The sequence below is a fragment of the Pleurodeles waltl genome, chromosome 11 (assembly GCF_031143425.1).
Source record: "Pleurodeles waltl isolate 20211129_DDA chromosome 11, aPleWal1.hap1.20221129, whole genome shotgun sequence".
Lineage (NCBI taxonomy): Eukaryota > Metazoa > Chordata > Amphibia > Caudata > Salamandridae > Pleurodeles > Pleurodeles waltl.
In genome coordinates this window covers 617,328,824-617,617,181 of record NC_090450.1, presented here as the reverse complement: position 1 = coordinate 617,617,181, position 288,358 = coordinate 617,328,824, and the positions used below count along the sequence as shown (strand labels likewise).

Here is a 288,358-nt window from a genome sequence, read left to right as displayed (position 1 = left end):
GCCAGGCAAGTGATCACATCTTTAGCTCTAGTGGAATGAGCTTTTAGGCCCTCACAGAGCTGCTTTTCAGCCATTGGCTATCATATTGACACCCATCTGGACAACTCATCTGGAAATGGTTCTCTTGAGGTACTTTTGAGAACTGCCTTGCCCTGCCTTGGGAACCCATAAAACCAACAAAGAGTTGATCATCCACCTGGAAGTCTTTGGTGCGATTGATGTAAAATGGCCAGAAGGTGGACGCTCTCCTGTTCCTTAGCAGGAATATGGGGGAAGGCAAGAAAGTAGGTAGTGTGATATTCTTCCTGATGTAAAGAGGTGTCTCTACCATCTTTGGTATGGTGGAGACACAGGTCCTAAGGATCAGCTTGTCTTTGAAAAGTGTTGTGTATGACGGATGAACAGAAAGTGTCTTTAATTTGTTAACCCTCCTGAAAGATGTTATAGTTACATGAAAAACTGTTTTGATGGTCAGCAGTCTCTGACAGCAGCTGTTCAAAGGCTCGAATGGTGAAAACATGAGAAAGGTGAGAACTAAATTAAGATCCCATTGGGATATAATAAAGGGCATAGGAGGGAACAGATGTTGCAAACATTTTAAGAAACAAGTCACAATAGGTAACTTAAATAGGGAGGGATGACCCAGCAACTACAAGAAATCTGTATTTTGCAGAATGGTACCCTTTAACTGTGTTCAAAGCAAGGTCTTGCTGGGCAAAGGATAAGGCAAACAACAGAATGTCAGTCAAAGATGCAGATAGAGGATCAACAAATGTTTCAGTACACCAAGCCACCAATGTATCCCTTTGGCAGATGTATATAATTTTGTTAGAGGGGTGCTGGCTGTCAGAAGGGAGGTTAAATACCTTCAACTGTTTCCTCTTAACCTTCATATATGTAGATAGAGAGTTTGCAGCAACATGCCCTGTTTCTGCAACAGAAGATCCTCCAAAAGTGGCAGCCTGAGGGAGGATGGATATTCATGCTCAAGAGCTTAGAATACCTCAATTTTCTTGCCTGACCTGGGGCCACTAAGATGACTTTGGCTTGGTCATTCTTGATCTTCTTAGGAACTCTGGACAGATGTGATATTGGAGGAAAAGCATCCAGAAGTCCAGAGCTCTACTTGAGACAACATGTGTCCGTGGGCGTGAGGAGTTTTGTAAATTCCAGCATGCAGAAGTGCTGACATTGTGCTTTTGTTGGCAGTGGCAATTTGATATAACCAAGGTTCTTTCTTCCCAATCTCTTCACAGACCCAGCACCGCCTACGAATGGAGACACCATTCATGGTCTGTGAGGCATTGACAACTGAATTAGTCTGCCAGCCTTCCAGATGTAGAACCACCAGAAAAATACCCTGATCGTCCAGCCATGTCCAGAAGCACCGGAACTAGTGACAGAGTTCACAACCCCACACCACCCTGCTTGTTGCAATACCTCATTGCGGTGGTGTTGTCCATAAACAACTGCAGTAGCCTTCCCTTGATAGAAAGAAGAAAGTCTTTCAATGCCAGGTGAATCGTTCTCTGTTCCAACATGTAGAAATGGAGTTGAGACCAGAGTGCTTTGAACTCCACCTCGCCCAGCTGGCCACCCCACCCAGAAGTGACACATCTGTCACTACTGTGAACTCTGGATAAGGAAGAGAGAGGAGCCTGCTTTTGATTTAATCAGTGTTTGTGAGCTGCCACTACAGATCTTTTGTAACTCCCTCTGATATCTGGACCAGGTGGGAGAGATTTCCCTGATGTTGTGCCCACTAGGACTTCAGATTCCACTGCAGAGCCATAAATATCAACCAGCATGTTTTACCAGCATGATGCAAGAGGCTATGAGACCCAGCAGCCTTAGTCAGTCTCACCAAAATCCAGGACAAAGACTGACACATCAGAATCATAGCCCGAAATCCCAGACTCCCTGTTCCGGAGGACAAGCCTGAAACGGCTATGTATAGCTCTGATAAAAGGGGGCATCTGAGAGGGAGTCAGGTGTGACTTCAACACATTGATAGAAGATGGGAAACAAATTACTTTGGCCATCTCACCTTCAACAGCCAGTCATTGAGACTGGGGAAGACTGGAACCCCTGATCTTCACAGATGTGCTGCAACCACCACCATCCCCGCCACTTTTGTGAACGCCCAAGGGGCTCTGGTAAGGCCAGAGGGAAGCACTGCAAACTGAAAATGCTCTTGGCCTACCATGAACTGCAGGCAACTCTTGTGGGCAGGCAAGACAGACTTGGAGAGCTCTTACTTCCATATGCCCAACGCTACCATCTAGTCTCCAGGATCAAAAGCAGCAGACACTACCTGAGCTAACGTGAGCACTTTGATTAGTTCCTTTTTCAAGAAGTAGTTGAAAGGGTGTAGATAAATGATAGGATAGAGGCTACAATTCTTTTTCAGCACCAACATGTAGCAGGTATAGCACCCATGACCTATTTCTGATATTGGCCCACCTCAATAGTTCCTTTGGTCTGAAGAGCTAGTACTTCCTGTTGCAAGAGTGAGAAGTGGTCCTCTGTCAGCCGATTGTTGGATGGTGGCGAAGGTGGCAGGGTATATTGGAAAGGTAGGACACAACCCCTTTGGACAATCTGAAGCACCGGTTTGTCAGAAGTGATTTTCCATCACTGGAGAAGATGGTGCAGAATCCTTCCACCAACTGTGTTCCGTTGATGGTAGGAGGGAAAACTAAAGAGGCTTTGAGGTTGCTGCTGCTAGGCTGGGCCTAGTGCACCAACAGGAATGGATCAAGTTTAGGACAATAGTAGCTCTTGCATGGAGTCACCTATTGTCCTCGGTTGGATCCGTTCCTGTTGCTGGCACCCAGTTCAGCCACCCAAGTGGGGCAGAGTTTTTATCGCCAAAGGTGGGGCAATGGTGGGTGGTAGGAATTTTGTGGATACCTGCAGATTCTGGACATTTCCACCACAGGATATAGGGACAATGTGTGACTTAAGGCAAAGGTGGGGGGGGGTTGAAGGACATTGTGGGTAAGAAAATGGTATGGGAAGCATTTGAGGCACACCACCTGGACTTCCCAGATGTCCACTTTTCAGCAGTGACTGGGTCTAGTAGGTTTTCCCAGGTAGCAGCCTACCCAAGCCCAAAAAGTGCATCTGTTCGCCAATGCAAGTGGGACGTTATTGGGAGTTAGACAAGCTCTGCTGGCCCATATGTGAAATTAACACTCAAAAGAGTCAAATCTCCTTTTGCTTGCCATTGGGATGAGCAGCCCTCACCCCTAATAGTCCCTGATGCCTAGTAGGCTTTCTGCCGCCCAGGAGGCAGATCAGGGGCTATTGCCTCCATCTGCTCCCAATGGGGCAGAAAGACTGTGCCCATTTTGTGAGGGATGGGGGCATTGCCATGCTCATACTGGGCAGCCCCACCCCTACACTAATAGCAAAATAGTCCCTGTTGGCTAGTGGGCTTTCTGCCCCTCTGTGGGAGGCAGATCTGAGGCTATTGCACCCATCTGCCCCTCAAAGAGGACAGAAAGACTGTGCTCCTTTTTTTGACGGGGTGGGGGTATTGTCATGCCGATTCTGGGCAGCCCCACTCCTACCCTAATAAAAAAAAAGACTGGTGCCTAGTGGGCGTTCTGCCACCCCTCTGGGAAGGCAGATGGGGAGCTATTTTACCCAATTTGCCCCCAAAGGAGGGGCAGAAAGACTGTACCCATTTTTTGGGATGAGGGCATTGATAGACCTATCATAGGCAACCCCCTACACTAATGACAACAAACACTCCCAGGTTTGCTAGTGGGCTTTCTGCCCCCTGGGGGTGGCAGATCAGGGGCTATACCCCCATCTGTCCCCCAGGGGGCAGAAAGACTGAACAGTACCCAAAACAAAACAGAGGGAGCCAAAGCCCTTGCCCAAGGGGCCACACCACCTGCCTGGTGTCTAGTGGATTGGAACCCTGCTTGGGGATTACCCTTATTGGGTGATCCCCAAGCAGGGATCAACTTGGGAAAGGTATCACTGGAAAGGGGAGATTCTCCCCTTTCCAACAATACCTTTCCCATCTGGATCAGGGCTTGAGGGGCTGAGATAGCACCACAAGCACCAGTGCAGAGAAAGTGAAATAAGCCGATCTGCTCATTTGACTTTTGTTTACAGAGAGATTAGGTCAGTGTAACATGCTTGCTGATTGTCATTTCAGTGAAAACCAAAAAACAGCCTCAGGAGATGGGAGGCTGTTCCCTACCTCTCAAGGCTGTTTTTTTACAGGAGGAAATCCCAAGGGTGCCCGTACCAGAGGGATTTCGAGTGCCATGTGCATGGGCAGCAGGGAGCGGTCCGACGCACATGAGCACTGCAACGTTGGATGGCTCCTTGCTGTCTGATGCATAGAAGTGGTTAACCAATACAGCAATGCTCCCAGGGTTAACCCTACTTGTGCAGCAGTTCCTGTGTGCCACTCTCTACTTTTGAATACCATGCACTATGCCTTCTTGGACATTAAGGCTAACTTGGCGGTGACTTATTAATCTATAAAAGGCGTATTTAGGCCTGTCAAAGGGGGTTATTTTGACAGGATGAATTTACAGTTTAAACCTGCACAGCCAGGTTACTGGTAGCAGGCTTCAGTCATGTTTTGAATATGTGCTACAGTCCACCAGTGATATTTAACTTGAAGCCCTTGGTACACTTTGTACCTTGTACTATGACGTATAAGTATGATGCATATGGCAATGAAGTACACTGAGGCCCAGATTTACACTGAGGCCCAGATTTACAAGTCACATTTATGATGCAAATCAAGCTCAGTGTTGGGGTGGGATTTCCTCTGCAACGCAAAGCAGAATTTAATTTTGAAGTTATCCAAAAGTAATGCAAAGTTGTGCTATGTGCTACTTTGCGTCAAGCATTTGTTCCATAGGAAGTACATGGGCATTTCCATGCAACCAAGCATGGCTTGTAACACAAATCTCATATCTACTAACTTTCATAGAAAGAGATTTGTGCCAAAAAGGTATGCCATCTTAAAGCAGGTCTAACAAGGATAATTATTTACATTTGACCTTATTTTCCACTTTGCATGTGTGCTGCATTGTATAACACACATGAAAAGTAGGGAAGGTTTTAAAAGATAGTTGATGTACTAAAAGGGTCCCCTTCCGGTACAAAATGTTTGGTTTAGAGAATACACATGCACTATTGCAAAAAGGTTGTGTGATTTGGTACATGGCTGTCAAAACTGGACCAGCTCTGGGGGAAAAGAAAAGATGTCCCATAGTTTAGTACATATGATGCATTTATTCTCGCTCCCTTTGACACAACACAGTATAGTGCAGCAACTTTGGTGGCTACTTCGCATGGCATCAAATACTGGTAAATCTCTGCATTAGTCTATTCGCACCGTACTGTTTTGCAATATTTATATAGTGCATACTACCCTAAGTGGGTAATGAAGCCCTTGCCTACATGGACATGGACAGCATTCTACATCGTGTAGGATGTGTGGGCGGAAGGGTGTTGTTTTTGTGTTAATCTTTTGTTGAAAGTGTTTCCATGTCATGCGTGGGGACCACCAAGGTGCTGTTTTCATGGTATGGAACAGAGCACTTAGCAGTGTGGTGAAAGAATAGGTGTGAGATAGAGGGGTGTGCATGCGGTTTATGGTTTTCAGTAAGCTGGCAGCCTTGAGCAGTTCTGCAGACCCCTTTATGGTATTTCTTATGGTCATAGTCCACTTATAATATATGCCAAAAATATACAAACAGAACAGTGAAGAAAGGAATATCAATAGGTGTGCAATAAAATTAAACTAAGAGCAAGAGTTGAAGTAAAAGCATTGTTCGGGAAATGAGAAAATGAGAAATATTTGTATTTATGTATGTACCAGTCCTTGAACACAATCCTCTTAGCAGGATTCCATTTTTTTCTACTATAAAGAGTTTCATAGGACAATTCTGAGAAACTTCTCAAAAGTCTTTTTTACCACATTGCATTGCTAAAACACAGGGAAAAGGCACATCTTGTGGATGCATACATTTACAAAACTGACTTGGTCTTTCAGAAAACATGACTCCCGTGTGCAGCTCGAGTTGTGGATACAAAACTGGCAAAACATGAGTTTGACACTTGCCAAGCGTGTCAGGTGTAAACAGAAACACATATCATTCATAGTGGATTGGACTGATAGATGTGACTTGTACACCACTCCTATGGCGGTGCTGAATAAGCATAGGGCTGCCTCAGTAAAAGACACAATGCAGGCCAGGGATAAAAAAACTCCCATGTCTGAAATGCAGCTCCTGTACTCCACCAAACAGGAAAAACATGGGCAGAGGGGAGGTCACATTTATATTGCCACCCATTACTTAGTGGCAGAAAATGTATCTGCCATGTGATATACAGGCTCTCTCCACTGGGCACAAAACCAATCGATCATTCTTTTCAGTTCTGAATAGCAAGCACTTTACATAGGCAACTTAAAAGTTAATTTGCACCCACTCTGCTGCCATATAAACAGGGCACTGGAAATATTTAAACCTGCAGTTGCGTTGGTTTTTACATAGTCAGCTGCTGCACAATCTACAAAGTTTAACAAAAAAGTGTTTCTAGCTCAAACAGATCAAATATGTTTATTTTCTTGAGCACTGGAACGCTCTTTGGAACAGGTCATCTTTCAGTTGCTCGATGCTCTATGTGGGTATCAAATTTGTACTAATACCCTGAAATCCTATCCCAGACAGTGTTGATAGTTGTAAAAATCTCAAAATAATTAAGTATTATTACAAAAAATGGGCGCACGTTATGCCACATTATTTGCCTTTTTACCACATAAAATAGACATCCCTGTTACATAATGTTTTCTCTTCTGCTGCATAATTCCAGTGACGATTAGTACAATCTATTAAAAAAACAGTTAACCGCAAATACATAACCATGGATATACTCTTTATAAAATATCACCTTTCCAGTGACTGACTATTGAAAAAGCAATGTTTGTGTGAAATTCCATTTCAGTGAAATGTTTGAAAGAATGATGGTGGGAAATTCCATCTGACTTGAAGGTGTTTACAAACACAATGTAAAACGATGTGCACTTTTCTGCTTCCTGGAGAAACAAAGGCCTAAAACCAAAAATAGAAGACTTAACTTGCTATCATGGCCGTGCAACTGCGGGACGGGAGTGTTTTTTTGTGGGGTAGCTTCACGATTGCAATGGAAGAAACTCTTAGCTTGTAAGAGAGTCTGAGACCTCCAACACGGTCACTGAGTGCAAAACCCGGATGTAGCTGCAGCAATAGCAAGAGGAATACTTTAATTCCTAAATAAACTTTTTCCAGCAGTAACGTGTGGATAACATTTTGTGTTTTCCCCTTGTAAATTCTACTTGTTGCTTTATATTTCCAAGTAAAAAAAACAACTCTAAATTGTAACCTGTAATCAGGCTGTAACCCGTAATCTGTTTAGAGGCTTTACCCCACCCCTGCCTGGCCACCGTGGTCTTCGGCCAGTCATTCATTCTGCTTCCCCGTGAAAAGGTGCATTCTTCACAGATGGGCCCATCCCCCAGTCTGAGTCTTGAATTTCTTTAGTTTACAGCACGCTGGCCTATTGTCCTGCTAATGGCTCTTTTGTTATGCGCAAAGGTGCATTTGCAGAGCTGACTAGGACGCTCCTGAAGGCCTCCCTCCAGTCTCTTTGCAAGCTTCTTCACAGACTCAGTGGATGAGTGAATGGAATATACTTACAGGATGCAGTCAGTACTTAAATTCAATGAAACACGATCGAAAATTGATCTCTTACTGCGTAACTGTTTTTACATTAACGTCTTGTGTTGTGAATTTTAAAATACCTTGCAGTAAGAAATGAGCATAGCAAAAAAAAACTGTATAGTACCGTTCAGGGTGACTATTTAGAAATTACACTAATGTTTTCTGAGGCCCAATATTGCGAAGTTTGTATAGCAGATTCTTAAGGCAAGTAAAAATAAAAAAATAAAAATTGGTATTTGCAGATAAAAGAAACACAATTTGTATATACCTATTTGTTTTCCACTAAGTGCACGATTGCATATATTTTAAACAAATTATTTTCCTATTGGGAATAGAAATAGGACTGTGAATACAACTGCGTTCAAATTATTCAATGCGAGCAAAAAAATAATAGCTAGTCCATCACATTTTAGACTGAATTTCTTAGATTATCACGCAAATTCGACACGTTTTCATAAACAAATCAGGTGTGTTTCCATTTTGCTTAAATTTGTTTTTAAAATTTTTAAATGCTGCAACTTATTTCGAGCTTAGCAGCTGATGTCTTAGCAGCAATGTCATCTTAAGGATTTTTGGGGTCCCGGACAAGACACATTTTAAGGGCTCTGTCCAGAAAAATCTTTTTAATGTTATAGCCAACTTTCTGCTAATTCAAACCCCTTGAAACCAAACAATATTTAATAATATGTTCAAGGTTGAGTTGGAGAAATAGACGGATGGGAGAGGTGACTTTCCCAGGAGGCCCCTTGGACGGTGAGGACCCAGGGCAACTGCCCACTTTGCCCGTGCCTTAAAACGTGTCTCGTTACCAGTGGTTCTCTTTTACTTTTACCAGCAGCTTGACCTCATCATATCTCACTTTCATATACACAAACATACATACATGCATTCATTCATGTCATCCATCCTCTTACTGCCATACATTTTCATGCAAAGTCTTCCATCAATGAACAAACACATTCGCTGCCATGTGATAAACAAAAAGACATGAATAACCCATTTTTGTGAACTTGGTCAAGTTTACCCTGACTTTACTACAATAATTACCTTGAGCTGTTTCTGTCGCTCTGTCACCTATTTTCATGGTACAATCATTATTATGAATCTTGAGATGATTTTCACTCTGCATTGTCAATTTATGAGCTAAGGGTCTCTGACAACATAAAGGACTGCATTCCAAGCACAACAGCATCCACTCTAACCCAAAGCCAGGTCAACAGGCCCTAGTCTCATTTTTTTTGTTGGTTTAAAAATTGTGGGCTGCCTTGCTGTTGTTACCTGATTAAAAGACAAGTGCAAATGTATGTATGTATGTTGTATTGATGTAGCGGTACTCTATCTGAAAGATAACAGAGTGCTGAAATGAGTCCAAAGCAAACATGCAGCCAACGCATAAATGAAGAGGCAGTTGGTGTTTCCCAGCGAAATTTGACTTTCACTGCATTTTGATACGGTGCTCCTTCCTAAAGTGGAGGAGGGGTCGAGGATCCTGATAGAAATGGGAACATAGATAGAAAAGGCCTGTTTCCTTGCCACTTACCCTTGGACCTCTTTCCCTCTCGCTATCTGCAGTATAGGTAGATGCTACCCTCTCTGCTTCACAACCCCCACCTCATGCTGACTATTTAGCCATGGAAGGTTAAGGAGAGATTCAAAAGGTGACTTCCATGGGTCACCTCCTAGTATGATTCTGGTATTGTTTGGGAAGAGAGCTCATATCTTTTCCCCCCTGGTCTCACAGAGGACAAGTATTCTCTTACAGTGATCACTTAAATTCTCCTAACACCCTTCTACTTCTCCATTAAAATTACAAGGTGATGTTTGGAACCTGCATCTTTCTGTGGGTTGTGCCCATGGCAAATCAAGGTGTATCCCTAAATCTCTGGAGGTTTCTGGAAGATACTCCTATAACTTGCACCTATCCTGCTTCTTGGTGAACCCCACAAACTCCTACATTTACTGCAGTTTCTGGAAATGTCTTCTTCCTGTGCGTTACACCTACTGTGCTTGATGGTGGAACACATGGACTTATACATTTCCAGCTAGTTTCTAGAACCAGCATATTTACTGTTGGTTGGGTTTGTTGCATTACCTGGTGAACTCCGTGGACTTTCAAATTCCGTGGTGATTCCTGGAAAAGCGGGTCTTCGTGTGGGTTGCCTATGCCACTTCTTGGTGAGCCTCATAGACTCCTACCTTCCCCTGCAGTTTCTGAAAAACTGCATCTTCATGAAGAATGAGCACACACTGTTTCTGGGGGTGCCTCATACATACATATTTTCCCTAGTTTGTTTGGAAAATGTATATTTCTGTGTTTGTTCCTATTTAGCTTCATGGTTAACCCCATAGAACTCATACATTCCATGGTGTTTTGATTTTTCAAACCTGTGTCCTCCCTTGGTGTATGTAGCAACTATACAGCTTCTAGATAGATCCAACAGACTTAAGTTCCAGGATGGTTTCTGGAAGTAGCATCTTCCTATTGGTTGCATCTATGCTTCTTCTTTATGGAACCTTGGGACTATTATATTCCTTCATGGTTTTTGAAAGCTGTATCTTTCTGTGAGTTGAAACTAAACAGCTTACAGGTGGACCCCTGAGACCTAAATTATGTGGTGGTTTTTGAAAGGAGGTTCACCCAGAAAGGGAAAATATGAAACCAGAAAAAACTAAATTCCCTCAAATTATCATAACTACTACTATAAGTTTCATGAAGGGAGGCCCCATTGAGTTCAGCAGGGGTTAAGTTAGAGGTCTACCACAATATAAAAAATGAAACAAAGCGGAATCAACCAATTCAGTGGTGGTTGCAGTATCACAATAGCATTCCTTTGACAATTGCTGATTGCCTTGATTCAACCTGTACCAAGAAATGTTGGCAGCTGCCAGAGCATCCAGTAGTAAATTGCTAATAGCCTATGAAAGTAAGCAATCATTAATTGCAGTTTACATGAGGAACCAAGGGGACTCATCAAGCATCCACCTCAGACATAACTTAAAAGGGGGAAGGGTCTGACAAAGATGACTGGTGATTCGTAATTTCCCAAAAGATGGTAATTCAGTCTAATTTATGGAGGGGGCATTAGGGCTAATACATTGCCAACTTTATATGTAATGGCTGCCCAGTTTAGCCCTAAAGGCATTCTGCCATCCATTTATACATCCATCAACAGCTTCTGCCACCAAATCTGCCTGCTATCCATCCATCCACTCTGCTATCTATAAATCCATCCACCCTCTCTGCCATTCATTCACTCTGCCATCCATCAGTCCATCCATCCACTCTGCCATCCATTCATCATCCATCCATACACTCTGTCATCCATCCATCCATCCATGGCTTTATCAGCTATGCATCAATTCATCCAATCTGCCATCCATTCACTGGTCCATCCACTCTTCTATCCCTTCACTCACCTTTCCACCCACTCATCTATCCATCCATTTACTCTACCATCCATTACCCTGTCCATCCGTTAACTCTGCCATTACTTCATATGTCTAACCACCTATCCATCTCTACTCTGCCATCCTTTCATCTGTCAACCCAAGTTTTCATTTACACACACATCCATTCATACATCCCTTTACTCTGCTGTCCTTTCACTTGTCCATCTACCCAACCATCCATCCCTTTACTCTGGCATTCACCCATCTGCCCAGCTGCCTCCCCATTCGCCTGCCCATGCATCCATCCAATCATCCCCTCATTCCTTTACTCTGCCATCCTTTTACTTATACATCCACCCAACCATTCACTCATTCATCCTTCCACCCCTTTACTCTGACATTCTTTCACCTGTCCATTCACTCATCCTTTCACCCACTCACCTATCTACTCACTTTTTATTCACCCCGATTCATCCACCCACTTATCCATCCATCCTTCCTTTTACCCTTTCCTCCATTCAATATTCCTGCTTTTTTCTTTTCTACTTACCCATTCTTCATTTCTTCTTGCTCCTGCTTACTCTTCTATTGACTGTATTCCTTGATAGCGTTAATTATGAGCTTTTGTCTGGGAGTTACAGACAAAAAAGACCCATAAAGAACCCCATCCCTGCTAAAGCTGCTAAAGTGGGGGGTTGCAACCCCCCCGACTAGAGCCCACAGTGGCAACAAGCATGAATGAAATATTTTCTGTGAGTCCCAAGACGTCCCCAATACTCCCCATGCTGAATTTCATCAATAGAACTGACTTCCCAGGGCACATTAAACAAAGTAACTTGTCGTCCCCTGTAGGAAAGCGCCCTTCTTGAATGGCCATCCCATTTTGTTACATCCCCACACATAACTAAACTATGACTAATGTTTCCTATCCCAATCATTCAGTTTCCCAAGTACTAACATGAGTAAAAGTGGAGGCAACCAGACATTGCATCAGACGGTTGAACGTCGCACTGGCGCACCGCAGCATTCTGACTCGGTCCCCTTTGGCCCTTCTCCTACTCGACTTTGAAAAGGCCTTTGACACTGTGGACTGGTCCTACCTGGAACAAGTCCTTAGACATAATGGAATCAGACCCAAATTCCGTGGCCTTGTCAGGCTTCTCTACTCCAACCCAATCGCACGTATTCAAGTGAACGGGGTAGCATCCGAACCATTCCCTATACGCCGTGGTACTCGGCAGGGATGCCCACTGTCCCCGTTGCTGTTTGCTCTTGCGATTGAACCACTGGCGAAGCTGTTGAGGGAGGACCCCCTGTTAGAGGGCTGGTCGTGACCCGTGGGCCCAGAAGACCCGGTAGCCTTGTACGTGGACGACGTCCTCATATACTTTTCTAACCCGGCCACAAGTGGCCCCCGAATCTTGCAACTTCTAGACCTGTTCTCTCAGGCCTCTGGTCTGACTTTGAATCCGAGCTAATCCCTACTGGTCCCATTGCACCCCTCCAGAGACTGTGTTGACTGGCAACGAAACATCCTGATCCGTCGAAACAGTTTAAAATACTTAGGTGTCCATATAGCTATGTTACCTGAGCTTGCATGGGAACTAAATGTTGCCCCACTCATTAAGAGCACCAAGAAAGATCTCACACGCTGGCGGAATTTACCTCTCAACCTATTGGGCAGGATAGCACTATATAAAATGATGATACTCCCCAGATTTCTTTACCAATTACAGAACTTCCCACTCCCAGTCCCCCGGAAATGGTTCAAAGATGTGGAGGGAACAGCGCGCCAATTTTTATGGCACGGCTCCCGGACCAAAATATCCTTCTCCACATGCCAGAGGGATATCCACGACGGGGGGCTAGGGATGTCTAACATCTACTTTTACTATTTGGCTATGCACTTACTAGTGGTTAACAATTGGCTGGCTGGAGGATGGACAGACCCAACATACAGATTAGAACTCCAAGTAATGGGTTATAACGGAATTTTTAATGCACTATATGGGGGCTCGATCCCGCAAAATATCCCAGAGGTGACCAGAGTGATTCTCTTGGGGTGGCGGGCGGCCCAGAGGATAACGGGTTGGTGGAACCGCCTCACTCAGCAGACCCCTCTTTGGCAGGGGAAGTGGCTGGGTGAGGTCTCCGCACTGGAAGGCTTCCGGAAATGGGATAACATCGGGATATCCACCCTCGGGGACATCTGGGGTGGGTCACATATGCGATCCTTTGAGGAGCTCCAAGGAATTTACTCATTGAACAGTACCCAATTCCATAAGTACCTACAACTCAGACACGCTCTGCTAATACACATACGACAAGGGGACAGTATTCCTGAACACAGCCCTCTGGAAGCGAAGGTTCTGATGGGAAACCTGGGCAAGGGGGGAATCTCCCAAATATATCGCTCCATCCTCGCTAATACATCCCCCCCCCCTCGAGGGACTCCGTCAAAGATGGGAAGGGTGGATTGGCCCCATAGAGGACACAAACTGGAGGGAAGTATTAATGGCCCCCCGGTTAGCGGCCATAACATCTCGATTCCAACTACTGCAAACCCTTTATCTGCATATAGCATACCTTACCCCTAAAAGGCTCTTCCAGGCCGGTCTCTGACCCACAGCAAATTGTCCCCGATGCTCACACCCAGAAGCTGACTTCTTTCACATGGTCTGGTCCTGCCCAACTATAGAGCGCTACTGGAGAATGATTGTAGAGGAGATCTCAGAGGTCTTACAAACGGTAGTGGAGATGTCCCCTGTATCGATCCTGCTGGGGGCCACCGGGGAGACAGGGTTGAATAGAGCAGACCGGACCTTTCTTGGAGTGGTGTGCCTTGTGGCAAAAAGAGACATTATGACAGAGTGGAAATCTGAGAGAGCCCCGGCCATCGCCAAGTGGAGGCGGGGCGTAAACTGGTGTGCACAATACGAAAAACTAGTCTATGAAGCGAGAGGATGCCCTAACAAACACAACAGAGTGTGGGGGAAATGGGAGAACACACTGATTAGCTAGCCTGTTTACGATAGTTGAACTCACCAAAAAGCGCCTCACTCCTGGACAGGGCCTGCGGTTAGGGGGGGAAGGGAACTGTTCAGAGTCACAACATCATGTGTTCAGGGAACCGTGCTTTAATTACTTTATCATTCAGCCAATTTTTATCGATTATTGCAATACTGATGACTACTGATGTCGATCCTTTTGAGTGTGTACATACGATTTTTATTGAGCCCTTGGAGACTGACCGGACGATGGAAGTGTTCAGGTTAATGGTGCCATGTTATCTATGTTTGTATTTGCATTTATGTTTTCCATTTTGTTTTCTCTAAAACCAATAAAAACTCTTTATAAAAAAAAGAAAGTGGAGGCAGTCGCCCCCGTCTCATACACATTACCTAACTTTATGAAATCCCCTTGCCAGTCCTGACACTTGCTTTAGGTGTATAAGAGGCTGATCCAGCCTATGTATGAGGGATCAATGCCTCAAATAGATACATAAAAGAGTTTTCAGTATCTAAAAAGGTAGATGGTTACCCCTCTCTAAGCAACTTAAGAAATTTTTTACATGGGCCAGTTGTTTCAAATTGTTTATCATGCCACTGTGATTCCTGGTCCAGGTGTACCAGAAAAGCATGGTTGTGTTGCCTTACTGAGTAATTTTGTGTCAACACTGAAGATCATCAGTGATCTATTATGCCTATAAACTACAGGAGAAGATTTACCAATTTAGACCCATATTTAAGAAAAATGACCGTCAAAAAATTTAACGTGAGATAACGCCATTAGTTAGCACCATCTGTGTGCCATATCTAAAAAAAGACACACAGTGGTGCTGAGGAACGGTTAGCATCATAGAAAATTACTCTAGCCAGTGCTGGATGGAGTAAGAAAAAATGGCACTAGTGGGCCAAAAATGACGCTAGACTGATTAGCAGCAACAAATCTGCCTCTAGTAAGCCTAGCGTCATTTTTTGGTCACACAAGTAGTACAAAAATTATGCCTGTCCAAGTATGGACAGGAGACAGTAGAACAAACTCAATGTCAACCACAGGGGACCAGCGTCCCCAGGACAACGCCAACAGAACCAGTGCCATCCAGGGGGCCCAAAGAAGTGTCCCCCAGTGGCACACAAGAGTTAAGCATGTATACTTACCTCAGATGGGCTCCCTCAACTTGTAGTGTCCCTGTAGTGTGGGTGGTGGTGATGCTGGGTGTTGAGGTGGGCCCCTATGTGCCCAAAATAGTGACACAATGGTAAACTCCATGGTGTTTCCCTAAGAAAATTTGCCTAGCATCACTTTACTGTGTGGTCTGACCGCAAAATTGGACCCTAATCGGCCTGAACATCATTTTTCAGCGTCTTTTCAGCTTAGGGAGGTAAATATCACGCTACACGGTTAGCATCATTTTTCGGAAGGGAAAGCCTACCTTGCATATCATTGTCGCAATTGGACGGAATGTGGGTTGGCGCTCCCAAAAAATTATGGTAACTCTGATATTTTGACGCTAGACGGGTCTAGAGTCAATATATAAATATGGAGCTAAGTTAGCGCCGCTTTAGCGTAAAAAAAATAATAATGTTAAGGTGACGCAAACTTTTCATAAAATGGGCCTTGGGCCCTAATTTATACTTTTTGGTGCAAAACTGCACTAACACAGTTTTGCACCAAAATGTTTAGCACCGGATTGCACCATTTCTGAGCACCAGCCCGGCACCATATTTATGGAATGGTGCAAGCCCGTGCAAAGGGTAGGCTAGGTTAAAAAAAAAAAAATGACATTAGCCGGGTGGGGTTGGAGGTATGGAAGAAGGTGGTTTGCACAAAAAAATTACGTTAGGCTGGTTAGAATAAACAAAAAATGACCCTAACCAGCCTAGCGTCATTTTCTGACGCTAAACCATCCATACCACATGACTCCTGTCTTAGGAAAGACAGGAGCCCACCACCCCAATGGCCAGCACCGGGGACCAGGGTCCCTTTGGCATGGCCATTGCACCCAGTGCCTTGTAGGGGGGCCCTTTTCAGGGTCCCCAGTGGCACTTAAAAAAAAATACTTACCTGTACTTACCTATACTCACCTGGGATGGGGTCCCCCATACTCCGCTGTCCCTCTGGTGTGGGTTGAGGTGTCCCTGGGGCCTGGGGAGGGCACCTGTTGGCTTATTCCATGGTGTTCTACCATGGAAATAGGCCCACAGGTCCCCTAACACCTGCCCTGACCCAGGCTTTAAATAATGGTGCAAAGCAAGCTTTGCACCATTATTTGACCCCTCCTCCCCGTGTGTCGTTTTTGCACAGGAGGACAAATAAGGCGCTAGGGCCTTAGAGTAATTTTTTGCCAGGGAATGCCTACCTTACATCTCATTGATGCAAGGTAGTTTTCTGCAGGCAAAAAATGACTTGAACGGCAATATTTTTGCGCTAGACATGTCTAGTGCCAAAATATAAATATGGAGTTAAGTTTGCGCCGGATTTGTGTAAAAAAATGACACAAATCTGGCGTAAACAGAGAATAAATATGCCCCTTCGTGTATAACGCAGTTCAACAACCACATCAATGGCAACTTTCTCTTCCCTAGTTCTGGCACTCATTCAGGCTGACTTGCACAGCGTCTAGCATAATGTGATGTGGTGCCTAGCACACATTTTATACTGGAAGGGTGCCCTTTCAATAAAACATACCATGTTTGGACTTACTGTAACTATTTTCTCATGTTGGGTCTGTGTTGTACACTGTTTACAAGACTGGAGAAATATAACAATCTCTCCTTGTAAGCACCTTCATTGAGGATTCGTGTTAGGGAATTAGTTTGCCAGTGTTAATAGATAGGGCTTTGCATCAAAATCCAAGGTGGTAGCATAGGATCGCCCATATACCACCCATGGCACACATCCCTTGCCGCAAAATAGTGAAAAGTACTATTTGACTTATTTTTAGGGATACTATTGAATTTGGCAGACAACCCGTACCCAGCTCCTCAAGACCACATCATGTCACCTGTCCAAAAGCTTCTCCAAGACCACCTGATAAAGCATCCAGCACCTTGTTTACCCTCTTTAAGGAGCCATTCAACTGTTCCTGGTCCAGGAATCTAACTTAATACTCTGTTATTCCATGATGCAAGGAAGATTCACCTAGTACATCCTAATAATTTATTTTTTGGGGGATGATTGGTGCTAGTACAGTGTCTGAAAAGTCTTGAAAACCTGGATTATGGCCAAATGAGTGTGCCTATAATTTCTTTCTCTCAATACATTTAGTCGAACTGCTGAGCTAAGTATAGTGAATCTCTATGTATACTTGCCTTTTTGATATTCTGGTTGTCCACATTTATGTTTCATTATTAAGGTAGAACAATATTAAATTATAATATTTTTGTACTATACCCTATTACTTTTCATGTCAAAATATAGACTCAGCTCCCCTTGAACAATTGTTTGGAAGGCTGAACCCCCCCGAGCGTTTACTCAAAAACCTCATGTTGGTACATTAGGCAGTGCTCTCACTCATCCATATATCAAGGTTAAAGGGAATGGTCTGACGCAGTCCTGTCCAAATGCTCGATTTGAACACACTGGCCAGGTTTCTCTCTACTAATAAAAATGTTATCAGTTCTTGTAGATGATCTATGTGGCTCAGGGTAAAAACAGCATGTACCATCTCTTGGGTCAGTGACCGTGGATCATTTGGTGGTTCTGATTTATTGATGGTAGCATCAGAGGGAGAATTTGTAGTTGCTATTGAAGGTGTCATCCTGACTGTGGGCCTGATTTAGATTTTGACAGATGTGTGACTCAGTGGCAAATGTGATGGATATCCCATTCGCTGTATTATGATTCCATTTTATCCTACGGAACTCATAATATGATGGATGGGATATCCGTCACATTTGTGATGGAATAATCTGTCCGTAAAACTCTTAATCAGGCCCTGTGTCTCCATCTGTCTTCAAGTTGTTTGCAGAGCGTTTGGTGAGCCTGAGCTTTCCTTTGTTCCAGCCTGCTTGTGGGCTAGTTCTAGTGACTTTGTTGACTTTGAGAGGTGCAAGGGCATTTGCACACGAGTGATCCAGGCATTGAAGTTGGAGATAGATATGGGAAGGATGTTCTTGTGTCAAGGCTGGTGATATAGGGGTCCAGAGAGCAGGATGTTTGAGATTTTGTGAGGGTGTTTCTATGGTAGCATGGCATGGTCTGGCCATGCTGAAGTTGCGGAGAGCATGGTCAGACCAGGTAAATGGTGTGCGCTTGTCTACTATAACTTTGCAGAAGCTGGTGAAAATGAGGTTCAGTAGTTTTATGGCAGCATGTGTATGGTGTTCCACTCACTGGGAAGGTCTGAGGCTGGACAGGTCCTCAAGGAGATTGGCCTTGTTGAGATCGATGAGGTCCTCCAGTTGGTAGTTAACGTCACTGAGGAGGATAAGGGTGCTTGAGTTGAAGATTAGTGGGGTGACAAAGTTTGTGATGGTGCCACTGAAGCTGGCAGATGGTCGGGAAGGCAGTAAACTAAAGATGTAGTTCATGGAGCTTGAAGGTCAAGTGTTCCATATTGCTGGTGGTGCTTTCCAAGACGATGGAGCATGGGATGGATTCTTTGAAGATGATAGTCACCAGTCTGTTTGTCCTGTCCTGAGATCTTGTATCCTGTGGGATTGCTGTGGCAATAACAGGGGCAGACGACTAAGTCATGTTTCGGTCACAAAGAGCAGGTCTGGTGAGCAGTCATGAAGCAGATCCAAAATGTCAGTGGCATGTTTAGTAAGGGAGCAAATGATGAGGAGTATATAGGAAACAGAGGAGTGTGGTGTACTAGGGGGTCAGGTGTGTGTGCGTATGTATGTTGGTTGTGTGAGGGAGTGAGTGGATGGGGGAGAGTGTATGTGAAACAGCAGGTGGCTCAGCAGAATGTACCTCCAGTGTTGTGCAGTGAAGCTCAGCGGCTGCACTGACCAGGGATCGGGGTTTGAAGGATCACAATGGAGTAGCGATGGGGGATGTGGGTGGGAGAACGGCCAAGGGTCCTGGAGTTAGACTTGGCTTTGGCACACCTTCAGCAGGTCTACACTGCAGCGTCTATTAAGCAAAGACCGTTCTGACAGGAAACCATTAATTTCACTTTCTGTGCAGACAGATGATGGGGAACCCGGTGATGCCACTTCCTGTGCAGGTAGATTATGGGAAATCCATTGATCTTACTTCATGTGCAGATGGATGATGGGAAATGGGTTTTCTTACTTGGCCTCTTCTTTGAAAGGCAGTTTTGGCGGGAAACCGGTGGTGTCACCTCCTTTGCAGAATGATGCAGAGAAATTCAGTGATGTCACTTCATGTGCGGATGGATTATCCAGTGACTTCACTTCCTTGCAGATGGATGATGGAAAATCCAGTGATGTCACTTTCTGTGCAGATGAATGATGGTGAATCATTGATATATACGATTAAGAATCAGAAATTTGTAGGGATGCCCTAAGCACACCCTTTCCAAATTGTGAGTTGTAACCAGTTATCTACTAGCTAAATGGGTTTAGTACATTTGTATTACTATTAAGCAGTCACAAACCCTGTGATTTATCAAAAGCAGGCTTTGCAACTGTTAATAGCATCATACATCTGTCCCTAAATCTCTAATTGGATTTTTTCAAAACAGCATGAAAACTATATGACAAACAGCATGACAACTGTAATTTCAGATGTATGACTAAATTGCCAATATTGTAAACATACTTTTCATCTGGTTTGCATACCAATCACTAACATCTATATCAATAATAAGTGACACAAGAAAAACAGCATTACAATTGTCACACACTACATGACTGTTGGTAATCCCTTTGCATGATAATCTGTAACTCCTTATGCAAGACTGAATATCTAATGTTTGGTCATTCACAGAGTACTTTTGCACCAGTTTTTAAATAGCTTCAGCCCCTCATCAGAGATAGTACGAGCTATAGAAATACCCTAGTCATGCCATATCATCTTCTCTGTATCAGCCTTCAGATTTAAACTAACTGCTATGAAGCTAAACATAGTCCCTAACATCACCCTTTGTTTTTTATCAATTCTTATCAGAGTAACTTTATATTCTTAGCTTCTGTGTTTATAACTAGGAAATGTGCCCATAGGTTGTGCAGGTGACTATTGTGCATGTCTTAGCTACAGACTTTAGGCCCTTGTATAGAAAAATAATTGTGTGTTGTGTGTTTAATGTACACAGAATAGATTTTGTATGTGTGCTTAAAAGGTATTGGCGCTGGTGTAATACAGAATTATACAAACATCATTTGTGTATCACTATTATCACTATTCCACATTAGTACAAGTGCTTATAGAATTTGCAGACAGGCAAAATGGAAATTTATGATGCGCATGAAAAAATATACAGCAGATTAAATGCTCTTAGACAAAGGGTACTGTTAAACATGAGCTAACGTTGTATGTTTTGGGGTGTTCCATTATGCGACCTACCATAATTTGGACTGCAATGTTTGTTCTTGAATGTAATTTTCTCTCATCTTTTTACAGCTTTGTTAATTAAAAACATGTAGAGCTACAAAATCTTTGCACCATTTTTTGCAGCAGTCACATATGTGTAAAACTTACATATAGTATTTCTTACTCTAGGAGTAACTATGTTGTGAGATTAGATTTTCACTACACTGCGATATCACACAGGTTGAGTCGCACTATATTATAATAAATGCATTTTGTTTTATAAGTGCAAACTGGCCTTACACCAGTGCTCTCAGTGCGGTTCCCCTTTCCTATCATATACAACCGCCGTACATGTCCCTGAAGCTCACTTTCCTCTGCTCGAGAGAAGCCAAAGACTCATTGCTCCTTAAAAATGTGTTAATGGTTGGAGGTTCAGATGTACCCTGGAGGATGGGAGCTGTCGCTCAGCAACTATACATATGTTAATGCCATCAATTATCTGGTGTTTTGTACTAATGCTGAAGGCTGGTGTGCCCTGCAGCCCAGGTTAGGTGAAGAAACATGGCTGTTTAGTACTTTGTTAAATGTAGTTGCTTCCTGTTTGGGTTATCAGTCCTGTTCGTGTCACTTTGAAAATAATACTATTTCATAGAAACCCACTATTTTAAAATCGGCAACCTCTAAGAAAGTTCAGCTCCATGTATAACCTAAATGGAAAGTGAAAAATACTATAACCATATATTTCTTGCTGTCATATTAGCCAAAAAAGCCAGTAGGACATATCTACAATCAGCAGACAGTTACAATAATTCCAAAGTGCAGGTCTATTGACAAAATGCGCTTAAAACGAACTTACAGACTGTTTAGAACATGTCATCAATGAATTCTATTATAGGTGCAAGACTTTAGTGTTCTACCTTCCTAAAAGAACAACAGAGGGATTTAAAATGTCTGTATACAGTTTTACATCTAAAGAGCATCATTCCAATTTAAGATTTTATTTAGATTCAGCCTTAGAGCTAGAGTTATCAACTTTATTGGAGTTCCAACTATGAAAAAATATTAGCTTCTGGTTTTTACCCACAAACGTTTCTGATCAGAAAAACGTAGCCAAATGTCACAGTGAACACAGGCCACATTGGATAAATTACTGAGGGGATCAGCTGAGCAACTACCAAATGCTGTCGTAATTTCCATTTATAAGTGTAGCCTGTAATAGAGCAGTAATTCTGCACCTCAAATTACCATACACCGCCATATTAGTAAATATCCATGTGGTTTTCCTGCACAAGTAATAATGAAGATCATGATATCAGGTATTTCTGTAGTTAGCCTCTTCAACTGCGTTATGGCTTGTTAAGTTAGATCTTTTAGGAATATAGTAATGAAACCAGTCTTTTCTGATGGCCCAGTCAGTTACAAATCGGTCCCCTATTTATGGGCTTTTGATGTAGGGCAGTACAACAAGTCAGGTGCCTAGTGCCAACACAGGCAGCTGCTGAAGCCAGGATTGTTTTTGTGCAAGAATGGCACCTTCCTGCACAAAATCCTGGGAGGCTTTTCCTCTCTCTATGTGTGCTGCAGAATGCAGCACACATAAAAAGAAGAAAAATACAGGAGAAATCATAATATGTCTCCTCGTTTGCCTCCCCTGGGCAGGCATAAGAGTTTGGCACATCCCCAGGTTTACAAGTCCTTGTACATCTGGGGCAGCATCAAAATCCATGGGTGTTGCTTGGGAACACCCACTGCATTGCCTATGGAACTTCTCCCTAGTGCAAAGTAAGGCAACGCAGCAATTTCCTGTACCTTACCTCACTCCATATCTATGAGGCCATTCAAAGCCACACAAAGTAGCTTTGTGTGGCCTCATAGATAAAAGTTCAAGATTTGCACCGCTGTTGCACCACATAAAGTGACACAACGTGGTACAGGGGGCTCATAAACATGCCCTTCGCTGCTGGGAAATGCAGCAATCTGCAGGTCATCTGGTTGAATCCCAGCAAGGTTGACACAGACATGCATTTTTCTGAGGTTGGTAAATTGAGTTCAATTGGGCAATATTAACAGCTACAGCTATTATTTTACAGCACTTATAAATAGAAGTGTGTTATGAAGCATATGTTATTAATATGCCACTTCTTTCACTATAGGTTATAGATGAACAGCATGCATAAGTACGATAGTGTCATTTCGACTTAAGGTCAAGTACAGAAAATGGGCCCGCCACAATTAATATTGAAACATAAATGGGGTCCACTCAGATTTCGAATATGCTTTTGCAGCTTGCTTTTTAACGGATTGTAACAATACATAGAAATGCTGAAGTGCAAAACTTGATTGTGTGCCTTACTGCCAAGGTTATACACCAATTTGTAAATCTGGTATAAAAACTCCTCACCCACTCTTGGGCCGGAGTATTTTTGCACCTGCTACTTATAACAGGATCTCAATGATCCCTTCAGTGTCATGTTACAGATTTTCTCAATGCACATATGTGTAGAACAGTCATAGTTTAGCTGTGGCTGAAAAGCTTCTCATGGCATAATAATGTATGAATTAATTATATGTAATCACCATTAAATCTTCAGTGATTTTAGCCCCCATATTCTGACCTCAGAAAAACTGCTGTGAGGGAACTGCGCTTTGTGAACAAAGCTGTTCCTTGTTATTTTGCCCTGCAGCAAAATTGCTGTACAATGCTGGGTTTTCCTGCCCAGAATGAGGGATAATATGTACAATAAGAGTTACCTCACTAGATTTACACACTTTCTTCCTCTTTAGTCGTAGTTTCTCTAGGTAAACATTGGCAGTTACCACCCTGCAATACTTGAACGTGGAAAATACAAAGGTAGGTTGAATTGGGATATAAGTGAGAATATCAGGAAGAGATGCAGTATTCGTCCCAAAATGTCAGTATTATCCTGCAAATCAGAATGTGGACTGAAGCTGTAATCTTTCTCCTCACGTTCACCTCTAATGAATAGTCTTCCATCACCAACACAGAAAATTGACTAAAATTATGTCAGTATAAGTAACATCCAGCATTCTCATGAGCTATCCAACCCTCCACTGACGTCCAAATAACCCAGGCTTGGGTTATACCCAGGGTACTTATGAGTAATTGTTATTACTTTATCTCTTTGTCCTCTGTAGTGTTGTGAGACTGGATGAACTAAGACCGTTGCGGATATGGATGGACTCAGAAGAGAGATTGCATAATCTGCTGGGTGGTGTTAAGGTGTGGCAATAAATGGTTTTGACATAATCATTGATTTTAGTGTGTGTGATTGTATGCTGAGGAATAAAGATGCCAAACCAAGAGTTCTGTGTGTGGTGTAGTCTTTGCATGCTCCTGGGATGGGGGAATGCTACACCCTACTTTTATGTGATGCTTAAATATGAAATGGTTGGTCCAATAGAGCATGATCACTTGAATCAGGTAATTAACAGAACAACTGATGACAGAAATTCCTGTAATGTTTGGGACATATCTATAATGTAAAAGTGATCAACTTTAGTCTCACTACATTGTTAATTCTCATCATCAGGATAATCACACCTTTGTAGATAATCCATCCCTCTATTTCTGATACAATCATGTTATCATAAAGAAAACTATGGCGGACTTTGGTATCATTTCCAGCTACTAGCCTATCTTAAGCATTTCCTGTGTTTCAAAAGCACGTTAGGTGGTTGTTTCTTAATACATCAACTAGGAAACAATTATTTTGTACTCAGACAATTCTTGTGTTTTAACTTTATTGGACGTGCTCAATGGTGTCCAATCAAGCAAAAGAGTGTTGCGTCAGAATTAGTCTGGAATACATAGGAGCGGAGAGTGAGATAAAATCTTTTGATTCCACACTGAGGATAATCTTGTGAATTTTTGTTCTTTACTGATGATGACATAAAAATAAACTAGGGAGGAAGAGTGAGGGGCTGTAGCAGTGGATATTAGGAACTAAGGGCCAAATGTAGCAAACTTTTGCAAGTCGCAAATGGCCCCAATCGCAATTTGTGACCCCGCAAAATCGGAAATGGGATGCAAAAATCCAATTTCCGACTCTCGCAAAATGCGACGCGAGACATTACCGACTCGCAAAAATAGCGACCCCATTTTGCGACCTGCAAATAGGAAGTCGCAATTTGCGAGTCGCAAACCAAATGCAATAGCCACTCGCAAATTGCGACTAGTCGCAAAAAGCCCATTTTGCACTTCCAATTTACCACTAACTCAGAGTAGGTGGTAACCAGAACCAAAGTATAAAAGGAGACACAGAAGGCACCTGGGTTACTCAAGATGGCGGAGATATATGTGATAGCAATGAGGAGGAGAGCCCACGCCGCACAGCAGAGGAGGAGGAGGAGCCAGAGACAGGAGAAGATATACAGAACCAGTCAGACACTTTTCCAACAAACTGAGGAGGAGATTTATGATAAATATAGACTCAGCAGTGCAGCAATACTAGATTTGATAGATTTACTCAATCCGCAGCTACAGTGCCAGACTGTGCGCGGCTGCGCCATCCCTACGCATGTGCAAGTGCTATGCTCACTGCACCTCTTGGCCTCGGGTAGCTGTCAGGGGGTCATTGCTGTGGCAGGTGGGGTATCCCAAAGTTCACTCTCACGGTTCTTTAGAGCATTCCTAGATGCCTTACTCACACACATGTCCAGATACATATACCTACCCAGGAATGAGGCAGAAATCAACAGCACCAAGTTGGAATTCTACAGGATTGCCAACTTCCCCCATGTCATAGGGTGTGTGGATGGGACACATATACAAATCTGCCCTCCTGCAAACCTGGAATATCTGTTCCGCAACAGGAAGTGTACCCACTCACTGAACATACAGGTGGTATGTGATGCCCATTATGTTATCACTGACATGGTTGCCAAATTTCCATGGAGTACACATGACTCCTACATTTTCAGGCACAGTGGGATACACCAACGCCTAGAACGTGGGGAGTTGGGAGACAGATACCTCCTAGGTATACCTGAATACACCTTGAATACATAAACACAGGTCAATGTGGAAACCATCTATGCCCAGCTAACATTGTACATTTTGTGCCACACAGGTGACAGTGCATATGCACTACGACCATGGATACTTACCCCGTACTTAACACCCAGCAATGAGAAAGAGAGGCGATACAACAGTGCACATAGGAGGACCAGAAATATCATAGAGAGGACCTTTGGACTGCTGAAGGCAAGATACAGATGTCTCCACAGAAGTGGAGGTGCCCCAGTATAGCCCAATAACAGCTTTCAAGATCGTTGGCGCATGCGCTATACTGCACAACATTGCCACCAGACGTGGGCTACCTCTCACCCCAGAAGACCCAGATTCGGAGGATGAAGAGCAAGAGCTACCACATCGCCATCATGGGGATAGAAGCATTGCAAATCAAGGCAGACTGAGACGGGACCACATTGCCAACCAATACTTTGGAAGGTACGTGCTAACTGTCAGCACACTCACTAATGTCACACACAAAGAGTCCAGGTGTGAAGTGGAACTAACAAGTGATTTAATTATGTGCACCAAAAAAAACTATATACATTAACAACAGTTCAGGGGCTGTAAAAGTCCACCTGGCATGAGGACACATTGACCTCATGTGCCTCTACCCCAGGACATATTCTACGCTCATATTCTACGCCGGCCTGTCAGCAGTGCCCTGCCTTGCGCTACCACTGCGCAACACATTGGTGTCACTGGCTGAGACACTGCTGATGGTTGAGCCCTCCTCGCTGTCCTGCGGCGTGTCAGCCGCGCCCCTAGCCACCTGTTGGGCCTCCATGATATCCACGGCGTGGCTGAGACGTCCCAGTCCACGTGCCACATCACTGGCAAAGTGGCCCATGTCTACCTGGAGGCTGACCGTGCGCCTTGAAAGGCCTGTAGTGTTCACTGCCAGCCTGACAATGGAGGCAGACATGCGGTCCAGACATGCGGTCCAGCCGGTGCAGTAGCTGCCTGTCACGACGCCTTGCACCCTCTCTGTCAGTTATGAGTTCTGCCACCATTGAGAGTGCAAGGTCGCCGACATGTGTGTTGAGTTGTTGCAGTTCTATGTGTACCAGCTGCATACCACTGTTTTGGTTTTGCTCCATGCGCCGCATGGCCCCTGATATTCTCCTTATCTCCCGTGTCTGCAGGCGCTGACCCCGTAGGATTGCGGCCTCGGCGGGCGACATGGAGGCGTCCCCTGACTCAGCCTGCGGCTCTGGTGCTACATTTACACGTCGCCTGCGACGCAGTGGAGGCTCCGTGTCATCTACAGTGGCACTGTGGCTGGGACCAGGTGCTGGCTCACTCACCAGTATGGCAACTGGTGCATCATGAGGGGACTGTGTGTGGGTGGTGCAGGTCTCTGTGGTGGCTGGTCCTGACTCCTCTGCAGGCTGGTGGCTGACCTGTGGCCCCTGGATGCTTTGGCTGGCGGTGGTGTCGTGTGGGAGACCTGTGGGACATAGGGAACACACTGTCAGTATCTACCATCTGTTATCAACTTCCTAATAAACTGTTGCCTATCAACTGCCTACTTGACTACATTGACCATAATGCACCATGCAGGTGGTTGCTACTCTGAATTGGAGCTATTTTGGTTGTGCATGCTGCTGTGTACAAGGTGGGTGGGGGTATGGCATATATGGGTGTACATGCATGTCTCATGGTACTCACCGGTTGATGGTCCTGGCTCTGAAGTATCCAGCTCTCCCATCCCGCACACTGCCTCTGGCTCCAAGGTCTCCTCAACTTTTTCCTCCAGGGGTGTGGGTGGTGGTATAGTGGACGGTCCCCCTCCACTGCCCCTCATCTCCCGGAGCCGCTCTGCCACCCTCTCCTTGGTCCGGGAGCATAGGTCATACCACCTTTTCTTTAACTCTTCTATACTCCGGTGGTTGACACCCATGGAGTTCACCTTGTCTTGGATTTCCGTCCAGATTCTTCTCTTCTCCACCTCTGGCACACTGAGGGCTGCCCTCCCAAAAAGTTGTTCATGGTGCTGGCAGCATTCCTCTGTCAGCACCTCCAGCTCTTTTTCTGCAAATTTCAATTTGCGCTTCCTTGGTGTCTCTGCCATGGTAGCTGCTGTTCTCGCTGTTTGCAGTTCAGCAGTTTAAAATGGGTGTGGTCCTCCCTCCTCCCAGGTGTATTTGTAAACTTCCTGGCTGTGATGTCATCATCAGGAGCCAGGAAGTGTTTTCCAGAGTGTTCTGCTGCACCTGCATTCAATTTCCAGCACAGTCGCAATTTGCGACACCCACTCGCAAATTGCGTGTTCGTTTTTAGCGCGGTTGCAAAAAGCGACCTCGCAAACAGCGGACTCGCAATCTGCGGTGCGACTTCATTTGCGAGTCGCAAATTGAAGTTGCTTTTTCTTCTTGGATACCATTTAGCAAGTCGGAAATTGCGAGTCGCGACGACTCGCAATTTCCGACTCGCTAAATTTTTCCTACCTACATCTGGCCCCAAGAGGAGTTACAGCTGAGGGGGATTATGGAGAAAAAAACAGAACATGGAGTTGGTAACAGAGAGACAAAGAATGCAGAAAATATGATTTGTGGAGCGAAGAGGTGAAGGGGCAGTGTAAGTGGGAAGGGGGCTATGCAGAGGAGAGATGTAGGAGGCATTGCTAGTGAACACAAGGATAAGTGAGAGGCAGAAAGTTAAGAGAAGTGAGAAGGCAGAGGGAAGATAGGTAGGAAGAGAAAGACTACATAGTATTCACATTATGGGGAAGTAGTAAGTAGTGGAGAGAAAGGGGGAAGCAAATGGCGGCGAGTTGACAGGAAGAGGAGTAGGAAGTCAGAAGGGAAATATATTTCTGGGGTGTGAGCATGAAGATGAGAACTTGGTGACCATATGGAGTACTTATCTCTAGTGTTAATCATCATTGGGCTGTATTCAGCTGCAGTAGTATAGACATTTAATAAGTCAGAGTGATCAATGAACTTCTGGGTACTTTGGGAGTCTAAGTAAGCAGTAGATTCCCAGATACAACAGATAATTATGATTGTATAGGGTCCACCTGGGAGTGATAAAGGTGTAACCCACTAAAAGACACAGCTTCTGAAAGTCACCTGATAAGTAAAGTCACTGGGGTCCACCTAGGAGCATCAGAGTCATAACCACATAAGACACACCTTTCCATAATGTCCAGTTTATTTAAAATATGTGGGGCTCTCTTAGAAACAGTATAGACTTTGTGCCATGAATGCAATATGTCATGTATTTCTTTGGAATCTTACTCTGTGACCAATTATATGGTTTGTAGTACACATGGCAAAGTAACTCTGAAACATGCAAGAGTGTAGGGCCTTACAATAACTCTCAAGGTCTCTAGCAGATGTGCCTATTGCAAACCCAGCTACACAAAAGTAAAGAGGGCCAGGCTGAGAAGTAATGACGAAGGACACCAGGAGGATGACTGATCATGTAATTTACAGGTTCTAACAGAGTCAAAAGCTAGAAAGATAATTAGGGTGCAGGGTATCATCCCCTCCCAACATAGCAGAAATGTGTTAATAAAAAAGAAAGAAAACTACAAAGGTGTATTTCACCACAAACCAGCACTTGGAATTTTGAGAGTCCATGGGGCAAATCTACAGACCCCTTGCCCCTCCTTGTGCTCATCAGCATAATTTGTTTATGCTAATATGGTGTTAAGGAGGCATTTTTGCCACTTTGCAACCCCTTGCACCACATTATGCCTGCACTATGATGCATGCAAGGGGGCGTTCAGGTTAGGGTGACCACCTGGCATTGAGGCAAATTCTGGACAGGACTGTAAAAATTCAGGACAAAGGGTCAAAATTCAGGACAAAAATTCAGGACAAAGGGTCAAAATTCAGGACAAAAATTCAAGAACAAACGTCAGTTTTACATACACACACAAGAGAGGCCATGCCTCACTATGTTGTCAGTGCATTTATTTACTCTTTTTTAACCTAGCACTATTTATTCACTGTGGTCTTTTTGTGATTGCCTCCTGGTATGCTACATTTAGGTGTCACATTACGTCCTTGTTCAGTAGTAAATTAATGCCCTTCAGTACTGCGGCAAGGCCATCACCCCTACCCAAATCTACCAGATCTTTCCTTAAGAGAAAGTAACAGCAAAATTTTGATTATGTTTCTGAACATTATAAAACCCCAGGCAAACAGTTTGGGAAACATTGAGGTAATTAACCTTATGCTAGTTTAAACAAATTGAACAAAAACATCTGGCTTAACCCAACCGCCCACGGACTTTCAACTTAACGAGGCAGGGCAGATGGTGTGGGCGACAGTCTCACACCTAGGCCCATATTTATACTTTTTGACGCACAACTGCGCCAACGCAGTTGTGCGTAAAAAATTTTACCGCCGGCTAACGCCATTCCAAAGCGCCATGCGGGCGCCGTATTTATTGAATGACGTTAGCCGGCGCTGCGGACTGGTGTGCCTCAAAAAAAATGACTCACACCAGGCGGCGCTGGCGTAGGGGAAAATGGAGGTTGGGCGTCAAAAAATGGGGCAAGTCAGGTCTGAGGCAAAATTTTGGCCTCAACCCGATTTGCGCCATTTTGTTCGACGCCCAACCCCCATTGAAATGACTCCTGTCTTAGCAAAGACAGGAGTCATGCCCCCTTGCCCAATGGCCATGCCCGGGGGACTTATGTCCCCTGGGCATGGTCATTGGGCATAGTGGCATGTAGGGGGGCACAAATCAGGCCCCCCTATGCCACAAAAAAAATACGAAAAAAATACCTACCTGAACTTACCTTTCTTTCCCTGGGATGGGTCCCTCCATCCTTGGGTGTCCTCCTGGGGTGGGCAAGGGTGGCAGGGGGTGTCCCTTGGGGCATGGGAGGGCACCTCTGGGCTCCTTCCAAGCCCACAGGTCCCTTAACGCCTGCCCTGACCCAGGCGTTAAAAAACGGCGCCCATCAGGTTAGGCGTCGTTTTTTAAGGCCTGCCCCCTCCTGTGCGTCAAAATGACGTCACAGTATAAATATGGGGCACAGGCCTTAAAGCCATTTTTTTTAAGGGAACGCCTACCTTGCATATAATTAACGCAAGGCTGGTTCCCCCTTCCAAAAAATGGCGCACATGGTGGAACTTTGACGCCCGCTGCGTCGGACGTCAAAGTATAAATATGGGGCAGGGTTTGCCCCGATTGTGCGTCAAAAGTTTTGACGCACATTTGCCGCAAACAGAGTATAAATATGCCCCCTAATGTCAGAATGTGATGTACCCATAACTTGTCTGTGGTCTCACAGCACTAGAGTGTATGTCCGGGACTCTACATTTATCTCAGAAATGGGAGCCCGGACTACCAATCAAAGATAATAAAAGAGGAGGATGAAATTGAGAGCAAATGGGAGATCCACGGCAAGTAATTCAAAGGGTTGTTGCCAAGAACTGGGTAAATAAGGAAGAGAAGTACACGGTGGGACAAGTCCTAAAATCAGACAAGATGGGTCCACCAACACTATTCGAAGGTATTGGGAACCTGGGGAGTTGTCTCTGCACACAGGAGCGAAACAGAAGGGGCACTGTCAAGTGGTTGAACAAGCAACACCCATCCACCTTGGCAAACTCTTCTGGTGCAGTGGTCAGCTGTTAGTTCTTTTGAAGGGTGAGCAGGGGCCAGACCCCTTGCAAGGTTGTGCAAGGCAATTGCCCGCTTTGTCCATGTCTTTATATGGTTTTGAGATTAAGCAAAAGCCAAACTAGAGATCTGGGTTATCCCTAAGTGTCAAGTACACATAGAATCTTCAAAATATTTGGGATGTAAATTGCAGAAACACAATTTACAAATTTTAAAATGTAATTAGTGTTTCTTTGACATATGGCACTGTTTTTGCCTTTATATACATTTAGATCTCAGATTGAACTGGGAACCAGTTACCTTTTGATACCTAATGATTAATATCTACCATTTTTACACTGATTTCCAGGAAGAAAATCTCGGCAGAGCGAACTGTCCCTCCAAGACCAGTTTGCTTTTTGGTCTTCTCTTCTGCTTTCTGTAGTGGACCATGTGGCACTAGTGAAGATGGTGTGCTACCCCAATGATAGTATTATTTTGCAAACCTTCCCCTGCTTGTTCTTCATTCCTTCTTCAGACATGTCACACATCTGATTTGGTCACTGCGGCGCCATCAGGAGCTCTTTCCACTCTAAAGCTAACTGTGACTGCGGGTGGATTAGGTCTTCTTGACTTAGAATGCTATATTCAGCTGCACAGGTCCAATGGGTGGCTCGCTGGCTTTCTGCTCACCTCCCGGCATGAGATGGGGTTTATCAGTAAAGACTTTTAAGGAAGGCTTAATGCACTGCTCATTGTTTCCTACTGACCATTCTACGGATCACCATTCAGGGTTATCATGCACAGCTTTCTCTTGCCTTGCCAGAACCTGTACACCACTGCACTGACACTCTACTCTGCAACTCTGCACTCTACACCACTCTACTCTATGCAACTGCACTCTAGGCACTATACTCTACTCTACACCACTCTACAATACTCCACTCTGCACCACTCTACACCACTGCACTCTATGCCACATAAGTCTACTCTGCACTCTGACACTGCACCACTCTGCATTACTGCACTCTCTGCTACTCTATTGTATGCCACTCTACTCCACTGCACTCTATGCCACTCTACTCTGTCCCACTCTATGCCACTGCACTCTGCGCCAATACACTCTAAACAACTGCACTGTACGCCACTGCCCTCTACTCTGTACCACTGTACTCTACGCCACTGCTCTCTGTGCCACTCTACTCCACTCTACATCACTGCACTGACACTCTACTCTGCAGCGTTCCACTCTCCACCACTGTACTATACACCAATGTACTATGTACTACTGCATTCTATGCCACTGCACTCTATGCCACTCTACTCTGCATCACTCCACTCTACAGCACTTTGCTCTACTCTGCACCACTCTACACTACGCCACTGCACTCCCTGCAACGTCAGTCTACTCTGCAATCTATGACACTGCACCAATCTACACTACTGCTCTCTCTGCTACTCCATTGTATGCCACTCTACTCCACTGCACTCTATGCCACTCTACTCTGTCCCACTCTAAACCACTGCACTCTACGCTAATGCACTCTAAACAACTGCACTGTACTTTGCACCACTGGGCTCTACACCACTGCTCCTATGCCACTCTACTCCACTCCACACAACTATGCCACTAACTTTAAGCCATGCTGAACAGCAGCTACTCTAGTGTACAACATTGCTAATGGCTAAAACACATTAGCAAAGCCAATAACTCTTTCGTAGATGAGACCTATTGGCTTTGCCAATGTTTGTTAGTACTATGAGGTACCGAGGTACCTGAAAGAACTGTGAAAAATACAATTACATCATAATAAAGGCTGCTACAAAATGCGCAAATACATTTCGGTTAAATAAAAAAAAATTGCTTCTCAAATACAGATTTGAATAATATACAGTTTATACCTAGTACTAAAAAATGTTATAACACTCAATTAAAACCACACACCCCACAGCTCACTTTGGAACACAATTACAATACCTCTCTGAAAGAAATATCTTTGCCACCAGGAAACTTCAAGTGACTCCTTTCAGTAAAGTCAGTGCAGGTTTTCAAGCCCCTTTGTATTTGCAGATTTACCAGTTGGGCACATTTGCATGTCTTTAGGGTAGGAGACCCCCTGGCAAGAAGGTCTGATTCTTATCTATCTGCCCCTCCCTCAGAGCACAGGAGACTCCCAGCCTTTCAGCCCAGCTGGGAAAACTGATCTGCCTGTAATTTCGCCCTGCCTCCGTTGTCCGTTAGGTGAAAGGCTAAAATTACGGACAAATGCTGTCCGTGAAGACTTTCATCACGGACAACGGACAGCAGGGCGAAATTACGGACAGTCCGTGAAATTTACGGACGGGTGGTCACCCTAGTTCAGGTGCTCGGAGGCCCGAAAAAGATTTCACTGGGCCACTTTTTCTGTCATTTTTAACGCCTGCTCAGAGCAGGCATTAAAATGACGCATCAATTTTGTTCAATGGGCCTCCCTGTACTTTGTTGCACTAGCGTCAAAATAGTTTGACACTAATCTAGCAAAGCGCCACAATAGTGTCAAAACATTTGACGCTACTGGCCTAACGACCGCCATGGTGCACCGGATTGTAAATATGGTGCACCCATGATGTTGTTAGGTGGGGCAGGAGAGGTGCTAGAAAACTGGCCATCAGTGCTGATGCACCAGATTCTTATAAATATGCTCCTATGAGACATCTCCAGCAATGATTTGGAAGGAAAGACCATCTAAAATGCATGAACTGAATGTTGTAGGACTATACCTGGGATTGTCGGACTTTAAAAAGAAATAAAATATTTTGCTATTGAGAGTACTCACTATGATGAATATTCACCAGACTTAGGGCCAGATTTACAAGGCCCTTGCGCCCCTTAGTGCCACATTTGTGGCAAACGTTTTGCCACAAATGTGGCGCTAATGGACCACTACCTTAGCGCCATATTTACAAGATGGCGCGAAAAAGGTTTGCGCCACCTTGTAAACCCTTTGCGCCACATCTTGCATAATATATCCGTGATGTATGCAAAGGGGACGGTCCCTCGTTAGAGTGTCGCTAAAAATGGTGCAATGAGGCTCCCATTGATTTCAATGGGCCTCTTAACAATATACTGGATTAGCATTTTTTTTTTATGCTAATCCAGTACAGCGTTACAATAGCGTAAAAAAATGACGATATTTCCCCTAACATGCGCCATGGTATTGTAAATATGGCACTACCATGGTGGCATTAGGGGACGCAAGATGGCTGCAAGAAAAATGGTGCACCACTAGTGATGCGCCACTTTCTTGTAAATATGGCCCTTCATTTTAATCGAATACAAACTAGAGTTAACTGAATTATGTTTCTTCACGGTCGGCAAATTTATGTTTATGTGGTTTCAAATTTAGCATAAACCAAGAAACCTATTTGCTTAGTAATTTAAACTGTGAAAAGGGGTTTGTGCGTGAAATGGCTTTACCAATTAGCAGCTTAAGCGGCATTAATGGCACTCAAATGTAGCTGATGCATGTATAACTTATAAATGTATTGCTGTGAAACACCATGTTTCGATTTATAATTTTGAAGAATTAGATATACACTTTGCTCTCTGATTTAAAAGCTGAACTACCATTGCAAGCACAAGGCAACAAATTCACCCATAAAACTATGCATAGTGGAAATATTTTATTTTGAATAGTTTTATTAATATTTCAATATTTTATTGGTTTGAAAAATCCAATGGCTTAAAAGAAAATTTGTGATGTGTCAAAATAGGGATAGAAGAGATGTGTGCTGATTAGGAGCAGTATAATTGCCACAAGGCCTTATGTCATACGTGACATCCTCAACCATTATTTGTTCTTTAGTCAACAACACTTCACATTTCATACATGGGCTTGTAGTTTTTGATTTTACATTAGACATCTTGCAAGGAGTTGATTTCTAAAAACAGACCTAGCTTCGTCTGCCACACATAGAAATTATGAAGCAGTATTTAACAGTTATGGGCAGCTAATAGGTGCACTTCAGTAATCATCGTGTTTGCTTTACATCATAAGTGGCACCTCTCAGCTGGTCTGCACTATTTTTAATGGACCATTTACAACCATTGATCTATGGTATACTATTCCATTGTTGAATACCAATGATTTTCAGCAAAACTTGTTAACAGTGTAAGGGACATCATATGCAAGAGTGTTCACAACTATTTATTATCAATCATCCAGGTGTGTTAATATCCTTATTATGAGTACTGCTTCCACTCTATGTATTTTTATTATGATACTTAGGTCCGACTAATTAAACAACGAGAAAGCTAATGTGACCCTTATACTGTTGTACAAACAAGGTGTCTGGGAGGAGGGTATTTGTTATGCACAGAATGTCAAAGTATATGGCTTCAGACTTTCTAGTGGAAGCACCTAGAATATTAAAAAAGATCATCAACCAAGTTAAAACCAGCCACATATTTTGTAAGATGGTTTAGTGTCCGACAAGGAAAAGTGTAGATGCCATGCAGGGACCAATGTGCCCAGATAATTTGCAATGGTTGACTAATGGACTGCAGGGAAGACAAAGGGCAGTACATAAAGATTAACAGCAGACAGGCAGGCAAGTTTTCACGTTTTGTCACCTACGCTCCGGAAAGCTTCCGTAGTCATGTGTTTGAGCAGAGTATTCAGTGGTTGCCATAGTCTCATCTGAAACAATGGTACGATCCGCAGTTCCTACTCTGTTTCGTTGATATTGCTGTGCAGTGTGATTCCCCTGCCCCATAACGCTTTCGAATAACAACACTTCTTTGAATGATATTTCTATGAGTGGGCTGGATGCAAAAGCGGCAAGTGACCTCAACACAATTCACTGAGAAACTGTTAGTTACTGTGAATCCACTGTACGTGATGCCATTATTGATGTACTTAATACTGTTTTGGGGATGTAACCTTACATTCTTATGTCAAAACATTCCAAATAGGATCAGAAATTTCATTTTAGGAAAGAATAATAGACATTTGTGATCACAGAATTAGGGCAGTGAAACCAGCTCTTTTTCTAACTCACAAAAGACCTTGTAATATATCCAACTGAACATATATATTGCATTAAGGTATTATCTTTCTTTTTGATCAGTATTCAGGGGCCATTATAAATGGGAAATATGTAATCAGAAAATTTACCCTCCATGGAGTAATTAAACAACAATCTGTTCGTTTAAACATGGCAGAAATTATTCTATGCAGCTGAGCTGCATTTTGCCACCACCTATTTGTAAGGCAGGTGTCTGCTTAAAGCTGAAAGGATGTTAGTCCTTTTTAAATGCGCTGCTCTTTAGCTGGATTATGACGTGCTGTTTCTCTAAATGTTTAGATACACAAGCGAAACGTAAAAAATATTATTGTGTGAAATAATGTATATATGCCCCAGATTCTAAAACCATAATTCAACCCACTAACAATTTTTCAGACACAAAAAATCATAATTCAGTAGGTTAATCTAAATAAAATGCTATATTAATAAATAAAGAAAAAGTTAATGTGCATGAAAAATATTTGGATAAATATAGGATTATGCAGATTTCCTTTGAAATGTCTGCCTTTCTGCTGATAGTGTCTGTTTCTGGTGAGTGATGTGTGTTTAAATACAAAGGGGGTCACCGCCAGGGGTAATGTGGCGTCCGTACTGCCAACAGGCTAGCGGTACGGAGACCCGTATTACGACCGCGGCGGTAGCGCCGCGGTCGCACCGCCGGGGCCAGCGGTTTCCAGCCGTTTTAGCCCCGGCGGTGATAATCCGCCAGGGGCAGCGCTGCTGGGATTATGACTTCCCTACCGCCAGCCTGTTTCTGGCGGTTTGCACTGCCAGGAAGAGGCTGGCGGTAAGGGGAGTCCTGGGGCCCCTGGGGGCCCCAGCACTGCCCATGGCACTGGCATGGGCAGTGCAGGGGCCCCCTAACAGGGTCCCGTGCAGCTTTTCACTCTCTGCATAGCAGAGAGTGAAAAGTGCGATGGGTGCAACTGCACCCGTCGCAACACCGCTGGCTCCATTAGGAGCCGGCTCCTGTGTTGCGGTTGCATCCCCGCTGGGCCGGCGGGCGTAAACTAGGTTTGCGCTCGCCGGCCCAGCGGGGATGTTGTAATGGCCACTGCGGGAGTGCGGCCGCATGGCGGTTACAGCTTGGCGGGCGGCAGAAGCCACCCGCCAATGTTGTAATGACCCCCTAAGTGTGTTTAAGACTGCAGTACCGTCCCCTGTCTACAGAGGCAGAGCTGAGCAAAAATATAAACACACTTGCTGAAACGCAGGTCCCCACAAGGCAATTTTAAAAAAAAATTATAAAATTGACACAGATGTTCCTGAAGTCATTTTATATCATTTAGAAGACATTGCCTTGTGGGGACCTGGGTTCAGGTCCCGACAGTGCAATCAAGTCCCCACAGCATGAGTGTGTTATCACACCCAAGTCCCCACAAGGATAGTAATACAAACCCACACCACTCACACTACACCCATGGCACCACAAAGACACCTCAGGTTCCCAGAGGAGGAGCTAAGGGTCATGGTAGAGGAAATCATCCAGGTAGAGCCACAGCTATTCGGATCACAGGTGCAGCAGACGCCGGCGTTGATGTTCATAATGCAGGAAAAGGTAGACAAGCATGGGGAAAATGTGCAACTCGGGCTCCAGGGCAGCGTGGTTGTTCCCTGAGTCTCCAGAGGTGAGTCCTTTGACTTCTGTGTTCTGTTTCCATCGTGCTTTTGATGTCGCCCGGAAAAGGTGGCGGATAGGTGTGTCTTAATACAGTGGGCGGTACATTGTCTTCTGCAATGGCTGTTGGTGGTTTCTACCATTGTGCTTGTTGCTACCGCCGCGGCGGTCGGTGTGTTAAAGTGGCTGTCTGTCTGAGCGGTTTCTGCCGTCGTCATAATTCCATTTTGGTTACCACCAGCCTGTTGGTGGTATTACCGCTGCTTTATCACCGACCGCCAGGGTTGTAAAGAGGGCCTATATCATCTTTTTCTTATATCAGCATTGATCTGCATCTTACTCTATTTCTTCCTTATTCCCTAAACTTTCTTTTTCCAAGTTATCTCTTTCTTGCACTTCACTATTCGTCTAATAAAGCATTGCTCAGGTATGTATACAGTGCCTTGTTCTGTGGTTTAAGACAAGCAATTTATGTATGTAAAACTGTAATTATTATTTTCCTGTTTTTCCTTGTTAAATATAAAAGGATAAAATCTCTTCTTTGAACAAAAAAAAAATTTGCTAAAAATGTAATCTCTAGACCAGTCAGCCGCTTTCATGATATCTTTTAACCTCCCACCTTTATTAAAAACCCTGGAAGCCGCTGCCTCTTCAATTGAATGTGGTTTTAACAAATCCATATTCAAGCCAGTCTCACTCACCGTACTTGTCACCCATCTTGCAATCATAGCTAGAGACACAGCTGCATAAGGTTGCACGTGAGAAATCAGTAATTGAGCTGTACCTGCACTTCTGTTTTCACTCATTCTGCCTTCATACTCTTTTATACACCTCATCACACACAATCTAGAATGGTCATCAAATCTGGGATAAAACACAGAATCTATCATTGTCTTTGTTCTTTTCCCCATTTCAAAGAATACCCGTGTGGTTAATAAATGATGCTTGTCACCTCTGAGGCTTTCACATCGGAAACCCTCTTAAAAGAAATCAAACATATTAAAGTGGCTAATGTCCATGTCAGTTGCTATGTTAGATATTTATTCTCTGGCCAATGCTCAAACATAAAAAAAATCAAACTAATATCCCAGAGTGAATTATACCTCCCACGTGGAGGATTCTTAATTTTTATTCCTTTCATCATTCAACATATTAATGCACTCCTTCCCACCTAAGAACCATTACCTAGACAATGACTAGCTGCAAGGGCAGACCTGTAACAAATTACTGTTCTATAACTCAAATCTTTCTTTATATAACTGCCAAACAATTGGCTACCATAATCCCATCCACTTCCACAGGATATAAATTCCTTTCCATTCACCAACAAACCCACACTCTCCATGCACCTGTATATCTCTTTCTTGTTCCAGTTACCCACGACTCTTATAATAACTCTGGAGCCTCTCCTGTTAACTCCTTGAAACGTTCAGATCCCCTGAAATTTTCGAAACTAGAAGGTTGAGTACCCCAGAATCTACCCACAGGTGTTTCCTTCCATTCACATAATTTAAAATACTTTTGCCTGCCTGAATCAGCAAAGAGTCTTCTCCCACCAACTCCATCGCTGATTGTTACCATGCTTGAGTTGTCCAAAATGGTGTCACCAAAACTAATTGGCACTTCTCCCTCCTTACCTGCATCGGTACTCTTTGTACAGGGAGTGCAGAATTATTAGGCAAGTTGTATTTTTGAGGATTAATTTTATTATTGAACAACAACCATGTTCTCAATGAACCCAAAAAACTCATCAATATCAAAGCTGAATATTTTTGGAAGTAGTTTTCAGTTTGTTTTTAGTTTTAGCTATGTTAGGGGGATATCTGTGTGTGCAGGTGACTATTACTGTGCATAATTATTAGGCAACTTAACAAAAAAAAATATATACCCATTTCAATTATTTATTATTACCAGTGAAACCAATATAACATCTCAACATTCACAAATATACATTTCTGACATTCAAAAACAAAACAAAAACAAATCAGTGACCAATATAGCCACCTTTCTTTGCAAGGACACTCAAAAGCCTGCCATCCATGGATTCTGTCAGTGTTTTGATCTGTTCACCATCAACATTGCGTGCAGCAGCAACCACAGCCTCCCAGACACTGTTCAGAGAGGTGTACTGTTTTCCCTCCTTGTAAATCTCACATTTGATGATGGACCACAGGTTCTCAATGGGGTTCAGATCAGGTGAACAAGGAGGCCATGTCATTAGATTTCCTTCTTTTATACCCTTCCTTGCCAGCCACGCTGTGGAGTACTTGGACGCGTGTGATGGAGCATTGTCCTGTATGAAAATCATGTTTTTCTTGAAGGATGCAGACTTCTTCCTGTACCACTGCTTGAAGAAGCTCATCTTTGATGATACCAGCCCAAACCAGTACTCCACCTCCACCTTGCTGGCGTCTGAGTCGGACTGGAGCTCTCTGCCCTTTACCAATCCAGCCACGGGCCCATCCATCTGGCCCATCAAGACTCACTCTCATTTCATCAGTCCATAAAACCTTAGAAAAATCAGTCTTGAGATATTTCTTGGCCCAGTCTTGACGTTTCAGCTTGTGTGTCTTGTTCAGTGGTGGTCGTCTTTCAGCCTTTCTTACCTTGGCCATGTCTCTGAGTATTGCACACCTTGTGCTTTTGGGCACTCCAGTGATGTTGCAGCTCTGACATATGGCCAAACTGGTGGCAAGTGGCATCGTGGCAGCTGCACGCTTGACTTTTCTCAGTTCATGGGCAGTTATTTTGCGCCTTGGTTTTTCCACACGCTTCTTGCGACCCTGTTGACTATTTTGAATGAAACGCTTGATTGTTCGATGATCACGCTTCAGAAGCTTTGCAATTTTAAGAGTGCTGCATCCCTCTGCAAGATATCTCACTATTTTTGACTTTTCTGAGCCTGTCAAGTCCTTCTTTTGACCCATTTTGCCAAAGGAAAGGAAGTTGCCTAATAATTATGCACACCTGATATGGGGTGTTGATGTCATTGGACCACACCCCTTCTCATTACAGAGATGCACATCACCTAATATGCTTAATTGGTAGTAGGCTTTCAAGCCTGTACAGCTTGGAGTAAGACAACATGCATAAAGAGGATGATGTGGTCAAAATACTCATTTGCCTAATAATTCTGCACTCCCTGTATCTTGAAAAAAGGAGGAAAAGCATAACCTCTCAAATCCCTCCAATCTTCACTGAAAGCATCCACTGCAATCGCCCCTGGATCTGGACTCAAAGTCACATACTTCTCCAACTGATTTGTTAATCGTGAAGCAAACACATCTACCTCCAAAGGACCCGTTCTAGTTTGAATCTCCTGAAATATCTCTGGCATTAATTTCCAATTGCTGTAATCCTGTAAATAGCAGGAATTCCAATACACTCTTACATTTGCTCTCCCTGGTAAGTACTGTGCTGTCAACTCTATGTTTTGCTTCATGCAAAATCCCCCAAAATTCTTTACTAGATCATCGGAAAGCCTCTTTGACCTGCTTCCTTTTAGTTTGTTTATGCAACTTACCGCTGAAATGTTGTCCATCCTCAACAAAACTGAACATCCTTGCAACTCCTTCTTGTAACTGCAAAGTGCTAATTTCCCTGCTTTCAGTTCATGACATTTGATATTATTTTCCTTTTTTCCATACTCCACTTTCCTCCTGTACCTGAAAATTCAATGCTTTTCCCCAACCTAAATTGCTCACATCTGTTTATAACACATAGGTGCTCATTCCAACTTTGGTGGTAACTGAACTGTCACACCGATGGCGGTCTTGTGACCGCCGGCAGGGTGGCGGTGCAGACCGCCAAATAACAAGTAAGGCGGTGAGCCCAACGCAATACAGACAACTCACCGCCAGCCCCGCCACCATCCACGAGCAGCATCTGCCGGCGGAAGACAGCTTTAGATAGGAGGCAGCCAAGGTCCCACCCTCCATTTTCCGAGTAACCACCCCACCAGGATATCCGGTGTGGCCCTACCACCATGAAAAACCTGGGGGAAACAAGGTATAAATTGAAACACCTATCTCCAGGCACAGAGACCCTGCTGCGGCCGCCATGGCAAATGAACTGCTAGTCTTCCCAACATTGTATCTCGCCATACACCTTCAGGACCACCGATGACAACAAAGACGACAACCGTAAGTATACCTAGCACAAAGGGGAGGGAAATGGCAGTGATACACTCCCACACAGAACAACAACTACCCCACAAACACCTCAACAATGGCATAAAAGGGCATGTTGTGCGACACCACACATACACACACCATGAACTCCATGTAGCAATAACACACAATAGCTGTGAACACACATCCAAACAATCATACAGGTGACACAACAGGTACAACCAACAATCAAGGAAATACACACATGCAGCACTAGACACACGGACGCACACAACACCCCACATAAACACACAAGCAAGCAGACACACACATCACAACATCCTCATGGCCCAAACCATCTACCAAGCACATGCAACAACACAGACACAATCCACACACAGACCTCACACACCTTTGCACACAGATATCACACCACTATGTAGAAGGAAACCAGGAGAAGCATCTTATCTTGCCAACCACAGCAATGGTGGCAGTTTTATTCAAACAATAAACTATATACAAAAAGTGCCAATGGCAAGTCCAATGTCCACTTCAGCAGGAGACATTGTCCATTAATATGGGCCCAACTTGACTCCTGATTGTGGCAAGGCCTCCACTTCATGGGGGCAGCAATAGGACTGGCAGGCACCTCAGGTGTGTGGGAGTGGTGGGGGAGGCTTGGATGTGGAAGGGGTACATTTCGGATTGGGAGGGGTGACCTTGGCACTGGGAGGGGTGGCTTCTTTGCTGGGTGTAGGAGCAGGGGAAACACCAGAGGGGGGACCCAAGGTATGGGAGTTGAAAGGGCCTGAGAAGGGCAGGGGGACACGCTATTTACGGAGAAGACGGGGTGGGAGAGGAGTAGGGAAGAGGTCAAGGGTGTCAAGGAAAACTCTCTTAGGTACACAGGGCGGACACATGACTGAGGGTTGGGAGTGGAGGTAGAGGGAGAGCTCGTCTGACGTGTGTGTGCTGTACGTGGATGCTGGTATGTGCAGTGTCTGGATGTGTGTGGTGGCTGAATGTTGGGTGGGTGAGTGGGTACGTATGCATTTCTTGGGAGGGGCAGAGATGCAGGGAGAGAAAATGGGTGATGTGTGAGTGAATGTTGTGGTGCTGTTTGCAAGTGAGGTGGATGTGCTGCAGGTGGCAGAGACGGTAGTCGTGGTGAATGTGGATGTGGTGTGTGGGGTGTATGACTGTGAGTATGCTGTTGTGGTGATTCAGGGGATGGCAGGAATGACAGCAGGACCAGTCTGTGATGATGCTGTGCTAGCAGGTATGAGTGGAAATGTGACTGTACGGGAGGAGGTGGTGGGAGAAGTGTCTGTCGTTGTGTCTGCAGATGTGTGTTGTGTGTGTGCATGCCTGTGTGAACGTTTGTAATGCCCATGCCTGTCTTTGTGCACCTTGTCTGTTGTACTGGGTGTATGGTGTGTGTTGGTGTGCCATGGACGGGTGTAGGGAGAAGGCTTGTGGATTGGGAACAGGTAGCTGGAGGGGGGAACGGAAGCTTAAGGGACACTGGCTGCCATCAATGAGGAGGCCAGAGCCCGAAATGATCTCTGGAGCCCAGACCAGGCACTGTGAATGCCTTTCAGGAACGCAATGGTCTGCTGCATCTGGGATGCCAGTCCCTGGATGGCATTCACGAGCATTGTCTGCCCCACAGAGATGGACCTCAGAAGGTCAATAGCCTCCTCATTGAGGGAAGCAGGGCTGACCGGGCCTGGGGCAGAGGTGCCTGCGGTGAAGGAGACGCCCACCCTCCTGGGGGAGCAAGCACGGGCAACTGGGTGGGGTGCTAAAAGGAGGGTGGTGCTGGAAAGTGGGGTGGTGAACAACGATGGTGTTGGTGTGGTACCAGAAGGGTCCGCCACTGCCAGGGAGCCACCATCGGAGGAGGTATCTTAGATGTTGTGGTACCTCCCGTCTCACCCTGTGGTGCTCCCTTCACCCTCCGTCCCACTGTTCCCCTCAGCTTCACTGCTGGCCGCCTCCTGGGTCACGTGGGCTGCAGCATCCCCACTCACCTGTGCCCTTCCTCCCTCGCCAGATGATGCTAATGCACACATACACAGAAGAGGAGAGGGAAAAGGAGGGTGGCAGAAACAGAAAGGGAGGAAAATATTTGAACCCACACATCCACTTCACATACACAATGCAGATAACAGGTGCTGCCTGCGACATAATAGACCAATTAGCAGTCTTTCCCAAATAGTGTCATGCAAGCTATGTCCAAACCCATCCCAACCCTGCAGACCAAACTCCCGACTTGAAGGCAACTACATGCCCATCAATGGCAAAATGACTACTCCTAGAATCAAGCCTAGGACTATACCCAATCACATGTCATCCACTACAGGATGATACTAATCTAAGCAGAGAGGAACTCAGGACACTAACTAACTGATAGGAATGTGAGGAGTACATGTGGTACAGAGGATCCATTGATGTAGGAAGTGATGCAACTGCAACCTTCACGTAACATTTCTGTCATTACCCATATATAGTGCCATCATGACCACTTCAAACTACTACAGTACACGCAGAGATGGAAGATGCAGCCATTGACATGATAGCAGACTTGAGAGACCCATACCTACAGCTGAACATGTGTCACTGTACCACCACTACTCATCCTACATGGCTCAACATAGCGACCATCACACACTCCTACTTGATGGGTGTGGCAACCAGGACTGTACAGTCCCTAAATCACATCTAACTATGTTCGTTCCAAGTAGGGTGACAGTGCACAACCATGCAGTAGTGACCTGACAGTGCACACTTACCCCCTTGTGGCTGCTGTGCTGCCTTCAAGCGCCCATCCAAATCATGGTATGCCACCGCCAGTATGCACGCCATTATGGGGGTCACGGTCCAACGTGCACCCCTCCCACATTAGGATGCCGTCCCCAGCTGGGCCTCTGCGGTCTTCCGAGCCCAGCGTCGCAGGTCCTCTCACTGCTTCCTGCAGTGGGTGCCCCACCGGCAATGGACCCACAGGGTCCACACTTCCTTGGCGATGGCTCGCCACAACCCTTTCTTCTGGTGTGCGCTGACCTGATTGGGAAACAGTGAGAAAAGGGGGGACAAGATGTAAATGATACCAATCCAGCAGTAAGCTTTGGCAACACACAACGAGCACTGCTCATGCACACTGGCAATATCCCACACACATCATGTGCATGCTACAGACCTGATCAGTCATGACATGTCAATGTGCACACACATACATCATCAAACAACACCCAACTTGTGGGACGAAGGACGTTGTAGTGACCTGTTGTCCTGAAGCTCCATACAACCGCCCATACAGGAGTAGGACCACTTCCACCAGTTTTTCCAGCTCCTCTATTGAGAACCCTGGGGCCCTTTCCCTGGCAGTGCGTGCCATTGTTGCTCCAAGAGACAGGACACAGCAGCACACAAAGTGGAGGTCTGTCTATCCCGAATGCCAGGAGTCAAGTGAGTTGTCCCACACAAAATGGCAGTTACAACCACAGTGGTCATGACTGTCACCGCCGGCGGTGATCGTCATTGGTCCCAGTCTCCCATTGACATCAATGTTAACCAATGAGGAGTTGCACTGCGGTTCTGACCACACTCTGCCATGACAACTTCCGCCTGCGGAACTAGGTCACTTCCAGCAGTACAATGCATGCCGGACACGCAGAAGCGATTTTAGTTTGTAACATTACTGTCCAGAGTTTACACAGCGTAACTACCTGCATGTTGTCACAAATACATACTTCAGGTCTGACATGGTGAATATAGACACATAGAGTGCGTGTCTAGTGAAATTTACAGACTTTTCACAACAATTTTCAGCATATTTGATCAGTATAGTAAAACACAGGGAAGGTGTAGGTGTACAAGTCCTGTATATGTCCATTCACACAGGAATCATGTGCCATTGTCTGGTTGGGTACAGAGGGTAGAATAATGTGAACACACACATTACAGGCAACTAGCATGACTATTATATTTTGACTGTCGTGTGTCGTACTGTATAGCCTACATTGTGACAGAAACCCTGATTGTTGTTTGTATCCCCGCACAGATTTGGCCACAATGGAGTGATGAGGAATGCACCAATTTACCAGCCACTCGTAGATCTTGATACCATGGAAGAGTGCCACATCATCCTGATCTATCAACTGAACTGGTTGTGCATCAGGGAACTGGTCGCCCAGTTGAAGGCAGACCTCCTGCCGGGTTTGAGGAATCCCCATGCCATCCCTCCAACAGTCCAGGTGTTGTCAGTCCTACATTTCCTGACGAGTGGCTCTTTTCAGAGCACAAAGGGACTGGCTGCAGACTTTTCACAGCCCAAGTTCTGTAATGTGTTGCAGGATATGCTGGATGCCCTACTCAAGCATGTGCACAGGTACATTGGGTTCCCACTACCTCCAGATTTTCCCACTGCGAAAGCAGCGTTCTACAACATCTCAAATGTCCCACATGTAATTGGGGCCAATGATGGGACTCACATTGCCCTGGTACCTCTGTGGATCAATGAAGAGGTCTACAGAAACAGGAAAAGTACATAATAATTCAATGTACAAGTGGTGTGTCTTGCAGACCGATACATTACACATGTGAACGCTAAATTCCCAGGATCAGTACATGATTCCTACATCCTGAGGAACAGCAGTGTCCCTGCAGTGATGTCACAGCTACAGGGAGAAAGGGCCTGGCTCATAGGTATCTGTACTGCTCTCCATGTCAGACGTCTATACCCCTCATGACACAGTCAGCACTCCGCCTAGCAATGTTACCCATGGCCATGTTTCCTTTTCCACACAGGTGACTCCGGATACCCCAACCTGCCCTGGCTCCTGACACCTGTGAGACATCCAACTACATTAGGGGAGTACAGGTACAGTGAGGCACATGGCCGGATGAGGCGTGTGATTGAACATACTTTCCCTTGAAAGTAAGATTTTGTTGTCTTCATGTGTGTGGTGGTGCACTACAGTACAATCCAGGGAAAGTCTGCAAAATTATTGTTGCATGCTGCATGCTCCATAATCTGGCCCTCAGAAGGCACATCCCACTTTTGGAGGAGAGGACGTTAATGCTGGAGCTGTGTGTGTGGCTGGTGACTCTGATGCTGAGGCTGACGAGGATGAGGCACATGACAACAGGACTGACATGATTCGTCACTACTTTCCTTGATGTACAGGTATGTCTGCATTACATATCTTCTGTGCATGGGAGATGTATTGCTGAAGCCAATCTGTAGCCAGTATTTGCATGCATCAAGGTATATGTGGGGACTGGAACCTTAGACATTTGGTAACAACCTTGAAGGGTAGGTGACTCACCATGAGAGGTAGTGGAACTGCACAGCTGCTAAGTTCATTTGTGGAATGCTGGTGCCATTGCGGTATAGCCTTCTAGTTGTACTAAAGGTTTAGGGTCCTCAGGCTGCCTATTTGGGGATATGTTAGGGGGACTTATCAGTCTTGTCCTGCTGCATAGGCATATCATGCATTGTCATCTGCTGGGTGTCAAGCACCTGTTCATGACTACTCAGGGAGTTGTGCAATTGAGGATGTTACCTATGTTTCATCTTTCCTGTCCCACACGTGTGTGCATGCCAATGCAGTCCCTTACATATGGTGTAACATAGCTGCTGGGATACTCATCCTGTGTTTGTGTTCAACTGCTATTGATGTATGACTGTGGATTACATTCCTTAAAACCTTGTACCTCATTCCATCTCTGTTTGCAGTCTGCTTGCTGATTTGCCTGTTGGCATATTTGACAGTGGATGTTGAAACAAAATGGATGTACTTACACACCTGCTGGAGTATCCCACTACATCTGTAACTTGAACATTTAGGTTGTGTAGACCTGTGTATTCTTTTGTTGATCTTCAACATATTTGGCAATACTAACAATAAAGAGACATGCACCATGACTCGTGATAATAGGTGTTTATTTGTTGTCGAATTTCACAGTCCAGAGGAGTGGGGTAGTGCTCTAGGTGATGAACAGAGTGAGAGGTCCAGCTGTTAGGTTCATAGTTCCTGTGTCCATTTGCCTCGGAATGAAGTGACCTTGGTATTGGACAGCCAACAGGGTTTAACAGTGGCACACAAGGGTGAAATTTCAGAAGAGTGATCACTTCCTGGTGGGGGTATTGGTCTTGGCCTGAGGTCCTGCAGGATGTCTGGATGGGCGACCTATTTTCGTGGGGGGTTCCTCAGCTGCAGAGGTAGGGGTGCTGTAGTCCTGTGGGTCCTCCTGTTGTGTCTCCATTCCAGTAGCAGGTGCTGATGTTGAGGGCAGTGGTGTTGACTGACTAAAGGATGGGGCCTGCTGTTGGATGGAGAATGTCCACAGGATGCAGTTGAGGTCCTTGAACTCCCCTAATATGGAGGCAATGGTGGCACTGTGTGCCTGCCACTGCTGCCTGGACTCCTGGTGGTATTCCTCCTGCAGTCTTTGTATGTCTTGCAAGGTGGTGAGTATCTGGCCCAACTGGTCTTGGGTTTGCTGGTAGGCTCCCAGTACCCTGGAGAAGGCCTCCTGGCCAGTCTTGTCCTGTACCTGCCTCGTCCCTTGTCCCACGATTGTCCTCCCACTGGCCCTTCCCCCCTGTGCCTGTGCCCCTGGTGCAGTGTGTCCCCTCCGACTGACACCAGGATGTCATTATCTTGGGTTTGCACCGTTGACTCCTGCCCCTTTCCCATGGGGTACACTGATGATTGATGTGACCTTGGGACACAGGTATGGGAAGGTGGGCCCTGCTGTGCACTGGGAGGTGGTTTGAGTTGTGGGCAGGTTGGGGCTGGTGGTGGTGGACTGGCCACTCATGCCCGATGGGCCAGGTTAATTGTCCAAATCCAGACTTGCATTGGAATCCTCCCCTATTGGTGCTGCATCCAGGCCTGGGCTTCCTGTCACTGGGCTCCTCTGCTGTGTGTCAGTACTTGGGAGACCTGTGAGATGAGAGGTATTATGTCAGATGATGGTATTGTTGTGGTGACACACATGGTTTGTATTCCCTCATTCACTGTATTTGCAGGGCAGTAATGGCATTGGTAGTTTCCAGTCCACTGCTTGTGTTCCCATCCGTGGAAGGTTGCAATGGCCCTAATTTGCAGTACAGTTTACAATTGTCTTGCTACTGTCATTGCCATGTACTGATCTGCATTCCTACCACATATTGGTGATGGGGAGTGACATGGTTTAACGTGCAATTGCAGAGATGTGAAATAGATGTAGCAGTCAGGCAAGGGTAGGGAGAGTTGCATTGTGGTAGTTGTGGTACTTTCTGCTGTGTGAGGCATACATGCACTAGGTTGGACCGTGAGGGAATGGCGTCAGTGGGGAGATGTGGCATGCAAGTGTGGTATAGGGCCAATGATGGGATTGTGCACGTTTGGGTGGTTTGAGGGGGTGAGAAGGTGGTCGAGGTACATGCTGTGCACAGGGATATGGTGGCCAGTGAGTACAGTGGGCTTACCAGTGTCCAGTCCAGTAGCAATTCCCGTCAGCCCTTCCGGACGTAGTATAGCCAGGACCATCTCCTCCCACTGTGCCATTTCTGGGGGAGGTGGTGAGGGTCCGCCACCAGTCCTCATGACGGCCACTTGGTGCCTGGAAGCCAAGGCCCGTACCTTCCCCCCTAAGGTCATTCCTCCTCTTCCTAATGTCCTCCTTTGTGCGTGGATGGCTCCCCACTGCATTCACCGTTAACTATCCTCTGCCATAAGTCGTTCTTCAGGGCTATGGATGTCTGCTGGACCAGTGCTCCAAACAGTCGCAGCTTCACTTTGACTATTTCTTCGACCATTACCCTGAGCTCCTTTTACGTGAATCTGTTTTTTTTTTCTTCTGGTGGTGCCATGGTGGTTGTGTTGTAGATGGGGATGTATGGTGTACAGGGATTCTGTGTGTGCTGTTTGTAGTTGTGAATATATGTAATTGTATGTGCGTGTGCTCAGTGGTGTTTATGTGCAGTGGTGTGTTGTGTGATGCGTGCTTAGTTTGATAGTGCCTGTGGTATCTAGGTGCAGTGCCTCCTTTCAGTGTGTCCTTCTTTTGCTCTGTCAGGGCTTCTATTTGAAAAGGGTTCTGTGTATGTGTGTGAGTGTGTTTTGTAGTTCTGTGGACAGGTGTGTGTATGTTTTTAAGGTATGGCTATTGGTGGTTTCCTATCTGATGCAGTGTTGCTGCGGTGATTGCTACTTCACATCCCTCGGCGGTTTCGAACGCCAATGGATTACTGCTGTGTTGGTTTCCGCGATGCTGATTTGTGAGTCAGAATTTGGTGGGTGGCATTTTCTCGGGGTGGCAGTGGTAGTTGTGCAGCCGCCTTCTTCATTCCGTCGTTTGGGCCGATGGTGTTGTTTTTTCGGTTAAAGTTTTGCGGTGTTGTGTTGGTCACTCATAATGTAGCGGGCGTCACTTTGCCATCGCTGGCGGTGTATCGGCTGCAGTTTGCACGGCGGTCTCCGGAAATGACTGCTAAACTCGGAAGGAGCACCATAGTCTGGAGTTGAGCTAAAAATTGCTCAGCCGTTCCACGCTTGTACATTTTCTAATCACCATTTGAATTTCTATAGAGCCTCCCTCACAAGCTCGATCTGATATTCATACCATAAATCCTTTGCCAAACCTAATCGTTTGAGACGTTGCAGAGCTCTAATTCTATGGCCCTGGAAAAATTGCCTAAATAAGTAGACCAATCACTCTTGCTAACTCCTTCAACGTTACCTTTTCTCTCCTTGTTAAACCTTTTATTTCCCTTTTGATCAATTAAATTTTCCTCTCTGGTAACTGCAATTGCGCCCTCACTGTGTCCACAACAAAGCCTAAAAAATATCAGTAGAGTAGGCTAAAGAATAGACTTTTCCTGATTTATTTCAAAACGTAATTGTTGTCAAATCTTTAATGTCATATGAATCTGTGTCCTCAGTTTTAAGACATTGTGATTCATTAACAAGATATCATCCAAGTAAATAATCAATTTTACTCCTCTCTATTCGAGATAACCTGCCACTGGTCTCATAACCTTTGAAAAACACCAAGGCACATAAGATAGATTGAAAGGAAGAAATTTGAATTGATGTAGTTGACTTTCCCATCTGAACTGCAAAAATTGCTAACTGACCTGTGCCAGGGGTACTGTAAAATATGCGTTCTTTAAATCTATTTTTGCTAACTGTTGGGAATGGCCCTTCCTGCAGGGTTTCTCCTGTGTTTTTGGCTTCTGATGTCCCTCAAGCAGGAGTGTTTCCTCAAGAGAACCTTACCCTGCTGACCAATGCTAAAGGGCAAGTGCTCCCTGTCTAAATGGTATTGGACTGGTCTATCCATGATTGGCATATTTGATTTACTAGTAAGTCCCTAGTAAGGTGCACTATGTGTGCCTAGAACCTGTAAATCAAAAGCTACTAGTGGGCCTGCAGCACTGATTGTGACACTAACATGAGTAGCCCTGTAAACATGCCGCAGACCTGCCACTGCAGTGTCTGTGTGTGCCGTTTTAACGGCCAATTCGACCTAGCAAGAGTACCTACTTGCCAGGCCCAAACGTTCCCTTTTACTACGTGCAAGTCACCCCTAAGGTAGGCTCAAGACAACCCCATGGGCAGAGTGCAGTGTATTTAAATGTGGGACATGTACTGGTGTGTTTTACATGTCCTGATTGTGAAATACTGCTAAATTCAGTTTTCACTATTGCAAGGCCTATCTTTCCCATAGGTTAACATGAAGAATGCCTTGAAATATATTTTAAGTGTAATTTCCACTTGGGAGCAGATGGAGATGTGGAGTTTGGGGTCTCTGAACTCACAATTTAAAAATATATATTTTGGTGAAGTGGGTATTTAAAAGGTAAGTTTGAAAATGCCACTTTTAGAAAGTGGGCGTTTTTTTTTGCTTAACCATTCTGCGCCTCTGCCTGGGTGTAGCATACATGTCTAGGTCAGGATAACAGTTGGGCTATTTGTGGATTCCTTCTAGACAATCACACAAAGGGAGCTGAGGTGTGCCCTGCATATCCTGACAGGTCTTCCTGGGCTAGAGTTGTGGGAGGAGCTGACATCTGCACCTGAATAGGGCTATGCCTGTCCTTACACAAAGCAGTCTCCACCCCCCTGGAGTGTGTCTGGGGCCAGGGCAGGAAAAGCAGGGCCTTGTGCACTTCAAAGACTTTCCTTTGAACTTTGCATACTTCAAAGGCAGAAATGAGTATAAGTACTGGATATCTGAGACCACAACTTTAGAATCTTTCTGGACTGAGGATATTCTGCCAGGAAAAAAAGCTTGAGGCTGTAGGAGGGACTGCCACTTGGCCTGTTGCTTCGCTCTGCTGGCCTGCTGCTTCTGTCCTGGAAATGAAAGGACTGGACTTTGCTTTCTATGTCCTGCTTCCAAAGGTTCTCCAAGGGATTGGACTGAGCTTGCCTCCTGTTATTAGTCTGAGAGACATCAAAGGCTTCATCTGCCAGCACCTGGACTCTTGGCCTGAAAGTCCTGACTCGCCAAGTGGTGCTAAGTCCTGTTCCTAGCCCCTTTGGAGTGAGTTCTGGTGCAACCAAGAAGAAACCAAGTACATCAACTCCCGGATGAATCTGGAACCTGCACCGTTGTCTGATCCCATACCACTGCCTTAACGGAGCCATGGTCCCTGCTGAGTGCAATGAACGCAACCGACGCCGCAGGCCTGATGCCGCTGCAGCGCCTGCCAAGTCCCGGCAGGGTGAGTGCCGTGTCACTGACATTCGTGACACCCGACGCTGACTCTGGCACAGCACCTGTGGTCCCGTGGTGTGATTGCGACTCCGTGAAATTGACGCCTCAGTCTTGACCGGCTGGATTTATCGACCCTGCTGGATCGTAAGGAACTGATGCCTCACCACTGACGCCGCGTCACCTCCCCTGCAACCGTAAGGAACCAACACCTCACCCCCTCTGCCTAGCAGTAAGGAGCCGAAGCCTCATCTCCCCAGTAGCAGTAAGGAACCAACATCGCACAATCCACCGACACCTCACCTCCCTGACTCTGTGCAATGTCTTAGTTTCCTCGTTTTTCAAAGGTACTGTACCTCGGGTCTGTGCAACTCCATGACTTGCCCACACTCCCTCGCAAGTGGCGTCAAACTGTTGGGAAAGACTCCATCAAGACGTTGTGATAGCCCTAGTTGGAGCTATTGTGTTTCTAAGCATTATACTAAGATTTAATTTTTGAAAATGTGTATCTTTGTTTGTGTAAGTTGGGTTTTTGTTGTTTTGGTCTTGTTTGGCCCAGATAAATACTGGCCATTTTTCTAAACTGGTGTGGAGTACTTTGTGATGCTTTCACTGTGTGTGTGTGTTTGTGTAAACAAATACTTTACACATTGCCTCTGACATAAGCCTGACTGCTTGTGCAAAGCTACTAAGGGGGCAAGCAGATGCTATCTTAGCTGTGTGACTCTATTACCTTGACTAGATTGAGCGTCCCTCCTTGGAAAGGGTGCAAACCACTGCCAACTAGAGACCTCATTTCTAACACTAACCAATCTTGTTCCTGAAGGATATCTCTTAAGAGATGTATCCCCTCCATCTTGAAATGTCTGTATACCACATAGACATTCACCATCCTCAAATTTATCACTGGTTTCCAACCTTTTTCTTTCTTCTCTACCACAAAGAGAGTACTTACATAACAGTTGTGTCCCTCCCTTTCTGACATAGTAGCCTCTTTCTCCAGCATTCCATCTAACTCTTGTTTTACTACTTCGATTATATCATTTTTTAAAACAAATATCTCTGGGCTCCTTCCTCTGTTGAGGATGCATTTGAAACTTTATTTGATAACCTCTCACTGTCTTTAGAGCCCATGAATCTTGTTATTTTCTCCCACTACTTCACAAAATACTTCAGTCTTCCTGCTATTTTTAAATGGGAAAAAACAAAACTAGTCTTTATATTGACCTTGTTGTGCCTGTGATGCTGAATGTGACAAGTGAGACCTCCCTTGTCCAGATCTGCCTCTACCACCTCTTACTTTTTGTGGATAAAAATTATTGCAGTTGAAACCTCCTCTGTCACTCTTCGTCCTTGTCTATTTGTGGCTTTGCAATACAATCAGACAAAAAACTGGCCACTTCTTCCAGCCCTACTATATACACTACCATCACCAAATACTTTGCGCATAGATGGATGAACTTTGTCTAGCTCTGTGAATGTATGGATATATTTCCCTAATGCCTTAATTAAGCATTTTCAAAACAAAGCCCTCTTGTCCCCTCAGAAGATTCTTTCTTAGCCAATTCACCTAATTTAGAACTGATTCTCAGAAGTACTGCCTTCCGTCTCTCTGCTATGAGACCCACATTGTCATTCCCCAGGAAACAAATAGCTCTATGGTTCCAACTTCTCAATAGGTTAATGTCTGAATCCATTCCTGTAATATAAGATTCCTCAACCATGTAAAATATTCTAGCCAGAGGCACCAAATGTCCAAATGTTTATCTTCACATTGCTTTATTTCCTCTCAAGCACTTTCCTTGGGCCATGGCCCAGTTTGAATAAATACATAATGAGATTTGGATCCAGGCCTAGTGTAATCGTTTCCTTACCATTAATAATGGGGCATGAACACTCAGCCCTCATAATATTTATTTCACCCCTTTCCAAGGGCTTCCTTATTCTTTGTTTAATCCGCAACCTGACCCATATGCCACCATTCAGAACTGCACTGATGTCCGACATCAGATGGATTAAATAAGCTTTGCTCTCGGGGGTCTTTTATCTCCTTTATAGTTTTTAAGGACGAACCCTTGGAACTGTCAAACTCATTGAAACCTTCATAATATCCTAAAGCCAGGATATATTCATCTATAGCAACATTCAAATCTTGCTCCATCCAATCAGGCTTACCACCCATCTCTTTCACAGGGTTATCCTGCCTTTTTTTCATGACGCTTAGGACACCTGAATGTGAAGCCTTCAACACTACCCATCTCTCACTAGACAGTGTATCCTCTTTCCTGTGTTTTGTCTTTTTAAAACATTTACCTCATCGGCCCCTATTCATTGTCTCCTCCTCATCCGATAGAGTCCAATATTCTTCCTGCTGTATCGCCCTACTTTTCCTTTTATTATCCTTCAGTATTTTATTTAAAGTAGCCTGTATTTTATCACCAATGTCCTGACTAATGAAATTCCTTAGTACATCCTTTTGAAACTTTGTAGTTTCCATTTTAACAACTATCTCCCCAAAACATAACAAAACAAAATGAAATCCAAACCCATGAACAAGTATATAAATATATATGTATATATATATACATATATATATATATATAACCAAACTAAACTACAGTATCATCAACAAATATCTAAAATATACTACTAAAATATATTTTATCCTAAACAAAACTAATCTTACATAAATATCAAATGTCAATTTCTTGCAGTTTTCATGTCAGAATGTGAATATCAGCTGTTTCCGTCATACTAAACGATTGTGTGAGAAGAAACTATTGTTACAGCTTGAACATTGCCAGCAACCGAGCAGGTCTCATAACAGGCTCAATTTCAGTTGCAAATGGATGTTCTTCGTAACATGCTTTTGCAATGCTTTCTGTTTCTCTTAGAAATATTACCATGTGCAGCTAATGAAGTAAACCAGCATACAACATCTTAACTCTAACCACTCACAAGCACACATGGTAAAACACGAGGCAGAGCACATGCAGTGAAGCGCGAGGCATAAGAGAAGGATTTGACAGTTATACGTTCTGATCGGTAATTCCTCTACTATTTGATTGTATCAGCTACTTCATACATAAATCTGTAGTAGTTCGTCATGCTAACAAAATAAAGCCTCATAATGAACCATCCACTAGCTCCTCCCCATAAATTAAAATGAAAAAAACATGTTGTTATATCATTACCTACGAACAAATGTACCTGAAAATTGGGTAATTAGCCTAACAAGATAAAAAGACACAAATTGCTCTTAATTTAGCCTTACAACAAGAAACTTATCACAGCAAATCATAAGAGAGCAAATAATACTTATCTGAACAAAAGCAGCAAACAAAAGAGGAAGAGAATTTTAGCCATGGGGCTTATATGTACCATTAAGGTTCTATTTTGTTTGTGACCTCATGCTGGATTCTATTTGGAACTTTTAAGTGCTGCACAGAAGTGGTGAATAAAAGGATTATGCATAACGCTAGCCTCCTGTCTTGATATAAAAACATCAATCCTTGCACTTTTTGCTTAATCTGAGATGAGTCCTTAGTCCTGGAAACTGTTTAACTGATCTTAGGATGGAAGGCTGGTATCTGAGGATGTAGTCACTGATATCACAACCCTTTGCCCAGCTTCCTTCTCTATGAACCATAAAGAGAAACCCATCCATAGTTTAATGAAAAAACTGTTGAACATTGGCGTACTACGCTTCCCAACCTTGATTCTATCTAGATGCAGGCCCTTGAATTTGCAAATAATCCACAGACAGCATGCAGCTTTTATGTAGGGCTCCAGTGGAGGTGGGGTGGGTTGAGGGTAGTGCTGCTATTATAATAATATGACACCTGATAATCCACCTGAACCTTGGTGTGCTGTCATACTGTGGAAGCAGTAAAATTATTGATAAGATGTTGAGTATTTACGTAATCATACTTACAAATTAATGTATGGATTAATTAAATAATAATATGCTGACGAAAATGTGACTAATTGAATGGCCACCATCTTATGTAAGGCCTACATTTTGTTCATGCTCACGTAAGCTGATGAAATTATTCCGTCTTTACAACAGTCTGTTTCTTAACTAAAGCAAATAATAGAAATAAATGTGTATTTAGTGACCTCTACTGGACTGAAGTAGAGGCAGTTGCAAGGCAATTGTGTAATGTAAGCTTTATAAAATGTTTCAAACGTTTTCCGTAGTTTGACTGACTTCAGTGTTTAGGGATATGTTTCTAACTCGTATGTCTTTCTTCGAGGGTAAAGAGACAATGTGAAAAACAATTTTGTAATCGTTCTTCCTGTGACTTCGTATTTCTGGTGGAGTGGACACAAAGGATCCACAGATGAGGCGGAAGAAGAAGTCCAGGATATAAAATGTATTCATTTAGATTTCATCAATGGGAAAACAGCAAATAGAAAAGCTTGGAGTAAACTAATAGTATAATTGTGATATCTGTTAATGTTCTGATAGGTTATAACTTTCTTACCTTTATGTTTTATCCAATCATTTTCATTTAAGAAGTTTAATTTAAAGATCAGTCACCTTTGTTCAGTGTCCAGTCCTTCGGGTCATTCTTTGGGTGATCCATCTCTGGGATTCTCATGCATTCTGAGACCTAGTGTTTGTATTACCTATGAAGAAGATTAATGCTTAAATGGTTTAGTGTATCCTATAGTTCAAATTCTAAACCATTACCCTGTCTTAATCTGTTCTTTTCCTGATGTTGGTGCCTGATGCTGTCCCACTGACTAAGTAGACGTTCCTGATCACTATAGTTGATTTGGTAACATATGAGATGTGAATTGGTATTTGTCTTTTCTTTTCAATGTACCAGCTGCAAGGGTTTATATACTGCTGCTTATTCATATTTTGATAGTGCCATAGCTAGATGTTTTCTAAATTTGTGTAACTAAAACTTTTACATGATGCCCAGCATGTCAATGCTAATTAGTGGTTAGTGAGGGAGACGTTTCTCACATGCTCATGATTTGTCTCTGCTATTTCTTTGTCTTATCATTATTCACTTCATAAGTAAACTGTTGGACCCTTTACATGCATAAGTATATGAGGCTACATTATCTGTCCCTCTAAAGTTAAATACTCTTGAACAAGTTGCCACTTTTCATTTGCTGCCCTGTTTGAAGGAAAATACTTTCCTGGGAGAGTGGAAGTTTTGGTTCTGTCTAAACTGGAGGGATTAACACTCTCTTTCACATCCATGCTTAACACTCTGGACAGGGGAGGCTATGGTCTCTTGTTAGAGCTACCCTAAATGGCCAATATGCTTGACAGTATTGAACTTGTGGAAAGACTGGATGAGGTAGCAGGGGTGTGAGAGCATGCTAAATGATTTAAATCTTACCGGAGGGACAAGTAGGTTTTGGTATTTATAATGGACCCGTCTGTTCTTGAGTACCAACATTTCCTTGTAAATCTCTTTTACTATTAAGCATTTAGATTCTCCGGTAGCTATTAAAATCTTTCAGAGTCACACTGATTTTGCTGAGCTGGTTTTTTACCTGACAAAGGAGCCCACCAAAGATTGGAGAAAAGTGAAAGAGGAACAAGACTGAATATAATTGCTGATGGCAGTTGCGTTTTTGTCAAGCATTGGCAAAACCAGTAGATCTGGGTATAATGTTCAAACGTGTGGGAACACTGTGGAGCAAAACAGACTAAAAGAGGCCAGTATTGAAAGCTCCCTTAGCTACATTACAGTCCTCTTTTTGTTTCAATGTCAACTGCAGCTCGGGTGTGAAGGAAGCCTTCATCAAAGTCACTCAATCACTGCTATGATATAGAAAGAAAGGAGTGTAATGAAAACCTATTGCTTCTTTTCACATAGAAACAAAAAGAGCACTGTAATGTAGGCAAGTAAGCCTTAAAGATGTGCATTTGGGTCTACAAGAAATAAACACTGGCAGAACACTTCTTTGAGACTGGGAGAAGAGCTGTATATGCAATGAAAAAAACGAGGGGGTCTCTCAAAGGGGCGTGGCCTGTGTAATTAAGAGTGAGGCTTAAACATGTAAGCTTAAAATCTGTCCTTACCGTAGTGTGTTGTCATACTGTCTTGCTGCCTTTCTCTGTGATTGTATCTGGTTATGTAATTCAACAACTGGCATTGCACCTAAAACAAGCCAGGACTATTAGCTTTGTCAATGGCTGTTAGCTGTATAAGATAAATGAGGAACGCTAATGGATGTTGTAAATAATACTGAAAATGCTTCAATTCAGAACCTATGGGACAGAAATATCTATAACACTTTATTAAGAAAGTTAAATCAAACTGTTTGTAAAATATTTACTTTTATTTGTTGTGAGCTAAGCTGCTAATACTGGGCAGCAGCAGCATGTGCAGCATTTTTGTCAGCCTTCAGCAGGTAATGACTGTATAAGTCTTCAGTATAAAGCCTGAAGTTCCCTCCACCACTCCTCCTGTTTCACTAGCTGCTGATCGTGGCTGATCGTGGCACCATGCATAACAAAGGAGTCTCTTTGAAATTACATCAAAGGCCAGTGATGGGTGTTACTGCTGTCAATTTAAGATTTATTTTTCAGGATGAGGGCAAAAATGCAGAGACCAATAGCGATCCTTCTCAGTACTTGTTTTTTAGAACTAAGGGTGCTGAGGACTGACAGAATCTGGCCCACCCGAGAGAATTAATGATGGGGAAAAGAAATGGTCGGTTGTGGAGGCAATGGCAAGGGAAATAACTGGCAAAATGAGTAGGTGGTGAGGAACAAAACCAGAGGCCTTCAATCTTTCCATTAATAAGATATACTTATTTTCAATTAAAATCATGCCTGGGCTACTAATATTTGTCCTGGACACCTCAGGCAAGATTGAATTGGTGGCCACCCTATGCAAGATTACCAGCCATGATCACTTCAGTGTGAAATTGCAGCAGTATTTTAAAACATGTGTTGTAAATTTAGAGTGTCTCTACAAGGGTAACACATAACAACCAAATTTGCAATGCCCCTGGCCCCAAGGTGAAAATACAAATGTAATAAAATTAGTAATAAGTCTACCAGTGTTCTATGATTTATCATTCAAATAGCAGCTTTAAATACCTTTTGGAAATAGCGGATTCTGAAAACTTACACATTTTCATCTCTGATAAACACTTCTCAATTTTGGTATGCATATATCAATCTTACTAAGCAAAAGCTTCTAATTTAGTTGGCTGGGTTGCGCACAGGAGAGCTACTCACAGGTGTCTATAGAGCTACCAGTAGCTTACCAGCTACTCTTTGAAGAAGCCTGAACAAGACATATATGAATTGCATCAGTGAAGAACAGAGGAGCAAGGAATGACCCACGAGATGGAAGGATGGAGGAACATGGAGCTATACAAAGGGATAGGACAGCAGAGAGCATGACACACAGAAAAGAGGTAAGGAGAGGGAATAACGAGCAGCAACACACAGGATAGAACTGGGAGTGAGCAAGGTAGTGGGCACAACAGGGAATGATCAATGAGGTACTGACAGGGAAGGCCAATAGAGATAACATAGGCCCTCATTATGACATTGGCGGTAAATCCCGCTTACCGCCATGCCGCCTGCCGCCAACCGCTGCCGCGGACAACCGCCAACCATATTATGACACACACAAACCAATCTGTCACTATACAGCCACACACACAAGTTCGCCAGCCCAAAGGTCAGTGATAAACTGGCGGTATCCAAACCCACACCATTACGCTAACAGAACAATGCCCATCACATTATGACCCATGAATCACCGCAGCGGACATTCAATGGTGGTAAACCATTGGTGGTACATACCGCTGCGCTCAAAATACACACACACATACAAAACTACACCACATTGGTCAATTCAAACTACACACACCTGGCACCCATACAAACACCACACCCACACACCCATACCACTATAAAACACACACCCACAGTACCCACAATCCTTTACAACTACAAACAATTGCCACCAGAGAGAGATACAGCAAGAGCACCCACACAACCAGAGCCACATTAAACCATCACCTATACACCACCCATGCACCTTACATCACACACCCCAACACATCACCCCACACACCCTCAACCACACCACTCACACTACACCCATGGCACCACAACGACACCCCAGGTTCTCAGAGGAGGAGCTAAGGGTCATGGTGGAGGAAATCATCCAGGTAGAGCCACAGCTATTTGGATCACAGGTGCAGCAGACATCCATTGCTAGGAAGATGGAGTTATGTCAGAGGATCGTGGACAGTGCCAACGCCATGGGACAGCATCCCACAACAAGGGGTGACATCAGGAAGAGGTTGAACGACCTACAGGGGAAGATGCGTTCCGTGACCGCAAGACACCAGCTCGCAGTACAGAGGACTGGCGGTGGCCCCTCACCTCCTCCCCCACAACTAACAACATGGGAAGAGCAAGTCTTGGCGATCATGCATCCTGAGGGCCTGGCAGGAGTAGGACGAGGACTGGACTCTGTAAGTCAAATCTCTATTACTATCACCTCCCATACCTGCATGCCATCACATACCCCCACCCTTACCCTCACTCCCATCACTCCACCACCTCCCACATATCTCACCATCACAACCCACTCATCCCAATACCAAGCCCTGCATGCAACACAAATGCATGAACACCCCTCACAGACCTTCATGGACACCTATCTCCACTGCATGCACACTAGAGAGAATCACCTAGCCCACCAAATAACTCACACAAGGCAAAGCTGCCAGGGCAAGAACAACCATAGAGGGCAACACACCCATGCACTATATGTTACACGCAGAAACAATAACACTGCAATTACATCCCCACAGGTACCAATGTCACTGGAGAAGAGGTGCCAGCAACATCCAGTTCCATCACAGATGAGGCCCACAATTTTGACAGCAGCTATGGTCGCTTGGATCTGGATGATCAACCTGGCCCATCAGGGATCTCCAGACAGTCGATTACCCAGGCACAGTTTCACACCACCACAGAGCCTCCCCCCTCAGGAAACACCACCACAGCACCCACCCACGATCAGGGATCTGGGGTCAGTGACAGTGGGCATGCGGTTCAGGGGACAGAGGCACAGGACAACAGGGAAGCTGGGAGGACTGCTGTGCGACACAGGGAGGACAGGCCCAGGGAACTGACTCTCCAGAAGGCACTCACTGCGATCCTGGGAGCATACCAACATTCCCAGGATACGCTGGGCCAGATACTGGACAAGTTGCAGTAGAACATGCAGCTGCAGGAGGGACAGTGCCTCGGGATCAGGGAGGACTTGAAATACATCTCCATTGCAGGGGTGCTGGCTGACATGGCCAACACTATGAGGGAGGCATTGGCACACCACCGGGCCCCTGACACTAGCCAAACCGATGAACAGCCCTCCACCTTACAACAGCATCCAGCCCATGCACTTGCACCCAACCACAGCAGACAGACACCTCCTACACCCACTCCCTCTTCCTCCACTCCCAAACCATCTCCCTCTTCCCGCCCTAATGTCCCTAAGAAGCTTTTCCTCTCCACCATTGACCTCTTCCCTACCCCCCGCCCGGGCCCTCACGCCAGTCCAGGGTGGTCAAAACCCAGGCAAGCACCTCAGCCACCCAATCCACGGGCACAGTAGTGTCCCCAACTACTCCAGGTGGGAAAGGATCCAGGCCACCAGCCAGGCAGACAGACAGGGTGCCTGCACCAAGTGCTGCAAGGAATGGCAAGAAGGCACCCCCAGCTGCTGCAAGGAAGTGCAAGGAGGAACCCAAGGAGGAACCCCCATCTGCTGCAAGGAAGTGCAAGGAGGCACCCCTAGCTGCTGCAAGGAAGATCAAAGAGCCACCCCAGCTGCTAAAAGGAAGGGCAAGGAGCAATCCCCAGCTGCTGAAATGAAGGGCAAGGAGCAGTCCCCAGCTGCTGCCAAAAGGAGCAAAGAGCCATCCCCAGCTGCTGGCAGGAAGGGCAAGGGGCCTGCACCAGGAGGCAGGAAGGACAAGAGGCTTGGTGATGGGACTCAGTCCGAGCCCACACCACCAACCATGGTGGTTTAGCTATCCGAGGCTGCAGGGGATGGGCTGGAGCCTCCCCCCACCACTGCCACCACCACTGCCAGCAGCAGCAGCCCTAGTGGGCAGCCGTCCGTGGCTGCAGGGGAAGGGCTGGAGCCTCCCGCGTCCACTGCCAGATCTACCAGCATCACCACTGCCACCACTAAGCAGCCGTCACCACTGGCGAACAGTGTGTAGTCCTGCGTCCATTGGCTGTTGTGCGCACTGGCCCATGGAAATCCTGTGGGTCTGACACCCAGGTGAGAGACTGTGACCTTGCACTCCCCGAGATCTGCATCACAGGGCACAATGCCCCCTTCAGAACCAGTGGAAGAAGCCATCCACTCACCCTATCCTCCCCAGGATGAAGCTCACTGGGCACAACCAGTGGCAGAAGCCATCCACTCATCCCATCCTCCCCAGGATGAAGCTCACTGGGCACAATGCCCCCTCCAGAACCAGTGGAAGAAGCCATTCACTCACCCCATCCTCCCCAGGATGAAGCTCACTGGGCACAATTCCCCCTTCAGAACCAATGGAAGAAGTCACCCACTTGAGAGACTGAGGCCTTGCACTCCCCGGGAACATACACAGGGCATGTTGCCCCCTCCAGAGCCAGTTGGCAAGTCACCCACTTGAGAGACTGTGGCCTTGCACTCCCCATGACCAAGCAGTGGGCAAATCACCCCCTTGAAAGACTGTGGCCTTGCACTCCCCAGACCAAGAAGTGGGCAAATCACCCACTTGAAAGACTGTGGCCTTGCACTCCCCAGGACCAAGCAGTAGGCAAATCACCCACTTGAAAGACTGTGAACTTGCACTCCCCAGGACCAAGCAGGGGGCAAGTCACCGACTTGAGAGACTGTGATCTTGTGCTCCCCAGGATCAAGCACAGGGCATGTTGCCCCCTCCAGGACCAGTGGTGTTGTACCATCTTCCGGTTGAGGTGCCCCCCCATTCCCCGTCCCCCTGAGGTGCCTGTCTATTTTCAACCTGATGCCCTTGCAGTGTTCTCTCCGTGTTGTTGCAGGAGTAAGATGGGGCCTTGGACTATGTGATGTGGCCCTGTGGCCCACAGACATTGAGGACTGGGCAGTGTCCCTATATTTGTAAATATGTATATACTTTTTTATTTGGATGCACGTATTTATACTATTTTATCTTATTACACTCACTTTAATCAATTCCTTTTGTCCTTGCATTATTCCTGAGGGGTACGGAGTGAATATGTAATGTTACTGCATCTGGTTATGTGTATGGTGTTGGGGGTGGGGGTGTTGCGTGTGTGTGTGTCACTCTCTTTCCTCACCCCTCCCTGTGTGCTAGGTGGCAGTACTCACCAGTGTCATCTTCACCGGCGTTGGTGTTCATAATGGAGCAGAAGGTAGGAGAACATGGGGAACACATGCAACTCTGACTCCATGGGGGCGTGGTTCTTCCCTGAGTCTCCACAGGTGAGTCCTTTGACTTGTGAAAACTGTTTCCGCCAGGCTTTTGATATTGTTGTTACCGCCCTGGAAAAGGTGGCGGATTGGTGTGTCTTAATACAGTGGGCGGAACACTGGCTTCCAACTGGCTGTAGGCGGTTACCGCCGTGGTACCTGTTGGTTTCGCCTTGGCGGTCATTGAGTTAAAGTGGCTGTCTGTCTGAGCGGTTTCCGCCATGGTCATAATTTCATATTTATTACCGCAGGCCTGTTGGCGGTATTACTGCCACTTTATCACCGACCGCAAGGGTCATAATGAGGGCCATAGTCCTTATTGCAGTTCTAAGCAGGTTCTCCATTGGTGTCAGAGTGCAAAGGCTCAAACCAATAGCTAAAAGAGGTTAGTTGAAAAACACAAAGAAAGTGTGCATATGTGTGTGCATGACTTCAATAGGGTGAAGTGACTCAAGCTACAACCACACAGATGTTTGTGCAGGTTAGAAATCTCCTATGATTACATTTATTAGACAGGAAACACTGGGGGCACGTATTAATTCTGAATCTTGGATGTGTCAAATGTTGCCAACATTCAAAGCAGACTCTCGTAATGCTCTTACAGAACCTTCCAACAGATTTATTCAAATGAATAATACATCCTTAAATTAGTGAGTCTCTCAAGGTAATGTATGACTGTGTGAATTTATTGTGCCAGCAACTGTATTAGGAAAAGATCAATTCAATGCCCTTAGGTGTTTTGGCAATAAAAAGCACTGAACAATCATTGTCTAACTCTCAACAAGGTTTAGTTTAGCCAAAAGAATAGTAGAGATAATCTCATGGCCCTTTTAGAAGGTGATTTGTTTAATGAAATACCAATTAACATTTTCAACCTGATTATGCTTCAGGTGGATTTTAATTACTGTAAGGAATTCTCTTTTGACTGATTCAGAGTGAGCCAGTGTTTCTGCACCCAGTTTTCCTGGGTATTGGAACACTGGAGTGGATTTTTTCAAGGCAGTAATGCCTTCTGGGAAAATCTTTATACCTGTTTTCTTTGGGCATGGGGGAGCTTACAATGCTCCACCGAGCCAAATTGTAGTTTTGCCTTCCCAACTCCTGATACCTCACACCAAGACGCTGAAGCATTCATTTACCACCTGGTTACTTTCTTATTGCCTGCTATGCTGACTGTCATGTAGGGCAGAAACAAAGGACCCCCACTTTGTCTGACTTAGGTAAGGTTCTTCATGGTGCCCAACTGTTGCTCAGGTTTTTCATTCCTGTTTCCACAGGTCACCTCCAGGTCTTCTTCCCCCTGCATCTCTTCTGTTTGCCTTCTGAGAACCAGTGGAGAGCTGTTCTTGTAATAGTGTATTGATCTCTTCTCATGGTGTGTCTTATCCATCTCATTGTTTTTCTCATAATCATGGTGTTGGACTTTTGTGCTTATGCAGGGTCATCCCCAATCTTTTTGCCTCCTGCCTCCTATTTTTTCTGACCTACTGCTGTTGGCTTTTGAACTCTGAGCACTTTACCACTGCTAACCAGTGCTAAAGTGCATATGCTCTCTGTGTAAATTGTATGTAATTGGTTTATCCATGATTGGCATATTTGATTTACTATTAAGTCCCTAGTTAAGTGCACTAGAGGTGCCAGGGCCTGTAAATCAAATGCTACTAGTGGGCCTGCAGCACTGGTTGTGCCACCCACATAAGTAGCTCTGTTATCATGTCTCAGTCCTGCCACTGTAGTGTCTGTGTGTGCAGTTTTAACTGTACATTCGACTTGGCAAGTGTACCCACTTGCCAGGCCTAAACCTTCCCTTTTCTTACATAGCAGACACCCCTAAGGTAGGCCCTAGGTAGCCCCAAGGGCAAGGTGCAGTGTATGGTTAAGGTAGGACATATAGGGGGTTATTCTAACTTTGGAGGAGGTGTTAATCCGTCCCAAAAGTGACGGAAAAGTGACGGATTTACCACCAGCCGTATTACGAGTCCATTATATCCTATGGAACTCGTAATACGGCTGGTGGTATATCCGTCACTTTAACGTCACTTTTGGGACGGATTAACACTCCTCCAAAGTTAGAATAACCCCCATAGTAATGTGTTTTATATGTCCTGACAGTGAAATATTGCTAAATTCGTTTTTCACTGCTGCAAGGTCAGTCCCTCTCATAGGTTAACATGGTGGCTACCTTTAAATCTGATTAAAGTGTAGATTCCCTTTGGGAGCGGATGGACATGTGGAGTTTGGGGTCTCTGAGCTCACAATTTAAAAATACATCTTTTAGTAAAGTTGATTTTAAGATTGTGCGTTTGAAAATGCCACTTTTAGAAAGTGAGCATTTTCTTGCTTATACCATTTCTGTGACTCTGCCTGTTTGTGGATTCCCTGTCTGGGTCAGTTTGAGAGTTGGGCTGCTTGCACCTCACACTAGACAGTGACACAAAAGGAGCTGGGGTGTAGTCTGCATTTCCTGATGAGCCATCTTTGCTAGGAGGGAGGGGAGGAGCGGTCACTTACACCTGAAAGGGCTGTGCCTGTTCTCACACAATGCAGTCTCCGACCCCCTGGTGAGTGTCTGGGGCCTGGCCTGGGCAGTGCAGGATTTCACATTCAGAAGAGACTTTACTTTGAAGTAGGCCTACTTCAAAGGAGAAATTGGGTATAGGAAGGGCACCCAAAACCACAGACTTTAGAACACTTCTGGAAACAAGAGGAACCTCTGCCTGGAGAAGAGCTGAGAAGTGCTGCCCTGCCTGTGACTGCGCTTTGTGGAGCTAGCCTGCAGTTGCTGCTTCTGCCAGAGTAAGAGGACAAAGACTGGACTTTGTGTGCCTTCCATCTTGTGAAGAAATCTCCGAAGGCTTGATTTAGAGCTTGCCTCCTGTTGTTTGAAGTCTCAGGGACAGCAAAGACTTCTCTCTGCCAGCACCTGGAGTCTCTGGAGAGACTCCTGCTCTGACAAGTGGTGTCCTGTCCAGTCCCTGGGCCCTTGGAAGGAAAGCTGGTGGAAATCCAAGGAAATCGACTTCTGATGACTTCGGACCGACACCACTGCTGAATCCGGTGACGCCGCCTGCACCCAACTCCGTAATCTTTGCTGGAACACGGCGACCTTCGCAGGTCTGACGCTGCTGCAGCCCCGCTGAAGTCCACGACTCCGTGGAAGTCGCTGCACCACGTCGTGACCTGCACCGCTCGAAGTGCGCAGATTCAACATTTCGCACAGACACCACGACCCCGACTTTGCGCATTGGCTTGTTTTCACTCTTCACCAAAGGTACTGTACTTGGGGGTCTACGCGACTCCGTGTCCGGCGCCGTTGGTGTTGGCTTGTTGGGAACGACTCCGTCACAACGCCCTGTTAACACCTCATCGAAGCATTTTGTGTTTCTAAGTGCTATTTTTTGAGTTTAATCTTTAAAAATTCATAACTTGACTTGTGTATGTCGGATTATTGTCGTTTTGGTCTTGTTTTGTTTAGATACATATTTCCTATTGTTCTAAACTGGTGTTGTGTCATTTTGTAGTGTTTTCATTGAGTTACTGTGTGTGTTGGTACAAATACTTTACACCTAGCACTCTGAAGTTAAGCCTACTGCTCTGCCAAGCTACCCAGGGGGTAAGCAGGGGTTAGCTGAGGGTGGTTCTCTTTTACCCTGACTAGAGTGAGGTCATTGCTTGAACAAGGGGTAACCTAACTGTCAACCAAAGACCCCATTTCTAACACATGGTGTCCATATTCTCTTTGTAGTGTGGTCATTTTTATGTATCCTTTGCACGTTTGCTTCAGGCGTTAGGCCTTTGTGCACTTTGCCCTGAATGTATTTTATTCCTTTGCTTGCAGCATAGAGCCTCTGTGCACTTTGCTCTAAAATGCCTTTTATTCAGCTTCGTACTGTTATTTTTCAAATAGCCAGTTCTACGGTCTTGTTTTATTTTTTATATCACACTGTTTAGCCTACTTCAGCACTGGAGTTCTCAATAACACATTCTTGCTCACTCTGGGCTTCAGTCAAGGATACAGTCTGGTACATTGCCGATAGACGTGGTAGGAGTTTAGTCTTTGGATACATTCTTGCGTAGGGACGTTTTGTGATTACACTGACATGTTAGTTATAAAAACACTTCCTTGTCCTAATACAAGGGAGAGGGAGATTCCGACCAGGGAACCACAACTAGACACTGACTGCCCTGTTGCAGATGCTGAACCAGATCAAAGGCCTTTGCTCAGGTATGAGGGTTGATGTCTTCCCAGGGAATGTGAATGGCAAGCTTAGAGCTTAACATGCTGTGCTCGAAATAGAACTGTCTCAGAGAGAAAGTAACCTATTAAAACGATGATAGCGTTATTCTTATGTTTCACTCTCCTCGTGACTATTTCAATCCTACTGTGTTGTATGGTTCTGGTTATTGCGGCTCACGCCTTAATATCTAAAATGCAGTCGTTTTATTAAAACAATCTATAAAACTCAAACTGCCTTTGTCATTTGTATATGAGATCATACTGTAAATGAGAGAGCTGGTTGGGATCTGAGTGACCACGACTTCCCTGAGAAGTACTAAAGATGTCATGCGCTTGGCTGCCCAATCATCCCTTCCCCTTGGGAGAGATGAGGCACTGCTAGTTAGCCGGAGTAAAACCGGATTTAAGGTGGCAGAGGTCCTTCCAAGTGGGTAAGACTTAGTCCCCCACACCAGGAACGACCCTGCTACCTAGAAATCCAGTAGTCTCATTTAGAATAATGAGAGCCCACGCGACATCTTGTTTGCCTCTAATGAACAGTTCCTGGTTGGAGATGGATCGCAGCCATAAAATGTGCAAGATTCTTCTCAGATTACTTATGTCAAGCATGTAGAAGGCTGACAGTTTAGTGATATCGCTTTTCGCCGTCCACTAGTATTCTGATCTATGCAAGAGTGTGGACAGAATTCAGCGCTCGTAAAGCTTGAGGTTGGTGTTAGTGCTGTACTGAGATGGCCGTCATACATTGTTCAGCATCCTGAAGGCATTCCTAGTCTTGTTCAGTCTCCTCTTGATGTCACTGCATGCCCCTCTAGCAAGTCTTATAGTACTTCCTAGATAGGTGAACTCTTCAGTCATGGTTAGGTCCGCTCCATCCACCTTGATTGATGAAGGGCTTGGGATGTTGGGTATGACTTCTAATTTCTTCCTGCTGATTTTCAGGCCCACTTGTTGTGAATAGATGTTGAGGGGTGACATCTTTTCCTGTGCATGCTGGTGTATGAGAGAGCAAGTTTGGGTCATCTGACTAGGCAAGGTCCTCCATTGTGGAGATGAAGGTCCATCTGATGCCTCTGGCTTGGTCTTCAGTTGTGTGTTGCATCACTTAGTCAATTAATAGGTTGAAGAGCAACACTGACATCACGCGTCCCTGTTTCACACCTGTGTTGACTTTGAAGCTATACTCACTATCTCCCACCTTGCAGCTAAAATTATCATAGGTCTTGATGAGAACTATCTGCTGCAGTATGCCATAGGCTCTCAGTATATGCCAGAGGCTGTCACTGTGGATACTTTCAAAGGCTTACTCAAAATCAATGAAGTTGATATATAGTTGTTTCTACCACTTTGTGCTCTGCTTTATGCGCACCTTCTGCATTTGCAAATCCAGCCTGTTTGTACCTTAACTACTTGTCCTTGGCATCAGAAATGAACTGTATACTGATTTTTGACAGGATTTTACTCAGGATTGACAGAAGGTGATTCCACGCCAGTTGTTATAGTTGGTTAATGCTCCCTTCTTAATGATGATGCTTTGGTGTCAGTCATCGGCTAATTTCTCTGCCTCCCAAGTCAGTGTAAACAGTGGGTGGAGGTTCTTAGCTGATATTTCATTATCTGCCTTGAACATTCCTGCATTCAAGTTGTCCACCTAGGTTTTGCATGATCGGGGGCTGTATGTTGCGCAAGATGTATCACTATCTTTGTGTTCCCCATTCTCCTCTACTGGGTGCCTCCTCTGCTTCGCAGGCAAGCTAATCCATGTATGCCCGCTTGGCTGCTTTTGTCATTCTTTTGACTGCTTTGTTTGCTTATGTATACTGTTGCTTGTACTTGCCTGCAACCTCTCAAATTTGGCCTCCATGAGTTTATTTTTTGCTGCCTTCCTTTCTTTAATAACTTGCCATGTGTCTTGTCATATTTATTCTTTCCATTTCATTGTCTGGGTCCCCAGGGATCTTTCAGTGCTTTTCACATTTATCAAAGAAACCTGTTCCTATTTCTTGTTCACTGTGTCTGTAGCTGGCTCAGACTGATCCTATGTGCCTTTTAGGAATTGGAACCTGTTTTTAATTTGTAAGATTAATGTTTTCTTAGTCTTCGGATCCTGTCATTTTGCCACATTGAAGTGCACTTGTCCTGATGTTTTGCATTCAGTTTTTTTTTAGCTTCAAAGGAGTGGTCACTAGATGATGATCAATGCTGAAATCTGCCCTCCTCCTCACGACATTTTGCATTGAGCGTCTCTAGGTGCTGCTTATCATCAGATGGTCAACCTGCTTTCTGTGTTTGCCACTGGGTGAGCACCAAGTTAGTTTGTGGATATCACAGTGGGGTAAGAGTGTCCCTCCTATGAGCAGATCATTTGTGACACAAAACTCCATTTGTCTTTCTCCATTGTCGTTCATTGTTGCCCACCCTTCCTTTCCTAATGCTCTATATTGGTTTGTGCTGCCATTACTCACTTTAACATTCAAGTCTCCCATTACAGTCTTCAGATCATGGCTCAGCACGGCATCAAATTCAGCTTGAATCAGATGACAGAATATGTCCTCCACTGTTTCGTCTGTCACTTTTTGGAGCATAGCACTGGATAATGGTGGTGATGTGTCTGCTTTTTAACCTGACTGTCATGAGTCTGCTGTTGACTGTCATCCACTCAGTCAGGCATATCTTTGTCCCCTTGTTCGTGAGTGTAGGAGGCTGGACTGGCTTGTAGTGAGTACCAAGGGGTACTTACACCTTGCACCAGGCCCAGTTATCCCTTATTAGTGTATAGGGTGTCTAGCAGCATAGGCTGATAGATAATGGTAGCTTAGCAGAGCAGCTTAGGCTGAACTAGGAGACGAGTGAAGCTCCTACAGTACCACTAGTGTCATATGCACAATATCATAAGAAAACACAATACACAGATATACTAAAAATAAAGGTACTTTATTTTTATGACAATATGCCAAAAGTATCTCAGTGAGTACCCTCAGTATGAGGATAGCAAATATACACAAGATATATGTACACAATACCAAAATATGCAGTAATAGTATTAGAAAACAGTGCAAACAATGTATAGTTACAATAGGATGCAATGGAGACACATAGGGATAGGGGCAACACAAACCATATACTCCAAAAGTGGAATGCGAACCACGAATGGACCCCAAACCTATGTGACCTTGTAGAGGGTCGCTGGGACTATTAGAAAATAGTAAGGGTTAGAAAAATAGCCCACCCCAAGACCCTGAAAAGTAAGTGCAAAGTGCACTAAAGTTCCCCAAAGGACATAGAAGTCGTGATAGGGGAATTCTGCAGGAAAGACACAAATCAGCAATGCAACAACGATGGATTTCCAGTCGAGGGTACCTGTGGAACAAGGGGACCAAGTCTAAAAGTCACAAGCAAGTCGGAGATGGGCAGATGCCCAGGAAATGCCAGCTGTGGGTGCAAAGAAGCTGCTACTGGACAGTAGAAGCTGGAGATTCTGCAGGAATGACAAGGGCTAGGAACTTCCCCTTTGGAGGACAGATCCCCCACGCCGTGGAGAGTCGTGCAGAGGTGTTTTCCTGAAGAAAGACCGCCAACAAGCCTTGCTAGCTGCAAATCGTGCGGTTAGGGTTTTTGGGTGCTGCTGTGGCCCAGGAGAGACCAGGATGTCGCCAATTGCGTCTGGGGACAGAGGGGGCGTCGAGCAAGACAAGGAGCCCTCTCAGCAGCAGGCAGCACCCGCAGAAGTGCCCGAAACAGGCACTACGAGGATGTGTGAAACGGTGCTCACCCGAAGTCGCACAAAGGAGTCCCACATCGCCGGAGGACAACTTAGGAGGTCGTGCAATGCAGGTTAGAGTGCCGTGGACCCAGGCTGGACTGTGCACAAAGGATTTCCGCCGGAAGTGCACGGAGACCGGAGTAGCTGCAAAAGTCGCGGTTCCCAGCAATGCAGTCTGGCGTGGGGAAGCAAGGACTTACCTCCACTAAACTTGGACTGAAGAGTCACTGGACTGTGGGAGTCACTTGGACAGAGTTGCTGGATTCAAGGGACCTCGCTCGTCGTGCTGAGAGGAGACCCAAGGTACCGGTGATGCAGTTCTTTGGTGCCTGCGGTTGCAGGGGGACGATTCCGTCGACCCACGGGAGATTTCTTCGGAGCTTCTAGTGCAGAGAGGAGGCAGACTACCCCCACAGCATGCACCACCAGGAAAACAGTCGAGAAGGCGGCAGGATCAGCGTTACAGAGTTGCAGTAGTCGTCTTCGCTACTTTGTTGCAGTTTTGCAGGCTTCCAGCGCGGTCAGCAGTCGATTCCTTGGCAGAAGGTGAAGAGAGAGATGCAGAGGAACTCGGATGAGCTCTTGCATTCATTATCTAAGGAATCCCAAGAGACAGAGACCCTAAATAGCCAGAAAAGAGGGTTTGGCTACCTAGGAGAGAGGATAGGCTAGCAACACCTGAGTGAGCCTATCAGAAGGAGTCTCTGATGTCACCTGATGGCACTGGCCACTCAGAGCAGTCCAGTGTGCCAGCAGCACCTCTGTTTCCAAGATGGCAGAGGTCTGGAGCACACTGGAGGAGCTCTGGGCACCTCCCAGGGGAGGTACAGGTCAGGGGAGTGGTCACTCCCCTTCCCTTTGTCCAGTTTCGCGCCAGAGCAGGGCTAAGGGGTCCCTGAACCGGTGTAGACTGGCTTATGCAGAAATGGGCACCATGTGTGCCCATGAAAGCATTTCCAGAGGCTGGGGGAGGCTACTCCTCCCCTGCCTTCACACCATTTTCCAAAGGGAGAGGGTGTAACACCCTCTCTCAGAGGAAGTCCTTTGTTCTGCCATCCTGGGCCAGGCCTGGCTGGACCCCAGGAGGGCAGAAGCCTGTCTGAGGGGTTGGCAGCAGCAGCAGCTGCAGTGAAACCCCGGGAAAGGCAGTTTGGCAGTACCAGGGTCTGTGCTACAGACCACTGGGATCATGGGATTGTGCCAACTATGCCAGGATGGTATAGAGGGGGCAATGCCATGATCATAGACATGTTACATGGCCATATTCGGAGTTACCATTGTGAGGCTACATATAGGTAGTGACCTATATGTAGTGCACGCGTGTAATGGTGTCCCCGCACTCACAAAGTCCGGGGAATTGGCCCTGAACAATGTGGGGGCACCTTGGCTAGTGCCAGGGTGCCCACACACTAAGTAACTTAGCACCCAATCTTTACCAGGTAAAGGTTAGACATATAGGTGACTTATAAGTTACTTAAGTGCAGTGTAAAATGGCTGTGAAATAACGTGGACGTTATTTCACTCAGGCTGCAGTGGCAGGCCTGTGTAAGAATTGTCAGAGCTCCCTATGGGTGGCAAAAGAAATGCTGCAGCCCATAGGGATCTCCTGGGACCCCAATACCCTGGATACCTCAGTACCATATACTAGGGAATTATAAGGGTGTTCCAGTAAGCCAATGTAAATTGGTAAAATTGGTCACTAGCCTGTTAGTGACAATTTGAAAGAAATGAGAGAGCATAACCACTGAGGTTCTGATTAGCAGAGCCTCAGTGAGACAGTTAGTCATAACACAGGTAACACATTCAGGCACACTTATGAGCACTGGGGCCCTGGCTGGCAGGGTCCCAGTGACACAAACAACTAAAACAACATATATACAGTGAAAAATGGGGGTAACATGCCAGGCAAGATGGTACTTTCCTACAGTGAGGTTCATCATCGTACTCTCCCAAGCTCAGTAACATCTTTCCTGTGGTGGTTTTCATTCTGCCATATCCGGTTCACCTACTTTCACTAGTTTGTGTAGGTGGTAGCGTCTCATCTCAGATTTTACTTGTGCCAGCTTTCCTGTGTTATGCATAGTCTACACATTCCAAAATTCGACTGTGGTCTTGCACTTGGTTCTCAGCTTCCATCATAATGACAGTAGTTTCCGTGTTGATTTGACTGCTGTCAGTCATGCGTGTCTCATGGAGACACTGTAAGTCCCTTGTGCCTAGAAGATATAGAAGTTCTTCTGTTTCTGTAACAAATGCTTTTTTATGGTACAAGGCTGTTAGCTTTGTGCCCAACCTGGAGGGCCAGTGGATTGTGCTTCATCTGGTCTCTGCCCTTTAAACTGTCCAGCTTAGGCAACCCTGCCAGGAGACTAAGCTCCTGAAGCATAGCCCTCCAGGTCACTGAGACACTCAAGCCCCTCTACCACTTCAAAGTGGGGATCTTCTAAGGTGATCACCTGCCTACAACAGCTGGTAAGTATTTTTATGACCAGTAACTCCAGGCCTATGCAGTATTTCCACAAGACAAAGTCTGATTTCCATACAGCAGATATGACAAGTCACACAGCAAATCAATAGACTAGGAAGCAGCTCTGAGTAATTATCAGTTCCTGGCCAACACCTCCATCACTCCCGAGCTCTGCCACACTCTCAACTGTTCCATGGAGATGGCTACCTTCCCCGAGAACTGGAAGCACGCCGAGATCAGCCCGCTCCTGAAGAAACCCATGGCCGACCTCTTGGACCTCAAGAACTACCGCCCCATCTCTCTGCTGCATTTGCCAACCAAGGTCATCGAAAAAACCTTCAACGCACAGCTCTGGAAACACATAGAGGACAGCAACATCCTGGACATCTCCCAATCAGGTTTCAGGAGCAACCACAGTACAGAGACCGCCCTCCTTGTTGCCACAGATGGCAACCCTTTGCTCCTCAACCGCAGCCAGAAAGAGCCCTCATCCTACTGGACCTATAGGCCTCCTTCGACACAGTCTCGCATCACACCCTCTGCTCCAGCTTACATCCGCGGAAAGGCTTTACAATGGATACGCTCCTTCCTGACTAGCAGAACACAGAGAGTCAGACTCCCACCTTACCTGTCAGAACCTATGGAGATCAGCTGTGGAGTTCTACAGGGCTCATCCGCGAGCCCCACACTCTTAAACATTTACATGGCCCACTCGCATTCATTGTTAAGAACCACGGACTGACCATTGTCTGCTATCCCGTTGACACCCAGCTGATCATCTCAGTGACTGAAAACCCCACAACTGCTGAGAAGAATTTCCACAGCGGGATGGAAGTCGTTGCCGCTGGGATGAAGAATAGCTGTCTCAAGCTCAACTCCGACAAGGCTGAGATCCTCATCCTAGGACCCTCTGCATCAGCCTGGGTTGACACCTGGTGTCCTGCTACCCTCTCCACCCCCCCCCCATTTGAACAAACCACACATGCAACCTTGGCTGGATTCATCACTTACCATGGCCCGCCAAGTCAACTCGGTCGCATCTTCCTGTTTCCACACACTCCGACTTCTCCGGAAGATCTTCAAATGGATCCCAAATGACTGCCGCAAAAACTATAACCTACGCCCTGGTCACCAGCAGACTCGACTGTGGCAACGTGCTGTATGCTGGCACCACCCAGAAAAACCTGGGGAAACTACAACACATCCAAAACACCTCCGCCGGACTCATCCTGGACGTCCCCCACCGCGAACACATCACCAGACACCTAAGAGACCTCCACTGGCTTCTCTTTGAGAAAAGGATCAACTTCAAACTCCTTGTCCATGCATCCATGACCTAGGACCCACCTACTTCAACCACTGCATCACCTTCTACTGCCCCGCCTGAACTCTCAATTCCACTCAACAGGCACTAGCCTCCATACCCCACATATGGAAGACCTAGACCGAAGGAAGATCCTTTGCCTACCTCTTGACAAAGAGCTGGAACACCTTGCCTCTTCACCTCAGGAAGTTACCATTGTTGCCTCAGTTCAGGAAGAACTTAAAGACCCAGCTGTTTGACTGAAGCAGAGGACTGACCCCCTCAGTGCCTTGAGAGCCCTACGAGTGAGTAGTTGCACTCTACAAATTATAATTGATTGATATCAATTAAAGTGTTACTCCACCACTTTTTTGTACTCCCCTTTGTTTGCATGATCACAGTAATACAATACTATTTACTTTGTCTATGCTTGCTCCAGTTTACAAACCTCATAAGAAAAGAAGGCTGAGACGATTTTAGGATTTCAACTTGGGACCTGCAAGGTAAAATCATCGCCATGCATGACAGGGAAAACAGACGACAGGCTGGAGACTGCTGCCAGGGCTGAAAGATTATGATTTGAGAAGCCTTGATTTAACAACGTTGAAGGTTCTTGGTCCTTGTTTTACTGCTGCGGATAATGTTTCTTGTTATTCAGCTAGTCCCTAAAGGTGTGGAGTATCTCATCAAAATTCCTTTCAGCAGAGTGTGTTGAACATACGACTTATATAGGTCTATATTTTTGAAGAATCACACTTTAAAAAGAACCCTTTGATTTTATTTTACCTAAAATTATTCATTGAGGTTAGCCTGTTTTATGATCACCCAAAATACTTCTGAAGTGCGCCGAGTACCCTTGCTGTGTTCATTCTGAAGAATGGATGCTGGCGTTGAAACATCTCCCAAAACTCAATTTACCTCGAAATTGGCTCTCCAACACAGCAAAGAAACGAACGGAACTATTTTTAAAAAATGTGGAAAGTACATCCACTCACTGCGTTCTAGTTAACGGTGTGGAATTTCCAGCAGGGCTGTTTCTTTGTTCCGTTGAGCAATATACGGTATGAGTTACAGGAAACCACTCGGTTTCATCTGTTCTTTCATGCTTTCGGGTTCACTTCATGTGATTTATCGCCCTTTCGTGCTTTCGGTTTCACATCTGTGATTATATAGTTCAGAAGAGGCCACCAGGGGCAAAGTAGGGGTGGCGAAATGCTGGGATGGTGTTGGTGGTGAGGGTATAGTGGGGAAACAATCCGAAAGGAAACTAAGGGAGGCAGGTGCCTAAAACAGAGGAGCACGGGGCTGAAGCAGTGAAAGAATAAAACGTGCCAGGCAAGGAGATCGGGATAAGGAGAGAGATTGCAGACTGACTACAGGGCGAGGGAGAAAGATCGTGCAAGAAGACTGGCAAACAAGTTGGAAGGAGGCAGAAAAAGGGTAATTATTGGGCGCAGAAGAAGACACCAGCAAGGATGGACGGGAAAAGGCATCAGCAAAAAAAAAAAAAAAAAACGAGGCGAGGCGAGGAAGCAAACAGACTCTATCAGAAACGAGTAAAATGTTACAGGAGCCAGAAAGAGGATGTGGAAAGGAAACAGCGAGTCAGGAGAGGAAGAAGAGAGTAATACTAGAATAAAAGCGCAGAGGTGAGGGAGGGGACTCGTTCCCGCCGAAAGATGGTGAGGAAGGAAGTTCATGCAACTTCAGAAGGAAGGGAGGGAAAACTTGGCGGGTGATGCGTGAGTGCAAAGAGGGTTATAACTTGGAGAATCGTTAATGTTAGGGTCACATCCGTCAGGGTGAGACTGAGACACAAAATCGGCGCGGGCACCACAATAAAGCTGTTCTCTTTAGAGAAACAGCTAAAAGATTGCCCCTCATTTGCAAAACGAGACAGTTTTAAACGTATAAAGACACACTGCCTAGGGTTTTGCAGGGTGTGGGAGACTGTAAGCATTCGTATTTGTTGCAGACTATGTGGTAATATCGGAGAAGTCCTTAACACTAGATCCTAAAACTGGACCAGCCCTTCGGGCACTGCTTGATTGCCCTATAGACCATTTGACCCAGACACCTACCACTTATAGTTACTGTGAGTTCACAGGTATGGGGAAACACGCACGAAACGGCAGGAGTCCTACTAATCCAGTGTCTATAGGAAGAGTTCAAGACAGGTCGAACAAAACAAAGAGAAACAAGTCAACATGTTTTTAAATGTACTTCTGTATTTATTTTTGTTACTTACAGAGTGGACACTACAGGCTTCACAGTCTCAAGGGGCACACGTTTGCTTTTAAAACGAGGTATGTTTTCATTATTATTGTGAAAAGTAAGAATCATTTATCACTCTGCTGTGTTGTGTTTTTTATTGTCTCGGACCTCTGATAGTCTGCAAGTGTCATGGGTCACTCATGTGGGCAATCGTAGTGAATTTTTTTGGGCAAATGCATTCAGAATTTGCTCGATCGATAAGACAGGTTTCAGTGCTACCTACATTGCCCACGCGCAGCTGGGCAGTTGGTGTGACCTCTATCAGGGGCGGCATAGGGTTAAAAATTAGATGGGGACAAGCCACTGAAGACTTTAGCCTTGTGGCTGAATTTCGTAGTATTAACCCAGGAGGCCTGTCATCAATCTCGGATACCTCACCTCAGTTGAACAAACTGTGTGATCCTTGGTAATTATTTTATTTTTTCTGTGACTCTTTTTCTTTCATCAGCACACTTGACAGCACCTTGAACTAGATCAGATCACGATATGCATTGCATAAAGTCCTTACTTGTTCGTGATGTACATACAGGAAGCAATGGTGGTTCTATACTGGCATCGTCATTAGGGCAATAAAGATGATGGCATGAAGGTTTTTAAATTAATCTTAATGAATTGTCACTTCTGGCAAATGACTACCAGTTCATCTATATAAACTCAGGTACTACATTAAAACACTCCCACGTTACAAAGAAAACGTTTCTGAAATCTGAAACATCTTTGCTGTGTGTTTGCAAGATGTTAGTTGCACGATTTACTTCACAAATATTTTGCTGGCTGTGCTTGGGCTCTTAGAGCCCACACTGAAACCTGTCTGGACTCTTCCTGTTAATTTACAGACTCGCCCACCTCAATGAAAACCTAAGGAAACACTAAAAACAATAGATATTTATATGTAAAACGCCCCAAAGCCCTCAAAACGATCTACCTCAAATCTCGATCACCCCATGACCCGCCCACTTTATCGTATCTGGTGTCGATCATGCAGTTCTGTAAGCCAAGGGATTTCTGTTCTTTTGGGCAAGCCGGAGATTTCCAAATGCATTATGGAACCACAGGGCAACCCTGGTTCTGTGGTACTGGAGCGTAAAAGTCATCTGCCGGTAGAAAGGAGTGGTCCAAGAAAAGAAAGATGGCAGATGGTGCTCCGTTTGCTCCTCTTGTGGAGATTCTGGGAACAATGTGACTCCTGCTGGCATTTGCTGTTGATGCAGACACAGTGGAGTTGTTCAGTCCGACTCTGCTCGACGCATGGAATGAGTCAGAAATAATATTTCTTGCAGGTTTACCTCATAAACACCAGGGCTGAACTGGCCCTTTATTCCATCGGATAATTCCTCGGTGAGCTGGAGCCATCAGGGCTTTTCTGAAAGTCCAGGCTGCGGTGTCGCCGTCTCTTTCTGCACCTTCCCGAGGTTACTTGCAGCAGGCACAGGCGGACAAGAGAGAGAGAGAGAGAGAGAAAGAACTGAGGATGAAGGTGGAGAGAAAGAGATCACAGAGGCAGAAAAGAGAGAGGATGGAATGGAAAGAAAGGTAGAGCAAGGAAAGGAAGGAAGCCAGGCTCACTTCAGCATTTTTGCCAGGCCTTCTTTTGTTTCTCCACTCCGGCTCTGGTGGGCAGCGATCACTGGTGAAACAACACGGCATGGAATTTTCTGCCGGACAGTGGTGGTCCCGAGTACTTGTTCTTAGGTCTGGCCTGCACAGCATGTGCGTGCTGTCCAAGATTAATTGTTTACAATTCAGTGGGTTTACAGCCCTCCCCTAGCATTCCATTTGTTTTCACTGTCAGTCTCAGTTGCAATTTTTTGATTGTTTAGTTGCTGTAGGCTTCTCTTCCTTTTGTGTTAGCTCCTCTCTGGAGTATGAACCAAGTACATGTATGTGCTCTTCCTTGACTTTGTTCTTGTTCATCTTTTTGCATCACACTATGGGACTCATTACGACTCCGGCGGTCTTCACAGAAGACTACCGAAGCTGCTGCAGCCAGGTATGCTGGCTGCCCTATTTGGAGTTTTCCGCTGGGTCAGCAGGTGAAACCTGCGCTTCTGCCCGCTGGCCCAGCGGAAAACTTACCACAACATTGACGCCGGCTCGTAATCGAGCCGGCGGCAATGTTGTGGTGCATCGGGTGCAACAGCACCCATAAGGCATTTCACTGCCCGTAATTTGGGCAGTGAAATGCGCAAATTCCATGGGGACCCCTGCACTGTCCATGCCAAGTGCATGTGCAATATACGGGCCCACATGGGGCCCACAACGCCCCCTTTCTAACAGCCTTTGCATGGCAGTGAGACCACCATGCAAAGAATGGAGGAAAGCGGACTCGTAATCCCGAGGATTGCGGATTGCGACTGCCGAGACCACCAGACTGTCGACAGGCAGCAACCTGGTGCTGCTGGCGGTTGGACTGTGGGCCATCTGCCACGGTCATAATAGGGCAGTCAGACCGCCCTGTCTGCGGCAGTGCGACCGTCTTCCCATGTGTGGCCGTTTTTGAGACAGCCACACTCGTAATAAGGGCCTATGTTTTTTAATAAACGTTTCAATATAATTCATGGGCATGCAATTGCTATTCTACCTTTAACACAGACATGCAGCTTCTTATTTAGCTTGTTTTCACCCTATCCGCAACTGTATTACTTCACATCACTATACTCTATGCTACACCACTCTCTGCCACTCCACTCCATACTTCTCCACTCTATGCTACTCCACTTTAGTCTGTGCCACTCTACTCCACACCACTCTACATCATTGTACTCTTCTCCACTCTGCTCTATGCCACTGTACTCTATACCAATCTTCTCTACGCCACTCCACTCTATGCCACTCCATTCTGCACCAGTCTACTCCTCACCACGCTAGCCTATGCTACTGTACTCTACGCCACTCCATTGTATGCACTCTACTGTGCTCCACTTTGTGCCACTCCACTCTACATTAATCTACTCTATGACACTCTGCAGTGCCACTCTGGAGTACTCTATGCCACTCCACTTTTGATCTTTATGCCACTGCACACCACACCCTCTACTCCACGCCACTTCACTCCACTCTTTGTGCTATAGTCTATGCCAATTTACTCTGCACCACTCCATTCTTTGCCACTTTATGCCGCTCCAGTCTAAGATACTCTAATCTGTAGCCACTCTAGTCTATGCCACTTCACTCTACTCTATTCCACTCTACACCATTTCTCTTTACTCTATGCCACTCTACTCTTTGCTACTCTACCCCACTACACTCTCCTCAATACCACCCCACTCTAGTCTTTGCCACTCTACTCTACTACACTACATTGTACTCCACTCCACTTGATGCCACTCCAGTCTCCTCCACTTCCTTCTATGCAGTTCTACGCTATTGCACTATACTCCATGCTATTCTATGCTACTCCACCTCACTCTATGCCACTGTACTCTATGGCACTCTACTTTACGCCACTCCACTCTGTGCCACTTCACTGTACACCTTTTACTCTATACCACGCCACTCTACTCCACTCTATGCCACTCTGTGGCAATCCACCACAGTCTACGCCACCCACTCCACAAAATGTCACTCCACTTTTTGCCACTCCACTCTACACAATGACACTCTACGCCACCCCTCTCCACCCTGCACCACTACACTCTATACCACTCCACGCCACTTCAGCCTATGGCACTCTACGCTATTCCCTGCCACTCTACACTACTTTAGGCCCGTTCGCTTTATGCTACTCCATTCTTCGTAATTCAACACCACTCCACTCTATTCTACTCTAAGCCACTTCACTTTACACCATTCCACTCTATGGCACTTTACTCCACTCTCTTCTATGCCACTCTCCTCTATGCCACTCTACTCTATGCCACCCCAGTAACATTTAGCCATGCTGAACAGAAGCCACACTGTTGCACAACGTGGCTGAAAAACATTGGCAAACCCACTAGCTCTCAGATAGGTGTGACCTATTATCTTTGCCAGTGCTTGCTCTATTGAAATGTCGGATATGCGTATTGTGGGAAGGGACACCTGCTTCAAGGACAGAATTACCTGGACGTTAGGCTTTATTAATAAAGATTCCTCCATTTGCATGCGAGACGTGTAATCCCTGGAAAATGGCACCTGCATCTGGGTGGTGAAGAATCCTGCCTTTGTTTATTGCACACCTGCAAAAGTAGCTACTGTGTGTTTTCACAAGAGACAATTTAACATCTGTCGTGGGCTCGCCAGGTCTGGGGCTGACGGGACTCGAACTAACTAGCTTCATTATGCGTGTAGAAAAAATGTTTGATTAATAAAGCTGCAGTGTCACCTGACAGAAATCGCTCACTTTGCCCTTTTTAAAGCGTTTGTGTCCACGCATTGCAGTAAAGCAACAGAGAGCAGAGACACCTAAAGCGAGAAGTGCAAACACGAGGGGTAGAATGAATTAGGTAATGGGAAGTATGAACTGTAGCTTGTGTCTACGAGGCCAAAGACTATGCGCCGGGGAAGAAAGCGAAAGAAACTGGAGAAGAGGGAGGAACCTTTGTATCAGAGAAAAAGTGATAAGGACATAGTTTGAACATATAATTAGTGAGTACGCCAAAGATACAGGTGCCAAGGGTGAAAAGGGCACATACAAGATAAAGCTTTGGAGAACAATGAGACATGTTCAAAAGAAAGAAACAAGCAGTGGAAGAAAGAGGGAGAATTGAGCAAAAAAAAACAAAAGGGGACAAGTAAGACACATTTGTAGTAATCAAACATAGGTGGTGTAGATGATAGAAACGCATGTTATGCGACAGGGGAGGAGTCAGTTATGCGGCAGAGTTGACTAAATTGTGCAGCAAGACAAGTCAAATCATGCGGCAGAATGCAATCTATTTTGTGATATCACTACTTCATTGTTTTGTCATTTTTACACGTTAACACATGTTAACACTGTCTGGGCAAATAGTTTTTCCTCTTTATGGCAACAAGTATCCCTTGAATTCCACTAACTTTTGATGAGTTTGATCCAGAATTTTTTTTTGTTACAATCTGCAGTTTATACAGCGGATGATGGATTATGTGGTAAATGAGGCGAATCCATAATTATTCAGAAACGCCACAGCTGCAAAATTGTGCAATGTCATTGGCCCTGACTATAAGATGCCAAGACAAGAGATAAGATATACATTAAGGGAAGAAAGATGGATAGAGATTCAGCAAGGAGATCTGTATGGGGAGGAAAGAGGTGAAGAAGATATGCTAACTAGGAGAAGGAAAGCAGACAAACCCCATTAAAGATAAATCAAAGTAACGGGTTAGGTACCAGAGAGGGGTAAATTATGTGGGGTAGAGCCATTATGAAGTGACCAGGCACTTTGTGAAATTTGCACAATAGACTATATCCAAACTCCCCGCCTGTGGGAAGATGTGCCATTGATTTATTTCAATTCAGCAGTTAAAAACCAGTATGGAAGATAAATAAGAAGCTAGCAAAGGAGGGTGAATCTGTGAGGCGTTGGCGTTCCTAAAGTTACAGAGCTGCTAGTCCAATATATTCCGTATACTTCATGTTACAAAAACAAATATACATTAAACTATTAAACACACTGACACTAAAAGGTGGGCACTTCATGAAATGTGCACTGTAGGCAACATCCAACCTGCCCGTCTGAGGATACGTGTGTCATTTATTTATGTATTGAAGACGTGCGGCATTACATTTCGTACTGAAATACCTCACATAAGATCAGTGGTGGTACCTATTACCCTAGGCAGATAGTCTGAATAACATAAACTAGTGTACAAATTACATTTTGGAACAAAGATGCTATTTTGTGTTGAAGAAACAGCAACATATTTACAGAATGAGACTAATTGATAGGTGAATTGTGTCAATTTACGCTTTTTTATTAAAAAAAAGTTATACATCATAGTATTTTGTTGGTTCCAATATGATTTCATGGGACTAGTGGCCCTAACTACAAGCTCCCAATGCAGAAAAGTGGACTGCAGAAGACAGTGACCACAGTGAGCTGATAATTATAAAGAAATCAGGAAAGAGCACCCATTAAATCTTGCTGGGCAGTGGCATATTCCACACACGATTGCTGATTACATTTCAAAGCAGCATGACCCTTCTAAAAGGAGATGCACTACACACATCATTAATATCACGTCTCTCCCCAATTAAATTAATAACAAACTAATAACTGTTGATGCACCCCTAATAATTAATCCTGGGAGGTCAGATTGCAGGAAGGGGTAATCTGTTGCGTACAAGTCATTAGCCAAATTATTATTAACCCCTTTGCTGCTGGGCCTTTTCCCCGCTAGTGCTGAGCCCTTTTTTGGCTATTTGTGGTAGTTTGCGCTGAGGCCCCCATAACGTTTTGTCCACATAAGTTATCCAAGCCACATTTGCCTACTTTTTTTTCCAACATCCTGGGGATTCTAGAGATACCCAGAGATTGTGGGTTCCCCTGGAGGAGACCTAGAAAATAGCTAAAATAGAGCTAACATATGTGGGGTTTTAAAAACAAAAATGGGGGAAAAAAGTGCTGCAGAAGAAAGTATCTGTTTTTTCCCTGCAATTGGGATCAACAAAGAGTCTGTGGTGTTAAAATCACCATCTTCCCAGCTTTCAGGAACAGGTGGATTTGAATCAGAAAACCCATTTTTTCAACACGGTTTTGGCATTTTACCAGGACATACCCCATTTTTTACTATTTTTGTGCTTTCAGCCTCCTTCCAGTTAATGACAGAAATGGGTGTGAAACTAATGGTGGATCCTGGACTGCTAAACATTTCTGAAAAGTAAACACATTTTTGAATTCAGCAAGGGGTAATTTGTGTAGATCCTTCTAGGTTTTCCTATATAAAGTAACAGTTGAAATAAACGAATATTGAAATTGAGTTGAAAAAAACCCAGCCATTTCTGTCTAAGCTTTCTTCTTTAACCTTTTCCATCTATGGCAGATTTTTTAAAACAATATACCTATACGTCTGCTGGACCCTTCGGGCTGCGGGGATATGTAAGGCTTGTAGGTTCATCAAGAACCCAAGGTGCCCAATAAATGAGCTGCACCTTGCAATGGGTTTTAATTGTATACCGTGTATACAGCAATTCATTTGGTAAAATATAAAGTGTGAAAAGTAGGTATCAAGGAAGCCTATATATTTCCAAAATGGGCACAAAATAAGGAGTTTAGAAGCAGTGGTTATTGGCATGTCTCTGAATTCCGGGGTCCCCATACTAGCATGTGAATTACAGGGCATTTCTCGAAATGACTTCTTTCTTACACACTGCCTTACATTTGGAAGGCACAAATGTAGAGAAAGAAAATTGGCAATAACACTTGTTATTCGATTCTGTGTTCCCCCAAGTCTCCCGATAAAAACGGTACCTCACTCGTGTGGGTAGGCCAGTTGCCTGCGACAGGAAATGCCCCAAAACGCAACTTGGACACTTCAATTTTTTTCCACTGGAAACTGGCATGTTTTTTACAAAGTGCCTAGCTGTGGATTTTGGGCCGTAGCTCAGCCGGTGCTTAGGGAAACCTTCCAAACCTATACATTTTTGAAAACTAGACACCTAGGTAAATCCAGGATGGGGTGACTTGTGGGGTTCTCATTGGGTTCTGTCACCCAGAATCCTTTGCAAACCTGAAAATTGTGCTAAAAAAAAACACCTTTTCCTCACATTTTGGACCTGCAAAGTTCTGGAATCTGAGGGGAGCCACAAACTACCTTCCACTCAGCACTCCCCCCCAAGTCTCCCGATAAAAACGGTATCTCACTTGTGTGGATAGGCCTAGTGCCCGCAACAGGAAATGCCTCAAAACACTACGTGGCCACATCCCATTTTTCCAATGAAAATGGATGTGTTTTTTGCAAAGTGCCTAGCGGTGGATTTTGGGATCTAAATCAGCCGTCACTTAGGAAAATCTAGCAAACCTATATATTTTTTTATAACTAGACACCTAGGGGAATCCATAATGGGGTGACTTGTGGGGCTCTCACCAGGTATTTTTTAAAAACAGACACCTAGGTGAATCCAGAATGGGGTGACTTGTGGGGCTCTCACCAGGTCTGTCACCCAGAATCCTTTGGGAACCTCAAAGTTGTCTAAAAACACATTTTCCTCACATTTCAGTGATGGAAAGTTCTGAAATCTGGGGGGAGTCACAGATTTCCTTCCACCCAGCATTCCTCCAAGTCTCCTAATAAAAATGGTACCTCACTTCTGTGGGTAAACCTAGTGCCCATGACAGGAAATGACCCAAAACACTACATGGACACATCACATTTTTCCAATGAAAACTGACATGCATTTTACAAAGTGCCTAGCTGTGGATTTTGGGCTCTAGCTCACCTGGCACAAAGGGAAACCTAGCAAACCTATATATTTTTTAAAACTAGACACCTAGAGGAATCCAGAATGGGGTGACTTGTGGGGCTCCTACCAGGTTCTATCACCCAGAATCCTTTGCAAACGTCAACATCTGGCTAATAACAATTTGTCCGCACATTGTGGTGATGAAATGTTCTGGAATTTGAGGGGAGCCACAAACGTCCTTCCACCCAGCACTCCCCAGGTCTCGCCCCAATAAAAATGTTACCTTCCTTGTGTGGGAAGGCCAAATACCTGCAACAGGAAAGGTCGCAAAATGTATTGTGGAGATAATGATAACTAAGGTGAATGTACTATTTAGTCCTGGGATCAGGAACCATTTAGGGAAACCTATCAAACCCAGACATTTCTGAAAAGTAGACAGCAAGGGGAGAACAGAGAAGTATTGCTTGTGAGGATTTCCCAAAGCTTCCTTTCCTCAGAATGCCCTGCAGAGGTAAACCATTGAATAAAAACACTATTTTCCCTGCATTTCTGTGATGTAAACTACAGGGATCCACAAACTGCTTACCACCCAGCATTCCCCAACTTGTCCCGATAAAAACACTACCCACTGGTGTGCCTGGGTTTAGTGCCCATAACAGGAATGGCACACACAACGGTCAATGGTAGTCCTTACATGAGGGCTACTGTTGACCCTGGGGTGATCCATTCTTGACGCAAGCACTAAGCACAGACACACAAGTGGGGGAGTGTTTTTTATCAGGTCAAGTGGGGAAACGCTGGGTGGTAGGAATTTTGTGGATCCCTGTAGTTTGAGTGACAGAAATGCAAGGAAAAATAAAGCTTTTATTCAATGTTTCACTTTTGCAGGTTATTCTGGGTAAGAAAACGTTGGGGAATCCACACAAACCACACCTCCTTGGACTCCCTCGGGTGTCTATTTTTCAGAAATGTCTGGGTTTGGTAGGTTTCCCTATATAGCCGCCGGGCCCAGCACCCAAAACACAGGTCCCTGCCTTAAAAAACAAGGTTGTTTTGTGATAGATAATTTTGATGTCTCCACAATATGATTTGGGTCCTTCCCTGTTGCGGCCGTGTGTGAAGATGGGGGTTACCCCTGTGTGAAGATGGGCTTATCCAAACCATGTGAGTCATCCAGCTGGACTGCAAGGTGGGTTTCTGCACTGACCCCATTTTGAGCGTAAGGCACAAAACGTTCTTTAGCTCCACCAGCAAACCGGGGCCCTAGAGTGCCTCCATGCGCTTTCAGAAATTGTTTGGAACGCAGAGTTGTGTGCTGCACAATTTGTTGAAGGAAAACAACATCCAAAAAGAGATGGACGTAGTCAATTAGCAAAAACTTGGCTGTAGCTATTTTACATCCAGGGTCACCAGTAAAAGGTGGAATTTGGGACTGATCTAAATTGGGGGGCTGCCAAGAGAGCACTCTGTCTGTGTCTGTGCTTGCGATGGAACAGCACGACTGTCCTCATTATCTCCCTCAGAGTAACTGGAAGAGGTGTCATCGGATGGGCCTCCGCCGACTGAAAAATCACTCCCAGATTCTGCTCCATTTTCCTCTCCCTCTGGTGCTGTCTCAAGATCTACTGTCTCAGTCTCTGATCCGGCGTCATCCAACGATATGCCATCTCTGCTACTGGCTAAACTGTCTCTCTAAAACACTAGCCTACGCAGGTGGCAGATATGGTGACAAAACTGCTTGTGGGTGTGTGTGTACGTGATGTGTGCAACAGTAAATGTCAGTCACCTTACATTCGCTTCTTCCCTCAATAAGCAGGTTCTCTGAAATCACTGAAAAAAACACAAAAAAGACACACTATTACTTCACCTTGCAACGTACACATAACCACAGACTGTAGCGCTGGTGGCACCCAGTGCAACAAGCTTTTCTGCTGCTCCCCCTCCCATGACCGTCTCCTTGGATTCCCTCACTATCACCCAGCAAAATTTCCCTTCATCTCTCCATAGCGCCCCTCGCAGATACGTTTAATTTGTGTTAAAGTGCAGGTAATGGCTGGCTTTCCTAACCCACGCAGTTATTCACATAAAATACAGATCTGTTCTTTGCACAAAAGTCTAATCTCTTTCTATAGTAAGAACATAATCACAAGAGTTATTTTTATTGCTACCTAAAAGATATATATATATATATATATATATATATATATATATATATATATATATATATCTATCTATCTATATCTATACCTATATATGTGTGTGTGTAAATCAATACACATATATAGGGAGATAGTGGCCCTCATTCTGACCCTGGCGGTTCCCTACCGCCAGGGCCAACGGGGGCGGGAGCACCGCCGACAGGCCGGCGGTGCTCCCTTGGTCATTCTGACCGCGGCGCTTTGGCCGCGGTCAGAACGGGCAAACCGGCGGTCTCCCGCCGGTTTTCCACTGACCTTAGAATCCTCCAAGGCGGCGCAGCTCGCTGCGCCGCCGAGGGGATTCCGACCCCCCCTACCGCCATCCTGTTCATGGCGGGAAAGCCGCCATGAACAGGATGGCGGTAGGGGGGGTCGCGGGGCCTCTGGGGGCCCCTGCCGTGCCCATGCCCATGGCATGGGCACGGCAGGGGCCCCCTAACAGGGCCCAACTAGGCTTTTCAGTGTCTGCGATGCAGACACTGAAAAGCGCGACGGGTGCTGCTGCACCCGTCGCACGCCTTCCACTCCGCCGGCTCGATTCCGAGCCGGCTTCCTTGTGGAAGGCGCTTTCCCGCTGGGCCGGCGGGCGATCTGAATCAGATCGCCCGCCGGCCCAGCGGGAAAGTCAGAATACCCCTCGCGGTCAATTGACCGCGGGGCGGTATTCAGGCGGATTCCGACGGGCGGGCGGCAACCGCCGCCCGCCTAGGTCGGAATGACCACCAGTGTCTCTCTCTCTCCATATGTATATGTAAAGAGATCACTTTTATAAGTGTGTGTGGTTTCCCTGGGGACTGATCGCAGCCCCCAGGGAAACCACACATGCAATGACAATTTTGCTCTATTTAAATATATATAGAGAGAGAGATTTTTTTTTATAGCTATGTGGTTTCCTTGAGGGGTGATCCTGGCCCCTAGGGAAACCACACATCTATAAAAAGAAAATTGTCCCCCAGGGGGTCAGCTCTGCTCATGGGCGACCTCCTGTCAATTTCATTTAAAAAAAATATATATATTATTATTTTTTAAGCCTTGGTGGGGTGATTACACGCCTCCAGGGGTAAACATACTTATTAAAAAAAAAAAAAAATGGCCAGGGTTGGGGACCAGGGGTGGCTCATTTTCTAAAGGGCCGATGCCCCAGTCAATATCCATTTTTTTTAATTTATATTTTAACCCCTTTGGGAGAGGCTTGGGGAGGGATCGCACCACCCAGGGGTAAACTAACTTTAAAAAAAAAAAAATGGCCACCCCCGTTTGAAATCACTGGTATCTAGTGGGGTTTCCAGGGCTTGGATCGCAGTGCATCCACGATACATGCCCAGGAAACTCTTTCAGGAAGGCATTGTTTGAAAGGGAAGAATATCCCTTTTCAAACTACTCCTTTCTGAAAGGTGGGGAGGCCCTTTTGTGCCCATTTTCCTTACAATAGAAAGCCGCCTTACCTTTGCTTCCTGCTCCGGTGGGGAAAACAAACTGTGACATCAGCACGCCTCGCAGTGCGCTGACGTCACAGATGGGCAGGTGTGGATTCGGGGGGAGAACGGAAGCTCTTCCATGTCTCCCGATGGGTTTTAAATTTGAAAAAAGTCCTCCGGTGCTAAGCACCATGGGATTTTTAGTACCTCTCCCTGGCGTCGGCCAATGGTCGTGGCCTGCAAAAGGGAGGGTGTGCATGTGTCAGCCATTGGCTGACACACGCACAGATAGGGTTAACACTAAAGGATGTCTTGAGACTCTAATCTTGTTTAAATATTATTCAATAGTGAAAGCAATCATTATATGAATCAAAAGTTTGTTAATTACAGGAATTAGTACAATCATAAGTCATAGTAAAATAAATAAAATCACTGCCCTGTTAAGAAGTCCTTTAAAAGCCTAACTCTATAGGAAATAGAATGAAATAATATGTCTTTTTATAATGTTCTTTGGATAGTAGAAAGAAAAAATTCATAGCAAAACATTACATAGAGGGGTTGTACTAATATGTAACTTTGCATATTAACCAATCAGACTATTTGTTTGCCATCGCTTACTTTCAATTGATTATAATTGGTTAAATGTCTTTGTGATTTTACTACAGCAAGGAAATAAACTTTGATTAAAAATCTACTTGATTTAGCTACAGCCAGGAAATAGACATAAAATGAAACATTGCACGTTATGCAGCTTCTACATCATTCATAATAACGGATTTAGGGCCAGATGTAGGAAACTCCCAAATTGCGATTTGCAATTTGCGAGTCCCTGCGACTCGCAAATTGCAAGTCGCAATTTGGGATGCAGAAAGGTGTCTCAGACACCTTCTGCAAGTCGCTATGGGGTCGCAAAGACCCACCTCATTAATATTAATGAGGTGGGTCGCAATTTGCGACCCCATAGCGACTCAGGGCACTCACGGGGATGGAGGCCTGCTGGGAACAGCAGACCTCCATGTCCGTGACTGCTTTTAAATAAAGCAGTTTTTTTTTTTTCAAAGTGTAGCCCGTTTTCCTTAAAGGAAAACGAGGTGCACCTAGAAAAAAAAAAAGCTTTTGTTTCATATTTTTTCAGGGCAGGTAGTGGTCCCCTGAACCACTGCCTGCTCTGAAAAAATATTTTTGGGTCCAGTCACAAAGGGGAAGGGGTCCCGTGGGGACCCCTTCCCGTTTGCGAGTGGGTTACCATCCACTTCAAGTGGATGTTAACTGCGAGTCCATTTGCGAATTGCATACCACTGCGACTCGCAAATAGGAAGGGAACACCCCTTCCTATTTGCGACTCGGAAATGCATTTTGCAAGTTGGTTCCGACTCGCAAAATGCATTTCTACATACCATAGACGCATTTGCGACTCACAAACAGCGATTTTCGCCGTTTGCGAGTCGCAAATTCGTTGCTACATCTGGCCCTTAGTTAGCCCTGTACTGTTTCATATACAGTTAATGTTTTCCTTTAGATAGGAGGCTAGCAAACTGTCATTCAACAAACTCACCATGCGCAGATGATAAGCTGCATCTGAATTTCAATAATTTTCTGAATGTCAGTGAAAACATGATTGTGCATGGTTCGTGCACAGGAAAATAAACATTCACAGTGCAGCCAAGTGAGACCTAACCATGCTAGCTATTAAAAACCTAGATTAAGCATTTTTTGTATTTGCAACTACGGTCCTACTGTTCCCCCTCTGATTATAATTACCATAATCACACTCTGCTATAATAAATCTGTTACCATCTTCGATCTTAACATCTCATTGTCAGCAATTCTCTCAGGTCTTATAAAATCTCAGTAGAGCACTTTCGTCCTTTGTCAACTGTCCAATCAGCATCTTGTTCCTGAAAAATGTATCTATTAGGTAAGTAAATAATAGTTTATATTTTTGATTAATAAAAATAATTTCAGATTCAAATTAAATGCAGCATAATTTCATCTGCATCTCGTAGATTGAATCTGTCGATATTATTACATATAACAAGACAACCATAATAAAAGCTGCCCTTCATAAATTACTTATGCAAGCATAGTCGCTTAAAACACATTTATTATAATAGAATACAGCCATCCACCGATTGAATAAAGATTTTTTTAGAATCCTAATTGTCATATAATCCAAATAAAGGGAACTATAAAACATCCCTTACCATCCAAGCATAAATTTAAGTACAATTTCAGTAAATTTAAAGGTACACAAGTCAAATCAGAATAAAAAAACTTGAGGCCTGATTTAATCTTGACAGTATGTATATCTGCCACAACGGAGGAGTATACATACCGGCAAAATAATGGTCCACCCGTCAAATTTAAAAGCAGTCGTTGTCAGAAGCATAGACTCTAAAATTTCATAAAGGAAGTTTATTAGCTTTAATAGACATACAGTTTGAAACAACTGGTAGACACTGGCCAACTGACCAGGTCACCGAGGAGTCTACAATACTCAGCAGTAATAATACATAGAGCAGTACAACACCCAGCCTCAAAGGATATAACACAACCCCTTCCTTAAAACAATGTTAGTCCTCCTAACATAAAACATGGAGAACAAAACAACAAAAAACGAATTAACTTCAATTTATTCATACATTTCTTAACCTTTCACATGCAAAATATAATCATCCAATTTGTTTGGCTTGCACGTGATACAGACATTAATTCTTCTTTCTCTTGCTAGCGTTTGTACAGACTCATCGGGATAGTTAGTTACTTATGGGCCCTTTCTTAGTGGTTATAATTACCATCAATCCTTCAAAATCCTTTGTCAACATTTGACACTCCAACCCATTGCACAAGGGGACTTTCTGTGCATTCCACCACCCTCCATCACTCAACAAAACCAAATTCCCTTAACCCTTATCACATATTTAGGATCAGGCCATCTAGAACTTCCCTTTTTGAGTAGTCCCCACACATACTCTCACCAAATGCCCTTCCTTGAGCTTCCCTGGCTTCCTCTTCAACTTACCATTATACCTGTTAGCATACTGATTCTGATACTTAATCTCATTCAAACATGCACCTCCAGGCCATTTCGAAGAGTAATCTACCATTACAACAGCAAATTTACTCCCCGCTCAAAAACAATCAAACGGACCACTAAGGTTGATGCCAACCTTTTCCCACTCCATCGTCAGCAGTTTTACAGGCACAATAGGAGTCTCCAAAACCGTGTGAGTTTTATCACTGCACGTGCAAGGTATACAATTCCAAACAAATCTTTTAATTGACCTATCCATGCCAGACCACCAAAAATCAACCTGGGCTTTTCTCTTCTTGGCTGACATGCTACCATGACCAACATGCAACAACTCTAATAACCTGTTTCTGAGATTCGTAAGCACTAACAAACTGTCACCTCTTCGAACAATGCCACACGTAACAGACAATTCTTTCCAAACAGGCAAAAACCCACTCAAAATCCTTTTATTGTCAACTTGCAGCACTTTTCCGTTTAGTTGTAAGCTGATCATAATTTCTTGCCTGTTTCCACTTGTCCTCGCAAATAGCTTCAAATGTGTACCTCTTGCACACTGGCTAGTAACCATTCCTTGTCATCCTCAACAGTATTGAGTTTAACATTCTTGATCCCTGATACGTACTTGATGTCAGAATTGTATGCTTGTAACTTACATAACCACTTCGCCACCCATTCACCTTTTGTAGAAAACAAATCTACCAATGGCTTATGGTCATTGCATAGTTCAAAATGAGCTCCCCACACATACATTCTGATATATTGTACATCCCACCAACAGGCCAAAGCCCCCTTTTCGATGGTAGAATATTTGCTTTCTGCTCCCCTCGATGTTCGTGAAGCAAAAGCCACTACTCTTTGAACTCCATCACTCCTTTGCATGAGCACTGCCCCTAATCCATAAGCACTAGCATTGGATACTATGATAGTTCCATCATGGGGATCAAACAGTTTTAATGCAACTGCCTTAACAATCGATCTTTTGATATTCTCAAATGCCTATTCACATTCACTTAACCACACATTTTGCACCCTTTTTTCATGAGTAAATGTAAAACAGGCACCCTATCTGAAAAATGTTCCACAATTTGGAATAATACTCCACTAGGCCCAGGAAAGAACGTAATTGTTTCTTGTCACTCGGAGAAGGTGTTCTTTCAATTGCTTCCAAAATCATCAATTTAGATTTCACTCCTTCCCATGACAAAGTGTGTCACAATCAATCCACTTCATTCACCTCAGACTTATATTTCTCATTATTAATCAAAAGACCAGCCTGTTCCAATCTTTACAACACATGCTCCAACACCTTATCATTTTGCACCAATCAGAACTCCACACAAGAATATCATTTTGGAAACATAACACATTTTTGAATCCCATCAGAGCTCCCTGCAGCATCTTGCAACATGACTGGTGCTGAAGCTAGTCCAAAAGGCATCCACACAAACTAATGTGCTTCATGTGGTGTTATAAACAAAGTCAGTTGTTTTGAATCAGGGGGCAGTCGTACCTGGTGATAAGCATTTGATAAATCCAATGTGGTGAAATAAATGGCATCCCTTACATTAATCAGCATTTCACTAAGGTTAGGCGATGGGTGACAATCAATCCAAATACAATCGTTCAGATATCTGAGGTCCACACACATGGAGTTTGCCATTATTTTTCTTAGCGAAAACAACAGGACTTAACCATGCAGATAATTTAATTATTCTATCACATCCCACTCACACAGTCTGTCAAGTTCCTCTTTCAAAAGATCCCCTAATGCTATTGGCACATTCTGAAACCTGTGGACCTTAAGTATAACACCCTCTTTCAGTACGATGCAATGCTTGAAATTCTTCAAACATCCTAATTTCCCATCAAATAACTTGGGAAATTTAGAACTCCACTTATCAACCTGACTGCTTTGTAAGCAGTACCAGTTCGGATGAGTTTGGTCTAAGATCATCCCTAACTCATGTTGTTCCTTCCAACCTAGTACTATTTTACCTTCCTTTACAACATAAATGTTCCTAAATGCAAACCTGTTTTTCAGTTTCAACTGGGTTGTGAAATACCCAATGACTGGTAATTTACAGACACAGTACCCTTCAACTTCTACTTCAGCCAGTAACAATTCACATTCCACATCTTCCTGCAATATTTGGTCAATTAGTGTGTAAAGTGAACAGGAATTCTCCCACATCAATATTTGTTTTCTATCCATAGTCACCACACATTATGGTAGACAATATCCACCTCTTTCCCCAGGAGTTTTAACATCACACACAACCATAGTTTCTATCTCATTGTCATCCATGCTCACAGTTTTCACACTGTCCACTCCCTCCTGATTCCTGACCTAATTCACATTACGTTTGGATTCCTGTAGTACACCTAATCTACAAACCCTAGAGAAATGTCCCAACTTATTACACTTGTAGCACCTAGTTTTCGCAGCCGGAAAAGAATTAGACTCTGCCATGTGCTTTGTACTGCCACTCATGTAACACTGTCTATCCCTATCTTCCAAATATTTGCTTGCAGAAATGTTAAAAGATTGACTTCTTTCACATTGGAGTGGTCTGAATTACCATTGGTCTGATCATTATTTAACTCTAACATAATGTGAAATATTCCCCATATATCATGCAATGTCAATAGTCTTTTTAAATGAAGGATCCTTCAACCCCAATAACGTTTCCTGCATTTTCATGTTATTGGTTATATTAATCATCTGATTCCTAATGCTCTCTTCAGGCAATTCTTTAAATCTGCACAAATCTGCTAAGCACAGCCACAAATTGGTCAATCGTGTCACCAGATATTTGGGCTCATGAGAAAAGTGTGTGCCTTTTGTTAGACATGGGGTCTTTGGTTGGCAGTCAGGTTACCCCCTGTCCAAGCAAGGACCCTCACTCTAGTCAGGGTAAAAAATAATCACCATCAGCTAACCCCTGCTTACCCCTTTGGTAGCTTGGCATGAGCAGTATGCTTAACTTCAGAGTGCTAGGTGTAAAGTATTTGTACCAACACACACTGTAACTTAATGAAAACACTACAAAATGACACAACACAAGTTTAGAAAAATTGGGAACATTTATCTAAACAAAACAAGACCAACACGACAAAAATCCACAATATACAAGTAAAGTTATCAATTAAAAAGCAAAAAGAGTCTTCATGTGGTTTTAAACACACACTAGCACTGTTAGCGTGAAAATGTACCTTGGGTACTTCAAAAATAACCCTGCACAGGCGAGTGCGCATCAAAAAGGGCTTGTGATGCATCGATTTCCCTCACGAGCAAGACCTTGGGTCGTTTCTCCTTTCATCAGGTTGGGCGCGTCATTTCTTCTCTCTGCAGGAGAGTGATGCATCGATCCGGTCAGCACTCTCGGGTCCGGACAGGCTTTGCGTTGCTCTTACACGCCCAGCGGTGTTTGTGTCGGAAATCCAGCCGCACGATGATCCGAAAACCAAGTAGCTCGGGTTGCGATCTCACCAGCCTCCGTCAGCGATGCTGCGCGTCGTTTCTCCACCTCCGTGCATTGATTCTTCGGTCGCGTTGCAGGCGGGCGTCGAATTTCAGCCGCGAAGCCGGCGGCGTATCGATTTTCCAGCGACAGATCGGAGTTGCGTCGATCTTTTCCCCACACTGCGTACTGTGCGTGGATTTCTTCCTCTTAGGCTGCTAGCTTTTCCTTTCTGGGTCCCAGGAACTGGATGGGCACCACAGAGCAGAGTAGGAGTCTCTCCAGAGACTCCAGGTGCTGGCAGAGAGAAGTCTTTGCTGTTCCTGAGACATCAAACAACAGGAGACAAGCTCTAAATTAAGCCCTTGGAGATCTTCCCAAGATGGAAGGCACACAAAGTCCAGTCTTCGCCCTCTTACTCTGGCAGAAGCAGCAACTGCAGGATAGCTCCACAAAGCACAGACAGGGCAGCTCTTCTTCCTCAGCTCTTCAGCTCTTCTCCAGGCAGAGGTTCCTCTTGGTTTCCAGAAGTGTTCTAAAGTCTGTGGTTTTGGGTGCCCTTCTTATACCCAATTTCTCCTTTGAAGTAGGCCTACTTCAAAGCAAAGTCTCTTCTGAACGTGAAATCCTGCCTTGCCCAGGCCAGGCCCCAGACACTCACCAGGGGGTTGGAGACTGCATTGTATGAGGGCAGGCACAGACTACACCCCAGCTCCCTTTGTGTCACTGTCTAGTGTGAGGTGCAACCAGCCCAACTGTCAAACTGACCCAGACAGGGAATCCTCAAACAGGCAGAGTCACAGAAATTGTATAAGCAAGAAAATGCTCACTTTCTAAAAGTGGCATTTTCAAACACACAATCTTAAAATCAACTTCACTAAAAGATGTATTTTTAAATTGTGAGCTCAGAGACCCCAAACTCCATGTCTACCCGCTCCCAAAGGGAATCTACACTTTAATCAGATTTAAAGGTAGCCCCCATGTTAACCTATGAGAGGGAAGGCCTTGCAACAGTGAAAAACGAATTTAGCAATATTTCACTGTCAGGACATATAAAACGCATTACAATATGTCCTACCTTAACCATACACTGCACCCTGCCCTTGGGGCTACCTAGGGCCTACTTTAGGGGTGTCTATCATGTATGAAAAGGGAAGGGTTAGGCCTGGCAAGTGGGTACACTTGCCAAGTCGAATTTACAGTTAAAACTGCACAGACAGACACCGCAGTGGCAGGCCTGAGACATGATTACAGAGCTACTAATGTGGGTGGCACAACCAGTGCTGCAGGCCCACTAGTAGCATTTGGTTTACAGGCCCTGGCACCTCCAGTGCACTCTACTAGGGACTTACTAGTAAATCCAATATGCCAATCATGGATAAGCCAAATACATACACATTTTGTAAAGGAGTTCTTGCATTTTAGCACTGGTTAGCAGTGGTAAAGTGCCTAGGGTACCAAAAACAGCAAAAACAGAGTCCCTCACAGATCAACAACCTGGGAAACTGAGGGAAAAAGTTAAGAGAGACCACGCCAAGGATGAAAAGTTCTCTTCTAATGCCTTTATTGCGCTCACATATTAATCAACCAACTCATCTGCATCACCATCAGATCCTGGGCCAGTGTTCTCACTACTATGTATCATACAGGCAACGTTTTTAGTACTTTTTTGCCTCCAACTCCCAACCAATGCCTTAACATTGCTAACTCATGTTTAGCAACAAAGACATTCTCCCCGCCAACAGCCACAAGATATGTCTCAAAGGACCCCTTCCAATGTTCCTAAATCATAAGTGGAAGACCTGGATTTTGCAAAAACATGGGAGGAGCAACGATGTTTGCATCGCCGTATTTTCACCTGAATACTCGGTGCATAACTCGTGAGAAAAGAGGGCACCACCAAATAAACAAATACTTCAGGTTAGGGAAAGGGGGGAAACAAACTATAATCACAAGCAACACTCCTCACTTAACCTATGTACTTATATCACTGGACTTAAATCCTATGTGGAAGACCCAAGAAAAATCATTACATGCTTATTTCAATTATTTTATCTCATTTTTTATTTTTACAGCAAACCCTTGTATTAATTTTATGGAAATATGTGCATTACTTAAAATATGTTTATGGATTCACAATATTGTTACAATAAATACACATTCATCATGATATGGTACACATCAGTATAAACACAGTACACTCCACTCTTCAAGCTCTCTATATCACTCATACACAGCCATGCACTCCATAATCACCCATACCTCCAACACCCAGAAACAAATAAATTGTACATTGATATAACGGAGACCATTGGTCTTTAGCCTTCAATTGACATGTCAAGGCATGCTTCAGTGGCATCAGAAGTATTTTAGACCACCTTCTTCAATACCTAACAGGCTTTGAAGTTCTTAGTACACCCAGAATAACAAGTGGGGCTATTTCTATAAAGTAAAAACAACTTCACATTTATAATAGAGTATAGCTTCAAACAAAAAAAATGATCAATGCCTGTGCGCTAGACCAAACCAGTGTTCCGGAAAATGGAGAGAGATGAACAAAACCTTGTGAAGAGATGAGTGTTGATTATAGACCCCACGTCCTCAGGAAATATATATGTGCGGATAGACAGCTTACTCATGAGCACCCGCATGGTACCGGCATTCATTCATCGTGCCTTTCATAAGGGACTGGTCACCATAAGTCACACCTCACACACTTTACAAAAATACTCAATATAACGACTAAAGAATTCCTATGTCTGTTCTATTGAAGGCAAGAGTTGCATCACCAAGGACGTCCTGATTATGAATGCGGCTCCAATAAGATCTCAAAGGGTGAATCGGGTATCCTAATTTGCCTAAAGCATACAGTATCACGATAAAATGCATACATGGCAAGATGTTGCATGCTCAATGGTGCACCATAGTTTATCTACAGCCCATCCTTAATTTGCCTTTATCCTAATCTCTAGAGTTCAAAACATCGCAATGGAGTCCCCTGAATGTAACTTCTTTAGTTTTGTTTGTGCTGGTGTTGCGTTTGTGGCGTTCTTGCAATCGATCGAATCAAAAGGCGTGTTGCCAGAATATAAACAAGAAGCACTCACGCTCTCTACGGCTTTGATTGCAGATGTTTATTCACCTGGCATGCGTTCTCACCATCTGTGCCATATTGAAATGGATGGAATTCCATAAACAGAACATCAGATAAGGGCTCACCATGGCTAAGTGAAAACATAATGTGCTGCAAGCCTGATTATAAGAGCTAAGGTTGCCGAAAATGAATGCAAAAATAAATCTTATACTGAAAGGGCAAATTACAGGCCTGCTGGGTCCAATTAAAATGAATTATGAACCACCATTACTGAAGTTGAGACCGATGAAGCCACCCCTCGTTAGGCATGCACACCGTGGGCACCATATTGGAACAGATAAGAGGTAGACACTCAAGAAGCGTGTTGTATATAAATTGGACATACTTTCTAACGTGTGTTAGCATACTATATGCCATAATAAAACTGAAGGTGCACAAAATTAACTGTGGATGCTACCATCAAAAATAGACATACCAAGAGTGTGACCATAGTGGAGGGCGGGGTTAGAGCATATTCCAGTAGGGAATATATAATTCGACCAACAGTGGGACCCGAAGAATTGCCCCAAGCTAATGACTTACACCAAAGTCTGTGTACTGTGAAGTCCTAATAGAAGATCAGTGTACTTAACATAAGGACCAAAGACTGCGATGGGATACCACAATAGATGAGAATATTGCGAAGCAATGGTAGAAATCCTTACTGCATAGCCGTCTACATTATTTCTTCATGGAGCCCTTCATGGTTTGTTCCCAGGGAGAAAATCCAAACGGGTTCTGTGTCTCTTTCTTCAGTCTCAGAACGCCCTTGTCGTGGTTTGACTTTTTCTAATACACGCCATTTCATATTGCACCCAGAATGATTGCCTTCCATACCATATGTTACTAAAGGTGCTTGGATCTTTTTTGTCCTTCTTGCCGATTTGTGCTCACCATAACAAGTTTTAAATTCTCTGCCGGTTTCTCTAACAAAGCCTAGGCCACATGAACATAGAATTAAGTATATAATATTATCGCTTCTACAGTTGGAAAATCCTTTAGAATTATCCTGTATCCATTGTGTTCCCACTTGTTAGTTACTATAGCAGTCTTGCGAGGTATGACGTGCCACGTCGATGGTTACCTTTTATGGGTGTAGCCCCTCATGAGCTCGTTGTTGCCAAACAGATTTTTGTTTGAAACACGTATGTACTAGTTAATCCCTTAGATTGGCATTGCTTCTGAAACACATCCAAAACAAACAAAAATAACAAAAGTAGTTACCATAGCCTGGATAAAATAATAAAGGTATTCACTGGTGTCATGCAGACTTGTCCATATCTGATATCCTGGTGTTGACAGAAGTACTTTATTCCCAGCACTCCTTTGCTGACTTCAGCACTGGATTGCCCTCTTTATATTTCTTATTCAAAACTAATCAGCTTTCCTCTACCAACTGAAGCCATTAGCAGTTCTCTTTCTATTTTAGGTCTATATTTTTTCCAACTTCCATTTGGGAGGGGCCACACCATGATAGTCGCAAAACAAACTGCCATCTTCTCTCTGCTCAGTGGTTCTCCACGACCACACTGGTAAGAATTTGTGTGGACTTGATGCTTATTATGCATGTAACTGTCAGCTTAACTCCTGTCAGTGTAACTCGTGTCAGAGTACATGCAACAGTAGCGAGAGCCAGGGACGACCCTCTTTCAGCCACAGTTGCTCAAGGCAGAACACATGCTCCGATTCACCACTTAATCAAAAAACAACACTGTGAACTAAAACAAAAAACACTGTGAAATTCACACCAGCAACAGATGGTACATGTTTCTTAACACTTCACTCCCATCGCTGTGTCCTGCTGCCAGTTTGCTGCCAGTTTGCCATGCTGCTTCAGAAGGCAACCGTTACCCTTGACCAGGGTTTACACAAAGCTTAAGTCCACTCCAACATTAGGTCTCCACCTCGTATCCCATTCTTTTTACCAATTTTTAGAAAAACAGATTTCGAGCTTTGATAAAGGAAGTTTATTACTAGTAAAAGATAGACAGTGTGAATCCCTGGCAGACACTGCCCAACTGATCAGCTCACGCGGATTCTAGAATACTCAGTAATAATAATGCATAGAACATTACAATACCCAATCCCATAGAATATAACAGGCAGACCTTAGGCTTAATCATGGTAGAGACTACTCTGTCTTCACTGGGATGAAACCCCTTTGACAGCTCAACAGAGCAAGGGCTGTTGGAGGCAGTCTTCTTATTCTGCCTACCTAATTTAGATGGGTAGAATTAAAAGTCAGTTTCAGTGCTTGTCGCCACTAGGAAAACCCAGTGGGAACAGTCAGTAAAAACTGCTAAATTCTCCCCTCACCATTTGACAGGACTACGATGACGAAGGGAGCATTTTCTTTTTGATTTTCAAAAGGAGAACAATTTGGTGGAGGGCTCTGTCATGTTGACGGAGCCTTGCACCAAACTGTAAACACCATTGACAGGAAACTCCGTGATGGCCATTCCTACCAGTGCTTTAGAAATGAGTGCCAGCTGAGGAGTCGGGGTTGGGCCACACCCCTTTCATCGCTCACAAGGTACTGTTGATTGCTTATTAGCTTTCTTTAATTCACATATTTCATTGGTAATCCACTTAGATCTTTAAAATGGGGAAGCGTAAGCCCTCAGAGATTGTCCCCAAAACTGTCCCCCCCACTGCCCTTGATGGATTTTTACAGAAGGTGGTCAGAGTTGTCAATAAGGAGATTGAGTTAGCTGAACATCGCCTGTCCCCCCTCCTCCCCCTCTTTCACATCCTCCAGTGGCTCATTGGCCTCACAAGCTGCACCAACTAAGGACCCCAGAGCGGCTGTTAACATTTCAGGTGTGAGACCAAGGGTTATAAATACACCAGTTATTGCCCCTGCTTGTGTTGCAATTGAGGATCTAGAGGCGGTACAACCACAGTCTCACCCCTGTAGAGTTAAAACACAGGGTAAAGTCAACAAAAGGAAGAGAGTTGAAGCTGGGACAAATTCAAAGAGGCCGTGAAGAAACCTTCCACTTTCTTCCCCTGTATGGATATTGGGACACCAGAAATGTATGTATCTATGTAACCAACTCTCTGAGTCCCTGAAGGCTAAGTTCGATCCACATTTTGAACATTTGGGGAAAACTGAATCTGAATTGTATAAGATGAACACTCTTTTTGTTGCTCAGCCACTGGTAGTTGTCCCACCTGTTGTGCTACTTGCTGCTTTATCCTCAGGAGCCATGAACACTACCTCATTGTCCAATTTATTTGAGACCACTGTTGCAGGACCTGCTGACAGTTATTCCAGGGCCTGTTCATCTACAATGCAATCTAGGGTGTGCAGGTATGAGCAATTGAGAAAGGATACAACATTACAGAAAGGGCCTAGGGGAAGTGGAAGAGAAATCGATACTGCTGAAGCGAACAGAGCCCCTAAAATCATAGGAAACATCTTCCCCAACTTCCTCCAGAGTGTACTCCATATGTGATAGTCCTGATAAATGTTCCCACTTTAACACCATTTATGGAGGAAGATCATACAGCCTTGTTAAATAAAGTAACCCCCTGGTTAAAGAAAAACTCTGGGTGACGCCTTGACTTCCCAAATGATGTATTAAAGGTACTAAGAACTCCCTAGATTGGGCCTGGCCAAAATGAGGTAAATGGGGATTGTGTGATTATTAATTTTAAATCACCTCATATAGTTAAATCATTGCTACATTGTCTCTGTAACTAGTCTTGAATCTAAGGATCTATTCAGATGCAACCCTTAGGCTACTTTTATAGACCAGAGGTCCTTCCATTTTAGGGCCTTATTTCGACTTTGGCGGTCCCACCACGGGATGGCGTCCCCCCTGTCCTTTTATAATGCTTCTGCTTGTCTGACTGGCAGAAACATTGCAATAGAGCATTCCTGCCGGTCAGACAAGGAGGAACAGTATTACGAGATAGCACTCAGCTCCCTTAAAGGAGCTGAGTGCTATCTCGTAGCACAGAGGAGGCCAACCAGCACCCTTGGAATGTGCACTGCCTGCCCATGGTGTTGGGCAGGGGAGCCTCTTCACTGCCCATGCCTTGGACATGGGCAGTGCAGAGGCCCCTCATGGCTCCTAGCACACCCTCACTGCCAGCATTTCCATGTCAGTGAAACCGCCATGGAAGGGCTGCTGGTGAGGCGGGATGTAATCAGCCAGGCAGCGCTGAGTTCCATGCCACCCTGGCTGAGTACAACTCTGGGCATGGTCAAGCCATCAGGAACCATGTTCCCGGCGGGGACATCAGCCCCCTGGCGGGTCTGCCCACCAGGGTTGTAATTGAGCAGTCAGACCACCTGGAGTACGGCAGTCCGACCACCACACTCCTAATGAGGCCCTCAGTTGGTGACAGTAAATGCTATTTATCCTACAATTAACAGGTCATCCTAGAATGTGGAAGTAAAGAAGACTTTCAAAGCACTCACCTCTTTGGAAGACTTGGACTGACTGTGCCCCAAAATCAGTTTCGATGCCCAGAACTGTCCTAGTACTGCTATAGTTCGGAAGGCGGGTCAAAAGTCTCTGGGGAAAGAGGAGATTCTGGAGAGTGGTTACTTAATGGACTTAGTTGATTCCAGGAATATACCAAGGAGAACCATGGTTGACCGATGAAGTCTTAGAATCCTGTCATGAAATATTGCTAGTATCTACATTAAGTTAACAAATTCTGACTGTCTCTCTGCCATCAATAATGCAGACATTGTTTTATTGCAAGAAACCTGATCCATTGAGGATTTTAGTCTTAGGTTTTCATACATTATATTGTGAAGCTATTCCATCTTGTGCAGAAAGAGCTAAGGCGGGACCTAGCTATTTTGTTCTTGGTAAAATCAAGTGGTCTCTCTACCACAATAGTTAATTTTATGTCCAATTTTCCGTCAGTGCTATTAAAGATCCCATATTCATTTGATGCCATTCTGGTCAATTTATATATTAATATCTTTGACGCAAGGGTCACAACTGCAATTGATGATCTTGAAAATAATCTATTAAATTTAATGAACATTTACAATTAGGATACATTATTAGTCTGGGCAGAGGATTTTAATAAGAGAATGTGCGAAAAAAGCGAACTCTCTATTTATGGAATTAAGGCGATGGAGGGGGAGATATTTTACACTTTCATCACAACCTGTTTGGGGAGGCCCTGAACAGGATCTTCGTTTCTAAATATTTGGCATTTGCAAAGGAATATAGTGCAGGTGCTGCACTTCTTCTTCTTAGTTATAATTGGCCCAAGACAGGTAGTGAGATTGATTTCTTCATTTAGGTGGGCATTACAACCCTGGCGGACGGTGTTAAAGATGCGGTAATACCGCAAACAGGCCGTCGGACAAAAAAAGGGAATTACGACCCTGGCGGAAACCGCCAACTAAGACAGCCACTTTAACACATCGCCCGCCATGACGGTACAGACAAACAGCGCGGCGGTCACCGCCAACAGACAGGCGGAAGACAATGTACCGCCCACACTATCACAACACACCAATCTGCCACTTTTTCCGGGGCGGATTCACCGTGGATAAAAACACGGCGGAAACAGGTTGTGCTATGGGAAAACGCTCACCTCAACAGCGTTCCTGTTTCATCTATGACCAACAGCGACGTAGGCGCAGAACATACCGGTGAGTACTGCACCTACGACACAGGGGAGGCAAAAGTTACGGGGACACCCACCAAACACCCCCACCCCCACCCTCGCATATTACAACATACACACCAATGCATTCACAAAAATCACAGTAACAACCCACAATCCCCCCAGAAGAATGCAAAGACAAAGCGAATAGCGGTCAAACTTTGTATTGTGCCAATATACTACTCATTAAAAAATATACGGATATATATATCACGAAATCTGTCAAAAATAAATGTACAATACAAGAAGTAGTGCAGAGATGTACACAACAATGTCCGTGCACCAACAGTCCAAAAATGCATGGGCGACGCCCACAATAGATACCTGACCAAAATCAGAGAGAACACTGCCGGGGCATCAGATAGAAACAATACAGGCACCTCAGGGGGAAGGTAGGGGGGGGCACCTCAGCCAGATGAATGCAAAGCCAGATCCACGACGGGGCTCTATGCCCATTGATGTATCCTGGGGAGTGCAAAGCCACAGTCTCACAAGTCTAACAAGTGGGTGGTTTGCCCACTGTTCAATCCTGGGGAGTGCAAAGCCACAGTCTCTCAAGTCTCTACAGTGGGTGGGTTGCCCACTGTTCAATCCTGGGGAGTGCAAAGCCACAGTCTCTCAAGTCTCTACAGTGGGTGGCTTGCCCACTGCCTTATCCTGGGGAGTGCAAAGCCACAGTCTCTCAAGTCTCTCCAGTGGGCTGTTTGCCCACTGCTTTATCCTGGGGAGTGCAAAGCCACAGTCTCTCAAGTCACTTCAGTGGGTGGGTTGCCCACTGTGCCATCCTGGGGAGTGCAAAGCCACAGTCTCTCAAGTCTCTACAGTGGGTGGCTTGTCCACTGTTACGTCCTGGGAGTGCAAAGACACATCTTCGCAAGTAGATGCAGTTCTCTACTGGTACTGGGTGGGACTGGTGCCCAGACTGGATGAGTCTCCCCGTAAAAGTACATGTCCTGTCACAGTCCCAGCTGCACATGGGAGAACGATGCCTGATGTGCCGGACTATTCATACCCACACGGTCTTTGCCCTGTTCAGCGGTCTTCACCATGGCAGTCTTGGCCTTGTTCAGCGGTGCTTAGCCATGGCGGTCTTTGGCCTGTTCAGCGGTCTTCACCATGGCGGTCTTTGCCCTGTTCAGCGGTGCTTAGCCATGGCAGTCCTGGCCTTGTTCAGCGGTGCTTAGCCATGGCGGTCTTTGCCCTGTTCAGCGGTCTTCACCATGGCGGTCTTGCCCTGTTCAACGGTGCTTAGCCATGGCAGTCCTGGCCTTGTTCAGCGGTGCTTAGCCATGGCGGTCTTTGCCCTGTTCAGCGGTCTTCACCATGGCGGTCTTTGCCCTGTTCAGCGGTGCTTAGCCATGGCAGTCCTGGCCTTGTTCAGCGGTGCTTAGCCATGGCGGTCTTTGCCCTGTTCAGCGGCCTTCACCATGGCGGTCTTTGCCCTGTTCAGCGGTCTTCACCATGGCAGCCCTGGCCTTGTTCAGCGGTGCTTAGCCATGGCGGTCTTTGCCCTGTTCAGCGGTCTTCACCATGGCGGTCTTTGCCCTGTTCAGCGGTGCTTAGCCATGGCAGTGCTGGCCTTGTTCAGCGGTGCTTAGCCATGGCAGTCTTTGCCCTGTTCAGCGGTCTTCACCATGGCGGTCTTTGCCCTGTTCAGCGGTGCTTAGCCATGGCGGTCTTTGCCCTGTTCAGCGGTCTTCACCATGGCGGTCTTTGCCCTGTTCAGCGGTCTTCACCATGTCGGTCTTTGCCCTGTTCAGCGGTCTTCACCATGGCGGTTCTGGTACGGATATTGGTGTGTGGCATGACGATCTCCACACTGGACATTGGTGTGTGGCATGACAAACTCCACACTGGACAATGGTGTGTGGCATGACGAACTCCACACTGGACATTGGTGTGTGGCATGATGAACTCCACACTGGACAGTGGTGTGTGGCATGACGATCTCCACACTGGACATTGGTGTGTGGCATGACGAACTCCACACTGGACGTTGGTGTGTGGCTTGACGTTCCATCATTGCCCAGCGGGGCTGTGGGATTCTGGACCCTCATGGGCTGTGACTCCGGCGGTGGCGGTGGTCTCCTGACCAGTAACGATACTTGGGCCCTCCTGGGCTATGACTCTGGCGGTGGTCTCCTGACCAGTTACGATACTTGAGCCCTCCTGGGCTGTGACTCCGGCGGTGGCGGTGGTCTCCTGACCAGTAACGATACTTGGGCCCTCCTGGGCTGTGACTCCGGCGATGGTGGTGGTCTCCTGACCAGTAACGATACGTGGGCCCTCCTGGGCTCTGACTCTGGCGGTGATCTCTGGACCAGTTACGATACTTGAGCCCTCCTGGGCTATGACTCTGGCCGTGGTCTCTGAACCAGTTACGATACTTGAGCCCTCCTGGGCTATGACTCTGGCGGTGGTCTCCTGACCAGTAACGATGGTGCTGGCGGTTGTGTCTGGACTGCGGAAATGATGGCTAACTTCTTCGCCGTGACACTCACAACAGGTTGGGGAGACTTCCTCGGGACCTTCCCCACCTTCTTTTGAGTTACAGATGACTCACCAATTGCCTTGGATCCCATTTCACTGTTTGTCCCACCAGGAGTCTTGACACGGTCCCGTCGTCCACTCTCCAATTTCAGAGCCTTTACAGGTTGTGGGCTGACAGTGCCTTGGCTCCGGGTCCTACTGCCTGCCCTGGTGGACGGGGCACTCCAAAAACCTGGTACACGCACCACTGGTACTGGAGGCTTTTTGGCTGAGGCGCTACGACGGGACTGATGAATTGGAGGGGGGGGTGGGGGCAAAAAGGTCAATTTGACATAGGGACAGTTTCTGACGTACACTGGGATGGGTAGCTGGAGGGGCTCTGGGAGTGGAGGAAGAGGGGGTGGTTGTAGGAGGTGTCACTTTAGCTGTTTTGGGTGCAGGTGCAGGTACTGGAGGCTGTCGTGAGGTGGATGGATGTTGGGTGAGTGATTGCCGGCGTTTGTGTACTTTGGGAGGGGGCGTCACAGACACACTGGGAGATGACACAGGGGACGTGTATAAGGCAGTGGAGGTGGTGAGTGCAGGTGAGCGGCTTGTGGTGCTGGGTGTCCTGGTGCGAGTCCTAGTGCCTGTAGATGTGGTGCATGCAGGTGTGTGTGTATACGAGACTGGGAGGGAGGAGGGAGAAGAGGAGGAGGGGGACACAGTGGAGACAGTGGATGTTGCTGTGTCTGTATGGGTCTGATGCTTGTGTGAGTGCCTGTGGTGTGTGTGGTGCCTATGTTTGCTTGAGCTACTTTTCGGTGTTGACTTGTGTGCATGCTGGTCTTTAGGTGTGCTTGGGATGGGCTGGGGTACAGGGGATTGGGTCTGGGTGGAGGAAGTTGGAGGGGTGAGGCTTGACACAGGGACAATGGCTGCCATCAGTGCTGAGGCCAGAGATTGCAGGGTTCGCTGAAGGACAGCCTGACCAGAATGAATGCCTTCCAGGAATGCATTACAGTGTTTCAACTCTCGTTCTACACCCTGGATGGCATTCACAATGGTAGACTACCCAACAGTGAGTGACCTGAGGAGGTCAATGGCCTCCTCACTGAGGGCAGCTGGGGTGACTGGGGCAGGGCCTGAGGTGCCTGGGGCGAAGGTGATGCCCACACTCCTGGGTGAGCGGGCACGGGGCGAACGCTGAGGGGCTGCTGGGAGGGCGGTGCTGGTAGGGGAGGTGGCGGCTGTACCTGTAGAAGTGGGGCGCACAGATGGTGCCGCCACCACAGGGGAGCTCCCATCGGCGGACGAGTCCTTGTCGCTGTTTGGTGATCCTGTGGCCAACGTGAAGCTCCCCTCACCCTCCGTCCCACTGGTGAATTCAGAGTCTGTGGTGTGGCCCTCCATGGCCATGTGGGATGCAGCTGCCTCGTGCTCCGGTGCCACTGTACCTCCGCCTGTTGATACTGATGTACAGAAGGACAGGGAGAGCAGAAAAAGGGTGGAGACAGAAGAAAGAGAGTTTTAGTGCATGGCATACCGCTACCGTTGGCGGACAAGACAAACGCAGCAGCCCCCTGCATTACGCCGTGCTCCTGCCCTCTGCACATGCAATTTCTGGGATATGGCCTACATGGCAATGGTAGAAATCTGCCCACATGGATGGCAAAGGGGCAACTATACATCAATTTGCCATTTTTTTGAGCTGGGGTAGAGTGCCACATGGCCTACATAACGGAGGGGCCTTGCCTAACTAACTCGCCCTGGCCTAGGGACACCCACAGCCCACCAACCCCACCCAGACAGCTCCACTGCACGCAAAGTCCATAGGATGAGGTTGTACTCACCCCCTTGTGTCTGCTGTGATGTCCTTAAGCACCCATCCAACTCCGGGTAGGCCACCGCCAGGATCCGGAACAGCAGGGGGGTCATGGTGCGACGGGCACCCCTCCCACGTTGGGAGGCCATCCCCAGCTGAGCCTCTGCCGTCGTCTTGCTGCAGAGGCGAATGTCCTCCCATCTCTTCCGGCAGTGGGTGCCCTGTCTCTGGTGGGCCCCCAGGGTCCAGACTTCCTTGGCGATGGCACGCCAAATGTCCCTCTTCTGGTGGGCGCTGACCTACATGACATGCACAAGGAAAGAGGAACAGTCATTACCTACAGCACCGTCGTTGTAATTGGCCCCCTCCCAACTCTATCCCTGTGGCCCATTCATCCCCATGCATGACTGTTATATGTACTCTGCCCCCTTCCCTCATCCACCCAGCCCTCTCCACCCAGGCCTAGCCCATACAACGTGCTCCCTGTGTACTAACCTGTTGGTCTGGAGGACCGTAGAGTAGCGTATACTGGGGGAGAACCCCATCCACAAGTTTCTCCAACTCCTGTGCAGTGAAGGCAGGGGCCCTTTCCCCAGACGCAGCAGCCATCGTCGCTTCCAGACCGAGGTCACAGCAGCACTGGCAGTGTAGGTCCTCTCCTGTCGAAGGTCAGGTATCTAGTGATTGAACAGATAGAAAATGGTGGTGACGTCCCCGGCGGTGACGTCCGCGGCGGTGCACATCATCACCGCCAGCGCACCTGTTCATTGGCTCCTGGGACCCATAGGGTCCAATGTTAACCAATGCAGCATTGCGCCGCGCTCTACGTCCGCCTACCGCGACGGTGTCCAACGCCAGCGCAGTTACCCCACAATTCCAATGTCCCAGTTTAGAGGTCAGGCAGCCGCCATTTCAGGGGCCCACATGGCTTCAATTACTACTGCGTCACACATACTGAGGCCTACACTCAAAACCTTTCCCGGATGGGTTAATTGTCTGGCGTAGTCTTGTGTGTGACTGTGGGTATATACCTGGAGAAATGCTGACAGTTTCTTCGCTGTTGTCCTTCTTAGGCACCGTCAGTTGGGACATATTGGAAGATGACGGAATCCGCCGGTGTACGGACCGCTGGTGGACCTGTTGACAATGGAAGAGCGACATGTCATCGTGACCTACCGGTTTGACCGTGCCACAATCCAGGAACTATGTACCCAGTTGGAGCCAGACCTGATGTCACCAATCCACCATCCGACTGGAATCCTCCGACGTGCAGGTGCTCTCAGTGCTCCATTTCCTTGCAAGGGGGTCTTTTTAGACAACAGTGGCCATGGCATCAGGGATGTCCCAGCCTATGTTTTCCAACGTGTTGTCCAGAGTGTTGTCTGCCCTGCTGAAACACGTAAGGAGATACATCATTTTCCCTGAGGTGGCGGATTTGCCTACAGTGAAAGGTGACTTCTATGCCCTTGGACATATCCCCAACATCATAGGTGCCATTGATGGGACCCATGTAGCTCTGGTCCCCCCCGCAAGAATGAACAGGTGTACAGGAACAGGAAGAGTTATCATTCCATGAATGTCCAGATGGTCTGTTTGGCAGACCAGTACATCTCGCAGGTAAATGCAATGTTCCCTGGCTCAGTGCATGACGCCTACATCCTGCGGAATAGCAGCTTCCCTGATATGATGGGTGAACTCCAGAGGCACCGTGTATGGCTATTGGGGGACTCTGGTTACCCCAACCTGTCCTGCCTACCGACCCCAGTGAGGAATCCCAGGACCAGGGCAGAGGAACAGTACAATGAGGCCCATGGGCGGACTAGGAGGGTGATCGAGCGGACCTTCGGCCTCCTGAAGGCCAGATTCAGATGCCTCCATATGACAGGTGGGTCCCTATTCTACTCACCGAAGAAGGTGTGCGACATCATCATTGCCTGCTCCATGCTCCATAACTTGGCATTGCGACGCCAGGTGCCTTTTCTGCAGGAGGATGATCCAGATGACGGTGTTGTTGCAGAGGTTGAGCCTGTGGAGCCTGTGGACAGTGATGAGGATGGAGCTGATGAAGATGAAAACGACAACAGGGAGTCAGTCATACAGCAATATTTTCAATGAGACACAGGTGAGTACAATTTCATGTTTCACATTATATTACATTTCACACGTCTACCTCTATCCTGTACCTACACTTCACTCCCTATTTGGTAACTGAGTTGTCCCCTTCCATTTCAGTTTCAGTAATGTGGTAACCTACGTGTCAGCAGCTTGCACCCTTGAAAGGCTTGTGATATGTGACATTGGTATGTTGACCTTCCAATGGGTAACCTTTTTTAACACTGTAATTGACAATACAAAGTTCACAATCATTGACTGACTCCAATATTATTGAGGTTTCAAGGGTGTTTATTGAAGTGCATAAAAATGTAGGGGGGTTGTGAAATGGGGAGAGGTCATGGTGGAAGAATGTCCATGGCAGAGTCCAGTCTATTATTCTCACAGGTACATTGCACATCTGGCCATTGGAAGTGGAGCTGGGGCAGTTCCAAGCTGGACAGGGTAACAAAGTGGGACAGTGGGGGGACAATCAGGGTGGTCTTATTTCTTGGCGGGGGTCTTGCCATCTTGCTCTGTACTGTTCCTGGATCTCAGGGCCCGCTTTCGTGGTGGTTGTCCGTCTGCAGGGGGTGGGGTGCTGGTGTGTTGGTCCTGTGGCGGGGCGTCCTGTCCACTAGCGCCGGCGGAGGTGGTGGGCATTTCATCATCCTGGCTAGTGTCAGGGGCCCCTTGGAGTGCCACGGTGTCCCTCAAGGTCTTTTGAATGTCCGTCAGCACCCCTACGATGGTGCCCAGGGCAGAGCCGATGGTCCTGAACTCCTCCCTGAACCCCAAATACTGCTCCTCCTGCAGACTCAGGGTCTCCTGCAACTTGTCCAGGACCGTTGCCATCGTCTCCTGGGAGTGGTGGTATGCTCCCATGATGGAGGATAGGGCCTCGTTGAGAGTAGGTTCCCTTGGCCTGTCCTCCCTCTGTCGCACAGCAGCTCTCCCAGTTCCCCGGTGTTCCTGTGCCTCCGTCCCCTGGACCGTGTGCCCACTACCACTGCCCCCAGGTCCCTGTTGTTGTTGGGGTGGTGGGTTAGCCTGGGTGCCCTGTAGTGGTGGACACACCGCTGATTGACCTGTCCTGGGTAGGGAGGTATGGGCCCGCTGGGTGGGTGCTGTGCTGGTGTTACCAGAGGGTGGAAGCTCGGTGTTGGGCTGTGGCTGGGCAAGGGGAACCGACTGTCCTGAGGCCCACGATGGTCAGGGCTGGTCATCAAGATCCAGTAGGGAAGAGCTGCTGTTGTCACTGTGGGCCTCTTCTGGGGGTGGAGTGGTGTTGTCTGGACCCTCTGGTGTGGTGACGTTCCTTCGGGTTCCTGCGGGTTCCTGCGGGGGTATAAGTACATGATTATTGCATGTGTGTGTTTCATGGTGTGCAATGGTTGGGTGTGCGTGAACCCCAGTGCAGGCATTCCTGTGTGGGGGCTTGTGTGGTGATGTTTGGGGGGTGTTGTGGGTATGTGCAGTGGGCATGCTTTAGTGATGGGTGTCCATGCTTAGTTGTGTCATGCAGGTCTTGGGGTTGGGATGGGTGGTTGGTGTTATGGGTAGATTAGTGAGGAGTTAGACTGATAGGCGAGGGTGTGAGGGTGGGGGTTTGTGATAGCATGCAGGTAGGGTGGGGGATGTGATAGTGAAGATTAGACTTACCAGTGTCCGTTCCTCCAACGACTCCTGCGAGGCCCTCAGGATGCAGGATGGACAAGACTTGCTCCTCCCATGTTGTTAGTTGTGGGGGAGAAGGTGGGGGTCCGCCGCCAGTCCGCTGTACCGCGATGTGGTGCCTGGATACCGTGGAACGCACCTTCCCCCTTAGGTCGTTCCACCTCTTCCTGATGTCCTCCCTTTTTCTTGGGTGCTGTCCCACAGCATTGACCCTGTCGACTATTCTTTGCCATAGCTCCATCTTCCTGGCTATGGATGTGTACGGTACCTGTGAGCCAAATAGCTGTGGCTCTACCCTGATGATTTCCTCGACCATGACCCTGAGCTCCTCCTCGGAGAAGCGGGGGTGTCTTTGGCGTGCCATGGGGTGGTGTGTGTGATGTGTGGGGTGGTGTATGTGTTGGTGAGTGTAGTGGTATGTGGTGTTTTGTGCATGGATGTTGTGTGGGTGATGGTGTAGTGTGCCTCTGTGTGATGGTGTTATGTATTCTGTGCTGTCTCTCTCTGGCCTTCGTCTCTAATTTGTGGTTGTAGGGGTTTGTGGGTGATGTGGGTGTGTGTTTTATATTGTGTTAGGTGTGTGGAAGTGGTGTGTGTATGTGTATCAGGTGTGTGTATTTGTAATTGTCCAATGTGGCGGTGTTTTGGAGGTGTGTGTGTATTTTGAGCGCGGCAGTGTGTACCGCCAATGGAATACCGCGGTTCAAAGACCGCCGCGTGGATTCGTGGGTCGTAATAGCATGGGCGTGTTTCTGTTGGCGTGGAGGATTTGTTTCCGCATGTTTATCGCTGACCTTTGGTTTGGCGGTATTGTGTGGGTGTCTGAATTTCGGCGGAATCCGTGATGTGTGTCATAATAGCTGTGGCGGGCTCCCGCCGCGGCGGCGGTGTGTTGGCGGTCTTCTGCACGGCAGTAAGTGCCTTATACCGCCAATGTTGTAATGACCCCCATTGTCCTTGAATTAACTGAATTAATACTGGAATATAATGTCATTGCCTCTTGTATGAACAACCACAACCCATTTGTCCTGGTTATTGATTTATATCTGTTGGGAGATATGGAGCAGTCGAAAGATTTGTCATTAACCCGCTCATGCAACAAGGATATCAGGATAAAATGGAATAGAATAAAAAAAAACATATTTTTGCACAAAGTTATTAAGGATAATAGACATGCTATCTCATTACTGACCTCTGCTGAGGAATTCCCATTAAACATTTTAGCAGCTTTTGGTGCCCTGTGTGCTTTAGTGGATAAGGATCTGAGGCTAAATAAAGCCTCTAAAAATTCAGCGCCATTAGGTTGGTTTAATCATGCCTGCAAATCAGCCCATAAGAAGGTAAAATAGCAGTGTCCAAAACTCAGCACTCTAAGAAAGACAGTTTGTGCAAAAGGTAGTTTTATAAAGCTACCCGTGAGGCCACGAGAATTGAGATAAGAAAGGCAGCTTGGGTGGAGCTCGGAAAGGTAGCCAAGCTGAGGGATAGTGCAGCTTTCTGAAAGGGTATTATTCAACCTTTCTTCTCTGGGTATGAGAATCCCTCATTGGACACTTTAATCAGTCACGGGTATTCTTGGGGGCGGGGTGTGGGGAGGAGGGTATAATAATTAAAAATAAAATAAAAATTTTAAAAGCTTACCTCGCCTCCCGTGCTGCGATGCCCCTTGCTCCTCTGAAAGCTGCAGGCGTAGGCTCCCAGCCTGCCCTGCGGCCAATCGTGACGCTGCTCAAAGGAGCATCAGGATTATCTGGGAGCGCCCTGGCTGGGCAATCCCAGGCAGACTGGAATAGCTGCCCCTGACCCATATAGAGGAGCCGCCCCTGACTTTAATATCCGTTAAAGCATGGAACTGTGCCCTCAGTATAGAAAAGAGAGGATCAGTAGGCTGTACTTTGGAGAGGTATTCAAATCTTAGCAACACCATTGAAGTTAGGGATGCAGTTCTTGCTATTAAGCAGAGCCCTTAGGGTGAGGCTCTTGAACCCGATGGAGTGCCACTGGACCATTGTAAAGATAATATTGTACTTAGGGTTCTAGTTTTACCACTTTGTTGGGCAGCTATAAATGGGACAAATATTCTATCCTAAAAGGAAGCTGTAGTTGCCCCATTTTAAAAAAAGTGAATAAACACTCCTGGCCTTGTTATCACCCATTCTCCCTTCTGGACAGCTCCCCTGAAATGCTAGGAAGGATCCTCACAGCCAAACTGGAGCCTTGTTGAGAGTGCAGTACAGGTTTTGCTCAAGGGTAGGCACAGTGGGACAGTGCTTACCTTTTCAGCTGATTATCAGTAAATATGGCAAGTCCATAAGGGGCTCCTTTCACATTGCATTAATGGACCTCTCCTGTGCCTTTGACATGGTAATTAGAGTGAAGCTCTAGATATTATGGCAAGGATGGGAATTGGCCAGGCTGTAATTGGATTGGTTCGAAGGATGCACTTGGATACCATAGCCAAAGTCAAATATTGAATCAATGGTGAAGTCTCCTCTATAATTAAGGCCCTCATTACTACTTCGGCGGTCTTACTAGAAGACCGCCGAAGCCGCGGGCGCCACTATACCGCCAGTGCTGGCAGCATATGTGGCTCCCTAATATGACTTTTCCTCTGGGCCAGCGGACGGAAACAGTGTTTCCGTCCGCTGGCCCAGCAGAAAAGTCACATCAATATTGCAGCCGGCTCATAATAGAGCCGGCGGCAATGTTGATGTGCAGCGGGTGCAGCAGCACCCGTCGCGCATTTCACTGCCTAAAATTCAGGCAGTGAAATGCGCGATGAGGCTGTGTCTGGGGGCCCCTGCACTGCCCATGCCAAGTGCATGGGCAGTGCAGGGGCCTTCAGGGGCACCCCGAGTCCCCCTTACCACCAGCTTTTCCATGGTGGTGTTTACCACCATGGATAGGCTGGCGGTTGGGGATTATTGGAGGGGCTGGCGGTATGGCCGTGGCTAATGTGCCACGGTCATAATACGGTGGCGATACACCTCCAGCCTGTTGGCGGTGTTACCACGAGTTTACCGCCGGCCACCAGGGTCGTAATGAGGTCCTAAGTCTTCATTATGGTTCCAGAAAGGTTGTGTGATGGCCCCTTTACTGTTTCTTATTTATATTAAGGACCTAGAACATCATTTGGGTACCATAGGGAAAGATCTACCCAAAATGAAATCCATTACCTTACCAGTCTTATTGTAGACTGATGACACAGTGTTTATTTTGAGAACCGCAAATGGTCTGCAACTCCTCCTAAATGCATTTTATAGGTTTGTGAGGGAGATGGACCATAAAACTAATCTTAGTAAATCATTTGCAAAAATATCAAAGCAAGAGCATTTCATTAGGGTGGGACAGAAATTCTTAAAGTTAAAACCTTCATTTACCCAGCTTTCCCCTGGATCATAACTTAGATTATATAACACGAGGGCTACTCAATGCCAAAGTGCTGTAGAGTTTGTATTTAGTTTTGCTTGCTGACTTGGGCATAAGCCAGTATGAGTAATGATCAATATGTTTAAATTAAGTGCATCCCTCTGGCGACTTATGGAGCTGGTGTTTGTGGGTACAAACAGAAGGTTGAGAACAAATGTTTGTGCAAGCTTTTGGCAGTCCCTCAATCAACACACACCATCCTTCATGTGCCACTCTGAGGTAGGTATGGCCCCTGTTGTGGAAAGAATAAAACTGGACCCCTTACTTCTCTAGCTTCGAATTTGGAGAAACCTGGGAGAACATCTATCATGGGATGCGTTGGCAGACTGTCTCTCCTTGGATAATCCCACAGCAGTTCCCTGGATTAATTATGTTAAATCTGGTTTTAGAGATTTAGGCCTCCTGAAACTCTTTTTTATCCCCGAGAATATAAAAGCAAAGTCTGTGCTGCAGATGAAAGAGGTTTTGAAGGAAAGGCAAGGAAGACTCCATCAGGTGGCCTTTGATAAATTATGCTGCACCATTATTTAAATAATCTAATCAAATCATCCCAGGGCTGTGAATTCTATTCAATATTGGTTTATAATGTTAATCTTAGGATTTATTTTACAAGATTTTGTTTTAATATGTTGCATTTTAGTGGCATTCCCTAGGAAGGTTGATTAGAGCTCAACGTTGCAAAAATGTCCATGTGAAAATGTCTTCTCTCAAAGCACATTGCACTTAACTCTTTTTTGTCACTTATATTCCTATATATGGAAACACGTCTCGATCCCAATTGTACATTCCTTTAAAATTAGATCTCACAAGGAGGCCTTAGCCTTCTTGCAACAATTGAGCAGTATGGATCTGTGCGTTGCTGTTGCAACTTATGTTCACTGTACCTTGGGGAGCATAAATAGATATGGGACTATATAAACTATTTTGTATTTTGTCCTTCAAGTGTTTCATCTAGTTTGTTGCTTAGTTTTATGAGAATTCTTTTTAGATATTCTTGTTGATTGAAAGTTGTATGACTCCTATATATGAATTGATCATTTGACCTTGTGCTTTTATGACTTTATTTTAAAATTATTAAGCCGAATAAAGTTTATTGAATGACTGACTGCCAGCTTGGTGGTCATTTCTAAATTGGGTGGGCAGCAGTGCAATCAGCGTGACAAAGAAATGTACTCGATCGCCCTGACAGACAAACAGACCACTCACCATTATATAAATTAGACCCTTTGTTTGTGAAAAGAGCTAGCTTAGCCTAACTTAACAATTGAGGGGCTACAGGGGAAAGTGCAATCATGGAGAGGGCAACTTGAAATCCCCAATTAGAGTGCCAGTCCATTTATGCTTTCCACTAAAGTAGCCCTACAACCCGACTACACAAAGTTGCTATGCTCAAGAAAGTGGCTAGCAAAAACAGGTGTGACTCTTCAAATGTATTTTTTATACCAGTGTGGGAAGTAAAGTCAAGGGAAGAAAGAGTGAAGCTAACAGGCCATTTAAAGAGCACTGGTCATAAAGTGCACATGCATTTGCCCTCCCCATAAACCCTTTAATGACTGCCGCAGTACATGGTATCCTCCTATGAACATTAGATGGGCATCAAAAAGTGCTTTCATAGAGAGGTCAACTTAATAATAAGCCCTAGTTCAAGTGTCACTGCATTTATGTTTCCCACTAAACTAGCCATACGACCCGACTATGCAGAATCATTATATTCAGATGAAAAATCCGGGCTAGCTTCATTAAAGTGCTTCAACATGCTTGTAACATTGAGGGCATAAGTGCTCAGGCCCCTTCGACACACAATGAAACAATTTCATAAAGACTTTAAAAAGTGTTATGCCCAGGCTAAGGGCTTTGTTGGAAAACGTTCAAAAGGTCGATAATCTAATAACATAAAATTCAGAAGCACTCAGGCAACCAAAATGTACAGATGGACAGTTTCATGGAGGCTTTGAGAAATGCTAAAGGATTTGTTGGAAGTCATGCAAAAAGTCAACCCATCCCCACCTTTGTGATCAGGGGTTGTCTGTCATTGAACATTGTTTTTCGTCGCTTCGGCTCTTAATTTCCGGGCTGCATAGTTAAAAGACAAAGCAACCAAGATGATGCTGTTGTCTCTGATCCCATGCAAAGAGCTTCAGCTTTGTCACACTTCCTGATATTGAACTTTATAAAGAGTGGACAAAGGTATTGTTTAATGGGCTTAACGTGAGGTGACACAGCAAGAGAAAATGTGATAATGTTTCCCGGCCTCCTAATGAGCATGAACAGTAATCTGACCCCTCATCAGAGTTTGACAACCACCTTCTGGCTACTGAAGCCACAGGCAATGTACCCAATTGAAATTTTAGACAAAGAGATCTTTTTTGTGCTCTGTAGATTTTGTTGATGAAAGCTGCAGTGTCCCAATCTTGGTTTAATGACACGTAGGCCCTTATTACGAACTTAGCGGTCTCATGACTGCCAGGTTCACTGTGGCGGTTGGACTGCCGGCAATCCTGTGGTCTGAGTGCCATATTATGATTGCAGCGGTCAGGTCGCAGTCGGACCACCAGAACCACCAGGATTAGTCGTCCCAGCGGTCTGGAGGTCATGGCGGTCCTAATCTGCCAGGGCGCTGCCCTGGAGATTACGACTTCTTTCTCCACTGGCGATTTCATGGCGGTAGCACCTCCATGAAAAGGCTGACGGAGAACGGGTGCAGAGGGCCCCAGTGGGGCACCTGCACTGCCCATGCACTTGGCATGGGTGGTGCAGGCCCCCATGGCCAGCACTATCGCAATGTCACCCATAGGACAGCACCGTCGCAATGTTCACTGTCTGCTTTTCAGACTATGATCATTGCGAGGGTGCTGATGCACCCTGCGCACAACAGCATTGCCGCCAGCTCTAGTATGAGCCGCAGACAATGCTGTAGACCTTTTCCTACTGAGCCAGCGGTCGGAAACTGAGGTTTCTGCCCGCTGACCTAGCAGGAAACTGATAATGGGCCCAGTCGGGAGGCAGCCACAATGGCGGCAACCTCCCCGTCGGAATTTCGGCTGACGGACTTTTCCATCCACCAAAATCATGATGAGGCCCATAGTATTTTAGTAGGGAACCTGCTTGATTCAGCTTCACTTGGTTGTTATGTTCCAAATATGCCTTTGTGACCATATTGAGGCTGGCCTTCATGATGGTTTCTGGATGGAGCCAAAGACCTTTTAGGCCAATGTTAAATAGGAAATTTGACAAATGGGCGAACCATGGTTACGTGTGATAATCTTCTAGCTTCATAATGTCTGTTAATGTAGATCCATAGGAGGAGAACTCCTCCTTGGACCAAATAGGAATCCAATATTTCAGTGGTGTGAATGCTATGTAGTCCTCAATTTTTCAATATCTAGGTCTGTTCTCAGAACATCCATTGGTGTTCCACAACCCAGGTGCAATAACCGTTGTAGGAAGTTGTTTTCATTGATTTGCATTCCTGAAGCTTTCCTGTATCCCTAGATCACTGCACCCTGTGTACTTGCCACCCTTGATTTTATTTTGTGTGCCAGCATTACTGACCTTACTAAGTAATTGCCTCAGGAGTTAGCAAGTCTCAGCACCGCTCCAACTTGCTGGGACAAGGTGATATTGCTGTTAGATAACTGTGGAGTCCACAGGAGACTGCCATCTAAACAGATGGATAGTTGTGGGTAGACACATGATTCAAGAGTTTATTGTAGAGGATAAAGGTTGGTTGCAATTTTTGCTTTTGATTAAGGATCATATATTTTGTTCTGCCAACATTGATGGTAAATCTTCTAACTCCAAGCCTGCTACCTGAGTATTTTCCCAAGCCATCAAGCAATGAAATGGGCCAGTAATTGCAAACAAGATCTCTAGGCCCTTTTTTGTGTAAAGGCACGATTATTTATTGTCAAAATGTTGAAGGGATCTCCTGTAGAGACCAAATGTTGTTATACAAACAAGTCAAAATAGGTGACCATAGGGTTAGATGAATTTGATAAATGTACAAATTTGATCCGGGCCGGCACTCTTGTGCTGTTTTCACATCTGAATTGATTGGACAACTTCCTTTTTGCTGAACTAGTTCATAGACCCCAAAATTGAGGAATCACAGAAGTTTGAGGTGGCTATTTTAGGTGTTGGGTTGTCTGAGATATGTTGTTCTGGGCCACTGCTTTCATTCACTTTGGGTTTTAAATCAGCCTTCCCGCTGTGGTGTTTTGGATGTGGCGTTTGGTTTGGATTAAGGTTACCCCCAGTTGTGGCCTGATGTTGTACAGTTTGGTCATTCGTTCCACACGGTACGGTGCTAAGCTCCATGTTCTCTGGAAGGCCTTTGCAACCCCATCTTATTATCTCCCTGAATTTCTTGGATTTTCATAGAGATAATTCATCTAACAGAGCTTACCAAAGCTTGTGTGAGTGATGCTTCTTCTTAAAAGTTAGCAGCTTTTTATACTGCTTTCTGCTGTTGAGAAATAGCTGCTCATTGATATGGGACAGATGTTGGCTCTTCAGAGCCATTGACAAAGACATTTTTAGCTTTACACATTTTGCGTCAAACCATTCCAGATGGTCAAGAAAGGAATATTCAGAAACAACATGGATTTTGCTCTTTCTTGCCTTGGCCACCTGGACAAGCAGCTCATCAAACATCTGCAGCTGCACATCCCCCTCAGTTGCAGGCCAATTTAGGGTCTTGGTGTGTAATGTTGACCATTATGACTCATGATATAGGTCTTTGAGTCACAGTTATAGTAGGTTGCAACAATATTTTTCCTGTTTGGTTTCAAGGCAATTTGGGGATGATTTGCATGTTGGCTGGAGGTAGATGCTAGTGAGCCTGAACTCAGGTGCTCCAAAACCAAAAGTAGTGGATCATGATCACTTCCAATCCTGCCAAACACTCTCACATCAACAATAAGATGCCATGATTCTACTGCCATATAATTAATGACACTTTGTTTACTGCCAAGTCTAAAGGTGAATTTTGGCAGGTTATCTGATGGAGAATGTAGTAATGTAATGTAAGATGGACTGTGTGTGTGTGCATGGAATGTGAGCGATGTAAGATGGAGTGTGCATGCATGGAATGTGAGGTATGTGATGAGATTGATTGGAACGTATACAAGTTCAGTTGCAGTTACCAGTCAACGAAGCAGCACATTATATGTTTGCCGAATAAAGAAGCCTCAAGCCCTTTGTGTATGTCATGATTAATTCCAGGTGGGCTGTCACAATGGCGTCGAGCGGAAGAGCCCCTGGAAGAGTGTGACTATTATAAAAAACACATTGGCGGTACTCACCAGCAATACTGAACATCGTTGAGGTACAGACTGTGGTCCATTGGCTGCAGCTCAAATTGGAGTGCAGTGCAACTTGTAGGAGCCAAGCCGACCATATTGTTGACTGAAAAGCTTGCACCAGGAGGTACTTCAGGAACATCAATCAGTGAGTGCAGTTTGAGGAGCTGTTGCTAAGTGCACTCATGCACATTAGATACATGCCATCTGCTTTTAAGTTGCAACTCTGTAAAATTTAGGAAAGTTTTTTTTAGAGAAAACATATGACCTACAAGAAATTCTACATTTGGCTAGGACAGAAAACCAAGCACAAAATATGCTACAAATATGGAAGAAGGCAGAATGAAAACCATAGAACAAGTCAGACAAATGTCAAAAAAGTGCAGCAATGCAGAAAAAATTGAGCAACCAAGTAAAGAAAATGAACAGATGTGGAATGCAATTTCCGCCCTTAAAAACATATCCAGCATTAGTGCAACAATGCAAAGAGTGTGGAAAACAGAAGCATTTTACGAGTGGTGTGTGAAGGTTCAAGTAGGATAAAAAGGACTCTTGGAACAAAAATGTTAGATACTAAAAAAACAAGAATAGCTAAATTTGTCAGACAAATGGAAAATGTTGAATATAATTCAGGTGAAGTGGAATGATCTTAAAGATTATATGATGTGTGAAGAAGATTGAGTCAAACAAGTCAACATGATAAGAAGGGAAAGTATAAAGCAAACAACTTGTGTAGAGATAATGGTTGTCCCTCTAAAAGTTCCATTTGTTCTTGACAGTGGAACACCATGCAATATTATGTGTAACACTGAATATCAGAAAATGGAGAATGAGACATCAAATGTCAGTGTTTTCCATTAGGGAGCCAAACATCCTGTTCATTGCTTGGGACAATTTGAAGATACATTACAATATTAAGATATAGGGCCTGATTTATATCTTGGCTGTAACAGTCCCGTCATTGACTTTTTGACTGGCAAATCCAACGCCGCAGTGACAGTCCTCCCACTATATTCAGATGTTGGGGGTCCCATAGCCAAAGGCTGCATTGGAACCGTCGTCTCCACCAAGAAATATCACCTGCATCTATGGGTGGAGAGGGAAAAGGGGATGCCAGCAGGACCCTAGCCACCCTTCCCACCTTGCAGATTTTGATGTGCCTTACCATCAAGAAAAAGGTAGCAGTCCGACCTCTATATATGAGTTGGCAGATTGGTGTGGAAAAGGGGTGAAAACTCACCTTTTTTCCCCATTCCACCCCCTTCTTCGACTAGACAGCACTGGACAACACCTGCCGTCACTGCTGCCACCAACCCACTGAGAAAACACGACCCCCACCCCAGTCGCTGGACTCAAAGGTAAGGTAAGGATGCCACATTGCCAGGGTACATTAGGTAGGCACTGCACTGGAGGCTGGGATCACTTCAGACATATACATGTCACAGTAATTTGTTAAACTTACTGTGACATGTGTGTGTCAGGGACCAAGTAGGTCAGAAGTGGATGGGGACACACTGGTACACAGCACTTGTCGCATATAAACACAACTGTTATTATGGTGCCAGTATTCATAGGCAAATAAATGCTAGCACCACAATGATGGTACATTCAGACCTGTCAAAAGTGTCCATGTGTACACATTTCCAGGGGCCCTGTATCTGTCATGTTGTGCTGTGAGTTATGTGTGTGGGTCAGTACATGTCTGCAATGCGAATGGCTGGGTGAGGTGGAAGGAGCTGGAGTGGGTGCTTTGGTTGTGTCAGTATTGGTGCCACTTGCATATGGCATCGATGTTGTCATGTATGTTGTGTTTCGTGTTGTGCTGCTGCGTGCCACATTCAGGTTAGTGCTGTTGTGTGTTGGTCGAGATGTGTATTGTGCTTGTGTGTGAGTGTGTTTGTGTAGCTGGGTGTGTAGTTGTGTTCCTTGTTGTGGTTGTGTCGTGTGCGGTGCAGTGTCAGTGGTGTGTGGATGTTGTGTGACGGATGTCCGTCAATATGTGTTTGCACTTGTACGTGTTGTGTTGTGGTGGATTGCCAATGGATACGGGTGTGTATGTGGTGTGTTATGTTGTGTGTGATGCAGGGTACTGTGCTCCCTGGAGGTTGTTGATGTCCCCCTAGCCAGAAGAAGGGGAATGGAGAGAGTCAGCAATTTGGTGTCAAGTTTAGGTGTTTGTTGCTGTTTTGATTCCCTCTGCAGTTAACAGCCTATGGTATATCTACATAACACAGGCGTTTGTTAGTCCCCCTTAGGGACAGGTGTCAGTGGAAACCATCAAACAGAAAAGAGTATACAAAATTTAGGGTTACAAAAACAATACAGGGATATCTATGGTGCTGGGGCCATAGGAGGTCACATGTTTTAGGGGAAATGTGCCCATCACGAAGTGTATTGATGCTCCATGCTTCTCTCTAGTACTAAGTACTGTGGCATTTCCCTCGGCTCTTTTTCACCCAGCCCATCACCTTTGTAAGAACCCGCCCACTGGACTTATAACTTGCCTGAGACCACGGTCCTCCTAGACCGTAGTTGAGGAAGCCTTGTCCTCTTCCTACCCTCGGGGCTCACCAGAATCCTGTGCTCTCTCCGTCTCATGTCCCTCTGCCTCCACCTCACATTCTTCCGTCTTCTCGGTGGCCCATTCTTTGGCATTGCTCCTCCTCACTGGTCCAGGTCCCAAGATCTCAGTGGCTGTCACTCCTCTGATCCCCATGTTGCTACTCACTTTGTTCCTCCTCCACCGTTCTCCTCAACTCTAACCAGGTGCTTTGGATGCATACATCTTTTATGTCTCCTGCACTTTTCGTCTCAGCTTTTTGGTCATCTTGCCTGCATCTCTCAATTCCCTGTGAGATATGGATACCGGCTATGTTAGAGGAGTAGGTGCACCGGGCACAGTACTACACTGCTCCTCCACTAAGAAAGGACATTCAGACCATTCCAGAGCAGGATAACAGGACAAAAAATCCACGTTGGTCTGTGAGGATCCCGGAACATGGAAGACCGGAAATGAGAAAGGATGTAAGGCAAGGAACCACTGAAGCACTTTTAGGTTTTTATCCTTATGTTGTGACAGCCACTAGAGGGGGGTATGGTCAGTGAGTAAGATGAGTCGCTGTCCCAACAAATAATATTGTAAAGCTTCTATAGCTCATTTAAGGGCTTGGCATTCCTTTTCTATGTTGGCATAATGTTTTTCTTGGGGAAACAGTTTATGATTTAAATATAGTATTGGTCTTAATTCTCCATGGGTGTCCAGTTGGGATGACACTGCACCGAGTCCACAGCCTGATGCATCTGTTTGTAGGACAAAAGTCTTGGTATAGTCCGGGCAAGAGAGAACTGATGCTTGACATAAATCATCTTGTAATGTCAAAAAACTGTTCCTGTTCGTCAGTCCAATGTATGATCTTATTGGAATATTTGTAAATTAGCAGGTCAGTCAGAGGACTTGCTTTATCCAAAAAGCGGGGTATAAAGCAACAATAATGCCTTACTAGCCCTAGAAAGGATTGTATGTCCTTCTTGGTAGTCAGTCTGCGTATCTATTGGATGGCCTCAATCTTAGACACTTAGGGCTTAACTATCCCTGCTTGGATGGTGAAACCTAAATACTCTACTTCTTCAGTGGCAAATGTGTTTTTGTTTGGGTTCAGGATAAGTCTTGCTTGATGTAAGGTTTGTAATACCAGGCTCAGATGCTGTAAATGGGTTTCTGAATCGGGACTGTGGACTGTTATGTCTTCTAAGTATGCCACCACATACTGGTGATGGGCCCATAACAGAATACCCATAGCCTTTGAAATGTGTCTGGAGCGCCGTGAAGGCCAAAAGGCATGACTTTAAAGTGATAGAGCTCTATAGGTATCACAAATGCTTTTTTTTCTCTGTAGTCCTGGGTGAGAGGAATGTGCCAATATCCTTTGGTCAGTTCTAGGGTGGACATCACCTGGGCCCCAGTAAGTCTTTCCACAAATTCATCAACTCGGGGCATCGGGTTATGTATCAAATCAAACTTAGACATTTAGGGGGTCATTCTGACCTTGGCGGTCTTTTCGCAAGACCGCCGAGTTACCGCCGCGGTGAAGACCGCCGACCGCGGCGGTATGCCGCTGTGCGCATTCTGACCGCTGGGAGCGTTCCGCCGGAAAACCGCCAGCAGCCACACTGGCGGTCGGCGGGAAAGTGGAGACTGGTCAACCTCCACCGCCACGCCAGCAGAACACCGCCCACAGAATTACGACCCACATTTCTGTGTGGCGGTCTTCTGTTGGCGGTCTTCTGTTGGCGGTCACCTCCCCATGGCTCCTGTCACCTCCCGGAGGACCAACGCACAAGGTAAGTTGATCGTCCGTGAGGGGAGGGGGTGGGGGGGTGTTGTGTGATGTGTGCGTGCATGGGGGTGTGCGTGTGAGTGTGTAGAGGGGGTGTGTGAGTGCGTGCATGCGGGCGGGGAGTGCTGCTGTGCCTATGGGCAATGTGTGTAGTTCGGCGGGTGCGCATGTCGGCATGTATGTGTGCGGGTATGTGTCCCCGTTGTGTATGTGTGTGTGTAGGGGGTGTGTATATGTGCATGTTGGGGGTGTGTGCATGTCGGGGGGCGTGTATGTGCATGTCGGGGTGGGGGTGGGGAGGGGGTTCGTACCACCTCTGGGGGGTGGCAGGGGGGTGGAGGGTGTGGGGGGAGGACTCGGGGGGGCAGTGGGGGGTGGGGGAGACCCCTATCAGTGCCAGGGAAGGAATTCCCTGGCCCCGATAGTGCCTACCGCCATGGTTCGCATGGCGGTTCCCGAACACCAGAAACCGCGGCGGTGAGCAGGGTCATGATACCGTTGGCGGTCTTGGGTCGACCGCCGGACCGGAGTGCGCAGACTCCAGCCCGTCGGTCATGACCGCCGTGGCTGTCGGAGTGGGGAAGTGGCGGTCGGTCGCGGCGGTGACCGCCGCGGTCAGAATGCCATTTTTAATACCGCCGGTCTGTTCGCGGTCCGACCGCCGCCTCTCCGCCGACCGCCAAGGTCAGAATGAGGGCCTTAGTATTCAATTGTCGAAAGTCGATACAGAACCGAATATTCCCATCTCTTTTAGGGACTAATTCCACAGGGGATGGTCCATACACTCTGGGAGGGTTTGATAATGTCAGCCTTCAGCATTGCATCGACTTCTATTTCCACAGCTTGCTTTCTAGCTGGTGGAATGCGATAGGGCCTGACCTTAACCACCCAGGCCCCCTCAGTATTGATTTTTTGCTGTACCAGAAGTATCCTGTCTGGTTGGCCTGACAACAATCCTGAATACTTCCTTAGCAGCGTTGCTAAGTGAACTTTCTGTTCCTCTGAAATGGTTTTCCTTTTCCATACATTGATCATCCCAGGTGTTTCATCCTGGAAGTGCTGAATGAGGGCGTCCTGGGGTTTGGTGATGTTCCAAAAGTATATTGTTGCCCCGGGGGTGTTGTTTGCAGACCTGGGTTCTTCCCACACCTTTACATGGTATATTTGGTCCTCTCTACCTCTGTGGGGAACAGTCACTAGGTAAATAATGGGGGTTTCTCTTTTGAGTATCTTATAGGGCCCTTGCTAGGTAGCAAGCAGTTTCTTTTCAGAGGAAGGTAACAGGATTAGCACTTTATCCCCTATCTCAAATGTTCTCAGCTTTGTACCTACATCATATGCTTTCTTTTGTCGGGCTTAGGCATCTTCCCATAATGTGGCTCGGGTTTGTTTTTAGATTGGCAGTGCACCCCAAAAGAGGTTGACCACAGTCTTCCTCCTCAGTACACTGTCCTGCTACCATTTCTAATAAAGTACTGTCTTTCCTACCAAAGAGGAGTTCAACGGGGGTGAACCCAGTGGATTTTTGTTCATGTGTTCTGATGGAGACTAATACAAGAGGAGGTTTTCAGTCCCAATCTTTCCCAGTGTCCTGGACTACCTTCCGTAGCATGGTTTTGAGAGTCCGATTGTATCTTTCCACCAAGTCATCCATCTGGGGATGGTAGATGGCAGTGTATATTTGACAAATTCCTGGCATGTTACAGATCTGTTTCATTAATTGGGACATAAATGGAGTGCCTTGATCGGATAGAAGTTCTTGGGGAAACCCCACTCTAGAAAAGAAGGTGCTCATGGCCTGGGTGATGACGATGGTGGACATACTGGGGAGAAGAATTGCTTTGGGGTACTGAGTGGCATAGTCTACTAGTACCAAGATGTATTGATCTCCCCTAATGGACAGAGTCAGGGGTTCTACCAGATCCATCCCAACTCACAGCTCACTGGCCCGTTCTTCGGCTGTCCTCCTTGTGTTGCATTACTCCTTCTCACCGGTCCAAGTCCCAAGATCTCTGCATCTCTTGCTCCTCTGGTTCCCGCATTGCTCCTCATGACGCTCCTCCACCACTGTTCTCTTCGATCTGACCAAGGGTTTTGGATGAGTCTGTCTTTGAAGTCTCCTGCACCTTTCGTCTCTGCTTTTTGGCCGTCTTGCCTGTGTCCTTCAACTCCATGTGGGATATGGATGGCGCCCATGTTGGAAGGGTCCAGTGCACCCGGTGTCGTACTACACGGACACATATGGCAAAGGTGTGTGTGTGTGTGTGTGTGTCACTTACCTGTATTCCACAGCCACTGGCATTCTCTAATATCCATTGGGTCCTGCTGCTGTCTCTCTCCATCAACGAACCACCGCCAGTCCTTCGCTTGCAGAGCTGTAACATCCAAATATGGCTGGCGGTACACTGTTGACTTGACGGTCTTTTGTGGTCTGCCCCCGAAATGGCTTAGTGGTGCGACTGCCAAGATCTAAATCAGGCCCAATCAGTGAAGAAGAAATACATGTGTGCAAGGGCGAAGTTCCTGGACCATGCTTACTGAGAAATGTCACTGCACAAGTCATGGGTTTGTTAGCAACGACTTGTAACATGATGTCAGACCACCAGATATTATACAGATATCCAGATTTATTTAATGGATTAGGCAAACTGAAAGATAAAATGATTACATTACATGTTAGTGAAGCAGTAAAACCAGTAGCTCAAACTCATAGAAGAGTTCCAATACATTTACAAACAAAAGTTGAAAGGTAGATAAATTCACTACTTCAACAAGACATAATTGAATCAGTCAATGGTCCTACACCATGGGGATCACCTATTGTAGTGGACCCCAAAAAAGGGTACAGAGGAGTTCAGGATTTGTATTAACATGCGAATGCCTGATACAGTGATTGAACGAGAAAGATACCCTGGCCCAGACCGAAATGACATTATCAGTAGTATTAATGTTGCCACTTAGTATTCAGTATTGGATTTATGTAAAGGGTATCATCAACTGGAAATTGACAGTCAGTCTAGATACAACACAACATTTTCTACACACCTTAGATTATTCAGATACAAGAGATTACATTTTGGCATATGTTCAGCTGCTGAAAAGTTTCTGAAAACTATAAAAAACATAAGACCTGTAAAAAATAGTATGAATTACAGTGATGATATCTTAGTCTTTGGAAGAACACAAGAAGAGCATGATCAAGCATTAGAAGAAGTATGTCAACAACCATTAAGGATGGCCTGACACTTAATCTAAAAAATGTGAAATAAATAATCCTGAATTAACATTTTTGGTCACATATTTTCTTGTGAACGAATGAGGCCTGATCCAGCCAAGATAGTATCTCTTAATGCAGTACTTCGAGCTGAAGTTGTGTCTGAATTGCATTCATTTTCGGGAATGGCTAGCTATTGCTCTCGATATATCAAAACATTGCTACTATAAGCACTCCACTCAGAGAGCTAACTAAAAAGGCCCAACATTTCTTTGGAGCAATGATTGTGAGCATGCTTTAAAAAAGATAAAAGAAGAAATATCTTGAGCAGACAATTTCAAATATTTTGATCCAGAATTATGTACAGAATTGGTGGTAGATGCTAGTCCTATAGGACTTGGTGCAATATTGGTGCAGCATAAGCTGGTAGAGAAAACCCTCCTTATCTAGTTTCACATGCCAGTAAAAGTGTATCTGAAGTTGAACAAAGATATTCTCAGCCAGAAGAGGATTGTTTTGCAGGTGTCTGAGCAAGGGTACACTATCATGATTTCCTTTATGGGAAATAATTTGTAATCATAACGGATTATCAGGCACTGACTTCTATATTTGATAATCCAAAACCGAAAATGCCTCCAAGGATTGAGAGATGGGGAATGCAATTAATGGATTAGAAGTTCAAGATCATTCATAAACCAGGAAGAGTATAATCCATCAGACTAGACACACAGTTGGAAATGATGTGGATCAACAGGCAGAAGAGTACATATCTTTTATAATTAGATCAGCACTACCAGGAATTATTTCAGAAAAATAATTAATTGAAGCTACTCAAAATGATGAAACAATTCAAAAAGTAAAAAAGATCATGCTTGAAAATAAATGGAAACTGATAAATAATGCAACTCGTTTTCAATTAAATATAAAAAACAAGATGTTTTGGCATTCAAGAATATTCAGTCTGAACTATCTGTGGCATCATCTGGAATACTTCTGAAAGGCAATAAAATAGTTATTCCATCAATATTACAAAGGTGTGTAATTGATTGGTCTCATGAAAGTCACAGAGGAGTCTCCACTACAAAAAACATTTTACAAGAAAATGTGGTTTCCCAGGTGAGACAGACAACTAGAAGAAATTATACAGGCTTGTCATTTATGTCAATGCACCACTAAAGAAAACGTAATGGAAGAATTGTGAGTTACAGGATGCAGTATGGTCTAATATTATAGTGGATTTTTATGGGCCATTGGACATTGGGTATTATTTGTTGGCAGTTATTGATGAATATTCTCGCTTTCCCATTGTAAATGTGGTTCATCAATATCTGCAGCAGTTGTGCTTCCAATTCTTGATGAAATATTTCCAACTTGGCGAATACCAAATGTATTAAAAACATATAACCGGCCGCCTTTGAATTCCATTGAATTTTAAAAATTCATGAATTTTATGGGTATAATATATAGAAGAGTAACTCCAATGTGGCCTCAACCCAATGGCATGTGGAAAGGTTAATGACCACCAGTACAGCAAAACTTTCACACATTTCATTAAATCAAGATTTATGCCTAGTTTTACATGATTACAGGAATATCCCTCATGGATCAACTGGGAAGTGCCCTTCAGAGTTAATGTTTGGACAATCCAGGCAAACACGTTTGCCACACCTTCCAGCAATTCTGCCAAATTATCATGTGGAAATACTAAAAATAGACAAAGAAGCAAAATGTAAAATGAAATATTATGCAGACTGTAGAAGAAATATTCAAAAGCAAGAGTATCAAGTAGGTGATTTAGTACTAGTGAGACTACAACAAACACAAAACTTTCAAAGTAGATTTCACCCTACACCCATTGAAGCAACAAGAGTTCAAGGAACAGATGACAACAGAATAGTATCACGAAATAAGACTTTCTTCAAGTTGAAAACAAGAGGTAATGGGCAGGAAGACATGCATTTGGATAATCAACATGAGAAACAGTTACTCTGAAAATTGACAAGCCTTTAAAATAAATACAGATTGATTGACTGATTGAACACTGTTAAATTACTTGATATAGTGAATTGTTTTTTTTTCTCTTTCTTCTCTTCTTTGGGGAGTGGGAGAATGTAGTAATGTCATATAAGATGGAGTGTGCATGCATGGAATGTGAGAGATGTAAGATGGAGAGTGCGTGCGTGCATAGAATGTGAGGGTTGTGGGGAGATTGATTGGAATGTATACAAGTATACAAGTTCAGTTGCAGGTACCAGTTGTAGGAACAAAGCAATACATTATTCGTATGGCGAATAAAGAAGTTTGAAGCCTTCTGTGGATGTCGTGATTAATACCAGGTGGGCTGTCACAGTGTTCGAATGTAAAGTAGGTGCATGCCTGCTTCGACCAGGGCTTCAAAAACAAATTCACCCTTCTTTGTGCTCATGCAATGCTCTGTAGGTGGCAAGGGTATATTCCATATGCTGTTTTCGTCGATTATTAAGTGATCTAGCATTAATGGGTGCAATTGTGTGCTAAAATTGCCAGCGACCAAAGTCCAGCTATTTTTAAGGTGAGTAGGCCCTCCTGGCTTATTTTAAGATAGCAACTTTGGCGCCTCTCCAATCTTTTCATTAGAAGATGTTCTTTGAAGGGCAGAATGTCTGACTTGACCTGGGCCCAACCACTTGGTGGTACGTAGACATTCAGGATTTTAAATGACCTTACCTTGCTTCTTAAGTTGATGATTTGTATATTTTTGTTAAATGTAGTAAGGGTTATTTCAGTATTTGCTAGCAGTGATGTTCTTATTCTGGTGGTCAAGGCCCCTGTGGGTCTGCCCTTTTTCTGTTTGGTTGCAGGTAGATGATATGTTGAGTAACCATCTAGGTCAATAATGTTGATGGGCCATGTTTCCTTCAAGCAACAGATGTCTTCTTGTTTTAGAAAGGACAGCCAATCTTTGTGCTCCAATTTTGACTATAGACCTGCTATATCCCAGCTACAATTTTCACACATATTTTCGATACATTGTCTGTGGTGAAGAATCTGGGTTTATCCTATAGGCATTTTCATTCTTGGTCAATCAGTGACGGTCTTGTTGATGGCAGAGAATCATCGCATTGATGATTTTGTTTTGCAATGTTTGCTATACGAAACTTCATGTCAGTCAGATTAGCTTGTCGAGGAAGGAGCTGACATGAACTAGATGCTTCTTGTAGGACTGAACTTGAGCTCCAGTTAGACTTAAGTTTGTTTTTGTAGAAGTTTTCACTTGGTTGCTCTAAGAAGATGAGTGGCTACAGCTCCTTTTTAGGTGGCTGCTTTTAAATGCCTCAGGCATTCATTAAGTTCACATGGTTAAGAGTTTGATTTGCTATCCTTGTGCTGGACCACTCTGCATGTGTAGACTCTCTGTCGCCTAACTTGTTAGATTGAACAAATCTTACTGCAGCAGAGCCTATATTTTGCAGGTTTGGCAAGGAGTTTATAAGTTGCAGGATATTGCTACTATTGAGGATATCTTGGCTCCCCCTCAGTGTATATTCTGGAGTGAATATGATTGTTGATTGTCGCCTGATCTTTGATGGTGCTCTAAGTGCCCTGGGTTTCAGTACACAAAGTGCTTATCTGCATGTGGCATTGCCTAGGTTCCTTTATAGTTTAACTCCCCAGATCTAGTATTGATAGTTGGGCCCTATTATGCGTTAAGTTTGTTGGTTTTGCCCAGGGACATGGGGAGTCAGCTCAAGCTAGGTTGAATGGCAAAGTTGAGTCTAGTGGGGGCAGATCTTTGGAGTTTCTGTGGATAACCTTTTTAACCCTTATTTCAATTTGTTCCAATTTGGAATCCATTGATGGACAAGGTCCTTCGTTTGTGGGATGTGAGCTTGGGTGGTCAGCACTGGTCTGTGGCTCTGGGCACCAGAGGCTTTCACTGACTGTAACATTATAGGGAAGTTGTAAATTGCCTGGGTGTTTTGTGGTGCTCAGTTGTTCACCTTGATTGGGCGTAGTTTCACTAGTTTATTGGATTGGGTCAGATTTATGAAGTTCGCCCTTGACATAGGTTGACTTTGTTTTGGCTGCTGTTGTCAGTGATTTTTATCCATTGCCAGCTCTGGGGTTTAATATGGAAATTGAACTGAGTCCTGTTGGTATTTGATTTATATGTGAGTGGAGAGTACATGCTTTGCTACACAACAGACCTGTAGTTTGGTTCAAGAAATATTCAGCTCAGTCGTCTTTCGGTGCTCTGTGGGCAAGATTTTTTGTGCCTCCATCTTGTTCTCTGTGTCTGAATTCATCAGAGTTTGTATAATAGTTTAATGAAGTTGGGATGTGTTTGACTGGATGGAAGAACATTTGGTGTTTTTTGCAGCACCCTTTTTAAGTTTGATTTTATTTCCAGGGGCTTTAGCTTTTAGCTTTCATTTGTTCCTCCTCTTTTGGAGCTTTCTTTTGGGGTAGAGGGTGAGACTGCAATTTACACACGGGACATGCTTAGTTACTTTATTAAATCCTAATGCAAATCTAGTGATTTGGCTGGGTCATAGGCTTTTGCATAGAGGATGCTAATTTTAGGCTAATTGTTGGACTTTTGACAGCTGGCTCTCGGCTGATGAGTCAAGCACTTGTCAGGTTTGTTAAGATGTGCGTAGAATCCTCAATGATGTCATTTATGACCATTTGGACTTCCAGCAATTTCTCTAACAAAAGGCACAACTTTGATTATCTAGGGTCCTTTGAATGGTATGTGACCTTAGATTTTCCTTTACGGCATCTTCAGCTAAAGCCATCCTACAATTGACTGTCACTATGGAAGATGTAAATTGCTTAGTAAGCTCCCATGGTGGGTCATGTTTTGAGGATTGCATTGTAATCGCATTTGCAATTGTATCCAATGATTTGCATATAACCTTCATAATGCTCAATATTGGTTGGTCCATTAAATACTTGTTTCGGGTCTTGAGCCATGCATTGGGCCCCAACCTCTTCGCTTGCGTAAATTTGTTGTCTTTTATCTAGCAAATTTACATCATCAGTTGTCATGCTGTCCATTCGGGAATCCATCCTGTTACTACCCAAGTTGTCTCGTGTGAGAAGCTCCATATTGAGTGAATCCCGGACCTGTGTATCTGGAATGTAATAATCATTTTCAGCCAAGAAAATCTGAGACAGTGGCCTCTGCAATTGGAGTGCTCTTATGGATAGTTTTGATTCATTGTCCACAGTGTTTGGATCAGCAATTGGGGCAGCAGGTTTGGCTTGACCTGGAGTTTGCAGGCCAAGAGACTTTGTGGCATCTGGCACTCCGGAAATGTTTATAATTTCTGCGATAGAGCCTGTAATGGATCCTAGAGAATCCCAGGACTTACATCTGTTCATGTCAGAACGAAATTGAAGTTGAAGTTAAGGTAGGATGACGTTTCTGAAAGTATACCTTGGAGTGCCAGCTCAGGTGTTGCTTTTTCTATTGCTTTGTTAGGCTCCTTTGGTTCCGGTGAAGATGAAGACATTGTAGGCTGCTGTTCACTGCAGACATCATCAGTTGCTCAGTCATTTGGGCTTTTGTGGCGCCATGTTGCCCAGGCAGCAAATCATGAGCGGGAGCTAGATGACCTTTCTGCAAGGTGTGAGATGGAGTGACTTTACTGCTGCTATAATAATTTGTTATAGTATTTATTTGGCCAGAGGTCTTCGTGGTAAGTGATGATTGGATCACTGGTTGTGATGTTAGTATCGATCAACAGGGACCTTTTATACCTAATTCTTTACAGTGAACTGGATCCAGTGATACTGTATGAGGCAACTTTGGCCCAGTCATGGTGCGGTCCATGGAACAGGTTTCCCAGTCTTTGGTGGGCTTGACCCTGACAGTGTCCTCTGGGATAATCTTGACCAGTTCTTATTTCTCCATGTGGAATAGCGGGCATAGACGATGGCAGCAACCTCAAGTCTTTCTGCAGTGCACCCTCAGGACCCATAATGGGCAATGTGATCAACAATTTGGAACCCTCCGGGCTTTCTGAGCAATTATCTGAACACATTTGGTCAGCCTTGACCTTGTTTGCCTTTGATTTCCCCCTTATTTCATACATTATTACACTCCTCTTCCAGTATATGGGATGATGGGGATGATAACGATGCAAAGGGTCTTAACTTGTCTTGTGTAAACCTCACTTTAGAATTTTCGGTGTTTCCACTTTTAGCAAACGTTTGCTGGTTGATTTGTCTATTAAGTTATTAGGTTGTTGGTTTTTGTTTGGTATGAAATGTCCAGAGCAGACAATTGGGAAGATCTTGCAGAGAAAGCAAGGAGGAGCAGGCTGCTGGTTGCCCTTCAACCTTATGCTTTCAAATGATGATGTTGCAGAGCAAACAAATGATGATGTTACAGAGCTTGTCTGTTTGCCTATTTGCTTACTCACACTGTCGATTTCTTTTGTTTGCTTAGTTTTGCTTTACTTGTTTGTGTTTTGCTTGCTTTCCTTCCTTTGATTTGTCCTAAAGCTCTATCACTCTGTCACTCTGCTGCTTAATGCTGCTTAATGCTCTGTTAAGGCTCTGCTACTTGATGTTGCTTGGTGGAGAGCACAATTCTAGTTTTTCCAAATATTCAGGTAGTTCTGGAAACTATGGTTGCCCAATGACCTGATCTATGAATGCCTGGTGTTATTGTTTGAGTGGCAACAGGCAGGCAGCAGAGGAAAACAGTTTCTGAGGCTGCGAGATTCTGAAGGTCTGGAGGTGCAGGGTAGCTGGGGGCTGGGATGTTGGGGGTTTGTGCCAACTACTGTACCATGTGCAAGTTGCACCAGCCTAGCGCCAGCTGCTTCCACACAACGAGGGCAGTGTTGCAACCTAGTGCACTGGGAGCAACCAACCCTCCCTACCCCTCCCCTCTCTCCAGTTGCAGGTGAGGTCGAAGGGTTGTGCCTCTCGCCTCTGGGTTCTTTGGGTCTTCTATGTCCTTTGATTCCTCTTGGTTGCCGAAGGGGACCTAACTTGACCAAACCGGAACTAGCTTGCTTGCTTCAGGTGCAGGGGGGAGGTGTAGCCTCCTAGTGCCTCAACCCCTCCTGGCCGCACCTCCACCCAGCACCGCCACTAGGCAGATGCCCACCTCCGCCTCATAAAATCGCCGCCAGCCGGTCGTGTGGGCAAGGATCATGAGACCGCACAGGAAGAAGCAGAGCAGTGACAGGGAGGAATTGAAGTCCTGTGCTGGGGCCCGGGGGCTAGAGGTGAAAAAGTGGCAGCATAGGGAGGAGGGAGGGTCATCTCAGCTATTCTCAGTCCAGACCCACACAGCAATTCTCAAATCCATGGGGTGTAACTTGTAATAGCACAGCCCTGACCGGTTGTTTGTGCACTGTACTGGCAATTATGGGAGCGATGTTTGCACACTGCCAGTCACATGCAACTCGTAATCAGGGCCTAAGTAGAGGTAACTGCGTCATAGCTCATATTTGCACATGACAGTTCATTGATTGTGTATGCCCCTAGAACACTTTTGAACTTGCTCAACAGAGATTTCCAGGCACATTTGCTGAATTTCAATTTCAGCATATATTTTGTTTGAAATACAATTGAAATCCTTCAGCTGTGATCACACCAGAGGTAGCACTAGTAGAACAATCACCTAGAAATGTCAGAATGCAAACTACAACAAGGAGTTTAAAATGTAAAAAGACTTTTATAGCTAATCCATATCCTTAGGTACAGTGCTTCGATATACACATAAAATTGTCAATAGCATGACGTGCTGATGGCATTTTGTTAATATCTCACAATGCCAGAGAAAAAAGTTCCCACAGCAATAGGTTTTCATACTTGCTACTCATCTGCTTTGGAGATCAGACATTCACTCTGTGCCTCAGGCAGCCTGCAGGATGGCCCACTGGGTTTAATACGAGTCCATCAGGATAGATTCTGTGTTCCATGCCAAAGTTGGCATTATAAAAACATAAGCTGTATCCTAAAAAGAGAACGAAGAGCTGTGTTTTAAAAACAAAAGGTACTTTTAGAAAAGAAATGGACAGAAGACACTTTTCACAACAATGAGCCAACTATGCATGAACCGGTACTGTAGGGTGCACACATGTGTGGGTCCATTTCACACAGGGCTTAAACACATTAGTTAACAAAAAGTCAATGTGCTTTTTAAGGTTGATAAAATGCACATTAAATGATAAATGCTGCTCCTCGAAGGTAAACGAGAGGAAGGTAAAGTGAGGAATTACAGAGTAGTGGACACTCACGAGGTAGAGGTGAGAGGAAGAAGCTAGGTAGGGTGGCTGGCTGTAGGAACAAGGAGCTGACGTAAAGGGGTAAGGGAGATAGGTGAAAGGGAGGACGGACCTAGTACAACAGAGGAGAAAGGAAAGGCCTTATGGGCAATGAGGAGACAACAGAATTGGAGGTAAACCATTCATCATGCACTGCAATTCAAGCACTCCACTGGAGGCAGAAGAATGCACTTAAATAGTCCTGAGGAGAGAAATACTCCAATCAGTTTAGCCAATATATGATTGACAAAGTCTTAAACCAATGGCTGAAAGAGGTTGGTAAAAAAAAGCAAATGGTAGGAGACAGACCTAAAGCCCACTCTTTTGTATATTGTAAGCAGTAGATCTGATTGAAATCTATGCTGTCAAAACCAAGACCTAAGAATGAACACCAGCCTGTACTGGAACCCTAAAATGGGCACAACTCAAATCCTAGTTCAAGATTATTTCAAATCTCTCTGAGTTATCTTTGATTATCTCATGTCTATGCACAATTAGTGGAATGGAAGGGATGGTGGCTGTGGCTTGAGCTTTCAGACTTTAGAATTGGGGAACCAGGTTGGAGTCCTGGCGTTGGCTCAACATCATGTGATTCTAGGCAGATCATTTAATATTCCCTTGTCTATAAAAAACAAAAAAGCCCATGACTTTGTATAATGTAATCTGGTGCTCATGTAAAGTGCTCTAATGCCCTTGAGGCAAATTAACCCTATATAAATCTGCAAAAAAATGTGACTGCCCTTTTTAAACTACCGCCTGAAATTATAAAGAAGCGAGCATCAGCTATTAGAGCTATTAGAGGAGCAAAATTGCTCCAAGATTGGCAGAACCACCATTGAGATCAAAAGCGACTACTTTAACTGATCGCTACCTGCATAAATGGCAAGCCTTGCAAAGCTCTGAAGGAAGAGCGATCACTAATCTACAGGCATTAATCCTGCACTGGAAAATATCCATTGGCTCCCTTTGCACAGAAAGATGAAAGTTTACATTCTGATCCTTACCCACAAAACAAAGCATGGCAGTGCCCCAAGCTATCTGAAGTATGGGGTATACATATATCACCCCTCAGTTCTTAAGATCAAACATAAAAAATGCACTTGGGTCAAAATGCGCATGACAATAGGATTGGATTGGGCTCATTTGCGTGAAACTGTTCCCCTTCTACAATTGTACAGTCCAGCTAGAAAATTGTGGAAATTCTTCCAAGAGGCATTGCCCATGTATCGGATGCCCTATTCTAGTAAAGTATCTCCTTACAAGATCAGCTGTTGTTTTAATACTTCAAAAACAATATCTGATATAGACTTCTAGCCGCCTATTTTTTACCTTAAAATATTCCCAAGGTGTCAGACTGTATCAGGAAAATAATGAGAAGTACCATTGCCCGCCGATTGGTAGCATTGATCAGCTCCATAACGGCATTCTCAATGCTAAAGGTGACATGTGTGGGTCCTGCATAGGTGGTACCCCATCACGTTGACATCAGTTCTTTTCTTTTCATGCCATCAGTGCAGATCCAGAGAGTGCTACCTTGGTCCATTTTTGGATGATTTTTTCAGCATTTTATCAACCTTTTTTTAGACTTCCAGTGTGCTAGGAATGTCCCTAAAAACATGTGGAGTTTAAACCATGTGGTTGAGTCACAGGCAGATGTTTGTGACAGACCCCCACCTTTTGTCTCTGATTTCTGGAGCTGGGACACAACTCCAAGGCCTTTGAAGACTGTTGTGCCATGATTTCCAAGATGCTTCAGGAGTAGTCTCCAAAGCTCCTGGCCACCAGACCGCAGTCGACTCTACGATGTTCCAGGTCTTTGTGGCCAATGAATGTCCCAGACCAGTTCGGGGAGATGTTCTTGATGTTCATCATTGCTCTCCAAGTCGTCGCCATGTAAGTGATGAAAAAAACTGCACGAAATCTCAGAATTATGTTGCCATGCTGATCTGAGTCATCGGACGAGGTGCGGGAAAGACATCATCGTTCTAGGCCTGCTCCCATATGTCACACATGGCACCCCATTCTGGATCCGCTCTGCGCCTCTCAAAAAATTCCCAAAGCAACTCCTGCCCAGTTGAAGGAGTTTTGTTAGGCCGTTCACCTCATATTTGACAGGCTGACCCCTCTGGAGTGCCTTCGGGCCCTACATGTTCAGTAGATGCCTCCACTGGATTCCCACTGCCGGGAACACCAGTTGGACCCCTTAGATCTGGATCTGGATCAGCTTTGGTCATGTGACCCCAATTTTCCCCGGACCCTGTTCCAGTGATGTAATTCCTGGAGACGTTGATGCCTCATAGTTGCATTAACCCCATAGACATACCCGACTTTGATACAGAGTCAGACTGGCATCAGAAAACACCAAATCCAGTGCTGGCTGGAACTCGGATTCAGAGTTGGAGCCAAGGTCCTCATTGTTTTTCAATTGGCCCTGTAAGGAGTACGATTGGGAAGGATCTGAGGATCGTTTTGCTACCACAACTCCTTGGAAGACCCCAAAGATAACTGGTACAAGGAACTGCGGATGACAGTAGTTTCAGACACTGGCTTAGTCTCTCCTTCTAGTGTGGCTTCGGAGGAAGGGGCTTCCTTTGCAATGTTGGTGAGGAGGGCTGCTGAAGTCTTGGACCTTACACTGCCCTCAGTCGCAATCAAGACGAATGTCTTGACAGAGGTGCTCAACCAGCAGTCACCCCACAGAACCTCTCTTCCCTTTTATTGAAGCCCTCACAGATGTCCTGCTTGAGACTTGGGCCAAGCGCTGCACAGTGGCTTGTGTTGACAGGACTATTGCCCACCACAACCACCCTACTCCCGGGGACCCAGCTTTTCCCATCCAACACTGCATCTCGTTCATCCAGACTTCCACCTCCAAAGCCAACCCTGGCACGTTCCCTACCACTCCACCGAAGAGAGAATTCAGGAGGTTGGATACGTTTGGCAAGAGAATGTCCCTTCTGCCAGCCTTGAACTATGGTCAGTGAACACTGCATGCCTCTTGGGCCGATATAAACACATAATTTGGGTTTGGTTGTGCAAGTGCTGTCCATGGTCTCGAAGGAGGTCCTAGACATCCTGACCCAGGCTATTGCCAATGGCAGGGATTCAGCTAACGTCACCATTGAATGTGGACTGGACATGACAGAATCGCTAGGCAGAGCGATTGTATCATCAGTGGCACTCAGACACCACATGTGGCTGAGATCTATTGGCTTTTTGGGGGATGTCCAGGCATCCCTTATGGACATGCACTTTAATAGCACTTGCCTCTTCAGCAACAAGGCAGATTTGGCCTGGGGACTAGGACTCTCCATAATCCTGAGCCAGCCTCATACTGCCTTACTCCCCTTCCATGGCTAAGGTAGGGGATATCACATGTGTCCATTTCTGCCAAGCCACCAAGGTCAACAGGCTCCTCTGTCCTTTTGTGACAGCAGACACGGATCCCAAAAGCCCTGTGAGACCCATAGCAAGAAGTCTACCTAGTCTGCCACCAATACCCACCTCCCCCAGGGGCAGCCGGAGCCTCCAAGACCCTTTTGTTGCCATCTCACCACCACAGCTGGCTGCAGGATCCAGCACCACCTGCCCTGCTGGCAGCCCATAATATTTTACAAATGGTTACTCCAAATTGTTCAATGGGGTTATGCTGTTCCATTCATCAAAACTCTGCCATCTATGCAACCATCCTCAGACCAGCTGGCCAGATTGCTCTGTTTCTTTGCCCTTCACTTTTCTAACTTCTGAAGCGTGTCATTGTGCTTCGGAAGCTTGGCCACCCCCATGGCCACGCCATGTGATGTGGGCCCATCTGAAGGACCGGGGAGCACGTCCATGCAGTGTCCTCCGAGGTGCCTACACTCTCAGCATTTTTCTTTAGTTGTAAGGCACACACATAGGCTACTTTGGGAGGTGCCTGGCTCCCACTTGCATTCACAGATCTAATGGCCTAGTTGCTTGCTTTTCTGACTTTTATTTTAGTTGATTTTTGTTTACTGGTATTTCCACCTTGCAGCGAAGGCTGTCTGGTGCAAAGGGATTGCTGGACCCATTTGCCCCATTTCTTTGCCTTTCACTTTTCTAACTTCAGAAGCATGTCATTGTGCTTCCGAAGCTTGCCCATGGCCATGCCTCTTGATGGTGGCCCTTCTAAAGGACTCGGTAGCGTGTCCACGCAGCGGGTGCTCCGATGGCACATCAATTGGACGCCTGTATGCGGCTGTGAACTGCATCGTGCGCCAGGACCCCTTGTCATTTTCCAAATTTGGCATACACGAGGGATTCACTCCTGGAACTCCGCTGCTTGGGTAGGCGAAAATGCTTTGATATTCGTGATTTTACCTTGCGGTCTTGTCAGTACTGGTGTTCTGCCTGTAACTATGGGCCTGATTTAGATCTTGGCAGAGGGGATTACTCAGTCACAAACGTGACAGATATCTTGACCACCGTAATACGATCCCAATATATCATATAGAAATCTGACCTATCTCCCTTCCTAAAAAGTAACATTTCTCTAACTCTTCCTCCTGTAATTTTGGAGCTGAGGTATTTACCTGAGTCACTCACACGTGTACTACTGAACATGGGATCGTTGATTAAGAACAAACATGAATTCGCTGATTTTGTTGATCTTTATGCTCCAGACTTAGGGCCTGATTTAGATATTGGCACAACGGTGATGGATATCCAGTCCGCCACATCTAGATTCTATTGTATCCTATGGGATTTAGATTTTGGCGGACAGGATATAATATCCGCCAATAACTAAATCTGTCCCTAGGTGTTTGTAATGGAGACTTGGGCTGACTGATTTAAGAACGGCCATCTCTGATGGCTATGATATTTTCAGAGTGGATAGTCAAGCTAAATGTGAAGGTGGGATGGCGATTATTTATTGCCACCATCTTCAGGCCACTTTCCAGCCCACCACACAGGTCGACAGTGACGCTCTCACGTTTAACTTCAGATTTAATATCGCTACTACTTTTAACGGCATCTTGGCATATTGTTTGCCTGGAGCCAAAAATTGGTTTATTAGGTCCTTGCAGATTTACACTGAATCCTGTTTCAAACAATGTCACTATTGTGAGGGACTTCAGTTGGGAACAAAGATACAGATCATATAGTCGATTGTCTTCTCATTTTCGATCTTACATAGATAGTAAGTCTACCTACTCATCAGGCCAACCATACTCTGGATTGGCTTTTTACCAACAACTCTGATTTAAGCTTTAAAAAAGTGTTGTCATTAACACTATCAGACCAAAAAGCTGTTTTACTTAAACCCACAGTTCCCACTAATAATTTTCATAATTCTGTTCATTCTACCACATTTAAGTTTTGTCTGTGTCAGAAATTGACAAAAGAGAACTTGATAACATTCCTAGACGCTCCAGTCCTATATTAGGTAGCAACATAAAGTCTGCAACCTCTAATTTTACTAATTAGATCAACTCTGCAGTCACCTTTTTGGCCCCTGAAAAAACTGTGACAAACTATAGAAGGAAAACATCTGCTCCGTAGTATTCGTCTGATCTTAAAAAAACTCAAACAAAAATTAACAGCTCAAGAACATAGGTAGAGGAAAGATCTAAGATCCCAACTGAACTTGACTTAGGAAAATGTTCAAAATCTGCCTTTTTTCACTCCTCTCGAAATAGGTTTCTACTTTTGGTCTTTTTTTAGGACGATAGTGCAAGATGCCATTAGGCATTTGCGCTCTTTATCAGCTTTTACTTAATGACTTATTTGAGATCACATATATCTCCTCTGTCAGGAAGTTCAGGCTCTTTTCACCAAAGGAGCCATCAAGAGGATTCCAAAATCAGAAGTAGATCATGGTTGCTACTCCTGCTACTTTCTTGTGCCCAAAACGGATGGAGGCCTCCACCCTATACTGGACCTGTGCCCTCTCAATTTTTTCAGAATGCTCATGTTATCTCAGATCATGTCTGCCCTCAACCCTGGAGACTGGATTCTAGCGTTGGAGTTGCAGGATGCCTGTTTTCTGTTCATGCCCTGCCTGCCCACAGATGTTGTCATTGGTTCACAGTGGAACAAGAGCACTTTCACTTTGCTGTTCTTTTTTTGGGCCTAGCCAGCACCCCTCTGGTACGCAGAAAGGTGATGGCAGTGGTTGCAGTCCTCTTGCAGAGTTCAAGGGTTTCAGTCTTCCCCTACGATGGTGACTGGCTATTAAAGGCGGGCTCGTCCTAAGCTGCTGTTTCCCACCTCCAGACTACCGCAGACCTCCTGCATTCTCTGGGGTTCACTATTAACATGTTGAGATCACACCTGACTCCCTCTCAGAATCTCCCTTTAATAGAAGCCATTCTGGATACAGTGCAGTTTCAGGCCTGTCCTCCAGAATGGCAAGTCCAGGATATTCAAGCTATGTTTCTGATGTTTCAGCCTCTATCCTGGATTTTGGTGATAGTAGCTGCTGGGCCTCACTGCCTCCTACATCCTGCTGGTAACACATGCCCACTGGCATTTGCAGGCTTTGCAATGGGACCTGAAGTCTAGTGGGTGCAGCATCAGAGGGATCTCTCTGACCTGTTCCAGATATCAGAGGGAACGGCAAAAGATCTGCAGTGGTGGCTGACGAACCAGCCCCCAGGAGCTGAATGTGGTGACAGATGCATCACTTCTGGGTTGGGACAGCCATCTGGTAGAGGTGGAGATTAGAGTACTCTGATTTCCAGTGGAATCTCAGCTCCACATAAACTTGTTGAAGTTGAGAGCAATTTGCCTGGCACTGAAAGCCTTTCTTCCTTCCATCGAGGGAAGGTTGGTTATGTGTTCACCTGCAACAACACCACCATGTGGTATTGTAGCAAGCAGGGCGGCATGTGATTGTTGACCCTGTGTGAAGAGGACCTGCATCTCTGGATATGGCTGTAATGTTGGAACATATTCCTAGTCGTACAACATCTGGCGAGGTCTTGAATGGCAGAGTGGAAGAACTCAGCTGTCGGTGCCTTGCTGAGCCCGAATGGTGTCTCCATCTGGAGGAAGTGCAGGGTCTCTTCAGTGATTGGTGATAACCTTGGTTAGATCTTTTCACCACCACAGAGAACATGCATTGTTAGCATTTATGTTCGCTGGAGTTTACAAGGCGGCTCTCGCACGGAGACGCATTTCATTTTGAGTGGAACTCAGACCTCCTGTACACCTTTCTGCTGATACCACTCATGCCCAGAGTTCTCAACAAGATCAGCAACGCCCAGGCCCAAGTCATTCTTGTGGCTCTTGTTTGGGTCTGGAGAGTATGGTATTCCAAACTCCTGATCATGAGCATTGGTCCTCCAGTAAGGCTGCACTCTCGAGAAGATCTCCTGTTACATCAACAAAGCACGGTCTTGTACCCAAATTGGCACACACTTGGCTTTCATGCAAGGAGATTGAGTGGCGGTAGTTGACAGTTTCTGACCAGCCTTCAGAAGTCTGCAATGTTATTCTGGCAGCCATGTGCCCCACAAACAAGACAGTATACACCTGCCGTTGGGACAAATTTATGGCTTGGTGTGCTACCAAAAATGTTGACCTCCTCTCCACACCTTTGCCCGAGGTATTGTTAGTTGTTCATTCATTAGCCAGGCAAGGCTTTGCGTTGGGCACAGTAAAAGGGTACCTTTCGGCCATATTGGCTTTTTTTCAGGTTGCTGGATCAGCCCTCCATGTTCAAGTCACCTGTTGTGACCAATTTTCTCAAAGGACTATAGCACATGCTTCCTACAAAATTCTTTATCATGCCCCAGTGGGATGTTGACATGACTCTAACCTTCCTGATGTGCTCACCATTTGAGCCTATGCATAGTTGCCACCCGCATCTCTTGACCATCAGGACTGCCTTTCTAGTGGCCAGTACATGGGCTAGGAAGGTTAGCAAACTGCATGCTCTTTGTGCACTCTTCATACACTAACCTTTTCCCAGATGAACGGGTTCTTAGGACACATGCCGCTTTTCTGCCAAAAGTGATGCCACTTTTCCACATCAGCCAGACCATCACACTGCTGACCATCTTTGCTTCGCCTCACCCTTCCAAAGAGGAAGAGAGATTTAACGTTCTACGCTTATTGCACTAAAGAGCACCAGGTGGAAGATCAACTCTTCATTGGGTTCGTTGGGGCAAAAAAAGGGAAAGCTGTGCAAAAATGCACCGTCTCCATGTGGATTATACTCTGCATTAGAATCTGCTTTGAAGTGGCCAAGAGGCAACCCCCAGAGGCTTGTGGGCTCATTCCGCCAAGGCTCTGATCCATGAGTTAGCTCACGGAGTCCCAGTCCTGGTTATCTGTCAGGCTGCAACATGAGCATCTATACACATGTTTATCGATCACTACTGCCTGGACTTTCAGGGCTGTTGTGATAGGCACTTTGCCCACACGGTCTTCCAGCACTTCCTGGTCTGAATCTGTTTGCAGACCCTTCTCTGGGGAGGTATTGCTTGGGTATCTATTCTAAGGCAAAATAAGGAATCAGTGGCTAGAAGTCACTATCAGATGAACTAGTTACTTGCCTTCAGTAACGCCTTACCTGGTAAAGACTCTGTCTACCTGCAGATTCCTTACCGACCATCCCAAGCTCCATACTTCTGCAAACAAATTTCTACATCTAGGGTGGCCCTTGTAGGTCCATAGTGTCTGCACACTGGTCTTTCAGCATTCTGTTGTGGCTCCATGCTTATGGCATAGACATGCCAGAAACTGACGTCAGTGTGCTGGGGTTGCACCTATATAGGCTTTGTGCATGTCACTTCCAGCATGGGTGACGCCAATGTGAAGTCAATAGACTCATCATACCGGCTCACAGAGTTACTGCTCAATCATTTCGAGGTCCAGCCTGACATATGGGGAATATCCTAAAGCAAGGAATCTGTGGTAATAGTCTCTACCAGATAACGTGTTACTGATGGTAAGAAACTTGTTCTTTTGGTCCTTCCTAAGAGGCTAGCCAAGCTTCTGAAAGCATCACTTGACACATGTACAGAGAAGACGAGCAGATATCGAAGGGTAAGGTTCAACAATTCTGCATGCATTACCTAGAATCATGCTCATTATTTATTATTCTTAATAATTTTCAAAGCTTTTTAACAGTATTTGTATGTCACTTTTTATGAGAGTAGAAAGCAATTATTTTAAAATAGTGACTATGTCGATCAATGTGTTAGTTTAGATTTATTCTTATAACTTCCTTCCTTTCACTGCTCATCATCCAAAGCTATTTCATTTGTTTCACCCTCTCATAGAAACAATGGTACTTGAAGTCAGCATGTGCCACCCGCTGTGTCTAATCGAGAACACCTTAGAAGGAGAACTGAGAGTGAGACAGGATGCTCTGAAAGTTCTCTCTGAGATCCAAGAGCCCATGGTAGTAGTGACTATTGTGGGCCTGTATCGCACGGGCAAGTCCTACCTAATGAACAGACTAGCCGGCACAAACAGAGGTGAGTGCTGTCTGTGCTTGCTAATTTTCATATGCCAAGGAGATCTAATTACATTTAGTATGATAAATTAATGAATGGCCTGAAAAAATGTTTATACAGCAAACCCTAATTACTCTTCATATATAGACAACTGGGACAAGAAGCCAGTTTCTACATAAAAAGAAAAATTCATGTGTCTGTGTCTCCACTTTTTTTTACATATTCAAATGACACAAAAAGTTGGTTTGAAAAATTGGCACTTACTAAACAGCCCAGATTTTTGCGTTGAAAAGCACGCGTTTTCGTTTAATAGAGGCACACATCTTCATGCACAGGCTAGTTGCAGCTTATAAAGAAAGAATGAAAAACTGGGGGTACAGTCCTGTTGGTCATTTAAATATGGTTAATGTTTTGCCTAGGTAGATACTGCACTTATATGCAAGTTGTACACTGGTTTGGTGTTTCAGTTCTACAACATGGACCTGCAGTCACTGCATTTCTTTCCTATAAAACAGCTTCAACCACAGAATCACGAGTCGCACTAAGGAATAAAATTAGCCGACACGGCATGAGGAGTTAAATGTGTCGGGTAGCCAATATTTAAATGACTCTCTTAGCATTTCATGTACTTTCAATATTACATTACTTTTTCTCTGCCACACCCGTCCAGTAGATTTTGGAATTTTTATAAATGTAATAGTCCTTGCCGCTTTGGCTGCCAAAGTCAGTTCAAATGATAGGATGCCCTTTTGTGAAGAACTACCCAGTCTCTCCCCTTGCAGTCTTAGGCCAATTGACCATGTTGTAGTACCTCCATTTTAAAAAGTGCTTGTTGCATTTAATGTTATTAAACTTGTCATGCTCATAGGAAAATACAGGTCAGAGTGATGCTGAAGATTTCTGTGAAATGTAGACCTTAGCTCCTCAAATAACGCAGGTTCTCGCTGATAATGCATCTTATCAGGGAGAACAAAGAGCTAAGAGAACAAAGTTTTATCGGAAACAGAATGGATTAATGATCTTCCAAAGACCCAAAAAGTAGAAGGGGTCGCATAAACTCTTGTGGTCTTTGAAGATGTTAACGGTCTACTGAGATCATAAACCTTCCTTAGCCCCATACCGACAGTAACCAAAAGGTTTAAGGTTGCTCAAAAGACAAAATATTCCATTTCAATTTTAAGTTGATATTTGCTCTGTTTCCAGTCACCATTATGGAAGCCAGCCGCAGACACCTTATCAAGCATTACACAGCATACTGCAATCTTTGGCCAGACCAACACCTAATGCTAGTGCACTTTTGTTCAGGTTGAGTTCATGAGTGACAGCCAGCAATTTATACACTTATTCTGGAATTCCAGAGTGCAGAAAGAAAGTTAGATAAAATGCTTTCAGCGATGCTGCTATCATCATTTATGGCCAGAATACACTGATCAACTGATCCAAAATGATAAATTTACATTTGAAAAAGAGTCAAAACACACCAAAACACAGTATTTATTAGGAAAGGCGATATGGGTCTTCCAGTATTGATTAGTCCACTTCTGTAACTTTGCACATTGTTTCAAACCTGTCTTTTGACCAGGTTTCTCCATAGGACCTACAGTCCAGTCTCACACCAAGGGCATTTGGATGTGGTGTATGCCCCATCCAGAGAAATCCAACTACACACTGTTGCTACTGGACACTGAAGGGCTGGGAGATGTAGAGAAGGTATGCTATCTCCTTTTCACTATGACTGCAATGTAAGCAAAGATTTTGTTTTGATCATATCCTATATATTTTTTTTTAATAATGCTCAATGCTGTCACATAGCCAGTTCAGAATATTTGTGCTTTTCTAGTTAGTTTACAACTTTAACGCAAAAACATTTAATATTGAACAATGAAATGTAGAACTCCTCCGAAACGTCATAACGATACAGACCTTGCTAGTGGTTATACCTGTGTCTTTTGGGTGTTGTTTGGCTGCTAGTGGTTATACGTGTGTCTTTTGGGTGTTGTTTTGCGCTCTGCATGCAGCTAGGTGAGTGCTTCAGATTGTGCTGGATAAAGATAGAGGTCACTAAGTAATTGCCGGTTTAATGGCTTAATAGGAATCATTATTTAAGTGGAAGAGCAGGCAATTGTCTAATGTTTCATCAGCAATGAGTTGTATTGTATTGTATTGCATATACATTTATATAGCGCTTACTACCCCGCACAAGACGATGAAGAGCCCTATGGCAGACACCACGCTGCTCCAGAGGGTTAGTGTTTAGTCTACTGTTATTGCTTGTTGCTAGTTATTGGTTTTACTCTTGTGAGGTCAAGCAAAGCATCCCATGCATTCAGTCCAGTTTCTTTGTGGTAGATTGAAGTAATAGGTGTTAGGTGTGCTCATGATTAGTGAAAGGGGGATATGTGAGATCATGCAGCAGTTTAGTGAAGTTAATAGATCAATTAGAGGAGATTAAGTAGTGTTAGGTTGCTGGGGTACCATTTTCAAAAAAAGGAGAAGTTGTGATCGATGAAAAGAGTTGCAGCCGGTTTGCAGAATTACAATAACAGAGATTACTGAAAACATACATGCAACTTTGAGAAGTTTGTGCTCAGAGAAAATAGGCATGTAGAGGCTAGGAATGAAGAAAAGAGCCATTAAAAGGATTAAGGAGAGGTGACCATCAGATGTTTAAGTAAACATCATTTTTTCATGCTGGGTTTTAAGAATATAGAGGGTGATTTTTAACGTAGCATAAATTTGAGAGTGCACGAATGTGGAAATAAGCAGCATTATTTGCAAATGAAGATAGTGCTATGTTAAGAACTTTGAAAGGTGTTAGTGTAAGGCAAAGGTATGTACACACAAGTATTTTAAAACAATTTCTACTGAGATTAAGAATATGACTCCTAAAGTGCAATACTACAGACAGTATTATAGTCTCTGTGGGCAGAAAGTGCCTCTGTAACTGAAATACAGGTGCCAAACTCGCTGCCTCTAACTCCTCACCCTCATGATCTGGACCTCTTTATTAAAAACCATGTTCTGCCTCTGCCGCTCTGCATTCTTCCGCCTCTAATGTGTAAATCACCTTCAAATCAATGTTCGGATCCAACTTGTATGTGTCCAAATGAAGAGCGCCCACAGTTTAGTAATCCGTGACAGAGGCTGTATTGCGAGAGACAGTTGTAGAAGTAGAAAGGATTTCAGCATATTTCGGAATATAGAGCATTCTCCATCTTTGTCAATGGAGTCTACTAATGTATTCCAGAGTTTTGGGTAGAGTACTGCAAGTTCGACCTTGAAGAGTGGAATAATGTGATCATACTTACTGAAATTACAACAGTAATCTTACAAAGGGATAACCTACTACACCCTAAACCCCCAAAACTTTTGTACTCTATTTCAGGGTGATTCCACAAATGAAAATTGGATTTTTGCCCTGGCAGAACTACTGAGCAGCACCTTTGTATATAACAGCATGGGGACAATTGATCAACGGGCGCTGGAGCAGCTACAGTATCCTTTTGTAAAGTTTTTAATGAGAGACAGTAAGAGAGGTTGATTAGAAATAATCAGGAGAGGGTGGAAGTCATTATTTCTACTGGCAACACCATTCTGAAGTTTTTTGTTTATTGCTGCTTAATATTTATTATGCTGACATTATTATGCTGTTCATATAAACAGAAACTTTATTCCACGCTGAAGAAGGCCCTTCTGTCGCAGTAGTCAGAGACACAGGCTTCATTTTCATTCAATTTATTTTGCATGGTATTCTGTTAAATTCAAATAGAGGCAACCTGTATGAGTAAATCAGTGAAATGACAAATTAATCAGGATGGAAAGATACTAGTTTAACAGTCATGATCCCTCTAAGGGCCTCACTACAAGAAGCTCGGAAACTAGAGGTGGAGATAATAAGGCCTGAATTAATGAGCTTGTTTAGTATCTCCACTTGTTTCCTCCATCATACAGTTTCATCCTTGTAATTCAGAATAAGATGCTGGACCTAGCAATAAAGGGCTCCTTAATGCTTTTGAGACCCTATTGCTGAACCTTTTCTGCTTACATTGTCCACCTTTCATCAAGTGGAAAATGTCTACAGAAAACTTTTCATTTTTTCTCGGGTGCATTAACGCAACCAGAAAAACTTGTAATTCATCCAGGAACACTGCTCCGTCTGATTCACAGTCAGGTATTTAAAAGGAACACTTTAGAAGGGAATGGAATGATCTAATCAAACTAAGAACTTGGCACTGTATCTGAGCTAATAGAGTCAAACTTAGAAAGTGGCACTCTATCTGGCTGAATGAGTCAAGGTTGACTCGATCATAAAGACTGTAGCACTGTCTCTGAACAGGCATCTTCAAACTACGGTGGCACTGCTTTTGGACAAATCATTATATTAAGACTGCGCCAGAACTCTATTTTTTGCTACCATGAAATTATTTTGAGTTTGGGCAGGGCTTAAAATTCTGAAAAATTAAGGGGAAGCTCTTAAGTGGGGAGTAGAATCCACAGGCTGAATTTCCTCTGCCACAAGGATAGATTTGGGTACGAAGTTCAACTGATGGATTATACTCCATATTCAGAGTTTACTCCAGAAAAGGGAGCGTTTTAGGTTCCTTCAACATGTAAGTGAGGCCCTAACTCCATTGCTTCGTGCCACAAGTGACTGGGTATCTGAAGTGACTTGCTCAAACGACTAGGTAGTTGATATGTGCCGATGCAATGAAATAAGAATGTGGGATGACCTTTGCTCAACACCATCCAGCTCAGGCTGTTGCTAAGTAGCCAAACTAAGGGTGAACATCTGTCTGAAATGGGGCAAGGTAAAAGTGACAATGTCTTTTGCATGACATCATTAAGGTTCGTTTATGGAGGTTATGTAGATCTGCCTTTTTCAAAGTATGACTCTGACTGTGTTAGTCAACTGACTTGTTTCTGTACTCATATCATCTACGTAAGACTGTAACCGTATTTATGGGCTGACATTTTGAAAATAAAAATGTGGCATTGTTAATGCCCTCACATCTTCAACTATAGCCATGTTTTTGCACCAACTCCTGCAAGTAAGACTGTGGAGTTGTTTTGCACCAACGTCTTCACAATAAGAATGTAACAATGTTTAAATGCTGACATATTCAATGAAAGATTATGGTAGTCTATGGCATAAGTCTGTGGCTGTGTTTTATGCAATAAAATCAGGCCTATGCAGTGTCTCTGAAATAACAGTTCCTATATTGCTAATTCTGTGGAAACAATTGTGGATAGACATTATAAAAAAAAATTGTGCGTTCATTTTAAACTGAATGCCTGCTGCCACATCTGTCTGCTCTTGAATAGGACTGGCAGATTTCAAAAGTGTGGCCTGCATATTACCTTCATGTGAGGAATTGGGATACTGGTTGACTGAGGTGTGAGGCCTGTCAAGCAGTAACCACAGTCCTTGTCAGGGTAAGGCACAAGCAAAACTCACATTAATCTGTGCTCAACCCCTTGGTAGCTTGGCACAGAGCATTCAGGCACTGTGCAATGTGTAATGTATTTGTGCAATACTTTGAACAGTAGAACTGTGAAAATATCACACAAAAGGGATCTCACACCAAGTTACAAAATACAGCAAAACTTAAGAAACAAAACAAGACCAAAACAACAAAAATCCAGTCAGTAGAACCAGAGATATTAATTTTTAAATACTTTTGTAAAAATAAAGCCAAAAAGCACAAAGCACCAACTTGGGATGTCTGGTCACGCTGAACCAGGTCAAAGTCACACTTTCAGGCCGACTGCAATGGAGCGCAGGTCAGGTGATATATGGTAACCAGAGTAGGCCCACTGAGGTTTACCTTCTCAAGTCCATGACAAGAGTCTGATTCACATTGTAGAGGGCCATGAGGAGCAGGGAGAGCATCACAGGAGGCAGTTGGTGTAGCACAAGTGCCAGCCAGCTTCACTTGTGGGTGTAGCTGGAGCTTCACACTGGCAGTCCCCACGAGCGGTCAATGCTGCGGGGCAAAGAGTCAGGCTGACAGAGCTTTGCACTGGATCACTCGTCTGGTGACAAATGGGCATGTTTGCTGTCGCAAAGGGCCCATAACTTGGATTTCGGGTCACAGGGCCAGACCAAGGACCAGGATCTGAGGGGCACCACTTGGGGGTCAGGAACTCACTACATCTGGGTCTAGGGGCTGCTGCAGGATGTTGGGAAGCCTGTTATGTCCCTCTGGCTCAGATCAGGAGGCCAACCGACTAGCCCTTGGATCCACTCTGGGATCCTGGGTTCAAGGGTGAAGTTGTAGGCCCAGTCTCCTGTCACCTAGGCAAGAGGGCAGCAGGGTAGCGCAGCAGTGCATCAGTTTCTTTAGAGCAGCAGTCCAGCAGAGTGGCAGTCCTTGTAGCGGCACAGCAGTCCTTCTTCCTGGCACAGTATACACAGGTCCAGAAGTTTACTGAGGTCCAGGTGTGCCTTTAAAGTGGGGGAAGCTTCTAAAGGCATGCCTTTGAAGTGCACAGGTGGCGTGCCTTCCTCACCCTGGCTTCAGACTAACTACAGGGGTTATGCAGCCCTTTGAGTGGAGACAGGACACAGCCTATGCATTTAAAGTAGGGTTGGGCCCAGCTCCTCCCTCCCATCCTGCCCGTGATGGCCGATCCAGTCACGTATAAGCTCCCCATTGTGTGAGACTGTCTAGGAGGAATACACAAAGCCCACCTGTCAACTACACTGAGTCATGTGACCAAAGCCAGGTGTAAGTGTTAGGCCTAACTCCTCCCTTCCATCCTTCTAGTGATGGCCCATATACTCCCATCTAAGCTTCCAATTGTGTGTGGCTGTCTAGGAGGAAGACACAAAGCCTAACTGTAAACTACACCTAGTCATGTGCCCCAGAAACAGGCTGCTAAGGCAAGAACATATCAACTTTTTACAACTGGAATTTCCAAAATTGTAATGTATCTACTTCACCATGTTAGGAATGTAAATTCCATTTCAAGAACCCAACCCTGAACTGGTTACCTGTTTCAATGGAAATTACACTTATAAAATGTAATAAGGTAACTCAATGTTTTCCTATGGGAGAGATAGATGTTGCAGTAGTGAAAATCAAATGTAAGAGATTTTCACAACCAGAACATATAAAAGTTAAAAGTACATATCCCACTTATTGAATACACTGCATCCTGCCCTTGGGGATGCTCAGGATCTACCTTAGAGGTAACTTATATGTATTAAAAAGAAAGGTTTGGGCCTGGCAAAAAGTGTATTGTGCCAGGTGGAAGTGGCAGGTTTAAATTGCACACACACAGACTACAATGACATACCTGAGACATGTTTAAAGGGCTACTTGAGTGGGTGGCACAGTCAGTGCTGCACGCCCACTAGTAGCATTTAATTTACAGGACCTAGGCACAGGTTGTGCCACCTTACTAGGGACTTAAAAGTCAATTAAATATGCCAGTCTAAGCCAATTCTACCATGTTTTAAGTCAAGAGCACAAGCACTGTACCACTGGTTAGGAGTGGTAAAGTGTGTAGAGACACAAAAGCCAACATAAACATGTTCAGAAAACAGGAAGGTGAAGGCAAAAAGTGTGGGGATGACTCTGGAGAAAGGGTCAACTCCAACACTCCAGACAGATTTCAACCATGAGCACACAGCTCGTTAAGCTTTATTACCTGCCCCTCTGAATTCAGATTTGACACTTTATCTTTTTTATTCAGATCCTTGTCAAATTCCATACATTTTAAAGTAAACATTGGGCACTACCTCAATGTTCTACCAAAATACCAACTGTTTTTACACTCATCTCTACCTACATTTACTTCACAGTATTGGTTTCCAACATATCGTCAAGGTAAGTAGTTGAGGAGTGAAGTACAGTAAATCTATACTTTCCTGTGTATGCTTAGCTTGATGATTTGTTAGTGGTCAGTAATCTGGAGTTGGCGTAAGTGCAGGATGATATTATTTATCTCAGTATTTTGACATACAACACACCGGGTCTTTATGGAGCTAGCACACGAATCTCTTAAGTATAACTGCTAGTGCCATATTGTTTCCTTCCAGTACTGCATAAGAAAATGTGCTGATTTCAGCTTCATCACACCATTGCTCCACATTGTGTGCTGATTTTCAGACTGCAAGAACAGGACAAATATTCATATTCACTTTGTCACCATTTAAATTCCAGAAATTGCTCAGTTTCAAAAAACAAGATGCCATAAATGGATTTGAGCCTTAGACTCTTCTTCCTCACTGTTCGCTTTTTCTTAACATTGATCTTCAGCTATGCAACAGAGCTGTCAAAGCATATAAAAATGAAATCATCCCAGGGCAGTAACTCTGAAAATACAGTAGATGACTTCTTCCCCACCTTTATCTGGACAGTGCGAGACTTCACTCTGGACTTAGAATTAGGAGGTCGACAGATCTCAGCAGACGATTACCTAGAAAATGCACTGCAACCAATCAAAGGTATGTCAAAATAAGTGTCCACTTGTACAGCACATGCTGAGTTGTGATTAGTGGAAGAACCTCAATGTGATCTTTGTACCATCCCTGTATCCCCTATGCCTTCTACATTCTCAGGGTCAGTGCAGAGACGGGTGAAATATAATGGCTAGCAGTTGGTCATTTTTATAAGTTTTACAAGGGTCCTTTTGCAGGACAGAAATGCTACAGTGCAATGTTTACCTACACATACATTACCTCCTAAGCAAGGTCAATGATAACCAGCTGTTTACATCTAGCCTCAGTACATCTATGCAGCCTGTCACTCATTGGAACATTGGCCTGTGCTGGAGTATCTAAAGTCAGTTACCATGGCCCTAAACATACTATCTGGTATAATGGGTATGGACCGTTCTAGCACTGCTCCCTTGTAAGCAGAGTAAGACTGCTCTTCTGTGGTCTTTACTCTCACTGGTGGACCTCATCAGGTTATCTAAATGTTCACCTGTGCAAATTGCACAAATGTCCCTAGGTATCTCAGACACCAAAATAAAATTCACCATTGTATACCAAAAATGGTATAGGAATAACAAATTTAATATGTTGCATAAGTGGATCCTACTATTTTTTCAGGTGTGGAATTACTATTGTTTTGATGCACAGGTCATATTTGTGAGGGTCAAGAACAATTTCCATGGTTACTTTGTCCACCAGACAAGTAGTCCCAACCCATTGAAGCACAACCACTTTGGCTTGCACTTTGCAGTACCATAGTGTGGATGTGTGAAAGGCGACTATCTGCCACTAAGGCAAGCTTAGTTTCCAGATGTATAAGTTGCTCAAAAATGTATATATGATTCATAAATACAAATTCCTTATTTTCGATGTGAGTATTTTAAGTAAATGGAGTGAGCTATGAGCTCAGGTTGCAATATTGATAGTGGTTCAAGTACATGTGTACAAAATGTAACAATTCAAGACTACTGATAATGTTTCCAGAATGATCCCTGATTGTATGCGCATATGTGATAAAGCTGAAAGCAAAAACGGTGATTGTTTCGTGTCCAAAAATCAAATTTACACAAAAAATGCAACTTGAAAAAAAACATTTTGCTAAACGGTTGTGCAACAATTGACATATCATTTGATAAAACATGTTTGTTGAATGCTATTTTTATTTAAAAAAAAAAGATTATTACTGGACACTCGGAGTTAAGCCATTATAGGCAGCATTATGGGCAGCATGAAAATAAATTAGAATTCATACTCACTAAGTGCACCCACAGATTTATATCCTTGAATTCGGAAAGATTTACGATTTTCAGAAATTCATACGAGTTTACAGCAGTAGATCTGTAGCAAATGTTTGTGAATTCCATTTCTGAACTAGCAAATATACATGTCTGTTTCCAGCAACGATAATCTGCTAAGCGACTCCAAATTTATTTCCCCTACAAACCTTTTTCCTCCATCCTGCAAAAATATTTATCTCTTGCCTTTGTCAGAAATACGTTTTAGGTTGAGCGTAGCAGCACGCGAGTGCTTCTTTTCCGACGTATTGGTATGTATCTGGGCTTTTAACCACGACCGCTGCACGCCCATCACTATCACTTGTTCATGGGCTTGCCTTTCAAAAATCCTTTGTTTTCGTTGGTAACTGCTTTACGTTTGTCCTTCCTTAGGCGGTTTTATTACCGCCTTCGCCATTGACCCTGTTACATGGATAATTGCTCTTTTGCCGATAACTTTGACTGCAAGCGAACATCTTTTTCCTTTTCTCCCTCTCTTCGCGTTCATGGCTGCACTTTGAATTGGCTCGCTTTTGTCGACTATTTTACTTTTTATTTTCAGTTTGTGTGGCAAGAAAAGTCCAGTTACAAATTTACAACTCGAATAGATGTAACTCGAGCAAACGCGAGACCCATTACATTGCAAATGCTTGTTTAAACTTTTCCAGTGTGTGAATAGACTGAAGAGGAGTTGGTAAATACCTTTCAACAGGTGCGTTTGCTTGTGTTGGAATGCCTTGTGAGATCATTACAGACTCACAAGACATTCCAACTCTGGAACTATGGCTACATGCATACATTCAGCCTCTTTATGTAAATTTGAGGAAATGTAGCAAAATAAGAGCATTGCTAAAATCCAAATCCTAATTTTATATGAACTTTTGTATAATTAAAGAGGCTGTTACCAGAGCTCTGATGTAATGAGAACACTTCCATAGTTTGTCACCTCGCTGCCTGACATCAAAATGGACAAGAGGATTTTTAAATAATGTAAGTAGATTTCGGAAGCATCCTGTCCCTTGGATAAGTAGATATATAATAAAATTCCACACCCAGGTGCCTTGAAAATGTTACTCTCAGAAAGAGGTTTGATTCCAAAGAGGTCCTATTCTTAAGTGTCTAATTTCATTGTTGGAGCAAGGGGAATTTTGTCTTTGTTTTTCAATCAATTCCAGTGTTCCAGCCAGTTGCCTTTCATCTACAGTAACTCTGACAAATACATCTCTGCTAGAGTGCAACCTTCTACTGGGGGGGGGTGCTGTATTTAGCTCTTTTTCACAATGATACATTTGTAAATGGGAAAAACCTTCACAAGGTGCAGATTTCAACACACAGTGTGGCGTAATGGGATTGGCAGCTTGAATAAGACATATTGGGCCAGATGTATCAAACACTTTTGCATTCTCAAATGGTGTGAATCACAAAATTTGACTATTTGAGAATGCAAAAATGTCTTTCAAGATTTATGAAAGGCATTTGCAATGCAATTTCAAGGAATCGCTAAAATAGCGATTCCCTGAAATTGTGACTCCATTTAGAGAATCGCAAATTGCGATTCTCTAAATAGGAAATCGCAAATAGCGAATTCCTATTTGCGATTTCCAAAGTACATGTATCAAGCATTTCCAAAATGCGAATTGGGCATTTAGGAAATGCAATTACCACTAAATCTAACTTGGTGTTAAGCATGTGCAATTTTTTAAAATGCATTATAAATGCATGCTTTAAAATGACATGTAGTGCACACATGCCTCTACAGCATGCGGGTGCTTCACATGTCCGCAAATATTTTTTTGGGCTGCATCAAAGGGGGCCTTAGGCCCACAGCACCCTGGGGTTTGCATTACCTGATTTGCAAATTCCTATCTGGAATATGCAAATTAGGTAATGCAAAACCATTCGCACCTATGGACCTACGGGTCTATAGGGATGAATGGAGTCCTATTCCCTAATTGCGATTCGGTAATAGGGATTGCAAATTTTAAGAAATCAATATTACCGACTCTCAATTTTCATACATCCCATTTTGCATTTCTTAAATAGCGATTTCTTAAAATTTGCTATTTAAGAAATGCAAACTGGGAGCTTTGTTACATCTGGCCCGTAGGCTGGTCCCCATGGACATAGTATGTTGAGTGTACTTGTAAAACACACATTTCACCTGGAAAGTGATACTGTCATTGATGAGAAGTGGGGTTTCTCCCCTGTCTGGGTCCTGTGTGCCACAATTTAAGTTTATTTATGAATTATAGGGCTGAGCTGGTGGCCCTAATGTGAAGAGGGAGTACGTTTCAGCCTTTAGGAGCCAGGTATGAGAATGTGCGGCCACCAGCTCTTCGGATGAGGGGGACAGTGGCTAGCAGGTGTTTTGCTGAGCAGGGGTGTCTGGTGGTGGGTGTGGAAGCTTATATGTTTTTTCAGGTAGATGAAACCTAAAAAGTGTAGTGCGTTAGATGTGGGTGAGTAATGTGAGCTGTGCACGTTTGTGCATGGGGATCCACTGTTGGTCTCTGTGGTGGGAGGAGATGTGAGTGCATTAAGGGAAGTTGAGTGTGAGCCTGGTTTCTGTATTCTGAATGATATGCAGCTGCTTGGTGAGCTGGGTGGAGATTCTGATTTAGAGTGTGCTGCCATAGTCCAGCTTGCTGGTGATGAGTTCTTTGGTTGATTGTTCGGTAGGTGTCGAGGGGAAGCCACCTTTAGGTTTTCCAGAGGGTCTTGAGCATGTGGAAGTAGGAAGAGGGGACTCAGCACTGAGCAACTAATAATAGGTTTTCTCGACCACCATTCCCAGATTTTCCTGACTTGCCTGGATGACTTTGGAGTGGATCTACGTTTGGGCGGCCAAAAGGCTGAGGACTATAGAGATGAGTCTCTTCCGAAGAGTACTACCTCCTTGTTGTCTGAGTTGAGATTGAGGCAGTTGGATTTCATACAGAGGGTGACTTCTCAAATGCACTCGATGAACTGTGCATGAATGTTGTAGTTTTCTGGGAAAGGGAGAGGATGAGTTTTATGTTGTCGGTGTATGAGAATATGTTGATTCCAAAGTTTTATAAGATGTTGGCAAGTGGTGTCATGTAGATATTGAAAAAGCGTGGGGTTGAGTGATGATCCCAGGTGTCGCCACAGATCAATTTGAGATCGCAAGTGTAGGGATGGAGGCTGACTTTCTGCATGTGTCTTGTGAGGAAGGATGAGGATCAGCTAGGAGGCCATACTGAAAGCCACAGAGAGAACAGCAAGATGTAGATAGCACACTAGTGAGGCTGTGTCACGGAGGACAAGACTATGCAATCACCGTACTGTCATAATGATCCTGAATAGCCCTGAGCAGTCAGACATTAATTACAGCCCTGTGGACTCAATGAAGCTTACTGACTGATGTGAAGAACATCAAATGTGGAGGAAGAAGATGGTGCTCTGATGAGTCAAATGTGGATTGACTCTCAGGTTCAGATCCTGGCCACTGAGCTTCACCTTTTGCCTAATTCAGGCACGGCATGTGCAGAAAGCACGCTGGACCCATTGCCATATTTCAGGGTATAGTATTCTTGTGTCCAAGACTGTGATGCAGCTATCCTGCCACTTTGCTGACCTGTGGACTCACCTGTCTGGTAAATGCTGCCCTTTTGAGTCTTTTATCCATCATGGTCGTACCAGGCCTATGCATTCTTGCTGAGCAGGAGGCTCTGTCATAGTTTGACTCTTGCTCTAGACAAGACTGCTGGTTTAAGTATGACAGTGCTTATGTTTGTAGGCAACTATGCCAGTCCTACAAGTCGCAACTGTCGTCCCAACCACCCGGCTCACAAGCAGCACCTCACCAAAAACCCAACCAGCAAAAGGTGATTTGTGGCAGCCTTTACACATGGACTCAAGAGTGCGACATCTCAGGGAGTGTTATGGTTAAACGGAGATTACCCCTTTCACACATGAACAACATGTCTCAATTAAACACAGGCAATAAAGGAGATGCAGTAAAGTTTTCAATAGGTTTTATTAACAAAACTGCAACCTACAATCAGTTTTATGGGCTGCAATGATAAGGTTAATGAATAATGCAAAAAAACTGAATTGTGAACATGAGAGTCATGAATACAAAGACCCTCACCATCTTGCAAAGACATAAAATGACATGAGATATGAAATATGTCCTAATACCCTAGCATGATGAACCTAATCTCTAACCTAAAAGAAAGCTAGGTGTGTTACACCTAATCTGCCAATGCCACGTCCATGGGAAGAGCCCCCCAACCCTCGTTACCTTGGAATGAGGTCTCTAGCTCAGACTTTGTAGGGACACGAAGACTGGGTCAGCGTCAAGGTGACGTGCAGCATGGATAGCGTCGATGGCATCTTGTAGGAATCCCTCTGACTATCTATCTACATGAGATGCATTTATTCATTTCTGCTTGGACCCCTGACATAGGTCTTTTCCCAAACAATAGATAACAAGATATGCTTGGGGCAGCAATTACATAAACAATTCTCCGAAAGCCCAAAGTGGGAAAGTACCTAATGTGAATACTTACATCTTAACTATCTACTGGCGCTGATAGTGACGCCTTAGCAGAGTGGAGCTGATAGCAGGAAACTAAAACATTGTCCTAACTAAAAACAATGCAGCCATCTTGGAAAGATATAATTAAATAATTGTGCTAAAACAGAGTAAGCTAAGTAGGGTAAAAGTCACTAGGTGACGGGGCACAGGTCTACAAGCCAAAAGGTTAAGCTAACTCCTGCTTCCCATTAAATAGATTGGATTGACTACACCCTCCCCATTGCCGGGACAAGTATGACGGCATAGGATGATGCCATTAAAGACTAATGAACCCAAGCTAAAATGCTCTGGACTAAAAGAAAGCTAAAATCATTCAAAACTAGCTAAAAAGTGATACTTAAAAACATGTTAAAAGACAGCTAAAAACATACAAAGCGACACAAAGGCAACCATGATAAGCACAGCAGGTCAAAGAAAGGGCAATTAATGCAAATTTTGAACTTGGGCCCATATTTATACTTTGTTTTGTGCTGCATTTGCATCATTTTTTGAGGCAAAACCGGCACAAACTAAGTTTGCGCCACTTATGCATCAAAAAACGACGCAAATGCAGCGCAAAAAAGTATAAATATGCCCCTTGGTGAGATAAGCCAATCATCAAATCTTTTTAACAGTAGTCATGATCTTGAAGAGCATCTTTGAAGCCACTGAATGGAAAGCAACTCAGAAAAAAGGCCACTTCATCAGATGTTAGATCGATGACAGGAAGGACAGATGGATCCACGGAGCAGTAGTGCGTGGCACTCTCTTGTGGATGTCCACCTGCAGAAGTGGCACTCTCCACAGCGCTGAAAGAGCCAGATCGTTCACCAAGGGCGGCTCATGAGTTGCCTCGCGAAGCAGCCTTAGTCTCAAGGTGCACGACCGTGAATGAACCCTCATCGGGGACATCAACAGTTCTTGGTCCATAGGACGCACTGGTGGAACAGCAAGACACACTGTAGGCAAATGTTTGAAGAAACACCACACACAGCAAAAGATGGGCTTCACACACCATAGGACTGGTCAGAATGACAATGACCAATCATGCTCCAATTCTTCCAGCAACGGAGCATTAAAAAACTGAACCATGCGTTCACGGCACAGGTGAGCTGGTGGAAGTGGCTCCATCACTCTACTTACTGGAAAGGCACAACCACTGCGAATTAGAAGCAATAGCAATAGTGTTCTGCCTATTAACGTCAAAGTTAAAGGAAAGACGCCAAACACACTTGAAAAGAGTGAATGGATGGCTGAAGGAATGACTCTGAAGACAGTCTGGAAGAGGGACACAAATCCAGACCCAACAGCCTTAAAGAAGTGGACAATCCTTGTAGTGCTCGAAGCATTGAAAATTCTGGATACCAGCTCTCCAAAGTGCTTGGGGAAGTTAGTATTTAATAGGCATTGTATCTCGGCTGATGATCTTGCAATCTGGAGCGCATACGTCTCTCTAGCCGATGTGAATGCAACTAGTTTTTGGAACAGTAGTGCCTTTAGTCTGCTCGGTTTGTCATAATTTACATTAGCACTATCAATGTGAGGCTACATTTCGGATACTCCTATCTCTCGTGTGTGTGGGGGGGGGAAAACATGTCCGGGTCACGTAACCATCTTAGAGGTTGAAATTGCATAAGCAATTCCTGGTCACATACCGCAACACCTTTGGTCGCTCAGCATCACATAACTTTGAACTTTGAACATTTGAAAGTACATGAAATGCTGGTCGAATCAAAGGGACGGGAGTACCCTTCAGAAATCAGGCCAAGTGTGCGACCCCTGCATTGCAATGACCATGAAGGGACACCTGTTTGCGATCATTGAATGACTAACAGTAGTCCCGCATTCGCTTCTGCTGAGAAAGACCTCTGTCTCACCGTTCAACCACTTGTATCCAAAGGTCAACTCCCACTCTTCTTTAATATAGCTATCGCCTAACTGCTCGTATCTGCCCACAGCAAGATGTTTCAGGCATTTCAAAAAACGAAAAGTGGAAATGTGCATATATATAATGCCATATAGGAGCCATACTGTCTAAGGACTGTCTGCAACTTTGAAAGGCAACTTCTCTAACTTTTCTATGTTAAGCATGGTGAAATTCGCTTCCCTTTTAGCCATTGTCTGCTGTTCCTTGGATAAATTAAAAGCAGCAAACAAGTCACTACCATAAATATACTTCCACGGAACGTGGCCATTTTTCAAAGTCTGTAATGTCCAACCTAACTGCATGATGGAACGCAGCTGACTTTGTCCATGGTATAAAAGGGACATGTCATTCTGAATGACGTCAATCGCAAATGACACTATATTATTAAGGGGATAAATCCTATTGGACAGAGTGTTCATGCCGTTGTCAACAACCGCTAAAGCCTCTTCTAAATGTTCTTTGTCTATCTGCCTTAAACGTGCAGAAGCTTCTATCTGGGAAAGCTTCCAGATCTCATTATACATGGCATAGATTAATATTTTAGGGTGTGGCTTTCTAGGGCCTAACAAGAAGTCCTGCAAGTCTATATCTTCAGAAAGAATGTTAAGATGTTCCTTAACTGCGGCTAACGTGTTAGTCTGTAACCAAAGCGAGGGTCTGGCCAGCTAATCTTGAAACCCCTGAGGAATTCACAAAACGTGCCTGACACCCATTTGTGTCCATTGGCCATAGTAACCACCTGCCGGGACTGGAAAGTGAAGAGTTATAGGTACCAGCCTGAACCTTTACATCTACTTCTTCCTCAGTGACATTCAGGAAGGATTGCCAGTTATTAAATTTTGCTGGTGTGGTGATACTGGGCACATTTCTTTCTTTCATTTTCACTAACCCCAGACAGGATGTCTGTTGAATTGTATAATTTAAAAAGATAATTTGCACAGGAATAAGTCACACTCTAAATAAAGCTTCCCTACTCTGTATTTGCCAATCTTTTGTTCCCCATACACTCTTTAAATCAGTGATACTCAAAGTACAGCCCTGGGGCTGCATGCGGCCCTTTTGACCTTTACATGCGGCCCCCCAGGGCAGCAGTAGCCCTAGGCTGCTGTTGTTTACTAAACTAAACAGGCAAAACTTTATTTAAACATTATTGAAGATAAAAAAGGAAGTAAGGAATGTGTCCTGAACCGCTTAACTGCAGGAACACTTTCATTTTTTAAGAAATTTTGCAGCAAATGTCTGCAACTATGATAAGGGTTCTTAAAAATTAAAAAAGTGTTTTTCATTTGCACGCAGGACTATTTCATCTTACTACTTCAGATTATATCAGTGCATGGAGAAGTATTTTTGTTTTTTTAGAACAATAGATTTCAAATATAAATTCAGAAACATTCATTCATACCCCCATCTTGATAACAATGCCACTAATGAATTAAGTCAGTTATCTGCACTCTTTGATTGGCCTGATTTGCTATTATACCTGAACAACTTCATAGTTTAATAAATAAAATACAGGAGAAGGGTTCGCACAGCACACATACTGAAGTAATGCATTGTGAGGTCCTCTTACATACAATAATGAAGAAAATGAAGGTAATGTGAAATAAAACAATTGCCTAGGATCACACAATTTGGTAAAGTGGGGAAGCTGGGATTAAAGCCAGGTTTTCTGGTTTCACATTGAGTGATTCAGCCACTAGATCTATATGCTTTGCTGCCCTCTAAACCCCCCATAACACCACAACCCCTCCTCATCCAGAGGCCCCTCCTCCCTTTGATCGTCACGCTGCTAGCATCAGTGCGGCCCTCGGTCACACCACAGACCAAACTTTGTGGTCCCTGGGAAAACGTTTGTGAGTACCCATACTTTAAATCAATAGTGTTCTTCCAGTATTCGTAATCTTCAACTGCAAAAAGGGAAACAAAGGAATCTGAATAAATCAGTTTTGTGTCAGTCAGCAAAAGTTTCTGAATTTTTGAAGCAGGTAACTTCAAATAATATGACTCCGGATTTTTTGTGTCATGCCCAGACAAATGAGTGAAATTATCCGAATAATGTTTTGGGCTCCTGACAGGTGGCGTAGAACGGGTGTTCCCACTGTGTATAGTTAAATATTAATAGATGTCTAGTTGCCCAGTGCAGGTAGTAATGTCCCCAGCTGTTATAGCAGAACATTTTCCCATAATTCTTTGTATTGGTGTACACTTTCAAATACTGAATAGTCCTTCATTTCAGTTAACATTGTATCAACTGTCTGGACATCCCAATCATCTGATACAACACCAGGTGTAATTACATCAGTCATAGATATTTTGAAAACATATGGAACTTGAATGACCTCAGTAGGCCCGTACATATGAAATGGAACTCTATCCCACACAATCCCATCAGGAATTGGTACAGCTGAAATGTTCACAAGGGACAAGTCTCTTCGGACCTTATGTGAGGAAAGATAGGGAGTTAAGACTTCATCCACAGGCTCAACAGAGGAGAGTCCAGCAAGGTAATGAACATTTATAAGCGAGAAGAAAACAGTCATGAAACCAATCCATAGGAAAAATGCAAGCAATGTCAGCAATAACCACAGATAGTATCATGGATACATTGAACAGTTATTTTTAAGCCATAGATACAGCTTACATGTCTTTGAAACAGTGTTAATAGCAGGTGCGGATGAAGTAGAAGAAAAGTCATCAATGTTGATGAAGTAACCAGAAGCAGTCTCTGCAAAACATAGGAGCATGTGCATTACCGGTGGATGGATCCACTTTGCTTGGAGGTTCACAGTAGACGATGTCATCAGTTTGTGTTGTGTTGAAATAGAAAACAGCCACACCTTGGACAGGTGATGTTGTTGAAGTGGTAACTGGAATCAGAAAGAGCTAATTTTCCGCCCTCCCCATGGTCGAGGAGGTATTTGTAGCATCGTTGGACATGCTTGTGTAGTCAGAAGTGTTGTTATTTCTTCTTTGAAGTGGTATGTCGTGTTGGGTAGTGAGAGGGGACCGGGAACTACCCAAGGGACCTCTTGGTCTACTGTGCAGGATCGGCCACAGAGGAAAGTTTGACGTCGTCAATGGAAATGAATCTGTTAGCTCTGGAGCCTGGCAGCGGTGGTAAGATGACAGTTCTGGTACCTTGTATTCCCAGGACTGGGACTCTGTAGGATGGGCCAAATTCCTTCTTCACAGCAATCTTCTCACAAACCAGATCCCCAACTTTAGGAATCCAGCCAGTAGAAGTTGTTGGTAAATCCCTTATTCCTAAGGTGGCAGCACTGGCGATGATTTATCATCACAAAATTGCTGAAGCTCCTGTAATATAGTGAAACATTCATTTATGTAAAAAAAGGTGTATCTGTTGCCACCAAACCAGGGCCATTAAGATCTAGGACATACATAGGTATCCCAAAGAGAATCTTATATGGAGTGTGTCCTCCGAGGATGTTCTTCGCAAATTATTCAGTGCTCTCTGGACCCCATCATATAGGTGATGAAGCCAGCTGTGGCCAGAACCTAATACTCTAGCTGTTAAGGATTGCTGCTGATCACAATTCCTCCTTTCCACAACCGAATTTCCCTCGGGATGGTATGGTGAGGAGTAATGGAGTTCAAAACCCATCGTCCCCATGGTATCCCTTAATGCCTTAGAAGCAAAGGTAGGGCCCTGGTCCGAGTGGAATGCTGCAACCGCATATGTACCGATAAAGATCAGCAAGTATTTTATAACAGTTTGAGCGTCAGCCGACCACTGTGCCCACAGCCACAGGAATCTAGAAAAAGAATCTACAGCGACTAAGATGTATTTGTATGCAGCATCAGGTTGTAGGGGTCCACAGTGGTCCAGGTACACACACATTGTAGTGGCTTGTTGTACACTGAGAGGGATGTCTGCAGTGGGCGTTTACTGTTGGAACCCTTAATTTGCTGGTAGATGTCACAACAAAGGACATATTGCTTTGTCTGTTTGTATAGTCCTGGCCACCAAAGGCGTTTCTTTAAGAGTGTCACTGTGGCCGAGATACCAGCATGTGCAGATGCGACACCCTTGTGCGCTGCTTTTATTAGATCTAATCTCTGGTCTTGGTTGGGCATCACTCGATCTCCAACCTCAGGAAGTGTTGCATAGGCAACATTCTGTGCACTGATGTGGTAAGAGTATTTTGTAGGGCATGCTTTTGGGAGAGGCTTACCTTCAGCCAAAACTTTCACAGAAGGCAAAATTTCATTATCCAATCACATCTGAGAACGAGTCACTGCAGCCACAGAAGCCGTAGCTACTGCAGATTTGGCCGCTTCATCAGCCAAAGTGTTGCCGATAAAGTGTACTCCTACACATTGGTGGCCCAATGTATGTACTACATGGACACAAGGTAGCTTATCCTTGAGATCAGTACCCTGCCCTACAGAGTTCTGTATTTTATGGTTTTCCCTTTGGAGTCTCTAAACCTGTTCAATCACCAATGATTAAGATAATCATTGTAGGACTGGATGCAGTCACAGACAATCAAAGTCAGTAATCCTGGCTCTGTGTGTTCTAGCGCTAAGATAAGGGCTTTGAGTTCAGCCAGCTGAGCTGTGCAGTCCCTAAGGTCTGCGTGTAGGTATTGTGAGGGTGGAATACACCATCCTTCATCACAGCTGCGCAAGCGGCTGAGTATTGATGTTCGGTATCTACAGATGGTTGTGCTGAACCATCAGTGTAAATGACAGCATGGTATCTGTCAAGTGGCAAAATATGTAGAGGTGTGGGGTACTCCTGTTCGTATTTTAGAAATTCTTGTGTCTGAAGTTTTGGGTCAAAGATGTAATCTACATTGGTGGCAGTCAGAGAGGTTGCCCACTGAATCCAGCGTGGATGTAATGCTTTAGCATTAGGAATGCTTGCTTGGGTGACAGCCTCCAAGGCTGGCACCGGGGTAACAACAATAATGCGTTTCCCACAGGCAAGTGGCCTCTCCTTAATGACAGTCATCTGAACTGCAGTTAGAATTTTTTCTGTGGGTGCAAAATGTTGTTCTGCATTGGAATATAAATGTGATTTATATGTTATGGGCACTGTGTCACCCTCGTTAAAGGTGACATAATTGAACCCAATGGCACCAGCAATTATTCTGATGACCAAACGTGTTTTGTTGTCACAGGTGTGCAACTGTTTTGCCTCTAGCATGTCCTGTTGTAATTCCCTTAGGATACGTGTGTGTTCAACTGTCCAGTGTCTGCTAGAAAAATCAGGGCGTATTAAGTCATAGAGTGGTTTGATACATTGTGCATAGTCAGGAATGTATGTTCTGCCAAAACTGAAGAAACCAAGTAAAGACTGTAGTTTCTTGATTGTATTTGGTGGTTGGAGTTGAGCACATTTCTCTAGAAAGTGCGGGGCCAGGCTCTTGCCCTCGTTTGATAGCTCATATCCCAGGAACAGTATGCTGAGAAAGGCTATTTTAGTTTTCCAAAAATTAAATTTGTAGCCAAGGGCTGCGAATCCTAAAATGATCCAGTCGACCCTGGCAAGATGAATGTTGAGGTCGTCATCTCGAGATAGATGTCATCCACGTAAGACAAAGCCTTGGGGTCAATATCGTGTAATATTGGACTGTTCTTGTAGCCTTGGGGCAAATGGCAGAAACGTTTTTGTGAGCCAAATGAGAATGCACTCAGGTCCCGACTTTCGTGTGCTAAGTTCTGGCAGAAAAAAACATTGGAAATATCAAAGGTTGTTTTGTATTTTTTGTGCACTATGGACCTCATTTTAACATTGGCGGTACATAGTGCCTACTGCTGCAGTGACGGCCGCCAACATACCTCCACCGTGGCTACCATCCATCCACCATATTATAAGCACTGCCTGACTTCTGCCACAATAAGGTTGGAATTCCGGCAGTGCTCATGGTGGTGGAAGTGGTAAGCTGGTGCTGCTACCACCAGTAACGCCATGCCAGTAGAAGACCTCCATCCGTATTATGACCAGTAATACGGCCTGACGGTGTTCTGCTGGTGGGGCACTGCTGGAGGTAGCATTGCCCCTTTGCGTTCGCTGCAGGAAGACCACCTCGCCCAAGGTAAGTCGGGTATCCAACATGGGAGAGGGGTAGGAGGGTGGGGGGTGTTGTGTGTGTGTGTCGTGAGTGTGTGCATGAATGTCTGAGTATGCGTGTGAATGTGTCTGTGTGTGTTGTTTGTGGGGGTGCATGGGTGTGAGTGAATGCGTGTAAGAATGGTGAAGTGAGTGCGTGTCTGCATGTCAGTGTGATTGTGTGTAAGAATGTGTGTGAGCATGTCTGGAAGTATGCGTGAATGAATGGGTGTATGCGTGGTGCGTGTGGGTGTCTGTGTGCGTGTATGCTCGGAGAGGGGTGTGTGGTGAGGGGTGCTGTGACTGTAGTGGGGGTGGGTGGTGATGTGTGTGTGTGGCTTTGCGCGGTGGGGTCAGTTGTGTGGTGTGTGCATTTCTGAGTGTGTGCGTGCATGAGGGGTGTGGGTGATTGAGCGTATTGGAGGGGGTGGGGGGTGAGTGAGTGGAGTGGACGAGGGTGAGTTTGGATGGAGTGGGGTGGGGGGCGCCAGGTGAGTGTTGGTGGGAGCCGGCTACCGGTGACAGGGAAGGAATTCCCTGTCACCGGTAGGGCTTACCGCCATGGTTTTTGTAGCATTGCTAACGCCACGAAAACCATGGTGGTAGGCCGGCTCATAATGCCATGGGTGGTACTATGTCATCCGCCAGGCTGGAGATTGACATCTCCAGCCCGGCAGCTCATACCGCCATGGCAGTATGCGTGGAGAAGTGGCGGGTTGGCTAAACGCAACTCACCAATGTCATAATGTGGCGGTATGTACCCCCAGCCTGTTGGCAGTCATACCGCCACACCGTCAGAAGACCGCCAGGGTCATAATGAGGGCCTATTTAATAATTAGTGCTGTGCTATGTGAATTTTGTATAGCATATGTACGTGTATGACTGTTTAAGTGTCTGTAATCTAAGACTATTCTGTAGGAATGGTCTGGTTTTGCAACCGGGAATAATGGGTTATTCATTGCAGAGACACAGGGCTCAATTACTCCCTGGTACTCAAGCTAAGAGAAGATGTCCCTCACTTCAGCTTTTGCTTCATGTTTAACAGGATATTGTGGATGAGGCTGGGCTGTGCACCTGATAGGTATTACATGACAAGGTGAGTCCTTGTCCCAACCTACATGATTGAGGTACAACGCAGGTGCCTGCGGTAAACCCCAATTGACAACGTAGGCTTGTTTTACCACTTCTGGAACAAGATCAGAGAAAGAGGCAAAAATTACATCTTCCCCATGTGGAAGCTTAAGGACGTGCTCAGGTGGCCAGTCCCTCTCGGTCAGCAGGATATTGATATCACAGCTAAGTTCATCCCAGAGTATCACACCAATGGTGCGCTCTACGTCTCCCTCAATCTGGATTTTTAAATCATAAACCCTGTCGGGTGGGAGGACACACCCGTCTGCAGTCTCAACTGCAATGTAATCGCTAGTTGCTGTCCCATCCAGATGATCTTTCAGACTCTGGCGACATATCGGGACCTCTGCTGCGCTGTCTAACAGTGTCACTGCCCACGTCTTGTTCTTCAGCAATGTTCTCAAGTGTACTGGCATTTTTAATTGACAGTGCTGCCAATTTTTTCTTTTCAAACTGTGGCTTCTGTTGTGGGGACTTGTCTTCTTTTTTGTCTGAAGACTGTGGTGAGACTTTCTTCTGTTTCCCGTAGTCAGAATGTCGCTCTGACCGGCCCGCTTTCTCGCTATGTCTATCCAGTGCATCCTGAAAGGAACAAGAGGGATGTGAATCAGTATATCTGTCAGGAGCTTTTATATTTTCTCTATTTCTGAGAGTATGGCCCTCATGCCGGGCGGCCGCCAATGCGGCCGCACTCCTGCCGCAGTCATTTTGAGATCCCTGATGGGCCGGCGGGCGGAAACCTGGTTTCCGCCCGCTGGCCCAGCGGGGATCTCGGCCGCAACACAGGTGCCGGCTCCAAATGGAGCCGGCACCTGTCAGGGGGTCCCTGCACTGCCCATGCCAGTGGCGACTCCCCGTACTGCCAGCCTTTTCCTGGTTTATCAAACCGCCACGAAAAGGCTGTCGGTCGGGGACTCCTAATCCCCTGGGCAGCGCTGCAAGCAGCGCTGCCCTGGCGGATTATCACCACCAGGGCAAATATGGCGGGAAACCGACGGCCCCGGCGGTGCGACCGTGGCACAAACGCCGGGGTTTTAATGACCTTGGAAGCACCGCCAGCCTGTTGGCAGTGCTTCCGTCAAAACAGCCCTGGCGGTCTTGGACCGCCAGGGTTGTAATGACCGCCAATATCTTCTGTCGGAGTTCTCCGGCCTGTGATGCTAGCAATGCTTGTAGGATGTTACATATATACCAGTATTTTTTCTTGATGCACTGTAAGCTTTCCCTCCTTTCCAGTGGCTACGCTGATGTTCTATATTGTGCACTATTAGGATGGTAAAGGTATAGGAGGGTGTCCCTGCCCTGTTAAAAACGAATAGTGGATGAAGGGGGGGCATACCCATGTTGCTACACGGGGAAGAGGGAGTGTGGGGAGATGAGAAAGACTCAGTAATTTAAAGGGTATAACGATTACTATCTGGAAAGTTAAAGGTCTTTGCTCCAAACATAAGGTCTGCATGGTTAGAGAGAAACTGGGTTATTTAGCCTCTGAAATAATATCTTTACTGGAGACTGACTTATCAGGCCAAAAATCCTCAAAACTGGCTCTGCTGGGTTATAAGATGCTAACTAGCACAATACAAGAAGCAGTCTCATGAAGAGTTGCATTACTTACAAAAAACAACATGTGGAGAATAACAAAATCTAAATGTGATTCTTCTGGATATTGGCTTATTAGTTGAATCATCTGAGATCTGTTATAAGTTGCAATATGTGGGATATGCAGCTAATCATGACAATCCCACTGTTATTAGGCAATTGTTGCTATCAAAATGGGAGTCACCATTAGTGATATGTGCTGATATCAATCTCACTTTAGGTCCTAGTGTAGATACCACATATCGCCACATATGCTGTGATCGAGATTCTCTGATGTCAGAGTATACTTTTACTTGGTTCACCATAAATCATGTTTGTGAATTGATGTATTTCACAAATGTTTATCCCATACACATCTACTGAACTTCATCAACGTATAGTCTCATAACATAACCCACTCACACTAAGCATTCAAAAAGATTTGCCTCATCTCTCTGAATTTTACATGACGTTTGAAAGGAGCCTTCCTAATGACTTCAATTATTTCACACGTGTCCTAAATTCCATAAAAATATATCAATAACAATATGTACACTGCTTCACCCACTATGGTATTGGACTGCATAAAAGTCATTGTTAGATGGTCTACTTCAACAAATAGCTTTACAAAACATAAAACGAACAAACAAAAGGTAGATATGAACTGAGAAATATAGTACAAATGTTGGACATAGAACACACATTTTCTTCAGTTTGAAAAATGATCGCTCAATTCAAGAAGCATATTAAATCAGTTGAATACAACTCAAATGTAAATCAAGAAGCTATTATGGGATAGGGCAGCACACCGATATCAGAATAAATGTTTAAAAAACTTAAAGTATAGTGAAAATATAGGCAAACTTCCTGCTTTAAATAGAGAGTAAGAACCAAGGGCTACATGTACGAAGATTTGAAATAGTGATATCCTAACTGTGATTTTCTGCGGAAATTGTTATTTCATACGTAAGAAACCTTTGGTTCATTTACGATTCCTAGTGGGTCGCAAATAGACCTACCTCATGAATAATAATAGGGTATATGTTAATTTGCGGCCCATTAGAATTCACAGCCATCACAGGGATGGTGACATGCTGGGATCAGCAGATCACCATGTCTGTAATTGCTTTTAAATGAAGCCATTTGTTTAAAAAAAAAAAAACAGAAAGGGACACATTTAAAAAGAAAACAAATAAAATTTGAAGTTTCATTTTTTTATGAGTAGATAGTGGTCCATGGAATCACTGTCAGCTCTTAAAATACTTGCTTCCCTTTCTCAAAAGGGAAGGGGTCACTTGAGGGCCCCTTCCAATTTGTGAATGGGTTACCACCTCCTTCAAGGAGCGGGTAAAATCTTAATGTTTTGCGACCGTAATTCAGTCGCAAAACATTCATACATCCCATTTAGATTCGGCATTTGGAAGGGACAACTACACGTGCCAGCTTCAAATACCAAATCAAAAACACAAACTGCGATTCGGGAACCTGTTACCAAATCACAATTTGTTTTATACATATTTAAAAGCATTTTTGCAGTCAAAAATGTCCCCAAAATGCTTTGTACATAAGGCCCCAAATCACCGGAATCGATGGCAAGCGGGGAAGCATAATCCATGAAAAAAACAAAATAATCTCTGTACTTCAGGATTATTACGAACAGATATATAAGGAAGAACAGACCCCCAAAAGAATCCAAAATCTCTAAATACATTATAGAATTCACATTACAATTGATAACACCTTCACAATCTGCCACTCTAGAAACTCTCATTACCGAGAATTAAATATATCATCATCATCACACCTTTATTCGGCTGTTAGCCATAAAAGGAAGGTACAATCAAATAAAAGACACATCATTCCAACAGCAATTATTCACATGAGCAATAAAACCAAATTACATAGATAAATGACCGTTGACACTCCTAAAAACAATAAATAACAATCAGTTTCCTTATTACTTTAAATGAAATTTATTACAATTCCTAAAATTTGTCTCCCATCCAAAATACTACCACTACTTATTAACTGACTAATGGAGAACTATTTAACCATTTGTATAGACAATAAATAAATAAATAAGAAAAGAAAAGAAAAGTTCTTAAAATACCTAAAAGCCTATATTTTCCTTCATATAAAAGGCTAAATTACATCTTAGGCAAGATAGTTTCTCAGGGTCTATTACCTTGCTTAAGGGAGGGCCTATTAACCACTTGATCTTCATAAGATTTATCTATAGATGTGAATCTGAGCTTATTAAGACCTCAGGCCCTCCTTGTCCCTGATAAATGACGTAGCTAAAAGAAAGCGACTTATTCCAAAGACAATGGATGAGGTAATGTTAGATCTAAGTAATCTGGACGCTTCTTTGTAATTTCTAATTCCTGCATTCCTACAAATAGGTCGAACCCATTTTTTCCTAGGTTTATCATAGGCTTTGCAGAATAACAAAACATGATCCACCGTTTCAATAGTCTCCATATTGCATAACCCACATTTCACCTCATGATTATTCTCTCTCTGGGGACTCCATTTAATAGTAAAAGCTTTAGTCTGAAGGATCCCATATCGAAACTTCATGAATAATTTTTTCGCTCGCCTAGGATAGATTGTATCTAACCAGTCCTCAGCTCTTGGTATTGGTTTAATGTCCAAAAAACTCGACGTCAATCTACCCAAATTCTCATTGCGAAAAAGAGTACTCGAGAAGAATTCCCAGTATACTTGTTTTAGTCGAGTCTTGGATTGTATCGTAAGTGTATGAGGTTCGTCCCAATAGGGTTTCAGCCCTAGATTATAGAACCAGTACCTTACATGATGTAGCCACAGTAGAGAAATTGATTTATCAAGGTCCTTTATCTCCATTAGCGCTTGCTTATAATGAGTCAATTCCGGAATTGTCCACAGTCTACACCAGTAAAATAATGGCCTCAAAACTGCCAATTTACCTATTTGCTTTAGATTTATATCATAAATAAGAGGGATTAACGGGGTAGATGGTGGCAATCCCAATAACCCCCTCAAAAAGCTGTTTTCTTGAGATACTAGTGGATTTAAATTTGCAATACCCCAAAGTTCAGCACCGTATAATGCAGCAGCCTGCGCTTTATATCTATAGACCTCAAACACTGGTGAAACAATCCCAGTTCTTGAACATTTATATATTAAATACATCAATCAAAGGATTACCTTCAGGTAAAGTGACAGAGCCAGTTTATTTTCCATTATATTTCTGTATAATTTATTTCTTCTGTTCATACAGCTCTTCAGTTCCATTGAGAACAATTATCAAATACCTCCTACACTGAGAGAGATTCATATTTCAGTATTCCTAAAAAATAATAAGGATCCATTAAGCTGTGGTTCATCATGGGCATATCTCTCATCGACACAGACTCAAACATGTACAGTAAAATCATTGCAATTAGAATCTCTCTGTAGATTGTGAACTGAGTTGACCCCCCAGCAACACAGCTTTGTACCAACACAGGACTCCACACAAGTGTAGCTGTTTCTATTTTTGATATTCCCTCTGTGTATAAAACACCAAACAGGATGATTCTGTTGGATGCCGAAAAGGCATTGGGCAGGGTCACCTGGCCATTTCTATGGTGTATTTTCAGCAGCATTGGATTTGGCCCAAAAATGCTTAATATAACTGAAGCATTATGTAACGACCTTATGGCTAAGGTCATCTGTTTGGGTATATTGTCAATAAAGTTCTGTATTATGAACGGGAGTCCACATGGATGTCCACTGTCTCCTCAACTGTTCCTTTTGATACCTTTCACTCTTTCTTAAAAATACAATCAGTTAGGGGATATAAAGCTTATTTCAATGGCACTACTCACAAAATTGTTGCATGCACCAGTGATGTTGAAGTATTTACATCAGACCCTGTCACAGCAATATCAGATATCTCCCAGTATTCAGGAAGGTTTTCAACTTACCTATGCAACAGTGCTTACTACCATGACTCTAAGTCAAAATTGACTTGATTACTCATCGAGGAACAAGGCAGCAACCTCTAGGCAACGATGGGCCCACCCCTGTTTAAAATCTTACTATTGGTCTTGCTTTTCAACAGGACTATCTCAGGTTGTTGGCATTTCACCCATCACATGGCTCTTGAGAGATCTGTATGAACATCAGACTACAAGGCATGCGTTTTCAAACCACCATAATTTAAGAAAACAAGATTTAAAATGTTATTCATATATTCCAGGGTATGGACAGCTACATGTACATATTACATGTTCCCCAAAAGAATCACTACCTTTCTTTGTGGTATTACCCATGCTTTCCTCCTAATTCCCACAACAGTCTAGGCAAGCTTGGTCAAGTACAAAACTACAAACCGTAGGTAAATTATATGAAGACCGTAGCCTCTGTTAGTTTACTACATTGTATTCATCATATTTTAATCCCTACACTGGATTTCTTCAATACCAACATCTCCATGATTACTTCATGGGTCAATCAATTCATCTGAACCCGATTAAACATATTGAATGCTTAACCTCAAAAGTATAATCAATAGGAACTGCTTACTGCTATAGGAGAAGCGGCCACACAATATGTAGCTTTGTTAATCAGTGTTCATAAAGAATTTTTAAGACAGATAATTGCAAACAGATAAAGCAGATTATTTTTCAAAGCAATCAGTTCCTAAACCTATCTCCTCTTACAATCCACCACTCCAGATTTATACAGAATATACTTTACCCCGGAACGGCTGAACTAGTAGGGTTACTGAACAAATTTTAAATGCTTTGGGTACCAGACCAGCAAAGTGGATACTACTCACATCTGTATAAACTGCTATCGAATAGAGGAATGCAGGCAACAGGTTTTCAGAGAGTTTAGTACACTTGTAAATACTAAAAAATTTCCTGCTCCTCAATTGATTAGCTTAGGTTTTTCTGAACCAGTTTGATGAAGACTAGAGGGGTATTTTTGGTAGCAAAACTATTTTCGGTATTGCAAATTGCAAAGTTATAGCTTCAGAAAAAGCCACCCACAATGAGAGAATAGTGGCTGCTGCTTACTGATTTATGTGTTATGGAACTAGTAATTACACAAAATGACAGAGACCCACAGGACCTGAAAATGGCACGGGAACCATTGATTGCCTTTATAAATACACTGCAATAATTATATTCTTATACTGAAAACTAGGATTTCTGTAGCCCTGTCACGATTAATGAATTTTGCTAATTTACATAAGATATTTCAGCAGGGTCATGCCAAATTCTAAATAACATGTTACTCGCTATGATTTATGATGTATTATTTGAACATCTTTCAATACCAATTTGAAAAAAAAAAATCTGTGCTGTGATTTGGTTTCACTCTTGTTTGGGATGGGTCCAGGAGGTGGTTGTCATTCATGTAGTTTGTTAGTCTCTTATTGATGAGTTTCTCCAAGACATTCACTGGCTAGGGTAGCAGTGATATGTGTCTGTAGTTAGCTGGTGAGGAAGGATCTTCAGTGGGTTGTTTTTTCAGTAGTAGCAAGATGGTAGTGTGTTTCCAAGTGTCTGGAAAGGTAACCATGGCTATGAAGTTGTTGAGTAAGGATGGGTAGATGGGATCAAGTTCTCCTGCAACCATGAAGTGCGGACAAGGGTCTGATGGGGCTGCTGAGTGAATGAATTGTATGAAAGTGGCGGATTCTGTGTGGATGATGGTGGGCCAATATGTCAGGGTGATTCCTGGAAAGCTGTTGTGGCTTCGTGGTGGACTGCCAGGGTATTAAGGTTTAGGGGTAAGACATTGTCGTAGATGGTGATTATCTTACTATGGAAGAAAAGTCGAGCTAGGAGCTGAGGTATTGAGAGGAGTGATGGTGGTGGAGCAGGCAAAGGTCGTGCTGAATTCATTTACAATGGGGAAGAAGTCCTTTGCGCTGTTGGTGCTATTATCTATCAGCACTGTTGTGGTTGAGCATGTAGTTGCTTTAAATTGTTGTTGTTATTGTTGGAGGGCTGATTTTTAAATTTGTCCCTCTCATTGGGTGTGAGTCGTTATGGGAGTGAGTCACCATCAGTGCTTGAGATGCTTACAGTGGGGCTTGGTGCATCAAAGGTCATCATTGTACCAGCTAGTTTGTGGTCTGGTCTTTGCAATGGTCTTGATTTTGAGAGGTGCCAGGGCCTCTGTGCAGGCAGTGATCCAAAGACTGAAGTTACTAACAAAGCGGTGAAGGTTGTCTTGGTTCAGCGGCCAGTGGTTTTGTAATTCGTGGGTGGGTGAGTCTTCATTGGTGATTGAAGTGTAGGTCGAAGCTGACAAGCAAATGGTTGAATCAGGTGAGAAGAGTGGGTTTGTCCTCTGAGTTGTTGGTAAAGATGGGGTCTAGCAGATGGCTGGCAAATAGGGGCTTAACACATGCCCCTCTAGCTGCTGTGGTGCAGGTGGGCCCCTACCCCTACCCCTTCAGGGGCCCTCAAACCATTAGGAATTGCCCCATTCCGTCCAAGGTCAATGAATAACTGTGAGATATGGGAGACGTAAGGACCCCTCTTCACATTCGTCAGACAGGCCCCATCATTTCATGTTATGCCACTGGAAACTAGCAGATGTAATGTTAGGCATTCAGCCATTGCAACATCATTGAAAATGTGGGTAGAATCATTGGTGCTGTGGATGAATAAAATGGAAAAATAATCAGTTATGCACAGAGGTTCACAAGGAGGTTAAGGATGGAAGATGGACTTAGAAGCAGCCTACCAAGCAACTCTTCCTTTTGGAAAGTGTTAGAAATTGAGCTTCTGGTTAGCCAGGGTATGCACCCCAGCCAGACAGAACCCACCAATCTATTCAGGGCAAGTCAGTTACACACCAAGGATAACCTGCGCTCACTTCCCCGTAGCTTGGCACAGAGCAATCAGGCTTACCCCCAGAGATCATGTGTAAAGCTTTTGCGCAACACACGCACACCAGTGACACAATAAAGACACCACAAAAGACTCAACGCAGGATTATATAAAAATATATAAGTTATATTGTCTCTTTAACATGGACCAAAATGACATAATTCACAACTACTGTGCATGTCACACCAAAGGAAATCGTGTTCAGAGTTCTGTTTAGGAAGGAACATTACGCTAGGTATCATTAGATGTCTAGATGTGGATTCGAGTCAAACTGCAGCACACCAAAGTTACAGGCAAAGAAAAATGCCCACTTTCTAAAACTGGCATTTCTAAAATAGTAATTTCTCACAACATTCCACACATACCAGACATGCCCACGGTACCCCTCACAGATCAGAAATTACCACTTAGACATACATAACAGAATCCCAAATGCAAACCTAATAGAGGAGCATTACTCACAGCATTGAAAACGGAATAAGCTGTTTGTTACTACTACGACATGTAACACATAAAGAGATATGTCCTACCTTTTACATACGCAGCACCCTTCCTGTAGGGCTATCTAGGGCCTACCTTAGGGGTGACTGAGTTGTAGTAAAAAAGGGAGTCTAGGCCTTGACAATTAGTTTGACTTGCCAAATAAGTGTGGCAATAAACTGTGCATGCACGCCCTGTAGTGGCAGGCCTGAGAGAGGTTTGAAAGGCTACTTCTGTGGGTGGCGCACAGAGGAAGGGATGTATCGATTTCCAAATGAGCAGCCTTGGGTCCTTGCGGTGATTTTTGAAGGTTTGACGCCCAGGGACGATGCATGGAAAATCCGGATGCACAGTGACAGTGAAGTCGCGATGAGCTGGTGATGCATTCATTTCTGCAGCCACGAGGTAGACGCAGCATCTATTTTATATCCGCAAAGCGGTTGCTGCGTCAATTGTTTCTGTTGCTCGTCTCCGGTACGTGGGTCTTCTTAATAGGAGGAAAGCTCAGTCCAAGCCCTTGGAGAAATGTCACAAGCAGGACACACAGCAAAGTCCAGTCTTTGTCCTCTCTAAGGCAGAAGCAGCAATTGCAGGCCAATCCAGCAAAGACATACAGCAAAGGGACAGTACCCTGCCTCATAGCTCTTCAGCTCTTCTCCTTGGCAGAGGTTCCTCTTGATCCAGACATGTTCTACAAATCTGGAGTTTTTAGTCCACTATCTATAATCATTGCTGCCTTTGAAGTAGGCAAGCTTCAAAGGAAAGTCTTTGTAGTGCACAAGATCCTGCCTCTTCCTTGCCCTGCCCCAGCCACACTCTAGGGGTTTGGAGACCGTATTGTGAGGGGACAGATACAGCCCTTTCAAGTGCAGGTGACAGCTCCCCCCTCCCACTCTAGCCCAGGATATGCAGGACACACCTCAGCTCCCTTTACTGTCTAGAGTGAATTCACAAACAGCCCAACTGCCAGTCTGATCCAGACCTGGATTCAACAGCCAAGCACACCCACGGATGATTAAGCAAGAAAATTCCCATTTTCTAAAAGTGGCATTTTCAAACTCACAGTCTAAAAACCAACTTTACCAAAAGATGTATTTTTAAATTGTGAGTTCAGAGACCATAAACTCCATATTTCTAACTGCGCCCAATAGGAAACTGAACTTAAAAGATATTTAAAGGCAATCCCCATGTTAACAAATGAGAGAGATAGGCCTTGTAATAGTGAATACCAAATTTGACAGTATTTCACTACAAGGACATGTAAAACACACCATTACATGTCCTACCTTGGAGGTGACTTACATGTATTAAAAGGGAAGGTTTGGCCCTGGCAAGTGGGTACACGTGCAAGGTCGTCTTGACATTGAAAAACTGCTCACACAGACACTGCAGTGGCAGGTCTGAGATATGTTGACAAGGATACTCATGTGGGTGGCAAAATCAGTGCTGCAGGCCCACTAGAAGCAAAGGATTTACAGGCCCTGGGCACCTCTGGTACACTTTACTAAGGGCTTAATAGTAATTCAAATATGCCATTCATGGATAACCAATCATAATCACAATTTACACAGGGAGCACTTGCACTTTAGCACTGGACAAAGTGCCCAGAAAACCAAAACCAGCAAAAACAAAATCCAACACATTGTCAAAAATACAGGAAGCAGAGGCTAAAAGACAGGGGAAACTATGCCAAGGATGCCAGGTCTAACAGCTTCCTACTACGCAGTTGTCTTTGATGCCGCTGTCAGTCAGTTTTCATCGGCGAATGGGCACCAGCAGGTGCAGAAATCTCTGCAGATTGCCTGACGAAAACATATAGGGCCTCATTACGACTTTGGCGGTCTTTTACGAAGACCGCCAAAGCCGCTGCAGGCAACAGACCGCCAGTGCTGGCAGTCTGTTGCCTGCCATATTAGAAGTCTTCGAGGAATTCTGCCCATTTCTGGGTGGAAGTCCGACTTCAGAGAGGGGTGACTGCCATGGAAAGCCTTGCAGTCTGCAGCATTGTAATCCGGCTGGCAGGCTGAGGCCTGCTGCCGGGTTGGAGGTGGACACCGCAGGCCACGTCCGTGCACCTGCACCGGCGGGCCAGGTGGCGTTGTAGAGGTTTGATGGCAGCCAAGCCCCACAACTCGTGATGTGCCGGTCTTTACTGCCGGGTCCGCGGCGGTAAGACCGCCATGGCGAGGATGGCGATCTGATGGCCGCCAGCCTCGTAATGAGGACCATAGTTTGTGCACATGATGCAAATAGGTGCAGCAGTTGTATCACCTGTAAATAGGTTGCCATTGCTGCCTTTCATTATCATGGGAATTGTCCTTGTGCAGATAGAAAGCGGAAAACTCTTAGGACCTCTTTTACAAGGCCCTTCCACCACCAGAGAGTCACTTTTAGTGACGATGATTCAGGGCCCTGCTCTATATTTACAAGGCAGCGTAAAGCCACTTTTTGTGGCTTAATGCTGCCTTTTTCAAAAAGGCCCCTTAAAATATTGACAATTTGCTACTTCTATGTGAGCTGCATTATGTCAATCACTAATTTTGATTGTTTATGTGCCGGTAGGTGGCCCTTCCTGCACATAAACAATCATTCCCTGCAATGCAGGCACCCTTGCAGTATGGTGCAAGGGTGCCTGCATTGGTGCTAGGCAGCTACATTTAGCACCAGAGCTAGGGAAAACACAGGGGTGCACCGTATTGGTGAAAATACGGTGCATCCCTGCGTTTCTGAAGTGACGTAGTGCGGCTCTGCCAAATTTGGTGCAGCGCATTTCTGCACCACTTTCTAGTAAATGAGGCCCTTAGTGGTATGTGAAAAATGGACAAAAATTGAATGAGAACACAATAATATAATAATACATTAATATCAATCTTAATTTTTATGTGATGTTATGTACTGTGTGTTTCCCTTGTATAGAACTTCTAGACCCTTGCAATTTGGTGCATGAGGAATCACATATTCACCTAAATGCAAAGCAAGAGTTCACCTAAATAACAGAATGGCACATAATAGGTGATAATTTGTGGTCACTAGAAAGTCCATGTGACCTCCGTTATCTGTGCAAAAGTAACCAGAGACTCTACAAACAAGTGCAAAATCCTTTTTTATTTCAAATATAGGGTAACTCCCCATCCTTTAATGGTTTCCTCCCATTTTAGCTGAAACACCAGTTAACAGCTTCGTCCCCCTGTCTGCATAACCAGCCTCCAGTATATATGCTGCAGGGTGGGGGGTCAAGAGTGTAAGTGGCTCCCCCATTCTTACTGTAGAGATTTCTGCCTCCATCCACTCTGCAGTGGCAGGAAAAGCAGCGAGTGCCCTGAAGTGGAGAGTGGTTTATTCAGACATAGTAGACAATCGGTTGTGATAGTGATTGATATTGAAACGTCCTTCTGGCAGAAGTTCTAGAAAACATAAAGAAGGTCACCAGCAGGGACTGTTAAGCTTTCTTGGAAGCCTGCCTACTAGGAAATACCCATGCCGTGAGGGAGGAAAACAGGCATTAAACTGGCTGATTTATTACTCATTCTGGCAAAGCATACCATCACAATGAAAATCCTCCTCTGGCCCGCCCATAATGCAGTGGGAAGTAGATGTCAAGCGGTTTACAGTTGGGGAAATCGCTTCCCTACGCAAGGAAGAGGCACAAGGCCTTACCAAATTCTCGATAGCCAGATAATAGGATGAATTATGCAGGGCTTTGACAGAACACAGGAATGACAATTTAATGCCCCCCTCCCCGAGCACACCTACATGGTAGATGAGATTTCCACCCTTCCTTAGTACAGTATTATCTTAGTCTTGTTGAAGGAGGCCATTACATAGTTATCGCCCCTTACATGAGCAGTGGATAGGTACCTAATAGACACCCCTTAGTAGTGTTTATCTTCACGAGATCAAAAAATGTTAACATCCACCAGCACATCATATGTAAAGCTTGCTGTCTGAGAGGGAATATAATACTGCAATGGACAACCACCATAGCACTAGCCCTCTTCACCCCCGGGCCAATGATGAATTGTTTCTATTACAATATTATTTTCCTTTCATGGTACACTAATGATTTACCCACAAATGGCCAAGATCTACTTTATGATTATAGCAGCACAGATGTCAGTGACCACCGGTATAGTAAGGCTAGTAATTCACAGAATTTGCTATAAGAGCTCTACTTGGGCATTGGTTTCTGTACTCGGTGTGTACACAATTGCCCTTTTTTTCCTCCAGTAGCTGTAAGAGATCATGTATCAATAATTGCAGTACTGTACCTCTTTTGTTTTCTGTCTTTGTTTGTGTTCGACAATCAATAAAAATATATTTTAAAAAAACGCAGAAGACACTACTGAGGTTGCAGTGGTCTAGCTTGCTACCAGTCATTAAACCGATTCTTTATTTTTCTTCCTATATACATTAAATACATTATCAGTATCTAATCAATAGATGTTTAACATGAAATTTGTCTTCTGCCTCCTTTTTATCACCCTAGGCAATAGCGACAAAGTTTCCAGTTTAAACCTTCCTCGGGAATGCATCCGGGCCTCATTTCCGGTCCGGAAATGCTTTGTTTTTGATCGACCTTCAAGAAAGGGGAATTTGAAGAAACTTGAAGAACTTCCGGAAGAGCACCTGGAGCACGACTTTGTTGAGCAGGCAAATATGTTCTGCCAATACATCTTTAAAGAATGCAAACCTAAAACTATCCAAGGCGGGGATTTTGTGACTGGAAAAAGTGAGTCTGTGGTCTTTGCCAATCTAGGCCAGACTTTCATTTGACATTTCCAGTGAATTCTCTGGCCTTTATTTTTATGGAGAAGAGCGTAATCACATCATGTCAAACCTCAAAGGGCCCATCATTAGGGTGTGGGCCCTAGAACTATGTTAAATACTCAATCGTGAAACATTCATTCACTCTAGTATTTCCAGCATGTCCATTTTGTAAGCACTAAACTTCCATTGACATCTCTGTTTCTTACTCTATATATCACGGCTAACACTGCAACTACTATTACTACTACTGTGACTACAATGAACACTAATACCAACAAAAACAAATGATAATTTGCTACTCATGATATTGACAATAATACTTATGGTCATAATCATAGCAATAGTGAATGGAGATCATGATATACTATATATACATATATATCTTTACAATGCAACGGCTCACCCCCCCAGTCAGTTTCATATAAAAAATTGAGCCGCAATTCATGACCTTTATTGCGAGTAAATTTGATTCCAAATCCAAACAATTGCACCAACGCGCTTTGACTACACCAGTCTTTGTCACGGTTGCTGAGTCCTTTTACACTCTCAATGTTTATACACAAAAAGTCCACCCTGCCCACTATGAGGTATTGTGGGATATGCAGTATACTATCAACTTAAGTTGTTAAAAGGGTTTTTAACATTAACTTTAATGTTTCTAACCTTAAGTGTATAGGCTTTGCTGAGCATTTTATGTCATGATGATAGAGCAAACACATGTAATTATTACCTAATCATACTATACTACATATCCCGCAGTGCCTCATAATGGGCAGACCAGGCTTTTGGTGCATAAATATTGAAAGTGTAAAAGGACACAACACTGTGACAAAGACCGGAGTGGTAATGTATCAGTGTGATAATTTGCTTTTGGAATAAAATTTACAGAAAATACAGCTCATGGAGTACGGTGCAATTTTTTTATATATATATATATATATATATATATACACATATAGATATATATATATATGAAAAAAAGATATATATATATATATATATATATATATATATATATATATATATATATAATTTGTTTTTTTTCATTTTTTTCTCTCATTGGTGGTAGGTAGAGCTATGACCACGTTTTCCCAATTCATTTTTCTCCATTCATTTTTCTGTAGAAAAATTGAACAGCGATAATGCAAAAACTGCTAACGAAATTATACCAAATTTGGCAGAAAGCTGTATCTTGGTCCCGAAATTGTGTGTTTTTTTGTGTTGTAGCGTAAATCTATTGATTAGCTTTAGAGAAATTAAGATTGAAAACAGATCAAATAAAATGATCTGATTGGCTGCCGCCACATCAAAAAAGATGTAGCAAAAGCCATTTTAGGACTCAGAAACTCAGTCTCCTGTCCTACAAAAAAAGTTATAAGAAGTGTATTGAGGGGCACAGTAGGGGTATCCTGCCCCCTAGGCCTGATGTGCATGGTTTCCCCTAGTGCCAACAATGTTAATTTTTATTTTATCTGCTCTACAGATCCTCAGTGCCTATTTAACAAAAAGAAAAACACAGGCTTCAGTCCATTGTGAAAATGAGCGCCCCTAGGGAGGGCCAGAGTCCAAGGGGTCAGCGCATTACATTTTTTGGTAGAGAGTGGCATGTGCACCCCCTCCCGCCCGAGTCATTTTTAGGCCCCAGGCCCCCAGGACTGGTTTGCATTAAATTGAGAGGAGGAGCACAAGGCCTGCCCTTTTTAGGCCCCACAGACTCCCATCCCTCAGGCTAATTGTGTTTTTTAGGGGACGGTATCTCAAGTAACTATAAATTATGCCCTAAAATAATTATATAACTCATGCCCTCGCCATCCACTGCCAATTACCTCACATATTACAACCCTCATGACATCTTATATTACATCATTGAAAACATCACTGCAACATCTGAAATGACATTAAAACAACACTGTGCATGGCAGGGGCGCAAGGTATAGTTATTTTAGGCCAGGGCATGCGGTGTACCTAACTATAACGTATATTCCCTTAAAAAACAAAGTTATAGCTAGGCCCACATGTTAAACATACAAAACCATAGAAATTTACCTGTTATAGTTAGAGGTATTTCAAATAACTATAACTTATGCCCTAAGGTGACTATAACTCGCGCCCCTGCCAGGCACAGTTTTCTTATCAATAATGTTGCAGCAAATATTACAGTGATATTATTAATGATGTTGTAAAAGATGTAATGAGTGCTATAATACTGTGGGTAATTAGCAGTGCATGGCATATCATACCTAATTCCACAGGAAATAGTTTGTAAAATGTGGATTTAGGTTCTGGGATACTGGTCAGAATTAAAGATCACTTCCACCTCTACACATTGCCCCTCTCTAGGATCTGTGCACCTAAATCCATGAAACTCCTAGTGATGGCCTTAGAGATTAAAGCAGTGTGGCACTCTCTGCTCTGTTTTGTAGACAAAGACATAAGTGTGACAATAATTGCAATCATGTTGTACTTATGTTTTTGTGAGTGTTCCCCTTCTTTTGGGTTTCTAATGCAGCTCCCTAATAACATGCTCATTTTTAATTTCAGTTTTGGCAAAGCTAGCTATGACGTTTGTGGACACCATAAGCCGCGGAACAATACCGTGCATTGGTGACACAATTAGTGCTCTTTCAACAATAGAAAACTCAGCAGCAGTACAGGAGGCAGCCACTCACTATGAGAAACAGATGCGACAGCATGGGAAATTCCCAACGGAGACAGTAGAGTGCTTCCATCACCTCCACGCTGCCTGTGAGAGAGAGGCCATCAACATTTTCATGGATCGCTCCTTTATGGATGCAAATAACAAATATGAGATGGAGTTGAAGGTATGTTTATAAAAGTATTGTGACCATTGTATCTGTTCATCACTAATTGTTGCTATTGAAAATGTCATTTTAGGGCCTTTCAAGTGCCTGTTCTCACCCTTGAATAATTTAAAACCTATCCCTTTATTTTTTCGATCTTGCAAAACAGAAAGTAGAGTGCTCGGTTATAATTAGCCATTAATCCCTTCAGTCCCTAGACAGAACCCAGTATCTCATCCTGTCTATTGCCTGGTATTTATTTAATGTCTTATCATTTTAGGGTCTATTGAAAACCAAGAAAGCCCAACTCTGTGTAGAGAATGAGCAGATCTCAATGGAACACTGCAGGACTCTGCTCCAGCAGCTATTTATTCCCATTCAACAGAATATTTCAGGAGGATGTTATTCCATGCCTGGCGGATACCAGCTTTTTCAGTTGGATCAAAAAAAGATTACAGAAGATTATATAAAGACGTCTGGGAAAGGGGTAAAGGTATGGAAAATACCATATCTGCATGCTGCATGAATCTTAGGATGTTGGTGAGGCATTCGAAGAGCTGGCTGTACTTTCCCCATTTTTTGTAAGACTGGAGTAGGACTAGTAAATTGGAACCCCCACTTTTTACACATTCTCATTTGTTAGACACCCCCCACTGTTTGTACTTTTCAAAATTTTTGTTGGATTCATGTTTGATTTGTATATTTCACCTCTCAATAAATCCCAATAAATCAACAAATGTATTTTCCCAAAGGTCTTCTAGACTGGACGTAGAATAGTATCTCTGTTCCACCTCGAAAATGGTGTGCATTTTTACCAGTCTTTGTAGGATTTTGCCATAGTATGCTGTAATAGGGTTTATTTTTTTATTTTTGAATGCACTTAGATTGGAGTTTAGTTACAACTTTTTTATTTTGTTATTTCGAGGAAGTATTTCATGGGTATTTAATTTAAGAATGTACATTTTTAAAGTTTTCATGTTTCTTTAATTTTTTAATTGTGTTGTGTCACCCAGAGTTTTTTTTGTGTTGTACTTAACGAATATAAGTTTTAGTATTTTTAAATGTATTTTCATGGTTTAAAATTCTATATTATGCTTTAATTTTTTTAACTTTATCTATAATTTTACTTGCTTATTTTGTTCTAATATATGAGATAATATCTTTTTAATTTTATTGTTGCATTTATATATTATTATATTGTTAGTTGTATTTGTATGAATTCATTTTCAATGTTATTAAATTAATTTCCATTTTGTTATATTATACAGTTTTTTTTTAAATGCACTTTAAAAACATCTAACTTTTTAAAGTTGCAATATTATGAAATACATTTTACCATATAAAGTTAACTGTGTAATATTGATATTTTGGTCCAGTGTATTTTTGAAGTCAATATTCTTTGATTTTACATTACAAGTATGTATTGTTGATATTTTGGTCCTTGATATTTTTGTAGTGCAGTTTCTTTGTGGGTGATATTCTGTCATACAACCGATTTACTCTTACATTTAATCATTCATCATGATTATAATTATCCTTTTTCACTGTATTTCATGTAATTTATTTACTTTGAGATTATTGCGTCTTCCCACCTTTACACATACGGCAGTGCCAGGGGCATGGATAAATACAGTACTTTTCCAGGACAGAGTAAAAGTGTCTGTTCATATTTAAATCCCAATCTGAAGACAAACAGCACCCCAGTTACCTATTTCTTTAAAAACTATGACAATAAGAGAGGTACTATACCTTCACTGTAGCACATTAATTTATATCGACTCCTAGAAAAAAAACAGTGTCTACTGGTACAGCAGAATCTGTATTTTACATCAGTATAGGAATTATACCTGCATAGCTCATTAACCTTGTGAACTGGACATTACAATATCAATTATAGTTTCATACTCAAGGAAAGGCATTATTATTTACAGGTTTCAGAAACTATCTCCAGGCATTTTGGAGTATTAGAGAGACTGGGATGCTGTGATGAAAAATACCAGTGAGCAGCAGAGGCAGCTGCATAATAGACAGAGATAGAATTACAACTCGTTCAAATGGCTTGGGCCAGATTTAGGGTTGGGCAGTAAGGTAAAAGATTCAATTTTTTCGAGGAATACTTAATCCAGCGTACAATCCACCAGCTGAATTTCCTCCACCGTGCTGATCCTGTAAAAGAGAACATCCAACTTGTGAATTCTCCTGGATTTATCTTTTCCTCTAGAAGTTGGACCATTTTCCATCACTACAGAACTCTGACGTTGTACATCAGTGTCAAGACTGAAATATTGTGCTACAAAATTATGTAGGCAGAGTATCAACTACCAGGACATCATGAATGTACGTTTATAAAGATAATTAAAGATTTGCTGTTCTTAACTCCACATCTATATAAATATGCTAAGAATAGATACTTTTTTAAAATCTTTTTTTATTATTTCACAAAATCCAAAGAAAGCCACTCAGTTCAAAATTATGCTCACCTTTTGCATAGTCATAGTAGACACTGTAATAATAAAGGAGAAATAAAATAGTAAGTGTTAGAAATGGGGTCTCTAGTTTGCAGAGGTATACACCCTTGTCCAAGTAGGGACCACAATCCTAGCCAGGGTAAGTCACACACAATCCAAATGATCCTGTTCCCACCTTCTGGTATCTTGGCACTGAGCAGTCAGGATTAACTTAGAAGGCAATGTGTGAAGTATTTGTGAAATAAATAATACCGTAACACAGTGAAAACACCACAAAAATACACTGCATAGGTTTGGAAAAATAGATAATATTTATCTGGTTAAAATAAGGTCAAAACAATAAAGATTCAATAAGGTCAAGTTGAAATATCACTTTTGCAATTTTAAAAAGCGTCTTCAATCTTAGAAATCAACAGTTGTCTCTTGATTACACAAAGTACCTGATTTTCTTTAAAAATAAGACACACGGAGACCGCAGAGGAGGAGATGCGTGGAAAAATAAGGTGTGTGCTGGATTTTCTGATGCAGCACAGATGTTGCGTTGTTTCTTTCCACACTGCAAGTGCTTGCGTCTGTTTTCAGTGCAAGTCTTGGTTCCTCAATGCAATGCGGGTATCTTTTTGACGCCAAGGGACGATGCGGAGAAATCCTTGGCGCGCTGGAAGAAGTCACAGGCGTTGCGTTGATCCGGTAGGGCGATGCATCGAATTTTCTGTCGCACGGCAGGCGTTGTGTCGATTTTCCACTTGGGAAATCAGCTGCGTCATTCCAGTTCAGCTGTGCATCGATCCGGTAGGGCTGTTTGTCGAACTTTATGTCACAAGGCATGTGCTGCATCGGATTTCCACTCGGGAAGTTGAGCTGCGTCGTACCGGTTCGGCTGTGTGGTGATTTCTTGGTCACAAGGCGGGCTGTGCGTCATATCCGGCACGCTATGCATCAATTTTCGGTTTACATGGAGTTTCCTGACAAGATGAAGTCCTTTTGGCCCTTAGACTTCCGAAAACAGGAGATAAGTTCAATCCAAGCCCTTGGAGAGCACTTCTCAGCAAAGTCAGAGGGCAGCAGGGCAACAGAAGGGCAGCAGGGGTTTGGCAGTCCATTGTGTGAAGGCAGGCCACTAGTCTTTGAAATGTAAGTGTCAGGCCAGCCCAGGAAGACCTATTCAGTATGCAGATGAGTGCAGGTGTGACTGAGTGTCCTGTGTTTGTGGTTGTTTGGGTCAAATGCACAGGGAAGCTGTCAACCAGCCCAGCCCAGATGTTGTTTGGAGACAGGCTGTAAGGCACATATGGATTTTAAGTGCAGAGGAATGCTCACTTTCTAAAAGTGGCATTTCTAAAATAGTAATATAAAATCCAACCTCACGAATAAGCAGGATTTTTATTACCATTCTGGCCATACTGAGTAGGACCTGGTTACCCCTTTCTAATCAGAATCTACCACTCAAACAGTATATGAGGACAGTCCTAATGTTAGCCTATAAGAGGAGCAGGCCTCACTGTAGTGGAAAAAATATTTAGGAGTTTTCCACTACCAGAGCATTTAAAACACACATGTATATGACGTGCTTTTTACCTACATAGCACCCTGCCCTATGGGTTACCTAGGGCCTAACTTAGGGGTGACTTATATGTAGAAAAAAGGGAGTTTAAGACTTAGCAAGTACGTTTGAATGCCAAGTCGAAGTGGCAGTAAAACTGCACACACAGGCCTTGCAATGGTAGGCCTGAGACATGGTTAAGAAGCTACTTATGTGGGTGGCACAATCAGTGCTGCATGCCCACTAGTAGCATTCAGTTTACAGGTCCTGGGCACATGTAGCGATTTTACTAGGGACTTACAAGTAAATCAAATATGCCAATTGGGAATGACCAATGTTACCATATTTAAGGGAGAGAGCATGTGCACTTTAGCACTGGTTAGCAGTGATAAAGTGAGCAGAGTCCTAAAACCAGCAAAAACAGTATCAGAAAAGTTGAGGGAGGCAGGCAAAATGTTGGGGGATGACCACCCGAAGACTGTCAGGTCTAACAGTAAGCATAAATAAAGGCATGTGAATGAACAGAGGATCATGTGAGATGGAGGAGGAGGTAGAGTGGCTCGTAAAACAATGTGTGAAGAGGACAAGAGAGATCAAGAAAGGTGATGGTACACGTTATTCTAAGCAGTTGTAGGGAACAGGCGTATTTCGCAGGGCTCTAGAATTGCATCCTGTGACAAATATTTGCTAGGGTTCAACATGGTCTATGGACTATGGTCCTGATTTACAGCCAGCATATGATCTATCACACTGTGATTATCGAATTTTCCCTTCAAGGTGGGCGGATGTCGTTTTGGGCCTGGATGTTAACAATGTAGGTGTTCCATCTCCGGCCACCCAGTCTTGCCATCCCTCTCTCACTGAGAGAATGTAATATATAAGGGTAGATCATTTATAGGTAAATACATATATATAGATTTACCACTTCTAAAATATAGGTAACTTGTCAAAACATATATCTTCAATGTACTGAGATGTGGAGTTAAAGTTAAAAAATCTTTACTTCCCTTTATATGCCTATCTTCACAATAGTCTCTTAGTTAGTCTTGTAGGTATGATATTTTTGTACCATGATATTTAAAACTCAATTCTGGTGCCATGGCATCTCTAAATTGGGGCTTTAGTTTAGGGACTGATTGTGATGATAGTTATTCTTACCTTAAAGTGATAGAAGAGTCATATGCTCATTAGAAGACTCTCACAGTGAGATACTATCTTTTTAAGTGGCGACTGCCTGAATTGTTCCGTAAACATTCCAGATGTTCTCCTACCTCTCTCCTAAAATGTCAACTATTATTGATTTTACAGGAAAATGAAGCTCTCCAGGAGTTCCTAAAATCAAAGGAATCTGTTGCAAGAACTATCTTGAAGATGGACCAAACCCTGACCGCAATTCAGCAGCAGATTGCTGGTATGTACTGACCACTGTGTGAAGGCTATAAAGCAGAGTGATATATAATATAGAATATAAGGGATCGCACATGGTTGCAAAAGGTGCAAATTCAATACATGACTGTTGAAACGTTTATTATATTTCTTTCTGTACTATAAATACTACCAATGGACAGCAACACACCCTCAAGATGCTTGAGATAGAGCAAAATACGCTTCATCAGTAAACAGTTCTTTGATTGCAAGTACCTCTTATGACAGCAGAGTAATTTGATACAAGGGTAAATTGTATGGGAAATGGCCAGCTGAGATCAGGATGTGGGACAGTGGAAGATCTTGACTGTCCTTCAGTCAGCTCTTTTTCCAGACTTGCTAAATGTATTCTCTGCTGTGCATTCTTTGATTGTGATGTTGTTAGCGCGTCAGAGCCTTAATAAGTAAACTTACAAGGAGACGCGTTTAGGTCGACAAACCTTTGGACCACGTTTCAGGACTTCCCAGTACGAAATGCTTTCTTGACATAATCAATTATCAAATCAATAAAACAATCAATAGTGACAATCAATAATTAATAACTAATCAATACGAATCAATGATTGAACGCACCATGACCTTTCAGCCATGAATAACCACACCAATTTTAGTTAAGTGTTAGGATATTTATTTCAATATTAGTAACAATCTAATATCATATCTGTTGATCTCAACATCAATAAACCACCTCAGAAGCACTACTAATTAGCAATCAGAGCACAATGTAATCAATGCATAGACTATATTCATTCAATAGTTAAGCACATCATTAGTATGAATCAACTTAGCAGAGTTTCATTAGTACACGATTCAACAAAGCAAGAACTCAGTTATTTGCCTACTTGCATAACATTAGTGAACACCTTAACTAACCTCAAATTAGCATTAGCATGTTGGGCTTCATGCAAAACATTTTAGTGAACACAAATTTGGAAAACATTTATACTAAGGCCTCTATCAAAATAGCAGTTGGTATCTAGAAAGAAAAAGGCAAATAGACAATCACAATTTGCATCAGATAGTTACCAATCCAACAGATCAGCAAGCAGCGTCAGTCTTCGTCCTCTGGACATCAGTTCATTGGCATCAGCAAAGATAGGACGGGGCAAAGTCTCAAGGTAGCATAGCTATGGGACATTACTTCCTTCAGATAGAGGAGAAGTTAGCATCGGGCAAGAACGGGGTAGAGGATGGTTTAAAGTATCAGGGCAAACGCTGAAAGACTAATAGCTCAATAGCTTAAAAAGAAAAACAGAATGGTGAAGTGACAAAGTGGCAAGTGTCCTCTGGAAAAGTGAGTCTTGGAAAAAGAGTCAGTTTCTTCTTGAGTCACGCCGTTAAATCAAAACTGTCTAACTAGTCTCTAATTCCTCATTGGATAATATTTGGTGCATCATTATCTCTGTCCAATAATTTGGTAAGCACCTTGCTAGAATTTTCCACAAACCACAGTTCTCATGTCGTGGATTGGTCCATGTTATTGACATCTTCAACGGTTGGAATGTCAGGTAGAAAAAGTTACACTTTGTGCTCCAGTCAGTGTCTTCATTGTCTTCTCCTAGTACGGTTAACCTTGCACCTGTTACAAATTACACTGTTGCATTTAGCAAGAACATCACCTTGAGCAAGTCGGTTCTCATGAGAAAGAATTTACTATGGTTACACACAGATAGCTCTTGGAAAAGTACAGCTTCGTGTCCTTCAGGAAAACAGCACACTGCACGTTATAAAATACAGTTTAATATGAAGCCAGGCAGCTAGGCCCCATCCCTCGCTAAGCTAAAGCCCTTCTTCTAATAAAGCAAACTCTTAACACATAAACCTAATTATGATATACTAATACAAATTCAAAACATTATTGCAGAATAATTCAGAATTAATAAGCCCGTTTATAAGTCTTCGTATACATTGGTAGCCACTCCCCGTGGGCACATTTCAAACGTGTGCATTATTTTCTATGTTAACACATTTTCTATGCAGCTTCATCACACAATATATTGCAAGCTTTTCATATTAATATTACTTTTAAAAGACACACTCCAACAATGTCCCTGTCTGATATTCAGAGGCATACCTGACTTCTCTGTCAAGCCTTCCTTTAGGAGCAGTTCTCTTGCTATCCAACTGTGAGCTTTAATACATCGCTTTTCAATTGTCATATCACACAATCTTATCTACGTTTTCTTCACCTTAGATCTGCGGTGCACCATTCATACTAGTAAGTCACTGATAACATTGTCTCTTACACTTTACTTATTTTCCCCAATCAGCGGAGCAGGCGAGAGCCAAAGCCATAGAGGAAGAGAGAAAAAGGCAAGAGATATTGGCCAAGCAGAGGGCTCATGAAGAATCAATAAGGCAGCAGAGAGCTCATGAAGAACACATCAGACAGCTAAAGCAGAAGATGGAGGAAGATCGACTTAATCAGCAGAGGGAGAATGACAGGCGTATACAACAACAGCTAGAGGTATGACTTTCACATACAAACAAGGAGGGTTTGCAAAACTTAATTAAGATTTCTATGGAGAGATAAAACCAAACAAGAAAACTGTTGCTAATGGAGGACAAACAGCTAGGGTGATGTTTTTGTAAAAGAAGACAGTTAAAATGAGTTAACACATCATATAGGTTTTCAACAGTAATGTCCTTTAGGTGGTGACAAAAGCAAGTAAATGAGCAAGAAGCAGAAGCTATAATGGTTCTTATAGCAGAGAGAAAGAATGGAAAGTACTGACAACACTAAATAAGTTTCTTACTGTACGTCTAGGAACATACATGCACAATGTATGGCAATAACCTTCACTATAATAAAGCTGCACATACCATTATCCAGTAAGTCTTGCAATAAAACTGAACAACCTTGAGAGGTACTTTTATGATATGCTGATTTAGAAGTGGATGATGTTCGTGAAGGACATGAAGACTGATATTAAATTGAAAAGAAACAAGTATGGTCCTGCAAAGGTTAGTTTTCATTTGAGTATTGCTCAACACATTGATAAGAAACACTGAGGCTCTTCTGCAACAAAAGGTTTGTCTGTCTTCAGACAATATAGATGTCTGACTAATTTTAATAGGGACTGTCAGGGAACCTGAAGACTATTCTGTGTGATCGAACCTGTGTTTTATTTCAATGAGGTCATGTAGATCCTGTTAGGTGACCATCTGCCCTATTTGAGGGATCACACCTGCATGGGGTGGATCTTGTACTGCAAATCTCTGACCTGATGGCCTTTCTTCAAAAGGGTCCACAAGTCTTAGTGATGGTGATCCCGCTCTATCTGGAGTGGAGTAACCGTCACACAATTTTTCTGCCTCAAAAGGCTGATATGGGTCGGGAAAATGTTGGTTGTCCCCAGCTCAAATGGATGAAAATTCCTACATGTTGGAACCATTTATATTCTGAATTAAGAACACTAACTCCCTCTTTGGGAATTGTTCTCAATACAAAAATAAAATGCAGAGTGCCCATTCTAAACATGGTGCTTCTATCACATTGCTATGAAGGTAGCATCTGCAGCAGCATCTCTCCACAGCACAGAGATCCTAACCAAATAGGCGGGATCTATCAATAGGGCAGACAGTACTCCACCAGGAAGTCTGACTTAATTAACTCTGCCATCCTGGTTAATGGGCTGCTAGGGTGTAAATGAACACAGAAATCGTTTCAAATTACCTTCCGTTTTGCAAGATGAAAACCACTCCCACTGCCGTATTTCTATGTCTCCTACTTACCCGTGATTAGTGAAAACAGCAAAATATTTCAGGGGAGCTCAGTGGGTAATGTGACTGTTAACGCGTCCCTTCATGACTAATTTACTCACGTTGGGACTCGACACCCTAGGACGAGATAGCTAATCAACATGTCAATCAATATGTCAATAACGTCATCAATATTTATTATAACAATGCACTTTACCTTAGTCAATAACATTTAATAAACTCTGAAAACACCATGACCTTACAGTCATGAATCATCACACCAGTTTCGTATGAATTTAGTGATATTTATTCCCTATTTGTTACAATACTACCAGCAAGTTTATTAATCTCAAAACCAAGAAGCATAATAGCATAGTCACAATATGGCAACTCTGATGAGATTTCATCAAAGCAAGAATCACAAACATTAGAATATAACACAACGTCAGCATAGATTATCCTAAGCAGAGTATATTAGCGCATTGTTCAACAAAGCCTAGATTCAGTCATGTGTCTATTTGCGTCAGCTTAGTGGGCCCTCTCAACTAACCTCGAATCAGCATTGGCATGTTGGGCTTCCTGCTAAATAATTTAGTAACACCAATTTGGAAAAACATCTAACTATGGTCCCTGTCAAAAGAGAAGCAGTTTGGTACCTAGAAAGAAAAAGCAAACAGACAATCACAATTTCATTGTCATATAGTTACCCTCCAATTTTGGTCAGCACTCAGGTTCTGTCTTCGTCTTCAGGACATCAGTTGATTCGCCATCAGTCAGAAACTCATCTCAAGCAGGAAGGGAGAAGGGGGGGGGGGGCACTTCCCTCATAAGGAGGTAAAGTGTAAATGGGCAATATAAGGACAAGGATGATTCTAAGTAAAATCAGCAAGTCACTAGGCAAAGTGACAAAGTCTATGGTTCATAATAAATCACATTAGCATCTCTCTAACTAACTCACTCATTTCCGTGTGTCAAGGGGTTTTATCCCTTTTTCGTTGTACATTCCCCCTAAAATCTGATTAGATAAGGGGTTGCACCCCACTATCTCTAACCAATTAAAACCAAATTAGCTCATAGAATTTGTCACCTTTTAACAGTTCTCACGTATTTTGTTGGTCCTTATGATTGACGTCTTCAGCGGGTGGAATGTCCGGTATGATTTCATCGTCTTGTGGTCCTTTGCACATCTTCGTTCAATGGCTCCATTGTCCGTACCGGTTTAGGTGACCTTGTACCTAACATTAATCTACACTGTTGCATTCAGCTAAAATGTTTCTACCAGCAGGATGAATTTCATGAGAACGGATCTACTACAGTTACATTCAGCTTCTAGCTTTCTAGCATTGGCGGCCACTCCCCGTCGGTACATTTCAAATGCATGTTATGGCAAAATACATTAGCACATTTTCTAAGCGGCATTATTACACATTTGTTCATAAACCTTTCATGTTAATATAGATTACATAAACTTCGCTCTCTCAGTCCCTCCTCTTGTCATCACACGAACCTTTCCCTTTCAACCTTTCACCTTGTGCATGATGCGCATTTCAACATCTTGCCATTTGTGTGAACTTTCCCAAATTTCATTGAACATTTTCTCCCTTTCCTTTTCTTCATTTCTTTTACTTCATTTTGTCAAATTTCTTTTAAATCTTTCATTAATTTTGCATGCTCCCCATAAACCCAATAAACAAATTAGAACAAGTAATAGACCCCAAAGTATTTTTGCAAGAACCCCATTACTAAACCAATTCCCTACTCTGGCATTTCCTTTCACAACTTTCTCCCAGACTCCAGGTTCCTTCAGCTCTTTCAAATCTGTACTATCTCTTGTTAGGTTAGTAAGCATACTTCTAATCTTTTTGCTATTGTCAGTTATAAACGCACAACAATGGCGCTCATTAAGCATCTTACAAACTCCGCCGCTCTTCGCTAAAAGAATGTCTAAAGCAAGCCGGTTTTGAAGAGTCGTAGCTCTTTCCGCATCAAGTTCAGTATCCATCAGGAGTATGGCCCCTGTGTAGTTTGTCAGCATGTTATCCACAATAGTAGACAACTTTCGAATCTTTTTGGAGTTTAAGATAACTCCTACTGAAGGAATTATGGCTCCAAATATGTCACAAACGACAGCAGCCGCTGTCTCTCTCTTTTGTCTAGTATGTTGTATTTCAGACATTTTAGGTATCTGCTTTAAGTCATCAATCTGGTAGATCTTTGCGAAACCTATTCCAAAATAACATGTTCCATACCATCCCTTAGGGAGACGGTAATAAGCATTAAGTCCTCATATATAATAGATCCCAGGGATCGCTGGATCCTGTCCATTTAACATAAACGTCCACTTACTCTGAAACAAAAACACATGCCTGCATTCACTCGGTCCCACAAATAAGGTGTCATGCTTAGATTTCGGCCTACATATACAGAGCCTACCTACATGTAATGCACCTATAGCTAATTTGCCCTGCGTCTTTATTGCGGTGTAAGCATAATCATTTGCATATGTGCGTTTTTCTAACCCATTTTCTAGCCTTTCTTTCAGTGCTTTGCGTCTCTATCATCAGTGTGATCTAAGAAGCTCTTCTCTACAGGTGTTAGTAAGCAGGTTAAATTATTGCGGTGCGCATAAGCTGTCCCAAATGTTAATGTCGGCTCAAAGAATCCCCTGACTAATTTTATGCTATGCTCTTTAGCTAATTTGTTTAGAAACTCAATCACAGGCACAAAAGAAAACACCACATCTAAGTTTGAATAAAAATATTGCACATGTTCCAGGTCATAGAATCTTGTTAGCAGCAAACTACAGCTTATCCCATATGTTAGAGGCAGACTATGATAGGTGACCCCTTCTTGTACTGATGAAGGAATCTTTGTACACACATAACGATTCTTTGCATCCATTGTGTCATCATAGTCATTCAGCAAGCGATAGAAGACATTAGTAGAGAGTTCCCCCTTTGGATTAGTCCCCTTACGCAAGTATTTCGCATCCTGCTCAAACTTTTCCCACGGTGTTAGTGTAGCAGTCTCAGGTTTTGAAGCATTGTTAGTCCCTTTCTTATCCAACCACGGCATTCCCACAATCACACCTATAATTATTATTGCACACGCAATACCTAAGATAGCACTTAACCAACCACACACCCTACCCTTTTTGCTACTACCTCTAGTGTTAGCCATGATCTGTAAAGAATCAGATAGCAGATTAACTCAAAACAATCAACTTGAGGACGATATAAAAAACTCTCTTTTTTTTTCAATGCAAAGTCTCTTTTTCTCTCTGCGTGTATTTACAGCGTTTCACTCACTCCAGGACCCCTTTTGTCAAATCAGGTTTAGCAGCTTGTCATAATCGGTTTTCAGAGTCAATTCAGGATATCAGTGTCACATCCGGTAATTTATCAGTTTCTTTTCTCAGCTTTTCAGCTCTTAATTTTCAATTTCAAATTTAACAGAGTCTCTTTCTCAGGTTAATTCAGGTGCCGTAGTATTGACCTGGTACCTCTCGATCAAAATAGAACGCTAAGAATTCTTGTTGCCATTCAGATGTTGTTGCATATGCCCATTCAGGACCTGCGTACCTTCTATTCTTTCTTTTCAATCTGCGTTCACTCTGCAACTCTCCTTCACTGAGATCCTCTTTTCTAGTTGTGCCAATTTCTTCCTCTATTGTGTCACCAGGGACCACTTTCTCTCTTGCAGCTTGTTTCTTTTTCCAGTTATCTCCTTTATGTGTTTTCTTTCTGCTTGTCCTTTGAGGACGTTGAACAGCACCTTGTGCTATGGTGTTTTCGCTTGACGGACCTGCAAGCGGCTCAGGAGGAGTTGATGCACTTTGGCTTCCTTCTGCTTCTACCCCCTCGTCTTCAGGGTCTGTTACAGGCACAAGTTCAAACCTGTATCCGTGTACTTCTGGGAGAACCTCTCCTTGTCTCGGCTCTCCTGCTGCCTCCGCTGAGATAGGCTCATTGTCACCTCTCTCGAACTCGTTTACTGTTTGAGGGACTAAGCCGTCCTCAGTGGGCTCTCTTTCAGTCTCAGTTCCCCTTTGAATACTCTCCGGTCCTGAGACTTCCTTCTCTGCAGTTGTTGTTTTGGACACTTCAAGTTCCTCATCAGTTGGACATGTCACCTTCTTTGTGTGACTGGCATGTATCCAGTTTGGAACGCCTGCACATTTCACAGCAGTGGTTGTTGTCAGTATTGCTTGATATGGCCCCTTCCAACGCAGCTCCAAACACGACTTCCTCACGTGTTTCTTGACAACCACCCAGTCACCGGCTCTCAAGTTGTGACCTGGATCACTGATTGGTGGCAATGTGTTAGCTTCCACCTGGTGAGAGAAAGAGCGGACCACATCAGCTAGACCCTTGCAGCAGTCCAACACCATATCATCCGTGATATTCACAAGAGCATTTGCAGGCACTGCGGGCAACCTCATAGCTCGGCCCATCGAAATCTCATGAGGGGATAGTCCTGTCTTCTTATTAGGTGTGCTTCTCATTGACATCAGCACTAAAGGCAATGCATCTGGCCACTTCATATTGGTAGCTGCGCACATTTTTGCTATTCTCGACTTCAAGGTACCATTCATCTGTTCCACTAGTCCTGATGCTTCAGTGCAGTAGCTACAATGCAGCTTCTGCTCAATGTCCAGTGCAGCACACAAGAGCTTAATCAACTCATTGTCGAAGTGTCTGCCCCTATCTAATTCTAAAGAGACCGGAAATCCGAACCACGGTATTAACTCCCTAAGCAACAGCTTTGATACTGTGAGACTGTCATTTCTACGTGTAGGGTAGGCTTCAATCCAGTGACTGAAAACACACACAATCACCAACACTTACCTTAAGCCTCCACACATGGGCATCTCAATGAAATCCATCTGCATCTTGCTAAACGGACCTCCAGCTCTCCCTATGTGGCTCAAAGTTACCACAGTCCCTTTTCCTGCATTCATCTGTTGACAGATGATGACCTGTGACAGATAACCTCTGCGGCTTGTCTGAATTTCGGATTGAGCCAATCAATTTTGAATAATCTATTCATTGCGTCTCTCCCAAGATGTGCCTGACCATGGTAAAACCTTGCAAACTGTGACAAAAGACTGTTTGGTAAAACCATATTCCCCTCCTCTGAGACCCACAGGTCGTCAGCCCTTTGTATACATTGCATTCTTTGCCAGGAGCATTTTTCCTCTCTGCTAGCACGGCCCTGCAGTGATCTTAGCTCATCTAATGTATCAACCACAACCACTCTTAATGCAAAGTTCAAACATGTTTCATTTTCAGTTTCAGGTAATAGTTCCCACTGTTCCTTGAACGATATACAGTTCAATGCGCAAAACCTTGCGACTTGATCTGCATAACCGTTTCCCATTGAAACAAAGTCTTGTGATTTAACATGAGCATTGCATTTCACCACGGCAATTTCAAGAGGTAACTGAATCGCATGCAACAATTCCTTAATCTTTTCACCATTTTTCACTGGTGAACCAGAAGAGGTCATGAAACCCCTCTGTGACCATAATTGGCCAAAATCATGCACAATTCTGAATCCGTATCTGCTGTCAGTATAGATAGTGACTTTCAGATTTTCAGCTGTGTGGCATGCTTTGGTAAGGGCAATTAATTCAGCCACTTGTGCAGAGTACACTCTTTCGAGCCAGGAGGCTTCTAGAATGCCGGTGATTGTACACATGGCATAACCAGCTCTCAGTATTCCGACTGAGTCTCTCAAGCATGAACCATCAACGAACATAATGTAATCATTTTCTTCTAACTGTGTATCCTTAATGTCAGGTCTGGGTTTGGTGCATAGTTCTGTTACCTCAAGACAATCATGTTCTACTTCCTCAGCATTATTAATCTCAGCATTTTCAACAGGAAGTAGAGTTGCCGGGTTCAATACAGTACATCTTTTGAGAGAAACATTCAGAGACCCCAGTATAATGGTCTCATATCTCGTCAGCCTAGCATTTGTCATGTGCTGAGTCTTAGTTGGGTTAACAGTATTTCAAATGAATGAGGAACCATTACTGTCAAGGGATATCCCATCACTGTGCCTTCACACTGAGTGAGGCTCTGAACAAACTGCTGAAACTGCGCGCAAACAACCTGTTAAGGCTGCTGCGACTGGGTCCAAAGTAGCTGAAAAATATGCTACTGGGCGGTTTGCACCTCCATGGACCTGCGTTAAGACAGATAAAGAACAAGCATCACGTTCATGACAGAGCAGTAGAAAAGGCTTCGTATAATCAGGCATACCCAAAGCTGGCGCCCTGCACATGCACTCTCTCAACTCCATGAATGCCTCAATCTCTTCCTCTGACATGATCATGGTACCCGGGTCATCCTGAACTTCTTTACCTGTCAGTTTCACCAAAGGTTTGGAGATAATCGAAAAGTTGGGAATCCACTGGCAACAGTAGCACACCATTCCCAAAAACATCCTGACATCTCTCTTAGTTGTGGGGGGGTTCATCTGCAGTATGGCTGTCACTCTTTCTTTGGATATTCTCCTGGAGCCCTTTTCAATAAAGCGACCTAAATACTTCACCTCTTTCTGACAGTATTGCAGCTTCTTTGGGGACACTTTATGTCCGTTCTTTCCCAAATGGTTCAGTAAGGCAATTGTGTCATACCTGCAGTCGTCTTTTGTTCTGGACGCAATCAACAAATCATCAATGTACTGCACTAGAGTCGAACTGAAAGGCAATTCTAATGACTCCAAGTCCTTCTTCAATATCAGATTGAAGTTGGATGGTGACTCAGAAAACCCTTGAGGAATTCTGCACCAACTGTACACCTTGTCCAGGAATTTGAAACTGAAAAGAAATTGGCTGTCCTTATGAAGAGGCACCGAAAAGAATGCTTGAGACAGGTCCACAACTGTGAACCACTCTGCATCACACGGAACCAGAAACATGATCACTGCAGGATTTGGCACTATAGGGCAACATTTTACCACAATCTCGTTTATTTTTCTCAAGTCCTGCACAATTCGAAACCTTCCCACACGGCTTTTTCAGACCCATTATTTGTGAGTTACATGGGCGGCTCAATACCTCTTTCAGAGCTCCCTGCTTTAGAAAGTCTGCAATTATCTGTGATACCTGAATGAGGACGTCTTGAGCCATGTGGTACTGCGGTACCTGACAAAACACTGCATTCGGCTTAACCTGTACTTTAACCAGTTCTACGCCCTTTATCAGTCCCACTTCTTTTCCTGTCAGGTCCCACACCTTTTCCGTCACTGTTTCCTGCAACTCAGGTGGCAAGTCAGTCACTGTAAGCATTGGGAATAAGGTTATCAAAGGGTATACTTCATTTGCGGTCTCCGTCTCTAACTCTGAAAACTGGCCATCATCCCCTTCATCATCACTGTTTGTCTGCACTTCAATCCCTTCATTGGAACAGGTAATTGAACATCTCGTTTTGCACAGTAAGTCTCTTCCCAGTAGGGACACAGGACTAGAATCACAGACTACAAACTTGTTTAATCCCTGGAAGTTGCCAATCTCAACTTGGACCGGATCTGTAATTGGGTTTGTCAGGAACTGATTTGCTACACCAACCACCCTTACGGTACGCCCCGAAAGTGGCAATTTTGGAACCTCTGCATTTCTGACTGTAGAGCGTGTAGCTCCTGTATCAACTAGAAATGAAACCTTGTGACCCATCACCTTTCCCTCTACATAGGGTCCCCTCTGATCTACTTCTAGGGACGCTGCAAGCCTGCACTCCTCACTGTCTGAACAATCATCTGACCATTCATTGCTTAATCCATCTTCACCACGCAATGGGAACTGCTGTACTGGGTTATTTTGACTCATTGTTTGGCCTGTGACCTGTTGAGGAAGCATCACCTGTTGCTGTCCTATCAGAGCTAATGGTAATTGCATTTGCTGTCTAGGTACCATGGGAACCTGCTGTTGTACCTGCTGCATTTGTGCTGGTTGAACACGCAGCATTTGTATTTGCTGCATGGGTTGTAACCCCTGCATCTGAACCATGTTATTCTGGAAGTTCTGGTTTTGTCCTCTCATTTTTGGACCCCTCATATTTTGGATGTACATCAGTGCTTTGTTGAACAACACCATCCTGCACCACCATTGGGCATTCCCGCTTCCAATGCCCCACGCACCTGCACGCGTGACATGGTGAGACCTTTTTCATCCCCTGCACATCATTTTGAACTACAACAGTATTCAAGTCTGGACCGCGGTTCACAAAACCTCGACCTCGGCCTCTCGGCTGTGTCTGAAACATGCCATTCCCTTGCGGTTGCTGCTGTATCATCTGCTGTACTCCATTTCCCTGCATCCCTGCTTGCGCTGCCTTGATCTGCATCACCATCACTTTCTCCTTCAATTTTCTCTGCTTCAACTCTCATCACTACAGTACTTCGCATACTGCAACACCTCATCAATCGGCTTTGCCTGCCAACAGATCAAATGATTCTTAATCATCTGACTAATCTCTGGTCTCAGCCCTTCAACAAACCTGAACACAAGGTGATTCATGTTTTTCGGCTCTATGGTCTCAGTGCCACTGTAATGTTTGAACGCTTTCAACAATCTCTCATAGTAAGCATGAATCGACTCTTTAGCTTCCTGTGAAGTTCGATCAATTTTCTGCCAATCAGTCACTTTCGGTGACACTTTCTGCTTCAAAAACTCAATCACTTTATGATAGTACTTCATCACCTCCTCAGATGGTGCTCCAGTCACCTTATCCCTTGCCGGCTCCTGTGTCGGCCACTCCACACCCCTCTTGCACTCAAGCCATAAATCGGGTGGAACTATAATCTCAAACAGGGTATTCAAGTCCTCCCAGAGACATTTCTCAAGCTTCACAAATCTGTCTGCTGGTACCATTCTATTGGCTTCTCCCTCAATCTGGGATAATCATTTGTGAATAACAGGATGTCTCCCCTAGACCATGGTACATGGACTAGAACCCCTCCAGCTGTTTCTCTCATTGGTAACATCTTTACTGTCCCCGTGTCCGGTGCGGCTTTAGCCTGATTTGGTTCCGGACCTTCGCCTTTCTCTTTATCTCTTTTATTTGCCCATCTGCCTTCCCACTTCTCTAAAGCTCCCCAGACTTGCGTGCTTTGCAGTATCTCCTTAAGATGCGCTTTCATTCTTGTAGACCTCATATGCTCAAAATCTTTAGAATCAAAGTCTAATCTGTAGCTTCTTTTCAAATGTTTAGTATTCCCAATGTCTATATTGTATTTATCTGCCAGGTTTGCCAATCTCTGATGCACCTTGCCCACTTCTTTGGTGATTTTGGGGCACAGATACCTCAGTTCTGCTTCTGTGTATGACTCTAATCTGCTCACCCCCATTGTCCCTTCCACTAGTTCCACAGCTTCTGCACCCAGTCTCACAAAATTCAGGTATTCTTCCTTTTCTGACTTATCTGCGGTTACCGCAGTATTCTGTGAAGCATAAGTCTTTTCTAACCACTCATTCAATTGTTGCGCAGAAAAACCTTGCAACAAAATGTTCCCTGAATGCATAAATGGTGATTGTGATGTATTTGTACTCATTGTCTGCAGGGCTAGTACACTTAACCCTGCTTGCCTCATTGCCTCCAAAGGAGCTCCAATTGGACTAAGGTCTAATAAGGACCTGAGTCCCTCGGCTGAATGTTCTCTTGGTGTCCTCAATTGGGGAGTTCCTGTGAAACCTCCTATTATTGTCTCTTGGGTCATTACTCCCTGATCACACACGCCAGGCTTACCCTGCACATACAATGGTACTGGGGGACCAACAGTAATTGGTATTGATATGGTAGCTGGTGTCTGACCAGGTCCCAAACCCCGTGGAGCAGTAACTCCCAAAGCTTGACTCACTGTGGCTGCTGCAGGTACTGACGGAGGTCCTGCCGCTGGATTATAACCTGGAATCAGATGTTGCTGTGGCTGGGGCAGCAATTGCGGAATTGGCTCAATCTGCACTAGCTTTGATCTTGTGTATATTGGATCAGGCGGCACCATCAGACTCGTATTTGTCTCTAGTAGTGGGACGTCTGGATAAATTCTCTGTATCTGTGGCGGAGGTTGTAACTGTATCTGCGCGTCTGATACAGTGGGTACACTGAGACCATTCTGTATCAAAACCGTATCACTTGTCTGCATTGTATTTGTAATTTCTTTACTCTGTGTCGGATTGCCAGGACCTGCACTAGTGCTTGGACCAGTGTAATTTATGGCATATGGTGGTGGGCGATCATGTAACAACTGATTAAGAAACTCTTCATCATCTGAATCATCTTCATCTACCCAAGACCTCTGAGTCTCTTTAGGCTTACTAGAGCCTTTGTCTGTCTTACAGGTGGCTTTCTGTCCTTGTGTCTCATCTTCTTGAGTTATTGCCGGAAACAATTTGAGTCCGTCAACTATACCCCTTCTCCACATTTTGCTCTCATTGTCCCATCTAGCCTCAGCTAAAGTCTTTTCTGTCCTTCTTATTCTCCTTTCAGGTTTTTGCTGTCTTTGTCGTATGGCCATCAAATCCCAGACTGCTAACGCCTCATACTGGGCTGGCCTTGGGGATGGTTTTTGTACACTTAACATCCATCTCAAATTTTCTAAAATTCTCGTATTAAACGTCCCGTGCTCCTGAAACGCTAAACATCCCTCTTTCTCAGTTAGTTTGCGCCAGTGCTTCATCCAAAGACATGGCGCGACTCCCTTTTCTTCCATTACTATAAATGCTGGAGTATCCTCAGGCGGTGTAGGCTCCCCTTCACTCGCCATAATGTATGCGTCTCCTTTCAGAGCGCTCTTTAAAGCCTTGAAAAAATTCATTTGTGTGTCCTTTATTTTGTTTAGAATCTAATCAGGAAGTGACTTTAATTCCCAGAACACTCTTCACCCACCTTTCTCCACTTATTGCCTCTCACGGACAGCTGCCAATCCGTGCGCGACCCCTTTCAGCAACTGACCTATCCCAGCGTGGCACCACTGACGTCACACTCACACACACTGCGGCTGACAAAGTCCTGTGGCTTGTCCTCCTCACACAGAAACTAATGCAATATATTGCGAGCACCTTTAACCACAAAAACCCAAATTTGCCGGTTTACTACAGGAAGGGTGACACATTCGCTTCAGAACTTTACAGAGATTTCACTTGAAGCCTTGGCCGCTACTCTCTCCTTCTCAGCTCCCGCACCCACAAGCAGAATTCAAACCGCAAATCCTACACTCGACTTGTCAATGGTTTGTCCTATTGCACTTTAGAACTTGCCAAATCTCCATCGAAGGTTTCACACACACAATTTGACTCAAACTCGACTTGTCAACCTCGCCTGATTGACCTATTAAACCGCACAAATTACAACATAAACCCAAGTGTCTCCTACACTTGTCAATATACTCCGGAGTCTTAGACCACGACGGGTCCATTTATCACCAACAACCATGTGGACAATTTTTTAGCACAAAGCGCCACACTCATATGAAGTACGCCGACTTCCCTACTCTCATACTGCGGAGAACGCCCACTCCTACTAAAACAACATTACCTGGCCTAAAACCACACAAGCTTCACAAATCACTGCAATGAGCATAAGCTAAGCAAGCGTAAATTCTACACCACACATGCTAAAACGCCGAGAACATTCCCAACTCACTTAGGCAGGCTCCGAGATTCCTGGAAAGTCATGGGGAATTTAGAAAAGCATCATACCTCCGATTTGCATTGTCTCAAAAAAACGATTAAAACAATAATTCTCTGTCCTAGGGCCCCAAAGGGCCTGAACCGTCGCACTGCTACCAGAACTGTTAACGCGTCCCTTTATGACTAATTTACTCACGTTGGGACTCGTTTTAGGCCAATGAATCTTTTGACCCTGATTGAAGACACCTTAGGACGAGATAGCTAATCAACATGTCAATTAATATGTCAATAACACCATCAATATTTATTATAACAATGCACTTTACCTTAGTCAATGACATTTAATAAACTCTGAAAACACCATTACCTTACAGTCATGAATAACCACACCAGTTTAGTATGAATCTAGTGATATTTATTCCCTATTTGTTACAATACTACCAGCAAGTTGATTAATCTCAAAACCAAGAAGCATAATAGCATAGTCACAATATGGCGACTCTGATTAGATTTCATAAAATCAAGAATCACAAACATTAGAATATAACACGACGTCAGCATAGATTATCCTAAGCAGAGTGTATTAGCGCATTGTTCAACAAACCCTAGTCAGTCATGTGTCAATTTGCGTCAGTTTAGTGGACCCTCCCAACTAACCTCGAATCTGCATTGGCATGTTGGGCTTCATGCAAAATAATTTAGTAACACCAATTTGGAAAAACATCTAACTATGGTCCCTGTCAAAAGAGAAGCAGTTGGTACCTAGAAAGGAAAAGCAAACAGACAATCACAATTTCATTGTCATATAGTTACCCTCCAATTTTGGTCAGCACTCAGGTTCTGTCTTCGTCTTCAGGACATCAGTTGATTCGCCATCAGTCAGAAACTCAGCTCAAGCAAGAAGGGAGAGGGGGGTGGCACTTCCTTCATAAGGAGGTAAGGTGTAAATGGGCAATATAAGGACAAGGATGATTCTAAGTAAAATCAGCAAGTCACTAGGCAAAGTGACAAAGTCTCTGGATCATAATAAATCGCATCAGCATCTCCCTAACTAACTCACTCATTTCTGTGTGTCAAGGGGTTTTATCCCTTTTTCGTTGTACATTCCCTTAAAATCTGATTGGATAAGGGGTTGCACCCCACTATCTCTAACCAATTAAAACCAAATTAGCTCATTGAATTTGTCACCCTTTAACAGTTCTCACGTATTTTATGGGTCCTTATGATTGACGTCTTCAGCGGGTGGAATGTCGGTATGATTTCATCGTGTTGTGGTCCTTTGCACATCTTCGGTCAGTGGCTCCATTGTCTGTACCTGTTTAGACGACCTTGTACCTAACATTAATCTACACTGTTGCATTCAGCTAAAATGTTTCTACCAGCAGGATGAATTTCATGAGAACGGATCTACTACAGTTCCATTCAGCTTCTAGCTTTTGAAAGAAAACAAGAGTTCATGTCCTTTAGCAAGTCAGCACACTGCACGTTAGAAAAATACATTTAATATGAGAGTCAGCTAGGCCTCACCTCATGCTAACTAAGGCCTAATGATTTATTAGCAAAAGTCTAGTACATATCCTTTTAATATTAGTACAAAATCACATTTTAATAAAACATTTCATGATTATTAGGCAATTTCATTAGTCCCCGTATATATTGACGGCCACTCCCCGTGGGCACATTTCAAACGCATGTTATGGCAAAATACATTAGCACATTTTCTAAGCAGCATTATTACACATTAGTTCATAAACATTTCATGTTAATATAGATGACATAAACTACGCTCTCTCATGACAAACACAAGTAATGCACCAAATGGATATAAATGAGCTTAAGATGTCACCAATGATGTATGCAATGGCAGGCAACCAGTGGTACAGGATGGGTGTCATAGGACCAAACGCAAGCAAGGAAACTTAGCTCTTTTACTTCCCTTTATTAGGTAGTTAGTAAAAGAAAGCCACATCTGGGGATCTTTGCCACTAGACCTGGTGTACTAATGATAGTAACACCCTGGGAACAAAGCTCACAAGTGCACCTGTTGTAGTGTACAGTTGCCTGAAAAGTATATTGGAACTGCTACCCAGTTTCAAGGAACTGGTACATAATGGGCTTCTGTACAGTGGAGAGCCGTCTCCAAGAGGCAAGTTAAAAATAATGGCTGTATATATGATTGGTAAGGAACTTAAACTGCAGTGAAATAATGCTGATCAATCCATTGCTTTAAATATCTGTTGTACCAACCAAGCCTTTAATGACACAAAGGAACCTTTCTAGTATAGGTATACTGTATACCTAACCTAGAACCTGAGAATCTGAGAAACAACCTCCCCTCTAACATTCACTGCACGAAGTCTGTGGTTATCAAATAATAATTGATTGCCACTCATTGACTACAGCCATAATGCCGATGTAGTTATTCTATAATCACCACAATGCATGAGTGACAGCTTAAGGATTTGTGGGGCCTCAGACAAGATATATTTTTGGGACCCTTGTTTGGAACACCTTTGAATTTATTGCCTCTTTTTGGCTCTTTCAAGCCCTCATGATGCCAAAAATATTGAATTATATGTTAAACATTATGAAACGGTTGCAGGTAAATACAGCTGAAAGCTCAAGCTGCCTGATGTGAGCTAGTCAAATAGTGCCAAAGGAAACCTTCAACAAGCATTTATAAATCAATTGCTTTTTGAGTTTCGATCTAGATTTTTTTCTTGCAACAACATTTTATATGAAATTCAGTGTCTAATCAGCATGTTACTCCCATTGTAGGAAAACATGCCAAGGATGACTTGTTAGATGTTTAGTGAACTAGTAGATACTATTAATAAGGCATACACACATAGGGGGTGATTCTAATTCTGGCGGGCGGCGGAGGCCGCCCGCCAGAATTCCGCCCCCATAATACCGCTCCGCGGTCAGAAGACCGCGGAGGGTATTATGAGTTTTTCCCTGGGCTGGCGGGCGGTCTCCAAAAGACCGCCCGCCAGCCCAGGGAAAAACTCCCTTCCCACGAGGATGCCGGCTCGTAATCGAGCCGGCGGAGTGGGAAGGTGCGACGGGTGCAGTAGCACCCGTCGCGTATTTCAGTGTCTGCAAGGCAGACACTGAAATACCTTGCGGGGCCCTCTTACGGGGGTCCCTGCCGTGCCCATGCCATTGGCATGGGCACGGCAGGGGCCCCCAGGGGCCCCGCGACCCCCCCTACCGCCATCCTGTTCATGGCGGCTTTCCCGCCATGAACAGGATGGCCGTAGGGGGGGTCAGAATCCCCCATGGCGGCGCAGCAAGCTGCGCCGCCATGGGGGATTCTGAGGGCAGCGGTAAACCGGCGGGAGACCGCCGGTTTACCCTTTCTGACCGCGGCCAAAGCGCCACGGTCAGAATGCCCTGCGGGGCACCGCCGGCCTGTCGGCGGTGCTCCCGCCGACCCTCGCCCCGGCGGTCGAAGACCGCCGGGGTTAGAATCAGCCCCATAATGCTTACAAATGCAGCATTGGTGATCACACATATTTCCAATCAATATTCGCATTATTGATGCAACAGTGAAAATGAAAGCACTGCTCTCAGGATTTTCACCATTAGATTGATGTCCTTTCCCCTCCCTTGTCTCTCTTCTCAAGTCCTCTGGATAAACAGTTACCTGTAATCCGGTAGAGTGAGAGAAATGGTAGGGTGCTGGATACAGGAGATGGACAGAGATATAACACGATCAATATTGAGACATGAAGTAGAGGGAGAAGTAGTAGAGATAGAGATGATGTAGAAAGATATGTCAGGGAGAGAGAGAGAAGTAAAGTTAATAGATAAAGTTGAGGAAGCCAGAAGGAAAGATAAAGAAAGGAAGAAAGACAAAATGTAGGTAGCTATAGAGTGTTAGAGAAATAGGTAATGTTTAAGGTAGAGAGATAAAGATAGAGATAGGGAGATGGTAAGTAGATTAAAGAAGAAGAGTGCACTATGCCAAGATTTGAGGTAGAGAGAAAGGTAATGTAAAAAAAGAAGTCAATTACGAAAGATAAATGCGACTTGGGGGTGAAACAAAGAGATGCAAGGTACACAGAAAGCAAAATCAGAAGATGCATAAAAACAGGCCAAATAAATAAGAGTAATGAGGATCAGAGAAAGGTAGAGGGTGGTGAAGGGTAGAAGAGAACTGTAGTATGAAATGAAAAGAAGAAGTTAACAGACAATTTTTAAATAGAGAAAGATGAAGTTTATACAAGGATAGACAGTTGTGAGAGGAATAGATGGTGAGGTAGAGAGATCTATATAGAAAGAGACTGAAACGTATGTTTGTGACTATGAAAAAGTAGTAAAGTTGGTTTAACCTTGTGAATCGGGCCCATAGAAAGGCAATGAATTGGAAGAGTGATAGAACTAGAGAAAGGGGAGGTGGAGAGGTGAGATGAGGTGGTGATCTAGCAGTGAGGTACATTTCGAGATTAAGTAATGAGATACAGATCAGTGGGATATATAGAGAGAGGTGTTGTTGTGCGGTAGAGAGAGAGAAATCAGATAGCGAGTCAAAGAGTGGTGAGATACTTGAAGAAATTAGAGAGAGGGAAAGAAAGGTAAGGTAGCATAGACCTGGAGAATGGTAAGCTAGAGATGTGGCTGTGTGAGACGTGAGGCAGATGGAGGGGAGATACAGGGGGATCAGATGGAAAAAGATCAAAGTGGTGGGAGAGAGGGATGAAGAAGATAGAGATGAGACAGAGAGAGGGGATTAAAAATGATAGATATAGATGTAGGCAGAGAGAGAAAGAGAGATATAGAGAGAAGCACAGTCATGAGAGAGAAGTAGAGAGAGATGGAGTCAAATTAGGTATATTAAGAGAGAAGTGAAGTAGCCAAAGATGAGAGAACAGAAATAGAGAGCACACGGAAAAGTATAGTTAGCAAAAGATGTTATGAGAGAGGTTTAAGCTAGAGGAGGTAAAGTAGGGAGAGAGAAATCACACAAAGATTTGTTATCAATTTTAATGCCACAAACTCCGTGGGAGTGTGAGGGTTAGGGCTGGGCAGGGCAGGCATGCACACCCAGGGGCAGATTTATTATTTTGAGTGCAATGCAGCAAGCATCCAAAGTTGCTGCACTGTGTAGGAGGCTGGACTGGCTTGTAGTGAGTACCTAGGGGTACTTACACCTTGCACCAGGCCCAGTTATCCCTTATTAGTGTATAGGGTGTCTAGCAGCATAGGCTGATAGATAATGGTAGCTTAGCAGAGCAGCTTAGGCTGAACTAGGAGACGAGTGAAGCTCCTACAGTACCACTTAGTGTCATATGCACAATATCATAAGAAAACACAATACACAGTTATACTAAAAATAAAGGTACTTTATTTTTATGACAATATGCCAAAGTATCTCAGAGTGTACCCTCAGTGAGAAGATAGGAAATATACACAAGACATATATACACAATACCAGAAATATGCAGTATAGTCTTAGAAAACAGTGCAAACAATGTATAGTTACAATAGGATGCAATGGGGACACATAGGGATAGGGGCAACACAAACCATATACTCCAAAAGTGGAATGCGAACAACGAATGGACCCCAAACCTATGTGACCTTGTAGAGGGTCGCTGGGACTATTAGAAAATAGTGTGGGTTAGAAAAATAGCCCACCCCAAGACCCTGAAAAGTGAGTGCAAAGTGCACTAAAGTTCCCCAAAGGACAAAGAAGTTGTGATAGGGGAATAAGGCAGGAAAGACACACACCAACAATGCAACAACGCTGGATTTCCAATCTGGGGTACCTGTGGAACAAGGGGACCAAGTCCAAAAGTCACAAGCAAGTCGGAGATGGGCAGATGCCCAGGAAATGCCAGCTGCGGGTGCAAAGAAGCTTCTACTGGACAGAAGAAGCTGCGGTTTCTGTAGGAACGCAAAGGGCTAGAGACTTCTCCTTTGGAGAACGGGTCCGTCTCGCCTTGTAGAGTCGTGCAGAAGTGTTTTCCCACCGAAAGAATGCCAACAAGCCTTGCTAGCTGCAAATCGTGTGGTTAGCGTTTTTGGATGCTGCTGTGGCCCAGGAGGGACCAGGAGGTCGCAAATTGGACCAGGAGGTAGAGGGGACGTCGTGCAAGACAAGGAGCCCTCTTAGCAGCAGGTAGCACCCGGAGAAGTACCAGAAACAGGCACTACGAGGATGCGTGAAATGGTGCTCACCCGAAGTTACACAAAGGAGTCCCACGTCGCCGGAGACCAACTTAGAAAGTCGTGCAATGCAGGTTAGAGTGCCGTGGACCCAGGCTTGGCTGTGCACAAAGGATTTCCGCCGGAAGTGCACAGGGGCCAGAGTAGCTGCAAAAGTCGCGGTTCCCAGCAATGCAGTCTAGCGAGGTGAGGCAAGGACTTACCTCCACCAAACTTGGACTGAAGAGTCACTGCACTGTGGGGGTCACTTGGACAGAGTTGCTGGATTCGAGGGACCTCGCTCGTCATGCTGAGAGAAGACCCAAGGGACCGGTAATGCAGCTTTTTGGTGCCTGCGGTTGCAGGGGGAAGATTCCGTCGACCCACGGGAGATTTCTTCGGAGCTTCTAGTGCAGAGAGGAGGCAGACTACCCCCACAGCATGCACCACCAGGAAAACAGTCGAGAAGGCGGCAGGATCAGCGTTACAGAGTTGCAGTAGTCGTCTTAGCTACTATGTTGCAGTTTTGCAGGCTTCCAGCGCGGTCAGCAGTCGATTCCTTGGCAGAAGGTGAAGAGAGAGATGCAGAGGAACTTGGATGAGCTCTTGCATTCGTTATCTAAGGAATCCCAAGAGACAGAGACCCTAAATAGCCAGAAAAGAGGGTTTGGCTACCTAGGAGAGAGGATAGGCTAGCAACACCTGAAGGAGCCTATCACAAGGAGTCTCTGACGTCACCTGGTGGCACTGGCCACTCAGAGCAGTCCAGTGTGCCAGCAGCACCTCTGTTTCCAAGATGGCAGAGGTCTGGAGCACACTGGAGGAGCTCTGGACACCTCCCAGGGGAGGTGCAGGTCAGGGGAGTGGTCACTCCCCTTTCCTTTGTCCAGTTTCGCGCCAGAGCAGGGCTAAGGGGTCCCCTGAACCGGTGTAGACGGGCTTATGCAGAATTGGGCACATCTGTGCCCAAGAAAGCATTTCCAGAGGCTGGGGGAGGCTACTCCTCCCCTGCCTTCACACCATTTTCCAAAGGGAGAGGGTGTAACACCCTCTCTCAGAGGAAGTCCTTTGTTCTGCCATCCTGGGCCAGGCCTGGCTGGACCCCAGGAGGGCAGATGCCTGTCTGAGGGGTTGGCAGCAGCAGCAGCTGCAGTGAAACCCCGGGAAAAGCAGTTTGGCAGTACCAGGGTCTGTGCTACAGACCACTGGGATCATGGGATTGTGCCAACTATGCCAGGATGGTATAGAGGGGGCAATTCCATGATCATAGACATGTTACATGGCCATATTCGGAGTTACCATTGTGAAGCTACATATAGGTAGTGACCTATATGTAGTGCACGCGTGTAATGGTGTCCCCGCACTCACAAAGTCCGGGGAATTGGCCCTGAACAATGTGGGGGCACCTTGGCTAGTGCCAGGGTACCCTCACACTAAGTAACTTAGCACCCAACCTTTACCAGGTAAAGGTTAGACATATAGGTGACTTATAAGTTACTTAAGTGCAGTGTAAAATGGCTGTGAAATAACGTGGACGTTATTTCACTCAGGCTGCAGTGGCAGGCCTGTGTAAGAATTGTCAGAGCTCCCTATGGGTGGCAAAAGAAATGCTGCAGCCCATAGGGATCTCCTGGAACCCCAATACCCTGGGTACTTCAGTACCATATACTAGGGAATTATAAGGGTGTTCCAGTAAGCCAATGTAAATTGGTAAAATTGGTCACTAGCCTGTTAGTGACAATTTGAAAGAAATGAGAGAGCATAACCATTGAGGTTCTGATTAGCAGAGCCTCAGTGAGACAGTTAGTCACTACACAGGTAACACATTCAGGCACACTTATGAGCACTGGGGCCCTGGTGAACAGGGTCCCAGTGACACATACAACTAAAACAACATATATACAGTGAAAAATGGGGGTAACATGCCAGGCAAGATGGTACTTTCCTACACACTGTAATGCACAATGGGGAGGAAGCAGCACAGAAAACAACACAGACCCATAAATATTAAAATGTGCTGTTAGGGCTAAAAACATCTGCAATGGTGCACAAACAGGCTGCCTAGCCCCACACACAATCTTTGCCACTGTGCATAGGTGCATGTGTGTGTGTGTGTGTGTGCTGTCTAGCATTGGATTTGCACTAGAAGCATATCCTTCCAGAACAAAATCCTATTCCTAGATACATTCTTATACATTCCACACCAGTGTCGCTAACTTATTATACCAGTATTTATGTCAAAAACTATGGGTGGTTATGCTAAACTCCCCAAGTTGCACCCGAGTTGTGGCTTCTAGGCGCAAGGTGCTGCAAAGGAACAAAAAGCATTATCATCACTGCCGGGTTGCAACAAGACCTGAACTGTGAAGGGGTGAGGCTAACCGGTCAATAAATTAAGGTGTGGCTAACACTTCAAACAACGGGGCCGAGCTATCCTTAAAGCCAGTGCAAGAAAATGGTCATAAATTGTTCATTGTATTCATATTAGCCAAATATAATGTGATTACATAAACACGTTCTGGTGGATTTGACAATGTTTATTGGTTACCGACAAAGAACTTTAAAAAGGAGAATGAGTGGTTTGAGAACTAAACAGTACCTTTTACAAATTCAATACAAAGCACATTAGAATCAGTTTTTGCAAGTTATATTAAGACGATGACCTTTTTCACCAGGTCTAGTAAAATTATTTCTGTGAAACAACAGTGAGCTCATGAAATATTTTTAACTCCATCTACAAAAACATGTTCCTTCTTGACTGTCAACCGAAGATATGTTTGTAGCCTGCTCATCGGGAAGCTGAAACATATGCTTGTTTGAGGCTGCACACATATGCAGGTGTCAGAAAACTGAGCTTAATGGGTTAATTCACTTGAATTTGGGATGTGTGACTGGAAAGTCATAGGTTGGATGCATAATATATCTTACATTCCTCCTGAGATTGAGTACATCAATGGCAATAAGTTGACAACATTGCCATCAATCAATCAAAGAAGTTTGGCCATGGCGGTGATGGAGTAGTCACTGCCATAGCCAAATCAAATGTTCACCTGCATTTGAATCGGCTAGCCCTTCATGTTGGCGGTTTGTATAATCCATTGCTGTTGCAACGGAGTACACATACATACCACCAACATTTAAATCGTGCCCTTAGTCCCTTAATATGAGTTGCACGGTACTGGGGTTGGTTTACCGCTGTATATTTGCATGAAGATTTACTGTTACCATCTGATAAATCTGGTCAAGTACTGTGAAATTACAGGTTAATCTCTATAAACTGGGGAATTCCTGTCTGAAACTGATCTTTGTGGTCAGTAATACCGCACTGATTTGTCAATTTCATGGAGTTAAACACATATATTTGCCAGCTGCTCCTAGCTGGTGGTAAATATATGCAGGGATCAGTAAATAGGATGAAGAGTGAGGACGTAAGAGAGAGAAGGGGAAGGTTATTTCTGGAGGGGGGAGCACTGTATGATTGCCCATGTCAGACAATAAAAGGGAACGAAGCTTAGCCACATGCAATTTAACTATGGGAAATTACCAAATAGAAATTTCAGGTCTGTTTCTCCCTCACCCGGAAAAAAGGGTTGTGGAAAAATGTATCCATTTCAAATCAGGTGTAATGACTTGCGCTATAAATACACTTCATTATTACCCAGTGCTCCAACCAGAATTCAGTTCTCAGACTGTCTGTTTTACCCACACAGACTTCTGCAGTGATTTGGTTAACACACTGAGTATTCATAACATAAAATAATGCATTTCTCACCATTACTTTCACTTGGATTTGTACATCCATACATCCTGCACCACCATTGTACTCAGGATCACACTTACAAGACTCATTTAGGGTCGAGCGCACAAGTGCTCCGTCCCTGTTGTAATTTCTCTTTGGGCTTTTATTGGTTTGTGGGCTTGCCTTTTAAAATCTTCTTGATTTTATTAGTGAAAGGCATGCCTTTTCCGGTGTTTAACCCTCTTCGAGCGCACCGGCCAACTACTGAAAACATACGAGGCTCCGTGTTTTTAGCCTGGTTTCTGCACTACTTTATCTTTTTCCACACAGCACGCTGTTTTTTTTTCCTTTCAATTTATGTGACAAGAAAAGTCCTTTTAGGAGTTTACAACGCTAATAGCTCTAACTTGAGCAAATGCGAGACCCGTTGCATTGCAAAAGCTTTTTTTCTAAAATGCATTCCAGTCTGTGGATTGAATACGAAATGCAGTATACAAGGCCGCCATTGAGGCCTCATTTTTAGCACAGACCAGCACACATCAGCTAAAGGCCTGTGTGTTTCATAGAAGCTGCAGCTGCCCAGGCTGACGGGTTGGGGGGGCTAAAACCTTTTTAGCCCAATGGGTGTTGCTTGCCTGTGTCACTGAGAAAAAGGCAACTTTTCAGTGTTAAATGCCTTTTGCACTGGAAAATTAATACCCTTGCAAGAGATTGCAGTGCTTTGTGTCACTTTGCATGATTTTGCCCTGGTGGAAAATCCTTGTAAATCTGGACTGAAGCTTCTGTTAAGCATGCTCGGGTGTCAAATTAGAAAAGCAGTGTTTTTCATGATCAAAGTTATTATGGCAGGAATTCAGAATGTAGCACTCACTTTACCAAGGTGAGGGCTTGAAAGGTGGGTTTCTGGCCCACTTTGCCCATGTCTTAAAACGTTGCTGCAGTACATGACAAATTGTATCCAATCATGAAAGGTTTCTGGAAGATTTATTTTACTGCAACTATCAAGATTCCTATTTGCCTTGAATATTCAGGCGTTATAATTAGCGCTTATACTACATTGAGACTATTGTCTGTGTGACCCGGCCAGATTGTAACACATGGCCTAAAAACATGGGTTTAATATTAGGGAAAAGAAGTGCTTGGATAGCATTTTAAAGGAACAAACATCAATGCGTATGAGTTGACTGTAGTTCTAAGGATATTTTTCTAATTTTGATTCACTATGCAAATAAAATGTTGCCAAAAAGCCTGTAAATATAGGGCTCTTCTGGAGTTATACAAACACCTATGCTTTGATAACCTTTCACCTTAAGAAATAAATTATTTTTCTTGGGAGCATCACAAACATTCAAACTGACTTCTGGGAAAAGCATATGTGTTATCCTACAAGCCTGCCATAGTCATGCATTTATAACACTAACTAGGGATTCATTGTTCATAATCCTTGTGAACTTGATGTTTGCATATTCATAACGTTCTCATGCTCTAAGGATACTGATTTTCACTGTCAGAAACTGAGCTCGATAAACATTTTATCTTGAAACCACTTTGCTTCTAAGAGAGCCTGGTGTAGTATATTGAGAATATGCAAACAACAATCCTTGTGGTTCTGGGCGGACTCTGAACAGAAAGTACGTAATGTGTTGGGAGGTGTTAGGGTCTGGTTAATGGAGAGTAATACAGTGTGTGAACATTTACTGAAGAATAAAGTAATGTTTGACCGCAGCTTCCATGTGGGGTTATTCATCTGCAGGCTCCTGGGCTGGGAAAGAAGCTACACCTGGGACTGCTTCGTCAATAACTGAGCTCCAGTGACATCCTGGATGACTCTCAAATGGGCTTCTGACTTACACACAGTACAGAACTGACATTATTAGCAGCTATGGATTGATTACTTCTATAGGTAGATAATGGCCTTCACAATATATTCATTTTACTCGGCATTTAACACTGAAGACCACCAACTTTTGGCAATTCACGTTCAAGACATAGTGTTGCATTGGTTTTTCTCATTTTTATCAGACTGTCACAATAGATGCAGCGCGTTGAGACCCTAGCGGGTGAGTAGCGCGCTTTACAAATGATTGATTGATTGATTGAATAGATGTCCTTTGCGCAATGCTGTTGTCCCTATGTTAGATGTGTCTGTGGTGTTCCCCAGGGCTCTGCCTTGTCTCCATATCTTTTCAACATTTATGTGATTCTTTTAGCTATACTGGTTCAAACCTTTCTTGAGAAAATGTACACCTATGCAGATGATACCCAAATTCTGTTGAGACTAAGTAATGCACCCCAAGATAATATAGTTTTATTAAATTGTCTTGTTCCTGCTCACCAATGGATGAATACTCAATGGTTTAGGTTGAACACCAACAAGACTGATTGTTGAGGTTAATCAGTCAGTTCAAAGAGCAAAACACTTTTTGTCCCTCTGATTTTGGAACTTGTCCTCAATATTAACCACGTTAAAAACTCTTGGAGTAAATTAGATGTTTTACTCCAGATAGACTGTCAAATCTCAGCAGTAGCCTCATCCTGCTTTTTCCATATTAGACATCTGTATACTACTGTGCTTTCATTACTTCTTCTAGGTTGTAAAGCACTCCCCATCTTTACGATTATAGGGGCCTGCCTGTATTATTGTAGTAGTTTGTATTTAGTGATAAATAAGTCCCTTCTCACCACACTCTAGCCAATACCAAATCAGGTAGCCATATAAATGAGAGGTACAGCTCGATATTGTTAAGTGTTCCCTTCTTACGTGAGCATCACTGTCTCTCCATTCATTGTCGGGTGATAATTAAAACACTGCATTGTCCACCGGTCTCTGTATAGCACTGTGGGCCTCATTTACAAGGCCCTTGTGCCACCGTTGCGTCATTTTTTAACGCAGAGGTGATGCTAAGCAGTGCTTTACACTGCTCCATGTTTATAAACTGATGCATTGGGCCCAATGTGTCAGTTTATAGAGCCTTGCATCACATTATACCTATGCCATGTATAATGTATGCAAGGTAGGCATTCCTGGGCAAAAAGCCACGCAGAACAGGCACAGTGAAATTTACAATATTTCACTGCGTAATTCTGCGACTTCACTGCATCAAAATGTTAAGGCCTGTTCAGATCAGGCATTAAACTAACGCAGGGCTTTTGTCCATGGGAGCCTTCCAAGCATTGTTGGAGTAGCGTAATTTTTTTTTACGCTAGTCCAGCAATGCGTCAGTTTATTGTCACAGATGCGTCGGAATTTCTGGTGCATCTGTGGAAACGTGCGCCAAGGAGCTCTGTGTAGTAAATACAGCGCATCCATGGCGTCCTTAGGGAATCATTGGGCAGCGCAAGAAATCTGAAGCATCGGGCCAATGTGTCAGATTTTTGTAAATGAGACTCTGTATCTGCTATTTCTGAGTTCGCTAATACACTCCTGCTAGACATCTATAATTTTCTAATTCTATTTTTCTCATTATTCTCCAGTTCTGTCACATCCCTTTATTTGTTTTGCCTTCTGTTTTAGCCTATCACTTACGTGATCTTCTTCCTCAAAAGATTCAAAATTAGCAAAATATTAGAATACTCAGGAAGGCTATTGAAGCATGGTTGTTTTCTTAAATTTCTATCTGTGGCTGCTATTTGCTGTTCTTGATGGTGTCCTAATTCTAATAGAAAGAGTCCTATGCATGTTAGAGCGCTTTACAAACTGTAATCTAAATCTAAGCTGTGATGAAAAGAGTGCCAATGAACAACAGAGACTATTATAGACAGAGGGAGAATTCACAGGTTGAGTGTCCTCCACCATACCATGTTCACACGACTAGTGAAAAGATGAGAAGAAAACTTTTGCTGTACGTGTTATATTTTCTTCAAAAGTTCGTAATGTTACTTCTATTACATCTGTTTTACAAATCAATTTTCAAAATCAGAATACAGCAAAAATAAATTCATAAAACTGTTACACAGCTTCTATAAAAAAGAATTGCTGCTAGGGGCTGGTCGCAGTTAAGGTATTTTTAGCTGGCTTCTGGATTGTCCGAAGACTGAAGAAAGTTTAATTCCTCTCTGTCTCCACCGTGCCATTTTTCACGTAATACACATGTGGAAGGTGCCAGGTTTCTCCATAGGAGGGACCTAATTAGGAAGGAAAAGCCAGATAGGACAGAAAAACGATAATAGTAATATTGATAATTCTTTTTTGTAGTTGACAGTTATTGTTGCAGTTGAAAAAGAACGCACCTAAACCACCCTGAATTAGGATTGTGAAAGAGCCAAGCATAAGGTCATCCAGAATAAAATATCGAAAGGACTCCTGTTTATGAAAAAGATCAGAAATTCAGAGACAAAAAGGTATCTGAATAGGAAGTACGTGCAATAGAATGTAAGGGAAACAAATGTGCTATGATGTATCGTTCTTTGTCACAAGTCAATTACATCCTTGGGGAAAGGTTAACACCATCATGGATTGGCAATTTCACATAGGGCAAACGTAGAAAAGCGATCAACTTGGATAAACATGTTTGACATCCTTTGTACCTCGGTGTCTCACGAGCAGCGTCCTCCACCCAGAACTCCAAGGCACATGCCCATGCTTGCTGAGCAGCCAGACCCACTGTCTGGACAACTTCTCAGCGTGCCTGAAACGTGAGACTCAGATATGCACTGTCTTCCTTTTGAAAGGCGCAAAGCCAGGCAAACATGCTACTGCATCTGGTAAGTCTTGTCCTAAGATGTAACATGTATTTAGAAGGGGCCACAAAAACAATTTGCAAGTGGTTGCAAGAAGCAAATTGAAATTGTCAGAGTTTGTTGCGTTCCTGAATATATAAACACTTAGGAGTTTATGCAAGTGTTTACTTCACATACATTACTTGTGCAGGTTTTTTCATTTTATCAAAACAATACCCATTCAAGCATATAGTGACACATAAATTATGCAAAAAAGAAGACAGAACTTTGGGTAGTTCCCAAGTTTATGTGGAAAGCACTCTCCAACATCAGCGACATTTCAAATTTGCTCACCTCACCTTGTCTAGCAAAGTTTGTATGCATAGGATTACCTCAGTTGCATCCTCTCAGAGCTAGAAAGGGACAAAGTATTTTGCCATTTATACAGCAAAGGCTTTAAGCATAGGATTAGCACAGTGCCATCCACGGCGAGCTGTAAATGACAAAAGCCTTTTACCACTCTAGGCACAGTATTACAGCTTTGAATTGGTACAATACTATACAGGCCAACCTCGAATGAGCAAAAGCAACCCCTGGCAGATGCTTCACTATTATTATAATTCTTCAAAGAGGTTAAGCTTTGTCCAGACACCAGAGAGCACCCAGTATAAGTCAAAAGATTACCCTTTAAGGCAAAGAGTGACACAGATAGAAGTAGCATATTAAAAGACGATGCTCTACGTTTTTTGGTAAGTGTACGTGCCATATTTTATTTTCACATTACTCTAGCCTTTCATGTTAGTTTTTTAAAAACAGATATTTCACATCTGAAAACATTATTGGTAGACAAAATAGACTAGTGAATTTTACTTTCTGGTTAATTGGTGTAAGCCAACTCCTATTAAAAGTTTTTTAGCTGGTTTCACTTCAGTGTTCTACGTTCTTGCCTTGTATCTACCCTGTATTGAGAGATAAGTAATTCAGTCGGCTCAGTCCAAAAAAATAATTTTCATCCCTTCTAGACTGCTGCACTGTTGTGACTTTGCACTTCAGAATAAAGTACACATACTTTTGCATCCACGGGATAAAGGTAATTATTTTAGAATTATTTTATTTATAAGACAGAGGCTACGTAAGCAGTATTTCGTTGCATCAAGTTCAGCCTACTAACTTTGCATACAAACTCCCTCCCTCAGCTCCAGCAACGATGCAATCCTCATAGATTTTCCAAGATGGCAGCCTGAACAAGTGGTCAGGGGTGGAATTCAAATAGGAATTCGAAAACCCATTTTTTTGGCATTGTACTTGAATGAATGAATAAAGAAAATAGATTTGTGTATTACCTCTGTTACCCAAAAGATTATGCCTTGGCACTGAGGAATTAAGGAGGTAACTAAGCAACAAAGGTAACACAGAAGAGCCAAGCTGTTAGCCCCTTTCTAAATTGAAGATGACAGGACATATGTAGGAAGCTGACCTGGTGTGTGTGTGTGGTGGGTACCTAAGGTACTTACACCTTATACCAGGGCCAGGTATGCCCTATCAGTATAGTGTAGGCAGTGTCTAAAAGCCAGGCTCTCTAGAGATTAGCTGTGTATGAGCAGCCAAGGATAATCTAGGAGACATGCAAAGCTCATGCAATACTGCTGTAGTCACACAGCAATTACACACATGGAAGAAAACACTCAGTGTTACAAAAATAAATGTACTTTATTTTAGTGACACAATTAACAAAACACACTAGAGGCAACCCTCCAATAGGCGGTAAGTAGGACACTAGATATATACACTAATAATTAGAATTAGACATAGAAAGCAATAGAAAACAGTGCAATAGCAATAGGCAATAGTGACCCTAGGGGGAACCCAAACCATATAGTTTAAAAAATGGAATGCGAATGCAGGAACCCCAATTCCACCACCCCCTCCTCCTCCGCTCACCCCCCTCCTGGTGAGTGGGATCTCTAGAGGGGAGCTGGAGGAATTAGGAAACCACAAAGGTAAGAACCACAGTGCCAGACCACCCGAAAGGACAAAAAAAAGATAATGCAACACCCAGACAAGATTGCAAGAAACCAGCTGTAAATTTCTGAAGAGGAAGACCTGTGGAAGAAAGAGACCAAGTCCAGAAGTGTCCAGTGGGGGTAGGAGCCACTACCCACCTGTCTGTGGTTGCGGGAGTTGGTCGACGGTGGGACGAAGATGGTCAGCAATGCAGCCCCAGAGCCGGTGAAGAGTTCCTGGAGGATGCAGTCGACGTCCCACGCTGGATGGATGATTGCAGTCGTCAGTGGCGTGGAAAAGCTATCAACAAGCATTGGCAAAGGCAGAAGTCACAGTGAAGCAAAAGTGGAGCTGCTGGGGATCAGCAAGGTCCAGGAGTACTCAACCCATGTGGGGCAGTCCTATGGGGACCCTCAGCAAGACAGAGCCCACAGAAGAAAAGGCAGCCCCCACAGGAGACCCACTGGAAGAGGAACCAGGAGTCGCAGGGGAGCCCACGCAGCACAACTGGAGAAAGGTCCCAGGCCACATGAGAAGCACGCATAGCACTGTTGCCTTTTACAAGGGACTTGGCTGTGTGTAAGGGGTGTGCCAACTGTGGAAGCAGTGGTACAGTTTAGGGAAGGAACACAGGTGCTGGGGCCTGGTGAGCGTGATTACACCTTTCCCTCTCATTTCATTTCTGGTTTGGAAGCTCAGGCAAACATCTCACCATGATCTTTGTAGCTCCCACCTGGGTGCGTCAGCCCAGGTTCACAACACTACTAGATCTCGCATTAGTTCATGATGAGACACCCAGACGCAAAAAATGCTCAACCTAGCAATTTGGCTCCTGAGGTTATAGTTTGGCTACCTTGGTTTACCACCAGAATATATGAATATTCTCAAGGAAGCCTGCAGACCTACCATTAGAACCTGTTAGAAACAAAATGGAAGCGTTTTGTTTGCTACTGCCAACCCAAACAAATTGATCCTATGAGAGCTGCGGTGCAAGACGTTGTCTGCTACCTGCTTAATTTGCAGAAGGCGTATGTAGCATACACTTCTATACACTTCACTGTTCAAAATTCCAGGCACTGAAGCTTTTATGAAATATTCCGCCTCTGGTTTCTCCAGCACAGTCCTGAAACGTTAACATTGTTCTCACTAGACTCATTGCTTCCCCATTTGAGTCTCTTCCCTCATGCCGACTTGAGTTTGTCATGGAAGGTGGCAATCTTAGTCACCATCACCTCACTTAGGCATGTTAGTGCGCTCCAGGCTTTAACCTTAGAAAAAACTTTTTTCCAAATACATAGTCAAAGTGATTCTTTGCACTAATCCTAAACTCCTACCCAAGGTAGTTTCACATTTTCACCTCAATCGGTCCATTGAGCTCCCAGTCTTTTTCCCGCAAACAAATTCTGTTGTGGAAAGAGCTCTTCATACTTTAAATGCAAATCCAGCACATCCAGATTAAGTCACAAGTGTATACACACTTGCTACACTAAGGCCGAAAGACCTTTACCTGTTTCGCCCACAGCACACCCTAATTGTAAAAAGTGAGCCACTATGACCTTTCTTTAACTTTCCCTTAGCGGACATTTGTAAGGCAGCTTCATGGTCACACCACACACCTTCACTAGTGAATGGCTGTGTTAGCACACAAACACGCCAGTGTAGGCCAGGCAGTACTAAGAACACCTTTTCTTACACATACCTTTCACTTCTTTCTCACTTGCCTGTGGGAAAACAATCTAACAGTGGAGTTGATGCACATGTGCAATATTGCAGAGATGAGTCACTCTACCTTGTGACTCGAAAGACTTCTTCGAAGGAGAACAACAACTTCCACAACTCCGGCACCAACACTAGATGGCAGAAGTATGCAGAACATGTGAACGTACACCTCTATGAGAGTTAAGGAATGCTGGTAAGGTGGTGGAGATTGGTTAAGGATGTCTTTAAAGAATGTTGGGGGAAGATTCTGCAATGATGATGGAGGTGAGGAGAAGAGAACAATGATATGATGGCTGACATGCCAGGTGTTGTTGTAACTGAGTGGAATAAAAGTTCAACTTTATTTATACAGCATCTAGTCACTTCTTAAAATGTTCAGAGTGAACCCAATGTTTAGCGGTTACCCCCCACCCCAGGACTAATCATCCTCTCTTCCATTACCTAGTTCATAAGGGTACTAGTTGTGCTTCAGTCATGACGGGCACAAACTACTACCATGACCTCCCAAACAACCCTACTAAATTCGCCCTCATTTATCTCACCCTGCTACTATGATCTCCCTAACCCTTCCACAGAATCTTCCCTTCTCCATCCCACTTTACTCATCCCAAGCCCCTGGGAAGAGTAAATGAGGGATATACTCCCAATTAACACTTCTGGATTTCTTTCCTCCTCCACCCCTCCATTACTCCTGTCAATCTAACTAACAAACTCTCATATCCACGGCTCAAATTAACTCATAATAATACTAAAACTGTACTCATATTTCAAAACCAGTGACACTAGCTTTGCTCACCTTAAATGTCTGCTTTTCTACCAATGTTTTAAGCATAGGATTAGCACAGTGCCTTTCATGCCGGTCCAGAAAAAGACAAAGTATTTGCCATTTATACAGTAAAGTCGTTAAGCATAGGACTAGCACAGTGCCATCTGTGCTGAGCTGTAAATGACAAAAGCCTTGCACTACTCCAGGCACAGTATTACAGCTTTGAATTGGTAAAATACCATCCAAGCCAACTTGGAGTGAGCAAAAGCAACCCCTGACACATGTTTCATCATTATTATAGCTCTTCAGAGAGGTTTAGCTTTGCTCAGATACAAGAGAGCACCCAGTATAAGTCAATACAATACCCCCTCAGGCATAGAGTGATGCATAAATTATGCAAATAAGCAGAGAGAGCTCTGGGTAGTCATGATTAAAAGAAACACACCAAACAAAAAAGAGGTGGGGCGGGCATTGCAATGAACATTCTTCGAGGTGGCAACACAGAGCGTGGTGGGTTGGGATGTGAGGGGGGAAGCAGCTTACGGGGTAGAGCGAAAGAACACACATGCACTCCATGTAGGGCTGGATGCATTAGAAAAAAGTAATTCCTTTATGTGGATCTGCGAAAGGATTTAAGTCATCCAATCAAAGGGATGATAATAAAGCTGTGCACCAGAGGAGAGCGAAATCCAAGAAGGGGAATGAAAACCATAGAATAAATAAGATGCAAGCTAATGATATTGACAAGAAAGCCAAACAAGTGGTAAGCAATAGGCTGACCCAAATCCCACTGTACATATTGGTATTATCCACAATAGGTCTTCAAAAACAGACAGCTACAAACTGTCAATAGGCAACATCTACAGATAAACCTACATAGCAAAGAAGCCCAGATAGGTGGTTACAAGAATTATAAAGTTAGATTGCTGATCACAGATCATAATACAGAAAGAATTATGGAAGTGTAGTATCATTTTGTCACTGAGTTTAGTCTTCTTGATGTTTCTTTTCACAGGACTGCTATACCTGAGGTACCAAACCATGTCCCATACATGCCCTATTCACTTCTGCTACTGTATCATTGGTCCTTTTTGTGTACTTGTGGTAATGAGGATCAGTACTACTTTTGTGGTATCACTCGCCCACATAACAATTTATTAGGCACAGAGTTAGTCTGAAAAATCAGTTTTCCAGCAATGGTACTAAGATTATGCAAATTTCTCCTAAACGTTTCTTTCAGAGATAATGGAGTGTAGCTGAAGGATTAATACGTCCTCTAATAGGTTTTACATATTGAATTAGTGTTGCAACAAGAAACTATATTGGCAAATGGTATGTATGCAGACCTAGGGCAGATGACCATGTTTTAGTTGAATATCCTTTATCAAAATATACTTTGGCAATTCTGTCTGTTGGAAATGTGCTATGTTCTGATGCTTTGAAAAACTGTTGGCTACCTTTTCTGGTACCATATTAGAGATAAATTGAAGAAAGGATGAAATGTGCCTAAAATAATCTGTCAGGGATGTAGACCCTTTTAACTTTTCACATATTTTACTTCACTTTCGATTCACTGAGAGTGTTTGTTTCCCAGTGTTTTTGTCGTTTTTTTTGCATGCTTCCTATGACGCTTGCTCACTCTATACTGTGAAGTGAGCTTCTTCTTGGTGTCCAGGGTGCAAGAGTGAATGACTGCAGAGGAATGTTGTGTGAAGGAAGGAGCTGGAGTGATTGAAATACTCCGAAGACCACTAACCCTTTGGCAAACCTTAGTAATGTTAATTCACTGTCTCAGAATTTAAACATTTGTAATTCTGTGGATTAATATAATTTTGTTACACATTTATCTAATACTCTTAACAATCACTGGCAAAACAAATAGGTCTGGGTTATTTTAGGTAGATGTTCATTTTTGTGTGACATGTCTAAATGCAAAACAAGAAAACTGACAGTGGAACACCCAGATTCTGGGCAGGTGACACGCTGTGAGAAGCACGATTCTAGTTTACATGTTTTAAGGCACTCCCTTAATCTTCTAAGCCACACATCTTGGAAAGGATTCCAAATTTCACTACTTTGTCCATGCTCCTTTCAGGACTCTGCCTCATTTGTGGACAAAACTGACAACTCTGAACATGGTGAACCTGATATGTGTAAACAACACACTCTTGTCATGAGGCAAGGTGTCACTTTACATATTGTGCCCAGCTTCAGTCTTGTTACAGGATGCGTTAAAACACGTCCACATACGTTCCCAATTCAGTCTCAGTATATGATGCTATTTTCAACATGTAATCCCTAGACAGGTTTCAGTGTGTGCAACCAAAAGACAGTCCTTTCAGTTCTGTCTGTAGCTGGAACAGCCTACCCATGAAAATAAATAAAAATATACAATGGCAGCCTAACGCAGGGGCAAAAAAAATGTTTCTGTCTACATGGAAAAAGCTAATAAAGAAGCTCATGTTTGCTGGGGGGGGGGGCGGAGGAAACATTAAAGTCACATTTAAATATAGGTATTTGTATGTTTCCTACATATTTTTACTGTTCTCCCCCGTTGTCCCCCACTTAAAATAAAATGGAGCATTTCTTTATCTGAGAACCTCTGATCTGAGCAATATCTGCCTTCAGTGCTTGCGATTTCAAATAATTAGATACCGTGTTTTTTAATCTCAGCAATGGTAAGGAGACTTTAGTTTTCTGGCAAAGCTATAAACAACAGGATACGTTTGTGGGCAGCTGTGTACAGACAGTTTAACCATTAGTGAAAACCAAAGTGCCAAAAGTATTTTTGTAGAAGTAATCATGTGTTGCACATCATCTGCGCTATGCTCCTCTCCGTGGGGCACTGTAAGATGTGTAGGATGGCCTGGATGCTACCAGAGTTTACTATACAGGCATGCTTCTAAGGTAATGAGGGTCCTGAGGGACCCCCTGTTAGACATGGGGTCTCTAGTTTGCAGTCAGTTCACACCCTGTCCAAATAAGGGCCCTACTATCGTCAGGGTAAGGGAGTCACACACCTAAGATAACCCCTGTTCACTCCTTTGCCAGTTTCGCTCCAGGAGTCAGGCTTACTTCAGAGACAATGTGTAGAGTATTTATACACACAGTAACACAGTGAAAACACCACAAAAGCACTAAACAGTTTAGAAAAATAGCCAATATTTATGTGAGATAAACAATACCAAAACAACAAAAATCCATCATACATAAATAGAGATATCACTTTTTGAAGTTTAAAAGAGTCTTAATCCTGAAGAATCATTGGTTGTATCCTTATAACACACGGTACCTTAGATGTGTCAAAAACAAAGAAGATGTGGGCCACAAAGGAGGGCATGTGTCTGAAAAGCAAGCAATGCGTTGATTAGGTCCATGCCAGGCAGGCGATACAACAATTCTTTTCCTGCCGGGTTGGTGGTGCATCAGTTATTATCCCACTGGACTGACGACGGGTCAATTCTTTCCTCGCAGGAAAGGCAATGCATGGACCCCTTACAGTGGTGCAGCATTGATGGAGGAAATGATGCCTAGGGGTGATGCGTGGAAAATCCATACTCATGGCAAAGATGAATCTGCACTGAAGGTGGAAGTATGTCAATTCCGCAGCCGCAAGACACGCGCTGTGTTGATTTTTCAGCCACGGTACAGGCACTATGTCGATTTGTCTGACTCAATGGCTTGGTGCGTGGATTTCTCTTCAGGTTACCAGCTTTTACTTCCAAGATCCCAGGGACTGGAGTTGGCACCTCCTTGCAGGTCTGGACCCTCAGCAGAAAAGCCCAGGCACTGGCCGATGTATTCTTTGATGTCCCTGGGACTTCTTAATAGGAGGCAAGCTCAGGTTAAGCCCTTGCGAAACCTTGGAAAGCAAGATGCAAAAAGCAGGGTCCAATCCTTTCACTCACAGGGCAGAAACAGCAGGCAGGAGGCCAGCACAGCACAACAACAGGCAGAGTGGCAGTTCCTCCTACAGCATCCAGCTCTTCCCCCTGGCAGAATGTCCTCAGTCAAGAAATGTTTTGAAGTTGTGGTTTCAGAGGCCCAATACCTATACTCATTTCTGCCTTTGAAGTAGGCAAACTTCAAAAGAAAGTCTTTGTTGTGCACAAGACCCTGCCTTTCCTGTCCTGGACCCAGACACACTCCAGGGGTTGGAGACTGCTTTGTATAAAGACAAGCACAGTCCATTTGTAATTGCAAGTGTCAGCTCCTCCCTCTAGCCCAAGAAGACCCATCAGAATATGCAGGGCACACCTCAGCTCCCTTTGTGTGACTATCTAGATTGAATTCAGAAACAGCCCAATTCTCATCCTGACCCAGCAGTGCATTCCACAGGCAGACAGAGGCACAGATTGGTTAAGCAAGAAAATGTCTACTTTCTAAAAGTGGCATTTTCAAATTTACAATGTAAAAAACAACTTCACCAAAAGATGCATTTTTAAATTGTGAGTAAAGAGACCCCAAACTCCAGTTCTCTATCTGCTCCCAATGGTAAATTACATTTAAAAGATATTTCAGGGCAATTTCCATGTTAGCCTAAAGGAGAGGCAGACCTTAGCCTACAGGAGAGGCAGGCCTTGCAATAGTGAAAACCTGATTTAGGAGTATTTCACTATCAGGACATGTAAAATACACCAGTACATGTCCTACCTTTTAAATATACTGCACCCTGCCAATGGAGCTGCCTGGGGCCTTTCTTAGGGGTGACTTACATGTATTAAAAGGGAAGGTTTGGGCCTGGTAAGTGGGTACACTTGTCATGTCAAACTAGCAGTTCCACACTCCCCACAAAGACACTGCAGTGGCAGGTCTGAGGCAGGTTTACTGGGCTACTCATGTGGGTGACACAATCAGTGCTGCAGGTCCACTAGTAGCATTCGATTTACAGTCCCTGGGCACCTCTGGTGGAATTTACTAGGGACTTACCAGTAAATCAAAAATGCCAATCATGGACAAACCTATTACCAATCTAATTTAAAAAGAAAACACTTGTACTTTACCACTGTTCATCAGTGGTACAGTGCCCAGTGTCCTAATGTCAGCAAAAGTGAAGTTCAACACAGGATCAAAACAGGTCGAGAAGCCAAAAAGACAGGGGGGACCACACCAGGAACTGACAGGTCTAACACCCTATAATCCAACAGACCCTAAAATAACCTTATCAACAAACATAGGTATTTTAGCATTGTGCTGCAATGCCTCCTAACTGGGTGTGTGAGGACCAAAACCCCCAAAAAGTAATTAGAGAAAAGATTGGAGGATCTGATGCTAAAATTAGAATTGCAAATTATGGTTTGCTCCACAATGTTGAATAGTCACATCAAATTATAGCTTGAACAAGTGTTGTATTCTGGTGTGAAAATATATTTTCTTGTGTGAGAACAATCTGTTGAAGACATCACATTTCTGATGCAATAGCTAGACAAACACTCCAATACATTTGTATCAAATTATGTTGGTTTTAATTCCTATTACGAACACAAGACCTTCCAATTGGCATCATGGTGGGTTAGTCGGAGCTCTGTCAACATGGCTTTTTAAAGGCTATACTGTCAGAAAATATGTTATTGGAAGCCAATGCTGAAAAATAGTGGTAAGGTCTGAAAATATTGAACTATTTAACTCTAGGAAACCACAGTGCATATGTAGTGACTCTGTGGAGTGCTCTAGTGCTTGTAATCCAGAATGAGGAACCAAATCCTATGTAGCAATATCTGACCTAACCTAACTACTGAGGGCAGCTACTACAGTCTTCAAGATCTTTCCTCTACAAATGAAAGTAACAAAGAGAGTTACAGCTTCAAAGCTCTAATGGCTGAGAAAGACCTGACATGGCCTTCTGCAAAAAGATCGGTCATATGAGAACCCTGGGCTTGGTCCTTCTTAAGAGGCCGATGGAGGCTTTGGCTGTTACATAGCCATCTGAATCAGAACCACAGAGTTCAAAAGATGGAGTTGAAATACCTGGCTAGCCCGCCACACTGCTAACAGTTCCCTCCAAGTAGAGGTAAGAGCTGCTTCCTATTTCTTCCAAAGTCCGTGGGTAGAGCAAGCCCCACAAACAGCCCACAACCCTTGGATTTTGGCATCTGTTGTGATAGTGATTGGAAAGTTAGTACACAATGGAAGTTCCTGAGAAAGACAGGAGAGACTCATCCACCATTTTACTTCCTTCACAATTGGTTGAAAACCCTGAATGAAGTCCACAAGGCTGCCATGAAGAGGTGACCAGTACCTGAGGACATAGCAAACTAGAATCTCCACGTGCAGGTGTGCCCACGGAACCAATGGAAGAGCTGCGGCAATGCCGCCTAGAACTGTAATCACCACAGTACTGGAGCTTTTCTGTATTGAAAAATCTTTGTTAGATGAGACTTCAGTTTGATGCACCTGTCGACAGGGAGAAAAACGTTTCACACATCCATCCTGAATTTACTATCAATGTACTCTTGCAATGGCAAAATATGTTACTTTTACCAGTTGAGATGAAATCATTGACTCAGCAATATGATTCAAACACAGATCATGTTCTGTATAGTCTGTCCATTGTTGCAGCATGAACTAATCAATTAGCCAGATATGGATGGACCATTTTCCCTTTGTTGTGTAAGAGTGCCACAAAGGGCACTAGTAACTTTGTAAATACCCTCAGGAAGGACCTGACATTGAGAGATAGTACTGGAAATTGAAACTGGTGATTCATAACTGTAAAACAAATGTGCCTGTGATCTTGAGGTTGGATCAGAGTGTTAAAGTACACATCTTGAAAATAAAGAGATGCCTGGAATTCTGGGGAGATGATTAGAAGTAATCTTTGTAGTGTGTCCATCTTGAAATGTACATATGGGATGTAACAGTTTAGGTGTTTTAAATCTGTGTCCCTTCAAAAGCTTTCTGAATTCCTTTACATCCAAAATACACCATTATCTCTTCCCTGTCACAAATTTGGAACCGCCATTCTTTTGTGGAGTAGCTCCTGAATTTGTGATTGAAGGGCTGACTGTTTTAACTAATCACACGGCTTATGGGTTAATCTTACCTCTGAATCCAGAGGAGTCGATCATAATTCCTTTTTTTTTAGCCTTCTCTGACAATGTTCAATCAAGATCCACTGTGACCTGAGGCAGAGTGAAGCTAGCCATTACAGAAACAAGACATCCTTCTCTTCTTCCCTTACAGGCATAGGGAAGAATCTGAGTTGTCGGCAAAGCCAAGCTATGGCAGATGTTGGTGAAAAGGATCCAGGATCTTGAAATAACCTTTTTGATATTTCTACTTGTGTATAATTGTCCTTTGTAAGACAAACGTGAGTATGTGGAACCTCTCAGGATTGAAAAGGGGCACATTTCCTAAAGTCCAACTTTGATTGTTCAGGTACTTGAAGATGTTTACAGTCCCAATAGTCCTTTGATGACTACTCCGCTATCTGTGGATAAAAACAGATATTGTTCTGAGCAGGATGTTTCTTGAAGACCTTCTGCCTGTCAATTTTTCATTATTACCTGATATCACCAAAAGATAAAAGCTCCTGAAGCCAGAGCTGATGACATTAGATGTTCAAAGGAAACATCGTAAAAAAAAATCCCCTACTTCTTCGTAACAGCAATACGACCAGAAAAGTGTTCCATAGTCTAAATAGCAAAGACATTTTCTGGAAATTATTGATTAGTTATTAAAGGGCATAGGTGGCATAAATTCCTAATCTTACAGCTAAAGTCACTTCTGCATTCTAGACACCATGGATACATTGCCATTAAAAAAGAATGAGGTGGAGACAGCCCATCCAGGCATCACCCAGACCCACATTCATAAAGCCCCAACAGTATGTCTGCCCTTCAGAGGCTTTGGGGGGGGGGGGCAGAATATAAACTAGACACCAGGGATGCATTTTTATTTAAAAAACAAATCGGTGTGGGTTAGACCTATTCTGACATAGGGTGCATCCTTGCCTCTAGTACCCATAAAGCCTTTAAGCCCCTGGGTGAAAGATTGTGGAATTTAACCCCAATCTGCCCTCCTGGGGGAGGGTGGGGCCGAAAGCCCAACAAACAACAGAGATACATTTGTTTTTAGAAAAAAACAATAAGACCTGATATTAAACCATACCCACCACTCTAAAAGCTCAAACAGTCTTTCCTGCACTCCTGGGGCCTAGAGCCAGAATACTGCAGCCAACCCATGACAAATGAAAGTGAATTGGGATTCTTTTGGGTGTAGATTTGACATATTGGAGGGCAAAGAGGCGGTTAAATCCCAATCTGCCACCACTGGGTTGCAGAAAGACTGGTGCCCAGGGGTGAGGACTGTAATGCAGTGACACCCCAATTTGTTTCTCACTTATTCCTCTGATGGCCTGATGGGCACATAGGTGTCCGACACCCCAGTGTGCCCCTATGTGGACTGGAAGCCACCACATAGCCAAGGAAAAAAGTCAGAAAAGGCATGGGTGGGACACTGGACAATCTTGGTCACACCCTTGAGCACCAGACTGTATTTCTACCCACAGGGGAAGGCTGATTGTGGATTTTACTTCTTCTCTGCCAGCCCATTTATCAAAACTATGCCCATAGAAATCCAGGTTTCCTCTCACATGCCTTTGTGAATGACTGCAGTATTTGGGCTCTGGGTCAGCCAGCAAACAGGGCACCCTACCAACCTAGGACATTTCTAAAACATAGAGACCTGGAGAAATTTAGGTTCTTGTGGCTTGTTTGGTTACAGCATGTTTTCTTATCCTGAGTGCTCCTAAATGTCAAAGTGTGAGTCAAAAAAAACAATTTGTCCCATATTTCTGCAACAGAAAACTTGGACAGTTCCAGCCAGTGGCCTCAGTCTTACCGCCATATGTTCCCACACTTCTCTCAATCGAAATGCAGATTCTCGTATGAGGGTGATCCTAATACAGTTCATATGAACAGACCAAAACTGGAGACCTCATTGACACTACATTAGTTTTACATGGTCCTAGTTATGACCAGTTCCTGGCGCAGGCATTAAAAATGCCGATATAAATGACGCAAAGAAATTTCTGCAACATTTTTTCAGCCACCCTAGCACCGGATTCTCCCCTTGCATACATTATGCCTGGTGGAGGCATAATGTGGAGCAAGGGGTTACAAACTGGTGCAATTTATAAATATAGCACAGCGTTTTTGGCCTTCCAACGCCACATTAGCGACAAAATATGACACTAATGGGGTGTTGGAATGATGCTTAGCCCTCATAAATCTGTGCCTAAGTTACTGAATTTTGAGTGCAATTGTAGTGAAGGCCACCATACGAATGCTCAGGGACCTCTGGCCGTACCAGTGCCTAGACAAAATAATCTTATTTGGCTATTTAAAGTTTTTCCATCAGAATTACTATTTGGGAAGAGCTCTTCTGGAACATAGGCAGTGGTGGGAACTATGCCATCTTTTGAGTTCTTAGGCACGGTGGCTTTGGGGTGTGAGGGTTCTTCACCAAAGTGTCATTCTCCCTAAAATGTCTCCCAATGCCTGAAAAAGATGGTGAAATTTTTAACACTAATCTTGGGCAGTGGAAACCTACCCCCTAAGATAGCAGGTACGTTGTCACTTCCTACATATGTACTGTCCCTAACAAACTGGAGTTGTGAAGGTTCCAGACATATTAGGTGTACTATACTTAACTTTTCACAGAGGTGACTCACACACTGCCTAACATAGTAGCAGACCATAAACCTTAAACAACAAACTTGCGTATGGAGATGGGTATGCAGATGTGTAGAGTGTGATATGTTATTACCTTTATTGAGTTTGGGGAGGGGCTATAACTCACAGGAGGAAAAGCCTTGAGTGAGTCACGATGTCCCTAACAACCCGCTATTTATGTCTTATGCCATGGTATATTTACATGTGGACTTGTTTTAACATACAGTATTTAACCAAAACCAGAATACATGGGTGTAATTATGTGCAGTATGGTAAAATCAAACTGAATAGACCTCATGAGTTTTAAGAGATTTGTTTCCTAGTGTAAAGTAATTGTTATATGCATTCTGTGAGGCAGTAAAAAGTGTTTTGTCTTGTCAATTTTACTGTACTGTGGTAAAAAAAAACTTGAAATGGACTTTTGCAAGGTAGTAATAAATATGTGAATGTGCATTTAGTAGTACACTGCAGTTGCAAATAACACAACTACCATCACCATTATTACAAACCACAATTACCCCCAACACCACCGCCATTAAATTTCCACCAACATCATTACTACCAACAACACCATTACCAAAGCCAGCATTGCCACCGCAGCTATTAACATTATCATTACCACCAATAGTACATCATCTTACTGCGTCGACCGGCCCTACCGCCACAGCATTCTCTTATGTTTGTGTTCACATAAGAGCATCATGTGGCAGTGTTATGTGTGGCTAAGAGAAAGGGTGATGTGGGTAGCTGTGAGAGAGCATTTCAATTCAGTAATTTGAAAATGCTTGTATAGTGGTTACCATGAATTTTAAGGTAGGAACTTCCAAATTAAAATAGTTTGTATTTCTTAGGGAAAGCATGTGACCGTTCCACTGGTTTTATATCTGTAACACCTGAAAATATTTCCTTGTCTCTGCTCTATACTGAATCTGCAAAAAAATTCAGCTCTCACTTACATGGGTCTCATTTTCCCACAGGAACAACAGGCCCGTCTCCAACAAGAAGCTCTGAGAAGGGAACAACAGCAGAAAGCAGAATTAGAGCGGCTCTCGCAACAAATAATGTATAGGACACACAGCAGGAATGATGGGGATTGTGCTATCCTGTAATTTAAACAGGTCTGCATACATGTCACGTAGTCTGGAGGAATAAGAGTATCTAGAAGCAAGATTTCCTTAACTTTAGAAACACCTAAATGAAAGTTTGCTTTAGCACTAAAGCAATCCTTTTCTGGAGCAACACAAAGTTTTTGGAACTCGCTACCTCTTGACTTTAGAAGCAGACATGAAAATCCTTTCTTTCAGGAAAGGCCTCCAGACTTACTTCTTGAAATCTTACCTCTGAAGTGATTCACCAAGCTTCTCAGCAGCGCGACACAGAACACCACCTTCCACACCACCTTCATGTGTTTTCCTACTGTCATTTTGTGAAGAGACAATATGACTTATGTTCACCCCCTACATTCCCTTTCCCCCATTCTCTTCTTTCTTGTTGTTACTTGACTTACTGATAGAAACTGTTGTATGTAAAGCGTCTTAATACATGCCCAGTCGCAATATAAAAATTTCAAATAAAATAAAACATACCATAGAGCTATCTACAGCTGTATGATAGAAACCACGGGGTGGGTAACGGATTTCCAACCCGACCCACTCGGAGTTCTCTCCATCTGCCCTTCACAGATACAAGGTCTTCTTCTTTAGAGTTGCCATTGTTTCCAATCGCTGTCTACAACTAGAAGAATTGTCAGAATTTATGGACACAGCTAAAATTGTGTGGAAAATATCCCAATACAAAGTAGACACATTAGGTAATAAGGCTGGCAAGCTGCACTACTGGCTGTCTCAAAGAGACCAAGGGGCAGATTTATGGAAAGTGGCACTGCACCGAGTGCAGCGCCACTTTTCCTGCGCCCTTGGCACCCCCTCCCACCATCATGTGTGCACCGTACTTAAAATACAGTGCACCATGGCGCATGGTAGGAGACAATAGCGTAATTTATCATGACGCTATTGATATACTCTGCAGGAGTAGTGCCAAAATATTGCCACTACTCCTGCAGAGTACATAGGGCCCCAGTCTAAAGAACAGAAGGCCCCTTTTAACGCCTACTCTTGAGCAGGCGTTAAAAGTGCAGTAAAAAATGGCGTAAGGAAATCTCATAGATTTCCTTACGTAATGCCCCTTTTGCATACATTATGCCTGGCGCAGAATCAATAGGTCCCCTCCTCAACACTCCTTGACATCTAAATCCATCTATCTCATATCCCCTTATGAAACAAACAACCAAGCTACTACCCTACTATCAGCTGGCAGCCCTGCCTCTCCTCCTGGCTCTACTCCCCCTTATCTCTGTTAAGACAGTGTCCTCACCAGCACATACCTACTCTGCTACTACTTTTGACGCTCCAGTCTAATTAACATTAAGGAGGGTCAATTTGTGGGAAAGGGAGAATCCAGGAAACAGTCTTGAATTATAATAATTATTTTCCTTGCCTTTAGTTTTAGTAGGTTTAAAAGATGTTTTTTGTATTTTCTTATCCTTTGTGGTTACTTTCTGCATGGACTTCATCATTTTTGTTTATGATGTTTATCATACTGATTTGGAGGGCTCCATAACTCTCTTGCGATGCTCTTCACAATCATTGCGGAAACTGATCTATTCCATATACAGTACCTTTGAGGTACCTTCAATTTCTTTGTAACATCAGTCTTCATTTTATGCAAATAGTTTACTAAAAAATCATAATAAAACATTTTTTTTAAAAATATTAATTACTTTGCCAGTTGCACAACTAGGCTTCTCTGAAATTAAGACCCAGGTGTTTTTATAGCACTAGGACACACATCATTAGATTTTCAGTTTATCCATACCGCTGGACTTCGGGGAGTTGTGGATTCTTTGGTTTACTGTAATGTTTAGACACAGTGTCACCCAATGGGGAGGAGGTGCCAAAAAACCTACAGTGTAGCAATCTCATTATGTTTCTGATCCTCTGCCCATGCTTCAGAGGGCACAAATTAAAGGGTAGCATTCTTTAACCTGGAGGAGATTGGCGTATATAATGCAGCAAAAAAGTACCATGGGTGAGGTGAGCGCTCACACCAATCATCTTATTTCATGCATCCAAGAATCCTTTGATCTTTCCCAACAAGGTTGCTTTTCAACAGAAAATTCTAAAAATAATGTGATATAGGCCAGGAGTGGGTTGATTTTAGTTCACCCATCACCCGCTCCTGTTTAATATTTTTCACTCTCCCATTTTCTTAGCTCTACCCTATTTTCTTCAAATTAGAAGCACCATATCCCTGTCCTAAAGTGCCCCCGAACCATCTGCTGTCAAAACACATCACGAGCACTCAAAAAGAGACTTGTGGACTACTGAGAGAATTTCATACCAACCCCTCCAATAACCTTCCCTCAAGTGAATTATTGAGGTCACTTTCCCTTAGCACACTTTCAATACATCGGGAGTTACAATTTCTTTCAAAGATATTTCTTCAGAATATCGAACTTCACAAAACATTTGTGGACTGGTGCTTCGCTCGAAGAACATTCATATTCAGTCACTTTCTCAACACTCACCCTCAACACTCATTCTAAACACACCAGCATGTACTGCTTTCTAACACTTGTGTTATGTAAGAAAATGTACGGGATATTGTTGTAAAAATGTAATCCCACTCATATTTGGATGTCATACATTTAGGAAACGTTGTATGTAAACACATATATCGGAACAACTGAATATATTTTTTTCTTTGACAGATACTTGTGATTTATATTACTGGGATGGTACTTTTTTGCTGGATTATATGCTTGAGTGGGATCACAATTGGAGAACTCAGTGGACTGAGGCCCACTGAGTTTCCAGCTAAAAAATAAAAAAAGTTTTTTAACCCGAAATCCACAACCCACTCATTTGGAGGGAATTATAACATTTGATGGTGCCAAAAGTCTCTCATCCAGTTCAATGGCTACCAAGGACTTGGCAGCATGTGCCTAGGTGCAAAAACTGTCTAGGTGTACTTAGAGATCAGCTGAAGAAGGTCTCTCAATTTTCAAGGTCCCAAATGCAGTAGTTTGTCACAATGAATAATGGTGCCTCTGGAGGCCAAAACTGTCTCATAAATGACCATCCCTGGTGAAGATATTCTGGTGTGTGGAGTACCCAGGCAAACTGTGGTACCCCCTGCTTCCGAATCAATCACCAAGAATGAATAAAGAGAATATCATAACTGGAACTGTATTTCATAGAGAAATGGCAAAGAAATCAAGAAATCAGGATGGAATGCTATGGTCAGCTGGGCCAGGACCTATGCCAATGGTGAGAAGGTTTACAATGTCCAATGCTCATCTGGACTGGTAAAAAGCAGACAAGGGCTCTGCAGGAGTACTGCCTTGGTAGATAAATTGTAAATGAATGTTATAACTATAACTTCAACATTTCTAAAGTTTGTGTAGTTTAAGTTTTTTTTGTATAGGGAAAAAAGTTTGCCTAACTATAACTAAGCTTTAACCTTTGTTTTTTCATTGAATTTCAATGTTTTTTAATGTTCAAATAAAAATGTGTTTCAAATTAGATTCCAGGGTCGTTGAATGAGTGTCGTTATGTGGAGTGTCGTACAATACAGTGGAGGAGCGTGCTGTAAAGTCTAGTGTCACATAATGGAGTATTGTAAAGTGGAATACAGTGTAGTAGAGTGGAGTGGCGTAGCATACAGTGTAGTAAAATGTTAAATAGTGTAGTGGCTTGGTGTCTCATATAGTGGAGTCAGATATCGTAGAGTGGAGTGGCGAGTTGTACAGTGGATTGGCCTGTCGTTCAATAGAGCAAGGTGTCGTAGACTGTCAGAGTGGAGCAGAGTATTTTAGAGCAGAGTCAGGTGAAGTAGAGTGTCATAGAGTATAGTGGAGAAGAGTGTTGTAGAATGGAGTGCCATAACATATTGTGGAAAGAGTGGCACATTGTAGAGAGTAGTGGTGGGTCATTGAGTATGCTGATGCAAGGGAAAGAATTTACAGGGAGAATTCAAGAAGACATTTTTTTGAAGAAATCGAATTATAAAAATTGTGGGCAGTAATTAGTGTGATGAAACATTTAGGTGGTCATTACAACCCTGGCGGTCGGTGTTAAAGCGGCGGTAAGACCGCCAACATGCCGGCGGTAAAAGGTTTGCAATTACGACCGTGGCGGAAACCGCCAACAAAAACAGCCACTTTAACACTCCGACCGCCACTGCGGTACAAACAAACAGCGCGGCGGTCACTGCCAACAGACAGGCAGGAGACAAAGTACCGCCCACAGTATCACAACCTACCAAGCCGGCACCTTTTCTGGGGTGGATTCACCGTGGATAAAAACACGGCGGAAACAGGATTCCAAAGGGAAAACGCTCACCTCTACACACCCCACGAGGAACCAGGACACCATGGATACGGAACTCCAAATTCTCCCTGTGATAGTCTTCCTGCTCCTCTACCAGGAGCACGAACGCCGGCGGCGAAGACCACGGTGAGTACTGCACCTACGGCACAGGGGAGAGGGGAGGGAAAAAACAGGGACACGCAACACCCTCACCCACTACAACACACACACTAATACATATTGATACATCACAGTTACACCCCTCAACCCCCCCGGAAGAATGCAAAGACCAAAGGAAATGAGTGTAATCCTTGTAATATATTAAAAGCAAGTACGCAAAAATATATATATACACCATTAACAAAATATACACCAAGCATAGTAGTCCAGGTAATGCTCCAATTAAGTCAGTGGAACACTGGGCCCACACGGTATGGGCGAGGCCCACACAAGATCCCCGACCATGACGGGGAGAACACTGCAGGGGCATCAGAGAGCAACAAAACAGGCACCTCAGGGGGAGGGAATGGTGCATGACACTGACTCTAATGATTATTGATGTTGACTAATGATTATTGAGTATTGTGTATTGGTTATTGATTTCTGCACTGGAGCTATGACAGGAACATCTTAAACCTATTTGCATCTCTTTGTAAGTTTACTTATTAAGGTCCTTCCTTGAGGGCTTTCCATAGATGTCCGGTGCAGAGTGATAGGTGTTACCGTTATGATAGCAGTTTGAAGTTAGTCCTTTTGAAGGTTCAGTAATTTGAGATTTGGATTTTGTTTTACAAGGATGATGTTTGTAGAGAAAATGAAGTTCCCTTAAGCCCAGAAATGACTTTCCCAGATCCTGGATCCTACTAGTAGTGTTGGGTATGTTCCTGGCGTTCTATTGACAGAGTGAGAGAAATAGGTTCTGAGAATTGAAGTTTAGGAGGACGGGCCGCAAGACTTTGTCAGCCGCAGTACGTGTGAATGTGGGCCGTGCTGGGATAGGTTGGTTAGTGAGAGGGGTCATGCACGGATTGGCAGCCGTCTGTGAGAGGCAATTGGTCGAGAACGTGGGTGAAAGAAATCTTGGGATTAAAAGTAATTTCCTGATTTGATTTTGAATAAACAAAAGTAGAAAAGATTAAGTTTTTGAAGGTGTTGAAAAGTGCCCTAAGGGGAAATACGTACATTAGAGTGAGTGTAGGAGAGCCTACCCCGCCAGAGAATACACCGGCTTACATTGTAATGGAGGAGAGAGGTGTTGCGCTATGTTTTTGGCTAGAGCAATGGTGCAAGTTGACAGAGAAAAATGAGAGCTTAGTGTTTCCTCAGAATGGGACACTCAATTTGAGAATATTGGAGCAATTGCGGATGGTGCTATATGAGTCAAAGCCCCTTCCGAGTCAAGCACAGTTTGAGGCATTAGCGGTTTGGGAGCTGGTAGTTAGACAGCAACAGCAATTGAAATTTGAGAAAAGAATGAGAAGGGTAGAAAATACTTTAGCGGATGCGGGGTGGGATTGGGAACAGAAGAAATGGAGATCAGTGACTTTCAGGATGTTAAGCTGTTTCCGGCTATTACACAGGAGGTTGAGACAGAAGGAAAGAAAGCGACTAGAAAGACTAAGAGAAGCCTGTCTGAGAGCAAAGAAGCTAAAAGTTCTTCAGTAATAGAGGAGGAATCATATGCTGAAGATCTTGTAACTCAGATACTGAGGGACCGACCACCGTACACAGTGCATGAGAGTGGCCGAGTACTAATGCTGATCCTGCAGCCCCAGCACAGGCAACGGGGGTAATGAGTCTGATACAGGTTAATGCTAACCTGACACAGAGTGAGGTGCAAGGTAGTCCTAATGTGTTGACTACTCCTGTGGTTCAGATGCATATGCAGCTGCCACAGATACAGAGAATTTATCCTGATGTGCCTATTTTAGAGACGATTTTGAACTTAGTGGTGCCTATGGAGCAGGTGGTTCCAAGACCAATGTTGGTTCAGACTGAGCCAACTCCGATTTTGTTACCCCAAGTGCAGCCGCAGGTGATGTCAAGAATTACACCAATGACAGTGCGCAGTCAGACTTTACTCCTGTGATGAATCAGAGTATGGGAGTTACTCTCCCACAGAGTGTAGGTGCCAGAGCAGCCCCAGATGCAATATTGCTGCTGATTACTGTTGGTCCAGCGGTACCATCATGTGCACAAAAGAAACCAACTGTGAGTGAAGAGGGAACAATGGCCCAGCGTTTAATGAGGAGAGAACATAATGAACGAGTTCAGGTAATTTCTTCCATGAGTCAGACTTTTGACGGATTTGAAGCAAAACATTTTGAACACATGAGGTCGGCCGAAATTAAGGCACACCTTAAAGAATTGTTGCAGAGTGCCCAGGTCTGGAGAGCATTAGACAAATGGGAAAGCAGATGGGTAAAGAAAATAGACAAGAGCAAAAGGGACTCTTTGGAGCTGACTGAGATGGTACAACAGGACAAAGACCCAGTAAAGATTTTACCAATGAGGGAAAGTTCAGGGGAAAAGTGTGTTCATGTCCCTTGGAGTAGGAGTGACATTCTATCATCTATAAATGATTATCCAAAACTGAGAGAAAAGCCAGTAGAGTGGTATCAGCAGACAGACAGGTTCGTGAAACTTGCGAAATGTTTGTGCGAGGACTTGAACACATTACTGGAGACAGTGATTCCAGCTGACTTATGGGTCGAGTGTAAGAGGACTGTAGACTGGCCAACAAGCGAACGGGAGAGAGACAAAAGCACAGGTGCACCATCTCCTGAGGTAAAGAAATATTACTATAAGGTGATTGAGTTTTTGAAAATGAGGATTTCACCCAAGAAATATTGATTGGCAGAGGATTGACAGGACAGTGCAGGAAGTAAAGGAATCGATACATGAGTACCATGAGAGACTGTTGAAGGCATTCAAGGAGTATAGTGGTAAGGAAGCAATTGAGCCGAAAGACATATTGCATTTTGTGTTCAGATTTGTGGAAGGACTGAGACCTGAAATAGGTCAGAAGATTAGGAGCCATTTGATTTGCTAGCAAGCAAAGCTGATTGATGAGGTGTTGCAGTATGCGAAATACTGTAGTGATGAGATTGAGTTGAAGCAGAAAAAGTTGAAAGAGAAGGCATTATGATGCAGATTAAAACAACTCAAACAGGAATGCAAGGACATTTCGTGCAGCAGATGCCTCAACATCAGGGAAACGGTATGTTCTAGCTCCAGATGAGAGGTAGAGTATGTGGAGGTAATATGAATCGTGGTCCAGATTTGAATACTGTAGTGGTACAGAATTATGTACAGGGAATGAAGAAGCTATTACCGTGTCACATTAGCGGAGCCGTGGGACACTGGAAGCGGGAGTGTCCGATGATGGTGCAGGAAGGTGTTGTTCAGCAAGGTAATGACATCAATACATTTCAGAATGTGAGAGGACCGAGATTAAATGGTCCAAATCCAAGTTTTTAGAATAATGTGATCCAAATGCAGAATTTCCAGCCCCTGCAACAGGTACAAATGCCTCATGCACAAGTGTCACAATTTCAGCCAATGCAGCAGCAGGTTCCTATGGTAACTAGACAGCAAATGCAGATACCTCAAGCCCCAATGGAGCAGCAACAGATGATGCGTTCTCAGTAGGTCACAGGTCAGAGACAAGGCAGAAGTAGTAACACAGTGCACCAATTCCCGATACACAGTGAGAAGGAAATAAATGGTGAATGGACGAGTGACAGTCAAGATGAGGAGCCATGTGTGCTTGCAACTTCTTTGGAAGTAGATCAGAGAGGACCGTATGTGAGGAGAAAAGCAACGTTTCATTCTTGGTGGACACAGGAGCTACACACTCTACAGTGAGAAGTGCGGAGGTTCTGAATTTGCCCCTTTTAGGAAGAACAGTTCAGGTCGTGAGGGTAGCGTATCAGTACTTGACAGACCCGATCACAGACCCAGTGCAAGTTGAGATTGGTAATTTCCAGGGACTGCATAAATTTGTAGTCTGTGATCCGAGTCCGGTATCCCTACTGGGAAGGGACTAAGGGCCATATTTATACTTTTTGACGCAAAACTGCACCGCCGCAGTTTTGCGTCAAAAATTTTACCGCCGGCTAACGCCATTTCGTAGCACCGTGCGGGCGTCAAATTTATACTTTGACGAACGGCCGCGCAATCAACAGGTGGAAGTAATTTTTTTTACGCACATCGCGGCGTCAAGACGTAAAGGAAAACGACGTTAACGCAGCGTAAATGACTGTGGGTCGATTTACGACACCACAAACCGGATATGCGCCCTTTTTTTTGACGCAATAGCGTCAAAAATACCCGCGAACACTGCCATTTCAGCAGAGGAGAGCCAAAATGGATCCCAGATGCCACTACGGACCCCAGGAAGATGACAACAGACCAGGAACCAGCCAGGACGATCCATACAAGAACCACGACATATATAGAAAAAAAAGAAAGTGTCGCTTCAGTGCAGAGGAGCAGGAAATTCTGGTTAAAGAGGTGACGGAACACCAGCACCAACTGTTTATCACCTCTAAGTTGCCAATCAGTAGGAGAGAGGCCATATGGCAACAAATTGTTGACAAGATCAACAGTGTGGCTGAAGTACGCAGGACAGTCACCGAGTGTAAGAAACGCTGGCATGACTGCAAACGTAGGACAAAGGAAAAGATGGCAAGGAACAGGAAGGCAGCACTGCAGACTGGAGGTGGGAGTCCAGCGCACCAGGAGGCCCTGGACCACATGGAGGAGATGGTTGCAGCCGTCATCCCCGAGGAGATCGTCACAGGGATTCAGGCACAGGACAGCGCAGACTACCACGAGACAACGCACATGCAGGGTAAGTCGCATGGGGATTAAAAATAATATAATGTTGACTGTAAGCAGGGGGGGAAATACCTACTACACATTGCATGTAAGTCATCATATACATGGAGTAGCATGGGTAAAGGGGCACGGCAGGGGGGCATGGCCTGCACATACAGAAGCTGGGGCACAACATAACACTACACCAACAACAGTCCCATGGGGGCATCCTGTCATGCCAACAATGGAGCAAAGGGAAAGCCACGACAGGAGGGAAGGCCACTATGTCAAACTTACATCCTGGCACTCGTCAGCCAAAATATCTCCTACATTAACTAGGGCCCTATCAGCATTCCTCTAGCCAAAACAACAACTACAATGTAACTGCAACAACAGTTGCCACTACCACCTCTGATCTCTGTGCAGCTATAGTAGCCAATGGCAGTAACCTCCCCATGGAACATACATACCTAAATTAGGGGGTGAGGATGACACCTGCAACAATCCCCTGAAACAAGACAAAGGGCCCAGTACACTCAAATGTCAATGCCCATAGTTGTCACATACATCAGCCAAAGTAAACAGCAATAGGAGCGACACAGCACTAAGGACACACCCATGCTGCATATGTCAGGGTCCTTCCCGTGCCTGGCAAACAAGGCAACATCACAAAAGTCATACAGCTCAGACAACAGCATTGAGGAGGGGACACATGGAACTGGTCACTGAAATACACCTGCACAGTCAGAGGACGAAATAGGACACTGATACGATAATCAGGGCAATCCAATGTAACACACATTACCCAACATCAGCAGGACACATTAACAATGTCAACATCCATATCACATCATAACATTGCCATGCATAGGATATGCCACATGTCAATTACATTTAAGTCAATGTGAACGATCAGGAATTGGGGCAGGTCCTGAGAGGCAATTGTGCTGCCAGGACCATCAGAACACCCACAGCCATTGTAATGTCTCACCATGAGAATGGATATACACGGAGGGTTGAGTAGGACAAAAAGCTGGCTATTCTCTATTTGGTATAAAGCAACACCTAGAGGCAAGTAGGCAGACAAGTCTGATAACTCAATATCATACATGTGACACACAGGTGGGCCATAGGCCCATAACAATGCCCATATGAAGAACAGCAGATACCAATACCAAACAAGATCACAAAGTGAATTCATCAAAAGGCAGGCATGTTACGTCAAAATTGTCACAGCACAGACACACTAATTGTACCCTGTTTCATTGCAAAGGAAGATGTATCTCCTGCCGATATGCCTGTCCCTGATTTTCCTGATGACATCGATGACAAGCCCATAAACATTCCCCAGGAGACCATCCAAAAGGTCCTAGAAACCCTCCAGACCCCACCTTCAGTCACAAGGAGGAGCACAGAACAAGCAGCCATCACAGAAGAACCACCCACCACCCCAATTGCAAGATCTGCCAGCTCCTATACAGCTGAGGACTCTGACGACACTGGCACCAGCTTTGAAAGAACTGTAGTTGGAGTACAGCGGGAGCTGGCCAAGGAGGTGCGGGTGGGGATGCAAAATATGGCAGCCAGCCTTGAGGGGGTGCGTTTGTGCATGATGTCATCTGCAGATCAGGCATCAGCTATGCAAGCCCTAACATCCATACTGCAAGGACTACAAGAAACTGTCAAGGAATTCACCACTGCAGTAAGGGAGTTGCCACAACACCTCGCACCCCAAACTTTCCACTGCATGCACGAATGCAATCATGACTCCCTCAGGGCCGACCTGGCTTCCTACCATCGTGATGTAGCTGCTATTCTCAAAAACCAGCAGGCCCTCCTTGCTGCAGTACTGCCCTTAAGACCTTCACAGGGAGCAGCGACCGGGATGTCTGACTCCACGTCTTCTCATACTGAGGTGTGTGTTGCCCCTTCACAACCAACAACCACAAGGACAAAGCAGGCAACACACACATCAGAAGAAGAAGACATGGAACAGATCACATTCACACGGAAGAGTACCCGGAAGCACTAGTCCCTGCACCATGGCCTACTTTGACCAAGGTCCTACGTTTTGTCAAATGCCAGTCTCACTACAACTATACTCAATGACTGTTCTGCTAACCACTGTATAACTTGTCAGCATTGCCAGTGAATGTCTCTCTCCTACTAATTGGCAAATCCTGTCCCTCTGCACTGTCGGTAACACCACCCCAGCATGTCAGGAGCATTATCCACACCCCTTCTGTAGGTATCACCATGTAAGATTTCACTAGAACGGACTCAGCAAACCTGGACAATGTACATATTGCACTACAGCACCTATCAATAAATAGCACTTCAACACCTAATATGTCTCTGTGTAATTTGACACATCAACTGTGCAGTAGATAACTCAAAAGTGCCTGTGTGACAACCATGTAGCTTGTCAATACAACTGTCCTGACATCATGTAGTCTGATACATCTGTGCAGTGGCCAGGATTGCATCATAGCCTGGCCATCCTGAAGAGAATAACTGATGAAGGGAGAAACCACACACAATCATGCTGTGTTGGACAGCAAATGCTCCCTCAATAGAAATCAAAGTCAACTAATGGTGGCTGAAAAATGTTGTCACCATGCAATACTAATACATTGAATTATGCAGTCTAATCTAATCAAACACAACTAAACACAGCATCAATCAACCTTTCTGAGTAAACTTCCAAATAGGTATTCATGCAGATTTTTTCCACACATGATCTATGTCAGTAATGAAGACAAGACGACAAGAGTGTTAACAACACCTCATCTTCAAAGATGTCCCTGAACATCACACTGCAGTCCGACCTAAAAAATTCCCCACAATACCAAGTCTGAAGGCACACTTTGTGATATAGAAAACATACTCATCAACACAAATCCTTTGTGATCCATGTAAACTCCAAATGGTGGTTCTATCAAATGGTGGATACTTACCAAGTTAGCACAGGGGTAGCTGCCATTTTAAACCTCTTTTTTTTTTTGGTTTGTAGCATAGGACACAAATGTCATAGAACAACAATCACCTACACTGATGGCAAGGCCATGATCAAGTAGCAGTTATCACATAATGTAAAGGGTTAACTATATATTTATTCATAAGTAATCACACCAGAGGCAACTAAGGGAAAAGTCATACCTACACTAATCTAACCTGACTACTCCTTACCCACAACTGTCCCTAACTAACCTAAGCTAAACTTACTCTACACATATAACGAATCGATCTAAACATCAACCCCCCACCCACCATTATGAGACAGGACACATGCAGGACAACACATACTAACCTACACACATACTATACTATCCTAAAGAATCATATATTTTCTTGGGTATTTTTTATTTATTTATATTTTTTCTTTTTTTTTCTTCTTTTTTTTCAAAACAGACAGGAACCCCAACATTGACTCCCACTCACCCACCCACACACTTAATAATGAAAAGTAGAAAGAATAAGGACCCCCCACCCTCCTCCCTAACACTAACTAAGCTAACAACCTATACTAACCTAACACTAATCCCCCAAGCCCACTAATCATGATAAAAAGGAAAGAGGAGGGAGGGGAGGGATTAATTTCAATAGACCATATCAGTCCTAGAGGTTGGCCCTCCGGAGGGTCCGCCTGATGGACCTGACCCGCTTCTTGATGTGGGCCACATCCTGGCTCAGCTTGTCCACCTTCCTTATGAACTTGTCCATTTTGCGGTCCAAAGCCTGGAATGCTGCACGGTCAATTGGAGGTGCTGCTGCTGTCTGGGTCCCGGCAGAGGTGCTCTGTGTGGGTGTTGAGCGTAGCCCACTGGACTGTCCTGCAGCTCTTATAATGCTGGGTCCTTGTCGTGCTGCAGAGGCAGGGACAACTGTCCCCGCCGTTGCTGGGGGCACTTGGGGAGAACTGGTGGTTGTGGTGGCTGTAGTGGGCAACGTTGGGCCACCCTGTGGTGAAGCCCACCATGCTCCGGAGGCCCGATCCACCTGGTATTTTCGGGCCATCCGTCGGAACCCCGACTGCACCTGCAGGATGTGTCCGTACCTCATCGCCCTCCTCTCAAATTCATGCCTCTGTGCGGCACTCATGTTTGCAGCTGTGGAGAGAAAGGGCAACTATTTACCATAGGAAATGCATTGTGTGGAATAGCACAAGTGGTCAATCGGAAATTACTTTTACTGTAGTTGTAACAGCTCATATCACCATATAGATCATTGAAAGTCTCAGAGGAAGGACATGGGAAGTCTGCATACAAAGGTCATCTCACACATAGCATATACAATTATCTACATGATGGGTGACATCAGCCAAAACTTCTCATCATAAAAATTACAAATGCAGCCTACATTCATGCTGCACCTCCTCCGCCTATTGCCTGGACTCCATATGTCAGTGTATGTGATAATCACAACCCTCAAAATCTGCAATTTGTAATTGGATTTGCTAGTATAGAACTCATGTGCCATAACCGAGTGTGTACACTAGGTTCAAAACAAAGCTTCAAATGGTCACAAGTATGTGTAACATACTGGTTGCTACAGTCCTAGGTACCCTATTCCCAAACACATGGCTGTCTTTGAGGGGGGGTGGGAAGAACAACCACCAATCCCAAAATCGATGCACACCCAGGAGTGTATAGAAAGCTCAACATGTTTTTGCCTCCACACACACACCACCAGTAAGGGCTATCAACAATTCGAAGTCAGCTAAACCTTGTCCTATCCAAGGTCCACACATGTCAAAATGTACTGACCTAGGCCAACATCACATACTTACAGTGAGGCATAATTTTCTACAGATACAGAGGAGCAAGAACACCCATGATCATGAATAGCATGTACACCTAGGCCGTTGCACTGTAGTCCCACACACTTCTAGTACAACTTGTGGAAGTACATGCCCCCGGAAGATCCAACCTACAGTGTACTCAGTACATCGTTTACTAGGGAAGCAGCAGATTTTCAGATAAGCCATTTGCAGAAGCTGGGAGAATATCAGTCTGACATGCAGACTCAGTCCGAGACGAGTCCCAGAGCAACTCTTACATTAACTAGTGTATTCCACATGACTCACCCCATTTCCCATAGCGGGCCCTACAGGAGTGGCCTACAGACCCAAACTCTGGATGCAAATTCAAATGCATAAACATAGGTCAACTCAAAATGAAGTGATAACTGAAATCGCACTAATGGAACAAGACTAATGATTGGGCAGCGCATCAAACCTTGCAATCTGTTCAACACACAGTAGTCCATCACGCATCACCAGCAAACACAAAAAATACCACACATGCAACACTCACTGTAGGTGTCGGGGTCCTCAAAATGAGCCACCTCTCCCACTGTGTACGGTGCAGGTCAACCTGTAAAGCATGGAATGAAGAATATACTCAGAATCCGTGCACTGACAAACAATTGCAAATACAAAGACAATGTGATAATATGACATGAGTAATGAAACACTTTCACACATGCTCATACTGCATGGAATTATTCATGCGCAACATTTACATCGGATGAGTCTCCTGCTACAGTTACACACACTACTACACACATGCAGTGGCCCGGACTGTCATGTGGTGGCAAAGATGCACCTCCATTAGTATGCACCAACAATATAGGTGTGCATTCATCTCATCATGTGCATCCAAGAGAGACATCCAAAAGCTGGTTACTTCAGGACTGCCTGACCTCTCAAACAGCCTATGTGGTCATGACACATATGTGACTGATAGGTACATGGTACAGAGGGCCAGGTACTTTGGCAATACCTCATGTTGTTACAGTTTCATACATTGATGTGTCCAAACAATGGTGATTGACACCAAACATAGATGTTTGTACCCTAGTCCATACCTTTGGACTGCCATCCCTATTCTGATTTGGGCACAAGTGACAATAAATACCTGTCTAAAATGTTAGATGATGGCACCTAAGTCCTTAACAAATATGGTTCATGTTCAGATCTGGCATGTAACAATTAAATGTGAAGGAGCACATTTATCACGACAAGGCATGGCACTTCCAAGAACATTTTCCCTACACACCAACCAGACACACATGTGACATATGTGTGGGCCACATTGCTAACTTCAATTGACGTGAAGGCAGCACACATTTTCAGCATCATGTAGGGTTTACAAATGTCAGTCTAGCTATAGCGTCAACATATGTAGGTATGATGTTTCTACATCCATACTTCACTGGCTATTGTGACCTGTAGAGTCCTAATTGCGTCATTAATGTGTTGCTTGTCTGACACAAAGGCGGCACTACATTACATTCTGCTACAGGCAACCTGTATGTGTAGAAAACATGAGCTACCTGACTGCTAGCATTTGTCATCCTTCACATTGTGCATCAATTACCCTGTATGTTTCCCTAGCATTACACACAGTCAGCTACTTATCTGGCAGATTGGGTAACAATCATCACATGTCACAACACAGCTTTAAATTGTGCACATTTAAATGATCTGTACTCACCAACATGGCCACCCATCCTGATTCCCAGGTGGTCCAGCAGATCTTGCTCCCTGGAGATCAGATCAGCCCCGCAGTGCTTTAATTGATGGTCATTCCTTTGGCTACCATATAGACGCACCAAGTGATGGCGCACTTTCCCCCACCGGACTTTACGGGCCTCCGTGTGATACCCCTGTATCACCCTACCCCCAGCCTCCAGCATAAGTGGGAGGAAATGGCAAACAAGCCATATAAACGCCCCCAATTCCTCCTCACCCATCCTGGAAAGCCGTGGCTTACCAGACATGCCAGCACTGAAAAAGGGGGAAAAAGTAGTAGAAAAAAAGAAAATGGGGAAAGGTAGAGTAGGGAAATACAAAGAAAACTTAAGAAGAAGAGCCCAACTATTCCCTATATTACAGTACCCACAACAGACTCCCACAGACAATAAATACAACACTGGACTTGACAAATTAATACAACACAGACTCAGACAGTATTCTACAACAAGACAATGATGACAAAAGCACAAGTGAGATGGCACACTGGACACAAAAGCACTAATACACAGGACAAAACTTTGCACACAGCCACACAGTCTAGAATAATCTGAGACTGCAAAGTGAAAGTGAAAGTACACCCACTGTACAGATTCTGTAAACAGGATATCCTATTACATCACATCCTGCATAAAATGGCCGCCGTTTTTTTCCACTATGCGTCATATTTTTACGCATACAGCTTGTGCGTCATATTTTTTGACGCACAGGAGTGCAAATAATGCAGAGTCAAAAAAGTTTTCATTATTGGGATATAATATTAGTTTGAAGCATATTTTACAGTTCTAGAGTTGAAAATTAGGCCGCAGCAAATTATGATATCTATATATATATTTTTGAAAAATATATTTGACTCAGCATTATCTGCACTCATGGGCGTCAAAAATAATGACGCACAAGCTGTATGCGTGGGAATATGACGCATAATGGAAAAAAACGGAGGCCATGTTATACAGGATATTATGATATCTATTTATGAAATATATTGACTCTGCATTATCTGCACTCCTGTGCGTCAATTATTATGACGCACAAGCTGTATGCGTGGAAATATGACGCATTATGATAAATATTTCTTTCATTTGTCCAAATGAGAAATTAATTTTGTCATGACCAAACGGTGCTAAGTGATAAACTTTGGGGTTAGCTATAGCAAATGTCCCTTATAGGATGTATAGAAGGTATTCACAGTGCAATAGTAATGATTGGCCAGAATGGATATTACTCATAATTGTACACATATGTAGGTAATTGCTGATTGCTAATTTCAAAATATGAATGAGATACCAGGATGTATTCCTTAGCAAAATTGTGTCCACATGTATCATTCTATTCAAAATTGCATAAAGGCCAATTAGGTAGTGCAATTGTCGCCTAAACATTTTTTGGGGGTAACCATGTCTTATTTACGAGTTAATTTATCTAAAATGTGTTTCACTATTGACATGTAGGGCACACATGCGCCTTATGCATGTGTGTGCTTCACATGTGCATAATAAATGTATATTTGGGGGGCAGCAGAGGGGGACTTAGGCCCCCAGCACCCTGGGGTTTGCTCTTCCAGATTTGCAACTTTATCCAAGGGTTTCACAAATTCAGTAATGCAAAACCATCGGCAGCAGGCCCATGGAAGCAAATTGGGTATGATTCACTGTTTGCTAATCTGTAATCCCATTTGCCCATTTGACGTTTGCCCTATTGATTCTTTGGAGAATTCTGACATACCATTTTACATAGATTTTATAGCAAAATCTCAACGTTCCTTATGTCATGATAGCAAATAGGTTGTTGATGTATGTGGCCCTTTATGCATTACATGGTTTAGAGGCATGTTTCATTCTTCCTGCTATGTTACAACTGGGACACTACTGTGATAGGCTGCTTGCAACCATTTTGTTGATTGTATGGTACATGTACATGTGTGTGTTCCAATATTGATCCAGTATCAACTGTCAAGGTGTATGTTGTCACTGTAACGTCCAGGTCTCCTCATGAGTTAGTGGCAGCTAATCGTGTATCTAATGAGTATCGTTTGTAGCAAAATTTGAGAAAAGTCATTGAGGACATGGTCAACTACACGTGGATGGTCCCACCCTGTCACTGAAGACGTGTAATGAGACTTTCAACTGGGCAACGTTGGTGTGCTGAGTGAGAGAATGTCTCAGGTGTCTGGATCCAGCATGTGTCATTGCAACATTTGTATTCAAGTTGGCCTCTGTGGATGGTAATGTATCAGGCAACATCATAGCCTCTGTGCAGAAGTAAATGGCTGGTATTCAGCACACACGACTCATCTTTATTATTTGAACAATGTAACTCTGCGTGTGAACTGTCAGGGTCCTCATATGTGTTGACTTTTCATGGACATTATCTGAGGTTGCTGGTTCGGCTGGAGGCCACGTACACCATCAAACGCTATGGTCCAGGTACACTGTCACACTTTGTAGTTTAGGCATTCATGAGACCCAGACAACGGAAGGGCCATGATTTAGCTATTCAAGGGCACTGTCACAAATCTGATACAAATAACAGTCAGATGATGCAATACTATGTATTTGAGTATACATTGATGAGGCTAATGACAAATTAGTGTCTGAGGTACAAGAGGTTTTGGACAGCACGTGTGGTCCATAGGTGGACCCCAGGTATCTTTAGGGTGACCCACGGACAGGTGCCAGTCAGGCTGACAGGATGCTGGGTCAATCAGGAGCCAGTTCTTTCAGAAATTACATGATCAGTGGTCTGACTAGGACTGGTCAGAGGGAGCAGTAGACAGTTGACATGTCACACTGTTTATGTCCTGTGTTGTTTTGAAGGTGACACATGAACCCTGATAAAGTGTTACACGGCAACATTAGTAGCAATGCTTAATGATGTATATGCCCAAATAAGAACATCTATGCTGTATGAGGCATCAGCAGGGACGGGGCATGTACATTTGGGTGGTGTGCATGGAGGGGATCACTGGTGTGGCCTCCATCAGTGTCTCACTAGTCCTGTCAGATGAGATTTGCTGAAAATTAGCCTACAGTACCTTTCACATGAGAATCAATCTACAGGTGATACCAGGCCTTAAAAACTCAAAGCCAGTGTATTATATGAGCTCAGTTCCATGCAGTGAGATGGTACTATGAGAATGGTAGGCATACGAAAGGTTGTGGCACACTGGATGACTCTTGTGAGTGTGTGTGTGTAGATGAGGGAATCTCAGTGTACACATATCAGCATTCCAGGGACCTCTTCAGACAGGTGGGGTGTGACCAGCCGCAGGTGTGTGTAATGTTTTTAGTAAAGGGCTGACATGTAGATGGGTAGAGATGTGCTGGATGCTTGTCATATGTGTAGCACTTGTGCTGTGTATGTTCTGCTTATGTGTAACTCTAGTGACAGATAGTCATTGCAATGATAGTAAGAAGTTGGAATTACTGTTGGCAAGAGTCTAGTACTACATTCCTGTTCCTGAAGCATTAGCATGTGAATTGCCTGATGTATGAGGCCTGTTTTCCCCTAGTTGAGTGATGGTGTTCTAGTTGTGTGCCATCTGCTGCGATGATCCATGTTTACTACATGTGTGTGAGTCATATGTGTGGTCCTCAGCTATTGCCCTTCAAAGGTGAACTGTACAGGATGTCTGTCATTTACATTGTGTGTGTATTTGACCATTGTATGGTGGCCATTACATTTGTGGTGTATTTTTTTGTGTCATGATTGTTATATCATTATTGCTCAATGAGACGAAATTCTTCTTCAGATATTTCAAGCTAAAGGTGGGCAGAAATGAATAGGCCAAACCATGATGTGGTGTTTGTTATCAGTGTTTATTCACAATAGTACATTAACTGGTGATGGTGATAATTATGAAAAGAAATTATTTACAATGTGTTGGCGCCTACGCACTCCAGCAGCCGTGATTGGTTGTTCCCCCTCCTGTTGCAGGCCAGCATCCTCCTCTTCTTCGTCTTCAGGCATGTATGGGTCTGGTTCGAGGAGGGGAATGTTCCTTTTGACACAAATGTTGTGCAATATTGCACATGTGAGTATGATCCTACAGACCATCTCGGGGGAATATAGTAGGCTACCACAAGTGATGTCGAGGCAGCGGAACCTTGACTTGAGGATGCCGAAGGTCCGCTAGACAATGCTGCGTGTCCTCTTATGGGCGTCATTGTATGCCCACTCTGCAGCAGTACTCGGGTTCCCAAATGGTGTCATTAGCCATGGCTGGATGCCATACCCCTGATCAGCTGAAAGAAAAAAAAAGAATGGGATCATGTTGATGTAGCTTGCATTTTTTAAAAGACCGTTCGTGGCAGTAGTTGTCTGGTGTTGTCTGTGACTCTTTTGTGTACTGATGTGACATCCTATACTTGTAGGCTATACCATCTGCATTGTGTTTTTACCTTGGCCAAGCACGTGTTTGTCTGCTAACCGTTTGTCATCAGTATGTTTGGTGATTTTCAGTGCAGTGTGCATTCTCTAACATTGTGACTTTTGATACAGGTGTCCTTGTGTCTTCACTTGGGGTGAGTAGATAGTTCAATGTAGAGTTTGATTTATAAGTGTTGTTAGCACGTTCATATGGAAGTACCCTGGACATCCCATACCTTTAGACTTAGGAAGTGTATTAATGTAAAGGTCATTGTGAGATTTACAATTTGCAAGGTGACATTTCGGCTAGCACACTCACTGACGTCCTCACATTAGGCTGTACAGTAAATTCAGATGTGTGACAGGTTCAATGGTGACTTACGAAACATGACTAGTGATGTCAGGACCTCAGTATGTTCCTGTCTAGATGTTGCTGTTGTGGTGTATGTGTTGTGTGTCCTAGAGGGTTGCTGTGCAGTGTGTGAATAAGTAGGTTTTTGTACTTACCAACAAGTAGTCCATTGCCATACCGTCCATCATGGAAGTGTTGGTTGATGGTGCAGTGACGGAAGATGAATGAGTCATGTACACTCCCAGGATATTTAGCCACGATGTTGGTGATCAATCCCTGGTGATCGACTATGGCCTGCACGTTGATTGAATGTGTGTGCTTCCTGTTGCGGTAGAGGTGCTCAGTTGCAGCAGGTGGCACAAGGCGTACATGTGTGCAGTCGATTGCACCAAGGATGTGTGGGAAGCCACTGATTGCGTAGAACCCCTGTTTAGTTTCCTGCTTCTTCTGCAGTGTGTTAGGGAAGCAGATGTGGCGGGGTGTCAGGCGAATGATGGCATCCAGTACTTTTGGCAGAAATGCGGAGAATGATGGTTGTGATATTCCGCCAACCAGGGCACCAGTTGTTTGAAATGAGCCACTTGCCAGCATGTGAAGTACGGCAAGCAGCTTTGTTTCTGTTGGTATGGTGTGGGGTGTCACCAAAGTGAGGGCCAACTGCTGTTCAATGTTTCGCAGCAGCTGCTGGATGGCCTGCCAGTTCAACCGGTACCTCTGGATGATGTTGTGTTCCCTGAGGCCCTGAAGGGTTGTTCTTGGGCGGAATATCCTCTCCTGCCTTCTGCGCTGCCTTTGGGGTCCCTGCTGGTGTTGTGGTAGCTGCTATTGTTGCTGCTGGGCTCTGCGTCTGCGTGCACGCTGGATAAGAATCACCTCCATGTCTCCCTGTTGCTGCTCTGCTGCTCTGCTGTTTGTTCTGTGTGTTCTGATTAAATACAGGTGTGTTTGCCCCATTTTAACGCCTGCCCTGACCCGGGCGTTACATTTTGACGCAAATCGGGCTGTGCGTCATTTTCTGGCTCCGCCTCCCGGCCGTGCGTCATTTTTGCCCGGAAGCATAAATACGACGCACGGCCGTTTGCGTCGTTTTTTGGACGGGAACACCTACCCTGCATATCATTAACGCAGGGCGGGTTGCCGCATCCAAGAAATGACGCACACGGCAGAATTTTGTCGTCCGCGGGCTCGGGAGTCAGAGTTTAAATATGGGGCAACGTTTGCGCTGATTGTGCGTCAAATTTTTTGACGCACAATCGGCGCAAACAGAGTATAAATATGCCCCTTACTGTGTAAGACAAAGGCCCTCATTATGACATTGGCAGTAAGTCCCACTTACCGCCATGCTGACCGCGCCAATATACCGCTGGCGCGGCAGATTACCGCCACCCATATAATGACACACACATAGCAATCCGTCACTATACAGACACACACACAAGTCCACCAGCCCAAAGGTCAGTGATAAACTGGTAGTTCCAAAACTCACACCGTTACGCCAACAGAACTACGGCCACAGCATTATGACCTAAGAATCAGTGCGGCAGACATTCAACCGCGGTAAACCACTGGTGGTACATACCGCCGCGCTCAAAATACACACAACCTAACAAAATAACACTACATTGGACAATTTGAATAACACACACCTGACACCCATACACACACCACACCCACACCACTATAAAACACACACCCACACTACCCACAACCGTATACAACAAAAAAAAATGACAACGGAGAGAGAGAGAGAGACGCCAAGAGCACCCACAGAACCAGAGCCACATAACTCCATCACCCATACACCATCCACGCACCTTACAGCACACACCCCAACACATCACCCCCCACACTCTCACACACACCACATACACTACACCCATGGCACCACAAAGACACCCCAGGTTCTCTGAGGGGGAGCTAAGGGTCATGGTGGAGGAAATCATCAGGGTAGAGCCACAGCTATTCGGATCACAGGTGCAACAGACATCCATTGCACAGAAGATGGAGCTATGGCGGAGAATCATGGACAGGGTCAACGCTATGGGACAGCACCCCAAAACAGGGGATGACATCAGGAAGAGGTGGAATGACCTAAGGAGGAATGTACGTTCCGTAGTTGCAAGAGACCAGATAGCTGCACAGAAGACTGGCGGTGGACCTCTAACCCCTCCCCCACAACTAACAACATGGGAGGAGCAAATCTTGGCAATACTGCATCCTGAGGGCCTGGCAGGAGTAGCAGGAGGACTGGACTTTGGTGAGTCAAATCTCTATTACTATCACCCTCCTACTTGCATGCCATCACGTACCCCCACCCTCACCCTCACTACCATCACTCTACTACCTCCCACACACCCCACCATCACAACCCACCCCTCCAAAAACCAAGCCCTGCATGCAACACCCTTCACAGACCTGCATGGACAACTATCACTAAAGCATGCACACTAGAGACCACCACCTAGCCCATCAAATCACCATGCACACAAGGCAAGGCTGCCAGGGCAATAACAACCTTACAGGGCAACACACCCAGACACAAGACATCACACGCAGAAACTATAACACTGCTACTACATCCCCACAGGTCCCCCATCCAACGTCACCGGAGAGGAGGTGCCAGCAACATCCAGTCTCCCCCAAGAAGAGGCCCACAGTGATGACAGCAGCTCTGGACACCTGGATCTGGATGACCAACCTGGCCCATCAGTTACCCAGGCACAGTCCCATACCACCACAGAGCCTCCCCCCTCAGGAAATACCAGCACAGCACCCACCCAACGGGCCCATACCTCTGTCTCCTGGACACGTCAATCAGCAGTGTGTCAACCACTACAGGGACCCCAGGGCACACCACAAACACAGGACGATCAGCGACCTGGGGTCAGTGGCAGTGGGCACACGGTTCAGGGGACAGAGGTACAGGACAACAGGGAAGCTGGGAGGACTGCTGTGCAACAGGTGGAGGACAGGCCCAGGGAACCGACTCTCCATGAGGCACTAACCAACATTCTGAGAGCATACCAGCATTCCCAGGAGACGATGGGCCAGATACTGGCCAAGTTGCAGGGGACCCAGCGGCTGCAGGGGGGACAGTACCTGGGGATCAGGAAGGACCTAAGGGACATCCACACCACACTGGTCACCACTGCAGGGGTGCTGGCAGACATGGCCAACACCATGAGGGAGGCAGTGGCACACCAACGAGCCCCTGACACTAGCCACACCAATGAACAGCCCTCCACCTTCGCTGCCGCTAGTGGACAGGAGGCCCGCCACATGAACAACAGGCCACCAGCACCCCTCCCCCTGCAGAAGGAGAACCACCCCGCAAACGGTCCCTGCAATCCAGGCAGAAGCCAGAGAACATTGGCAAGACCCCCACCAGGAAATAAAACTCTCCTGAATGTTACCCTTGTGTCCCACTTTATCACCCTGTCCACCTTGAACTGCCATTGCTCCACTTCCTATGTCCCCTTGGACATTGCACCTGTGAAACAAATATACTGGACTCTACCCTGGACTTTCCTCCATCAGCAACCCAGCCCATTGCACATCCCCCTCCACTTACTGGCACCTAAATGAACACCCTTGGTAAAACTACAAGTATGGAGTCTGTCAATTGATTGAAGCATGTATTTGTGTAACAATGTGTAAACATTGCAATTCAACTGTACAGTAATGTATACATAGGTATGACCTGTAGTTGGCTGCAGTCAACACACCAGGAGCCAGAGTGGGGCACAGATATCTGCAAATAGAGATGGCAAAGGATGAAGTAAGTGGCCATAGTAGTGTGAAAATAGCCTGCCATGTACCATGTCCAACACAAAACCGTCAATGGAAGGTGAAGTTACACTGTCCTACCTGTGTGTAACTGGAGGTACTGTTGAAGGATTGCTGTTCTGTTGTCCTCATCCTCTGCCTCCTCTTCTTCACTGTTCACAGGGTCCACTGCTGCCACATACCCATCACCAGCTTCATCCTCCTGCATAAAAGGCACCTAACGTCTCAAGGCAAGGTTATGCAACATACAGCATGCCACGATGATCTGACAGGCCTTCTTGGGTGAGTTGCACAGGGAACCACCTGTTAGATGGAGGCACCGAAACCTGGCCTACAGGAGGCTGAATGTCCTCTTGATTATTCTTCTTGTTCGCCCATGTGCGTCATTGTAATGTTCCTCTGCCCTTGTCCTAAGATTCCTCACAGGGTCAGTAGCCATGAGAGGTTGGGGTAACCAGAGTCCAATGGAAATATCGAGAGATACCTGTTAGACACACACTAACACTTAGGGCCAACACCATACCCATATACCAACATATACTGGGTGGGAACCATGGGCTCACCTATTAGCCACACCCTGTGTCTCTGTAGTTGTGGCCATCACATTTGGGATCCTGCTGTTCCTCAGGATAAAGGCATCATGCACAGACCCAGGATACTTTGCATTGACATGGGAGATGTAATGGTCCACCAGGCACACTATCTGCACATTCATAGAGTGAAAGTTCTTTCGATTTCTGAACACCTGTTCATTTCTCTGGGGGCGGGGGTAAGGGACAAATGCAGTATGTGTACCATCTATAGCCCCAATAATGTTGGGGATATGTCCCATTGCATAGAAGTCAGCTTTCACCGTGGCCAAATCCTCAACCAGGGGGAAAACAATGTAGCTGTGCAAGTGTTTTATTAGGGCAGGCAACACTCTTGTCAGCACTATTGAGAACATTGGCTGTGACATTCCTGCTGCCAAACCCACTGTCACTTGGAAGGAGCGAGTTCCCAAGAAATGGAGCACAGATAGGACTTGCACAAGAGAGGGTATCCCAGTGGGGTGACGGATGGCAGATATCAGGTCTGGCTCAAATTGGGCACACAACTCCGTGATTGCGGCCCTGTCAAGTCTGTAGGTGAGGATAATGTGCCTGTCCTCCATTGTTGCCAAGTCCACCAGGGGTCTGTAGACGGGGGGATGTCTCCATCTCCTATTCATCTGCAGTGGTTGTAAACTAGGGGGCAAAATGGGGAGCGGCTGGGCAATATTCAAAATTTCCAAACTGTACACTGCATTGCACGTTGTGACTGAAACAGTATGTAGTTGGATAGGCCCAAATGGTGCCTATGTGTACTGTGACGCAATTAGGTGCCATGGCCTGCCCCCCATGAAATGGCGTCTGCCTGTCCTGAATGGAGAGACATGTGGAAATGAGGTAATTCCGCTAACGTTGTGCGCCATTGCGGGAGGCGGTCGAGTACCGCCGTGCAACTCCTCATTGGTTGATATTGGGCCCTATGGGTTACAGTGGCCAATGGCGATGTACGCCGGCGATGACGGTACGCACCGCCGCAGACGTGACCGCGATTTTCAATCTGTTCTCTCTTTTGCTACCTGACATTCAACAGGAGAGGACCTAGACTGCATGTGCTGCTGTGACCTGTGTCTTGAATCAACCATGGCTCGAGTCTCTGGGGAAAGGCCTCCTACCTTCACCGCTGCGGAGTTGGAGAGACTGGTGGATGGGGTTCTACCCCAGTTCCGAATGCTGTATGGGCCTCCAGACCAACAGGTGAGTACACTGTGAGCATGATGCATGGGGCATTAATGCATGGAGTGGTGTGTGTGAGGGTCTCGTGTAAGGGGGTGGTGGAAGGGTCCTGTGCTGCGTTCTGCATGTATGGTGGCCAATGTCTGTGTGTAAGGGGTTGTGAGGGATATGGTGGGCCATGGAGTGGTGTGTGTGAGGGTCTCGTGTAAGGGGGTGGTGGAAGGGTCCTGTGCTGCGTTCTGCATGTATGGTGGCCAATGTCTGTGTGTAAGGGGTTGTGAGGGATATGGTGGGCCATGGGGCATTAATGCATGGAGTGGTGTGTGTGAGGGTCTCGTGTAAGGGGGTGGTGGAAGGGTCCTGTGCTGCGTTCTGCATGTATGGTGGCCAATGTCTGTGTGTAAGGGGTTGTGAGGGATATGGTGGGCCATGGAGTGGTGTGTGTGAGGGTCTCGTGTAAGGGGGTGGTGGAAGGGTCCTGTGCTGCGTTCTGCATGTATGGTGGCCAATGTCTGTGTGTAAGGGGTTGTGAGGGATATGGTGGGCCATGAGTGTAACAGGCCGAAAAGTATGGCTGATACCCTTTTCTATATTTTTTGTCTGCAGGTCTGCGCCCATCAGAAAAAGGGTATATGGCGTGCCATCACTAAGGATGTGCGGACCCTGGGGGTCTTTGGCAGGTGGAGTACCCACTGTTGCAAACGGTGGGAGTACCTGAGACCCTGGGCAAGGAAGACGGCAGAGGCCCAGCTGGGGATGGCCTCCCAATGAGGAAGGGGTGCCCATCGAACCCTGACCCCCCTGATGTTCTGCATACTGGCGGTGGGCTATCCGGAGCTGGATGGGCACTTGAGGGCATCACAGCAGCCACAAGGGGGTGAGTACAGTTTCCTATTATATTACTTGCGTGTGGTGGGGTGGTCTTTGGGTGGGGGATGTGGGCCTGTGGGTGCCCCCAGGCCAGGTCGGACATTGCAGTGTAGGTCCCATGGTGGGCAGGGGCTGATTGACCCCACCTCCTACAAAGCTAGTAGGCATCCACTACTGGGCAGGGGTCTGTGGGTGTGAGGTATGCTGCTATTGGCGTTAGGTATTCCTGCCCTTGGGCTGGTGACTAGCATTGTAACTGGTAGTGCATTGCATAGTGCATAGGCCTGTTCCCTGTGTGAGGGTGCTGTGATCGCCAACGGTGGTGTTGCTGCATCCATTGACCAAGTGTATCCTTTGTCTCTCCCTACTTTTTGTTTTGTCACCCTGTCCTTCTGTGCATTAGCATCATCTGGCGGAGGAGCAGAGGCACCGGTGACAGAGGGAGCTGCATCCCACAAGGGCCAGGAGGCCAAATCCTCTGACGGTGAGGACACCAGTGGGACGGAGGACAAGGGGAGAACCACGGCGGGACAGGAGGGGACAGTTCTGAGAGTGATTCCTCCTCTGAAGGAAGCTCCCTGGTGGTGGCGGGCACCTCTGTGGCCACCCCAAATACAGGTACAGCCCTCAACCCCCGTACCAGCACTGCCCTCCCAGCAGACCATCAGCGTGTTTCCCGTGCCCGCTCACCCAGGAGGGTGGGCATCTCCTTCGCCCCAGGCACCTCAGGCCCTGCCCCAGTTAGCCCTGCTGCCCTGAGTGAGGAGGCTATTGACCTCCTGTAATCCATCTCTGTTGGGCAGTCAACCATAGTGAATGTCATCCAGGGGCTAGCAGCCTATTTGCAACAAACAAATGCATTCCTGGAGGGCATTCACAGTGGACTGGCGGCCCAACAGAGATCAATCCAAGCTCTGGCCTCCTCACTGATGGCAGCCATTGTCCCTGTTTCTAGCCTCCCCCCTCCAACTTACTTTACCCAGTCCCATTCCCCTCAGCTCCAACCTATCCCAAGCACACTGACAGATGAGCAGGCACCCAGGACAACATACAAGAGTGTCTCAAGCAAACACAAGCACCACACATCATCCCACAGGCACTCACATAAACTCCATCCAGATGCAGACATACCAACATCCACTGCCTCCACTGTGTCCCCCTCCTCCTCCTCGTTCACCACCCTCCCAATAGCATCTCCACTCACACTTGCATGCACTATATCCTCATCCACTACCTCCATCACTAGCACGCCTATCACTACACACCCATTCGTGGCAGTCACCACCCCACATCCATGCACACATCCCCTGTATCCTCACCCACTGTGTCTGTGCCCCCTCCTCCCAAAGTACACAATCACAGGCACCCAGACCTCCAACAGCCATCCACCTCACAACAGCATCCGGCCCATGCACCTGCACCCAAACACAGCAGACTGACACCTCCTACTACCACTCCCTCTTCCTCCACTCCCAGACCTTCACCCACTTCCCGCCCCAGTGTCCCTAAGAAGCTTTTTTTCTCTGCCATTGACCTCTTCCCTACCCCTATCCCCCGTCCTTCAGGTCGGGCCAGGGTGGTCAGAACCCAGGTGAGCACATCAGCCACCCAGTCCACGGCCACAGTAGTTTCGGCAGCTACTCCAGGTGGGAGAGTCTCCAGGGAACCAGCCATCAGCACTGACAGTGTGCCTGCACCAGCTGCCAAGGAGGCACCACCAGCAGCCAAGGGTAGGGAGGCACCACCAGCTGGCAAGGAGGCACAACCAGCTGCCAAGGGCAAGGGCAAGGAGGGACCACCAGCTGCAAGGGCAAGGAGGCACCACCAGCTGCCAAAGGCAAGTGCCTGCCCCTGCAGGCAGGAAGGACAGGAGGCCTAATGCTGGGAGTGATTCTGAGCCCCCACCACCAACCATGGCAGTTTAGCTGTCCGAGGCTGCAGGGGACAGACAGGAGCCTCCCCCCACCACTGCCAGGACTGACAACAACACCGCCACCAGCACTGCCACCAGCACTGCCACCAGCAGCAGCAGCCCTAGTGGGCAGCCATCCAAGGCTGCAAGGGAAGGGCTGTAGCCTCCCCCCACCTCTGCCAAGCCTGACAACAACACCGCCACCAGCACTGCCAATGGCTGCCCCAGTGGGCAGCCATCCGAGACTGCAGGGGAAGAACTGGAGCCTCCCCCTACCACTGCCAGGCCTGACAACAACACCGCCACCAGCACCGGCAGCAGCAGCACCAGTGGGCAGCCATCCGAGGCTGCAGGGGAAGGGCTGGAGCCTCCCCCCACCACTGCTAGCACCGCCAGCGGCCCCAGAGGGTAGCCAACCGAGGATGCAGAGGAAGGGTTGGAGCCTACCCCCACCACTGCCAGGCCCGACACCAGCCTGCTGCTGCCACCACCGAGCAGCCGTCACTGCCGGCGGGCAGTGTGTAGTCCTGCCTCCAAGGAATGTAGTGCGTCCTGGACCATGCAAATCCTGAGGGTGTTACACTCCCCATGTGCTGCATCACAGGGCACAATGCTCCCTCAAGAACAAGTGGAAGAAGCCATCCACTCACCACGTTCTTGCCAGGATGAAGCACACTGGGCACAAGGCCCCCTCCAGAACAAGTGGAAGAAGTCATCCACTCACTTCCTCCTTGCCAGGATGAAGCACATTGGACACAAGGCCCCCTCCAGAACCAGTGGAAGAAGCCATACACTCACCCCCTCCTTGCCAGGATGAAGCACACTGAACACAAGGCCCCCTCCAGAAGGAGAAGACAGCCACTTGAGAGACTGTGGACTTGCACTCCCCCGGACCAGGCAGTGGACAACCCACCCACTTGAGAGACTGTGGCTTTGCACTCCAGAGGACCAGGCAGTGGGCAACCCACCCACTAGTGAGACTGTGGCTTTGCACTCCCCAGGACCAGGCAGTGGGCAACCCACCCACTTAATAGACTGTGGCTTTGCACTCCCCAGGACCATGCAGTGGGCAACCCACCCACTTAAGAGACTGTGGCTTTGCACTCTCCAGGACCAGGCAGTAAGCAACCCACCCACTTGAGAGACTGTGGCTTTGCACTTCCCAGGACCAGGCAGAGGGCAACCCACCCACTTGAGAGACTGTGGCCTTGCACTCCCCAGGACAGAGTGTCGGGCATGTAGCCCCCTCCAGGACCAGTGGTGTTGTACCATCTTCCGGCTGAGGTGCCCCCCATTCCCCGTACCCCTGAGGTGTCTGTGTATTTTCATCCTGATGCCCCTGCAGTGTTCTCTCCATGTTGTTGCAGGAGTCAAGTGGGTCCTTGGCCTATGTGATGTGGCCCTGCGGCCCACGGACATTGTGGACTGGGCTGTGTCCCTCCATTTGTATATATGTATATACTGTTTTGGGTTTTGAAGCGCATAACTCTAGATTTTTATCTTATTACACTCACTTTAATCAATTCCATTTGTCCTCGCATTATTCCTGAGGGGTACTGGGTATATATGTTTTCTTACTGCATCTGGTTGTGTGTGTGGTGTTTGGGTTGGTGGTATTGCGTGTGTGTGTCACTCTCTTTTTCCTCCCTCCCTCCCTTTTGTGCTAGGCGGCTGTACTCACCGTGGTCGTCTTTGCCAGCGTTGATGTTCATTGTAAAGAAGAAGATATACGAGCATGGGGAACACCTGCAGTTCGGGCTCCATGGTGGCGTGGTTCTTCCCTGTGTCTCCAGGGGTGAGTCCTTTGCCTTCTGTATACTGTTTCCACTGTGCTTTTGTTGTTGTTGGTACCGCCCCGGAAAAGGTGACGGAGAGGCCTGTCTTAATATGGTGCGCGGTACATTGCCTTCCGCCTGGCTGTTGGCGGTTACCGCTGCGGTGCTTGTTGCTACCGCCGTGGCGGTCGGTGTGTTAAAGTGGCTGTTTGTCTGAGCAGTTTCCGCCGTGGTCATAATTCCCTTTTTATTACTGCCGGCCTGTTGGTGGTATTGCCGCCGCTTTATCACCGACCGCTAGGGTTGTAATGAGGGCCAAAGTGTTTAATTACTTGCTCAAATGAAGGAATTGAGATCCAGACAAATGGCAATGATGAGGAGGACCAAGCCCCGGAAACAGAGTGTGAAACTACAAATGAGGAGTACCCAATGATTGAGTTTTTCCCGATGTTGACAGTGAAATAGCTCCATCCTGATTTGCAGGGAACAGTGCAAGAAAACATGTGGGATTTGAAAGGAAAGGAAGTGAGTTTGATTAAGGGAGTGGAGCCAATTAAGGTTACCTTAAAGCTGAATGCAGTTTTCCCTCAAGTTCCAAAGTACAACCACAAGATGTCCTGATGAAAGTGGCTCAGATAATCGCAGACTTTGTGAAGAAGGGAGTCCTGAAGGAGACGTTAAGCAGCCCATGTAATTCACCAATAATGGGTTTGAGGAAGCCCTGTGGAAACGTTTGGGTTGTTCGAGATTTGAGAAAAATAAATGAGATTGTGGTCAAGTGTTGTCCCATAGTGCCCAATCCAGCTGTGATAATGTTCCAGATTACATGTGATGCAGAATGGTTTATGGTCATTTATTTGTCACAAGCGTTCTTTTCTGTGCCTCTTCATGAGGATAGCTAATTTCTCTTTTGTTTCAAATTTCTGGATAGAGCCTATTGTTGGTGTAGGCTTCCTAAAGGGTACACAGAATCACCTTCCTTGTTTAATCAGATCTTGAAAAAGAATTTGGGGTCATTAGAATTGCCTTTTCAATCAACTCTGGTGCAGTACATTGATGACTTATTGATTGCATCCAAGACAAGGGACGAGTGTAATATGACTCGATTGCCCTGTTGAATCATTTGGGAAAATATGGTCATAAAGTATCTCCACTGAAATTGCAGTACTGTCAGAAAGTAGTGGAGTATTTGGGTCATCAAATTGAGAAAGGGTCGAGGAAAATATCCAGAGAAAGAATTACAATGATACTGCAGATAACTCCCCTGACCAGACAGAGAGATATCAGGATGTTCCAGGGAATGGTGGGCTACTGCCACCAATGGATCCCGAATTTTTCAGAAATTTCAAGACCATTGCAGAAGTTGACTCATAAGGAAGTCACCAATCCCATAGTGCTAGACCAGGATGAAATGAGAGCATTCACTGAGGTGAGAAAGAGTTTGTGCAGAGCTCCAGCGTTGGGTATGCCCGACTACACAAATCATTTTGCATTGTTTTGTCATGAGTGTGATGCATTTTCATTGTCTTGACTTAGGTCCATTGGGGCACTCATCGCCCAGTAGCATATTTTTCAGCTACTTTGGACCCAGTTGCAGCAGCCTTACCAGGTGGTTTGTGTGCAGTTGCCGCAGTTGGTCAAAGTCTTTCAAAGTGTGAAGGAGTAGTGATGGGATATCCCCTGACTAATGGTCCCTCACTCGATTGAGATCTTACTGACAAGGACGAAAACCGAATAATTGACAGGTGCTAGGTTGACCAGGTACGAAATTAGTATTTTGGCGTAACCTAATGTAACATTGAAAAGATGTACAGTGCTGAACCCGGCAACTTTACTTCCAAGTGATACTACCAAAATTGAAAAGGAGGAGGATGTTGAACATGATTGTTTCGAAGTAACTGAGTTATGCACAAAACTGAGACCTGACATTAGAGATACCCGATTGGAAAAAAATGACCAAATTATTTTTGTTGATGGTTCTTGTCTGAGAGGCAACACAGGGACACTGAGAGAAGGATATGCTGTGTGCACAATTACAGGTACCTTAGAATCTTCCTGGCTTCACAGAGTGTATTCTGCCCAGGTAGCGGAATTGGTCACTCTTTGTAGGGCGTGCCATGTTTCTGCTCAATTGAGAGTTACTATCTACAAGGATAGCCAGTATGGATTTGGCAGAGTTCATGATTTTGGTCAATTGTGGTCACTGCGAGTTTTCATGACCTCTTCTGGTTCACCAGTGAGGAATGGCGAGAGAATAAAAGAATTGTTATATGCAATTCAATTGCCTGAATAGACTGCCGTGGTGAAATGCAGTGCACATCTAAGATCACAGGACTACAGGGAGTGCAGAATTATTAGGCAAATGAGTATTTTGACCACATCATCCTCTTTATGCATGTTGTCTTACTCCAAGCTGTATAGGCTCGAAAGCCTACTACCAATTAAGCATATTAGGTGATGTGCATCTCTGTAATGAGAAGGGGTGTGGTCTAATGACATCAACACCCTATATCAGGTGTGCATAATTATTAGGCAACTTCCTTTCCTTTGGCAAAATGGGTCAAAAGAAGGACTTGACAGGCTCAGAAAAGTCAAAAATAGTGAGATATCTTGCAGAGGGATGCAGCACTCTTAAAATTGCAAAGCTTCTGAAGCGTGATCATCGAACAATCAAGCGTTTCATTCAAAATAGTCAACAGGGTCGCAAGAAGCGTGTAGAAAAACCAAGGCGCAAAATAACTGCCCATGAACTGAGAAAAGTCAAGCGTGCAGCTGCCACGATGCCACTTGCCACCAGTTTGGCCATATTTCAGAGCTGCAACATCACTGGAGTGCCCAAAAGCACAAGGTGTGCAATACTCAGAGACATGGCCAAGGTAAGAAAGGCTGAAAGACGACCACCACTGAACAAGACACACAAGCTGAAACGTCAAGACTGGGCCAAGAAATATCTCAAGACTGATTTTTCTAAGGTTTTATGGACTGATGAAATGAGAGTGAGTCTTGATGGGCCAGATGGATGGGCCCGTGGCTGGATTGGTAAAGGGCAGAGAGCTCCAGTCCGACTCAGACGCCAGCAAGGTGGAGGTGGAGTACTGGTTTGGGCTGGTATCATCAAAGATGAGCTTGTGGGGCCTTTTTGGGTTGAGGATGGAGTCAAGCTCAACTCCCAGTCCTACTGCCAGTTCCTGGAAGACACCTTCTTCAAGCAGTGGTACAGGAAGAAGTCTGCATCCTTCAAGAAAAACCTGATTTTCATGCAGGACAATGCTCCATCACACGCGTCCAAGTACTCCACAGCGTGGCTGGCAAGAAAGGGTATAAAAGAAGGAAATCTAATGACATGGCCTCCTTGTTCACCTGATCTGAACCCCATTGAGAACCTGTGGTCCATCATCAAATGTGAGATTTACAAGGAGGGAAAACAGTACACCTCTCTGAACAGTGTCTGGGAGGCTGTGGTTGCTGCTGCACGCAATGTTGATGGTGAACAGATCAAAACACTGACAGAATCCATGGATGGCAGGCTTTTGAGTGTCCTTGCAAAGAAAGGTGGCTATATTGGTCGCTGATTTGTTTTTGTTTTGTTTTTGAATGTCAGAAATGTATATTTGTGAATGTTGAGATGTTATATTGGTTTCACTGGTAATGAAAAATAATTGAAATGGGTATATATTTTTTTTTGTTAAGTTGCCTAATAATTATGCACAGTGATAGTCACCTGCACACACAGATATCCCCCTAATATAGCTAAAACTAAAAACAAACTAAAAACTACTTCCAAAAATATTCAGTTTTGATATTAATGAGTTTTTTGGGTTCATTGAGAACATGGTTGTTGTTCAATAATAAAATTAATCCTCAAAAATACAACTTGCCTAATAATTCTGCACTCCCTGTATGTGTCATTGGGAAATGGATATGCGGATCAAATCGCAGGGTTTTGCGCATTGAAATGTATATCGTTCAAGGACAAGTGGGAATTGTTACCAGAAGACACAACATGTACGAGTTATGCATTAAAAGTGATTGACACTTTGGAAGAGTTAAAATCATTACAGAATAATGTTGACAAAGAGGAAAATGTTCATGGAGTAAAATTAAATGTGTTCAAAGACTAGATGAATTATGGGTGTCTGAGGAGGGTCAGATGGTTTTGCCAAATAGCCTGTTGTCACAGATGGCAAAATACTATCATGGTCAGGCACACACTGGGAGGGATGCCATGGTTTATCTGTTCAAAACTGATTAGTTCAACCCAAGGTTGAGACAAGTTGCTGAAGAAGTTTGCCATTGTTGTGTCATTTTTCAGCAGTTAAATGCGGGGAAAGGGACAGTGGTTAACTTGAGCCACATGCAAATGGATTTTATTAAGATGCCTGTGTGTGGAGGTTTGAGATATGTGTTGGTGATTGTTTGCATCTTTAGTCATTGGATTGAAGCATACCCTACACAAAGAAATGATAGCCTCACAGTACCGAAACTGTTGCTGAGGGAACTGATCCCACGTTTCGAATTTCCGATCTCTTTAGAATCAGATAGGGGAAGTCACTTCAATAATGAGGTAATTAAATTACTTTGCGCAGCATTGAACATTGAGCAGAAGTTGCATTGCAGTTACCACCCAGAAGCATCAGTACTAGTGGAGCAGATGAATGGTACCTTGAAGTCAAGAATTGCAAAAATGTGTGCAGCCACGGATTTAAAATGGTCTGATGCATTGCCTTTAGTGCTGATGTCAATGAGAAACACATCTGGCAAGAAGACAGGACTGCCACACCATGAGATCCTCTTGGGTAGAGCTATGAGATTGCCAGCTGTACCTGCAAATGCACTTGTCAACATTTCAGATGATATGGTGTTGGATTACTGCAAGGGTCTTGCTGATGTAGTCCGCTCTTTTTCTCAGCAGGTGGAGGCCACCACACTGCCACCAATCCACGACCCAGGGCACAACCTGAGAGCTAGAGACTGGGTTGCCATCCGAAAACATGTAAGAAAGACGTGTTTGGAGCCTCGATGGAAGGGACCATATCAAGTGGTCCTGGTAACTACGACAGCTGTGAAGTGTGCTGGGATCCCGAACTGGATTTACTCAAGTCACACAAAGAAAGTGGCATGTCCACTGGATCATGAAGATGCGTTGTTGAGAGTACCAACATCAGGGCCGGAAGGAGAACAAGGAGGAACTGAGAAGGTTGTTCAGTTACTCCTGTGAGAGACGAGGGTGGAGACCTCCATGAGAGTATCGAAGAACCTATCTCAACTGAAGCAGCAGGAGAGTCTAACCAGAGGAGGGCTTTCCCAGAAGCAGACTATTCCAAGAGACAAGCAGAGCAATTGTCAGACCAAGAAGGGGAAGGAGCTGAGGTGGGTCAAAGTAAAAGTGATCTGACACCTCCTGAACCGGTTGCAGGTCCATCAAGAGAAAACACCAGAGAGCAAGAAAGGAGATAAGTGGCCAAAATCGCAAGTGGAGAAAGGGAAAGAAGTGGTTGTCGATCAAACAATAGAGGAAGAAGTAGATACTATGAGAAAAGAATTAAGTGAAGGAGTGTTAAATGGTGATCGAAAATTGAAGAGAAAGAGAATAGCAAGTAGAAGATACGCAGGTCCTGAATGGGAGTATGCAACTACAAACGAATGGCAATAGGAGTTTATGACTTTTTTTTTTGATAGAGAGGTTCCAAGTCAATATTTTGAGGTGACGTGAAAAAGATTCATGAACTGAACTGTTAAACTATTCTGAGAGAAGTACATTTTGAGAAAAGAGACTGGTGAAAGTAAACATAAAAGACATAGATAACCTGATTTAACTTTTTGAAAACCTGATTTTACAAGCTGCTAACCGATTTTGACAAAGAAGAGGGGTCCTGGAAGTGAAACTGAACTGCTGAAAGAAGAATTGTTTTCTCATTCTTTGCAGATCATGGCTGACTTTGACAAGCAGGTTAGAGATGCTAGGCACTGTAAATACACGAGCATTGGTTTGGCAATTATGGGGGTGATTCTAACCCTGGCGGTCGGTGATAAAGCGGCGGCCAACCCGCCAACAGGCTGGCGGTCCAAAAAATGGAATTCTGACCCCGGCGGGAACCGCCAACACAGCCCGCCACTTTAACACTCCGACCGCCACGGCGGGACAGACAAACAGCGCGGCGGTCACCGCCAACAGGCAGGCGGCAGACAATGTACCGGCCACACTATCACAACTCACCAATCCGCCACCTTTTCCGGGGCGGGAGCACCACCGATAAAAACACGGCGGAAACAGACTACGAACGGGAAAACGCTCACCTCTACGCACTCCACGAGGAAGGAGGACAGCATGGAACCCGAATTAAACATCCTACCTGCTCTCGTCTACCTGCTCATCTACCACGAGTACGAACGCCGGCGCAGACGATAACGGTGAGTGACGGGCACACACATATGCGACGCCCCCCCCCCCCAATATGTACACACCAATGCAGAGCAACAAGTCACAGTGACACCACCCAAACCCCCATAAAAAATGCAATTACATAATCAATTTGGGAATAAAAGTTTATGTACAAAATAGGCTCTGAGAAGTATTGGTCAACTATCAAAAATATTTACATTTCAAAAAGTCCATATACACAGCAGTGGATAACCGAAGCAATTAGCCTAGCAAATGTTACGAATTTCGATTTGTCCGTGGGCCAAAGTTTTGCGACACAAGGGCAAAGCCCACACAGGAGACCTGAGTCCTTTGGAGAGAACACTGCAGGGGCATCTGATGACAAAACTACAGGCATCTCAGGTGGAAGGGAAGGGGGGGGCACCACAGCCACATGAGTCCACGACGCCAGATCCACGAAGGGGCCACCATGCCCACTGTGCCATCCTGGGGAGTGCAAAGCCACAGTCTCTCAATGTCTCTACAGTGGGTGGGGTGCCCACTGTGCCATCCTGGGGAGTGCAAAGCCACAGTCTCTCAAGTCTCTACAGTGGGTGGGGTGCCCACTGTACCATCCTGGGGAGTGCAAAGCCACAGTCCATCAGGTGGATACATTTCTCCACTGGTCAAGGAGGATGCATGGTGTGTACAGTGAACCGTGAACAGTGCTTGCATGAAGGGCCCAGCGGAGCGGTGCTTGACAGGAAGGGCCCAGCGGAGCGGTGCTTGAGACGGCGGGGCCCAGCGGAGCGGTGCTTGACAGGAAGGGCCCAGCGGAGCGGTGCTTGAGACGGCAGGGCCCAGCGGAGCGGTGCTTGAGACGGCGGGGCCCAGCGGAGCTGTGCTTGACAGGAAGGGCCCAGCGGAGCGGTGCTTGAGACGGTGGGGCCCAGCGGAGCGGTGCTTGAGACGGCAGGGCCCAGCGGAGCGGTGCTTGACAGGAAGGGCCCAGCGGAGTGGTGCTTGAGACGGCGGGGCCCAGCGGAGCGGTGCTTGAGACGGCGGGGCCCAGCGGAGCGGTGCTTGAGACGGCGGGGCCCTGTTCAGCGGTGCTCTTCTGCACGGCGGGCCCTGTTCAGCGGTGACTGTCTTCACGGCGGGGCCCTGTTCAGCGGTGACTGTCTTCACGGCGGGGCCCTGTTCAGCGGTGCTCTTCTGCACTGCGGGCCCCTGTTCAGCGGTGCTCTTCTGCACGGCGGGGCCCTGTTCAGCGGTGACTGTCTTCACGGCGGGGCCCTGTTCAGCGGTGACTGTCTTCACGGCGGGGCCCTGTTCAGCGGTGCTCTTCTGCACGGCGGGGCCCTGTTCAGCGGTGCTCTTCTGCACGGCGGGGCCCTGTTCAGCGGTGACTGTCTTCACGGCGGGGCCCTGTTCAGCGGTGACTGTCTTCACGGCGGGGCCCTGTTCAGCGGTGCTCTTCTGCACGGCGGGGCCCTGTTCAGCGGTGACTGTTTTCATGACGGGGCCCTGTTCAGCGGTGACTGTCTTCACGGCGGGGCCCTGTTCAGCGGTGCTCTTCTGCACGGCGGGGCCCTCTTCAGCGGTGCTCTTCTGCACAGCGGGGCCCTGTTCAGCGGTGCTCTTCTGCACGGCAGGGCCCTCTTCAGCGGTGCTCTTCTGCACGGCGGGGCCCTGTTCAGCGGTGCTCTTCTGCATGGCTGGGCCCTGTTCAGCGGTGACTGTCTTCACGGCGGGGCCCTGTTCAGCGGTGACTGTCTTCACGGCGGGGCCCTGTTCAGCGGTGCTCTTCTGCATGGCGGGGCCCTGTTCAGCGGTGACTGTCTTCACGGCGGGGCCCTGTTCAGTGGTGACTGTCTTCACGGCGGGGCCCTGTTCAGCGGTGCTCTTCTGCACGGCGGGGCCCTCTTCAGCTGTGCTCTTCTGCACGGCGGGCCCTGTTCAGCGGTGCTCTTCTGCACGGCGGGGCCCTCTTCAGCGGTGCTCTTCTGCACGGCGGGGCCCTGTTCAGCGGTGCTCTTCTGCACGGCGGGGCCCTGTTCAGCGGTGCTCTTCCAGTAAGTCTAGGGAGCCAGACCTGGCCTGGACTCCCTGCTCACTCGCCCTCCGACCGTGCAGTGGCAGGCCCCTTCGGGGATGGAGTCCTGGGCCCTTTGTTCTCGTCCCTTGCAGCCGGGATGGGGCTTGTGGGGCCCTCCTGCTCCGCGCTCCTGCTGGCTGACCTCTCCGCCCTGCTGCCCTTTCGCTCCTTAGATGGGGCTCTCGGGCCCTTCCCTCCCCTGGCTGTTGTGGCAGGTGAAGTGGCCGAAGTGAGCTCCTTGGGGGCAGCCGTGTCGGTCCTCTCACGGCGGCCCTTTAGTTTCTGGGTCCTCTTGCCTGGGGGGGGCTGGATGTGTCCTTGCTGCTGAGTGAAGTGTCACTGCCGCCAAAGGGTGGACTCCAGAACCCATGCACCACTGTGACACTCGAAGCAGGGCTGGTGGTGGCTGAGGTGCTCTTGGGACTCTTAGCAGATGGAGGGGGTGGGTCAGGGGAGGGAAAGAGGTTAAGATTAGAGAGGTAATATTTCTTAGGACCAAGGTAAAGGGTAGGAGTAGTGGTGATGGAAGTGGAGGAAGAGGATGTGGTTGTAGGAGAGTCAGGTGTGCTGTCTTTGGGTGCAGGTGACTGAGACGTAGGCTGTCGTGAGGTGGTTGGCTGTTGTTTGGGTGTCTGCCTGTGTTTATGTGTCTTGGAAGAGGGGGTGACAGACACAGTGGGAGAGGACACAGGGGACGTGTAAATGGCAGTGGGGGTGGTGACTGCACGTGTGCGGACTGGACTGGCGGGTGTGCTGGTGATGGAAGCACTGGCTGATGGTGGTGTGCATGCATGTGTGAGTGTAGACGTCACAGGGAGGGAGGAGGGAGACGAGGAGGAGGGGGACACAGAGGTGGTAGTGACTGTTGGAATGTCTGCATCTGGGTGTTGCTTGGGTGAGTGTTTGTGGGATCTGTGGTGCTTTTGTCTGGATGAGCTGCTCTTGGGTGTTGAGGTGTGTGCAGGCTGGTCTGATGGTGTGGATGGGATAGGCTGAGGAACAGGAGACAGAGAAAGGGTGGAGGCAGTTAGAAGAGGGAGGCTGGAAACAGGGACAATGGCTGCCGTCAGTGCTGAGGCCAGAGCATTGAACGATCGTTGATGGGCAGCCTGACCCGAATGAATGCCCTCCAGGTAGGCATTGCTCCGATGCACCTCCATTTCTACCCCCTGGATGGCATTCAAAAGGGTAGTCTGCCCAACAATGATGGTCTGAAGGAGGTCAATGACCTCCTCACTGAGGGCAGCAGGGGTGACAGGGGCAGGGGCTGAGGTGCCTGGGGCGAAGGAGATGCCCGCCTTCCTGGGCGAGCGGGCACGGAGCGAAGGCTGAGGGGCTGCTGGGAGGGCGGTGCTGGTGCGCTGGGTGGCGGCTGTACCTGTAGAGGCGGGGGGCCCGGATGTTGCCGCCACCGCTAGGGAGCTCCCAAACTAGGACGTGTCAGTGTCGCTGGTGTCTTCACCGGTCCCCGTGGTGGTGCTCCCCTCGCCCTCGGATCACTGGTGCCCTCGTGTCTGTTCCAGTGCCCACCGGGGCCTTGTGACTTGCAGCTCCCTCGTGCTCCGATGCCAAATCTCCTCCGCCTGATGATGCTAATGCACACATGCACATGAAGAGATAGAAAAAGGGTGGGGGGAGAAATGAAAACAGGTTGAGTGCATGCCATGTCAACACCGTTGGCGGAGAGGACAGACACAGGTGCCTCATGCACTAAGCCGCGCAATCGGGGTACACTACTCAGTATTTCTGACTCGGCCAACAGGTCTAGGGACAACAAACGCGCACATGTGTGATGCAGGACCATGGTTAGCTGTACTTGGCACCCTACAGAGGTGAGGGGCGGGGGCACAGGGCCATGTCTAAGGGAGGGGACTACACTACAGAAAGCGCCCTGGCCTACTGTCACCCACAGCCCTCCTCCCCCACCCAGACGCCTCAACTGCGCGTACAGATAGCAGAATGTGCAGATACTCACCCCCTTGTGTCTGCTGTGATGTCCTCAAGTGCCCATCCAAATCAGGGTAGGCCACCACCAGGATCCGGGATATCAGGGGGGTCAGGGTACGACTGGCACCCCTCCTAGGTCGGGAGGCCATCCCCAGCAGTGACTCGGCGGTCTTTCTGGTTCCGCGGCGGATGTCCTCCCACCTCTTGCGGCAGTGGGTGCCCCGTCTGGTGTAGACCCCCAGGGCCCGGACTTCCTTGGCGATGGCACGCCAAATGTCGATTTTCTGATGGGCGCTGACCTGTTTGACATATACAGGGTGGGAAAGATAAAACGTTATTTTTCTGCTTGTTAGATGTGAATGCCCCCCCCTCCCCAACCTTGCCATGTGGCACATTCTCTCATCTGCTGTGCCTTGCACTCCTCATTTTCTCCCCACCCCACCAACTTACATCCACCCCACTCCACACAGGCATAACCCATTCAATGTGCACTCAGTGTACTTACCTGTTGGTCTGGAGCACCGTAGAGTAGTGCATACTGGGGGAGGACCCCATCCACAAGTTTCTCCAACTCTTCAGAAGTGAAGGCAGGGCCCTTTCCCCAGTCGCAGCAGCCATTGTATCTTCCAGACCGAGGTCACAGCAGCACTTGCAGTATAGGTCCTCTCCTGTGGATGATCAGGTCTCGCGTGATTAAGGAGATAGAAAATGGCGGTCACGCCCGCGGCGGTGCGTACCGCGGCGGTGCGTACCGCGACCGCCGGTGCACATCGTCATTGGCTCATGAAACCCATAGGGTTCAATGTTAACCAATGCGCCTTCGTACATCGGTCTTCGACCGCCTACCGCCACGGTGTGCCACGCTAGCGCAGTGACCTCACATCCCATTGTCCCACTTCACAGGTCAGGCAGCCACCATTCCAAGGGCCCACATGGCATAATTTCAACTGCGTCACAGAGGCCTAGGCCTTGCATTGCCACTCATACAAGCCTTTCACTGCATTTTGAGTCAATTACTGTGCAAGCTGTGGTTACGTACCTGTGGGTTGCTTGACTCTGTGCTCCATGTTGTCCTTCCTAGGCACCGTCCGCTGGGACTTGCGATGAGAAGGATGAATCCTCGCGTGTACCGACCGCTGGTGGACCTGTCGGCAATGGAAGAACGCCATATAATACTACGCTACAGACTTGACCGTGCCACTATACATGAACTGTGTGCCCAGCTGGAGCCAGCCCTGATGTCCCCCATCCGCCAACCCACAGGGATCCCCCCTCTAGTGCAGGTTCTGTCAGTCCTCCATTTTTTGGCAAGTGGGTCATTCCAGACAACAGTGGCCATGTCATCTGGAATGTCTCAGCCTATGTTTTCAAAAATCTTGTCTAGAGTGTTATCTGCCCTGACGAAACACATGCGGCGCTACATTGTATTCCCTGAGGAGGTTGATTTGGCCACTGTGAAGGGTGATTTTTATGCCCTTGGACATATCCCCAACATAATTGGTGCCATTGATGGGACCCATGTGGCTTTAGTACCCCCAAAAGACGATGAGCAGGTGTACAGAAACAGGAAAAGTTACCATTCGATGAACGTCCAGGTGGTCTGTTTGGCTGACCAGTACATCTCCCATGTGAATGCCATGTTCCCTGGGTCAGTGCATGACGCGTATGTGATGCGAAATAGCAGCATCCCTTATGTGATGGAACAGCTACAGAGACAACGTGTGTGGCTAATTGGTGACTCTGGTTACCCCAACCTGCCTTGGCTATTGACCCCAGTGAGGAATCCCCGGACCAGGGCAGAGGAACAGTACAATGAGGCCCATGGGCGAACTAGGAGGATCATTGAAAGAACCTTTGGCCTCCTGAAGGCCAGGTTTAGGTGCCTGCATATGACAGGGGGATCCCTGATGTACTCACCAAAGAAGGTGTGCCAGATCATCGTGGCCTGCTGTATGCTTCACAATCTGGCATTGCGACGTCAGGTGCCTTTCCTGCAGGAGGATGGTCCAGATGGTGGTGTTGAAGCAGCTGTGGAGCCTGCGGAGAGTGAAGAGGAGGAAGACGAAGAGGAGAACCCAGACAACAGGGACAGAGTTATCCAACAGTATTTTCAGTAGCACACAGGTAGGAATCAGCCACGCCATTTAACATTTGCAGAAAGCCCCCTGCATCTTTACTTTGTGTATTTCCCCCCAGTTCTTTTAAACTGATGTTTGATTTTCCCTTCCCTTTTCAGTGCTGTATGACCCACTGCGTGACTTCGAATTGGTTAGCCCATGGACTAATGCTTATTGACATCGGTATGTTGTCATCACATAAATTACAGAACATTATTGATAAGTAATGTGTTATACATTTGTCAATAATACAGGCTGACTCCAGAATGATTTCAGTGCAATGAGTGATTTATTTTTAGTGCTAGATATTGGTACATGATATTAAAACGGTGATGGGTGAGGGTGGAGTTATGTCCATGGCAGAGTCCAGTTCTCGGTCGCACAGGTGCATTGTCCATATGCCTGTGGAAGGATGGAGCAGGGGCAGTTCAAGGTTGGACAGGGTGACACTGTGGGACAGTGGGATGACATCCGGGGGGATATTAGGCTGGCGGGGGTCTTGGCATCCTACTCTGTCTTCCTTTGAGATCTCAGGTTCCTCTTGCGGGGTGGTTGTTCTTCAGCAGGAGGTGGGGTTCTGGTGGCACGTCGTTCTGTGGGGGCCTCCTGACCACTAGCGCCGGCGGAGGTGGTAGGCTGTTCCTGGCTAGTGACAGGGGCCCTTTGTGGTGCCACATGGTCCCGCAATGTTGTTTCTATACGGTTGAGGGCCTGGACTATGGTCCCCATAGCGGTAGCGATGTTCCTGAGTTCATTGCTGAACCCCATGTACCGTTCCTCCTGCTGTGCCTGGATCTCGGTGAACCTGGCCAGTACCGTCGCCATCGTCTCCTGGGAGTGATGGTATCCTCCCATGATGGTGGTGAGGGCCTCTTGGAGAGTCGGTTCCCTGGGCCTGTCCTCCCCCCCTGTCGCACAGCAGCCCTCCCAGTTGCCCTGTTTCCCCGGGCCTCTGTCCCCTGGACGGTGTGCCCACTACCACTGCTCCCAGGTCCCTGTTGTTGTTGGGGTGTTGGGTCAGCCTGGGTGCCCTGTAGTGGCGGACACACCGCTGATTGACGCGTCCGCGAGACAGAGGCATGGGCCCGCTGGGTGGGAGCTGTGCTGTTATTCCCAGAGGGGTTTGGGTCTGCTGTGGCCTGTGTCTGTGTGTGGGGAACCGACTGTCCAGAGGTCCCCGATGGTCCGGGCTGGTCGTCAGGTTCTAGGTCGACAGAGCTGCTGTCCTCGCTGGGGGCCTGTTCTGGGGGTGGGATGGACAAATCTGGACCCTCCGTGGCGGTGTGTTGGCGTTCGGGCCCTGCAGGGGTAAAGGAGTATGGTTATTGTTTCTGTGTGTGCCATGGCGTGCATTTTGAGTGCCCTTGTCCCCCAGTGCTGGCATTCCCTTGTGGGAGGTGTTGTGAGGGTCTGGGGGGGGGGGGTGTATGGGTATGTGCAATGGTCATGCTTTGGTGGTGGCTGTCTATGGTTTGTGTTGGCATTCAGGGGTTGGTGTTGTTTAGGGTGGGTTGTGCTGGTGAGACATTGGCAGGGAGGTTGTGTGCTGGGGGGTTGAGATTGGGAGTGAGGGGGGGGTTGGCATGCTGGTGGTTGGGGGGGGGGTGAAGTAGTTGAGATTCGACTTACCAGAGTCCATTCCTCCGTGTACTCCAGCGAGGCCATCAGGATGCAGGATGTTTACCACCTCTTGCTCCCATGCTGTGAATTCAGGTGGAGTGGGTGGGGGTCCGCCGCCAGTCTTCTGCACAGCGATGTTGTGCCTGGAGATCATCGAGCGCACCTTCCCCCGTAGGTCGTTCCATCGCTTTCTGATATCTTCCCGATTTCTGGGATGCTGTCCCACAGCGTTGACCCTGTCTACGATCCTTTGCCATAGCTCAGCCTTCCTTGCTATGGAGGTGTGCTGCACCTGTGTGCCGAAGAGCTGGGGCTCAACCCTCATGATTTCCTCCACCATGACCCGGAGTTCTTGGTCCGAAAACCTTGGGTGTCTTTGGGGTGCCATGGGGTGGTGTGGATGAGGTGTGGGGTGGTGTTTGTGGTGATGTGCGTGGTGATATGTGGTGATGTGTGCGTGGATGTGGTGTGGGTGATGAAGTTGGATTCCTGTGTGTGTTGGGGTTTTCTATTGCTGTGCTCGCTCTCTCTAACTCTATCTCTCTCGCTCTCACCTTCGCTCCGATTTCCAACTAGTGGGGGTTTGTGGGTGATGTGGGTGTGTGTTTTACATTGTAATGGGTGTGTGGGAGTGGTGTGTGTATGTGTATCAGGTGTGTGTATTTCGAATTGTCCAATGTGGCTGTGTTTTGTAAAGGTGTGTGTATTTTGACCGCGGCGGTGTGTACCGCCAATGGAATACCGCGGTTGAAAGACCGCCGCGTGAATTCGTGGGTCAGAATGGCATGGGCGTGTTTGTGTTGGCGTGACGGTGGAGGTTTGGTAATCTCCAGTTTTCCGCGGCCCGCTGATGAGGCGGCCTTCCTTGGATGTCGGATTTTTGGCGGATTCACAGTTGTGGGTCAGAATGACCGTGGCGGTTTACCGCGGCCGCGGCGGTAGAATGGCGGACTTCTGACCGGCGGTAAGGGCCTTTTACCGCCGAGGTCAGAATGACCCCCTATGTGTGGGATATTGTTTATGGTATTGATTGTGAGTATGTCTGTTCTTGACGCAAAAGGAGCCAGCCATACTTCTGTTTTTGAGACGATTACTGCATTAACGGCTTTAGAGGTTTAAGTTAGATGAAAAGTATTTGCATGATCATACTAATGCGCAGAGAGAAGTTTCTTCTAATGTTTTCTATCGCTTATTGAGTGAGTATGTTGAGACAATGGATGCAAAGGATTGTCTTGTGTGTACGCAGATTCTTTCATCAGTTGAGAAAGGAGTCACCTATCATAGTCTGCTACTAACCTATGGGATAAGTTGTAGCCTGTTACTAACAAGGTTCTATAACCAGGAGTAAATTCAGTATTTCTACTCTTATCATGATCTTGTGTTTTCGTTTGTTCCTATCATTAGGTATTTGAGTAGAGTAGCTAAGGATAATGATATAGTGTTAGTCAGAGGGTTCTATCAACCTACATTGACGTTTGGCACAGCTTATGTGCACAAGAATAATCTGACATAGTTGCTCACACCCTTAGAGAAGAGCTTCTTAGATAATACTGATGACGGAAGAAATGTGTTAAAGGAGAAATTAGAAAAAGGCTTAGAGAAAAGGACATATAAGAATGATTATGCTTATAGTACAATTAAAACGCAAGGGAAATTAGCTTTAGATGCACTACAAGTAGGGAGGCTCTGTATATATAGGCCTAAATCGCGCACTGACACCTTATTTGTGGTACGAGTGAATGTAGGCATGAGTTTTTGTTTCAGAGTAAATGGACATTTATGTTGAATTTGGCAGGACCCTGCGATTCCAGGGATATATTATATATGTGGACTTAATGCTTATTACCGTCTTCCAAGAGGATGGTATGGGACATGTTATTTGGGGTTAGTATTCCCAAAGATTTACCAGATGGAGGATTTGAAAAAGTTTCCAAAAGTGACTGAATTACATCATAAGAGACAGAGGAGGGAGTCCTCTTCTGCTATGGTGGGAGATATATTTGGAGCAGTGGTTCCTTCAGTAGGATTCGATCAAGATTTGAAAGTTGTCTACTATTGTGGATAACATGCTCACAAATTTTTTATGAGATATACTCCTGATAGATACTGAATTAGCTGCGGATAGAGCTATGACTCTTCAACTTTTTCTTGCTTTAGACATTCTTTTAGCGAAAAATGACGGAGTCTGTAAAATGATTAACTCTAGGCACTGTTGCTCATACATTCCGGATAATAGTAAAGAGATAGGAGACTTACTTATTAACTTGACTAATGCAAGTGCGGATTTGAAGGAATTAAAAGAACCTAGGGCCACATGTACAAAGATCCGGTTTTGTGACTCGCAAACTACTTTACACTGTTTGCGATTCCCAATGGGGTTGCAAATGACCTACCTCATGAATATTCATAAGGTAGGTCGCAATTTGCGACCCCATTGGGAATGGCCACCCTCACAGGGACGGTGGCCTGCTGGAGACAGCAGACCACCATATCTGTGACTGCTTTTAAATAAAGCAGTTTTTTTTTAAATGGAGCCAGTTTTCCTTAAAGGAAAACGAGATGCATTTCAAAAACAAAAAAGAAAAGTTTTATTTTTATTTTTTCAGAGCGGGCAGTGATCTGTGGGACCACTGCCTGCTCTGAAAAAATATTTTGCTGCCATTCACAAATGGGAAGGGGTACCATGGGGACCCCTTCCCCTTTGCGAATGGGTTAGCACCAGTTTGAAACTGGTGTTAACTGCGATTGTTTTCTAACCGCATTCACGGTAAAAAAACAATGCTACATCGCGCTGTGACTCATAATTAGGAAGGGAACACCCCTTCCTAATTGTGACTCCCAAACCTATTTTGCGATTCGGTAAACAGATTACCGAATCGCAAAATAGGCTCTGTACATACCAACATGGTTTTTTCCTGTCGCAAACAGACCGAACCCGTGAATCGGGCCATTTGCGACAGGAAAAATGGTATGTACATGTGCCCCCTAGTGTTTGGGAAAAAGTTGGCAAGGGTTTGTTTCAGTGGGAAATTGGCTGAGCAACATTTGGAATGGGATTCAAGTGAAAATATTACAGGGAATATTAACTGTTGTGAGTTGTCTATTGGGAATATGGTGATTGTGCAAATTGTGTAAAAGAACTAAATTAAAGAGGTCTAAAAATAATCAGAGGAGGGAAAAAAAGAAAAGGGAAAGAATTTACAGGGAGAATTCAAGAAGAAGACAACGGGGCGTGGTCTGGCCACGATTGTAGATGGGTGCCTAGCTGGGACGCTCCACCTGACGGCGGGCCCCGGACCAGGTGGGGAGGCGCTTTGACTTCTATGCGCCCCCCTGCAGCGCAGCCGAGATCTCGTGGAGGGCCTCGGCATCCGGGGAGCCCTTTGGAACGAAGTAAGGGCACCCCGTTTATACCTTTCCTGGGCCCGACGACAGCTGGGGCCTATGCTTGGATGCAGAGCTGCGGCCTTTGCGTGAGACCTCTGGACGACAAGCCACGATGGAATGGTGAGTGGCGTGGCTCGGACCGATCCGGCCCTCGAGACGTGCCGGACTGTCATCCCGCCGGGGGGTTTGAGCCTGGGATCAAGGCGTTCACCCCAGCGGCACTGTAGCACCCCGCCCGCCCTCCCCCTCATGCTCCGTAACTTCAGCGAGGCCGGCTTGGGGATAGGACACGCCCCACCCCGCGTACCCGCCTGCGACGAGGTGAAACCGGATAACTGCGGGGCAATGGAGAGCAGTTGAAGGTCTAGAGCACCGTCCAGCTGCACGGGATTACAACCCCATGACGCGGTCTTACGAAGGAGCGCTACAAAGGAGCACCACTGCAGCCGCTGACTCTCTCCTTGGAGGGGGAAACTAGAGGACTCATGCGCCGCATCCCGTGATGACCCAAGGTACACCCTGCTGTAATACCTCCACCCTTCCCCCCCTTCTTTTCGCCACATGGGTCTGTATTCGGCATCGCCACGGAGGAATAACAAAAGGGGGACTCTCCAGGATATCAACAGGTGCGGGGGCACCGTGCTAGCAGCCTCACCTTTTTGACATTCAAGGTCAGTCACTGGAGCTTTGCTTTTTGCCCTGCGACTTTATGCTGACCACCGCTATATGGGGATGAGGTTAGGGGTGCAGTAAGTCGGCACCACTCACATCTCTATTTCGTGGAAAGGAGGAGCCCAGCGCTCTGGGCGCTGACCCCCCTTCTCGTTTTTCCATCTCTTGCCTGGGCACGACTGTCAGCATGCAGAGAAGTGTAGGCAGTGACCTACCACGGGGGTCCCGTGATCATAGCAAGAATCCCTCACCATCACGGACTGCGTCAATCCATTGACCACAAAGAGTAACACAGAGAAGATTTCACCTCGTCTGGAGCTTTTCTGTGCCCACAACCCAGCGATGCCAGGGGGCAGATAGTCAAATAAACATTCGGGCAAGCCGGCTAGACAACTGCTCTTCTCTGAAGCTCTACGACACTCCCGGACCTTGCCCTCTGCATCTCAAGGGCACCCAGCCAGCCCGTACTGCGACATGGCGGATGCCTCACAGGGTGGTGGTGGGCCGCAGATTGAAGGGGATGGATAGCATGATGGCCTCCTTAACGGAGGATACAAAGTTGATGCGTCTGGATATTGCAAGCTTCCAATCGTGGGTGACTGCCCTTGAGCAGCGCATGACGACAGTGGAGACTCAGGCCGCACTCGTTCTGGACAGGGAACAAGAGCTCCTGTATCTCCGCAGCAAAGTCAAAGGTCTAGAAGACAGAAGCTGCAGGGGACAATGTCTGCTTTCTTGGGTTCCTGGAAACCATAGAGGGAGCGGACGTGCAGTCCTTTCTAAAGACGACCTTGCCTCAACTTACCTGTCTGACTTTTGATCCCCCCCAAAGTTTCAAAGAGCACACAGACTTGGTCCTAAACGCCGCGACGGAGACAACCACACACAACCAATCATAGCCTGTTTCCTGCGACACACGCAGGCTCGGCAGCTTTTGCAGAAAGCACGCAAGCTGGGTCCATTCCGTATGAACGACCAACTGATACGGATGATGGCTGACTTCTCCAAAGAAACCAGCAAATGTAGAAAAGCTTTCTTGGCCCTGCGACCCCGTTTACGCCAGCTGGAGGTTAAATTTGGTTTATTTGAACTGGCAAGGATGTGGATCACAAAGAATAATGTATCCAAGGACTTCTATGATCCAATATACCTGCGCCTTTACCTTGACAGCTTATCTGTCCGTCCCGTGGATACAGCCATTCTACCCCAACCTCAGAATTTGGCTGCAGCGGTCTCGAATCCACTACCACCGGAGTCCACTCCAGAGCAACCCGAACGCTCCCTAGAGGCCCCAGACCAGAGCAGCGACCTTGAAAGACTTTCAAAGAACTATGATGACAGGGGGCAGGTGTTACACGCTGTGGCAAAGCAGACTCAAGTGGCAGACAGGGACAAATCCAGCTCTCCCCCTAGGCCCCCTGCAGCTCCTACTTGAGAACCAGGGAGCCGGATGCATTATGTTTACACTGCTACTGGTGACACCGGTATTCTGCATGTGTCTTAACGAACTTCCTATCACGGCACCTGGCAGATGAGTAATGTTCTTTCTTGTGTACTGTTTCTCCTGTTTCAGGGTCGGGCTTGCTTCCACTGGGCTACAGCCCATGAACAGTGGACACTCCTGTGTTCTGCTTTCTGACCTGCCTCAAGGACCCTGCATTCCGTACCCAGGTTGATTTTATAACACCACCCCACGGTTCCTTTACACTGCGGGACCAGGCGATAGTTGCATGGTATTACTGGTTGTTCGATGTTCCCTTTTCAAGTGTTACTACTGTAGATTA

At 44.8% G+C, this 288,358-nt stretch overlaps 1 protein-coding gene across 3 annotated transcripts; it reads left to right on the top strand.

Moving 5' to 3' along the window:
* The first annotated feature begins 77,144 nt into the window (after positions 1-77,144).
* LOC138265931 (guanylate-binding protein 1-like) lies at positions 77,145-241,406 on the top strand. Of its 3 annotated transcripts, none has more exons than XM_069214128.1 (12): positions 77,145-77,376; positions 78,187-78,242; positions 147,260-147,457; positions 149,031-149,146; positions 150,822-150,931; positions 155,701-155,888; positions 184,253-184,495; positions 187,075-187,355; positions 187,615-187,827; positions 192,654-192,756; positions 195,041-195,237; positions 237,799-241,406. In XM_069214128.1, exons 3-12 carry the CDS (start codon positions 147,265-147,267, stop codon positions 237,928-237,930), a joined length of 1,776 nt encoding a protein of 591 aa, XP_069070229.1. In that variant the 5' UTR covers positions 77,145-77,376; positions 78,187-78,242; positions 147,260-147,264; the 3' UTR covers positions 237,931-241,406. The 3 variants fall into 3 exon arrangements, with proteins under 3 accessions (XP_069070229.1, XP_069070228.1, XP_069070230.1); XM_069214127.1 differs by having other exon boundaries at positions 149,019-149,146; XM_069214129.1 differs by lacking the exons at positions 147,260-147,457; positions 149,031-149,146.
* Positions 241,407-288,358: the final 46,952 nt, after the last annotated feature.

Excerpts from the sequence above, each read along its gene's own strand:
- LOC138265931 (XM_069214127.1), top strand. The coding sequence starts at position 147,265 with ATGGTACTTGAAGTCAGCATGTGCCACCCGCTGTGTCTAATCGAGAAC. Across the intron at positions 149,147-150,821 it reads GGCTGGGAGATGTAGAGAAG|GGTGATTCCACAAATGAAAA; the intron begins GTATGCTATCTC and ends ACTCTATTTCAG. Across the intron at positions 187,828-192,653 it reads CGTCTGGGAAAGGGGTAAAG|GAAAATGAAGCTCTCCAGGA; the intron begins GTATGGAAAATA and ends TTGATTTTACAG.